Source organism: Calonectris borealis, chromosome 4 (assembly GCF_964195595.1).
Source record: "Calonectris borealis chromosome 4, bCalBor7.hap1.2, whole genome shotgun sequence".
NCBI classification, from domain to species: Eukaryota; Metazoa; Chordata; class Aves; order Procellariiformes; family Procellariidae; genus Calonectris; species Calonectris borealis.
Genome location: NC_134315.1, coordinates 53,807,561 through 54,095,918, shown reverse-complemented (window position 1 = coordinate 54,095,918; position 288,358 = coordinate 53,807,561). Strand labels below are relative to the sequence as shown.

The 288,358-nt window shown below is 41.6% G+C and overlaps 2 protein-coding genes across 2 annotated transcripts; both read right to left on the bottom strand.

Annotated features, from left to right (window-relative positions):
• Positions 1-64,942: 64,942 nt before the first annotated feature.
• PDLIM5 (PDZ and LIM domain 5) lies at positions 64,943-197,583 on the bottom strand. Its single transcript, XM_075149586.1, is given in 20 exon segments — positions 64,943-68,072; positions 68,692-68,807; positions 72,625-72,745; positions 73,749-73,929; positions 79,836-80,010; positions 92,378-92,562; positions 103,817-103,948; positions 104,827-104,982; positions 105,773-105,859; positions 106,576-106,770; positions 110,336-110,452; positions 110,830-110,964; positions 112,614-112,643; positions 114,939-114,975; positions 116,547-116,719; positions 121,688-122,118; positions 123,482-123,524; positions 155,752-155,903; positions 194,410-194,545; positions 197,465-197,583. Coding segments are annotated over 19 exon segments (2,652 nt in total). The 5' UTR covers positions 194,506-194,545; positions 197,465-197,583; the 3' UTR covers positions 64,943-67,982.
• A 32,286-nt stretch (positions 197,584-229,869) lies between these two features.
• LOC142082480 (melanopsin-like) lies at positions 229,870-253,598 on the bottom strand. Its single transcript, XM_075150601.1, has 10 exons — positions 253,465-253,598; positions 250,957-251,090; positions 249,243-249,446; positions 248,687-248,858; positions 246,738-246,893; positions 245,514-245,621; positions 239,474-239,648; positions 236,974-237,060; positions 235,192-235,341; positions 229,870-230,941 (listed from the first exon to the last, which is right to left on the bottom strand). Exons 1-10 carry the CDS (start codon positions 253,596-253,598, stop codon positions 230,552-230,554), a joined length of 1,710 nt encoding a protein of 569 aa, XP_075006702.1. The 3' UTR covers positions 229,870-230,551.
• Positions 253,599-288,358: the final 34,760 nt, after the last annotated feature.

Here is a 288,358-nt window from a genome sequence, read left to right as displayed (position 1 = left end):
TCTCTCCTAAGCACACTGACATAAACATGCACCACATAATACAATTCCCCCAAAATGTCATCAAACATTAAGCAATTCAACAAAACAGAAACTAAAACGTACAAATTAAACATGTTAGAGGCAGATTTCCCCTTCTTTGCCATTGTGAAGTTAAAAGCTCTGACCCTGTAAATCTTTTAGCCCTTGGACTTATGAGCCTGATTAAAAACACAAGACAAATCATAAAAAATGGTAGGCAAAATCTGCTTTTTATTTGCCTAAGAAAATGCTGTCGAAAACACTGCAAAAAATTTACATAGCACTCCCCTGTACTTACTGCCTCTCTAATTCAACTGAAAACAAAAATTATACTCCATACAAGAAAATGCTTATTATGTATTTTAGTCAGCCACATTACTGTGTGGATCTACCACAAATTAAGACCTCAGTGATTTAAGAAGGCTCAAAAGCATTTCTGCTGCTTTCCCTAAGACAGACAAATGACCACAAACTGGTGGCAAAAGTAACAGTTGTGAAATAATGTTCACTTTTTCAAAAACCGTTTCTTCTTCCTCTGAAGTCTGTACCGTTAAAAATCGTTAAAATGCCCTTGAAACATTTGCCGTCTGACCAATTTTGGAGTCATTCACAAACGCTGAGCTAGAAGCAAGTGCTACAGAAAGGTAGCAAGCACCTATGCAGGGTGCAGGGAGTATTTTTAACCTCAACGTTAATTCCCAAAGCAACTGGAAAAAGCTGTAGGACTCCTGGCTAGTACTACAACTCGGAGGAAGAACTGGTACTTAAACTGACAGATACTCACCAGTAAGACTGGATTCAGTTTGTCAGGCACTCCAGTGCTTTGTCAGTCATAACCATTCAATTACTGACTGACTGAATAAGTAGCAGTAGGACCAAGCCACAGGTTGTTCATGGTCAGGAAGAACTAAGAAGTTCATGTTTAGGCTTTATCACTCATACAATTTTGCCTAAAGAATTCCTCTACTGTTTGCACTTTGCCTTTTACGCTCATGTTTAAATAAATTGTGCTACATAAAAAACATTATTTAAAAAATCAAAGGAAGTCAAATGCAAAAACTTTTCCAACAACTAAGTGTTTTACATTCAAGGAATCACCCTACCTATGTAATAACCTGGTCTTCATGTGGATGGATTTCTCAAAGTTGTTATGATGATCCAAAAAGCTTATCATAATTGGGCTTACAGATACAGTTATGCTTCAGGAGGTGATGCTATGCACAAGTGAGGAAAGAGATAAGTGATGCAGTGAACAAACTGTCTGTATACTTGGGGCAAGCCTGAAAGCAAGCTAAGCACCATAGTATGTGGAACTGATGGGGCTTGGCAGAGCTATGAATGAAGCAAGAGAATCAAGAGAACGGCACGGCTTTAGAACACAGTAAAAACCGGATTCTGAAAAATTTAGCTCATTGTTTAGCAAAACAGAGTAACAATTTGCAGCAAGACAGCTGAACGTGACAAGACAACAATCCAGACAGCAAGTCACCTTTTTCAAAATGGGAAGTGTAAACCCAGTACAGAAAAAGTCATAAGCCGACAAAATAATTCTCCCGATAACACAGTGTAATTTATGAACAGGTGTTTTACAGGAATAAGCTAGAAAGTTCTAACAGTTTGGTTTTGTTCTTTTGTTTTGGTTTGGTTTTGTTTTAGTAAGAATTATTATGACATTATTCTTCAGTAAGGCCCATGCCACTTTACCTTCGTTCTTAAGATCCATAAACATTTCTAGTTAGGAACAGATAGAGGGCTAAAAATTATGTTGCTGTCAACCTTGGTAACTTTTTCACTAGCTTTGGCATAATACTAGAATTTGGCTTCATAAAAATTAATACTTGAGTCCTACTTAAAGTGTCTTGTTTAACTTACATACACTCAAATAATGGAGTGCAAGATTTTGTATACTTCAAAGTATATAAAAATGTATGGTTTAGCTGGCAGAAAAATAAACCTTCTTATATTATCTTGAAGAAAAAAGAGTTATCGTAAAGGCTTCTCCGTGAAATTCAAAGGGGCATATTTTCAGCAAAACTGTGAAAATGAATTCTTCTTGAGCAAGAAGATATTAAAATTTATGTACAAAATGGCACAACTGATGATACATAAATTAGCATCTGCTTGATCAGTTACACACTTCCAACATGCATATACCAGTTACATTCAGAAACATTTATTAGTATCTTAGTAAATCTCTTAGTCATCTGCTGATGACTTTTTTCAGGGCTATCTAAAACTTGTCCCTCAGCTAAATTCCACCGGATCAATGCAAAACACATCCAGAATACAATTTAGTTGCTTTACTTTATAACTGCACAGCTAACTTAAGGTTTGCTAGCCCTCAAATTCTCACTTAAAGCAAAACTAATAATTACAACAAATTGTACCTTACATCTAGCTAACTAAAATGTATTATGTCCAATTTTTTTAAGATAATACCATCCTTAACTTCAAAAAATGGAGATTTGAGTTATAACTGCAAGGTTTCATACATGAAGAAATGCATCAAGAATCCAATTCCGTCATAGCTATCAAAATAATTGAAATATGTGCCTGCCCATATGCATTTCACTAAACTTTATATCACAATTAGTATGCTGTATTTGGGGCTCTTTTAGACTTATCTTCAAGGTAGGGGTCATGCTCCCTATGCATGTTGTACAGCATTTGGCTCCTTCTGGGAGCTACTAGAAGCAAATAGGAACATCTTGGTGATGGGTTATTCCCAGGCACCCAGCATTGGTTCAGCTTCCCCCCCCACACACTGATTTTGGAACAAACGCTGTTTGAGACTGAGCACTTTTCAACCCAAAGACGTCTGACCCATCATCATCAGCCCAGGAGGAAGAGTTAACCACCATGGAGTCACTCTCCTTAAGGAAACAGCAAAGGCGCTTGGAGCAGGGTAGGCAGGCTAAGGACGAGACTATGATCCCAGAAGAAGAAATGTTTCTACTACTCACGCATATTCAGACAAGAAGAAAACAATGTAAAAATCAAAACAAGGTTTCTGACTCCTCCCTGGAACTACAAAAGCATCCTTTACGGTGGAAGAAAAAGAGGAGAGCCTGCTTTTTGCTGTTTCTAAGGGCACCTTTGAAAAACTTTGGCTTTGATATCGGGACTGACCGACGGTAAACAAACTCCATAGTGGTCTGAACTGGAAAGGGAGAACAACCTACCGGAGTGCCAGGAGCCCTGCATCCCAGCCAAGCCAATCTGATGCATAGATGACACCTGGTGAAAGCCTCAGGTAGCTGTTGACCCCTCCAGTTTGGAAACCCTTCTGCAGCTGAACATTGCCAAGACATAGCACATACTCCTAACTTTTTGTTCAGTATATCTCCCAAGTTGCATGACCCAGCATTGAGCAACGCCATCACCCCTCGTCAGAGTTTTCCACTGAACTGCTCCTCAGAGAGTCATTTCTACCTCACTCGTGGCTCTTTTATGCCATAACAGCACCAGCAGGCCTGCAGGGTAAGTACAAACTTTGCCCCAGGATGGGACCTGACCTCACTCCGCAACAGCTGTCTGAAGTGTCAAGAGGGTGACAAGGTCTCTCCAGCCAGTGTAAGCACCCGCAGAAGCCCACTGAACACCAAGAAGGGTCAGGCCGAGGAGGACACCAAGGGTGGGATACCATTTCCAGCCGTAGAGGGATGTGGATTTGCAATGCTTGAAGAGTACAGTTAGCCAGCAAAACAAAGGTTCAGTTTAAAAGCATTTGCATGTCTGAAGAAGCTGATGAGTCGTTTTGATGCTCTCAGAGATTTCTGTGGACCAAGACCTGTCGAAACAATTCTGACCTTTGTATAAACTCCCAGGAAAACCAGTAAATTTTTTATGAGATTTAAGTCACATTCATCACTCTTGCTATAGCAAAGCATCAACAGCAACTAACTCTCCATTCCCAGATTTTAGCGTAGAAGTTACATGGGGAGAAAAAACAATCAGTGATACTTGAAAGTATTTTACTTCATCTGATATCAGTGGGCTTAACACACAACCTAAAGCTAAGTTTCTCAAACAATCCTTTATAATGCTAAGTCCCGTAATAAACACTTACTAAACCAAACAAAATAGTTGGCAATCCACAAAATGTTTGGGTTTTTTTTTTAAATTAACAATTTACAGTAGAAAACAAACAGAAAATATAGAAGATTTTCTTAAATGCTATTAAGTATCTTCATGAACATAGCATATATAGCATGTTCATCATACTCTCAAAAAAAATCAGAAAAAGACAAGTGAGAAGCCTTCTTCACCACCAGGAGAGGAGCTATACCACTTGGGGGGGGAACTGTTATTGTACAGTAGCTCGTATGCACGTAATAATTTTGAAACGCGCTGACATGTCGCACGCTACGCCAGACGAGGCTTGGCTATTGCCGCTTGCACTGAATGCTGGATTTGCTGAATGTAAACATAGGTATCAGTGGTTCTATACCTTGAGATCGCAGAAGGTTGATGTTGAGAGTCCCAACTGACTGAATTAATTTTGTCTGCGGCCAAGCATAACACCGCTTTAGAGCCTCACACTCTATCAAGGGAGAAATTCTAATTGGATCTAACAAAGGGCTCACTGCTTAGGCACACGTGTTAGAAAATAGTTTCCACATCACATAAAGTATACTACTAAGGAGAATTATAAAAGGACATTTTCAGAGCTCTGGAATAATGATACATTATATTACATACATTGCTTTCAAGTATACCGCTTTCAGGAAAGTATCATATAAGTTATGAATAATGCATTTACTCGGGTAACAGCAGGTATGGTGAATCAAGGCTGGATTCAGACACCACTACTGGCATTCCTTTGTGCTACACTTCACTACAGGAAGGTGTGGTGGAAGATGCTTCACAATGGAAATATCAGAGCCTTAATATTTAATCTTCAAAATGATGCACTGGAAAGGAAAAAGTGATAAAAGGATGTTGAAAAACAATCTAAGGAGCTGGGGGGGGGGGAGGGGGAGGAGAGAAAACACTTAAATCGTAGGAACAGAAAAAATACATCTCAACCTCCCACTAAAGCCATCTTTTGTGCCCCTCTCCGGCTACCACTTCTCTGTGACAGGCATCTCAGTCTTCCTGACTAAATGTGCACAATACCAGAATTACTAGTTCAGAGTACCATGCTACTACTAAACCTACAATACTAACCCCATTTGCCTTTCCTCACCAATCCATGCCTCTCTCTGCCCATGCAATCTCTCCCATCTGCTCTCCAAGTGGAATAAGCCTACCTGGGCATCCCGTCTGCTTCAGCAACACAGGAGGGAAAGGTTGGCAAAGCAGAGCATAGGAGAATCCCCCACCATCATTACCCAAAATGTTCAATGTTATCACAGTAGTCCATAACATCTTAATACTTTTTTTGGTAGGAGTACCAGGAAGGATTCAGAGTTTATCAAATATGATTTGACAACATGATATCATGTAGTTCCACTGTAATTAGTCTATCTTTTACCTACAGTCACTTAAGTTATGCTCAGAAGTTGGGCACAGCGGAGAACCTGGGCCCATGCACTTTGCAAGCTAGACCCCACGGCTGGGAGTTGCAATGGGAAGCAAATGTATGGTGTGACAAATCAGGTATCTAGAAGTCTGAAACTTCTGAGAAAACAAATGGATTGTCTAACTGCAAGCAACTTATAATAAATTAACAGGAGAAAGCTTTTACATTATTTAGAGTTGCCACCATTGATTTGTTCTCAGTAGCATCTAGCCTAGGAGCTCCCCTTATCTCAGCAAAGGGAAAGGTGTTCCTGACCCCGAGACATGCTCCTGATTATGATGGGAGGAGGGGAATACTGAATCAGACTGACCAGGGGGGGAAAAGCAGGTACTGTAAAACCAGGACATGTTCTGCTGGGAAGCCTCACCACAGCCACCCCCCATAGTCAGGGGTCACTACCACACCACGTAACACTAGTCCCGTGCTGCTACCACTGGAATTTCAATAATGTGGACACACATACAGACAGACCAATTAACCTTGGTGCAGGGGAGGAAAGGCAAAAAAGAAAGCACATCATACTAGAAGTCTTCTGATTCGGCTCTGGACTGAAGACACAGGCCAGTGAAAATAAATCAAATCTTCATTTTGCATTTCCTTGCCCTTGTCCACAATAGCCCACCGGCTGCCCGACTTGCATTCCCTCCCCTGCTGATGAGGAAACACATACTGGTTTTGGCTGGGATGGAGTTAATTTCTTCATAGTAGCTAGTACGATACTGTGTTTTGGATTTGTGCTGGAAACAGTGTTGATAATAGGGGGATGTTTTCGTTACCGCTGGGCAGTGCTTACACAGAGTCGAGGCCTTTTCTGCTTCTCATCCCACCCCACCAGCGAGCAGGCTGGGGGTGCACAAGGAGTTGGGAGGGGACACAGCCGGGACAGCTGACCCCAACTGACCAAAGGGGTATTCCATACCATATGGCGTCATGCTCAGCATATACAGCTGGGGGAAGAAGAAGGAAGGCGGGGGGGATGTTCGCAGTTGCAGTGTTGGTCTTCCCAAGCATTCATTAGGCATGATGGAGCCCTGCTTTCCTGGAGATGGCTGAACACCTGCCTGCCGATGGGAAGTAGTGAGTGAATTCCTTGTTTTGCTTTGCTTGTGTGCACGGCTTTTGCTTTACCTGTTAAACCATCTTTACCTCAACCCATGTTTTCTCACTTCTGCCCTTCCGTTCTCTCTCTTTCCACTCTGCTGGGAGGACAGTGAGCGAGTGGCTGCGTGGGGCTGAGCTGCCCACTGGGGTTTGCCCACAACAAAATGTCACTACACACCTTCCCACTTCATGCCTTGCTGCAGCTACATCTGCCAAGAAGTAAATAATAAGTAAAAATACATGTGAAGAGTGACACTAGCTTTGCCTGCCCTGTCTAACATACCTTAGCAAAACAAAGTCTAAGAGGGCATTTGATTGCTGTCTACCAGCATATCAAGGGAGGGGCAGGAAGGCACAAACAGCAGCGATGAAAAGCAGCGTATATGCTAAGGGCAATGTCAAGCATTATGTATGAACCTGTTGTGATGATGTTCAGGTTGGAGATGAAAACAAAGCTCCTCGGGGCTCCACAGCTCAGCATCAGAAAACACCCTCCATACAGGAGAAACAGAAAGCAGACATTCAGCCTTTAGAAGAAGAAACTTGCTACTTCTACAAAAGGAATTGTATAATAGATGAAAAGGCAGAGAACTGCAAAGTGACCCAGGAAGTCTCGCTGGTCTGCTGCCAGGAAAGACTGAAACAGAAGCTCAAAGCACGGGGAGCTCCTCTAGGTAGCTTCTGGTGGAGCAGTCAGCTTCTAATTAGGATTCCTCAAGAGAGCAAGGAATTAATCTCAAAAGCTTATTTTGATGTTGGGGGTCCTAAACCCTAGTAGAAGGGTTGCATCTCCAACCATTCCTAAATAGTAATAAAAAAAAATTAATAAAAAGGAGTGGCACTCTTACAGAGATCAAGGAAGTATTTCATTAAAAAAGGTGTAATTTATCTCTCACATGTATTCATGTACAAGCCCTAACATTATTTTGATACCTCAAGGAAAAGGACCCTGGATTTACAAATATTCATTGCTCTGTCTTAAAACACCTTAATTTTAGGATAGGACAAACTGAACTGTCTTCAGAAGGGTCCATTTCCCACCACTGAGAAATGCTAGAGAATTAAAGTTAAGTGAGATGAACCCCAGTTACCAATGCAATGACAGAAAGAAGAAAATCAAATGGACAGACCCAGACACAGTTTTCCCTGTCAGAACGGGCCATTAGAAAACCTAGTAAGTAAGAAAGATAATAAACAAGGACTTCACTGGCAGTTAAGGTGTAAGAGTCTAAGCTCCTAGCTTAACTATTGTACTTAGTAACCTGCCTTCAAGTGAATCACAAACTCACTTTATTTCTTTAAACTTCAGAGGAGTACTAATTCCCAAATTCATGGGTGAACCACATGAACTAATAGCTCATAAATCATAATAATGATTTTAAAAGTTTCTTTCTTCTGTAGCCCTTAAACAAGAAGATTTCATTTTGATTTTATCCAAATATTCTTCATCAGTGTTCTCAAGCCACCCCGGAGTGGAGCTGCGACTCACCCGTGCCCCCGAGCTTGTGGCTGCTTTCACCTGGCTGCTGTGGTGTTGGGGGGGGTGCAAGGCTGAGCGAGCCAAGGACTCCCCAGGAACATCACACGCCCAGTGCTAAGCCTTTCCTACCAACCTAGCGCGTGGGAGTTGAATTATTTTGTCTAGGGGTTTCTTGTTTTGCTTTTAAACATAACTTCGAGACAAAGACTTTCTTGGGCTTTGCAAACAGAGACAGAGGCAAAGGGGTGGTAAGACAAGGTTTTGGCTTGCCAAATGAAATTATGGTCCTATTAAAAAACAAGCAAGCAACTAACGAGAGCCCAATGACATAATATAAACATCTTAGTTTCCTTCAGTAGATTAAAGGCAGTTCATAAATGAACTCTGAAAAAGAGCAAAAAAAATCAAGATACACCTCCACCTCATGCACATTTAAAACCTAATTTTAAACTTTTCCACTGCTGATTTTTTTTTTTAAAATAGACAAAAATCCTTTAGAAAGGATCATAGAGAAAGGTAATATAAATATCAGAGCATGTTCTAAAGAAATAAGTGAGCTGTGTTCCGGGCAACGTGGAAGTACTCAAACCAGCACCAACATTTATCATCAAGTACTCTGCTCATTTCTCCCTTTGATACTCAAGCGTTATTTTTCCTGTAAGTGCACATAAACTTTGAAGTTTCGCACAAGATCTTGAAAGAAATATAGAGTCTAACCAGCTGCTAAGTATGATTCTTTAGCTAGTGATTTCCATGTATATTATATAGAAAGCATAAAAGAGAATAGGTTGAACAAGGTAAAATGCCAACAGTGAAACTCTTTGAAAATTTATACTAGATAAAAGCATCCATAGTCTCAACACTTGTACCCTGTAGTCCAGCACAATGATAAAAACCAGCGTCCAGCAGAACAGCTGGTGTCCACTGAAAGAGAGCAAAGCCAGGGTTTGAAATATGATTTGCTCTGGATATGCTCAAGTTGTATGAGACACACTTTCACAATAAACCTCTTGTAACAGCTAGTCCATTAGATGATCCATCATTTTTTTGAAGCTTTAGAAAATCAGAGGCAAGAGAACTGGATAAAAAGGGTATTATCAAGGAGAAGGTAAACCTGCAAGACAACATATCTGAAATTACGCAACGACAAAACTGCTTTGCGTATATGGGATGTGCTTGATACACAGCTATAACTTAAGGCTGTATCTTTTCTCTCTTGTCCGCAGACCCTCCCAGGGAATTCATAAAGGCACGAAGCATACTGCCCATTCGGCCAGTACCCACAGGCAGCCTGTGCACTCGTATACCACCACGCAGGCTGGGCCAGCACCCCTGTCCGCACCCATCCTGAGCCACAGGAGGTTCTTCTGCCAAAATACTGCTTGCTTTCCAGAAACAGTCAGTGACATGGATACAGCACCTGATGCTGAATTAAACGCAACTTCTTCTCTGTGAAATGTGGTAAAATCATGTAATCTGTGTCAAGGTCAAAGTCATGTATTTAGCAGGCGTTAAACTACACATACAGAAAGGGACCACCTGAATCTGCTCCTTGCAAAAACACCTTGCCCGTGGAAAACTTGCAGACAGACACGACACAGCAGATAAGCTCTTGCATGCATGCAGCAGCATTCACTTAAAGTGACCAGTTGCAACACGGAACATGGAAATACAGAGGGGGGGGTATATAAACACATCGCAATAAAAAAGGCCTTGAATAGGTTACTGCGTTCAAGGTAAATGTTTGATGAATGCAGCGGAAATGCAATTTATCAAAATGAAAAAAATTGCTAATGGAATTGCTCTGGTTTACATATCTAACTTATTTCCTTACTTTTCAGACTGTTTTTAAACACTCATCCTGAACCATCTCCTAAGGGAGAAAAGAGAGGAATTCAGTCAATATTGTACTGAAAGTCATGCATGAAAATGAATAGGATTAAGGGCCAAAGTAAATGTTATTTTCACAGCTAACAAACTACAAAACTGCAGTATAACCAGTGAATATTAAAATTATTTTAAAACTGATGAGTGGAAATTGTGCTTTTACTACCTGTAATCCACAAACCGCTAGGGTTTTGCACTAAGAAAAGAAAAGTCAGTAGACTTTAATACAGCCAAACTGAATTCTGCAGAGGGGAGGTAAACGCCCTCCTAGGTGAGCTCTATCTGTACATAGCCTACACCGTTAAATACTGGAACACAGTCAGAAAGTCTGACAACCACTGAGCAGCACCAGCCTAGCACCTGACACTACAGAAGCACAAAACACTCAGAGAATTTGGAGAGTAAGAACAAAAAGCTGCTTAAGGGCTGAAAAAGTGGATTTATAAGGGGAGATTAATAGTTGACTACATACCAGATTGAATAAAAGATGACTTTAAGGTGTTAAAGCAATGTCTTCAAGTAACCAAAAGCACCTCACAAAAATAATTCGAGCGTGCAAAATTAGTAAATGCTATAGGGAACAGACAAAGGGTCTGACGGCGACCAATGTTCTTTAAAAACACAAGCTTGCTCCCCACGATTGCTCCTTATATTCTCCAGTGAAGGCAGACAGACTGAGGAGGGAGAGCTTCCTATAGGTGATGCTTCTTTGGAGTGGGGGAGTTCAGATGTCTCCACCTCCATCTCAGAAGTGGATTTAGGACATAGCAGGAAAAAGCAGAAGAGTGACCTAATTTTCTGAAAACAAAAGTGGGCATCTGTGGAATAATAAAATGAAGGCTCCTTTCCACCTGCAGGAAAGTGTTAGAGGGCAAGAGGATGCACTCCAAGAATTTCTGGGTCATAAACAGGAAGGGTCTCTAGAACTATTCAGACTCTAAATTTTGTTGTGTTTTAAAATGGGAAACTACACAGAGTACTTTACCCATAGCTACAGTAATTTGCACATCCTAACAAAAAAATTTAACTTTTTACATTGCTGCTTCTATTATGATTCATTTCCACAGCTGATGATAGAGGAACTGTAACTGGGAAAAACTGATTAAGGGAAAATAAACAAGGCAAATGACACTGCACCCTCTCAAGGTCTGTAAAAATAGCCAAGTGAGCTTGTGTAATTTCTGTATTTTCAGACTTTTCATCAAGTGGAATAGGACACTGGAAAATACACCATATGCACAAACCTGACAGTAGCAGGTTTGATTTGATTATATCCGTTAAGATGAAGTTAGACCTCCTTCCCATCAGCAGTTTTGAAGATTTCTGAACAGCTAAGGATGCTTGTTTCCCATGAGCTTGAAGTGGTTTATTCATCATCATTTGGGTTTCTCAGTGTATTTTTTGGATAAAAACATATTTTATAAGTCTGTTAAGAAACAATGACCTTCCAGTTTGTGATGTCATTTGCCTCTTTTGGCAGGGTCATTTTGAACTGAACAAAATCATCTGTTGGTTTCATTTCAGACCTCTCATTTCACCTATTCCCATTCTTTCCTTGTAACTCATGAGCATAACGTCTGCAACTCCATCACATCAAGTACCCCTTCCTCCTGCTGCTGAACACAAGGGCAACCTTCTAACTGATTGCTGCAGGGTCAGGGTTAAGGACTAGACCTTTAGCCGAAGATCAACTAAACTGCTAGTTCTGTTAAATTTTCAATGTGGAAAGTCTCAATTTGTCAGTCTTTCCCAGTGCTCATCACTCTCAAGTCCACCTTCTCCGAGTGACAGTAAGATGGCAGCACCCCATAAGCTTAGCTGTAAGAACTCCAAAAGTCAAAATGAAATTCTGATCAGACAAAGAGACATTCCCATGTTTACACAGACACGTCTGATAGGTAAGGTTAAAAGATGTTTGGTAAAGTTCTCTCTAGATATTTTTTAAGCAAACTATGTACACACACTCCATATCATAGCCTGCTTTCCTAAAAATACAAGTCTTACAATCCTCATCTTTGTCATTTACTACCTCTTCTGTTCTGCCCTCTGGTAAGTGTTGAACCATACAGCCCACATAAACTAAATCTAACAGAAGGGAATACCCCAGGACAAAACTACCATGAAATTCAGCGCAGAGGAGAGAAAACCAAAGTTCTTCCATCCTGAATGCAGGATTGCATCATGAGTTCCACAGTCGTGTCTTCTGCTCCGTGTTCATCAGCCTGCTAATGAGGCTTTAGGGAGCAGTCCGTCATAACATGGGAAGAGGCATAATTTCTGCCAGATAAGTTCAACTGAATTACTTGGATAAACCTTTCTCAAGCTGGTCACAGGCATGAAATTGACTGAGAAGTATCAGTTTTGTTTGTTCACTACTATTGCTTTTATGTATACAATTATGGCAATTTTGATTGAAGTTTTTTGTGAAATCTTATGCATGTATACTATTTCAAAGAGACACTTCACATATTAGCAGTCTCCTGATGACATCTACCAAGTACAGTTTAGTGCAGCCCCTTGTTTTATTTCCATGAGCAAAGGACCTACTGGAAATGTACATCAGTTACTTTACGGTGGTTATGGAAATCTGATCCTTTTTTGGATTTCCTACGCCAACTGACACGGTAAGCATTATGTTGGGGTTAGTACAAGTGTGGAAGGACAGAGATGCTACGCTTGAATACCACATGCAGCATGATTCCCTAGACTTACCTGTAAGACCAGCTGAACTGCACGCGATAGTTGCTAGTCTACTACATCCAAACGATGCATTTACTAATGTGCCTCTCGCACCCTGTGACTATGAATTCTCAGTTCAAGACTGGATCCCTCAGCTTCCTGGAGAAGATCATAAATACATCAAGAGAGAGGTCAAACAGATTGTAACAAATTTCAGCTAGTCATTTGAACGGGGATCCCTTTGGGGATCCCCTGAGCACTGATGCCTCTGCCCACAAAAAACAAGTAACCCAAACCAAACCTTTAAGTTAAGCTGACTTATGCAGATCTGCAGTTATCTAGGCTTCAAAAAGACCAAGCAATACCAAGCTTTATTTGAAAAATCTGAGAAAAAAATGGACATATTCAATGATTAATAAACATATTAATCTTGTTAGTCAGTCAGGTGGTCAGCTGGCCCCAGCAGATGTTGATGACCACGTACAGAAAGCATGCAATGGTTTCAAGAAGTACTATTTTGAGAGCAAACCTTCCTCAAAGAAATGTTATGACCAGATGTTTAAAAGTAATTTTAAATCTTTTCAGACATGAAAAAAAAGTAAGGGTTTGAAAAAAATCTCAATACTCAAGGCGGACAGAAATCTATTGAGAAACTCTCAAAGCAAAGAGCTCAACATGATTTGTATTCTCACTAGTGTGAGGCCCTATTTCCTGGAAAATTATAGTATCAGATGGACACCTATGAAAAACTAACACTGCAACTTTAAAGATAAGACAGAGAATAACACCCATGGAAACCATCTCCAGAACGGTTTATATATACTATAGTAACATTACTGATGAAATGCTACGGCTCAAAGAATGAAGAAAGTTTACATAGGCACAGTTCACAGGCTTTGCAAATGCCAGCCCAGCAGCAAAATGTAGTGGTCACAGAATCTGCATTTATTGGAAAAAACTCAGTAAAAACCTCAGAGATGCAACTGAGGATACAGCCCAAGCATTACTTTCAAAAGCAGATCAGAAGAAAGTACGGGTGCCTCAAAATCTTGATTAGAAAAGGAAAATGACTGAGATAAAGCCCACATGACTGTTCTCTGTGCCACAGGGGATTGCCCCCGTATCAAACTACCCGAAGACTGCTACAAATGAACGAGGCTTCTCTACACTTCTCATAAAGAAGCAGAATGTATTATTTTGCATATAATTTTTTCGGCCTCCAACAACGGGCACAAGTGAATGCCATTGTTATTTCTACCATGCCAAAAGAGAGAAAATGGACTGCAGCTAACTCCTACTGTGCAAAGATTGTTTTTGAGCATACACTGCACAAAACTGTCAAGCAGGAATTTGGAGGCATTCCCCACAATGATAACCTATTAAGTCAGGACCAGCAAGGACAACTGATACCAATGGAAGTTTCACCACCGAGGTTACGCATGCAATCTGGTCGCATCCTCACACCATACTGCCAACAAGACCATTGTGGGCACTAGCCTGGGGGAAAGACCCCTTGCGCATGAGTCGCCATGTACTCTGGTCAGCTCCTTGATCTAGATGCTGACACATCCAGGACTCGGGAGAATAAAGCAGAGCGGACCCATCAACCCTGTGAAGATGGACAGATGCAGCACTAATGCCAAAAGGTTTCTTCGAACTTCTGAAATCCGTATCAGTAAGCATAAACGCATGCATAGACTCAAGTGCACAGAACTAAGCAAGCCACGAAACCACAAAAACAAGAGTGTACAAGATCATTTTAACACGAGTGTGTGGAAACAGAGTATTCTGTTGTTTGACATACACTCCTACTTTCTTTTATGCACCTTACAATATACCCATCATTGGTTCACTGATGAACAGGATTGTATTATTTGTATACGGTAGATTTAAGCAAGAATTAAAGTTATATTTATCACTGTGTTAAGAACCTTTCTTGAGTAATGAACATGTAAAACAGCTGCTATAAACAAGCATTTATCTTGTGATTGGAGAGTATTATCATTAAATGCCATGATTCCTGCCACTAAATTAATACTCAACGAAAGTTTTCATACCACACAAAGGAACATCCTCTGAACAATAAAAGCAGCTGAAAACTTTGACACTGGCTTATTTGGCAACCAGCACAGCAGTTGGCTGCTTTTGTTCAGGGAGGAATACTGTGGAAAGAGGGGGAACGGGGCGGGGGAAAGGGGGGACAGAAGAGGTTACTGGTTGGAAGAGAACCGAAATAGTGCAGGAAGAAGGGGAGGTAAAGTCACTTAAATGGAAATAATATTTCCATTTGTTACAGAAATAGCAGCCTCCATCAATCCATTAAATAGACAGCGTATTTATTTTATTTTTCACTAGTGAATTAAAGAGTTATCATTTGCAACACCTTTTATAAGATACTCTAATTATACTTAAATAATTTTAAAAGGTTTTTTGCAAAACTTATGTTTGGGTTTTATTATTTCTTTCAATTTAGATAATATAATTTCACTCTTGGAGTGCCAATGTAACAAACCACAGTAAAATATTTAACCCATATATATAAACATTTAAAAAAACACATCTCGTTTGAAAATACATTTTCCCTTTAAGAGTTTTATGGAAGAAACATCACAAAGAAATGATTGTATTTAAATGTGGACACCTCTATTTTAAAAGTGCATGCAACAGCCGATATTGTAGCAAACAACTGCTCTTAGCAAAACAAAACTATGCTTGCATCCTCCAGATTATACACATTCATAGCAATAAAAACTTTTGACTTTATCCTGTCAGCTGTGGTGTATTTTCCTGACATTACAGAAGTCCGGTAACTAGAGAAGGAACCGTCTTTCAAAGGATGGTAGTTCCAGTTTTAACTGCAAAAATAGCTGTTTATCTCATTACAAATCTAAATCTTGGCCTGCATAGATTAACAAAATGTAAAGAGTTCTCAAGAGCATAAACGGATCCTTGTTTTGCAGTTGAACAAACATTTAGTAGATCTTCTGTTTCTATAGCTAACCTGTTTTCCTGCTTTAAAAAAAAGAAGGGAAGGGGGAAGTGGCAAAGCCTGCACTAATTATCCTCCTTGTCCAGCCATACATTCTGTCAGAGCCCTATCTGAGGACAATAAAGAAAATAAAAGGAGGGGCGAAGGCATCCTAAGTTTACAGTCACGTACTCAGTTCCTTTGAAACTGCCTCACAGAATTTTAGAATATGTGCGAAAGCGTTGACTACATCAGCGCGCTCAGAAAGTCTCCGACATCATCCTCGCCTTCCTGTGCAATAGGCCATCTGCTGGAAAACGCCGTGCCCGTAGCCAAAAGCTCTGTGTGGGCTGAAAGGCTGTAGGAAAAAAAATGCAGCAAATCCCCGAGATTAATGACTTCACACGTGCATCCCTTGAGCTGTTTCCCCACCCCCCCAAAACCACACGGTACTGCCACCGCCATCATACAGCTTCCTTCCTCATTCAGCAAAGATTAGCGTGTAGGTCTGTCCATGCCATACGCTTGGCAGTGCCTCACGGTGGGATAAAAATCACCCCAATCACCCTCTCTCGGATACAGGCCCTTTCAAGAATACAGCCCCTGGTCTGACGCTTCACCTTATATACTTTAGGGAAAACACGGAAGGGACAACAACAGAAAAGGTTGTTCTGTGCAGAAAGTTTCTCACAACTCTTGACATTCATTCGTTATTCATTCCCCACCACCTCTCCTTATTTGATGATAAGGCTTACAGACCGCAAGCAGTTTAAGACTGAGTTTAAAGTTGCTAGCAACTATTCTGTGATCATTTCCAGTCCCCGCAAAAAGAAAAGCCACTGCTTAGTCCATTCTTGCATCTAGAGAGAACAGGTAACTGGATCAACATCTGTTAGAAAGCAAAAAATCACCTGTAATTTAGCGTATGTTTTCTCTGAAGAGACAGATCATCATCTGGGATAGTTCAAAGGCCTTACAAATCTGAATTAAAACTTGCAGTACACAAGCAAAATAAGGAAGATAATTATTTCATTTTTAAAGGTGCTGAATACTCATACTGCTCAAAGAAGTTAACAAGCGCCAGAGATGCACGTGCATGCTTTAAAATCAAGCCAACAAACCACCAAACCAGGGATGATCAGCCAGTGGTCACCTAGAAAGGACTATCCGGGTCTGCAACTGCTCCCTGGAACAGTAATGCCATTTAGAGGACAGATTTCCCCCCATCCCCCTCACTGGACCGATATGCCAATTTAAGCACGATTTTACTACTTCAGCCTATACTGGTTTAAGTGAAATAACCTATGCAGATAAAGAACCATGCTGTTCATTACATGATGTCTACATTATAGGTGTGACATCTACACTTTAAAGTCCAGACCGAATGAAAGGGTCAACGCCAGAGCCTGGAATGAAAACAGGAATTGCTGTGCGCATCCTTCAAGGATTTTATTATAATCCTTTCCAATGTTCACTATGGTCTCTAACCATTAATAGAACATATAGACAGCTGCTGCCTGAAGTAACCTGTCCCTTCTGTCCTCGGCCAATGTGAGAAGCAGAAGCTGACCTTCCTCTGCAAACTTCCCTGTGCTCTCTCTCCCCAGGGTGAGGCTGACAGCACTCTCCTTCGGCCGTACCTTCAGACAACTGGCAGGATTTGTTCCAGGGTACTGAAGCTGCATTCGTGCACTCCAGTCCAGTGGGGATCTGAGCACCTAGCACCAGTGCACCTACTGGTAACTTGTTAAGCTCTGCATGTTACAGCGTTACTATCAAGACCAAAACCAAATGCAGTAACTTTGCAGGACCTCTGTTGTTATCACTGTTTGGATCTTCTCTACCCTACCTCACGGGTACTGCCATCTGCTATCTTCAATTAAAAACCCCATGTATTCTTGAGGATAGTAGTTGCACACCAAAAAAAAAAAAAATATCAAAACCTCTCCATCTCTAGCCTTTGACATCTGTCAAGTACCATTTGAGAGTATTGCTTATTCTGGAGCCACAGGGAAAATAAATTAATTTCTGAGAAAGACAGCATCTTCAACTGTTCATTTCTGCACTAGCCAGCTAAGCCAAGCCACACTTCACAGGAGGAGTGCCTCACTTTTCTCGAGGACAGCAAGTGAGGTTATCTCACATCACAGCTGGGGAAGAGACAAAACAAGGAAGGTCCCTTTGCACTGATGCAGACCAGGCACATTCCCACCACCTGCCGAGAACCCTATTTTCCAGCAAGAAGGATAACAAGAAGAGCTAGGCACAGCAGCTCCTCAAATGCTCCAACAATTCCCAAAGCGACTGCCCATTTAGGTCCTCAAGTTTATGGTAAAGCACTTCTAAAAGCTTATCTCAGCCTTCAAATCATTAATTTATCCTTAACAGCACTGCTTTTGGTCAATTGACTATTTACAGTTCAGTTTTCACCTTGAGCCTAGTCCACTGTTTAAGTATGACTTGCATAAAAAACATTTCAAAAGGTATTTCAATACATGTAAGACAACTCCTGCCTGTATGCAAGGGCCCCACCAACTTCTAAAAAGATTTAGCATCAATGATTAAACCTCTAAGAATATATCAATTTACAAAAGTTTTACTTTTTATTAAATTTGCAGTTTTTATTAAATTTGCAGTAAGAGAAAAGAAATGCCAAGAATGGTTTATAGAAACAGCTGAAATGCTACTAAGGAAAGAAATGACATTGGGATTAATAATTTCAAATATATGTGCAGCATTTGAGAGCAGAAGGGCAGTATAAAAATAGATCAAACCCTTTTGACAGGCTCTCCTTTCTTCACACCATTCCAAGTCACGTTGCCTAAACTGGCAAGGTGAATCAGAAAAAATTTAGTTCTGCACAAAGTATGAAATCTACTCTTTTGCAGAAAGCTAGCAAAACATTTATGCACAAATTAAGCTCCAAGTTAAGTAAAACCGATGGTATTATGCACACACACACACAAAGTCAAACAACTTAAGATTCAAGCCTTAAAAAATAAAAATAAAGTTTACAACCAAGAGGACTAGAAACTATTCTTTGTGTTGTTTTGGTTTTGTGTTTGGTTTTTTTTTTTTTAAATTAAAGCGCTAACTCTCAAATAACCAATAACTTCCATGAAATGTTAAAAACATCAACTCTTAAGAAAATTCCACAAGTTCAAAACACAGCGTGTGCCGTTCAGATCACATATCAGTTCTTGTCAGGAGAGCAAGTTTCACTCAAAATGAAACAGTCCTCAAAAATTCCATAATTCAATTACAGAGAAGCTTGATTACTCCCTGTCAATGGATTTCTGAGTAAAAAAGTTAAAGGTTATCTTTATTTTCTTTCATTTTTAACTGGAGTAAACTGTGTATTTCTGCAGGTCCTCAATCAGCAGCATCCCTATTACACTGAACAGCCCAACGATGCTGCGTAATCCCCATTGTAAACAATTATTTGGGGGGGGGGTGTGGTTCTGACTTGCTTGTGGAAGAAGCACAAGGGAAACAGACAAGCCTAAACTGTTGTGATACGTGGTTATCAGCGAAAAATTAATTAGCTTCAAGTTAAAACTGTACTTATCCTCCTCTTCAAATGCGCAAATATGGATCTGCCTGCTGCTCCAACGGCTGTCAGGAAAAAAAAAATCCCGTTCCTTCCACAAAATACGAATACGCATCTATGTGATGCCATTGCTGCTCACGTACCACTGGCAAGCATAACTTACATGCCCCATGTAAATAGTTAACCCTTAGACAAACCCCCAGAGTTTACCATCCATTTCCAATTAATGCCAAAATTCTAGAGAACGGTTTTGCTCTTCAGCTATAGTAAAGCGATTATATCTGTGCCAAGGCAAACTTGAAAAAGGAGATTAGTATCTGTGAGAAGAATGTTTCCTGCCATAAGAAGCTCACTTCATGTGGCAGTGATGGGTGTCCCGTGAAAACCACCGAGTTAAGCGGACTGTAGTTTGAACACAGAAATCACACCGGCAATCTTCTTAGCATCTCCCGAACAGAAATTATACTGGTATTTTAAACCCTAAACACAACACAGTTCAAAGTTTCACATCCATAATAGCTGCAAGGTGCTGAACGCAGTAGCCCTGAATGCCCACCTAGGAACGCTTGTGAATAAAGGAAAGACATTTTTAAAGATGAAGGCGCAAAGCAGTCTTTGAGTAACTGAAGTCTCATTCTGTCCATCATCGGCAACAGCTTGGACTTGACCTCATTCTTGACCCAGGGTCTCAAAACACTTTCCGAGGGGTACTTGTGTCTGCTCCCCACTGGACAGAAACTGAGATACAGAGACATTAGGGACTGACCCTATGGCATCTCCTTGAAGCAACAGGACCCTGCTCAAGCTTGAAGGGTTTCTCCGCTTCGATTCTCCAGTAGGACAAGACCCTACAAGACTTGTCTATGAATAAAAGAAGTCTATGATGCTTGCACACACTTAATTGTATTTCTGCAGGCTACAAAAGTCTTGCTATATTCATTTTAACAAACTCTACCAGATAGTTATGCCTGAAGAGAAATTCCCTGTTAGGAAAAAAAACTGTTCATCCAACTTCAGTAGCAAATGCAAATAGCTAATTAACCTTATCTCCATTACACTGTCCTGACTTTCTGGCACAGAAGCAAGAATTTGTTTGCCTTGTCCAAATCACGTACGTACAGAGCCTACAATCAACAGGCTCTGAAGAAAACCTCACGAGCAAAGATTTAGCCTGTAAGTATACCTATACCCTCTGCACTATATTCTGTATGCACACTTGTGGATGTCATTTCATCATCACTTCTAACAGGGAAGAGCGAAATTGGCAGACACATGAAGAAAATTGTATTTAACTATCTGGTTACAACTAAAGCTGTATTTGTGTACTTAAGAGAGATAAAAACAAACTAGCCAAACCCTGTTCATACACACATTACCAAACCAAGGTAAATAAATCTGCTATTTCACCCACCATGGGTTCCCTTCCCCCCCCCCCCCAAAAGAAACGTGCGCCCAAAATATGTGCTTCAGCATTTCACCTTTTCATAGTCTGTTTTAAATACAACTATTTTTCCTTGGCCAAAATTGGTAAGGATAAAGGAAAGCAAGTTGGACAAAAGGTCAGACTATACTGAAACATTTATCAGAACAGCTATTTCTGCCAAGGAAGATAATCACAAAGGTAAAGTCTCATTTGATCCTTAATTGACCTGTGTGTTTTTAATTAGGAAGGGGGGAGAATTAACCTAGAGCTAATTACGGTCTACAAACCTGCAAGTGCGTAATTTTATTCACATAAGTATTCCTCAGTGAAGTTATGCATGAGCAAATAGGTTTGTAGCTTCAGGGAATAAGTCTTGAATAACTTAACCTTTTAAAAACTTTTAAGTGGCTGATTTATAAATATTTCTTATATACAACCCATTTTGTATTTTAGGCTTTACATGTGAAATTTTTCTGAACACCAAACAATATTTGCTTTTGTTTCAGAAAAACAGCAACAGTAATGTTTGTGTTAGGAAATAAGTGGTAGTTTTAAAGAATGAATGTTTTAAATACGTGCCTTTATTCATCCTGGTCTGTGAAACTACAGTCTTTGGCTTAATGACGTCAAAGTGTAGAAGTTTGTAGAAATGTATTTTGACTTTAGCACTGAAGTAATTTTCAACATGTAACACAGTCAGTTTCCGGGGAAGAAACTTCCCGAGACCTGTGCACATGGAGGTCCCTGCATACTACACTGCTGCTGGAAAAACTTCCTGGAACACGAAAAGGGGGAACCTGCGCTCACTGATGCTCTCCCCGCACCCGCATCGCTACCCCAGTCTCTTCTTTACAAGCAGTGGTTCGTGCCCATTTCCTCAAACCCTGCAAACTCTGCGGACCTGTATCTGCAGTCCTGCAAGCCACCACAGATGACTCCCAATACCAGTTATATAGGGCCCAAAATTGTAATAGAGACTTCCAAGGAAACGCCCTCCCAGCTGGCCATTGCACCACTAGATGAGGACTTGCTTTACATCCAGACTCAAACAGAAAATAACTCCGTTAGCCTGCTTTCCCAAGGAAATGTTTAGACTTGCTTATCTGCGGATAAACACGTCTGCCAGACCCTCTCTAATAAGTTTTGAGTCTATTGGCCAATTATAACCAAATTTGACATAGGTTTGGAGGCCTAAAAGATATTCACTCTGACAAGTGGCAGAAGAGCAGGCAGCTGGGCTGAGAATACAGCCCCCGTCGGTGACCCTGTGGAGAGAAAGGCTGGAGCAGGGAGTCGCCGCTCGGCTAGCGGGGACTCCAGCCTTGAGATGCAACGCCTAAGAACAGAGGTTTCCTTGGGTTTTGCTTCCTATCAAAATCCTGCAGCATATTCTGTGTACGAGAGCAATTAAAACGTATTGCCCGTATACCAGAGACGCGCAGATACACGCACCTCTGTGCGCGCTGCCTGCGTAAGCACGCACACCTGGGTGTGCGCACACAGCGCGGCATGAACTGATCATAAAGAATAATTGATCGCATAGGAATTTTTTTACAGCTTGATGAGGTGTTGACGTTTTAGGCAGAGAAAAGTAAACTCAGTAATGTAATGCATGAAAAACCTGGTATAATGTAATCAAACACTACTTTATAAAGTATTTTAGTTACCTCAAAATCATTTCCTTATTACAAAAAAGGCCAGCCCTTATTGAAGCTGTGATAGATAAATCTCTCCTCCTTTCACGCACTCAAATGAACAAGGTTGTTGATGTAAAGCATGATCCGATTCATAGATATCATCAGAATGTTACAATTTGTAGACTTTTTAAAACCTTATCATAAAACCCTTGCTACATGTTTGCTACCTCAACCAGATACAAACAGCAAGAGGAAAGTGCTTATCAGAAGCAAGCCCGGTTGAAACATGCGCTACTGCAGAAACCACTTTGGCACACGCAAACTCTAGACCAACCTGCAGTGTTTTCTAATCAGTTTCCTCCAAATTTTGCCTATCAGCGGCAACATTTTCAGTTTGTTGGAGACAATTTAAAAAATAGGAGCTCATATCTTCTGAAAAGGAACAAAAATCTGAATGGTAGTAAGTCTGTAAGATATATTTTATAGTTTGTTTTACAGGGTACCACCAATAAGATCTCATTAATTTGTTTCTGTTCAATATTCGCAATATTTACAGCATAATGATCTAGATCATTTTGGCATGTATGAGTCAAATACTGACACAACTATAAATCTTCACCAACTTCTTACGTAGAATAATGACAACCAAGATAACCATGTTGCTTTATATGCTATTCTATCCTGGCAACTACCCTACAGTCAGTAGAAAATACCTGTCACAGGTTTGAGAGAGACTTTTCTGGTTTATCCCATACTCTTTCTGAAGGCTGTAAACTACTTTGCAATGGCTGTTGCTAGCAGCAGCGTTTAGGCTGGACCCAGAGACACCCCTTCACTCCCCCCAGCACACTGCATCAGGTATCGCGTTCATAAGACAAAGCAAAGCAGTCCCTTCCCCACAGGATTTACAGTCTAGGTAAGTGCTTTGTAGTCAACGGCAAGCAATCAGTGGTTAAGAAACAGAGCAACTCATAAACATTAATGTAAAAAAAAAAAGTTAATCTTATTTCTTGGGAGTAGTAACACATCATTTCCCACCTGAGCACCAGACTTCCTCTCATTGTTTCCTTGCACCTGGCAACAGATATTATGTCTTACATATCGAAACTCTTGTTTTCTAGGAAACAATACACAGAAAGGAATGACAGAAACAGGCAAGAAAGACGAGACTCTGGGAACAGCCTTTGTGATTCTGTCAGTTTACATCATTACCAACCAAAGCTCTTTAAAAGAGAGTTTCAAGACTTCAGGGCTTGATTCTGCAAAGCACTGAGTGCTCTGGCCTCACTGCAGCAGAGATCCCAGCACATGCATCACTTTAATTACACAAGTACACCGACTAAAACAGACCCGCTCGTATCCTTAAAATTAAGCATGTATTTAAGTGCTAACGTGAAGCCAGAGCATTCAGTATACTGACCCCCAGGAAGGACTGCCAGGTCAGGGATGCACACACACACACACGCAAATATAGATAGGTACAGATACAACTACCCCAAAGGCCTGAGGTTTTTTTCCTGATTGCACAAGTGTCAATCAAGAGCAGCTCAGCTGAAGCCAAGCAGGGTAGTAGGTTGTGGGAAGATAGTCAAGGCCCTTAGGTTGTATTTACTGTGACGGATTCCTTATTTTGAAATAACTGCAAAACTGTTTCATAACAATGCAAAATTTCAACACATGAATCAGAGAATCTACTTACAAGTAGATTACGAATTCATCATATTACTCTAAGAGTAAAATGCCTTTTTTTGGTTACTTTTAAAAACCTGTGAAAGAAATTCACTCCCTGGGTATGCAGCCTTTGCCAGGAAAAGAAAGCAGGAGTAAGTGGTGCCATAAGCGTCTCGCTAGTCGTCAGACAGAGGTGATTTTGTCCTCTGTAGGCAATCACAGGCTAGCCACTCTGTCAAATTAATGTACACTGCCGCCATGAGTTATTCCCAGAGACTAGCTTTTAACATCCTAACTTTAACACGTCTGTCATTCAAAATGATCCATTCTCAGAAAATAATGATGGCTGTACTTGTTTCCCTTCTCTTAAGGTAAACTTTAAATGAATCAGAAGAGAACTTTTCAGCTTCTTTCCAGGAAACCCTGGAAGTTTATAAAAGCATGAATGGGTCAGAAAGGAATAGGAACCAATTCTGCACTATCTTCACAAGACATCAAACGAAGGTTCAAAATAAAAGGGTGTGGTGTTTGACATAGTGTAAAGTTAAAGCTATGAAATTCCTTGCCACAGCACGTTGCAGATGCTAAAAGTTTACACAGGGTCAAGGGGCAATCAGACCAGTTCACGGAAAGGAAAAATCAGTGATGGCTATAAAGACACCAGCTCTCCCTCAGGAAGCATCCAAGCTGCAAATGATTGCATGCTGAGAGCGCCTTCTGGGGAATTATCCTTACACGCCTGCCTTATTTTTACCCCCCCCCAGGCACCACTTTTTGCACTGTCAGACCCAGGACGCTAGACATACCTCTGCTTTTATCCACAAGAGCCTCCTAAACAGTGACGTTTTCTGTAATTTATATTCAGCACGTTCTTAAATCAAGTAGCCAAACGCTATGTTTCTGAACAGCGTCACCAAAAAAATCGAGTGCTATGATCTGACTGGTGAACCAGAGTTCACGTCAGTCCATCACAAGCGACAAAGCCCATCAGTTAACAGTACCACACCACCCTGCGAGAGGTTACAGCTTCCCAAAGATTCAGAGAGTCCTCCATCGCCTTCAGTTACAAAACAAGACGTACCTTGACAAATTGGCATTTTGATTTAAAAGCGCATTTCGGGAGCACTGAAGTTTAATTGCCAGCTTCTGGCGTGCAAGTAACGAGATCGTATCAACACGCAGCGTGTGACCGAAGAGAGAAGGTCCAACAGCTTCCTACCAGCTGGGGCAAGTAACACACTCCGCCGCAGCTTCTTGCGCTGCGGTAAGTTAGGAAGAGCCCAAGGCAAACGCCCGATGCCACGCGTGGGACGGGCCGGGCCGGCAGCCCGCTGCGGAGCTCGCCGAGCACCCCAGCCGGGGTAAGCAGAGCCCCGAGTTTGGGCTGGAAGGCGCCGGTGAGCTTTCGGGGCGCTCCCCTCGCTTAGGTGGGCACGAAGCCGGGGCCACCGAGGCTGCCTCGGGGCACGCCCGCGGTGCGGGGCGCTCGCAGGCCGCTGCCGCCGGCGGGGCATGGCAACTCCCCGGGACCCCCCCCGTCCGCCCCGGGGCCGCTCCAGCCGCACAGGTGCCCGGCCACCGGCCGGGCCGCCCCGCCGCAGCATCCCCGCTCCGCAACACCCGCTCCCCGCCCGGCCCCGGCGTCCTTACCGGCTGCGGAGGCTGGCGGGCTCCGCGGGGCTGCCCTCTCCCGCGGCCGCCTCTCCCGCCGCGCTCGCACCCCGCCTGCCGCCCGCACACACCCCCTTCCCGCCCGGCTCGCAGCCTCTGTACTTGGGTCTGGGGTGGTTTGGGGCTTTTTTTCCCCTCCCCTCGCCCTCTCCAGCTCCCACTAGTGATCGCACACCCGGCCAGCCGGTGGAGGATTAGCCGCCGCCGCCTCCGCCTCCGCCCGCCCCCCCGCGGGCGGCCGGCGCGGAGCTGCCGCCCCGCCGCCTCCCCGGCCCCCGCCGCTACCTGAGCGGACCCTCGGTTACCCACCGGGGCCTGCCCAGCCCCAGGGACGGGGCTTAACGGGCTGGTTACCCACATCCATTAATCACCAGCCAAGTAACCGGCCACCGCGTCCTCCCACACACCCGGCCGAGTCCACCTACGCTTGGCTGGGGAGATTTAGGAGAAGCGAGGCAATTTACTGCCGGGATTAAATTAACAACTGAGATAAAATGGACAGCGTGGGAACAGCCAATTGAAAAATGAATCACCGATACATCATATAGCGTTTATAGCGTCAGCAATAATTTATTGCAAAGTGTAGGCTGCACCACGGCCCCAACATCGATACTCCTGCTGTAACTTCTCCTACACCTCACAAGCAGTCAAGCACCATCCCGTGCTAACTTACAGGCACAGTAGGAAATTCAGCCCGGGGTTTTCAATCTCAGTATTATTTTATTACTGCTTCCCTCTTTTCCATGATTGATTAAAGAAAACAACTGATCAGCAGTGCAGGTTGTCATATTATAAGTCTGTGACCACAATCTAGTCCGTTATAACACATATTAAAATTTGTGACTACTAAGAAAAAGGTGAATTTAAAATGGGAATACTTGAGGTATGACTACATTCGCATTTTAGTGTGCATCAGGAGGGCACTCTGAAGCAGTCGTGGAGCAGCCTCAGTGCACAGACCACAAGCAGTAAGCCAGAAAATGCATCCCGGGAGTGCACCTAACACGCTTTGGGGCCAACAGCCTCCCTAAGGCAAGGCTGCAGCCAGTTTGAACACATTGGTCTGAGCACCAGGTCCTCAGAACCAGCTGTTTCAGATGGCAAATCTACTGAGCCACACTCCCTGGAGGTGCAGAAACAAATTACCCTAACTTCATATAATTTCAATTTCTCACACTCAAGAGGAGTCAATACTCTCTCTCACTTTCTGAGGAGGTTGATATATTAATGTTACAATCACATACACAGAAGCTAGTCTATCCCCCTTTGACGCAGAACATTTAATTTGCAGAAGATTGTGTCAATATTTTGGGGCAGATACATGGAGGAGAGCAAATCAGCTCCAAAGGAGAGCTGCTTCTACTGCATCTCTCTCTGTTCTTCGGCCCAAACCTATACTCTCTCTGCCACTGTAGGCATGGGGTTTTTTTACTTTATACATGCACAGAAGTGGAGAAAGACATTACTAGCTGAGGCAAATTTGGAAATACTGAAAAAACTGGGAGAAAGCTTGTTCCAGCAAGATTTCTGGACTGCTGTTCTGTGTAATCTCTGTATGCAAGTTGTCCTTGTGCACTTCATGCTCCGCACTGTTTTTGGCCTGTATCCTAGCCACAGCTCATTATAACACAGTATATTGTCTATTGTGAACCTAAGGTTTCCCTCTCAGCAGAGATATTTCACTTTTTAATTGGTTTCCCTCTTCTGTTGGCCTCCTGCAGACAAACAAGAGAAGACTAAGACAAACAGAAGTACTGGCTCTTCTAGAAAACAGCTGAATAACTACCCCATGCCGTACTGGCAAGAGAAGCCTAGAAAACAGAGAACTCAAAGAGGAAAAAAAAACCACCCTCAGGAAGTAATACAGAGAGGGATGAAAGGGAAGAGAAGACATAAAAATAAATAGAAAGGGAACAAAAGGAAGGTGTAACAGAATTTAAAAGTGCCATAAAGTGAAACAGTTGGCAATGAGAAAAGAGGTGTTATGAACACCTTTGCTTCATGCTGCCACACTGAGAGACTGAAAAGCGTGGTCGCCTTTGAAGCACAAAAATAATTAAATATCTATTGAGTACGTGAGAATCAAGGATTTGTGCTATAGTTCTCCAATGCCAGCGTGCAGCCCAAAAGGGGCAAGTTATTTACCAATTTCCTTGAAAACATACGGCTAATCTTCAAAAATGCATGCGCTTCTGAGCCACGATGAATCAGCAGCCACAGAAACTACGCAGTCCTAGGCTGAGCTCTAATGAAAGCATGACACTGTCCCCCTCTCTCCACAATCTCCAGCTAATCTTTTCTAGATGGATCACTTCAGCCACCATTCTTTAACTCCCAATTATATCAGACCTGATTATAACACTTGAATGAAAAGGCTCAAAATATTGAGCTCCCGGTGATGATACCGAAAAGGAGATGTAGTACTTCCGAACAGGACACTGTTTGAGGTTGTTGGGTAATTGTCTAAATCTTCTATCACCGCTAAGGTAAACAGATGAAACCACAAAAATGTTCAAGCCTCCTGGCAAAGTTTTCAGCGTGCTTTCACCTTCCTGACCTCAAAGTGTTGAGCGCTGCTCTACTCCTCTGCAATTCCTTCAGATACTGTGTGTTGTCAGTGGAGGAGACTCCCCCCCAAACACATGCAAATAAACCATCCGGTGGAAAAACAAATATTGTGTGATCTCTTCACCTTTTGTCTATATTTAGAAAAGACAACATAATCCTTTCTATTCTTGAAGCAAATGCTCTATCTCTTTCCAAAACAGTAGTATTCTCTTTCTGTCTTGTGAAGAGCTCCATGGCTCTGTGCCTTATGCATTGCTTTTCCTCGGTAAACAACTTCACCAAGTCTGTTTGTCATTCGGTGGCCCTATGTATTTCACAAAGGAAAAACAAATACGTGCAACCAATTTATTCCCATTTTCCTAACTGTTGGTCAGACATTATGATTTTCCTACCGTACCAAAGTTGCAGGTATCGGTAAGGCAGTAAGAAATAGCATTATCATGCCAGATTAAATAGCGTTTGTTCTTCACTGTACAGGCAGGTACAATATTTCATGGCTTTCTTACAGTTCTATAAACACAATTACATCTCGTCTTCAAAACTCAATACCAAACTTCATTTGTCTTTGTTTACTCACGGATTATAGCTGATGGTTCTCTGCCATCTGTTTGCTGGAGTATAGTGTCTGTAGTGCAGTGCTGTGATTTTCAAATCGGCCCTTAAACAGTGGTAAACAGAATATCAAAAAGCTCCATCAGCCAGCTAGAAAATGACTTGGGAAAGAGATAATTGCCACATACACTTTGTCAAAAATGCTTTTGTTTATCAGGTATACTGACCACCTACCCAATGTCTCTTGTAGTATGCTTATAAAAAAACCAATGCATTTTAATGGCCTAGAGTTGATCCAAATGTTATCCGCAGACTCAAGTTATGCTTATTTATATGTACAGTCTTATTTTGTATTTGCTATGCAAACTCTAGAAGCTTAGGATCACAAGTATTTCTTGTTACCTCACTCTGCCATGGGATGCATACGTACCTACACGTGTTTGAGTGTGTATTACAATGGGAGTAAAACACTGGCAGCCTATCTCGATAAAAGGAGAGGAACAAGAAGAAAGGGTACATGCTTCCCATGTGAAATGGTAATTGAGAGAGGGACAGAGAATTGGAAAGAACATAAAAGGCACTATATTTGAACAAAATTATTTAAGACAGCCGTTCCCAAACTGAGATCCAGGGACTAACTCCCTCCTGGGGAGAGCAGCTGGCTGCCTGCCTCAGCATCTTTCACCAGCAAGAGGAGCCAGCAGTCAGCCATAACATCCTCTGCAAGTTTCAATGTGCTGGAGTCCTCTCCTTATGAATTTCTGGCATTCACAATCCTTATTGATTTAAATGGGGCTTGAAAGCCATCAGAACTGAATGCTAGACATCATTACTAAATAAGAAAGTTTACAGTGCAGAAGCCTTTAGAGGAAATTTAAAAGAATAAAAACAAATCACTGTCTTGAGGACAATAGCAGCGGGGAAGAATGCCCTCTGACTAAAAATAAATCTGTTGCCTGTAAAGTTTTTAACTTCAGTTAAACTGCTCAATCTTAAACTGCAGACAAAATATCCTGGGTTTAGGGTACATCCCAAAGCACCCACGTACACATACTGCCTTGCTGATAGCAGCGGCGCACCCGAGTCCAGTGAACGGAATCGCACAAACAGCTCTTCACTTGCCAAAGGGCTCCACAGGCTGGGACTTCAGGCTCCACTTTTTTGTGGATTTTGTTATTGTTTCTCCAAATTTCAGCAGTATTTTATAGCTTCTGCCCTCTGAACCACTAACTATTTTTACAATATGGATTAATCCCTTTTCCAGTTTAAAGAAACAGCTGAGATAGCAAACTTTAACAATTTCATATTCTGAACTCTAATTAGTTTAATGTAATGTTATTTGTTCAGGAGTGCTGGTCCTTTAGTCAAGTTTCAGTATAATCCCAACATAATCCCTGATTTTTTTTTTTCTCCCCCCTTTTACATCTCATACTTCTCTGAAACATTTTAAAATGTTTTGATCTACTAAACACTTACTGTGTGCCTTGTTTTGTGCTATAGTATTTTCTTTGATCACTTCTTTGAAACTTAATCCAACAGGTGTTATTTTAATTAAAAGCAAGTCTGTCATCATTCTTTTGTAATATTAATTTCATTTCACTACTATGGAGTATACTTTATGCATTTTCTTCCTCTTGCAACTCCTTAATTTAGGACTCGCATAATAAGTACAACTTATATTTACTGTTTGTTATTTCTATATAGGGTGTATATATAGTAACATTCTTATTCTTCCTATGCTATAATGTTATTTCATATTAGTGGAACTTCCTCTTGGATTTAAACCCTTGAAAAGGGATGGGCTTTCCGGAGAGCATAAACTGACCAGTTTAATGCAATAACAACAGCAGTTCTCCCTGAATGCAGCTGTGTTCTCACAGGGGATGAAATTCAACCTTTTGCAGAATGACAGCGAAAGATCTAGGTATTCCTCAAGACATCAAAACAAGGATAGGATCTTGAAGTTCTTGGAACAAAACTGTTTAAGCTATTTTACTTTTATCCAGGGAGCTATACGACTACCACCTGGAGAGGAGACACTGATAGAAGCACTGACAAAGCCAACGGAGCCCGCATTGGAAAAGGTACATTTCTTTATTAAGATCTTCCTTTGGACATGTTTTGCCTTTTCTAAGTGTGCCAGGCTTGATCTGGAAAATGGGAGTAAGAAAAGGGCTGATTTCTACACCAGTGACCCACCCACCGCAAAGAAGTCCCATGCTGAGAGGCTGTTACATTCTCCCAGGCAAAAGGAACAGGGTTTTACTTTGTTTGAAATTAGGTGTCCTTTTATTTGTGGGTACCCATTTCGCCAACCACTGGCCCAACCATATGGTGCATTTCTTCTATACCCGAAGTGGAATATGTAAAAACACAAAAGACATTCATTATTTCATGAAGGGATCCTTTCATTTGTTCACTGTTGTGTGGTGTGGAAAGCAAAGAGAAACAAGCCATGGAAAACAAAAGAAAGCTGACATGTAGAACATTGCATGTCAGGGATAAAACTCCACTAAGAGCCAGGGAATTGTCATCACACTGGAGTTACATCAGACTATAAGCATCCCGAGCACTATTTCACTAGCTCTCCCCATACACATCACTGTTGCATGGTGATCTGTCAGTCAAACAACCCTAAAAATAACAGCTGAATACCCTTGCATTTATGGCACTCCTTCCTTCCTTGACGTGCTATGCTTTCAAGATCTGCCATGTCACATAATCCATTGGTCTGCTTCTCTCTTTTGCAATGCAGAGATGATTTCCAGCGGTTTAGCATCCTGGCTTTCTCCTGATGAGGCTCCAAGGAGTCAGCCTTTTGATGAGTTAATGACAGAGCACTGCATCAGGTGAAACCCAATGGATACAATGTCCAGAAAATAAGAAAGGTTCTTTATCTTAAGATCATTATTAAAAAAAAAAAAAATTTCTTGGCAAGAAAACATTTAAAACAGCTTATGTATCCAGGAATCACCCACCACATCCACTCCCCCGCCCCAAATTCTGCCATGCCTCCACATACTCAGGTTTAAAATATTCATCATTGTATATTCCCCCCTACAGATGCTGGCTATGGGATTAGCTGCGTATTGAAGCTTTGGAAAGCTAGTCATTTGGGCCAAATCCTGCTATTACAGTTTTTCTTCTAAAATAAAGAGAAATATCACAATAAAAGAACTTAAATCTGCATAATACTATTAGGAAGAGAGAGAGAAAACTTTAAAACCAATTTTCAGTCATAAAAAATGGTAACCAAACAACCCAGAGGTAAATACTATTAAAGAAGCAAACAAAAAAATAATCACCACTTACATGTAGTTTCCAATATCTGATTACAGTGAGAGATACAAGCAACAAAAAAAAAAAAAATTGAGAAAGGACCCTTTGTTTTCCAACTGAAGCCCTCAACCAGAGGTTGGAGAGCCCATCTTTCCTTCCCTGACTCAATCAATCCAGCTACTCCATACACAGCAACAGAACGATTTCAAGAGGAGCCAGGGAAAGTTTCCCTATCCTACCCCAGACTTCTCACGAGAGAGATCCTGAGCGTCCCACTAGTGTCTTTTATCCCCCCCAAGCACTCTCCTGGAACATACTGCAGCTCAGGTGCAGAGATACCCGTGGCATTATGTCCTTTATAAAGGCTACTGGAGATGGAACCACACGTCCCAGCTGTGTCATTAAGACACTGCTTGGGTTTAGGGGGTTTTACTGGCAGACGTGAGTGGGGAAGCTGAAATAGCTTGCATTTACCAAAAACCATACTAAGAAATGTCTTCAAATCCAGGACTAGAAAGCCATTGGATACCACGGGCTACGTTATAGTTGTTGGTGTAGATAAGAATTGGGAGAAGAACCCGTGAAATTATCCAAACTCTGTAAGAAGCAAGACGACACTACACGGAAACTGGATTACAGTTATTTTCCTGCTGTGTTCTGAGACCCAGGCCAAAAAAAAGCAGGGCGTTTGTCTGGTGGAAAATAAAGTGGGATTTTTTAAATTCCCAGTAGAGTGCTTAGCTATAAAGCCACTTATAATAGATGGCTCTTATTTCATAATAAGAATATGATGAAACTGAAAATGGTCTCCTCAGGCTGCCAAGATGTCAAGAGTAAAACTGCCCCAGAGCCCCAGATATGTCTTAGCAGATAAAAGTTGCAGATACACTTGCTGCACATAAATGTTGGCCGCCCCTATTAATAAAAGCTTGCACTAATCTGCCTTTCAGTGGCTCAGCAGGGCACAGGCATCTCTAAAACCGTGCACAGAGGAGACAGCTAATTGTATCGTTGCGTATCATGATGCTGCGCTGGAAGCAGAGGAAAAGGGGAGGAGCTGCCACTCTAGGAATTATTTTTCCAGCAACAAATTGTTTCCTTGCATGCTCTTAGGTCTGGCTGCCTTCATCCTCTGCTCTCCTTCATTCTGACTGACCTATTTCACCTTGAGCAGCTTTCTCCAGGCCCTAACGACCGTATACTCTTGTGCAGTAAGCAGTGGTCTAGTGCCTGCCCCATGGGTTTTAGGTAAAACAAGACATATCAGGGAAACACATTTCTCTCTTCCCCTGCTAACAACATGGTGGCGTTGATGTTTATTCTGTTTTGTTTAAGCAGATTAAAAGTTTGTGAAGGCTTGGTTATCAACACTGGTAAACACACATACACAAGTTACCTGTAAGCTTTTAAGGGGTATCCTGCATTCACAGGAGCATAATACAGAGAAGGAACTGCTGCTACTGAAATACAGCCATTCCTGCATTAGAATTATAGGAATCCCCTTTAAACTTTTTCTTATTACAGTTATTATAATAACAATAAAAAGCAGCAGCAGCACATGAGGCACCATCCCTTTTATCACCATCCATCACAAAGGTAAAATATATGAGATCTCTGTATTTTACTTCCAGTTCCCAAGGTGAAAAAGCAGTTATCCTGTAGAGCATCAGTGCCTGCCAGTTCTGGAAAGTGTTTTACAATGCAGAAGTGCAGCCTACAAATCCCTTCCTGCTCGGCCCTTTTTGGCCCATAAGCTGTCGTGCTGGAGTGGCCCCGGTATGGTTTGGGTAACTGCTGGGAGGCTGAGGACAGCGTCTGAGCCCCACTGAAGCCCTGTTTGGGGGAGTCAGGAGGGAGGGAAGCGGTGCAAAGGGCTGGGGCGAGTATGCCTCAGCGGACACATTTATACTGAGCACAGAAAGCACTGATCGCAAGAGGTAAAGCTCAGCGGATGCAAATATGGTAAACAACAGAGATTGCCCTGTTGACTTGGTCGTGTCCTTCACTGACTTCTACAGACTTTCATTTTACTGCTGAAAATGGATATGCTTGTGGAACAAAAGTAAGATTTCGGAAGGCACATTGGAGAAAAAAATTTTTCTTCTACCCTGCAACCACAGTATGCAGTTTTCTTTTATACAAAAAAGGCACGCCCTTTTTCACAGACCTCTCTATTTGTTCAGTGTTAACCCTTCCAAGTTTTAGAGAAGGCAGATACATGTGATTGTAAATCCAGGAATAGCACACATACAGTATGGATTCATTTTATTATTTAGGACGGGGGGAGAAAACCCAAACCATTATTTGAAAGAAAAAAAAACCCACAACCAAAACAGTCATTTGAATAGAAGTTGAAGAACTCTCCTATGATTAAAGCACCAGCATTCCTCCCATACTCATAACTATCATGACATAGGAACACTACTACTCTTTTGAGATGCCATTTAAAGGTACATTACAGAGAAAGCATTTTAAAATATGGCCTTATTTATCCAGAGCGTATTTGGCATTGGCTTTTTTCTCTCCAGACTGGGGAAAGCTACAAGCATTTTGCAATTTGAAATTATTTTTGTGAACAGTGTTAAAGAAAGAAAAAAACAAATTAATCCATTAATATCTCAGCCATAAAATTTAAAGTGGTTGGTATTGCACCTCAGCACCCCTCTGGATGCAGTCAGCAATGGGTAAATGCTGGACCTTATAACTCTTTGATTACAGCCCCTCACATTCTTTCTGGGTGAGGTGCTACGCCATTGGAGTCGCTGGGTTTTTTCCTCTCTCTTTGCAATTGTTTTTTTCCAAACACAGGTTTTCACTAAGCATTTAACTTTAGACGTATTATTTAACCAAGTGTTTATCAAACACCTGGAAAATCACTCCCCTTTAAAAATTTTATGATGGAAAAGCAATTACCCTTGAAGCCGTGTTTCAAAGTCACTTCGCAAGAATCCTTTGGAAGCAAACCTCAGCTTTCCCTCCTGCTTAACACCCAATGTCACCCAGCAAGCATGTAAACTACCACTGATTCTATTCTTTTAAGATCTAGTAACAAAATACAGATAATGAGATTTTTTTTTCAATCCATGGCTATTAGTAACTGAAACCCTTAAGTACACCAGGATGGGGTTAGTTTCAAATATTTCTATTCCTTACCAGTGTTTAAATTTGTATAACTACGAGAGCCAAGTATGTCTTAAGCTTTTTCCATACACCAAAGGCAAAGAGCAAATACGAATCAAAGGCCTTTAGCTTCCAGGTGAAAGAATACTTAAAGTAAAAAGTCTATGTAAGAAAAAACAACCTTGTGGCAAGGAAATAAAAAAAGCCCACCAAGGAGGAAACAAGCCAACAATACACGTCTAACAGTCTGTACTCATCTGAATACAGAAATGTCACCAGCCATTAAGATTTTAAGGGTGTATTAGGCAGTAAGTAAAGATGCAAGAGCTGCACAGGGGGGATGCTCTGGTGATGTTAACTTCATTTTTACTCGGAGAAGCAGCATGCAAAGGCTCTAGGTCTAGAATGCAAAACACTGTCTTTGGGGTATTTTGAAATGGATCAAAGTTCAGTTTGACCAAAGAGACAGGAGTAGGCAGTCAAATCCCATTCCAGATTCGTATCCCAACTTTCCAATTCACATATTCAGAAATTTTGATGTCTAGCTAGTTTGTGCTAACTCATTATGCCATCATGTTTCTGACAAGAAGCCATGTTAATCGGCATTTACCCACTCAGCTGATCTCACCACAGTCAAAAGCCTATTCATTCTCCCACTCTGTGACCAAGGCTGGAGGTGGTGAGTTTCCCAGCCAGCCCTTCCCTCCCTCCTCTTCCACCCCCAATTAATGAGCACCGAGAACAGCAAACAGAAGCAAAGGGACTACACTTCAGAATTATCTTTTAAAATTTTCACATACCATACACCAACATATGAGAGAAACACAACTTTTATACAAACTCATTAGCGTAAAATTGTCCGTATTACCCACGGAAAGCCCAGATGAAGGGCCAGTAGGCTGGGCCACATCCACACATGTGCTCAGCGGGTGGGCAAACAGCCTCTCTAGAGCACAAATTGTTTTTAGTTACTCTTCAATTATGCTCCATCTCATCCTTGCACCACGATGAAGGATGCTGAGCTGCAAGGCTATAGTGTCAGGGAACAGCAAGAGGGGCTGCTCAATGCAAGGGGGCTGAGGGCAACCCCAGCACCAGTCATGCCCTCACCCAGCAGGACCCTGTCCCCCCCACAGCACCTGAACACAACGGGCAGAGCCAGGTCCTTCGATGGCCCTGGACATGGCAAGGGGTGAGCCAGGTCTGGGGGGGGCCAAGCAGGAGCGGCAGGAGGCAGGACTGGAGACAAGGGTTGAAGAAAGGTGAGCTCAGAAAAAAGGAAGAGTTGTTCAGACCTGACCTTAAATGGAGCCCTGGTCACCTGGGTAGGATGTGTGGGTGGGGGTCCCAGCTGGGACCTCTCTGGGCATAATTAAGGCTTATTAGCATGCTCAGGCCGCGACAGAGAGCAGTCAGATTGGTAATAGGTGGGAAGCTCACAAGATTACTGCAAGACTGGAGCTCATTCCCCAATTTATTATTTTGCACATGAAAACTACATGCCATAAATGCAAACAACAAAAGTTGAGGCTCTCTCAAGGTCCCAGGGACAAGCTATCTCCCTTAATTTGTCCTTCCTGGGGAAAGCTGAGGACACTTAGTCCACAGGCAGCTTCTCCAACTATAACTGGAGTATAAACAAGTTAATATAAGACTTCCTCTCTTTTTTCTTTTCAAAAAAAATATGTATTCTATTAAAGTCACTGAATTTAAAAGCAACAGACACTTTATACTGGAGCAGTGAAGGGAACAGACTGTGCTGGGTAGAGTGGCATAAATACGCTTGGGTGTCTCACAAAAGGCTCAAGACAAATTCCAAATAGTGCCAAATAGCAAGTTATAGCAGGTGCAAATCTCACAGCCAGTTTCTGTGGTTTATCAAATCTCCTTTACAGGGAATGAAAAACAAAATTAAACTAAACGCTGTGATTTGGTCAAGGTCAAATACTTTTGAATGCATTTTACCACTGTTTAGGATTGTAATTCCTTGTTAAATCATGAGAAAACAATGAGATTACTCTCAGGATCAGCTGGCTAAGCAAAGGACTGTCACATATTGCCAGTTAGCACATATATAAAGCCACCTAACCATGAAACATTACTGTTCGTAATAATGGATTCTACTGTCTTCGAATTCCCTAATGAAATTCTCTGTTTGCAGACACGAGCTTCATCAGAGTTGTACCGATCCCTTCAAAGACAAAGCTATTCCATAAATATACACTCCATTTACCAACACCGCAGCATTTACCAGAAAAAAAGTACTGCTGAGGACTATTAAAATGGACTCTCATTTCACAGTTCCCAGTAGTGATAATGTAATGTTTTAGATTTGTTCTTTGGACCAGATGCTTACAATTTATAAGATGTTACTATTGTCTCCTGGATTAAAACAGTCTCTTTTACAAACTGTAATGACGTTTCTTCTGTGCTATCGCAGCGTCCATGTAAGCTATCCTGAAGCATCTCCCACAGCCTCCAAAGTGAGACAACAGCAGCGTGAGATGGGTACATGCAGTGGAGTTCAATGAAGTTTTAAAATCCAGCCAAAACAAGGAACAGATTGTTGTCAGCCATAGCCTAGCTAATAAATGATGTTATTTTAAATAAACGTACTTTCTGAGCTAGGGTCATTCTATATGGAAAGCGTGCATGTCAGAGGAGGACATAAACAAGTCATGTGCTCTTATGAAATGCATCGCTCATCTCCCTGGTGAAAAGTAACGCATGGATGCATCCACAGCTTACTTCCCTCCCTCTTTGTAAGAGATACTTCGGAATATAAAAAGTCCTCATGTTCTTCCAGGTAGCACAGATGAGACAAGCAGCGTGAGCAGACGCTGTGGATGGGGAGACAAGAAATCCTAATAAACAGAATCCCAGATGATTCTGATGGCCACAGGTGGGAAGCAGGACAGGCAGGAAAACAGGTAGCAGCCACTTTGTCAGGTAAATCATCGTCTGCTTCCCGTTTACCTCACTGGGTGAAGCCCACGCGCAGAGCAGGTTTGGAGCAGAACTGCTGTTACAGAAATCCACCTAGAACCAAAATGGTGATGAAACACTCATAAAATAGCTTCTCCAGGTAACTTGGTGGTTATTTAGTAGCAGAAGTTTTCCGGGGGTGCTGCTCAATCATCATAAACATGGGCATTTTGGAAAAGTCTAGATTAGATAGATTTTAAACTCTTAAATGATATGCTGCTTTGGGAGTCAAGAAGAGGGTGTCATCTGTCCTCTGGGCATGTACATTAAGAAGCAAAGTACCAGCCAGAATGTGAACACAAGAATGGCTGTGGGCACAAAGGAAAATGTCAAATTCAAGCAGCTGAAAGAGAAATGGCTGGGCTGTGAAAAGAAAGCAACGTTATACTGTGAAATAATGAGGAGAGCGTACAGCATGTACAGACTAAAATTCCTCCATGCTGGGAAGCCTGTACAAAATCTTCTTGCATAGACTTCTTCATCTGTACGCACAAGGTACTCTTCTCTGTGAGATGTGTGATGTTGGATTTTTTGAGCTTGAGTACCACAAAATCTTGCATGTTTTATCAGGAGTATCATGCAAAAAAAGAGCCCGGGAATACTACAGCTCTTCCAAAATGCTCCCATCTAGGGGAGACTCCCTTGTGCTGGATTAAGTTTTAGGCAATTTTGGAAAGCTCCCACTCTTTTGAGGAGGGATTTGGGTGTGTATTTCAATACAAATTACTTAAAGAAAAGAAAAAAAACCCCACATATGTTTCCCTCAAGAAATCAGGGAGTGCATAAAACTCACACATCCTAGCCTAAGGAAAGGACTTGAGTTTTTTTGATGGAATAAAAAAAGGTCTTCAGCACAAAAGATGGAGACAATCTTTACAGCCATAGTATTAGGACCAGTATCATCTGCTGCCTACCTATCTGATGGGGATTTCCATGCTCATCAATGTAAAGCCTGCACTTTTGTCCAATAGGAAATATGCACACACGTGCACGCGCCTCCGTGTGCTCTCAAACACGCACTGCCTTGTGCTGTGTACTCTGCCCAGCATACCGCCAGCATATTAAGATGCTTCACTTCTGAAGCCTTTCAAGTTGTACTATCTTCATTTGTTAGGATTTGCACATTTCAGCAAAGGACGTGTCACCTCATCAATGGACTCTGCCATGCTAGATTGTGCTTATAGAATTTAGAAAATTTAAATCTTGGAAAATTTTGCTTGTCCCAAAGCATCAGCAACTTTTATTGCATAGGATTATTCCCCCAGCCCTTAAGAACAATTTTTCTGAAGCCTTAAAACAAAAGCACCTGCGTAATCCTGAAAATCATTAAGTACGAATCCATCCAAAATATTTCCCATCATAGTCACTTTTCAGCCAGAGACCACGTATTTGTTCATCCATGCCCGAGGCAGCTGACGGGGTGGCTCGCCCGTTTCCCCCAGCCCAGGAAGCACTTTCCACCACACCCAGGGTTTCTTACAGGTCAAAGCTTTTTCTTTCAATTAGGAACCTTGGGCAAAATATCAAACAAAACAGTTCTTTACTTAGCTTGGGCTACCACCCCGCCTCTGAAGCTGCTTCCTTTCCGTTCCTCTGCTCCGGGGACTACTGCAGGACATTGCCTGAAACTTTGATAGGGAGCACCTGGACACGTTTCAGACAGGTTTTATAGCTGTATGGGGCTGACTGGCCAGACATCTCTCCAGCCTGTACGAAGACCTGCCTTTTGTGGTGAGAAAACTCTCCATTTGGTGCAGAATACTTGTCTTTCTGTAGACTGGATGCTCATGGCTTTCAGACTTCAGAGCCTTGTCTGGCTGTTCGCAAAAGGAAGAGGAAGAAATGTCTTTCCCCACACATGCGTACATGTCCTGATGCCCCTCAAACCTCTCCCAGAGACATCAAACCTGACACTGTACAAGCTAGACTAATAACAGAGCCAAAAGCTGTTCCTACGTGCCCGTCGGAGGAATCTTTTATGGCAGATTTTTTTTACAGATTTGGGAGCAAGTACAGGGTATGGATCATCTGCCCAGCTCAGCTACACATATTTTCCTTTTTTGCCATCTTGTAGGACATCACTGTTTGTGAAACGTTCCCATTTTATTCTCTGCTTGTAGTGAACATCAGTAATTCCAGTGTGCCAAAGTGCTTTGTTTGACTTACGGGGCTCTTCTTAGGGAGAAATGGGTAAGAAAACATTGATGAATAATATATAAAAGGTCAGACCATGCAGTTTGTATTTTGCCATAAAATTTAGTAGGATAAATTAAAAAAAAAAAAATCTAGCACTGACAGCATTTTCTTTTGTCCTTTTCTGGAATAAAAGAACCGTTTTAATGTGTGGTCCCCCAGGCACCCTTTGGCTTTCTCCCTCATCCTAGCTACCAGCACCTGCTACCGGAACTGTCCTCGAAAGCAGGAAACACCAGAAAGGCTTTCTGATCCTCTTCTGCAGCCACATCACTGAACCTCCTGGCTATATAAAATAAAAAACTCCAGGTAAGGAAATCAACCTACATAAATACTTGGCTTGAGTTAAAGGTGACAGCTTCAGGGAAGGCCAGCAGCTTTGTTTTTCCAGTGAGGCAAACTGGATGCTGTGGCCAGCTCTAGCAGTGGCTGCTGCACAGCCTGGCCTAAGCACTTCCATTACGGTGCCTCCATTTCCCCTCCCACCCATTGCTCTTCTCTGTTCAGGGAATAAATCCGTTGAGTAAGGGACTCTCTGCGTGTGTTAGCACAGGACCCGGACAAAAAGAGCTCTGGTCTTTCACATAGAAACATGCTAACAAATAAGAAATACATGGCAGGAATCTTACTTTGAATTCAGAATCATTTGGAAGTTTGTCTTACCATAACCTCAGCATCAGACGCATTGCTCTTATTTTCTATCTGTTAAAAATGAACATGAAACCATCAAGGGACGGATTGCTGTACTAACTCTGTAATATAGCAAGGCATTACAGAGGCCCCCTCCCCCCAAAATATTGCAATATTTTAGGTACATAAAATAATTTTTCATAAGATGAAAGTGGATTTTTCTTGGACTGCGAGACAGGACAATAACAGGATTGTCAGCATCCGGCTCACAAGTGACAAATGCACAGTGTCTGAATGGATTCTTTTTTTTTGGAGTAAATTAACATTCTGAATTAGATTTTTATGAACCATGAATATGAGCATTGACAAAAAGAACCTTCATAACTCTGCATTTTCCCTGACTTTGCTCTTTATTCCCAAAGCTGCTTGTGACAGTTTATTCATTCCCCAGGATTGTTTATTCCTGGTAAAAAGCGCGCACCCAACCCAGTGCAGCGATACATGCAGATAAGTAGTTTTCAATCCAGAGGGTGGAGAATTACTTCTAGAAGACCACAAAGGGACAAAACAAAAAGCAATTTCATATGCACTGATCTGAAATATGCATAATCTCTGAAAAGACCCTCACTGTGATTGGAAAAAACAGTGACTGATTGTGACTGGTTCAACAACGTTAAAAATATTGAAAAATTCTGACATAGACCAAATAGTATTTTTGGTACATACAAAACAGATCTTTGATAAGAACATCAGTTATATCTGGTAAATGGAAAATCTGGGGCTACTAATATGCCTAACAATGTTTCTTGAAGCCAAGGCCATCAAGATAAAGGTACTCTAAGAAAATCTGGCCACATGGCAACTTTTAGCAGCTTCCTTTTGTACTGTTATGGTGTATAGTTTACAAAGTCAGTGGTGTGCTCACAGTTTCACAACTGCTGAGGCAAGGAGTTTAGTCCAGGAAAGTACAGAGCCATTGACCTCAGAAGAAAAACCCTCCTGAATTTCAAATCAGCCAGATGATGACATAAAACCAGAAACACCAAGTGAAGAATGTCAGTCTAGTATGCCTGATTCTCCAAGCTAGTATTCTCACCAGAAAATAAGAAGCGCTATCGCTGAAGCTTGAGTTGCCAACTGTACACCATTCTTCCCCTCCTCCTGTGCCAGAAGGCTGTCCATATTGTGTAAAAGACCTTGTTTCTTGGTTTGCTTATAGCCATATAGGTGAGGAGTCCTGGAAAACCTCCCATCAAGTCAGCAATTTGGCAGGAAGCGAACAGAGTAATTTGCCAGATTTGGAAATTCAGTGGGGATTGTGTCAGGAGACCGCAGTACATGCTGATGAGGTCTTGTTCTGCTATCTAGCCTTTAGTAGTTGAATCCCTTGTTTCATCTTCCACGTGGAAGAAGATAGAGGAAATTCTCTCTCTCTCTCTCTCTCTCTCACGTGTGCGTTCACACAGTCCCTCCTAAATTACTACAATGCAGATTCATTATCTGAATCAAAGGCTATACACAATTATACTTCGGCTAAAACAAAACCCTCTAAGAGTGTTTGAGCAACAGCAACAAAGCGTCGTCACCCTTGAGTGTGCAGATTTACTCTATGCCAAAAATTTTGTCTCAGTGTATGCCGAAATTGGTGCACATTCCACAGGGTGACCTGCTTGCTGTCCTTCACATACGGTAGAGAACACAAGCCGGGCTGTGGAAGTGTTGTGGCATATTGCTTTTTCTGCTCCATTTTATGACTCAACAATCGTTACCTGGAAATGAGATGATTGAAAAAATTCAATTCTTAATGAGTAATCTTAGCATACGGCCCTCAAAACAATTCAAAGCACCCCTTACAACATGCCCTCTGTCTCAAGGCAAGAAGTGACCCACCCCTAGCACAGAATTCAACATCCAAATATCTCCTTCTGCTTTTCCATTTGTGATGAATTAGCTGGCTGAAGTTTATATAATTTATAATATTCATTCCCCAATTTGTCCCTCAAGTCTGCCAACCCAGGTTGATTCAACTTGCTCTTGACACTCTTGATAATTGGACTAATCTGAAAAAAAACTCTGAGCACCCCTAATAACCAGAGTGGGAATCACTAGCTGAGACCTATAAAACCCTCTGCTAGTTGCTACATGCATATCCAACCATCTAACACAATATGTGCCAGTATCACATTTAGATCCCTTAATACTGGTTTTCCATCAGAAGGATTATGGCCAATACATCAGGATCTTTTATACAACAACAACTATTACTAAATTTAATTACTTCATCTAATAGCCAAAGAAGCCTTGTCTTCCAAGTGGTTTCCTTGTGGTCGTCAGTTTATTAACCTCTTTAGCTGTGAAAGAAATTCAAAAGCACTGTTCACTTAGGAAGGATCTCATTTCACATCTGTGGAATGTGGAGAATTTCTGAAAGGAGGAAAAGTATTAAGCACAGATGTTCTTCCATTTATTACCCTCAAGAAAATGCATATAACATATTAGTCAGGTTTGGAAAACTTCTTGCCAACTGTTGATCTACAAGAGAAACCTGCAAATAATTTAGTGAGGTTTGGTTATAAGACTGTCTATAGTCAATCTGTAACACACTAACATTGCTTGAAGAACTGTTGATAAACATTGGTATACAAAGCTAAGGGTTAATTTATGCCTGCCTCTGCAAAATGCGGTGATGGACTAAGAAGAAAGACCCTTTCTTCTCACCATGGTTACACCCATGAGGTGTAAGGATCTCTATCCCAGGATACGATTCAGGGACAGACCTCTACTAGCTGAGCTAGATAACTAGGGACACAGTGAAGGACTTTGGTCTGTAAAGCCCCATGGGACAACGAGCCCTGTATCAAGTACACTAGCACCAGTACCTCACTATGGAGCGAGAGAGTTTGGGGTGTCAGAGCTGGAGTGAAAGCAGCTGAGACCCAACAGAGGGAGGAAGCTCAGAGGATGGAGTGGTCTCATCCCACTCATAATCCTTTACATAAAAGGTAGTCATCTTAAGTAGGACTCCTCTCATTCAACAATTGAAGATGGATTGGAGAGGGAAGGAAGAAGGTCTAGGCCCACCTAAGCATTGAAGGACTTACCCGTGCAACTTGTCCAAGGACGGGTTGCTGGGAAATACACAAATGATCCGGGATAATGAAATGAAAACCCAGGACTCTTCACATGTTGAAGCTCTGCTCTATAGGCTATAAAGTCACACATCTCATCTGGGCCAATGAATGTGCAATTATTATTTTTATTTTTATTTTTCTCAGAGGCAAATTAAACTGAAACAAAACACAAAGACCTATAGCATGGGCTCTAGGATGTTTTTCAGAGACAGGACATTCTGACCTTGGATTCGCTTCAGCATAGGAAGAAACAAAGGCATCCTCTCACTTGGTGAATAATCTGACTAGGATGCTATTACAGAAATGAAGGCTTTTTTCTTTTCCTCAGGTTATGTTTTAAAAGGTAGTGGCAGCTGTGACTTCATTTTGTGAGGAACCTAATCCTTTCCGTATGTACCAGGCCTTTTCTGAGAATGCCTACAACTAGGTAAAACCACTAGTGGGATTTTTTAATGTTTGGGTTTTGGTGTTTCTTTTGAGGGAATCACCATTTATGGGAGTAGGTACCACCACTGATGGTAAAACCTGCCAGCTCCATTCAGACTTGTATACCCCTTTGAACTGGCTTGCACAGACAACTGTTGTGTTCCATTTTGGGGACCCTTATGCTACAAGATCAACTGTTCCTGAGGACATCAGGGGAAGAATGCACTATTTAAAGATCTTGCTGTGTTTCACTTCCATGCTAACAGCTGGGTTGCTCAGTCTTGTGAAAATTAGGGTGAAATGTTCAGAGGTACAACCCTAGGCACTGGGAGAACTTAACACCAAGCAGGAAAGCTCCTAGAGAAGTCAGGCACCACCAGAGTCTAGTAACAGCTTAGCCAGTTTTTTCAGAGCAGTTTTGAATGGAGGTTCCTAAGCTGTTTAATGGCCTTTGCCACTGCACTGCTTGCTGGTAGCAGTAGCAGACAGCTGTCTTTTGTAGATTATGATAAAAAAAAAAAAGAAGATGGAAAATCCATCATGCCAGTTTCCTCAGAAGTTCTTTCCAAGTTTCTGAAGTGCACAGCAGTTGGCACCCCCATGAGCATTAGCACCTGCAACTTCTTTCTCATTATGCCAACAGTGGGAATGAAAACCCAGACTACAGTCTCAAAGCCCCTCAAATGAAAGGACCTCATCCATTAGCTTGGATCAGTGGTCATCCTTGGTAGATTAGCCACAAGAGGAGCTGTGTAACATGCTTTAGTGGTACGTCAGCCAGACAGAGTCTGTTCACAGCAGAGCAGCGTGTAAATGGAGAAGCCAGACTAATACTGACAATAGCTATGACTATCCTCAGGGAGGATAGTCCTGAGTTGTGCTTAGGCAGGAAAGGATTACCATGACAGTGTGGTTGGGCCAGGACAAATGCTTTCCCCATCATTCTTAAGGTGTGGGAGGCCAGTTCTGTATCACACCCCTTCAGAGTCCATTACATCTGGTTTTGGTTTTATCAAATTCATGATGCCTTTGTTGCCACCACTCCAGTCATATAGTGGTGGCTATCAAGTCAGCAATACATGGCTATAACAAGGAATTCTGTATCTCAGGAGATGCATCTGCAACTCATTCCTAGGCAGTCATCTGATGCTGCTAGATTATATAATGAATTTAAATCTGCCAAGAATGAACAAGAATCCTATAACAAAAGTAGAAACCTGTTTCACATAGTAGATCAAAACAGGCACGAATGATGGAAAGAAACTGTTTCTAAACTGAACTTCACACATTCCAGTTGCGAAGCTTGGCAGACTGTCAAGAGACTGAGTGGAGACGCTGGTCTGGGAAAAGGGAGTACCCTGTCACAGCAAACTCCACAGCATCACAGCTGGTAGCCAATGGCACAGACCCCTAATTGAAATAAGGCTTTCAGTCATGCATTAAAAATGACGGTTTCTGAGACAGCAGATTCCAAATGTCAGCAGGAACCTGATGGCTTCTTTCACTTGCTCGGGCTCAGACTGGCTCTTCATCAACAGCACATGACTTTCGGGTCCAGCAGTTAAACAATCAGCAAAAGTTGATATGCTGTGATTTATGAACCATTATATTCCATGCTGCAGATCCCAAGCATGCAAGGACAGGCAAGGATTATAGCTGTTCCTGAGGCAGGGAAACCAGTGACAAACAGGAGGAGCTTCTGACCTGCTTCTTGGCTGTGGACTGCCCCACACCTTTATGGGGAAGCTAATTCTTATGTGGAACAAGGCTCCGTGCCACCCCAGAGAGGATGGTGTTTAACCAAAGATGTGAAGAGTAAATCCTTAGCTGGGAAAAAAGTAGTTGGTGCTGTACTTGCTCATCTCCTATCAGTTTAGGATATCATGTAGTATGAGTAACTGACTGCAATCCACTTATTTTCCATCAGCTTCTCCTAAAACAGATGCACAAGAGATGCTTCATTCTGCAAACTGAGTAAGATGCGCTATATAGTGGCTTCCCACACATTTTACCTCCGCTCCTAACTTCTTGGATATCTATATATGTATGTATTTATCTGTATATCTATACAGATGTTCATAAATTTTATATACGCTGCATGTATGTTAATGACATGCACTGCCAATTCTGGAACGATTTTTTGTGCCATCAGAAGGCATCTACAATGTAATGGATATACCTTGACCATTTTGTTCCAACAGAGAGCAGCCATCTTCAGTATGACCAGAACAGTAGCGAATATATCTTTGATGCCGGTCTCTTTCCAAGCACTGGACCTTTTTAATGAGTTACCCCATATTTGGGAATAGCACTGAACTTGAAATCGCTGGTGGGTCTTGTCTGGAGCAACTGAAAATAAAACTGGCTTTTGACTCTGCCTTGAACTCTTGGGAACCTTTGGACTATTCGGATGCCGGTACCCAGATACTGGCCCTGATTGTTGATAACGCTCTGGGCTCTGTAATACAGTTGCCATATTTACCATTTTGGTATAGCGTTGGACTCGACCGCTGATCTTACTGGCATGTGTTCGAACCTCTGTGTTCTGCATATGATAAAAGAGGGGGTGAAAGAGTCTAGGGTCAAACCGCAGATCTGCTAGTTTTCTCCATCTGCAGAGCTCCAGCTTCTCAGCACCATTTGGGAGGAGGACTTGCAGACTACACGATAGCAGTGCTGCTGGCCTCTTGCTATGTCTTCTTTGCCAAAAAAGAAAAAAAAAAATCCTTGCAAAATACACATAGCGGTGAGAAAGAGATTCCAAATGCTGAGGAGCTTGTTGCTGTAGCTGCCCCCTTGCCTATTGAAATGTAAAGCTCAGCAGAGTCAGAAACGAAATCTGACTCTGAGTTGTTTTAACCATGAACCATTTCTTTCTATGGAGTTGTGCAACAGACTGGAACTCAAGCAGTAAAAAAGTGCCTACATTGCCACCCACCAGATGTCTAGAAGGTGGTCTACTAACGCTCACACTCACTGAATTAATAAGACGCCTATACTTACAAAACTCAGATATTGATGTCTGACTTCTGCACACAAGCAACCAACACTTCAGTGCAGCTCCTTCGTATGGATTTTAGAACCAGGTCCTAATTACTGCTTGATCCTCTTAAAAAATCTATATTGAATCAAGTACAAATCAGAATGTTTAACAGGCAGAATACCCACACGTAAAAATGAAGGAATAATCAGTGGTGCAAACAAAAACACAGACAATGCGTATTATTTTAGTGACTAATATGTGGCTGCTATTTTAAACTCAAAAGACCAAATGTATACTATTTTCCCCATTTGTAGTATATGAGAAAATCCAAATTCTATGCACTTCAACTTTAATCTGTTTCATATGAAAAAACTATTCCTTTATATTTAGTGTCCAGTCCACTTGCATTTCTCACATAACGGTAAAAGTAAGGCTAAGCTTTTCAGTAACTGAATGTCACTTCTGGAGCCTGAACCTTCAGTCTCGTCTCAGACTATGTCCTATTACAACTAAGATAATGAAGTGTCTGAGAAGTGATGGATCAATCCCTTAACTGTTCAAATAAAAACTCTATTTTTTTCTATCGCGCTTGTGAAAAAGAAGTCTCAAAACAGCTTTTGTGCTATTTAAAAGTTGCCAAACCAATTTCTTTTAAACTTAATTAAAGCAAATCATGATTTGTATCTTACTGGGGCGTTTGTATCAGGACACCCACTGGGAATGAAGTTCCATGTCCAGAATATAAGCCCTTAAAAATATGGGTGCATAATGGAAGGATTGATACATCTTTAATGATGACAGTGCCAAGGTAATAAAACCTAACACCACAATATTACCACTTTATACCAAAAATATACAGAAATAAACAAATAGAACATGTTGAGAAATTATACATCAACTCTGTTAAACATTTTAAAGGGTAATAAAAATGCCTTTGGCCCATTAAATGTACTCTACTGACTATATGAACCAGTGCCAAAAAGTATCAAAGCTTTTACAAAGAAAAAGAAATAAAAGAAAAAGGTCCAAGAACTTGGTAGTGTATGTCCTCGCTGGATAATTAAACGAATGTGCTGGGCATAACCCAGGAAAAAGTATACAGGCCATTTCATCTTACAGAAACCCATGCACACACATATATACATGTACATATTATGTATATATATATTTATACCTACAAGCACACTTGATATGGGAGTTAGAACCCATGTGATAATTTGGCAGGAATGTGATACAAGCAATTAGCATTCTGCCCGTATCTATTCAATAACATAATTATTTTGACTTTCTCTAAAATTTAAAACCTCAGAGTACATTCTAATGTTACTTTAAAAAAACCTGAATCACCTATAAAAAAATCTCTTTCCTTTTCTCCATTATTTTCACCTCTAGCACTTGAGCAAGTTTCTGTCCGCAGGCAGATGCCAAGGAGCGTCTCACAGTCCCAAAACCAACTTCTTCTGAGCACTGAAAAGTCCTGGGACATGGATTTCTTTCCAGTTCTGCAAATGACATAGATCAAACTTAAAAACAAGCATTTCTTATTTTATCTCAGAATTAATTTATAGCTAAAAAAAATTGACATGTATTACTCCAGCTGCATTAACATGTATTTCTCCATTTCTTGCACAGTGAACTCTTAAGGTGAAATCCTAATCCCAGAATCAACCATCAAAATTACACCTATTGCAAATTCTTTCTCAAAAGTAAACTTTACACCTAGTGCTACCATTCCAGGTGCTGTTCTGTACCTAAACCTATGTTTACCTCTTTCTAAATCCAACACTTTGGGGTTTAATTCTATAATAAGTCTAGCTGCAGTTGCTTCAAACCTTTTGAATATATTTGCTCTACTATCTCTTTATGTGGCCAGAAGAGACAGGACAGACCCTGAACGTTAAATAATTATAGGAAAACAATAAGGATCCAAGTTATTCTTTCCTTCAAGCTTCCTAGTCCATCTTCTCGGCTTCACATCTTCCTTATGAAGATTGTTAATCTTTTAGCAAAATTTCACATGCTCTACTAAATGCCAACAACAGCCCACAATATGCCAACCTCTCTGCCACATTTGAATTGCAGTCCATCAGATTTAACCTCTCGGTAGATGACAAGGGGCTCTTCTATCATGTTATTCTCAAGTCAGCTGGCTTTTTAAGGACCCAAAAGACATAAAGTATCTCCTAGAGTCACTCTGACTTGACCTTAGTTTGGATCCTTTTAGTATCAGTATCAAAAAATAAATCAGTATCATCACATAAGAGGATTTGGGTAGCTCTGTGCAGGTGAAGGGGAAATTGATCACTTGCTTGGAAAAATCCAAAGGCAAAAGAAATGCAGATGAAGATTTTCACTTTGCTATTTGAAACAACCACAAAAGGTTGGAAAGTCAGTAGACTGGGATTATTCCAGCAACTGTATACACTCCTCTCTTTGTACAAGAACGGTAATTTAATCTATTTACAGTGACTTCTACTGTGACCTCTGGAAGGCGTCACAATAAACTCAGAATGGATCTATGAAAAACATGTTTGAAAAATTCATAGCTTACCAGACGACAAAAAGTTTGGCTTCCTGTTTGAACCAGATGGAAGAGATTTCACATAAAGCCCATGTAGTTTCATTTTCTTGTGTCAAACCCAAAACAGCTGAGGTCTAAGTAGCTTTAAATCACTAAATACTCGGCTGATTTTTCCCTTTACCTAATTTCATTTTTCCCTTGCTGTTGAATTTACTCATCTTTCAGCTGCTAAGCTAATATGTGGCACGTTACCTTTGTGGAGTTTTCTGTGAATATTACTATGTAGGGCTGCAGGCAGGTTAAAACAAGACGTATGCACGCAAGGATATAGCGCCTCTTCCTTATGCTTATTCTAACAGCTTTGGCCAATTGAAATAATATTTTACTGAAGAGTTTGAAATATTATGAATGGCACAAGCATAAGATTTCAGATTCAGTCTCTTATGCATCCGTTTTTCTTCAGATATGTTATCGGAAACATGTAAGTAATAATAAGACAGGGTAACTGACAGAAAAAAAATCCTATAATAAGGATTAGCAGCACAGATACTGTCTTATCAGCCAAACCAAGAATAAGAATAAAGACAGACATGAGTAAGAATTTCATAGAGAACATTTGGCAGCTAGCATAAACCATAGGTGGGATGAATGAGGTGGTCCCAGAATTATTCCAGATCGGCCCTTCTGCTTTAGCAATAACTGCAGAGCCCATAATGTTGATCCTGCATAGAGTATTATCAACAATACACGTAGGTCAAACTACTAAGCTAATATAGTTCACGCTATCCTGTTACTTTATTTGCCAAACTAGCCAGTCATTAACCGCTCTTGTGTTTCGTCATTTATTTAACTTCCACATTTTGTAATATTTTCATTCACACCTAAAATCATAGAAGGCTATTAATGAAATGGAAGGTGGTTTGATATGATATTTTCAGCAACATTTCCTGGAAAGTGTGTAAAATTATATATGAATCCAGTTAAGTCCTTGCTTTCCATCAAGAAAAGCATTTCTTGCACACAAACGCACAAAATTTTGTCTAAAAGCATGAAATAAAAATCATCCTTCTTTGTCTGCTTGATAGGATCACAGGATAATTCAGTTTGGAAGGGACCTGGGGAGGTATCTAGCCTAACCTGCTGCTCCGAGTGGAGTCACACCAAGTTGCTCAGGGCTTTATTCAGTCTCAAAAACCTTCAAGAATGCAGACTACACAACCTCTCTGGGCAACCCAATATCCCAATAAGATAGAAATTCTTTAAATACAATGCAATAAATCTCATGGGCAAACCCACAAAATGCACTCTTTTTACGATGTACATCCTCTTACTACATTTCCTCAAAAGCCAGAGAATGAAAAAAAACTGAAAAACATTCCCATCTCAGGTCTTCTATTTCCATTTTTCACCCATTTAATTTTTCATTAGTTGGACTCTATAAAAATTATCATTGTGAAGCTTTTCTTATCTATGATCCAAAACACGCGTGTTTGAAAATGAGTAGATTTTTTTTCAAATCCAAGATTTTTCTCTCATTGGTTGGATGTGAACTTACCTGAAACCCCTGGGATTGCATACACTGGTTCCAGATGTACCTCTATTTGTCTACAGCGTGTGTCATAGCAATAATAATAGCACCAGCCTGGAGTCTGTGCCGAGATTGCTGACCTTCCTGTGGCCAACTGTAAATGAATACAAATGCTCAGCTGAAGTTTCCAGTATTCTCGCGAGCAAAGCTCAGCTAGACCATTTGGTCAACCACGATTTTTCTGATGTTACCAAAAAGATCACATATTAATTTCAACTCTTTCTGCTATGGCAGACTTAGTCATCTATAGCAGTTTTAAACAGCCTGTGATAGTTTTTTCAGTTTCTCCCCAATGATGGCAGAAAAAGGCCCTGATTAGGGCCATGAAACTTCTGCTGGGTTGCAGGGGAGTTTGTAGGAAAGGTCCTGCTAGTTGGCTATTTTTATTTTCTGGCATCATTAGATGTCTGGAAAAATGCCCTGAAAAATTGAGTCCAGGCACATTGACTTCAGAAATTGTTATATATTAACCAGAAATTTCCTCTTTCCCCACCTACTTTTAAAATTTTTAACAGTGGAATATATTGAAACATGCAGAGAACTGTAAAACAGCCAAGTGGACTTACATAAAACTCACTGAAATGATCCACTTCTGCAGTGGAATAAATCAGAGGAAATATCAGCTAGGAAAGAGGATATCCAAAGAAAGTGACTGCAAACCGCTAGTTAAAGTCTAAGTGTGATATCCCCTTCAATTCCCATTTCTCTATTCTCAAATAGCCAATGACATTTTCTAAATAAAGAACTTTTTCTCTGTTAATTGGTTTGCTTTCAGAAAAACTCCCATCAAATCCATTTTACTTTCCATTCTCTATAGAAGAAAAAAATTATCCTTTCCCTTGGACCAGCACGGGATGTTTGCAGGCTGATCACTTCAAGGGCACGTTTGTCCTTCGATGTTGCATGCAAGTGCAGTCACTTCAAGTTGGCTAACGAGCATCTCCTGGGAGATGTGACACGCATTGAAACGCGTGTGACAAACCTCATTCTTCTGCCAGATCGCTGCCCCCCCGACATCTTTTGTCCGGGGGGAGGAAGGAAGCGGAGTGCTTCAGAGATGAGGGCAAGGCTGGAAACTGCGATCAGAGCCCGAATGCGCTGGCATCTGTTACAAGTACAGGGAGTTGAAATGATATTTCTGAGGTTGAAATGATATTTCTGAGAACTTCCATTACTGTTTATAACTACGTATTCCAAGAAAACTCCCAATATAGTAGCCGTCATGATCAAAGACTGCAGGCTATAAGCAACAGATGAGCTAACCTTTCTGCCTTTTGGGGCATATTTTCTTTGGCCTGGAGCTGCAGGCAGGGACAGCCGCCCCGGCGCAAGGTGCGGGAGGCACCGGCGGGTGCAGGAGGTGGAGGGCTGGCTCCTGCCCTGCCTCGGCAGCCCCGGACGCAGCTGAGAGAACAGGACTGAAACAGGCATCGATGAAACGGCAATTGTAACTGGGCTTCTCCCGTCCGCCCCGCTTTCACGCTTCGTAACGCCCGGCGAGGGTGGGAATGTGCCTGTAATAAAACGGATGAGGTTTTGGCTTCAGCCTCCACTGCCCAGGCAGGCTGTGGTAAGGAGACCCAAAATTCAAAATTTAAGGGAATGGATATGCTCCTTTTTGGCTCCTTTTCTGCCAAGGACAGGTAGACAGGGAGCCCCAGGAGCTGCCGTGCACATCCCAACCGCCTCTCTCATTCCAGCTTCTCGATTTCAGTGTTTCAGGAAAAAAAACCCAAACCAGTCCTAGCCCTGCCGAAAATCCCAGCACCCAGCAAGCCAGCATGCAGCGATCACTTTAACTGCTTCCCATGAAATACCCTCAGAGCTTGAGTTTTGGCCTCACTGGCATTTGACTAATCATATCAAAGTCCTCACCTACACTTTCGTTCCTATTTTTATTTCCCCCCGTAATATTAGCTTCAGATTTCACTGTTTTGTTTATTTTTTAATTAAAGACTTTGACATTTCGAAGCCATTTTATATTTCCTATCCTGGCAATATTCAAAGAAGGACTACACAGATGGGCAAATAATCATATCAAGATCTGAGGTAACGCTTCCCTTCATCTCGGTCCACTTGGGTAAACTCACACCACATGCCAGCGTGAACTATTCTTGTAACAAGGGCTGTAAATCCCTGCTGAAACTTTTTTAGGAAGGGTAATTTTGGCTATGCATAAGTGCCATACATTAAATATATTACAGGTGAAATCTGCTGGGAAGGGTTTGACATTTATAAGTTACACAGACGGTATACATTACAGAGGCTCCAAATTCTGAGAGAATGTAATAGAATATAATGTTATATAGCAATTTTACCTGCAGTCTCTTCAAAAAAAAGAATCACCAAACTCCTTTCAATTCTGCAGCTCTTTTTTTTTTAAAAAACCCCTCTTTTTTAAAAAAAAAGCTCTTTTTAAAAAAGAAACCTTTTTTTAAAAAAAAAGTCTCCAGCCTTTACAATTAAATAATTTCACTTCAGTTCTTCCTAGGTATTCCCTGTGCAAATGCACTGTAACGCTATCTCATTATTGAAGAGGAGTGTGGAAGGCTTGGACAGCATCTGTAACGCGAGCTGTGTAACAATGCAAACATTTACTGTCTCCTCTGCCTTTTACAGAGCGCCGCGTGCGCCTTCCTTCTGCCCTTCCCGGGGGGAGGAAAGCCGGGAGCCCCGCAAAACTGCAAAGGCAGCCTGAACCACCCCGCAAATGCAGGCGTGCAAAAAAATGTGACGGGGCTGATCCTACCTTGGGTGGACATGAATTAGGAGCCACAGCTACAGAACCTAGTTTCTTTGCAGATATCCATGACCTTCTTTGCCTTATTGCAAAGATTTTATTCCAAAGTTATCCCAGCAACCTCTGGGATATCTGTTTTGTTAGAGCTATTTGCCACTGAATTAAATTCCTCTGTAAACCTTTTATTTCTTATTGTGCTCTGGTGTATTGGGAGCACCGGAGACTCACTTGTAAAACTGCAGGCGGTGCGTTTCTTGCACACAGTGTAATTCTCACACGGGGTTTTAAAAGTTAAAACCAACTCTCCCACATGAAGGTGGTCTATCAGCTGTAATTCCCGATAGGTAAATGGCTGCTTGGCGCTATCTGCAGACAACTTGTTTTGACATTTTGTTGGACTGATTTCCATGGCGCTGCTTTTGGCTCCTCCATGGCACTGCGGAAGGGAAACCACTTCTGCCATGGGCGAATCGATGAACAAAGCCAAGGACGCGACACACGGAAACGCTCTCCAGCACGAGCGGGGAAACTCTGACAAAACACAAGGTGCCTTAAAATATCCCCTGCTGCTCTCTCACAAGAAGGTGCAGCGGTTACCAGCTGCAGCCACCTGTTACCTGCCACAATTCAGCCATGCGGAGTAACAATAATGTTGTGAATTATTTTGATAAAACCCACCCTCTACATAAAGTCACAAATGTGAGGAGCTTAGAAAGTGTGCATATTGTCTGGGTCTGCGAGGAAGAGAAGCAGCCTGCTCAATTTCAAAACAATAATAATTAAAAACAATAATAATTAAAATAATTTTAAAAAATTAAACAATAATAATTAAAAAAAAAAATCGATAAACTTGCCTTACGAATATTATTTTAAACATGTCTGTGACAGACTGCTTGAAGTCAAAGCCTAATAAAGCACTTATCTTCAAGAGGACTTCTTACATATTTAAGAGGAAGCACATACTTGCGGGTTCCAGGCACTGAATATTGTGTTCGCAACAAGCGTTGTGCTACCTGCCGTCTCTGCCTTATTCCAATCGGCATTTCCCTGGGTCCAGATCCCAGGTCAAAAGGCTGTACAGATTGCTGTAATGAGCCAATGACCAAGAATGAGAGAAGGACTGCAGGTTGCATTTTATGTTCATTGTCTTCATGATTCAGAGCGTAAGGTTTTCTATTCTTTGCATACATCTGCATAGCATTATCCATATGTCAACCATAACAAAAGAAAGATAATTAAAACCAGACCGATTGGAATTAATACAAAATAAACAGTTTGCTTAATATCTCTGGCTAATTTATCTTATGAGAAAAGTGAAGCTAATGCTTCCATCTAAGCTGTGGGGGGAAAAAATTAGAAAAAAAAAGCAAAATACCTCACCTGAAAACAAACTCCTCTTTGATCCTGTTTTGCTTGAACTGCCAGCACCACTTCTTCTCCAGTACCATCCATTCCTTCTCCGTCTCTATTTGCTCTCTTCCATGCATCTCTTCTGGCCAACTGTTAAGAGTCTAGTAACATACCAGGATGATTTTTATCAAATTAACCAGAAAAGTATTTAAGTCCTTACTTAGAATTTCCATTTGCAAAAAAAAGCTGTGCAATTACTCTCTGCTTCAGCTGTACAAGTTTTGCTCTAGCGTTTTGTGTCCACGTCTAGTGTATCAAGTCTTTAACTGAAAGATGAATATTTGAATTGAGCTTGCCCAAAATCTCTGGCAGAATTTAAAGCAACTTCATTTTAGTTCATTAGAGGAGCTTGACATGCCCTTTTATTAATCTCTTCCTATCTAGAGCAAACTGACACTCGAAGCCCTTTTCTTCATATGCCGTTCACTGCATAGTATGATCTATTCCTAGGGGGGAAAATTAAGAGCATGCTCAGTGTACCTTTCACTATAGAGGCCTTCATTTCTGTAACTGCACGCACACACACACACAAGCCATATAGACATTGCACTAGTCAGGTCATGTATTGACTGCGGTGCCTGGCCTTTGTCTATTAATAAATATTCCCTTGGGTTTATTTTTACACTCCAAATGTCTGAAGAGTTTAAGCTTTGAACCAGACCAGAGCATTGATATAAACACCACACCAGCATGTGCCTTTGCTGTACAGATTATATTCCATTAAAAGAACATCAATAAGGTTGAAAAGCCAAGGACTGCGAAGTTAGAAGCAAATAGTGCCGATTCAGTCCTCTTCAGATACAACCTTTGATTACCTGACTGTATGCTCCGGTTTCCGTAGGAATCCACTCTCGTTTCGGTACAGCTCAAGGCAATGAAATGAGAGCATCTCCTAAAGGTAGCGTCCCCACTCCCCTCATGGCATGTTTTGGCTGAGATGCAGATCCTAATTTTCAATGATACTGGGACTCAGGTGAACAACCCCTCAGAAAGCTGATGAATCAGAAGAAAAATTTATTTCCATTATTTTTTTTTAAGTTATTATTTGTAAACATCAAACTACGTATAATAAGTAAAAGAAAACAGCCTTTACCATGGGGCGTGTTGGGCTCATCTAACACAATCACGTTACCAAGTTCATTTGTGAATAACAGCGAACACACTGATGGCTAAACACGTGGGTGGTTTTTTTCTCCATTTCCTCTATGATTAAATACACTTCTCTGGGCTAAGCTACGTCTTTCACCCCCGAACACTGAAAATGCTTTGCGCACTAAAATGTGCTGCAGGTTCATCCCATGTGCTCTTCGGGGCACCATCCCTACCTGCCTCATGAGAGCCAGCTGGGGCTGGACAGGCCCCAAGAGAAAGAAACCTGGACAAGGAGGGAAAAGCAGAAGCTCCTGAAGGCTTCCTCCATCTCTGGTCCAGGGCACCAGCCTGGCCAAGGCAGGGGACGCCCAAGACGGCGAGAGGAGAGGCGTTTCACTCCTCCAGCATCCTCACCGACCGGCCACCGCTCGGTCGAATTGTAGCTGGTACCTGGCGACCCGCAGCCATTTCAAACAGCAGCTGGGGCAGGCAGGCAGCAGCACCGCCGCCGGCCGCAGCACAAGCCGCCTCCTGGCAGAGGGAGGGCAGTTGTTCTGACCCCCCACCTCTGCCCACCCAGCTGCAAATACTGCTGGAGCTGGTAGCAGGCGGGAGGGGAAGGGCCGGGGAGCTCTTCCAGATGGACAGGAACTCCAAACAAGGCAGCACTGACAAAAATGACAAAGCGAGGTATCAGACTGCGGATTAGCTCTGCAGATCCTCACGCAGTTATTCATCTCTGGCTGACCTGGGGGAGGATATGAAATCTATGCACTGGGGTAGTGCTGGACAAGGTACATAATCCACGGACCAGAAGGAGCGATGGATTTGTTTAACCGTGAGCTGCAGCAAAGAGCTTCCAGAAATTTGTCAGCTCCCAGAGCAGCTGGATGCCCTCGCACTGGGGCACGGCTTAGCTCGGACGCCCAGTGCTCCTTCATGCAGCATTTTAAACAGCATGTGGAGAACAGCAGCTCCAACTTTGCACACAGCAATACGTAAAAAGCTTAATTTTAACAATTAGATGAGATTTTCCAGTCCATTTCATCCCCTGCGAGCTATGGTACTGCACAAGGGCTGCAGCAGCTCAAGGTGCGTTTCCCACTCACAGACCCACGGAGCTGCTCTGCAAATCTCCGCATGGACTTTAGCAGAGGTGGCCATGCCAGGAGCTGGAAGAAGTTCAGAGAAGCAAAGCCCTGGGGGAATTTGAGGTAGGGCTGCTGCCTACAGACAGCACAGGATGGGATGGTGTAATTTGAAGTAGCAGCCGGCACTGCTAATGTTAAACAACACTCGCTTCAGCCTTTGGGTAGCCCAGGATCAGCCGATGACAAAAAAAGATTTGTTTGCGCTCCCAAGTACATCATGAAGATGAAAAAGCTATTTGACCTCAAACAAAAAAGCTGGCAGAAGAAAAATGCGCACAATTTGGTGATGAATATAAATGCAGAATAGGGAAGGGAGAAAAGTCCCCTCCCACGAGGCTGCGAGGTCTCCGTCCCCCTTAGGAGCATCCTCAGCTCCTGCCTGCTGTTTTACCTTGCCCTCCCCAAATCATCCCCTTTTTTCAGACCATGGTCTCATGAATCTCTGACAAGAAACAACTGGCAAAACGGCATGATTCGCACAAGCTCTTACCCTTTTTCTAAACACCAAACTGTTTCTGATGTCACCTCCCCTTTCCTCCTGTCACCGTGCCCCATCTCCTGGCCTCTGCTGCAGCTCACTTTTCCCTTCTGTCTCTATGGTGACTGAAAGCACAACTAAAAATTGCTGCCCAGCAATTGCTGCCTTTTCTCCCTTCCAGGAGTAAGACAGGAGCTTACCATATACCATGGGAAGACATGAAGGACAGAATAGCAAACACCCTTACTGGTCAAAGAAACTAATTTGGAGTGCCAATTTCCACCCTGGTTGATTTTGCAAACCCCTGCCAGGAAGAAGTTAGAGTCTTCTCTCAACATGCTCCCTGAAAAACAAATAATTTATTACGTTAACTCCTACACATATTGATAGAGTAGGCTCACACTTGCACTGAACAGCGATTAGCCCTGAACTGAAATTAATTTAAAAATCTAACCTATACATCAGCCTCCAAAGATGTATTTTTGGCTCTCTGGATGTGGGAGAGCAAAGGCTCAGTGTCACCAGGGTGCTGCTGGGCGGAGGGATGGGAGATGAACAGCAGAGAGGCAGCGAGCAGGGGCATTTGTTGGGATGAACTGGCCTGGCTGGCTGCTTCTGCCAAGATCTCCGCAGCGGCAGGACCTATCCAAAGAAAGGAGCTGGAGCCTGGATGCAGTTGGCAATCCACAGCTCCCATATATTGATTTTCATTTTACTGTTTGCACCCTTTGTGTAGTGGAGCTACGATTACCACATCTATCCCATCACGTTCCAAATTACGACTCTGTTTCACGGTAGTACCTCAACATCGTCTAACTAGCGATCCAACACTTCCACAATACACCACTTGAATGCTAACTGCCATTGAACACAAAAATACAAGATTCTCCTACTACAATCATGTAACTGCCTAGAAGATGAATACGGTATTCGGAAACCTATTGCAAAGCTCTTGAGACCTTGTATAAAACAAACTTTAAGCAAGAAAATACGCTATTGCTGGTTTTTTGGGGAAGTATCATAGACTTCATCAGAGCATCCTCGGAAACTGATCTCCACCAAGACCCCACAGACATCCACAGACATCCACTTAGAATAAATGAAAAAGGAAAGAATCAAAAAATAACATCTCTCCAAATTTTGCAGAGGGAGCTTCTAGCCAACTATGAGATGCATTTTATTAAAAGTGGGGGAAAAGCCCTTGATTTGCCACATACTTGGGAAAATATATAAATAGATAAGGAAGAATATGTAAGGTTTAAAGACAAATTTGCAGCCTTATTGTAGTATCATTTTACTTCCATCGATATACACTGAATTATTTCAGAGAAAGCCCAACCAATTTGCTTCTCCAGATACCACTGGTCAGATTTCTGAGTAATCCTCTACTGATTGTTGGTGCGTACCACATGGGGAAAAAAGTCACCCAGCAGATTCACTTCACTGGGGTTGTTTAAAGCAAGTGTAACTCCAAGATTGGACCCTAGGTGCCGTAAATATTAAATTGCTCTATTTTATACCCTACCTGCCTCCAACAGACACAGGCGGAGAACGTACAAAGAAAAGCAGGCCCTATATTAAAAAAAAAAAAAAATCCTGCCCTATAAAATGTAATTTATTTTTTCCACATAGCAGGAGAGGGTAAGTGATTGCTTCATGTGTCATGATCAACATTTCCAATAACGGGACTCCAGAATACTCCAGTAATTTTTGAGAGATTTGAATAATTCTCAATCCACCCTTAAAGGACACTTTGAAGGGTTTACATAATTTGGAGAAATGCTGCTAGGACAACATAAATGGCATGAAAAGCTGAAGAACTCCGATGTGGGTAAAACCTGCAGAGAGTACCTCAACTTAGTGCAAGTATCAATAGTTCATCTTTCATGCAGAGCCAAATTATTAATGAATTTACCATCCTTTTTATTCTCAGAGAATATTGATCCAAGCAGAGGATGAGTACAAAAATTTTATGTTCTATTGGAGTGGAAGTGTATAACAATTCAATTAAATTACATTGAATCAGCAAGGCGCTAGAGTAGGCAGATTAGTATCAGGGAAAGACTTTCACTTTCTTACCTGACCTGTCATGGTTCGTCCAGAGGCACCGAGCATCTGAGATTTGAGAAATGAAATACACTGTTAGGAAGCAGTGTTACTTCTTGTAGTGGTGTTCCCGTCATGGGTAGCGTGGTTCAACTGTTTTGTCATCTACCAAACGAGAGCTTTCCTTCAAGTAGATTTGTGACACTTAATGGAAATCCTGCTAAAACCAAGGGCCCAGATCCGTAGCTTAAGTCTGATCTCACTCGTTGGGCAAATGTAAACATAAAATTAATGTAGTTTTGATACCAGTCATTTTTAATTTGGAGGGGAATAAGTTGAAATCAGTGAGGCTGTATCTGCTTAGGTTATCAATGATTTTGGCCCTACGCTTATTTTCATGTGTTCCCCTTTTACTTGATGGATTTCAAGGGAAAGAAAGGAGTTTATGTGGGATATAATTACCGCTTTGGTCTAGTATCTTGAGTTATTTTTCCAGCGGAAACTTCTGGGTGGGAAAACTTGACACTTTGGAAAGTGTGCCAAAATTTAGTGCAAGTTTATATTTACCAAAGGAACATTTGACATTTCAGTGATGCATCACAAAGAGAAATAAGGGACACACCTGACAGGATTATCTTGTACTGAAATACTTTAAAACAAACAATAGCACTGCCCAGCAGTAAGAAAAAGAGAAGCAAAGGCGTGAGTACTGAAAATAAGTGTGATCCTATGGAAAGTGTGAACGTTACTCAGAGCACAATGACACAAACCTTAGTTTCACAGTATAGGAGAAACCTTTTAAAACATACCCAAAATGTTAGATATTTTTAAAGAGTTTAAAGTATTTCCCATGCAAATACAAAAGCGCTTTATTACAACTTGCATACCTTACCATCTTAAATATTTTTGAAAAAAATCGTATGGAAAATGTTTTTCCAAATCAGCCACGTGTAGATTTTAGCATGGTGATTTTAAATTTCTTTAGAGACATTTTTGCTTGCACTCCATCTTATTATAACATGCCATTCTGACACAAGTAAAACTTTCATGAGACCCCTAACAACAGACAGTGGTTTTCTATCCAGCCATACACGTGCTAGATTTGGGCTTATCAGAGATGTGAATACTTTGCCCTATTTTTCACTCATCAACACAAGTTTCCCATCTATGCCAACCTCAACTTTCATGGCAAATGATAATGAAAAAGACCCTTAGGCAAAGCAATAAAGAGCAATATAAAAGCTCATTATAAGCCCAATTCATAAAATTACAAGCTGTAGCGTGCAGTATGCACAAGTAAAACTGAAAACCAAGTTCAAGCATACCAAACGAGATTATAAACTAGCTGTTGTTTTTCTGTCTGGGAAAAGCAATTCTTTAACGAGCTTGGAAACACAGCTAAATATTTTCTTTCATAAATTCGAGAAAAAGGCATACCACTTTTGAGACTTCTGCTGGGCAGCTTTTTCTCCTCTCTCTTTTCCTCTTTTAAATTTTAAATACTGCATAGGAACCATTTGCTCTGTGAGGTTCCCATAGTTAGGACCAAACCCTTCTCAGAGGAATTTTGGCACCTTATTAATTAGTTGGTTATGAGAAGGAGCTGCACTCTTTCAGTGACTCCTATTTTGCCATCAGTAAAGTGTGATCCCATAATAAATTTCCATCAAGCAAACTATTTCTGGTAATTCCCCCTAATTAACACCAGACTGCTAATAATAAATTAGGCCCTATGTGTTTCTGATATAACCAAGATCTTGTCTGAGCACAAGATATTAACCAATGTCCCGAGAAAGTAAAACTCGAACCTAAATTAAGCCTTTGCTGGTAAAAGGATTTATATGCAATTTTGTGAGAAACCCTTTGAAGATCTCATACAGGGCATTTTGACCAGCAAACATTTTGAGTGACAGAGAGATTTGTTCTGTGCTGAGCAGTGAAAGTGGATTTATTGTGAAAACACACCGTTGAGTTTTAAACCTATAAATCTTACACTGGATTACAGTGTCTTAATGAATGAATGACAGATCTCTTTTTTTTGTCGGTGCATTTTAATGTTACATGACGTTGTGATTGATAGAAACCAAACCTTTGCCATTAAAACGTCAAATGCAGACTTGATGCCTTTAAAAGTTTGGCTTCTGGAGTTTAATATACTGTTTGCAAATAGACTTGCATTTGTCTCATTCATAGCCTAAACACTGAAGGGGAGGCAAGTTTTCGGTAAAGTTGCCTCTAAATTTTATAGAGCTGTGTGCAGTGTTTTCCTTTGCTTGTGTAAATAAAGGTAGAAAACAACAGTGCATTTGCCTAGTTAAGAGATACTCAGCTAAGGAGAGTCTTACCAGGCTGGTATTATCATGAAGTAATTAGCCCTGTTATAGTAGACGGTTAAGTATCCCGCGGTGAAAGCGGAGACTGCTGCGTGCCAAGGCTAAGTACAGTATCAGATAATGCTTGCCAGAGCAGGCAGTATTTCCTTGAATAGTCTCAACCTAGGAATAATATTAAACACTTCTTAACAAGCATTGCAAAGTATTCTAGATGGGCAGTAGAATCAAGTAAAGATAGCAAATAAATAGTAATTGGCTAATACTGAGTTTTACATCGTTGCATATTCTACAGTGTTCAATACCGTATTTCCATCTTTCATTCCATCTTGAGAAAAGATGGAGAATCAGAGACTCACTGAGATTGGAAAGGACCTTTGGAGATGAAGGGACCTTGTCTAGTCCAAGGGCCATGTCCAGTCAGGTTTTGAGTATCTCCAAGGACAGAGAGTCCGCAATCTCTCTGGGCAACCTGCATCAGTGTTGCCCATCCTCACAGTTGTCCCGTCACTATGTACCACGGAGCCGAGTCTGGCTCCCCCCCTCCAGGTATTTGTACACATGGATGAGATCCCTTCTGAGCCCTCTCTTCTCCAGGCTGAACAATACCAGCTCTCTCAGCCTCTCCTCGTGTGACAAATGCTCCAAGACCTTAATCATCTTCCTAGCTCTTCACTCCAGTACATCCATGTCTCTCTTGTACTGGCGAGACCAGCACTGGACCCAGCACTCCAGATGTGTTTCACCAAGGCTGAGCAGAGAAGAAGGATCACCTCCCTGATCTGCTGGCAATGCTCCACCTAATGGACCCCAGGAGGCTGGTGGTCTTCCTTGTCACAAAGGGGACATCACTGGCTCATGGTTAACTTGGTGTCCACCAGGACCCCCAGGTCCTTTTCTGTAAAGCAAACTTCCATTCTACCCCCAAAAAACTGAAGAACAAGCAACTCAAATGATACAGAATCACAGAATCATTTAGGTTGAAAAAGACCTTTAAGATCATCAAGTCCAACCATTAACCTAGCAGTGCCAAGTCCACCACTAAACCATGTCCCTTAGCACTACTTCTACACGTCTTTTAAATACCTCCAGGGATGGTGACTCAACCGCTTCCCTGGGCAGCCTGTTCCAAGGCTTGACCACTCTTTCAGTAAAAAGACATTTACCATGGTGCAACTTTAGGACGTTTCCTCTTGTCCTGTCAGTTGTTACTTGGGAGAAGAGACCAACACCCACCTCCCTACAACCTCCTTTCAGGTAGTTGTAGAGCATGATAAGGTCTCCCCTCAGCCTCCTCTTCTCCAGACTAAACAGTCCCAGTTCCCTCAGCCGCTCCTCATAAGACTTGTGCTCCAGATCTTCACCAGCTTCGTTGCCCTTCTCTGGACACACTCCAGCACCTCCATGTCCTTCTTGTAGTGAGGGGCCCAAAACTGGACACAGTATTCGAGGTGCGGCCTCACCAGTGCCGAGTACAGGGGCACGATCACCTCCCTGCTCCTGCTGGCCACACTATTTCTGATACAGGCCAGGATGCCGTTGGCCTTCTTGGCCACCTGGGCACACTGCCAGCTCATGTTCAGCCGTCTGTTGACCAACACCCCCAGGTCCTTTTCCACCAGGGAGCTTTCCAGCCGCTCTTCCCCAAGCCTGTAGCGTTGCATGGGGTTGTTGTGACCCAAGTGCAGGACCCGGCACTTGGCCTTGTTGAATCTATTCATGTGTACAATCACGACTTTCTTTTACTGACTATGATTCAGAAAAAGAAAACAACCAACAACCCCAAAACAACTGAGGACAGATAGAGAGGGGTTTTGTGTTGGGTTTGTTTGTTTTGTTTTTTAATTGTAATTAAATTTGCAAATGCAAACAGCCAAAATTTGATGCCAAAGACTATTAAAGACAAGCAAGGAAATCACCAGGACTTAGCAGTTGGTGGTTTAGTGTAAAACAATGGAAAAAAAGGAAATTCAAACAAGTAATCTGTGAATTGATGTAGTTCCCCTTCTTACTAGTTTGCAAAGCCACTCATATGGCTAGATGATGCGAGTAGCTCCATGAGGAAACAGGTACACAACTGAACAGACCAACACACACTGAACCACAACTCAACTTTTGCTTTTAAGTTTATTGCGTTGTTATATTAAGCATTTATATTTACACATAATTCTGAATTATTTAGTTACAATATACTGAAACTGTCATCATGATTCAATTATGCACTTATAAAGACCTTCTACCTTCAGAGTTAAACCCGATTCTCTTACAGGCAGTTTTGAAAGAAAAATACTTACTGACTGAAAATGCATGCAAAAAACTACAGTAGTTACGTTACTAACATGTTTCTCCTGACTTTCTAACATTCCCTCAAAACATGAATGCTATACATGTGTTGTATGAAAAATAGTTGGGAATCTCACGAAATCCCCAAATGATGATGGAACGGTGCTGATTTTTGCTATGTCAAGTCTGCAGTCAAATATACATATGTATATGTGCATATATACGTATGTCTCTCAATGTACATGCATACGTGTGCATGTATAGAGTAGTATATATAAACACATACACACACTCATACCCCGAAAGATTCTAGAGGTAAATATGCAGGCTTACAAATAAAACAAAATACAAAGATACCAGTATGAAATAGTCCTAAACAAAAAAAGGTAATAAATATTCAGTGAGATATATGGCATTATTATAAAGTGCTCTACTAAAATCTCACTTATTAAAATAACAATAAAAATTATGTTCCTTTTAGTGGATTTATATAATTTGATAGAGCCATTAAATATTCATTATGTATCAGTGACTCTCTGCTTCCTTTTAAATTTTAAACAAATAGATAAAAGCAGAAATTAAAAGGCAAAGCAGATAAATGAAGCAGTACTATCGGAGCCTTTCAGGCTTTTGTCCTCAAATTCATTAACGCCTGCAAAATTTCAAACCCTAGAGCATATGGATTAAGAAATATAATTCCAATTAAAACTATGCAACTAAACAAAATTCAATTTGATTTTAAGGACAATGACAAACTGAAAAGTTTCTATCCTACTTTAAAATAGCGAGGTTTGAATTGCAGAAATTACTGAACGCCTTATCCTGTGCATTCCCAGCCTCTTTCCTCACCCATGTGCAATATAGCTCCACTGAAACCTAGTCCCTAGGTCTCATTTCTCCACATTCCACCTAATTTCAAAAGCAACCTGGCTCACATATTACTGTATCGTGTCCAGTCTGCTTCTACCCTTCTGATTTTCAGCCAAACTCACAAAAGGGTACATCTACAAGAGTGTAAACATTTTAAACAGCTTTATGCCATTTCTTCCGTACCACCAGAAGTTAGAAAAAGGAACATGGTAGTATTGAAGAAAAAAGACTTCAGGAAATAAAGTGAAACAGCCCCACAACGTGAACCTGTCTCACTGAATTAATAAGAAAGCCAAATATCTTTTCATATACCTTGTTACAATTGCTTTACTCAACCACAGCAATTTTTTTGTGATTTTCCCCATGGTTTTATGTATAAACCTGTCCTTTGTATCAGTAAAAAAAAAAAAACAAACCACAACAGCAAAACCAGTAAATGGTTACTTTTAATGTCTACTGGAAAGAGCACTAAAAACTAACAATTCGGCTCTGACATCCCAGTTGAATTAAATAGCATGTAAATTCAGTTTCCCTCAGGAATCTGATCTGGCCCTGAGAGGGCCCCCTTCTCTGTTGTGCAACTCTGCTGGAGCGAAATTCACCCGTGCAGAGGGTCACCACCTCTTCCCCATCTGCCTACAACTGCTCCATACCACTTCAGCCCTAATTTGAAGTTAAGTGGGACTTGGCTGCTGCACAGGTCTTGCACTGACTCTCAGTATGGAGGCAAAATTCATATCAAGCCACAGAATTGGCTACGTCTCCTGGCTCGCAGTAAATGCATAATGACAGCATTGTCTCTCTGCTCCCTTGCAAGAAGATACTGAGAGATACTGAACTGCCTAACTCGATATTGTATTATTCAACAATATATTCCCTACATCTGGAGGAAAAGAGAGAAATAAAACCTAAACTAATAAAAATCTTAACAGCTGAGCAAGAAAGTAAGTTTTCGGTACACTACCTGGCACACCACCAATATACATATTCATGAGCTACATGGTAAAGAATGTACTGAGAGAAAAACAATGTCCTCAGTTGCACTTCAGCAGTTTCCCTCATTCAACATCAGAGTCTCACATTCTCGATATAAAACACTGTTACCTGCAGATTCAGTGCAATTTCCCCTTCCCAAGGCACTTTAAACCATCTAAAATCTGAACTGAGAACATAAGAGTGTAACTCCTCGCTCCCTTATTTTTAAGATCTGATCTGACATTTCCATCCTGTCAAATACACCTTCACTAGCAGGTTTTTTGGCCAGTGTTCTGGTAGTACATGAGTTAAGGAAGAGTATCCCATTTATGTTTTCTTCTAAGTGGCATCTTCTAAACTATTCTTGTTCACCAGCATAGCCATTGCCCCATTTAACTGCTTTGTAAAAATCTCTGTCCTTTGCAGACCCATCAGAGATTTAACTGCAAAGGCACAGGTACATGTAATTGTGCAGGAGGCTTCACGTATACGAGTATCAGATAAAAATATCAGTTGTTGAACTATATATTCCATGTAATCTTATCTTTGCTTCGAGTTCCTTTTAATGGAGTTTAGCCGCAATACTTCTAGACATACTTTAAAAAACATCAGCACAATAAAGTGCTCTGGATCACTGAAGCCAATCTCCTTTTATTTGTTGAATAGCAGCAAAACCAAGACTTGTAATACCAGGTATTTATTTTTATAGATGTTTCACTTCTCATGCTGAAGCAGATATAAATGTGGTCATAAAATCATGAAACCAATACAGTAATGTGCCAAGTAAAGGCACTCTAATCGTTTGGCTTGGGTGCAATTCCCGATTCCTATCTTCTTATGAAGCAAAACCCTAACTGATAAACGCTCTACAAATTAGTGTACAACCCCCTCTGCAAGTGTCCACATTTCTCTACCATTCTAGAAAATCACACATATATATAATTTTAACCAATTATTGAACACAGACATTTTAACCTTTCTTTCTGCTCAGTACATTTGTTACACAAGATGAGCTCCAAGCATCAGATGTTGATAGAGTGAGCGTGTTTCTTGCACAGTGGCTTGTCCTTCTTGGAGAAGAAAGTCTGACCCTCCAAACTGTCACTACATACCTGAAATGGGATAAAAAAGAAAAGATCACCCAATTCAGATGGATGAATTACACCATACATTATTCAGAATGCCAAATCATGGCATTGTTCTATGCACAAATAAGTTCAAAGAATAAGAATTACTACCTTTTTCTTAGTATTTGATGTAATACTAATGGTTGATGTAAGCATAACCTTCTTTTCTTTAAGTCTACAGGTTCTTAACTGGGATCAGAGTTAGGTTCAGCATTTTAAAAAAAAAATCCAATCATTAGGATTGGGGCTTTTTTTTCTGGTCATACAATATTAGCAGGTGATACTTTGGCTACAGTGTCTTTATGTCAAAAGCACTCTTGCTACTTTAGAAACGCAGCCCATTCCTGCACGGCCTTCAATGCTTGTTCCGAGGAAGCAAACATCAAGGGTTAAACGCTAGTACACATGGCTGCAATCTGGGCCAGCTCGTCTGGACCGGTGCCAAAGGCTCACAATAGCAACACCCCTTCCAAGTAACTGGGAAAGTGCTTTTTGTTTGGGCTCAGAGGATTGAAAGAGGTTATAGCTTAACTCCCGTATCGGTCAGGTTAGCACAAGCACTGCTGCCATGGGTTTGTTTAAAATGTAGGCTAGCTTTACTCACTGAGCATACAAAGCAAGTGTCATGCCAAGTGTGGCCCAGAGCTTCAAGAAACCTGTCTCCAGCTTCAATGGGGAATTCACAGCCACGGCACATAGTACCGAAGAGGGCATAGTAATCTGCAAACAAATACAAACAGATGGTTAAAGATGAAGCATATCAGAAAAGCAAGACTGACCCTTTGAAACCTTTGTGCTTTTCTTTCAATGGCAGTGGGTTTGCACTTGTCAAGTTTTATAATACTGGGTACACTGAATAAAGAGGGCCTAGATCGAAAGACTGGGATGCCCTCCTTTCCTCGCTAATTCAGTTCTCATCCCCTTCCTTATCCTTTCAAGTGAGCAATGCTTCCATCTTCCTGGTGTTTCATTTCCTTGAGATCAATAGTGCGCTCAGGGGGGGAAATGCACTTCTCACAGAGCACCCGTGTGGACTCTACGTGCTCCTTACCTCCTCTCCGGCTCTGCCTTGAAAGCATACCCTGGCTGTTCACCTCCTCAGCGAGTAATGAACTCCTGCCTCCGTTCTGGCACAGTATTTGCCCCAGACTGCACTACACAAAATCATGCAATCATTAGGCTTCTGTCCTAAACAGAGTCTAGCAATTTGGATCAAGTCAGAATTGTTTTCTAGTCACTGGAGTTTATTACATGGTTTTAAAAAAGAAAAAAAACCAAAACCAAACCAAAAACAAACCAGAGGCTTTAGGCAATATATTTATTGCATTTAACAAAAAGTATCAGTAGGGTATCAGGATGGTTATTAGTGACTGGAATCACTGAAGGGTATTCATTTTTAGGCTCCGGATTGACTTGGCGCCTCTGGAGGCTCCCCTGGAGCCAGCAGAGAAAAGCTCCTCCAGCAGTCTCAGAGAGCAGGGATCAAAGCCAAGGGCACCGAACCGTTCATACTCCCCACCGACTGCAGAGCTTGAAAAAGACAGAGCAGGGCAGACTAGCAGGGTAAAATACATGTATAAAGTTGGGTGGGAGGCACTGACACCCACGCCCATGGTCTCCATGTGTGAAACTCGCCTCTTTGTGTCAGGAGCTACAAGTCACCACAGCCCTCTGCTGCCCACCTGTGCAGACCTAAATTTCACCCCAAGCTGTCTGGTCTTTTCCACTTATTTCAACTCTCAAACACCCCATTCTAAGAAGAAAATGGTTTTTTTTCCTGCACAGAAGACAACAGCATTAGTGCTATAACATGACAGAATTTGGGATCAGCATGCTGCCGTGCCAAACACATCATGTCATGCAACGTTACATTTTCATAAGATGAACTATAGAGTGACAACCATAAGGAAGCTTTGAACTCCATCTTTAATAGTTACACTGGCTCTGACATGGAAATTAGATGTCAGGGGTTGTTTTCAAGGAGCCTTATAAGGAGTGGCAAGTGGGGTACAAGGAGATTTTGTTTCTCAACTAGATTATACAGATCTGCTGAAGCTCTAGTGCTTACTGCAAGAGAGCCAACGGCGGCTTATCACATGTGTCAAGCCCAAGGGAAGAGTCCTGTTTTGGTTTAGTAAGAGAGTGTTTTGTATGATGACCTGAAAAAGCACCATCATAGGAGGCATCTCAGCAGGACAGGGAACACAAGTGCTCTGTAAAAGCAAAGCCCTTGATGGCTGCCAGTGGCAAGAAACAGCTTCACCGATCGCTTTCATTAATCCATGCTACTGGCATGAATTTGCAAGTGTTTAAGCAGAAGACAGACAATAGAAATGTCAAATGGTAGAACACCTGTGTCCAAAACCCCTGAAGGACATGGTCTCATGACCATACTGTTTCAGCTCTTTGCATTCCTGTTCATACAGAATCTTTTACTGATATTTTCCTGGTGCCAGTAGTTAAAGCCTTTTGTAAGTTGGCCTGTGGTTTGTGTTGATAAGTTTATTGGCTTTTCTTCTGAAGAAAGGGCAATAGATAAGGCAGAATGAAGGGCATCAGCTTTCTTTTGCTTTTACATGCTTGAATTGTGATACCACAGAAGCCTTCCAAGGCAGACTTCTCATACAGTCACATATCAATGCTTCTTGCACACAGCATTTTCAAAACTAGGTTACTAACTCTGCACTTAAAAAAAAAAGTTCAAACTTGCAGATATCTGCACTTCTAATTTAATTTTAGCATCGACGCCCAAACCCAGAACATTTTGCAGATTAAACCCCCTTAATACTAATAGCTGATGCTGGTATAATTTCAAATACAGATTTAAAATTAGAACCCTTCTTTGCACTAGGAAGAAGGAAAGTTGGCAATGACATTTGCTCTTTATTTCTTTAAAATTAGTTATAGACTCTTAACTGCAGCTGGACTGGAAGTCTTTGAAGAATGAATATATCGCAAATTAACATCTAGTTAGAGAGCCAGAGTCATTACAACATATCACTGCCAATAACACCTCACAGAATGTGTCTACATTAACTTGCGCTGGCAACTTTCTATCTCAGAAATAAACTTTGGGAGAAGTATAATATTCTTGACATTTTACCCCAGTGTTTCCTGCTCACAGTATAGAAAAGTGCGCGTTTGTGCGCGGAAGCCGTAACAGTAGCACAAATCAATGCACCGCACAACATACGTGTCATTTGGTGGCAGGAACAAGAATTCAATATTAGCAGAACAAACCTGGTCACGAGCTTTCCACCCAAAGGGGAGTTATCGATTCCTCCAGTACTATTTTTGAATCATCAAATGGTTCCAAGATTAGGGGCTTCAGATTGTTTCAGGATGAAATTTCACCGTGCTGTCACACTGGAGGATGCTGCTCATATATCCATTTCCTCTGCTGCTCCACAAATTAATAGGAGCAACACGTTACCCTGCTTGTGTCACTGAGTTAGCAATAACCTACCGCGTCCTTTTGTATCTGCCAACACCTCATTAAAGCCGCTCTGACAGAAATTTTGGACAAATTCTGCTTGCTTTCCTCATCCTTTCAGTACCTAGTACTCTCCATGGCACCTGCTGCGAACAACTGCGGGATCAACCCAGAAGCAAATCTTAGCTCCAAACAGGTCACTAGGATTTCATGCTAAATCTCTTCCCATCAATCTACTTCCACCTCTAGTTAAACTATAATGCTCCTTACAGTAGAAGGAAAAACACAGAAAAGGACCAACTGATGGTTCTAACATGGATGTAAACGGCATGCAGTGTGAAAATAGACAATTTTGATACGATTGACTATCTATATCTTTCCTAGCCCAGAAGGGTACATGGGAAGTTTTAAGCAAATTAGGAAACCAACATAAATAAAAATTGTTCATATTAATCAAAAAGATACGATTAGCTGGAAGTGCTAAAAACCAAACCAGAATCCCTCTGAACTTCTAAGCCGCATTTTTCACATAATATTACTCATCAGGCTTTCAAGTGCTATAATCATATCACTGTATTTTTCCCCGACAGCCTGTTTTTTTATCCCAACCTTATGCTCAACAGATGTTATCCCTGATCCTGCAAAAAACTTCCTGGGCAGACTGAGTCCCTCCCGGCTGTGAATAAGGTTATTCAGAGTAAAACACATTACTCCACTGGCATTTGCTTGTTTAGTAAATAAGCAGATTTACATAAACTCCAGATTATTTTAAAGCCAACCAGAAAGTCACCCTAAAATTAACACTTCGCTGTATCACTGATACCTACAGCTGAGGGCTTACCAGGAACAGCAAGCAAAACCAGTGACAAGAAGCCTGCTCCTGCCAAAGCCCATCAAGAAATTCTCACCAACTTCTCCTGCTGCAAACTCAAAGTGTCTACAGCATTTGTTGCTGCTTTGAATTGACATATCAAAGTTACATGAATTTGCTGGGACACTTCTTCTGAAGTGAAGCTTGAGAAAAAGGAATTATTATTTCTTCCAACCTTATCAAGCTCTGCTTCCCCGCACAGCCGCAGTAAACTTTGGTGTGTTGCTTCTTACCCGTCTCACAGTAGGGATCGCCGTCTTCTAAGTGGAAGACATTATTGCGGATGGGGTTATGACAGGCCACACACACGAAGCAGGAAACGTGCCAAGTTTGTTTCAAAGCATTTATTACTTCCTGTGGGGATTAAAAAAAGTGTTATTAACACATTATTTTGACATGATGACTAGATTGTGGTGACCATGCCTCCACACTTGATTCGTTTCGAGAATACTTGTTTCCTACTGCTACTTTGAAAATGGGTTGTGCACGCAATCTCTGCTGATGTTAACGAGGTACTTTATTTACGGTACATCTCCTTATTTGTCATAAGCAACCTTTCATATTTTGGAAGGTTCAACGTAGAGTTAGACAGATTTAACAACTCATTTGTTCACCTTTTCCATTTTAATTAGTATCTCACCCGTAACGGTCCCCTGAAATAAGAAAAACAGCATTTCCGATGTCTCCTCAAGTCCGTGAATAGTTAATAAGAAGACATCACATTGAAAATTATGACTGCTTTGTGTTGTTTTGGAAGATGCTATAGTGCCAAATATGACTTGAGAATCGTGCTGCCAGAGCCCTGTGTGACCCCAGTTACACAAGAGTCCAGACACATTGCTGTCTGCAGTAAAGCGGCGGATGATCAGCTGGCGGGCTCAAATTAGCAATACTAGTGCCGAGTAGGATAATGCGTCTTTCTATCTACCATTGGGAATATTTCAGTACTTCACATCTAGCCAACCAGCGTGTTCCCCAGCACTCAGCTTAGTTAAGGAGGATTATTTATTTTTCTTTCCCGCCCCCTGCCTCGATTTTGTAAAAAGCTGCCAATTAAAAGCATTTTGCTTGAGAAAATTTAGTACTCGCAACAGCTACAGAACAGCTTCATGAAAACAGAAGCTGAACTTGGAAGAGCCAAGGAGACTACAGCACCTTTTCTCAAAGAGACTGAAAAGGCTCAACATTAGAAAAGCCAAAACTATGTTCTGTATGTGATGGGACCTGAAAAGGTATGTCAGAGTACGTTTGGAGGCATGCAGACTGGGCCAGATAAAAGGGAATTTCACTACAGAGAAGCACTGAACACTGTGGTTACTGTTCCCACTGAAAAACAGGCCACTTGCTGGTCACTTACCCCAAGTATCTTCCTTTGGCACTTTGAACACTCAGGAGCAAAGAACTTCTCATAGCAGACCTCACAATACAGGGCCCCTTTCTCTTCCACAAATCCAATGTAAGCCATGGACGTTTTGCAATGAGCACAATTAAATTCCTCTGGATGCCACGACTTCCCCAAAGCCACCAAGAAGGGTCCTCTGGTTAGAAAGAAGAGATTTGGTCAGCAAATGCCCCTGGGTTGGCTCCCGCAAAAGCTGTTAATAGGCTTAATCTGCGATACCTCTGTGCCATTATTACACTGTTCACAAACTTATTCTGCTCCATCCCTCTTCCCTCCTACGGGCTCTAAGAAAGCGTCAAGTGTTGACTAGATCTATTCCCATCAAACTATCTCCCAGAAACGCCTGACCACAATAAATACTAATTCTCTTTGCTTCACTGCATTTCAGAAATCTTGTTTTAGAACTACATTAAATACAGTGCTGAAGTGGCTGCTAGGGAAAAGAAGAAGGATGTTCCCTATGTTCCCAACTGTTTCCATCTATTGTAAAGAGATATTTGACTCAGTGATATGATCAGCTCTCTTTCAGCATGCATTTGTATCGAGGCCACAAATGTTGAAGTAGACTTGACTCCATTAAAAGCTGATAACACCAGTTTCTTGTGAGACAAAAATTCAATTGCTGTCCTTATCCAACAAGTTTGTTACAGGATAACCCATCCCAGTTGTTGATTTTTTTTTTTTGTTGGTTTGTTTGGTTTCCCCCCCCTCCCCCCCAGAAGTTAGTTAAAATACGACCATTTTCTCCAAATACAGAGCCTCCTATACTATTTGCAAACACAAAATAATGATGCTTTTATAGCATTTGTCTGGCTAATACAACAAGGTTAATAGACAAGATGAAATTGTCCATTTCTCAGTCAACAAAAACTTCTCAGTTTGTAACTCATAAATCCCAGGCATATGCCATTGTATCTGTATTTATTTGAAAACATATTCAGCATGCTAATTTCTTTAATGAACTTATTTACTTTAATAAGGTGCATCCTAGGTCCCACCAACACTCAACCTTCCAGAATTTAGGTTTCAGGTGAACTTTGTGGTTCAAGTTCATCTCCCTCGCCAGATTTCCCATTTTTGCAATACCAACAGAGATGCCATTCTTTCAGTAATGAATCACTTTTATCTGATCTAATACTTCACTGCAAAAAAAGTGTAAGGCACTAATATCACCACCCTGTTACTAAACATTTGTTTTGAAATCGAGTAAGCTACAAGAACATTTTTGTGCAAGATAAGATTCTCATATGAACAAAGCAACAGCAATAGGGAAGAAAAAAAAACTTAAAATTTGTTTCCAGGGTTACACTGACTGTAAGATGGAAATATAAGCGGGCAGAGGACAGAGGGCAACTTCACTGAGAGTAGGGGGTAATTAATTTAATTTCTCTTCTACATTTTCTCTGGAGCTGCTATTTTCAACAGGAGGAGAAGTCAAAAATAAGGGACTCAAACCGATTTAGGACAAGTTGCACACCTCCTGAGATGATGAACATATTTAATCTGCAACAGTTTCTTCTGTTTACCTCTGATGATCGGAAAGCAAGCAGTGAAAAAGGGCTCCTGGAGAGCAGCTTGTAGCCCTTTAAGGAGGGAGCCGGGTCGAGCGCAGCCTCTGGACCCCACTCCCAGCGGATGCCTGAGCAGTGCAAACACTGACCTAACCCGATACCCTCCCGCCGCCCTACAAGCACCTTTTTACATCAATGCCCTTTCAGTTATGTACTGATCAAACAATACAAGCCCTTATGTACAACAAAGTGCTCTCAGTGCGCCGTGTCAGCACAGGCTAATTTAACAGATTCATTAACACGGGGCTGACACCGAGGAGGCTCTCCCGGCTCCAGGTAGGATTGAGTTTCTGGCCATCTGCACCGAAACGATAGGCTCGGTTAGCTCTGCAATGGAAAGAAAATGCGCTAGCGACAGGAGGGGAAGGAATTTTTACATCTGCTGCATTTAGCTCTCCAGAGTTTTCAGCTCTGACATGTTGAGGTTAGCCATTCAGGACAGCACACAGGAACCCAGACGGATGGGGAACAGCCCGAGAGTACATCTACGGAGTTTCTTTCCCAAAGTCCCCAGACAGCTGTGGCCGTGCCCTGCACAATGTCTCCGAGGTGTTCCATTAGCGGGCTGGCTCCCTGCGCACACGTGTCCAGAAGAACACTTTCTAAACACAATTTTACTTTTAATCAGGCCCTAGTTTAAACATGTCAAGCTGACGCTGCAGCTTAATGATACCAGTGACTTAAAAGCTGCCCCAAAGCATGTGGAAGAAAGGGGGGAAAAAAACCAAACACCTGCCACGTAAAAAACACTAAACCATGACATTCAGAACTTGGAGGTGTTCCTGGTCTCTGCATATTTTTGCAATTGAAATGATAGCTTCCAGTAATGAAAGGTATTTATTTGCTGTATTCATTTGAAAAGGAGTTTAAAGCCTTGATTTGAGTAACGGGGCCACATGCCCACACTCACGCAACCTGATGGGAAGTAGCTAGGGCATGAAATGCTAGGAAGATGGCTGCAGGTGGCTTCATCCTTCCTTCCCCATTTAAAAACAAACAAAAAAATCCCACATGCCTCTGTCAACTAGAAAATGCTTTTAAAGATGGTGCTAAAAAAACATGTTCCTTCCATCTAAAGATATGGGATGATCCAACTGGCAACAGTTGGCTACGAATGCCCCTCTATCCCAGGCTACTTTGACATGCTAACATTTCTAAACAAATTTCTGGCATCACCAACTAGATCACGTGAACCAAACTCACAGATGAAGGCAAATACTCATAATTTTTTTTTTTTTTAGAAGAGATTCTTATGTATTTACAACAGTATTTACAGAATCTTATGCCCCAAAGGATGACCAGGTACATAAATTTGGTAGCCACCTAAAACACCTGGGTCCTATATGTAGCAATGATATAGGGGCAAACTGGAAGGAGAAGTAAATAACAAACAGGAAATATAAGCGTAATTTCTATCTTTACACTTGTAACTAAATATAACTTCATCAGTATGGTCATGATGTATTAGTATGCCGATAATCTAGCTTCTCATGTGACTTTTATTATGATAGCGAGCCAGAACTGGAATTTGGTGGTAGAGAGATCAAAAGGACTCCCACATCTGCTAAGTAGGCTAATCACTCTACAGTTAACCATACAGCAGTCTACACCCTGGGAAGTTTCTTTTTCTCCTTACTTGAAAATGCCATGATATATAATTTCTGTATAGGAGATGCTGAAGGGAAGCACCGTTTGTACTTTCTCCTTTGTGCCTTTAAAATAATTAAGCTGTATGAAAAGGTGACAAAACCAAATCATCATTCACAGGTGGACACGCCAAAGAGTATGTTCTGAATGGACATCCAGGGAAAACACATGTGGACTGCAAAGGGAGTGCCAAGTCTGCTGCGGCACCCACTGAGACTCTCCAGGAACCAGAAGTCTTCATCAGAAAATGTCAGAAGTTTGTCAGACCGTCACAGCAAGTAGATCACAGGAAATCTAATTTGCCTCCAACTTTGATTCTTTCAGACATGGAAAGAAAAGCTTACTTAATGAAGCTTTGGAAAAAACTGGAATCTTCAGACAATCATAGTATGAATACTTAAAGATATATTAAAAAGTTATAAGACATCTCTAAGAACGGTTTTGGCTCAACCAGCCCGAGTGTAAAGCAACCAACTCCACAACGCATTTTGGCATCAAAACAGATGTACAATGCAATGTCACTTGATCCTCCTCCTACCTTTTCACAGGTAACGCTACCGCTAAGGGCATGATCTGTAATTATGCTAAAACATGAATTCAAAATGCCATTGCAATCTTTCAAATCCACTGTATGCTGTGAACACGAGACATACTTAGCATTGATTAACACACATCAACTCATCCTCAAAGGAAACAATGCTTCCTTTTAATAACTGAGGTGGCATTTAACATATGAAGAAATATAAGGATTTAAATACCACCAGCAAATTACAAAGAAGTTAGAGGTGGGTATCAGTTACTATTCATGAAGAGGTGTCACTTTCAATAGGTGATAATGGCCCAAGTACTGTCAAGTAGGGCTCCACAGTTTCTCCTCATGCAGCCTCTAAGGAGCAAAGGTTGCTCCATGGACCAGAACACTCCTCTACTTACCGGGGTGGCAACTCATCTCCTTTTTAATGGTGATCAAAGCAGGGAGAAGCAGCAAGTGATTTAAGGGCTGACAGGAGAGGTTGGCTGCTCAGGAGTGATCTACAGACTGTGCTATGAGACCCCACGGCACAGAGCGTCAGTGAACCCTGCTGAACCCCAGGTGCCTTAAAAGGCACTGAAGTTTCTTGCATGAAAGGTGCAGTGTATAGTGGATTTGCTATGTTCGTATTCATTTTCAAACTGAAACAATGGTAACAAAAAGGAAGGTTCATGGTTGCTTGCTTATTATTTACTAGACACAAATCCAAAGCCCTCCACTGCCCAGGGAACAAAAAAGTCAGAATACTAAAGACAGACATGGTGATTCTATGGGCCAAACTGTTCAACAAATCAGATGAATCTCATCCAAAAAGTGTATAGACCTTTTTGATATCAATCTTCCAGTTTGCCGTGGAGCAAAAAATCTGGATTAGAAAAGATGTACACCTATGTTGGGAATTTGTATAAGTTTCTTCTATTGCTTCAAGAGGATTCAGAGCATATATTTTTATTTCCTTGACATATACAATGGAAGTAGGAAAAACTTCTCCAGAACATCACAGAGCAGTTAGGAAAAAGTCCTCTAAAATTAACCTGATGTTAACTGAACCGGTAGGGAACTATGAGAATGGAAATCTAATGGAAGTAAGCAACCTAGACTCAATTAATCCCTAGAGTTCAAGTGACTTGAGTTAGCTGCATCTTCTGATGCACAATCCAAGCCGGGCTCAAGAGGCTGTAAAATGCCAAAGTAGAAAGGCTGATTTTCCATTATTCTGAATTAAACTTACACAGCTCGCAGAGCTCCTCATTTTTCAGAACTCACTTTTCTAATCAAACAAGTCTCTTTCTTTAACCACGGTGAAACACAGTGCAGGCTCTCCTATTTTGTTCACTGAAAACATGGGACATAGATGAATAAAAAAGAAATATTACAATGCACTACTTTGCCCTTGCAATTCAACAACGCAGACAACTGAACAAGCAAGAAAACATTTTAAAAGAATACATTTCTTCTGATAACCCCAGGAAATCTCTATTTTAGGGAAGAAATAAAATGCAAGGTAGATGAAAATCAGGATGATTTGCACATTGACAGGAAAAGTGATTACAGTTCCCTGGATGACACAATCATGACTAACTGTCAGAAATCACTGACTGAACAATGCAACTGAGATTCAATTCTTCCTCCATATGAAATTCTGGCTAACGATAGGATCTCTTAGGGGCTCAGCAGAATTTATTTAATTTAATCTCATTTGGCAAACTCGTTTTTGTATTGCTTAATCTTTTATACCCATGTCATACAAGTCAAGGACACTAGCTATCGTAATACCCAAAGGCCAGAGAGCCCACCAACGAGCTTGGCATCTAACAGTGCAGGAAATTATTACTAATCCAGTCCTAGCAATTGTTAAGCCTCTATTCCTTGCTTTCCTTACATGGATGGAGCCTGCTATCTTTCTTCTTCTCAGTTAGAAATTCTGGTTTTTAAATCAACATTTGTGACAAGTTAGTCTTTATAAGACTATACTCTCTCATTGGTTTCAATATGGGTGTATAAGTGAAAACTAACTTGCTTACTTTTCTTTGGCTTTACTTTTGCTCTACTCCACCCAGCTTTCTGGTTCTCTGTAAAAAACAGGTTGTAAGGCTGTGACTATTAGCAGTTCACAATGTCTTCCTCCATCATTACTCTTATTCTCAGTTTTGTTAGATAAACCACACATGAAAACAGTGTTCCGCATTATTGAAATGGAGCCTTAAAACACTTGTGACGAAGGAATCAAAAACCACAAAAGCATAATAAAGCCCTGCTGTCAGAGAGCCCGCAGGATGGATAGATACAAACCTAATGACTTGATTACAGTGAGCGCACATGGGAGTACGCTTTCCCGCAGGAATATGCTCTGCCCTCTGAACCAACGTGTCTTGCTCATTTAGCTGAGGTGCTGTCGCAAATTTTTCACTCGGGTCAGTTGTTCCTGGCAGTTTAATACTGTTTGATGTCCATCCACTGGCAGGAGCTGGAGAAAGAGTGCCAAAAGCATTTAGAAGACCATCCTTTCAGTACCAAGTAAATTATTTTGAAATACAAGCAACCGGCAACATTTGCCTAACATCTTTGTCCAGTGTATACCTGCCTACTTAAAGGAACAAATTAAAAAGCACTTATTTTCCCCTCCTCCCCCACCAAGTAAGTCCTACCTTCTTTATGAAATGTCTGTGAAATAACACAGAATGGTTTTGGCTAACTTGTAGAAGCAGTGGACAAATTTCAACATACTAAAGAAGTTAGGTGAAAGAATATACAACCTGTGAAGACATTATTTTGCTTTAGATACAAAAGCTGAAGCCAAGAATATCAGTGTATGAACAGAGACAGGAGAATATGACATACCTACTCAAAACATTTTACAGTGAGTGCAATAGATCATACGTCATTACTAACAGATTAAACAAGAGTACGCATTCAATACAACACGTGCAGGGGCTTAAAATACAGTACTGTATAAAGAAAACACATTTCTAAATCAAATTTAAACGCTAGTCTAGATCACTAGATACTGCCAATCTGAAGCTCTCCAAAGGCCACGTTCACATCCTCTTTATAAAAGTTATGACACTGAAATAAAAAGCTGACGCTTTCAGAAATGTATACATCCACACACTCCCATTTGTGCTCAGGTTTTTAGAGTCGTAGAGTAGACATAAGCTTTTACAGAGTACGAAAAATGCATTTACAAAAATGAAAGGCACAGATGATACTGTTACTAAGGGTAATGAAGAAACAAACAGTCCTCTGCTTTTCTTTCTCCTCTATTGATATATGTACCTTGGTAACGTACAAGCTACAGCAACATGAGTTTATGGGAGCAGTTATTCCTGTCAAGTGGAGAATTCTTTTTCTTTTTCAAGTATGCTAAAACCCCCCACATTTCCATAGCCTTTTGTCTGTAACCACAGGCAAGAGAAACCGTGAGTGTTTACTCGGTGTCCTGGCTTTAGTGCAGCTGTACTAAACCTTGTAAATCAAAAAGTGAAATTGAGAGCCGAGGGGAAGCTCAGAGAGAAATAACCAAGCCATGACAGAGATGTCGGACAGTGCAGGATGATGCTTCTGTTGCAATGATGCAGCTCTCCAACACAAGGTCAGGGCATCGGTATGTAGCTTTGCAAAAAAACTAGTTTATGGAGCTGTTAATCTTTGTGCTAGTCTTCCTCTCCCATCTTTCATATTATCTTCTAGGGAAAAGATGAAAAACTGTTTATCATTATCTCCCTTAATGTAATGCTGATCAGCCTCCGCCCTACAGAAAAGTTGTAAATACTTTTCAGTAAAACATTGCATTCCCTGCTCAAATGGAAGTGGCATACTAACTCACAGAGAGGATACATTTAAGCGACAGGGAATACACAGAAAATTCAACAGAAATGCCAATCCCTTGCTATTTACAGAAGTAAGATAGCCACTACACAATTTCATCAAAACAATACAGTGAACTTTAGTTAACAACACCCCCTCATGCGTATTTGTAGGCTAAGGCAACACAAGCTGGAAGAGAAATCCTTTTTAAACACCAATACTTGTGTACTATAATTATGCTTGCTATTCATCCACTGATATGGGCTCAAATACCTACTTTTGCTTACTCTTTCTCTGTATGAAGAAGCAATATAGTCATACATCTTTTTTTGTCTAACTGGCTGGTTCATCAAATTTTCTTGAATCAAGTAATTTCAAGATCCACATATTTTTGGATCCTTTTCAGTATCTGAAGTAGCAAAAGATATACCAGTTCATCAGGGTTTTTTTTTTTAAATACAAGAATATCGATTGTATTTATTGGATAATTAATTAATTTGCAATGTCTTGAAAACATAACATCCTGATTCTAGAAACATTCAGCATTCCTGAGTAGAAAGTATTTAGGAATAAAAGCACTTTATCTTGAACAAGTCACTCTGCTACTGTAGTTCATTTTAGATTACAAATACCTGCTAAACTGAAAACATAGGAACAGATAAAAATGGAAAACGTGCCAGAAAGGCTTTGAAGACATGAACAAAAGTGGGTTTGATTAATAGCACATTCCTCCTCTGTCATCACACGTGGCCTTCTAATTTTCAGGTCCCATTTAATGAGAAGACAAAAATACACACTAAAACCAAATCTATTTGAAGACTGCTTTTGCCATAAATCAAATTGCAGTGCAGCTTCTAGTATACTGCTAATTTCTGTTTGAGTTATCTGCCCATTCAGACACATCAGCTAGCCCTTGTTTGCACTGTGTAGTTAAAAAAAGTCCTTCTGCTTGCTTAAAGGGAAAAAAAAAAAGTACAAACACCACAATTGTTCCCTTTTCTTTGGTCTCATTACAGCTTTCATTAACACTGTTTTTATGAATGATGATTTTCTGAACACTACCCAACTTTAAAGTTACTACTGGCCGGGAGCAGGATTTGTCTACATAAACTTTCTCTCAGAGTTGTTAGACAAATCAGTCATTTCTGAGTTATTCAAAGCACTAAAAAAGGAGAGAAGGAGATAGTCCTTCAGTTTGGGAAATAACTTTGGTCTATTAATGACCCTATGTTTCAACAAAAATTCTCTTTTAGGCGAGCCATATATAAACCACACAAATTAGTACTGTGTTAAGCCAGAGGTGTGGCCTAAGCAAAAACAAGCTGGGCATTTAGTGTTGAGGACCAACGAAGGCAAATGGACCCACTCCACTTCCACTGAAACCAGTGAACTCAAGTTCAACGCCCAGACCTCCAGCAGATGCAGGACTCCCATGGGATGTGGGAGTCACAGCCACAATGCAAACAGAATAAGGGGAATAACAAATAAGCCCTAAGCCTCCAGATATTCCTGTATTTGCCAAAATGTTTTTGGATACTGGATAAAAACTACGTTCTAAAAGGCTTTTCACCTGTCATTTGTAAATTTACTATTTGGTCTACTATGATGGGAACAATATCTAATTGATGAACCGCAGATGCCATCAGCAGCTGAGAACTAAGACAGAAAAGGTTGCCCTCTGCTCAAAAATCCTTGAAAAGCAAGACCTTAAAGCATTTTATTAAACGGTCACTTCTTCCATCTCTTGAGGCCAGTGTGAAGCCAGGAAGCTCTCTGCCCATGCTCAGAATTTGCCCCCACAACATTCTCTCAAGGGCTATTTTTCTCTTTGCTGGTATTCTTCCCCTCTACTCCTGTTCTAAAGTGGACTCAAGTTTCTTTCAGTTTAGATTTTTCATCCTAAAGAAGAGGAGTCAGTCTGCTTCCATTGCCTTTAGATCCACACTCTTACTAAAGAAAATACACCAGTAAAGTATAGTAATAGCTATTTCACCACACTTATTATACTGGTTTCTTTGTAAACCTTCTACAGTTTTCTACTAGATTTTTTTTCACCATAGATCATTCTCTGTTTCTCACCGCTTGATTTGCCTCAGTCTTTTTATCTTCCTCATTCCCATCTGAACGCCAGCCTGCGAACAGCTTTTATTGCCCATTTGTATCTTTCCATAGGCCAGAAACATGCTTTTAACACTCCAGTAATTTTAGCAAAGGTTCATTACTTCCACTGCAATCAGCAGAGCATTTTTTTGTTGGTGGTGGTATTTTTGTGGTTTTGTTTGTTTCTGGTTTTTCTGTTTGTTTGTTTTGGGTTTGTTTGTTTGTTTGTTTGTTTTTAAAAACCACCATTAGTGCCCCACTTAAAATCTATATGAATTCTCAGTATTTTTTTCCAACAAAATACCATCTCTTGTAGCTACAGAATTTCAAATATCAGGCCTGTTTTCTTGTTTAGAATGAACATCGATGTTTCCTAACTATCCCTTCTACTTAACCAGCAAGTTAACTCCTGTGCTGGACAAGATGTTTTTTTCTGCAAGCAGAGAGGAAGGGGACACTCTCAGAGTTCCCACATTCTCCTCCTCTCCTTTCTCTTCCCTATTCCCTTGGAAACCTTTCAGACTGAAACACAACCACATGATTTAAAGAGAAACATCAGGCCCTGAAAACTTATGCAGGTGTTTTTCCTTGCCACGAGAAGCTTTTACCAGGGCACACCAGTAATAACAAGGTAGGTACAAATTATTACACTCAATCTAAGCAAAGACCTCTCCACTCCTGGCAATCAATTTGAGCTCTCCCGTGGTTTGTGCTTTATACTTCGTTTTTTGCATTTTACATATATCAGCAGTTCTGTCCTCAAAGAGTGCTGGGGAGGTGCCCGAGATCTGGCAAGGTGTACGCACATTTTTAATTGTGAACGATGGCTGAGGGAAAAGGAAACAACTCCAGCTGCCTCACGACACAATCTTACCACGCATTTTCTGGGCGCCACCTTTGTTGCATGAAATGGGACAGGGTGCAGCAACTTTCATGGGTGCTCTGAAGAATTATAAATTATAATGAGTAAATACAATAAATAAATAAGAGAAATTCTAATTTATAAGAATTATACACCTCATCAGGAGCTATTCTACCCTGAGTGCTGGAGATGTGCAGGTGCTCCACGAGTCATGAAAAGATCTCTGTGGCCAAATTTCGGAGTTTTGCAGGCTTCACTTCACCTTCGCTCTCTTTAATTAAACCTTCTAAAGCACCATTGATTTGCACTGGTGTATCGTCATAGCTGGCTCTTCTAAAACCGAAAACACTCTGTACCCGACTATAACTTTCTACTTTATTAGGTTTAAGTTTAGCAAACCCTCAGTGTTTGCTTTCACTAAACTCCTTGGTACGGCTAGTTTAATATTTAACAAAGTTTTAGGCAAGGTAAAGAACTGGCTTTTTTTCTTTTTCAAAAATCCCAGTGTGACTTTGCCCTCGTTAGACTAACAATAGGCTGTTCCATCGCTGAGCACATGGATAACTGCAAACACTGGCGAAAGGTTTGGAAGACAAAGGGAGAAAGGCGGATACGTGGTGGTGCCAAAGTCACTTTGACAGAGGTTCTCCGGTACGTAGCAACAATACAACAGCCTGAACTGTTTAACGCTCACTTAAACATAACATCAGACTTCATGTAATATCTATAAATAACAATGCTACTTTAAGCAGTGGGAGTGCCAGAACTTTGTTTTAAAGTGTTCTAACTCAGTGATTTATATGCTGCTATCAAACTACTGTATTATAAATGGAAAATATAAAGCTTCATATGTCCAATTTTCTGACTTCTCTTAATCTATCTGTTCAGTAAGAAATCTTCCTGTTCCTTCCCTCCAAACCAAACAGATGGCCGGATGAAGCAACGTGTCTGAAAAGCTCGGCTGTCAGCTCGTTACATTAGCCGTATACAACCCCCGTCCACTCCCAGGCCCGCGTGAAATCGCACAAGTTCAACGGAGGAAGCTACAGGACAAGCAAGAGGGGAGGAAAAAAACCCCAAAAGCCACAACCCCCCCCCAACCCCTGTGTTCAGCAGTTCTCCTTTTGTTTCCTACAGAGTCATGGAAGCGCAGTCAGAGCTAAACCCCTGCCGCTGATTAAAGGCAGAACAGGAAGGATTAAACCATTATCATGTCTTTAAATGCCGGCAAAGGCTGGTATGCGCCCCGTGGAAAATCACAACAGGTGCCACCCCGGCCCAATTTCAACAACCCCTGCAACTCGAGGGGCTAGTTCCTGCGCTAGCAACCAGCCTTTCAACTGGAAAGGCTCCGGGTAAATTAGCTGTAAAGCATCTTAATTAAAATGAGTATGGTGGTTTTGGCTCGCTCAGCCTGTCTCGTTGTGATTTGTTACATCACATACCGTCACAAATTTGGCACAACTGGCGTCGCTTTTACCGAAAACGTGCCTCGAGGAGAAAGCGAAAATGAAGACCTGCACAGTAGTGTTTCATTTCTCTGGAGTGACAGTTCAGAAACCCATTTGGTAGCTTTCTGCCAATAACATTACGCCTCCCTTGCTTTTAGCTCCCGTTTGACCTCGACAGCTTCACTCTGCCTGCGGAGAGCATGAGTGTCCAGTCTCGCTCACATGCAGATTATCTGCCAGTTTCATGGAGCTGATGTTTAACATTGAATAGTGCTAACAATTGACTTTTCATTTGTTGAACAAATATCAGGCATAATTGTTGGATGTCCTACACCTGTACATCTGAACAGGACACATCGCTGCTCTGAGCTGGCGCGAATGAAGGGGAACTGATCTGGCGAGCCAGTCCGTCACAACAGGCTAGCTGCTTTTTAAGAAATCAAAGATGACGAGCATCTAAGTTTGCAAGTCGGTGTACTCGATGGGTGTGAAATAATCACAGAGACAAATAATCTCTTCACCTCCGTTTAAACGACTAGAGAAAGGAACATGCATCTCTCTGATTTATGTATGCGATTAATTTAAGTGCACAGCTTGGTGCAATAGCACATGAATTTAGCAACATCAAATCACAGGAAAATTGTCAAAGGTCACATTTGTAACAAAAAGCTGAGTTTCTGTTCAGCAGATCCTGTAGTGAGGTACACCACGTCATTCTGCCTCCAACAAGTAGATGGTACATTTCTGCATCATTACTATGATCTGCCCCTTCTTAAATATAAGCATTCAAGTTTTAGAAACATACTCATTTTTTCACCATGTCTGCAGGAGTTACAATTTCATAGTACCATCAAATTAAGGTTGACATTTATAAATTACTCTGGTTTCACAATGGGTTTTGCTTGGCTAACTGACTTCACATTACTTAAGAATAAATTCTTGTGGTTTGCTGTCACATGATGATATAATCATTTAGATTAGATGAAAAATTAATAAGAATAACAGTCCATACACCAGGATCAGGAAGCTTTTGTGTTTTGACCTGTCAGTCATACCACTTTTATGGACAAGACTTTCTGGTTTTATGAATGGTGACTGCATCGTGGAGGAGCAATCTTTAACAATCATCTTCAGTGAAAAATACTGGAACTGTTTATATTTTGGGACTGTTTCTAGCAGAGGCCTTACAATACAAGGATTTGCCTTAACTTGTAGTGTTACTCCAGTTTGCTTCCCCACATTCAAACCATGGTCCTCAATGAGCACATAGCCCCTTGAACCCCTATAATAATTAGTCCTGCCTTTAGTTTCCTGTTCTACAAAGGAAACAAATTGGGATGAGATGGCCCTAAAAATAAAATTGCAGACGTTTATGAACAAGGTGATGCTGACACAATAGTTTTGTTGCCTTTTCCATGCAAAAGTATTCCCAAAGCCGATGGGCCATCAATTTAACTTACCCAGTAAGCGTGGCCTGTAAGGTCAACAGAACTGAGATACGGGCTGGGGTAATTACAAATGAAACACAGAAAAACAAAGGTGACAAGGACAGAAAGTGCCGCAGTCCATCCCTTTATGGATCTTGAGCAAGGCCTTACTGGCAGGACAAGCATTTTGCCATAGCACAATAAATCTCGTGCCTCCCTCCTCTCTCCCAGGCTTCATACTATTTGACCTTATGGCCGAACTCCCTAGTCTGATAAGGTCTGGATTTTTATCCCGTTTTCCTTAGTAAACCTCTACAGAATAAGTCACAAGGAAGGAGACAAACACCCAAACTGTCAGTATATGTAGGACAGGATGTCACATCACACCTAGAAGCAGGCTTGTATTTTCTTCTGCTTTTAAAGTTATCGAGGGAATGGGAAGTAAAAAAAAAAATGCAGCAAGACAGCATGCTAAGGATAACTCCAGAGATGGTAAATGCAAGTCTACCAAACACATGGAAACAACTGCAAGGAAAAAGCAGAATTTTTCAAACAAAGTTGCCTGGGGAGCAATTTTTCTATGCTTACAGTTAGCTTCCAAGTGTGTTCCCTCTGCTGAAGGGAGCATGTGCTTAACACATGTGCTGGCTCGGGATTAGGCAACTGACAGTTGTGGGTATTGCAGAATATGCCGACATTCCCGAGCAGTTCTACTGGAAAGGGATTATATATCCCAGTGGTATCAGGCTGAGAGAGACCCTGGGAATAAGGTAATTGGCACACGCGGGTAACTGGTCACTTAAAACTGCAAGCTTTGGACACTTCTGTCGCAAACCCTCATACTCAGCTGCCAAGCCCAGGAAGGAGGAGGTCATCAGTTGCAATGAAACCCTCCTCTCTCCAAGCAGCAAACCAGCTTTTCTGGCCACCAGCTGTACCAGCTCACCACGGGACCCCGCCATCCTGCCGGACCCCCGCGAGCGAAGCAGGATGCTGCCTGCCCAGCTCTGCATGGGAAGGCAGGATGCTGTGCTGGCAGCACTGTGCCTGGTGCCCGACCTCTCTGGTCCCCACTGCGCCAGCAGCTTGCCCTCTGACAACAGTGTTTTGAAGACGCCAGGGAAGAGGAGGCGATTTTGCATGAGAAACGTAACGTTGGAAGTCCCGACCGCTTCTGACCATCGCAGATCCTGCTGCGCTTTCCACGAGAACAGTTCGTCTCCTGGCCAAACTCCAGTTTGTGTAACTGCATTTATTGGGTAATTATACTTTCTCAAATTGTCCCAGCAGTTTCAATTTGCCACGGTGCTATTCACTTCCTTTCAAGATGCCGTGGAGTGTTACAGCGTGCTGACAAGCAGCTGTTACGTTTCACCCAAGAAGTGACTGCATGGCAGTGGTGGGTGAAAGCCACTCCTGCGCGTGCATCGTGTGCTTGCACATAGTACCGGGACTGTAAAATGTCTTGGGGTTCCTTGGGGGTGAGCAATGCTACATAAGTGCAGGGTAATACTTAGCTACCAAATAGTAACATAACTCACTGCGATGTAGCTAGGATGTTGCGGGCAATTTTTTTTGAAATTGAATATAATCTTGTAAAAAGCGTCTCCCTCTGGTGGGTGAACAGAACATCATAGCTCAACAAAAATGAAGTGAGAACAAATTCTAGACTGTACACTTAACACACAGTAACAGCCACAATTTGACTTATTTCAAGAATTGAAAAAATCAACAATACAGACAGAAGAGGCTGATAGCAAATGCGTTATTTGGAAACCTCTGCCCAGGCAGATGCCACCACTGCACTGTATACACACCCCACCTGCCCCGCATCTTCAACTCCTTGTGCACCCAATGCGCCAAAGATCAGACTTTTTTTGTTCATTTGTTTGACAAGCCAGGCTTTTATCCCGCTTATCCAACTTCTCACCCATGCCTTAAAAGTAAGCGTGAGGCAGCCACCCCTCATTTCCTCTACCAAACCACTGAGGAAACCTGTAATATCAGGATTTTATTCCGGAGAGGGATAAAACCCGTTACCTTCACAGTGGGTGACTAGCATAGTAGTGTTCATGGGTACCCCCTGAGTGCCCTCCAACAGCAGATGAGGATAGTTCAGCTCCAAGGGCGCTATCCCTGCGAGATCACTTGGATCACACTGACTTCCGTACAGAGAAACCCAGGGCCTGAAGCATCTCCAGGTTCACTATCTCAGCCATTCATTTTAGACCATCTTTTTCCTTCACACCTTTTTCTTGCCACGTTGTGAAATAGAGATCAATGGAGATCATACCTCAGTTCCAACAAAAATCCTCTGACACCTTTAGGCACCTCTGCACAATCTCAAAAGAAAAAAAAAAAAAAACAACCACCAACCAGAAAAATCCAAAACCCTAAACCAAAACCCAAAGAAGAAATCATGCTACTTTTAATAAAAAAATATGAGGGTATTCTCTGGTGGTCTATCCAAGGAAGGGAGATTCCAGTTAATAAAATAAAAGATGCTGTCTGACCAAATGACTTATCTGTGTAGTCAGACATCTTAATAAATAAAGTCACTGGTAATATTCATGCCATGCCATCAAACAGCAGAGTACAGCTTCCCCAGACACAAACAAAATCCTGCAACATATCTGCTTTGCTATGGAAACAACTTGGTGTTATATACAGCATTCATTAGAAGCGTGAGTGCTATTAGAGCTACAAAACTGTACTCCAAATAAGTTTCTGCTATTAATAGCATACTGATATACACATTTACATAAGATTATGTCTTCCTTCTAATTATTTCCTAAGCTAGACTTCAACTATGAAATCAATCAGGCTGAAAGGGAGAGTTTTTTTTCTGTGTTTAAAATTTTGTCAGGCCTACGATCTACGAAGCCAAATTTTGTTTGGCCTGTGAAGCACTGGCAATTTTACCTTAAAGAACACTTTATGCTCACAGACTGCAAATAAACAGCAGAATTAATGACTAAAGTCCAAACATGCCCTGAAACGGTTACAGTCTTTTTCTTCAACATCTGATTAATTTTATCAAAACACTCAACTACTGAAACAGTTTTACCTGTCAGACTGCTGGTTTCAGCCTTATTGAGTAAGCTCAGGTACAGCAAAACTTTGGATATTTTTATTTTTGTGCTTCCCTGTTTTAGGAATCTTTTGAGTTTTCAGTGCCTCTTTCTCCTACAGTTTTTATTTCTGGCTCCCCCAGTACTTTTGGGGAGGTGATGACTTTGCTTCTTTGGAAGTTAAGCACTACATCCCAGGCCACTACAGCAAGGCAGCACAGAGCTGACATCCTCACGACCATTGCCTTTCACCAGCTTCTCTATCAGTAAGAATTTCATAAGTTTCTTGTAAGCCATTCTGGAACATAACAACCAAAAATTCCCTGTCTGGCTTTACCCCCCATCTACCTATTTGGTACTTCTAATGTGAAAAAAGAGAATTTCATATTATCCAGAGCATGGGCATAGATTTTCAGAGAAGTATGGAATCAAGTGTAATTTAATTTATCCTTATAAATCTTTCTCCTTCAGTGTCCATCAAAAAAAAAAAAAAAAAAAAAAAAAATCTATTTTGAACATTAGACTTATATTAATACTAAAGCATGCGAGTGGGATTTAGCAATGAAACACCTACCAACATACTGAAAATGGGTGTGGTACTACTAAAACCCCAAGCTGACAGGTGGTTTCTGTGCAAGTGAAATAAATTTATGACTGGGCAAGACAGAAAAAGAGTTACGCCAAACATGTAGCACAATCAGTCACTTATAAAAATACAGGATTATCATAATCCCACAAATGCTTGCCTTAAGTACACATGCTACCAAAAATGTAACTTTAAAAAGAGTTGGTTTTTTTTCCCTCTAATGATAGCTAACTCAAAGTAGTAAAACAATGCTGGAATTAAACTGATCTAAATTTAAATAAGTCTTTACCTTGTCCTTAAGAATACACTCGGTATTTGACAGGTAAGTATAGAAATGACAGTATATTGCCATCTTGAGGCTTGCTAGCAGAACTGCACGTCCAAAACAAAATACATATATTTGTTACCAGGCTCAACAATAATTTAGGCAGATGTGCCAAAGCCATTATAAAACATACAGCATTAACACCATATTTTTAAACTTTATTTTTATGCCAGGGCCTCTGTAGTTCCTTTTCTGGACTGGATATACTTTTAAAGAGGGAAAACCCTTACCAGTAGAACTAAAAAAAAAAAAATTTGCTATTTAGCACCTTAGATCCTGTCAGAAGGAGAACCAAAAATATTCACCTCATTCTTACAAGAAAAATCTGCAGTTAAAGCTTAATTAGTAATACAGATTTCCCAGATCCTTTGAAATTACTACTCAAGTTTAGTACAGCGCTAAAGACTGATTCAATTTAAGAAACAAGTTACATTAAAAGATTACCCCAAATTACTGCATGTAATATTATGAAAATATAGGTACACAATTATACATATAGCATTTAATACAGACATGGTTATAACATAAGAGCGTCCATAAAAAAAATGTCATGCTTTCTAAACGTAAGACATTTTGGTGCTGGTTTAAAGGGGTAAGAATCACCAAACTACATTCAAAGGTAATAGCTATTTAAATTGTCCTTGCAAGAACCCACCTTTAAACAAATCTCCCTATCACAAACCTATGCAATACTCTGGCATCCTGCTCAAATAAAACCTACAAATGCCAAATACATAACTACCCTAATGTTTTACTCTTTTTTTCTTTTTTTTTTTTTTTTTAATTAACATCTACTTTAGAAAAGATCACTTGGAAAACATGTCTGTTGATACTCCCACCCCTAAAATAGCATGGAATATGCTCTGTTGAATTTACAGTCACCTGGGAAGCACCAAGATGAAACTGTGAGAGAGAGAGAGAGAGATATTCGATTGGTGTATATGCTTTTAATAGAGCTCAGAGACATCTGATTTTGCTTGTTCGTGAAACCAATTACATCTGTGAGGCTACTTACAAAGGGCTACTGGTTTACTAAAACTGCTAAAGCTGTTTTTCTTCTCCTCTTTTCTAAACAAACTGGCCTGTACTCAAAACACACAAATAGCCATTTGAAGGCTGTTGTTTTTACACCCGTGGTGAAGTATATTTTCCTGAGCTATCCGAAGGTCTTCAAGCGAACAAGAAAAAGCCTCACTGAAAGTTACCTGCTTGGTTTGCAGGCTGCCAGCCCGAGAACTTGGCAGCACCCGGGGGTCCCGTTGGCTTGAGGGCTGCAGCAGATGTGGTGCTGGCGGGAGCAGGTCTCACGTCGGCGTTTTCTTGGCGGGCGGGCATGCTCCTCGCCGAGGCGGCCGTAAAAGCAGCGGGCTGGGTAGCCTCCAGGGAATCACTGTTCAGAAACGGGGGAGGAAAAAATAAAATGCATTTCTTGCTAGAACAAGAGCATTTGTGAAACGGAGATGTGGAGCGACATCCCTGCACCCTGTTGCAACACAGCAGCACCCGCTACACTGTCATCACCGATGCCGGGGTGATTACCCTCGGACAATACTGTGGAAGTTGTATTTTCAAGCTGTTTTTTAAGAACTGGACGCTTGAGTAATTTCTGCCAAAAGTCAATACAGACAACTAAATCCCTTCACAATTTCCATTTAAAATAATTAAGTGTTGGCATGATACTGGTTAAAGCAGAACCTTACTGTAAATTTGGTTCACTCCCAGACTTTTTCAATACTTTTTTTTTCCTTGGAGAGTAGGCAAATACTCATATAGTCAGATTATACTTGTAAATCTGAATAAAAATCATCAATCTAAAAGTGACTTAATTATATGCAATTTTCTTCTATGGGCCACTGCTCCCCCAAATGATTAAGTACTTTAAAAGAGCTATAAGTTGCTTTATTCATTAAACATGGATAATATTTTACATGGCCTCTTTAGAGCAGTTTACGGCTGCTTTTATATTTCAAGGATTAGCAGAACTTTTAGCTATTTAAAAACACGCATGATGAAAACTGCACTTAATCACAATTCACGTAGAGTGTAAGTAGCCACTAATTACATTGCCAGCAAGAAAATTTTTCATTTCGCATTTCCAGAGGCTGTTCAAGAATGTGAGTTATCATAACAAAATTTTTATGCAGTGTAACAGTATTTGTATAATGGGTATTTGCCTCTGGGAAGCTGAGAACAAGTATTTTCATTAAAAATCTTGAAAGAAGAGGCATAATTGCTAATGAAGGTCATTTGCAAACTAAGAGGATCACAAAAACAGGAAATGAACTCAACAACGTTGCGAAATACAGCCCAAACAATTCCAAATACATATTTCGTGCAATCTGGAAGCCCATCAGTTAACACATTAGAAGCCTTGTGTTCTTTCCTCTGTTGAAGAAAAACAAATTTACAGCACAAGTGCATCGTGCATATTTCACTAGGGTCATTCACAGAATTATAGATTGTACCAAGTTCGTAAAGCAAAAATCCTTGAGCTATTTTTACTTTACAAATATTGCACATGCACAACATTGCCTTGCCCATACAACACGCAAGAACTTGAACACATCACGAGGCCAAAACCTAAGTTCATAACCTTGATTCTTTTGTCTCTAGATTTAGAGGGTTAATAATTGATGTATTTAGCATCTTTTTCTGGGTAAGGGATAAAAAAAGATTCCTAGTTCAGAGAATATATCTGAATGCTCAGTTTAATGAGTAACAGCTATTGCATTTGTAGGCTTTTGATAACAGCAGTAGCTGTGCCGAACTGACACTCTGATGGATTTGCTATATGCAGCGTGCACAAGCCCAGTGAAGCACAAAGCGAGGCCTTGCATTCTCTTATGTCCAAATGTTAAAAGATACTTTAAAACATTTGTATAGCGCAAATGGAGGCATTTAAGGTACACGTTAGACTCCTTAAAGGCTTAGTATACAAGTCTTTTTAACAACAGATTTTGAGGCAGTGCAGATATACTGCATAAAAGTGCTGTTGCAGACTGAAAGAGGAAGGATAGGAAGACATCCTCTGACCTTACGTAGCAGGCTCAGTAGTTGAAGACAAGGTAGTTTAGGACCGGCTTCCACTATGAAAAAAATGTGTGTCTGCAACTTCAGTGTCACAGAAATCTCCTTCTATACCATTGAGTACATTTGATGGGTTTGACCCATCAAACCCGCTCCAGACCACAGCCCCATTACAACTTTAAGAATTCCTCAAAACACTGTTGGTCCTAAAAAAAGCAAGTTTCCTCCTTCTCCACCCAAAAGACTCATCACCACTTGTCAAATCACTTTTCAAGTCTAGGACCTCTTTACTGCCTTTGTCTGGAACACATAAATCATATAAATCATCTGTCATAAATAAGAAAATGCTGCTGAGCCAGCCAGCAGCTGTCCTTACACAGACGAGGCTACTTAACAAGCAAAAATGGAAGCAAGACAAGCAAAAAGGGTATCCTTCAGGTAGAAGAAGGATAGAAAAATGTAGAAATGGCTGAGGTGTGCTGCTGGTAAACTGCAGCCTTATAGTAGGTATAGGCGAGGGAGCACACTGACACTAGCCATAAGGCTAGTTGTAACGCCAATTTGTACTTCCACCATTGCCATTTTTGTGGTTTAATGCTGAGGCTTGTGCATGACATGCTGTGCTGGTTTTGGTTGGGATAGAGTTAATTTTCTTCACAGTAGCTAGTATGGGGCCATGTTTTGGATTTGTGCTGGAAACAGCTTTGATAACACAGGGATGTTTTCATTACTGCTGGGCAGTGCTTACACAGAGTCGAGGCCTTTTCTGCTTCTCACCCCACCCCACCAACGAGCAGGCTGGGGGTGCACAAGGAGTTGGGAGGGGACACAGCCGGGACAGCTGACCCCAACTGACCAAAGGGGTATTCCATACCACATGACGTCATGCTCAGCATATACAGCTGGGGGAAGAAGAAGGAAGGCAGGGGGGATGTTCGCAGTTGCAGTGTTTGTCTTCCCAAGCATTCATTAGGCATGATGGAGCCCTGCTTTCCTGGAGATGGCTGAACACCTGTCTGCCGATGGGAAGTAGTGAATGAATTCCTTGTTTTGCTTTGCTGTGCGCACGGCTTTTGCTTTACCTATTAAACTGTCTTTATCTCAACCCATTTTACCCTTCTGATTCTCTCCCCCATCCCACTGCGGGGGAGTGAGCGAGCGGCTGTGTGGTGCTTAGTTGCCACTGGGGTTAAACCATGACACATGGCATGCTAGTTCCTGAAACAACAGATTACTGGAGACACTTAAGCTTTCGTTTAGAAAACGGTAAGACTGGAAAGGTGAATCCTAACGACCCTAAACTAAAAGACAATGATAAACCCAGCCATAAAACCACCTGTGATTTTTGACCACCTCTGGTGGTTTATGTGCCAGGAGCCTGTCCTAGAGAGAAGCTTCCCAAGGAAAAAGCTTGAAGCCATCACTCTGACAAAGGGGATCATTTTGGCCTCAGGGCAAAACTTCTGACAGGTCTTGGACACCCTTTGTACTTCGTGCCTGGTTCTTTCAACAAAGAGTTGAATAAACTCAAGCCGGCACTATAGCTTGTTAATTTAACAGGCAGGCTGCTACTGCAGTTTGGCAAGTCTCTCCACCTACAGTTGGCTGCAGGAAATAGTGCACGCACCAGTTTTCCTGAATTACAGCCTCTAATCACACAGTCGCCCGAGAGCGCACGTGCAGCATCCTCTGTAGAGAGAAAGATAGATCCATCTTTGTTTCACTTTCAAAGAAGTGCTGCACCCTGGAGATGTTAAGTGCTAAACTTCTTCAAATTCATGCTTTAAAATTAATTCCTCAACATTTTACTTTATGTTCTTCTACACTGAGAAACACTCAAACTCCAATTATTTTTATCCATCTTTATAAATATAGCTATGTATCTTTTCAGAAGCGCACTTACCTTCTACAATGTGGCTGTACAATACCCACAATTAGCCCTACTAGTATTTTGTAACTCACTAGGATATCATACAATGATGACCCAAGATTCATTACCTAGAAAATACATTTTTGAAGAGACAAAAATATATACAGAAATTCAAGAAAATGAATATGTTATGGAAGAGAGCTCCCAGCTGCTTTTCAGTGTTGTCACTAGAAAACTGAAGGAGGAACGATAAACCGTACGTATTTACCAAGTTCTGCATGAGTAGCTTTCTCAGACTTCCCAGATGACGCTCACAGGTCAGGTTCAGGTCAAGCACATTTCGATGTCAAAACACTTGTACTGTTATTAATGACAAGCCTACCTTCTAACTCTGGCTTTAACCTTTTAACTCTGTTTTCATAACTCTTAAATGATTCCTCCTCCACCTGATGAATACTTAGAGCAAAAATGAAAGGTTTCCATGATGAAAACTAATGCAACCAAGAGTCACATACATTTTGAGAAAGACGATGTTGCTTACAAGACATGAATGCTCTGCTGTCAAGCTTTGGGCAAAGGTTTGTGTGTAAACCCACACAGAAGAATGAAGGAAGGGTGGAACATGAGCCTAACTGACTCAGAGTCTCGTGTCCTGAAAACCCATAGAATCATACAGGTTGGAAAAGACCTCTAAGATCATCGTGTCCAACCGTCAACCCAACACACCATATCCACTAAACCATGTCCCTAAGGGCCTCATCTACACGTCTTTTAAATACCTCCAGGGATGGTGACTCCACCACTTCCCTGGGCAGCCTGGTCCAAGGCCTGACCACTCTTTCAGTAAAGAAATTTCTCCTAATGTCCAATCTAAACCTCCTTTGGCGCAACTTGAGGCCATTTCCTCTTGTCCTATCGCTAGTTACTTGGCAGAAGAGACCAACACCCACCTCACTACAACCTCCTGTCAGGTAGTTGTAGAGCGCGATGAGGTCTCCCCTCAGCCTCCTCTTCTCCAGGCTAAACAACCCCAGTTTCCTCAGCCGCTCCTCATAAGACTTGTGCTCCAGGCCCTTCACCAGCTTCGTTGCCCTTCTCTGGACACGCTCCAGCACCTCCACGTCCTTCTTGTAGCGAGGGGCCCAAAACTGAACACAGTATTCGAGGTGCGGCCTCACCAGTGCCGAGTCCAGGGGCACGATCACCTCCCTGCTCCTGCTGGCCACACTATTTCTGATACAGGCCAGGATGCTGTTGGCCTTCTTGGCCACCTGGGCACACTGCCGGCTCATGTTCAGCTGGCTGTCAACCAGCACCCCCAGGTCCTTTTCCTCTGGGCAGCTTTCCAGCCACTCTTCCCCAAGCCTGTAGCGTTGCCTGGGGTTGTTGTGGCCGAAGTGCAGGACCCGGCACTTGGCCTTGTTGAACCTCATACAGTTGGCCTCGGCCCATCGATCCAGCCTGTCCAGGTCCCTCTGCAGAACCTTCCTACCCTCCAGCAGATCAACACTCCCACCCAACTTGGTGTCGTCTGCAAACTTACTGAGGGAGCACTCGATCCCCTCGTCCAGATCGTTGATAAAGATATTGAACAAGACCGGCCCCAGTACTGAGCCCTGGGGAACACCACTCGTGACCGGCCGCCAACTGGATTTAACTCCGTTCACCACAACTCTCTGGGGTCGGCCGTCCAGCCAGTTTTTTACCCAGCGAAGAGCGCACCTGTCTAGGCTGTGAGCCGCCAGCTTCTCTAGGAGAATGCTGTGGGAGACAGTGTCAAAGGCTTTACTGAAGTCCAGGTAGACCACATCCACTGCCTTTCCCTCATCCACTAGGCAGGTCACCTGGTCACAGAAGGAGATCAGGTTGGTCAAGCAGGACCTGCCTTCCATGAACCTGTGCTGGCTGGGCCTGATCCCCTGGTTGTCCCGGACATGGCTCGTGAGCACCCTCAAAACCAACCGCTCCATGATCTTCCCCGGCACCGAGGTCAGGCTGACCGGCCTGTAGTTCCCCGGATCCTCCTTCCGGCCCTTCTTATAGATCAGCGTCACATTGGCAGCCTCCAGTCGTCCGGGACTTCCCCAGTTAACCAGGACTGCTGGTAAATGATGGAGAGTGGCTCGGCAAGCTCCCTCAGTACCCTCGGGTGGATCCCATCTGGCCCCATAGACTTGTGAGCTATGTGTTAAATTAATGATGTGTTAAATTAATAAGTTATGGGAAGATCTATCAAAATAATCCTGGAAGTGGGTTGCAAGGGAAACAGATTGCAAAAACAGCCCAAGAAAAAAGTCCAGCAAAGAAGCAAGCTGAAGACACCTCTCTATCTTTAACATATGCTAGCTCGTACATGACACACTCTCCTGAATTTCCATGGAGAACAACTCCGATCGCACAGTGCAGCCCTACTCTATCAGAGTAAGAGCATGTATGAAAAAGAAAGAACTTTCTGGAGGGCCAGTCTGAGACCTGGGGACATGCACAGGGCTCCAGTGCCCATGCAAACTTTATCCAGAGCTCACAACAGGCTCCTCAGACTTACCCCCTCCTGATCCTGATCAACAAAAGTACTGTGGAAACAGGCAAAATAGACTAAAAAGCAAGTAATAATTCTTCTGCTATTCCTCCTCATCTTCCTCCCCAAATACCAAACACTGTATTACACCCTGTTTTTTGGTGGGAGGACAGGGAGAAAAAGACATTTGCCAGATGAGTGTCCCATGGCTGAATGTGGTACTGAGAGCTTCTTGGATGCTACAGAGGGGCGATGGGAAAGGAACCTGTGGGGGAGGAAGCGGGTCCAGGCCACACATGAAATGTTTTTCAGAAACCACTCTGGGATATTTGCATCCATACCACACCCCCTTCCTTCCCAAAATTAGGTGCATCAAGACAAGGCTGAACACATTTCAGAGGCATTTTAAGAAATTTGCACTGGAAAATCCTTCTGAACGTATTTAGAGGTTTTGATGTGCCCCCTCCCAAATCCAAGAGAAGAAAAACACATGGTCTGGTTCCATCCTTCCATGGAAATGCCTATATAATGCTGCCTAGAATTTCTTCACACACACTTTAAAGAAGATAACTATGTGTCATGTTGTTATTAGCCAAAGGAGAAGCTATGGTCCTAACTGAAAATGAAATACAGCTTGTCGTTGTGTAAACTTCTAACACCACTAAAATGGTAACAAGGGCCAAGTCTCTCAGACTTTCCCGAGCAGGTTCAAGAGGTCTGGGTGGACTTTTTCCTCATGCAAGCCCAAGATACCAGGTTATCCATCTGTAAACACCATCACTTGAGCCCCGAGCTCAGTCTGGTACATCAGTATTTTCCTAATAGTTCTCGGGATTATAAATGATATTTTAACTCCCACTTGTTGTCCAGAATGACTGCGTGAGTCAGGAACAAGTCCCCTGTGGTCTGAGGAAGCTTGCTGACAGGAGAGGTCACATAGTATCTAAGAGACAGTGTGTAAATGCTTTCTTTAGATGGCCAGGAATTCTGTGAGGTTATTTTCCCTTAAGAATACTAAATCTTTAAAGACAAAAAACAAGACAAAAAAAAGAAAAGATGTGAGCAAATCACTCTTGGTTTCTGGCACAGCCAAGTGGAATATGAGAGCCTTGATTCTGCTTTATGGCTTCTAAAACCAAAATAGTTTAACCAAAAGGTAAGACTTCCCTTGCATTACACATTGCTGCCTATGTTAACCCCAAGAAGGCATCAAGCACACTGCAGCAACCTGAATAAATGGCTTCTAAAATATACACACAGTGCTTGATATAGCGCTGAGGGGGGGGGGGGGGGGGGGAAGAAATTTTTAATACAATCTTTCTGAAACATTTATATTGAAGAAACTTTGCAACTTCAAAGTAAGGAAAGAACAGTTTGTCTGCCCTAAGACCAAGTAAACTGTTACACAGATGCTTCTCCAAAGCTTTACAGCAAGGTATTAGAACAGCTGAGATAAAACTTGAATCTCAGATCTCGATTTCTTGTTTTAAGCTATGTTGTTTAAGTCGTACACATCACATGATGTATCAAAATACGTGTTAGCTGAAGACATATATAGGAGACCAGAAAAAGCCAAATATAAGAATGATGACAAAACCCCATGAACGGGGGAAATACATATGCCTTTTTGCAAGGGCTTTCTGGTTTAACAACAGAGAAACAGAAGACAAGAAATACTGAATGCTGACCTTGTTCTCAACCCTACTGCAAACCCATGGTCTCAGTCAGCTTTTTAAAACTGTGTTTACGTTTCTTGTTAACCTAGCAGTGTTCCAGTAACTTGCAAGAAAGAGGAAAATGCAAAATAAAATAATAAAAAGAAAGAGCAGAGGAAGTCGTGTGGGTGGAGGTATTTCCATATCAAGTTACAGTGAAGGCGTATGTAACCCTTCTGTAAGCAGTGCTCTATGCAGAAACAATTCAAAGCATCTTTCAGAATAAATATTCACTCAGAGTCAACACCGGTGTTTATCTCACAAGGCCAGACTACCCTCTTTTCAAGTAATTGTACGTGGCATAGTGTTAGGTAGATAAAGCAAAAGTCACGTCAACGCCCATTCTTGCTAGCGTCTCCCAAAATTTCACCGTGTTTTTGCCAAGCAATTTAATTTTAGGGCAGAGCTGCAATTCTTGGAAATGCAAGATATTAAATACATCATTTCCTTTGCTGCATATACGTAGTTTGTTAAAAAACACAAACCCCCATAAACTTAAAGCTATCTCCGTTGCCATCAGGATGAACACTTAGCTTAGTGGAAGATTGCATGGCTGTTATACCTAAAAAAAAGTCCACTTCTGAGGAATCTGGTAGGGGATGAAAATGTGTGGATGTTCAGCACCACTTCAGGCCAGTTAATAACAGATATTAAGTCAGAAAAAGGTCAAGTTCTCTGGCAGCTACCCAGTACAGAGCAGCCAGCTTTTGGAACAGAGACGGTGACGTGAGAGGGATAAAAGGGAAATATTTCTGGAGCAACCCTACTGCAGAACAAAATTGAAACCCTGCTTTTGTTACACCTACAACTTTCTTGAGTTTTTCCCCAGAGATAATGGCAAACAAGCCTATGCTACCTCAGTAAAATAGATTCATTACTTTTTCATGAAAGCTATACAAGACAGCCAGAAAACACAAACCCCAAAGTTGTTTAAGCTTATTTACTTGGCTTTCTTGGTTAAGCCAGTTGTTTTCTGAACAAGCTATTATACTATACAATGTTGTATACTCTTCTTTTCAGTTATGGGACATAAGATTTCAGCTCTCCTTCCTTATCAACTATTGTCTTGTGGGATGAAGTGATAAGATTTCAGCTCTCCTTCCTTATCAACTATTGTCTTGTGGGATGAAGTGAGCTGCCACTTAAAATAATTTTTCAGCATTACATTTGTGCACATATTACAATATGTCATTAGATGGACAGTAGTAATGCAAAGACATTTTAATACCTAGTTTCTCACACTCATTGGGTACATGTCTCTCCGATCTATTATATTTTTCTTTTTTTCTGACATAATTGATTGGTTTTGCTTGATCTTTATTGAACTTAAGTGAGAATATGTACTTACTGACAGCAAATGGTAAGCACAATTTCTCGTCTTCTATCTCTTTTTCCTACATGTTTCTCAATCCATACAATAGGGCTGTGCTCCTTTTTTCACCAGGATGAAGCAGCCCAAAGCCAGAGGGCCACCCCTTCCTCCTTACTGGTGCTGGGAGCTTAGGATGATACTAAGGAAAACAGAAATCATTACCCTGGTATGTTGTATGATAACTTCATATCAACACTAGTTATTTTGGGAAAAATCCTTTAAAAATGCAATATATGCATAACTTTCTCAGACTAACAGTACTGCTACATCACATTTCCCAAATTTTAGGTCATATCCTATTTGGGATGTCCCTAACAGCCTGAAAATCATATGCTTCCTGTATGGCCTTATGCCACTGCCTGTACGCAGCAACCTGACTATTGCTATAGTTTAAGAGAAAATTCATTTTTTACAAGTTTAGAAATAACATTTTAAAAATCTCTGGATGTTTATTCCAAGCCATTCAACCTGCATCTTGACATATCTAATACCAATAAAGTCTTCTGGGCAGGCTTATATGGTCTCTGTATTCCCAGTATACCTGCTGGCTCCCTGGCACATCTCTTCCATCTCTGCCAGTTGGAAGAGCAAAACAGAGAAAAATCTCCAAAACTGCACTTTAACTATGGTGGGATGAAAGAAGTTCTCCATTGCTTGCTGCCTTCCCCAAAGGGCAGTCCCATGTACTCATAAGGGACAGTAACTGGACAGAGCCAGTTAGGGAATCTCAACTTTCTAGCAGAAATAAGTGTTTGCATCTCCAAAAATAAACCTTCAAAACGAGGAGAGTTTCCCCCCGCACGGTGAGCAAAATATGGATAAACATAGAGCCAGTTTCAGAGTCAGGAAGGGAATTGTTTCCATTCTTGTAACAATCTACGTTCATTTGCAGCTTACGCCATAAACAATGCACATTAGTGAATGAAGGAAAAAAGAAAAGGGAAGTCAGGGAATTCATTTTCACCGCCATCCTTGGCTCTACTAAAGTATCAGCAAACACCAGAGCTAAAGGATAAAGTCTTGCCAGCAGCACGTCCTGGACTTCACCCATGGTGCGCAGATGTCAGAACTCCTGAAGAGGTTTTCCCTTTGGATGCGCACATAAAAAGATTTCCTAATAAGCATAATTCAGTGGCAAAAAGAAAATTAGTATGCCACAACGTCGGAAAATTTGATACAACTTAAGATTGTCTGTTGGTGTCTAATAACTACCATTTCCGCCCCCCCAAAGTTAGGGCTATTTTAGCTTCTGTACTGACTGAGGTCACCTTGGAAGTCATGAAACAGGAGGGAAAGATCTAATACTTCTCACTCAACAGAAATTTCTTACATCAAGTGGATCTCAGCTCTACTTATAATTGGGCCTTATCTCTAGACGGGCTTCACTCTTGTGCCAATGCAAATAAGTACACGAAAACCCACAAATTATTTCTTCCTTAGCACAAATCAATACATACTGTCCTGTAAAATAACCAAATAGATTTCTGCCTTTGAGGCTGAAGTCCATTACATAAAAGCAGCTTTCCACAGTGTTAACATAGCTGCCGTCAGGAAACGAGAACAGAAAGTCCCGTGCACTGAACAGAATCAGCGCTGGAACAAAGGGCCTAGACAGCAAGTAAGTTTTAAAATAGTTATTTGCTGCACTGCAGCCAGTAATTTGATTTTACACATTAGAAGTGAGCTTTGAAAAATAGCTCTTTGTTCCTGGAGCACCCTTGCAGCCTAACATGCCGCTTAATTGCTCAAGGAACTGTTGCAAATAATTCACCTGGATAAAGGTTTCAAGCCAGAATATCTTGTTTCTTCTCCAGCTGGCTATTTGGAGTGACGGTGCCTCCCTCGGAGGTTCGTGACACAACCCAAACAGCTCCGTGCGCCTCAGAAGGGCGCCTGATGCAAGTGAGGAAACCTTTGCTTAGTACAGTGAACTTGCACAAACACCATCGGCAGGACCAGGGTGCAGATTAGTTCTGCAAAGAGGTGAAAACCAGTAGGATTTGGGGTTGGTGACTTCGTGCCAAAGACCACAACAGGCAGACTGCTTCAAGCGTGCAGAACACGGAAACAGGCTTTGAAGGAGAAGCCAGTTTCTTGCGAGTCCTCCACACGTGCCAACCACACGCCGCCCTCGGACAATACCTCTCACTCTTTTGCAACTCCAGAGCACTTGTGGACTTCCTGGAGGGCCCGATGGCTTGCAGAGGCGGCTTAGTGACAGGCGTGATGAACAGGGCATCCAAAAGCGAGCGGTAGACACTAGGTTCGGAGAGTCTAGCGAGCATTTAAAAAGATCACGTAAACAAAATAGTTGACCAAACAAAGTTCAAGTTGGCTGGGACCACTGAAAACCCAAAAACCCTTAAGAAAAGCCTGTAAGTTCTGTAGCAGTATGGAGAAACTGAACCTAGAATAACTGATTTAGAAATTATGTCTAAATAAGCGGTCCCCAAAGTGGAGGTCACACACTGCAGGGGGTACGCAAGACAACCCATTGGGGTGTGAGAAGAATTTTTTTTTAATTTTATTTTTACCATTAATAAAGTAAAATAGAGAGTATTTTTAAAATAGTGTTTATTTCATCTTTTTCTCATCCTTTTTCAATTTCTGTTTTTGTGTATGCTTTATAATGTACATAATATATTAGTACATTAGGACATTTATATCATTGAGAAATAAATAAACATACACATATTGGAGCTGCATGCTCAAAAATTTTTTACTGATATGGGTGCATGATCGAAAAACTTGAAACCACTGGTTTAAGTAAGCCTTTATAAAAAGCAATGCAATAAAGATTTAGATGCAACTCAGAGAGTTATTGTCTTCAAGCATCCAAAAGTTACTCAAAGATGCAGATTATTCTTTGTCCCCCCAAAAAAATTATTTTTTACGGTTAGTTTACTGACTGAGCCGTAAAATGGATATCATGAGGATCAGAAAGGTAGAACTACTCACCAAGGTTCGGAGCAGCATTCTGGAGCTAAGCTAAAAATAGGGCATGGGAGCCTCAGACATATTCTAACGACTTGCCCATCACAGTATTGTGAAAGAGCTGGTTTTGCAACCCTGCCAGGAACCGATTATTCTTGTGTGAGCTTGAACTTTCTTAAACCAAGCTATAAAATGTTTCTTTTAAAGCTGATGTCTACCTGGCTCGGACAGCAATGGCAGCAGACACGGCAGCAGCAGCCATGCTCTTAATTTTTGATCTCTGCTTGAAAGGAGAAAGAACTGGAAGAGGAGCAGGTCCAAACTTGGGCAGACTTCCCAAAGGATTTTCCAGCAGTACTTTTCTAGCACAGAAGCTTTGAGCCAACAGAGGAGAAAACAGAGAAAACAGGAAAGATTGACAGAGACACAGTACAATACCAGGCTGCATTAACCACTGGAAAGTTATGTGATTGTAGGTTCCCAGTTCACAAAGATGTCAGGCAATGTATTAGCCACTTGAACACTAACGTAGAAAACAGCAATTTTGATTTCACCCACAAATAAAACTTTCCTCTCATCAAGTCAGGATTCAGCATCTATCAGCCTTCGAATTCCCCATTCCAGACTCTGCCTCACACCCCTGGGTCATTCCCACTGAACTCCAGGACACTCCACCTGGATCCATCTAAGTCTCCATGGTGCTGACAGAAAGAGACCTGAAGATCATTTAGCTTCTCCTCTTTTTCATAATAAATAATAAACATGGAAAGCTTTGCAATATTTGGTGATAAAACTTCAGTAGGTCTATTTTTAGCCACCTTTACCAAATTTGGTGTGCTCCTCACCCCCTTTTCGTTTTCCCTACTTACTAACTGGGTTGGGAGGAATGCAAACAGGCAGAAAAAAAAAAAAGTGGAAAACACATACTAGCTCCAACATTGTTTCTACAATGGTGAATCCATAATCCAGGCTCTATTTTAAAATGTCAAGATTATCCACAGAATCGTTGTGCATGTTTTCAAATCATTTCAGAAGTGAACAAAACACTCCAAACACTTACACAACTGTACTTTACACCACTTCTTCGATTTAAATGCAAAAATGCTGCCCGAAAACCTTGCTTACACCTAGCAGTCTGCTGTAGATATACCTTAAAAGATTTACCTTGTATGACTTACAGATGATTTAGACTGACAGCTTGAGATTTTACTGAAAGAATTTGTTTCCCAAGTAGGCAGAGATGCATCATGCCTGCCCAAAAGCAGCAAGAGAAGAAAAGCCATTAATCAAACACTTATTACACTTCTGGCAATGCTAACTAAAGCTCAGGAAGAGTTCATTTAAGGATTTTTAAAAGCCCTCCTTACTCATAAAAAAAAAGAACAGGTATGGTTTAATATCCCTGATTGTTAATTACTGAGGGAAGCACTTACTTTCCCCATTGGTAAACACTATACTCTGGATGTCCCGTCACTACAAAAGTTAATGCTTGTATTCTCCTCCAAAAACTTCAGGTTACCGGACAATTCAAAAATACACATTTTATAGCAAGGGTGACTAACCTTTGAAAGCCAGGTGAATAAAATGTGTAATATCAAAGAATCATACATTATGCACACTGTGCTGTGCCTTCCCCCAAAAACCTTCTTCCACACTTTGACGCTATATATTCACCCCATGTCACCAACTTATGACAACAAAGTCACTTCCCAACTGAATCTCCCACCCATGACTCCACCTCCATCTAAGGGCCACTTTAATTTTTGAATTATTTTTCTAACTTTTGTCTAAAAGCTACTCGAATTTCTAACTGCTATGCAAATTTCCAGAGCAGCATGAGGGTCAGGAGACACTGTAAGCTGCTCCATCTTGATAGCATCACCATCAAAAAAAAACATCAGGTGAAACCATATGTAAAATTATAGTTTCTGATGGTGTCATTTTTAACGCAGCTGGCTCGGATGTACCTGGCAGGAGCGGGCGGCAGCATGAGGGCCATTTCCACAGGCGGGGCTGCAGACGGCGGCCACACGGCCGCGGCGGTGGGCAGGGGGAGCTCAGAGGTCTGCGTGGCCACAGCGTGCTTCGGGGGGGGAGGAGGCACTTTATCAGCTGTCAAAAAGCTTGCTGCATCGGGAGCAGGCGACTCCGCCGTTATTTTCCTGGTTGGTGTTAATTTTACAAGTAATTATAACGAGACAACACGTGGAGAAGAAACCTCTCATTTGATTAAAAATACCAACCAGTAATGGACAACTCTTTCTAGCTGGTGTTCTTGCATCTTTCGTAAGAAGAACAAGCGAGTAGCACGTGAGGGCTTTTTTTTCTTCCCTAGGAGACGAATACTCATCCCCTAGGAATCAGACCATGCTGAAAGTGGTTCTTTGGGGTGGTTTTACAGCTGAAGCTTGAGAGCTTAGAACCGGGCTTGTTTAACCACAAAACCAAACTCTTTGGGTAAAGTAGTTACTCAAAAAATAGACAACAAACTTGAATGAGAGCACAACCAGTATATTAATTAGAAACTCTACCTAGTGTCAGTAGATGACACTTTAGACACTGTGGCTACTTGGCTGCTGGTATTTAAAACCTGAACAATTGCAGGGGGATGAGGTGTGCACTTGGGAAGGGATTCCAAAGGGTTCTCAAACAAAAGTTCTCTGAAGTAAAGCAGAAGGACAAGTAGCATTCACCACAGGAAAGCAGTATTTCCCCCCCATATTTTACTTCCTCTTGCTTGTCACCAAACCGAGACAACCATAAAAGATCTGACAGTTTTAGTTCGGTCAGTCCAAGACCTCCTCTTCTCCACAACCTGACGCTCATTTGCCAATTAAATGAGCAACTCCTGTCTTTGCAAATTCCCTTTTGCATGACGACTAACTGAGGGAAGTTGTTTAGGGAAGCTGATGTAGAAATGCCAAACCTGCCAAAAAGGAGATCTGGCTGAGTTCAGGAGAGCACAGCAACGGTTACAACAATCCACGACAAAACAGGGGTATGCAGGTATACCCTTTCCTGGAGTTGCCCTCAAGTTTTTCAAAACTTCATACAGCATCTTTGTGAAGCTTTGAAGTCATAAAAAGGGCCTTGAAGAAGGCGAGGAGAAGGGGAGTAAATCACCCTATTTAATACTAAGTCTTTGTATTTATGACTATCAGGAATAATTCCATTAAAAGAAAAGATAAAAGTAGGTCTGTATGACTGTAAAAAGCATGTATATAAAAGAGGAATCTAAAAGACTTGCTGGCACTGGATCTGCTTTATATTAGTTATATATTTCTCAGGAAGTGCCAGATTCTGCGGTTTACATGGTCTAAAGTTGCCAGGATGACTTTTTAGGATGACTTTTTGCAACTTTCTGAAAGGCTGTAATTGCTCTTAAATATTTTACTGTTAAACTTATAGGAGGATATTGCATATATGAAATTGAGTAATAATACACTATAAATTACAGTAGTTGGTTATGTTGCCATATGACTAGTTTAGGCTTTCAATAAAGAGCTAGAACTACAATAAAAAACCATTATGCTTTATATTATGAAGTCTGCCTTATAAGCAGTGAACCTAACTTTAATCCAGTAATCAAATCCAGATCCTTCATACACTTCACAGCAAGCTCTTTCTCCTTCTTGGTGGTTCAGTAGTGGGTGGTACCAATCAGAGAGCTTCAGCCAAGAAAAGACGGAGCCCATTAGGAAAATAAAGACCTATGCCAGTCATCGAGAACAAATGCAGGGCTTTAGTGGCAAAAGCAAGTCTACTGGCCTTTGGATGGCCCAATTCTGCTTTACTAAAAGTCTGACATGGCACACACCATGCTCCATACGGATTTCTGATAGCTGCCATTTTATAAAGAAGGGGTTTTGGAGATCACCCGAAAGAGAGTTATAAAAGCAGCGACATTGGCTCAGTAACAAAACATAAACACCAAATATAGTTGCTACACTGGTGACCTCTCGTTTCAGGAGAGAATCAAGACTACATAGCTTTGTCAAATAATTTATGTTCCCCTTCCCACACTCGATGCTAATCCTTCCTTCTACAGCTCTGCAGAAGCTGCTCAGATTTCTGCCCTTCTTGAGTAGAAAATACTGATCATCTACTTTTTTGACTATTTGTATAAATACTTTGGCACTCATCCTGAACCACCACGAACATAGCTGTCCTTTCCAATTTCCTGTGGCTCATTTTAAAGCTGCTCTCTTGCTAGGTTAATTTTGCCAAATAATAAACTTAGAGCCATAGGTCTTGAGTGAGAGTAGATTTAAATTTCCTTTCCCTAGATACAGATCCAGAGCTGGGATTTAGAAAGAACTCCTTGGTACTCAGAACACAGTAGTTGTAGCAGTATCTGCAAGGCATCTGCAGCTCAGTAGGCGTAATCATACTAGGGTTTCATTGGTAGACATGAAAATCAACTACTGAAGTAATACTTTTCCCCCTGCCGTTTTCATCCCAGGTTTTCTGCTTTAAAAAACCCCACAAAACACCATGAGTATTGCCATACACCTTTTGTGTATATTGTTCATCTTCGGTGATTTATAACTACTCACCCCATCTGCTTCCTAGGATTTAAGAGAACGTGCTGCTGAAACCATCACAACCAAATCTTCTTTTCCGTGTTGGCTCAAACCATAGGTTACTATGAAGGTACTGGCCAGCTGTCCAAGCAAACCTCTGTCATCATCCACCATCCCTGCCTGACTAATCTCATGTTAGCTCATGAAGGTACTCTTCAAAAAAGCCTTCAAAAGACATTGCAAGAAAACAGACTTGACATATTTTGGTGTGAGGTTTCGCCTCACCTCTCTCAGCTGGTTGAGACTATTGCTTTAAAGATGAAACTGTCAATCCCAAATCTTAGTATTAGATTTCTAGTTGCAGAAAGCCGACACAGGTATGGGCAACTCTATATTCCTATACGCTTTTCACAAGGACAAGTCTCTGTCTAGAGGCCTGGCAGGACCAGGCACTGTTCATTCAATTCTCATTTTTAAAGAAGCAGCTTTGTTTCGTGTTACAACTTCATGCTTCTGCATGTGTAATGAACACTAGCTACCTGGAATTAAAAAGCACTCCTGCACTATGAAACACAAACCATCACAAAATGTTATTGACTTTCAATAATAGCATCATGACCCTCCAAATTACTGTCACTGGCTTACATCCAAAATTACTATCGCTGTCTAGTACCCACAGATGACCTCCAAAACATCACCAATCTGCCAAGGTAAGTGCCGGTGAAGCCATCCAAGGCCAATGACAAGAAATTTGCCAGATAATCATCCAGTCTTCCTCGTTTGCATTGTAACACAGCACAGTGTTATGAATTAAACAATCCACTTCTTAAATTTTTTAAAAATATTTTTAAAGGCATCTTTCTGTGTGTTGAAGAAATCTGAATTCACTTTTGAGTTGTTGAGACCACTGAAAAGTTACTCCATCCAGGTGACACCCACTGACAACGTATCGACACACACTAAATATCGTGTCTTATTTTAACTGGTATCCATGAGGCTGTCCATGAATCTGCCCAGCTTTATTTAATTTCTCTTCTCCTTCCCCCTCCTACCATTTCCAGGAAAATCCCTAGTCACGGCAGATTAACAAAGTTTATTTTAAGCGAATGACAGACAACCCTTTCTCCCAATACAGACAAATCTAGGCTAGAACAACATATAGACAGATCGTTAACTGAATCAAACCCCCCTCTGAATGATTTACCTCCCAGGAGCTGCTGCGGCAATGTGTTCAGAATGTCTGGGAGAGGGGACACTGCCAGGGGAGGACTCTGCTAACGGCAAAAGAGCGGCTGCAGGTTCTGGTCTAGGACCGTTTTCACTCCATTCACAGTAATAAAACCAAATGGAGACACCCAGAGAAAGAGATTTTTAATCCACATTGAAATAGTATGCTGAACAGGAGACACTGTGCATTAAAATGTTAGTAAATTGAAAAAACAAAAAACCCATGGAGTTTACAGCAAAATACAAATAGGGGGATAAAATAAGGCACAATACCCTTAGGCAGTGTCACGCTTTTAGTGAAGGTTGAGAAGTGTCCTGCTGCTCATAAAATCAGAAAGCCAAGTAGTATTTTACATTTACAAAGATGGAACACATATATTCGCATGCAGAATTAAGTATCTTAATAATTAAGTAGGGAGCCTTAAGTGCTGAAAATTATTGAACAGACTTAGGAATGACCAGGGAGCAGACCTCATAGGTGGTAAAGGTGTGGATGGGAATTCTGGTACAGATGGCATCTCCAAAGTCTAGGTAGCTACGGAGTTTTTATTCAGATTAATACAGGTATCCTGGGCTCTGGCTCCATTAGGTAGATCTGCAGGTATGCTTTATAGATATTTATGACATGGGGGGGGGGAGGAATAAATACATGACCAAGAGTGGGACAAATATTTTCCCGTGGCTAGGGATTAGCTAAACTACAAATCTGGAAAATCCAGACACATCTTCACTCAGGACAATGAACTGACTCCTCAATTTAAGGCCAAAACCAAATGTGTACCTGGTTGCTCAAAAGGAGATGGTTAAAAGTGAACATCTAAAACATACTTAGAAATAGGGTGCTGCAGAATTAGAACTATTCAGTTACTAAAAACACATAAATAAACTTTACATAAAGGCTAGACTTTGCCTTTCTAAGCTTTAAGTAACTGGTTTACTTAACTGTTTTACACATTTCAGTGAGGGCTTTCTACTTCTATTTCCTGTCCTTCCAGCTGCTGAAAAGAAAAATCTATTTTACCCACACAAAAATCCCTAGTGGGTTACAGTTTAGGGATAAACAATAATAAAAAATCCACAGGGCATTTGTCTTGGACAATGCCTGCCTGAAAAGTTGAACATTATTAAATTGGGATATTTATCTGTAGATTACTGATGGAAGAGAAGTGTCTATTTCATTGTTTGTCATATTCATCCCTCTAGGTGCTCTCTTAAATGTGAGCTTATTCATTTATATCAAAAACCACTCAGAATATTTTTTCAAAGATCAGATGTATACTGGGAATCAGACATGAGCTAGGGCATGTTATCCACATGCAAATGGAAAAGCAGTCCATTGTTTTGGAAACAGTAACAAAGTCCAAAATTTAACCTCAACAAGTGTTGTGCAACGGGGATATTAGAGAAGAGATGACATCTTTAAAGCAGTAAATGAAATTAATTTCACACATTCATAAAACATTTTTGGAACTAGTGATTTGTTACTATGAATTTATAGGAAACTAATAATTTTGGTAGCCTTTCTCAAATTATTCTCATCTCCTCAGTAGACAGACTCCATGACTATCTTACGTTTAATTTTAATCAAAATAGAGGCTTCTATACTTTGAATTATTTAGAGAGGCTTTTTTCTTCCATTTCTTGCTAAAGCAACTCAACTTCAAACGGACAAGAGCTGGTAAGATAGATAAACGTAATGGTAAGTTAAATACCAATGTGAAGATATTCTCATTACCTAGGGACATCTCTAAAACATAAAAATACTTGAAGGTCAAACCATTCTGCCCTTATGAAAAAAACTTTACAGAGTCTAAGTGACAATTTTTCATAGTTTTCTTTGCATTGATGTCCTCTGAAACTCCTGCCTTCCTTTCCATTCATAGAAAATTCTTTAAACCCAGCAAAACACTACTTCACATTCCTACTTTAATACGCAGTATTCTATCAAATAATTATATGGTGGTGTATGTGCACTCAGTAACACACTTGGGTTTAGTAACAGTACTCACTACCAAGTTACACGATTGGGGGGGGTGGAAATCAAACTGATTGGCACTTCTCATCAAAACAGTCTTTAGTGAAATTATTAAAGTGAATATTTTCCTCTACTGTCCTTAAGGAGTTAACCCAAAAGGTGTGTAAGATGTGATATGCCTTGGTCCATCGTTACCAATGCAAATCTAATTGTACTTTATGTTGTGCATTGTTAGGCATCCACATCGGTGACTGTTAGTGTTAGATAACTTGGCTATTACCTGAAGTCTCCATTTTCTGTTTGGCTTTTCCTAAAGATAAAATGACAAATACCATAAGCTACTGCTGTACTGTATAGTAGTATAAACCATCTGAAAAGGAAACACAAGCTTAAAATGCTTCCAAAGGTCTCTATTCATTTCAGTTTTCCAAGTTGTGCAATAAAAAAACCAACCCCGCCAAGTCTGCAGAAGCATTTGCAGTGGACATCGATCTGTTCACAGGACCAATTCCGTCAGAAAAGCGTGTAGGTCAGCTGCACAAACTAGAAGCCAATTGCAATGGTTCTCATTAAGCAATTATGAAAGATTGGGCTTTTATATGTGCTTTACAATTCACCTTTGAGGTTTGAAACTCCTCTAATTCAATAAGCATTGCAAAAGCCGTGAGCGAGTTTTACTTAGTAGAATTCTTACTCCTGCAGCCCCCCAAAAGGTCAGTCATTTTATTGGTTTCTGCAAATCTTGTGTCAATTATGACAACACAAACACATACCCCATTTTTAACGTGATCAGGAACTCTACTACTGTGATAGTTTTGTACAATTCAGATTGTTTCTACTATGCAGCAGGGATTTAACTGTTTCTCTTACTATAATCTGTGAAGGTGCAATGAAATTACAGCTCCATGCTTCAGAAGACTATTCAAGGAGTCGGAGAGACTCAAAAGAAAAACAGACAGAGCTAAGATAAAAGCAACTTTTATTAAAATACTCTTCAAGCTTCAGAAAGCATAAATTAATGAATGTGTAGCTACTATAATACATTATTTTACAGGAGAACCATAGGGCCATGAAGCTTTTATAAACACAAGAAAGCCTATGAGCTTCACTCTGTAATAAATAAATACTACCATCTTATCTTGTTCTTGTTAGAGGATGTGTTGAAGTTCTTACAGGTACACAGCAATATTCTGCTCATTTTTTTCTAAGTTTTCCACAATATGAACATATTACTAGTTTAAGAAGCAGAATCTTTTGAGCTTGCACTTTGATTCACAACATCGGATTTTTTTTTTATTTATTTTTTTATTTGCTTAAAAGCAGTCTGTCTTCTTGCTCTACTTTGTAAAACATTTACAACCACTCTGAAATTGACCTGCTGAAAATCTAGTGAAATCCAAGATAATTATCCTGTTAGATACAATAGTTTGAAATAAGTGCATACAGTCCCTTCTTCCCCCAGCCCCAAAATCAAAGTAATAAAATTTCTTATTCTTTTCTTCATAATTTTCTGCTTTCTAACAACCTACAGTAACTCAAACTCAGCAATGCAAATGACTCCTTTAAGGCAAAAAAAGAACTGCAACAGCCATCTCCTCTCCCACGTTGGGAGATTCAGTCATCCAAGTTGTTCTGTTTTAAATACGTATCTTTTGTCAACTAGTGATTAGCACAAAAACATTTTCATCTCATTTTTTACACATCAGTAGGAAAGTGTTAGAAAAGTATAGAAAAGGCTAGAATTTCTCTCGCAGTAAGGCTAGTGAAATACGTTTTCTTATTTCTTTTTTTTTTTTTTTTTTTTTTTTTTGCAAAGCAGATGGAAAAGAAGAAAGGAAGAAAATGTTTCTATTTTGCTTTTGCAACTTGGGAAAATCACTGGACATTAAGAACACGTGCTGAGACTTCATGGTGCCAGTCACGTAATTTTGTATATTTGGGGCTAAAGACGTGGATGGGAACCTTTTCCCTGTGGAAAGAAGTGATAGAAGAAAAATAAGAAAGAAAGAAAGAAAGAAAGTTTGTCTTAAGCAGTTTCACAAGCGAGCATGCAATCTCCATGCACTACTCCTATCCGCACATTGCCTTCCTCTCCAAGTCAAAAACTTGGATCCAGTGTTAGGCAAAGTCAGTAGAAGCACTCCCACTGACTGCAAGAACCATTAGATTTAGGCACTGGTTGGTCCTCATTTTGAACAATCTTATCCCAAAGTAAGGAGACAGCTGACCCTCGTTCGCAGTCCAGAATGGTAATACTTTCCAGCTATGCCTTGCAATCTGATCCACACTCGCAAATCAAAAATGCCTGGTTAGATTTAGGAAAACATGTCGACAAGCTGACCTCGTACAGAAAACCAAATCCAGTCCAAGATTACAGAAAATCTCAAACTCCTGCGCAAACACTAATACTGGACTGCACCAACAGATTTAAAAAGGTCGGTCTACGCAGAAAAAGATTTTGATTTTTACATGCTGAAATAGAAGGCAAAAAAAGAAGCAGCATTTTAAAAACACCCAGATGTCACACAAATGCACCAAACACTATCAGTTAAGAATTAAGACATGCAAAGTATTAAAGTAATAAAAATGTAAAACATCAACTCACTTAGTCTTCTTTGCAGCTTCATGTTCTGGTTCTTTCACTGCAAGAAAACAGAAAATTTTTATTTTCTAAGGCACTAAAGGCACTGTACCACCGCACACTGAGATTCTCCCCTGTGCCAATGCATTCACCACAGCAGGGATTACAACAAGGCTCGTTAGGACTCCTCAATTCTAAATATGCCCCAATGGAAATGAGGTATGTCTATAGACTTCAAGAGCTCCTTTGCCAGCAGGACTGCTGAAAAGTGGCTCTGCTGGTCTCTGCCCTTTCCCTTGGCCCACTCTCCACGTTGGCATTGAGAAAGGTGAGTTGAGAAGGGGAAGATGGATGGAAGTTGGGAGGCATTTCTTTTGGACAAACGTCCAGTGGGTTTATACCAGGTGATAACCCACGTGTCTGTTTGCAGCCAGGCTGTGACCATCAAGGTGCTAGAGGACTGCACATGGGATAATGTAAATTCCCAGCCCTGATTTTAAGTTTGGCAAATGTAATTGCAGTCACCTTCTGACAGTATTTGTCAATATGATTAATTCATCAGTACTGGACGACATATTATTTGATGTTCACGTCTCATATTCTGCCCTTACAAGGATTAATGAAAAGAATCCAAAGACAGACAATGATCTATTAATAGACTAGCACAACTACCACAAAACAATCAGGTAATTGTCCAAGTTCAGAATATTTATCACACATGGACTTATTTGGGGAGCTGTTATTATTGGCTTCTAGAGTAATTGTGCCAGAGAATCGATAGTTGATTTAATCAAATCTGTCCCTGGGGAGGGGGTCTGATTTCCTCTCTGCCTTCTTTATTGTGAAAGGCAGAAGAATGAAATAATCACCTCTACATTAGCCGCCTCAGTCTGAACGTGACTGAGCTCAAATCTCCTGATGGCACTTCTGATGGCTTTTACACAACATTACAGATCTCAGCCAATGAATTATAACTGACAGTATAATACGAAATTGAAGTTTTATCATAAAATTATATGACTAGGAATGACCTTCTCTGCATCATCTCTTCCAGTCCACAGTACATGTGATCACACCATAACATAAGCAGAAGATGGAAACATGACCAGGAAATAAACTGAGGAACTTTGGATTTATGCTTCTGATTGGTTAAATCATTGCAGATCACACACCTTTGTATGACTGTCAAAGATTTTCTACATGCCTGAAAACACCTTAATTTTTCTGGGGCATTAAATTTGAACAGGAACGTCGCCATTTTGGTGATACAGGAGGGGAAAGAAACAACAAATACATACCTGCCAACATCTTTGGAAGTAGAAATGGAAATTTTAAGATTTATCTAGAATGTATTAATATTCAACTCAATCAGGAATAATGTCCAGTAATGTCTATGTCCTGAGCTATTTAGCAATAGTAGGAGTTTTACAAAAATATTTTCCTACTATAGACTTCTAAGACTTTTTTCTTTTAAAGAGCTCACCAAAATTCTGCCTACTGGATTTATTATCCAAGAGGGAAAATGCAAGAGATGTGACTGAATCCTTTCACTCTTCCCCCCGCCCCCAGCTTTTAAAAACACCTATCTGTCCAAGGCCATCACTTTTATTTTGCTTACACCAAACTACTCACTACGATCAGTGCCGGTGATTTGGGCAAGGATGCGGAAAGAGCGGGACTGGGTGGTGCCTGTCCGGGGATGCCAGTCTTCGGTGTCTTCGATCAGTCGCTTCTTGCTGGCATCGCTGTGGGTGGGTGTGTGGTAAAACTCTGTATAGGTATCCACAATGTGCTTCCGCGGCGGGCTGCGCCAAGGAGAGGAGAGAGCAGTGAGTGAAAAGCTTCAGAGACCACCTGAGTTGGAGTAGCTACAAAGACAGGAACTTTTCACAGTGTTTAAAGGCAGCTTCTGCATTTGGATGTGGATGCGCAGCGGTGAGCTCTACAGGCACACCTGAACACAGATTCAGTTCTCTGAACCAAACACAGCTTTAAAATCAGTCTAACCTGACTGAAATATTTTTCCTTGTTTCACAGCTGGAACATTTGAAACAGTAAAAGACAGTATTACCAAAACATTTACATGTTTAAATCTTTACCGTTTGGGTGGGTTTTTCCTTGGAGATGACAGAGTAAGACAGCAAAAGAAAGGTTTCCCAGCATAAAAAGGAAAAGGAGAAAAAGAAAACAAGAAATAAAGTCAGAAAGTTGAAACAGAAGTGCAGCTAATTATTCTATTGAATTAATTTTGTGGGAAAGGGCACTGAAATCCAATTAATAGTGATATTCTCACTCTACTACCAAAACTGCAGCACAGAACCCCCATACTTAAACTTAAATTAAACTCACAGCAATTTCCTTACAGGAATAAGAGGGGGATTTGTTTGTTTTGGTAAAGCAAAGTAGTCTACTTAGTTCAGATCAGGTGCCCCAGGCAAATTTTCCCCTTCGTTCACAAGAGGCAAAGCACTAGCTGTGGGGCCACCCAGTACACACCAAGTCTTTTTCGGTTGGCAAAGCCTGGATCAGAACCAGGCCATCTGAAAGCGTAGGTAGCGATGTTCTGGAGCAGAACGTGAAGATATTGATGCTTGATACCCTCTCTGAAAGTCAAAGTAGTGGGGAAATTTTCCTGACAGTAGCCTACATGCTGTTATCAATCCCCATGCTAGCAGCCTTGTAAGAATACAGGGGTTTAAAATTTTGCTTTCAGTAACTGCTATAAAGAATATGTAACGGCACTAATCAGTTTAGGAAAAGATAATCGAAGATTCATACTATGTATATTAGTCCTAAAGTCTATATTCATTATCCCAAAGCACTAATCTTTAAATCCCTCTAAACATACATTTATTTTTACATAATTTACAGGAGATAACTGTACAAAACTAGCTCCTAAGACATAACAATTCTACAAAAAAAATCCCTTTAAAAGTAATTTCTGTTTTTGCCACTACATCCCCACTGTATTTTTAATGGCCAAAGTGTTTCTGGTAAGGAAAGGTGGAAAATATGAATGAGAATGATATAAATTATTAATTGTCAACAAGTAAGAATTAGGCCGATTCAGTGGAATGCATTAGTAAATACTTAAGCTTAAAAGGATACTTAATACTTAAAAGAATTATGTGAAAGGTATCATACAAAATTATAGTAAAAGACTGAATTTACTGACACGCAGTATTAGTGAAGTACACGTACCTATCAAGGTTACTTAGAGATGGAAGGGTATAGAAACAAAAACAGTGGTATTTCCAGGATGGAGTACAAGAAGTACAGAGAAAAATGAAGTAAAGCATCAAAATGGTTAATAGCAAAAATAAAATCTGAAAATTAAAACAGTATTAAAGGTGTAGAACTACATGGAAATGTAATTATTTACATGCAGTTGACTGCATTCTAGCAACTACTACAGTGAAATAAGTAGTCTTTCACATTTGTTGGAAGTGGTATATGCTGCTGACTTCTCTTGTTTCGGATCCTACTGGTCCCTTTTTTAGGGCTTAAGAGTCTACTGGTAATGACTCACTGAGGCAACAAGGTGGTGCCAGAGACAAAGGAAAATCCAATGAGACAGGCTCTCCCTTAATTCAGCCTTGAGGCAAAGGGAGAAAAGAGAAGCCAATAAAACCTCAATCATATTTATTATCCCTAACATAAAAAAATCACAGTATATGGATGTCACTCTTATTTTTGTTGTATGAATTCAATATCTGGCCCTTCATTCCATAGTCGTCAAACCATTTTTTGCGTTTATACTGTATTTCACCATTCACTAGTTGTATTACTAACACCAATTAGCCACCAATTCTTGGTGCACCAAGAATTTATCACACACAAACACCACACAAATGTTTTGTGGGGGAAAAAAAAAAAAAAAGCTGCAAAATTTAACACATGAAAAGCAAGATCACATCATGTCCAATGCAGACAAAACCATTTACTACACTAAGAAGTTACTAAGAAAAGCTGAAGCTGTTTTGCAAAATTTAAATATAAAACTCTAAGAGCTATAATTTTGCAAAACAAGAATACATGCTGGTTATTCCCACAGGAAAAACGACCATAATTCAACTCCAGTGCTGTTGATACTAACTTTGTCACTGTTGTTATCTGCAAGGGAAAAAAAGTATTTGATGTGTTAATACATTCTTTGCTTTTTGAAATATTACAGGAGTTTCCAAACCCAAGCTCTGGTAAAGCCTTATATCATGTAAGTCAAACTTAATATCATCAAGAGAACCTACAAGGGAAAAATTTAGCCCAGCTGAGCTTAAACTGAGTGAAGTCTGTGGACATCTTACCTGTTTTAAGCAGCAGGCACGTTTTCATGCATGAGTTGGCAAGAAGGCCTTGATAAAAGCATAACTGCCCGCAGCCTAGTGAAGGCAAATTGCTTTCTTTCTAAGCCAGCACTAAACATGGGAAACAAAACATCCTTCCCAATCCTGAAGTGAAGGCAAATAGTTTATACCCTGAATGTGGTTTGAGGGGTGCCAGGAGGAAGAGAGGAAATTCCGAGTACGACAAAGTGCATATCTTAAGAACTGCATTTGCTCAGCAGTGCTGTCTATGAACACGATACAAGTTGCCTTTTTTATTTCTTGAGAAAAATGAATAATACAAAACACAGAAGCAAAATGGAGTTTATTTCAGACTGATCAATTATTCCAAACTTCAATGTTTCTGCTATTTCATAAATGTCATTGATTCAATTTTAAATGGGGAGATAGTTAAAGCATCATTGTAGAAATGTAATTTTTATAAGTAAAACTAAATAAGTAGTGTAGCAGCAGACTGATATAATCACTTTAGGGGTTTTTGTTTGCTTGTTTTTGTTTTCCACCTTAGGACTGCAAGACAGTTAGACAGCCCAAACACACTATTGTAAGAAAGATGTCAAAATAAAGTAGGTTTTTACAGCTCTAAATGTTTTCAAGCTTTCCCAAACTAGATCTGCAAGGTTGGCAGTGAGACAGGGATTTCTTCACCTGTCAGCTGTGATACCCTTCAGTCAGTATTATTCATCCTGTAACCGTAAGGCAGGGCACGTAACAGCGCTCGCCCCGTCATCCTATCTTGATTGTCAAGTGCTTACTCTACGCCTGCAGCGCTTCCTTCCAGGAGACTTAATTTTGTTGCTATGGTTCATCTTTTTCAGTACTAATTGCTGCGTTTGAGTACTCCTTACACAGTATTTGCTAAAACAGCATTCATGGAAAGATAGAGACAGCTTGCCAAAGTGTATTCGACAAGTCTACCATCATCGAGCAAGTCCCTGGGATCTCCCAATTTCATCCCACTTCTATGTAGTGTGGACTCCTGCCATCAGCTACGGCTGGAAGTCACCATGACAACGGTGTGATATAAAATGCATACGGACTGCATTATATGAATCCACATATGGAAAATATTTGCGCTGCAATATAAAGGGAATAGGTACCTAAAGAAGTTTTTTTCCCCCATGAGAAACTCAACTGAAACTGCAATTTATTCTGTATTTTAGTTGACGTGGATGTTTACCTTTCTGTAGGGTTCTTCATATACTTTATATACTGAGAGGCTATAAGAGGTGAGAGGCACTAGGCCTATTCCTCCAGCTCCTTTCCTTTGAGGGATGGGAAATAGTAACCACAGCTTTTAGGTTTTAAGCACAGGTTTTACCTTCTTAAGATTGAAGAGAAACCTACAGTTCCCCTCCTGCCCTTTTTATTACTTAATTCAATCTGCCAGACACTGCTACTGGGCACAGAGGCCAACTGGCATGGGACCACTTGTGTCCAGCCTCCTCCTCTCCCCATGGTACAGCAGCCGCTGGGAATGGGTCCCTGGGGCGCTTCAGCTCCCGAGCCCCGCACAGGAATTTCTGGGAGAGCCCGAGGTGGCCCCGGCCAAAAACCTGCCACTGAAAGAGGGCAGCGATGCAGGTCCGAGCGCCCAGTATTGCTGCCGGGCTCAGTTTAATTTACTAATCTAGTGTTTACCAGACTAGATGCTACACCAGATACAGTATAAGCCTTTTATGCAGCCATACAGACCCTTAAATGTTAGGTCTCCGATATCCACTTTAACATAAATAATTATTTGAATACGAAAATGACTCAAATTTTAAATCTGTGTTGCTTTTTTAGGGTAAAGGTAACATTTAAAGTTGAGGTATTTACATTATAACGCTGCAAAAAATCTGCTCAACCCTGCCAGCTTCCTTGAATGCATCTTAAAGTTTCTCATGTGCTGTGCAGAGAAGTAATGCGACATCTGTCCCTTTGCCTCCCTTCTGGGACCTTTCTCCACCGGTCCTGCTGGGGCCATGGTTGGTCTTTCAGAGCATCTCATTCCCAGCCATTGCAGCACCCACCGACCCTTCTTGACAGACCGCTCTGCATTTTTGAGTGCCTGCTGCTTTCAGTCACACATATCAGGAGTCAAAATACACAGTGAGACACGGACATCGAAATTAATACCAGGCTTGTTGTAAGGTCCAGAACACATCGTGATACAAGCCATCGTGTAAAGCATTTTGTGGTCTGATTTAATTTAATTTACCTTTGACACTCTATAAACCGATATAATGTCAATCCTGAGAAAAATCATCACCGAAAGTCTGGCTTGGCCCTTCAAAGCATCCCTTTTAAGATGCGAGTCCTTCCTCAGAGATTCGCTTCTGAGGATTAAACGACTCCTCCAAGATGTGTTTTACTTAGCCCTTACACAAGCCCAGCTTTTTTCCTGCGAGGAAAGGCCCTCACAGCAAAAAAAAAAATCCCACCTACCCATTTTGCTGTTTACTCTCCCCCTGGTTTTCTCTGAATCCTCGTCGCGGCCCCTCGGCTACATCCTGGGCGCCGTCGCCGGCAGAGGCGCTCGGGGCGGCATTGTGCGCGGCGGGCTGCCGTGGGACATTAACTGCAGGTTTAGCAGCGCTCGGCGCGGGCGACCGCTGCTCAGCATTAGGCTTGGCGTTAACATGCAGTCCGGGCGCAGCAAACGGGGCCGGGGCGGCAGCCGCAGGGGCCGGGGCCGGGGCCGCCGCCTGGGCCGGGGTGAAGGCGGAGGACGGTGATGGGATGGAGGTGACTTTGGAGGTGGTTACAGCTCCAAACGGCCTTGGTGTCTTATTGTAAGCCACGCTCGCCGTGGCAGTGACTTTGGGTGCAACAGCAGAGGCAATGGGCACAGGCTTAACTACTTCTGTAGGTTCTCCCTATGCGAGATGAAAAACAAAAAAGAAACACACAAAACCACGCCAAACACATGCACATTCCTCAGCAGATATTTTCGCTGCTCTCAGGGGAGATAATCCACCTAGCGTGAAACCAAGAAGCACAGAAGCAAGCTTTACCGAGACTGCAGCCACGAAATGTATGGAAAAAAAGCAGCCATGTGTTTTAGGAAAGGGAACGATCCAAGCATGCACAATCAATATGAAATCCTGTGATGCTAACTCCTCTCATCATATCCAAAACAGACACCCCACAAATCAAATCCGAGACAAACTGAAGAACCACTCTACTGCAAAACCTACCAGGTAACTCATGTGGAAAAAATTAGTGTTTTTTAATAAAAATTCCACCTCTCAAACCCAATTCCAGATATGCATGTTCCCCATACACAAACGGCATGTGTGTGTGTACACACACACTGTACATATTGATCTGTTGATACGGCCCTTACAAGCAGAACCAGAGCCCTGGAGCTCATTTATTAGAGGCCAGTGCTTCAGGACTCGGTGACCTTTTCCAGTTGCACTCCATCGATGTGCCCCAACGTCTTCATATATCTTTGTTAGATCAAAACACTAAAAAAAATGTTGGGGTTTTTTTTGTGTGGTTTTTTTTTTTTTTCCCCCCCCGGGAGCTATATTTTAACATGGTGTTCCCAAACTGTGGCCTTTCAAATCACGGTCAGCAGAACAGTAATATACTATACATTATTTATGTCCACTGGAAAGGATTTTCAAGTACAGGCCATTTGTAAGCATTTTCAGGTTTGCATACAGCCTTCTTATCAAAAAGGGGGCTTTGAAACTACTGCTTGAGAACATAACTTTAGAAGAATTCGAGAACAAAAAATTCCCCAGGGCTCTAAGGAAAGTGAGGGGAATTGTCCTCTGAAACTCAATATTTAGATAAGCTTCTTCCAAATACAAAGGAAGATTTCAGTGCCCATTAAAAAAACAAACAAACCAATCAACCCCGACCACCAAAACCCTATTACTGTTTCTCTCTTATGGATAGAGGGAAAACTTCAGCAGTATCTTTCTAAAAAAGTGTTCTGAGACTTGGAAGATAACATTTATTCACATTGTTTTTCTGGATAATGATTTGCCAGGTCTGTCAATTCTCTCTTTTTTTTTTTTTTGGGGGGGGGGGGGGGGGGGGGGCGGGGGGCGCGCAGGGGGGGAATCACTCAAAGATCCTGCAATACTCTTAATGTAACACATGGAAATCAAGCATATTATATTGAAAGGAAAGTTTGAATGACAGTGCTTATCAATAACAGGGTTTGACAGATGGGTAACAGTTAGTGCTACATGCTACATTTCTTGGTTGTGATGATGAACATACCTTTGGTACATGAACAAGATCGGGTTTTGGTACAGAAGCCACTCTGGAAGAGCAAAAACATACACATCATCATAAAAACAAGTTCTTTAATATTTAAGCATTTCCCTCTTCCAACTCACCACGTCCACCCACAGATAGATAAAATATTTCATTTTGTTTCCTCTAAAGGAAATAAGAAGCATTCAAGTTAAACCTACAACATCGTTGTCAATACAAGGAAAAGGCAAAAACAAACTGAATGAATTTATCCAGATACAACATTAGGAATTCTAGCACCTATCATCAAGTACTATTTTATTTATAAATTCATAATACCATATCACCAGTTAGGATACTTCAGCTCCAATTTACTTACTGTTTTCCATCTTTTCATAAGAAACTATGTCAAGTAACTCAAAACCTCTGGTCAGATAAACTGCATTTTAAACAGCTCATAATCTTTATTCAGGCTTAAAACAGAAAGCTTCCCTTTAGAACAGCAGGAACAACAAAAATCCTTCTGAAGGACTCAGCAAGTTAAATAATACAGAAACTTTTTGCACAGTCTTTGGTCTTCGAAGGTAAGATTAATGTCACTTGAACTCCACAGATGGCAAAAAAATTTCTTCCAGACGGGTGCATTGAAACTACTCTGGGATGGTGGGAAGAAAAGGAAGTATTGCAATGGAAAGGATGAAGATGAAGAATTGACAGATTTTGTTATATCTAAAGAGAACTGGCAACATGTTACAGGCAAAGGCATCTCACTTGGTTGTGGGGTTTTTTTTTCAGATTTGCGTATACTTATACACACACACAAAAAATTTTGGAAAAAAAAAAAAACCCACCAAAAAATCTGGCACACTAACATTTTGTCTGCAAATGTTGCTGCTAATACACTTGAGTCTTTTCATGCTGTTTCGGTAGAAAAGCGGCTTCCTGCCACATTTCAAAATATTTCTGGCCATATTTGGTAGTTGCTCAGAAAAGCTGGCACCCTTAATGATCCAAGAACCAGCAATCATACCCTGCCTGAAATCACACAATCCCGATTTCCGACGAATCTTCTAAATAGGGTTTTGAAGAACTGAACGTGGATTCTCATTCCCAAAAGATAATTTGCTGGGGAGGCAAAAAGGTTCGTGTAATTGGAGATCAGCTAATAGAGGCTACAATTTAAAACACCTCTATTGTATAAGCCAGCTTTTCTATTTCTACCAGGACAACACGGAGAGCTAGATTTGAATCAGGCACACTTGGTCCATTTAACAACTCCTTTCTTTTTTATTTTTCCTTTTCCCCCTCTTTTTTTCTTTTCCTTTTCTTTTTTTTTTCTTTTTTTTCTTTTTACCAATTACGTTCAAAATGTTTAGCCCTTCCCTCAATGCTATTTGGCCCTCAGGGCTCATCAGATTCCAGCAATAGCAATCCTGCTGCAGGTTCGGTAACTAACTTACGAAAAGAGAGATGCATATAATCCACACCCTATGTTGGCAGAAGAAAAAAAGAAAAGAATGAAACGATCATCTTCTGCACTTCACCATTTGTGCATCGCTGCTGACTCACATTACGTCCTCAGCAGCAGAGAGAGGGTTTTGTCTGCTCTGAGGAACAGGTCCGTTCTCCACTTTCTCACAGAGTGTGCAGCCTATGAGAAGACTGACCTCCAGCCCTCCAAAGCACTGGGGTGCATCATTAATCACTCCTAGTTGCAGAGTTGTCAATTTGCAGCAACAAAGGCAACAAGAAGGAAAAAAAATGCCAACACATATGGAAACTTTTCTTTCTTTTTTTAAGACCAGGGTTAGAAGGAAATATGCATCTCGCTCCGTATCTTAAGCATACGTTTTTTAGTAAAGTAACTTGGAATGTTTTGTGTATTTATTAAGCTGATCTAACAATAACAAATAGGAAGACATTCATTATTCAAGTCAACTACCATATTTCACGCTTGAGAAAAAAACTTCTCTTTGCTAATGCTGGACCTTGAAGTTTCAGTCTCATAAAAGGAACATGCTTAATTTTTTTGTTTGTTTTTACAAAATAATCAAATAATCAAATCTCATCAATGGATGAGATTGCTCTGCATTCATCAACACAGCATTGAGCAAAAACTATTTCAAACCACTATTTCCAGATGATCTGAAGACACACTCTTCAAAACTCATCTTCAAAAATATCACACAAAAAGAAGAAAAAGAAAAAAAGGGTGAAAAAAAGGCTTGATAACTGAAACGTTCCAAATGTTCTTTTAACATTGGAGTCAGACAGCACAACATTACTTTATTTCCCCCAAACATACTTGAAACAAGGACATAAATTTGTGTGTCCCAGACATACTTCAAACAGTTTAACTTGGCCTTGTTGACTTCAGACCATAATCAGCCTAAAATCTGTGATTTATCCCGTATCATGTAAAGAAAACGCTCACTCAGCAAACTTAGCCATCAAGATATGAATGTGAAAAATTCATGGTGGTTAGACAAGACAGTACAAAAGGAAATGCACACTTCAAGCTGAAAAGCAAAACATGTCCAACACACCACATTTAAGAAAATACTTCCTTCAGGGCTATTTCCCTTAGGATTTTGATAGATACCACCAAATTGCATAGCAAAAAAAAAATTAAACTGCAGAATCTCGTACATTTTCTCAGCTGTTAGCACTTCAGTTGCCACCTAGCAATTAAACACATTAGGATTTCATGCTGGTTTGGTCACATTGAATGTATGAATAACTGATGATAAAGGCTTTCAAAATGAGGTGACACACTTGCCCTATTACTACTTACTAGAAAAGCAGGATGGCTTGAAGCAGGGTATTTTCTGAATGATTTAAAACTAGCAGCTCAGTATAATAGTTTATGCAATATTTTCAGTAACATACAAACAAAGCAAAGACATAAAAGCTCAGTATAAATGCGTATTATAAACAACTCACAAGGAAGACCTTGGCAAAGAGTTACAGTTTCAAGCTTCATACGAATTATTATAGACAACAAAAATAGAAGCAGCAGCCATCACTTACTGACAGCCTAATACTGAAAATGAAAGTGCACAAAGTTTTTGCACAGGCTTCCACATCAAAGTCATTTATTCTTTCAGGAAAAAAAGTTATATTTAGCCTGTGTAAACAATTCATTTCGACCAAACATGATCAAATTTGCTCTCTAAACATACCACAAGCCGTTCCTCTCCGATGAATACTTTTGTGACATTTAATGCAATTCAAAACATTCCAACTTCCAGTGCAGCCTTATTAGGAAAATGAATTAGTCTGCTCTTCGCTGTGAGCAACGTGCCCAGCAAAAACTATTCATTCTTTAAATTCTCCTTTTATTCATTCACTTTCCAAGTATCTCACCCATAAAAAAACCCACAAGCAATATAACGGAATCTTTCCATAATTACTAATAACTGGAAAAAAAAATTATTAAAGCTAAAGCTACAGTATTTCACGCTTCTGCAATGAGTACAATTTGATACATCATCTCTAAAGACCGACCATTAACGAAAACACCATAATCTCAATAATTAGTGTTACGGAACTAAATTCAATGCAAAGCAGGATTTTTTGGCCAAGTCTCAGCTGTCCTGTGTGTACAACCACACAATGGAGGCCCAAATCCTCAGCCATTAAATCCCTAAAGCTTCACTGAACCTAAAATCCAAAACACATTTCAGATTTGTCTCTCCTCTGAGCTCCATTTCAAGTCCCACCATCCCCAGTCCTTCTGCCCCTTAGTGAAGGGACTGTATTATATTCATAACTTAAAAAGCAGATGCTGAACTCAATGGAAAAATCACAAGAAGGTAACTGTGCTTATGAGCCCCTCTATAAACAGGGGGAGCACGCAATACCAGTATGAATATAGGTACTGCGTTCGGGGTTTTTGTATCTCTATAACTTAAAGGATCGCTCATAAACTCTGGTGTGAGATACAACAAGAAGCTGCAAAACCTTCATTCCTGAAACTAAGTCAAGCCTGGAAGATTTTCCGCAAAATTGTATTTGTTGTTCTGAACTGAACCTTTCTAAGAGAAGGAATAAAGGAAGGAAGGAAGGAAGGAGGAAGGAATGAATGAAGGAAGGAATTTTTCACACTCATTTTCAAAACGAACTCCTTTCTCCTAGCTGATTAAACAGGACACAGGTTTTAGCAGCAGACACTACATCCCTGAAAAGCCACTGATCCTGCCAAAAACCTGATCTCTTAGCGGTTTTGCCACTGAAGTCTGCAGTTCTGTTCATTTGCTTCATTTTATTTCTAGAGAGCAGTCAGTTGACAGGGGAGAAAGCTAAATGCATTTGCTTTTCATAAATTAGCCAACTCATGCAAAAAGATGACAAGCACAAAACGTTTAACGTATATAACAAGCCATGACTTTCACTAGGGGTTATCCGAACAAAAACAAATGCAGATGTAATTTAAAGCACCGAAAAAAGAAAAATCCAAATATATTTCTTTTTTCCTTAGACCCAAGCCCTTTCTCTATCACAGACATAATTCATTTCTTACCAACCCTACTCTGGCTCACAACAACAGAAAAGCAAAAACATTCTAAAGCTTGTTTCTTGTTGCAACTTATACACCATCAGAAATGACTGCCTTACATGCACTAAAATAACATACAATTACATTTTCCACAGTTTTGTGGAAACATAGACACTGCCCTGGGCAACACCAGTCGGCAAATCAGCGCTTCAGCACTCTTGCCAGGACAAGCACCTGTGGCCTAGAGACTGCAAACCTCTGCACATCCCAATCCATGGCAAAGCAGAGCTAGCAAAATTACCACTAAGTACTACTCAGTGAGAACTGGAATCTGTTGCAGTCATTGCAACTAGAAGATGACTTTTTTTTCTCCTTAAGAAACACGGCAATGTTTTCAAATCTATACTCTGGTCATTGTGCTTGCTAACATACCAACAGATGGCTGTCAACAACATTTTATTTCTTAAGTCATTCTCTTTGTGCTAGTTTATTATGCTAGTTTTCATTTAGTTGAACATACCAAATTATGACAAATTTGGGAAAGTTAATTACAATCAAACAATGCAGACTTCAGTGCCAACCACCTGCTTAAGACAGCAAATGGTAACTTCAAACCAGAGAGAAGATGGGATGCGTAATAGCATTTCAGATACCATACATCTCCAGGAGTCTTAGTATGAACACCTCATTCTGCAAACTAATTCTTACATTAAAAATGCATTATTTCTCCTCTTGTCCTAAAAATACAGGCTGTAAACTCGTGATAATTCAGACATTAAAATGCAAAGAGCATGAGACACAGTTGTCTCAGCATTAACAAAATATTGAAAAGAGTTTCTGTGGATGCTCCATTTGTATCTGAAATGACAGAAAAGGATCTCTTCAGTCAAATGGGCTATTTTTAAACAGCTTGTATTTTTTGGGCTTCATGCCCTTTGATGAGGTATATTTAATGGAGTTTGCTGAGAATATCAGTATTTATTTCTTGCCAGAATAGTACCTGGAGATAATACTTCACACCTTACTTCATTATATTTAGCCTGGGAATATTAGCTCGTGACTCACTCTCAACAGATTCTACATTTTCAGTAAGTTTAAAGGGGGAGAATTAATATAATGTGCATGTCAGCATTTTACATTTGGTATACGCTGCACAATACCTTTACATCCTGACATTGTGCACTCTCCCAGCACACTAGATTACGATGAAGCACTAGGTCAGGTAAAAGCAAGAAAAACTATGTTCTGCCTATTTGACAGTTGGCTAAATCAAACGCAGGTCCCCCCTCTTAAATTTAAATAAGGTTTGGGATTTCATCATTATGTGTTAAAATAAACAGTGCTGACATTTTAGGAGAGAAACAAGCTGCCCTCTGCTTTGGTATTCCTACCCACAAAGGATTAGTTGTTTTCAAGACCTCCCAAAGGCAACCACTGCTTATAGTCTCATTCCTGTGGTCTGTGGCAGCCCTACCGAATGCATTTGTAAAGAGAGTTTAAGTGCAGGCAGATAATATTTTATTCTATTAAAGCAAAACCAAAAACCAAACAAAAAGCTAAGGAAAAAAATACTGTGGAATTTCTCTCACTTACCTTCTGACTGCCAGAGACTTTTATAAACATGCTTCTCGCTCCCGTGAAGGCAGAAGTTTTAGGAACCTGAGGAGCCCATGCATACGGCCATCAGTGGACTAGGGGGCACGTCTGTCCGTACCTGCCCGTGACTCCCCTGGTCAGAGCCCAAACAGGTAAAGCACCCCAGTACCAAGTATGGCCGGTGCCTTACAATCCTGTATGGCAGATCACTGCCAGTTGTCCTAGAAAAGTTATAGAGCAGCCTATATAAAAGTGGCAGCTCAGCATGTCTAAATGATCGAGTTCAGCCGGCAGGAATCCTATCTTGCCACTGCTTGGCTACTCACAAGTGATAGGAAAACTAGTGTCTTGTATATAAGACCTACCTTCAGTGATGGTGGTCATTTCTGTCAGTTATGCCTTGTTATAAACTGTATTTTTTCTTTCCTTTAAGCTTTCCTAAAGCTGTCTTGCCAAGTAACACTATCTACATAACAGTTAAGTGTAAATAACAAAACAAAACAACTATACCCGGGCTTTTAATAAAGTGGAATTTATATATTTGGTTTTCTTTAGAAGTGCTTATTAGATACTAATTCTACCACAGCAAGCTACCTTTTAAAAATAGCCAGCTTAATGAAAAGCACAGGTCTAAATGACTCGCAGACCTAGTCAGACCTCCAAAGCCCTCAAAAAAAATGCTCAGCTTCATGCTGACTTCAGTCTATCATCAAATCCAGGTTATAATTTAGGAGATTCAACACTAAACACTAAATTATTTTTTCCAGTGCTTTCCGCAATATGGTGACTAATGTTTAAATTACCTCCTTTGTCCAAAACACAGCCCAAATAAGCTTAAAAGTGCAGTCATATCTATTTTAACTGGAAATTAATGACAAAGCTCCCCAATCCCCAACATATCCTTATTTGGGACTTTCCCTCCCCCCCCCTTAAGTACATGCTTGGGAATGAGCATTTATATAATTTTTTTTTCCTCTCAAATGAAGAATCTGGCAATTTAGAGAGCCATTAGATTATTATATTTTACTTCTTATGGGAGCTAAGCACATCTCTCCTCTACAGAGCAGCTCACCCATCCATGGCTTCAAGAAAAACTGAGAGAAATGTAGTAGAAGCACAGTTAACCAAATGGGATGGAAACTCTGTTTCCAAGGTGTTGGGCAGCTGTAAGAAAGAAGAGCCATGTCTTTCACTAGGTCACCAGCATGAGAAGCAGTGTCACCCACCCAGACCCCAGAAGCCCTGCCCAAAGATTTTGGCATCTTTGGCCAAATCCCAGTGGCTCCCTCACTACTCCCGCTTCTTATCGACTTACGATGATACAGGAACAATATGAGCAACTTAAAACTACAACTTCTGAATTTCCATCTGCCCTGTTTGGAGCTGTACATCATCTCAACCGCACGGACATGCGGAGAGCCTGCCGCAACTGTGCGGCTGTCAGGAAAATCGCTGAGCCTGGGGCTGGTCCAGAAAAGCTAGGGACATGGCAGAAACAATAAAGATACACGAGGCTAAATATATTAACAAGGATGAACTCTGTTGCTTTTAATAGGATACGCTATGGTTTTAATTCTTTCCAATTAAGGTCAGGAATACCATTAAGCATTTGTCTGACTCCTGAGCACGACCCACCACCAAACCAGCAAATTTTCTTTCCCATCCAGCCCCTCAAACATCTCTTTCCTCCCTCCTACGCCACCCCAGCAGTGAGAGATAAGCATCGACCCTCGAGGTGCACAAGCCCAGGGCCTGGCTGGCAAGCTGCCGCAAGGACTACCTTGCGCCTTTGCACCACAGGGACATTGCAGCCAGCCCGTATCTGCACCAGTCTTCATTGCAGCAAGTGCGTTTAGAGGGGCTCCCCCAGCCCGTCCCCAAGGGGGACATCACCACAGGTAGTAGTGGCTGTGGACAGCAGAGCTGAAGCACTATAAACCACATTACAGAATTATTACAGGATCAATTTAATGAACATGCACTTCCCTGAAGAAGTTAACTTCTCCACTACAGGTCCTCGCCTTTGTTGCCTTTTATCATTTCCGTGTATTGTTTATATGTTTATATATTCAAGGTCACTGGCTTAGCACCACGTATTGCAGGTCTAACGTGTTGAGAAAAGCTATTTATGTCTCGACACGCCTGTCTAACATAGCTTTAGATATCTAAAAACTTTTATTTGAAATAAGTATTGTATCCAGAAGACCTCAAGCTAGCCTGGCCAACAGGTTTCACCACACCTTTAAGGGAAAGGGAAGTCAAAGAGCAACTGCCAGAGTACGAGCTGTAGCTGGAAATTATTTTGTTTACTTCAAGAGCTAGGCAAGAAAGATCGAAAAGCAGCAGTGATCTCAAATAGTTAATTCCTGTAGTCAATAAAGTGGACAAGGAACCAATTATACTGGAAACTCTAACACTGATTAAGTAAAGGTGCATAAAACAGAGTGCTGTAATTCTTCTGTTGCTCGCAACAACTGTGAAAGAAGAGGAAAAATTAGTAATCCCATCTGACTCCGACTGATCCAGCTAACTAAAGACTTCTCTCTTCCCACAGTCTAGCTTTAGAAAAGATAGCTTTTACCCTTCTCGGCTCAAAATACTTAGGGGATAACATTCACAGCACGCTCACAGCATAGAAAGCAATTAACTGATTTTGTGGGCAACTAATCACTGATGCAAAACAGATGCAAAACATCTGATGGTCACAAAACCTGTTGAGATTTTTCACAATGCTACAAACATTACTTCTGCTATGAGGCAAGACGAAAGAAAGTGAGCAACATTTGACAGGCACAATATGTGTTTTTATTACCTCACGGGGTTTTGTGGTTCTGTGCCACAGACATGACTTTCTACTGACAATACCCTGGAATTTTTCAAAGGCAGTAATTTTTCAAACACTGGGCAGAAAAAAGCCCCCAAAACAGTGCAGCTGTGGAATTCAGCTATTAATAGACACTTGACTGCAGCTACCACTTACCTTTCTATTAGGTGGTGTAACAGATATATATCTAGTTAAACTTGCAGCAGTGGCTCTCAACTTGTATTTATCTTTGTTCCAGACCTCTAGAAAATCCTGTCTACCCGAAAACCTGCATGCTTTTCCCAGCATTACCAAAAATCCTATCTTTCTTATGCTGTTACACTTTCATGATACTACCGCTATCTTTCAGGAAGACATTTATTTTCCAAACAGCTAATCATTAATTTATTCTCATTCCACTCTTTACTAGAGGAAGGTAGGAAGAGCCCCATTGATGAGTCAGGACACTGCAATTTTGATTCTCAACAGCTGAGAGATGATCTTGCATGGCAGAGGACAGGTTTTATTTAAACAGTGTCTCATTTTTTCCTGTGGGCTGATGCTTAGGAACAGTTTATCTAACAACACTGTTCACATATTTACCTTGGTTTTTTTTTCTATTCTTTACATCCCACATTCACAGAGGTGCAGAAGTTACTATCTGAAACAGAGAAACTAAACATTTACCTGCATAAGTACTTAACACACACTATTTAGCCAGTTCAAGCTAATTTGAACTATTTTCAGCATATGAAGGGCACAGCCCATTTTTAAACCGTGTAAGCTTCTTTTAATCCATTCAGAGACAACCATCCCTTGACAGACCATCACATACCCTTTTATAATTAAAGAATGCCTGCAAGTTAGCATCATGAACTGTGCATGTCGGAGAGATGTGTTTTTCAAAGGAAAGCAACAGGTGTGGGGCATATTCTGTATTTGAAAAACAAAAGTGTAAATGGAGACAAGTAACATCACTTGTGGCACCCAGACAATGAGATAATGAGTGTTTATGAAGGAAAAAATGACACAGATTACACAGATGACACAGATTACCGTGGACTGAGGTAGGATGGACTTGGGAGTCATTGGGTCAAGTAAGCTGCCTGTACAGTATCAGATTTGGAGCCATAGGGAACCCATAGTAGAGAAAACACAGTGAAAATTATTCTTTTCCCAGTTTAACATTGGGATAACAGGAACAAGATTAAGTCAATTTTCAAAAAAAGATTTGAAATAAATGCCATCAAGCATGTCATACAATCCAGATAATACATCAAATACAAACCCCCACATTTTCTGAAAAAGGAGACAAAATTTTCACTCCCAAATATATTCACATACTATTCAAATTCACAGGTAAGAAAAGTCATATTCTAAGAAATGTTTCAACTTTCCAAAATGCAAGCTTTTCCATTTATCTAGTCTTGGCCAGGAGCGCAGGAAGCACCACTGCTCACGCATGACTGCCGAGCGACTGCCAAATCCCAAGGCTACTTCAGGTTCTGGGAAGTAAACCAACAGTGCTTTAGAAACTTTTTGATCCGAAAACTTTTGGACCTGGGTCAAATGGCTATTATTCAAGCTCGCCGTCTTTCTGGCAGTCTCATTAAACTATTGAATTCAATGGACATTTGACTTAACACTAGCATTGGAGACTCAAAAGCAGCAGCAAGAAAGTTTTGCCTAATGTTTGCAAAGAGTCATCATTTTCTTGACTTTCTGATATCTTCCTACTAACTCTTTTCTTTATGTAACTAATATAGGGAAGAAAAAAAAATATTGATCAGTGTCCCAAAGCACTACAAACAGTACAGTCATGTCAGCCGCCAGAAGTTTTAATCAGGCTGTTTGTAAATTGGTAACACAGTCAGGATCAGATCTGTGCTGCTGTATTGCTTAGGAAATTACAGTGCACACGAAGCACATCAGACTTCCAAAGTGAAGCTCCTCACACAGAAGCGCAGGCTTCCGCTATATTTCATCTTTGAGACCACCTCGACAGCTTTGCTCTTGGTCTCCTTTGTATGACATAGCTTTCTGCAGTTGAATCAGAGGCTGCTGAAGGCTTCCTCTAATAAAAACCCCAAGGGAAAAACAAGAGATAGACAGCATGACGACAACGACGATGACAAGACTGGTTTCCATCATGGTGAAAGAATTTCTTCAACTTTATGTTACAGTCCTCAAACACTCACTGGCGCAAAACATGCCTCAGCAACAGGCACAGAATAACATTAGCTGTTACTACCAATAATTTTTATAGCTACGCACTGGCATGCTAGAAGAGGCTAGAGCACCCCCAGGATTCTTGTCTCCATTTTGCTACTGGTTTGATGGGGCATAATGATTAAGCCACCTTCAATTTTCTCATCTTTATCTTTAATTAATCATCCTATATTTAATGCTTTTAAATTAAGGTAAAAAGTACAAACCAAATAGCTCTGGCTATATAAATAAATGTAAAATGAAGCAATTTGTAGGAAACAAAATTTTTGTAGGAAACAAAAACACAAAGAAAGTGACCAGTTAAACTACCTCTATTGTCTCAGTCATATGACAAATTTGGTGTGCTTTATGCAGGGAGTTACACTATGTATTTCTTAACAAAAATATGCTACCCAAGAAACTAAAAAGATTTTGGCAATAAAGAGCTGACGCCTCTCAACCTCAGGTTCAATGGCTTGGGAAGGCGATCTTCGAGTGGTTCATACCCCATAAAATCCTGTCCAGTTGCTGGATTAAGTTGCTGGTACATACAACTTGAAGGGTCTCTTTTTGAAGTGAATCAAACGTCGTGACTTTTTCAGACTGCCCATACAGGCCAGGCTTGCTCTAACTCAATGACTATAGCTGGCATAAAAACAGCAGGCAAAATTTTAGAAGTAATTTATTACCCGCTAAGAGAGGAGTAACTCTTCTGAGAAAAGAAAAAAATAATAGTTCTTCCATATCTAAACTTATCATTACCTCTTTTAACAAATGCCTCGCAGAGCCTAGATTACTGGCTCCATGGAAAAGGGCCAGAGAGCCATCCAAACACATGGAGACAGACAGCTTATGTTGACACATCCGACTGCCCTGCCCTTCAATATTCTCGCCTCCTCCCTTGTAAACTGGCTCAAGATTTGGCCAGGCATTTTTTCCCCTTCAGAGTAATGAGCAGCCAAACGCAATATACAAAGAACAGCAATCAAGCTGAAATAGAGGATTATGTATATGTCTGTAGCAGCATTGTGTATTTTGCAAATACAGCTAAAGCCTGCGAGGAGGTAGCACTGCAACGTATTAAACACCGTACACACAAGCAGTATATATCTTTGTTACAGCGATACTTGTTTTCAGACACCAAAGCAAAGATCCTCAGGGCAGGATACTGTTTGTTTGCTGTGCGAGAATGGGGTTGGATTATTTTTTTAAATGTCTGTGAGTCTGCTTATACCTTTCACTCCCTTGATACAATATAATCAACAACTGATTTCCTCAAATGAATGTATCCCAAATTATTCTCTGTATCCTCAAAAAAAGCATACAGATATACCCATGAGTAATATTTGGACCAGGCAAATACATGTATTGTGGGGCATGGAGGAGTTTTAACAGCTGCATTGTTCTAATGCAGCTGTTCACAATTACTGGCATGCGTTGTGAGGCACTTCTGATTACTGCGTGTTTAATCTATATATAAATGCATTATTTTGCTACTCAAAAATTTGGCGTTTAGATGGTGTCTGCAAGGCTTCAAAACTGTAGTCTATCTGTGATGCCCCAGCTGGCTATTTCAAAGTGTGCCAACAGAATTAAAATGTCACTAAAGATCATACCATTCTCTGAGGTATCTGTGTTATTTTAAGAAGTGAAGATAAACTGTGGCCAACTTCACATTGTTTCCTTAAATCTTTCTCTCAATAACTATGGACACTGCTTAAAATAAATGTGCAAGGTCAATGGCACCACAATTTACATGCTAGCTAACGAGCCCTTGAAATTTCAAAAAGATATTGGTTGGGTTGCACAGGTCAAACTAGAAATGAGTAGAAAAGTTTCACCAGAGGTTGTGCATGGCAAATCACCACCAGTCATACAGGAGAACCTACAAATTCTTTCAAAGGCATTAGCAAGAAAATCTGCTATTTGAGAGTGGAGTTGGGGGAATATTTAAATTATTTACGTGAAATACAAGAACTCTGAAAGCATTGGCTCACTGACTGCAGAAAATATTCATTACAAACAGTTGCACGCTAATTCGATCCTGCAAATTATTGTTACATGGAAGTTGTTTTAGTAAAAGATACTGTCTTGGTAAGCCATGGTGAGGAGTGCAACTCCATAGTCTACTATGGCATAGTAGACTAGAAGGCATTTTTTCAGGGGAGAAAAGTCATGGGCCTCAGCTGCTTCCTACAACAGCTTTTAGGCATGCATTTAACTTGGAGCTGGGAAATACATGATGTCTCCGCACTGTAAATTGCTCTTCTTGGGCGATCTCTTTGGACAAAGATGAAAAGCTCAAGTGTCCAGACATCTTTTCTCAAAAACGCATTTATGTTAACCAGACGAGGGACCAATATTATTTTTCTTGGGCCAACTGCTATCTCCAAGAGGAAACATCCACAAACAAGGAGAAAAATACTTCACTGACCTGTGGAAGGCTTAAGATTTCTGCAGTCTCATGTGAAAATGAGAAATCATTTCTTCACAGTCCTGAAAAATATTCCGTGTAGTTAAACAAAGCTTGGGTCAGGTACCATGGTTTGGAAACCAACAAAGTAGTGCTGGCCACCTTCTAGTCTCCATACACGACATCCCATGATCATTTTCACTCCAGCAGTGTCCAGTTGCAGTAGCCACATGCACAAAGCCTGATTTTTGGAGAGTTCTCACCAGGGGTGATCCTTGCCTGCCCAGGCCTCTCCTGCAGGCTTGACCAGCCCCAGAGGTGCAAAGAGTTTGAAATGATTGCGACCACAAGAGCTCCCTACTCCTGCACTGAAACAGTTCCACATCTACCATCACAGAAATCCAATCATCTTTTGGGTCCTGCCCATTTCTACCAGTTTTTCTTTTTGCCTCCCTGCCCGATCATTAGCAATCTACAGTGACCTAAAGCAGGGAATAGTATTAGACTATTAATAGCATATACTGTACCTTCTTTTCCACGTTTCTACCTAAAATGTCTGACAGATCCTCTTTAGGAAGAGCAATTTAAAAACCAACCAAACAAAAAACCACACAAAAAAAACCAAACCACCAAAAAACCCCACTCAGATTGATGACAGACAAAAAAGGAAAAATGCTGAAAATGTCACGAGGTAACATAACGATTTGGTGACTCATCATGAGAGGAGTCTTCCATGGTGTTTAAAAAAAACACAAAACCAAACAGCAGGAGCATGGTGCATCATGAGAAGGATCAGATGAATTCTTAGCATTTTTTAAGAATAAAATCATTTGGGTGAATTATACAATGAAAAGGGTAATGAAGAGTAAATATCTGATGTTTGCAATTACTCCAGCTCACCCCCATACTTCCTTTTGGCCTCACCCACAGCATGCAGCTATTCGTGATATCTCATCTTAACAAGGAGACATTCTCTAGCGCTAATGTATTGGGGAAAAAAGGGAAAAAAACCAAAGTCAGCCAAGAGAAATATCCATGATCAAAATTAAAGGTGTAGCTTTAAAATAAAAATTTGCCATAAAATTATATCCTCAGACAAAGCCACATAGCAAGCTACAACCTTCTCCATTTCTCTTTTGCAAAGAAAGAAAAGGAAAACAAAAGGAATAGTTTCACAGTGTCCTTTAGTCAGATCTTGATCAAAGATGTGCTGTGTCTGCTAATTACTGGCTTATGGCAGAAACAGTTCAGGTCCAGCCTTGCAAGGTATTATGTTTCTCCAGGAAGGCTGCTAAATGCCATAGGCTCCACTACCTTTAACAGCAGATGAAGTCCTTCTCATTAAACAAAGAACCCTTTTTTCTCCACATCAAGAGAAATTAAAAACTTTATAACTGTATTTTATTCCAAAATGCATTTGTTATTTCTAGTGTAAAAATAAACACACACATATAATTTAGGAATCCATCCTCCCTACCAAGATAAGTCTACCAGATTACACCACCTTATGATTACATGAAACGTAGTTCTGATTTCTCCAACCTTCCTCCCCTCCCCCCTTTGAAATGATCAACAATAACATTGAATTGATATATTATTAATTCTAGCACTGGCATGCTACCCCCGCTCACCTCTATGCATTCTGCATAACAGAATCTGTAAGCGGTATTTGTTCTTTATTTGCAACAACTACACTGAGTGTCACTAAAATAATTAACAGCTAATGTAAGTAAGGATTATTTGTTTTTGTTAAAAAAAAAAAAAGGGGACCCATAGATTTTATTCATTAGTTTAAAATGTTAGTTCTGAAATTTACCTGGATCCTAAAAATAACCCAACCCTAACAGCTTTTCACAGAGGTGGCTAGGAAGTGCAGGAAGCAATTTTCACTTACATGAGACATCTAATTCTCTTCTCCCCAGTCCCATTTCCTGTCAAAATATCTTCTATATGATAACTGAGATTTAATATTGATTTTTGTCTGATTTTTTTTTTAAATGACAGTATTGTTTACCTGAGTTGTGCTGAAACTTGATTTTGTGCCAACTTCCATGTAGGCCCAAGACATCTGGTTCACAGCACTGTGCCACCTTAGTCTAGCAGCCCTGCCACAAGAACTTCAGTCTGCCCTTGCTCCAACTCGCTCAAATTGCACCAGGAGCTTTCTGCTTCAGGAAAGCTCCCTTCAGCCAAGTGGAATAGATAAAAAAATCCCACAACCATACTCTCTTTATAACTTAGTTATTCAGCGTTGCTCCTTTGTAGGCAGCTCCAAGAGATGCAACACAAAAACATTAGTCCCAGCATTCACTTAACTATCACATTAATGGGGTGGTCTCTTACGGGTTAACAAGACTTTGTGGAAAATGACTGACTTGTCGAGCCATCACCTTCCTTCCAAAACTTGGAAAGGAGATAACTGGCAACTCTTTTGGCCAAGGGACTCCAAGATCGCTATCGACAGCAGGCACACTTATAAATTTCACTACTTGAGAGGCCTTGAATGGAAAATATTACACATTTTTGTACTTGCAAAAACTGTTATACATTATACTTAGCACAGTACGTGTATTTTAGTGACTCCATGTGTCACTGAAACTTATAGTCTGCTCATGTGGAGTGGCTTTGTATGTAAAGGAAAAATAATCTGTTAGTAATCGAGAAGTATTAGTTATCTCTGAAGTCACTGTGCTCATTAAAACTTTGGCTTCCTAAACTCTGTAATATATTTTAAGAATGTATTCTACATTCCATTTTTCGCATAGAAGCTTAGTAGTTAGAAAGGATACTATATGGTCAATAGACTAACTACCCTGGGTTTGGTCATTTTCCCTCCAAAAAACATGAAGTGAGCATTAAAAGTCCCCTCTGCCGAAGCTCACGTTATTTCCATAATTCATTCCCTTCTGCCAAGATGTTCTCACTTGTACAGCAGCCATCAGTCATAACTTAAATGCGAACAACAGACTAGGCAAAAAAGCAAGCCCCCCAAAACAACTGCCAGTCAGAAAACCCATTTAATTGCCTGGTGAAGACTTTATTCCAAACAGAAAGCAACATCAAACACCAGCTTTGAAACAGTCTCACCTGCTGACATAAATTCTCTATGAAGTTTGTACGTCTCTCAGACAATGGCTTATAGCCTCTCAAATTTCACCATTTTTATTTTGGAAGATTTCATGCTCAGCCACACCCACATAAAACTAACGTCGAAAACCTTCAGGGTTTTTTTGTTTGTTTTTTTTTTTAGTAATGTTTTAATTGTAAGAATTAGAAATGTTAGGAAATTAAAGCTTGCCAAAACTGTGGAGAAAAATACTCAGCAGACACTATAAACTTAAGAGCTGTAAGGCGTTAAAAGGAATATTGAAAATCCCCCAAAATGAAAGCATATAAATCTGTTGTGAATTTAAGCATAACAGAGATTGAAATAATTTGCAAATTTCCTTTTAACAGACAGACTCCCTCCGGTCAGCTTACACAGTCCACAAGAATGCTAGGAAAAAGCTAAAGCTTAAACTTGCGCCAATGTTTTACAAAGTATGCACCAAACACTATGTTAGCATCATGTTCAATTAAACCTAAACTGAGAAAATAAACAAGAATAAGAATCATTTACTCAGTTCATAAGTGTAGTAGATGTCATTAATTTAAAAAAAAAAAAAAAAAATCCAAGTTCAGTTCTGGTTCAAGCAGGCACAACTCCTCCACTGTAGCTACGTGAGTCCTGTTTCGAGCATCTAAGGCAAGTGAGCAAACCTGTCCAAATTTTTCAGTGGGCAAATTACTACCCAAAGCATTCTTGAAATATCTGCAATAACTTTTTTTTTCCTTTCATCCCTATACAATTATTGCTAGTATTTTTGGTTTTCAACTTTCGTGGATCAGAAGCAAAGGCAACTTTTTGTCATCTTGTATTTTGGCAGAAGACAAGACAGTCATTCAATGATATGAACCAACTCCAACATCTCTGTGCTGAGGATGTGCCAGACCATTTTCACTGTTTTTCCCCCATGTTTGCTATTTCTCTTTTCATTCTTCCTCTAAGAGTTACACTATCTTTCCTTAAAAGCCTCCTCATTCTTTGAAACGTAATACTCTCCCTGACAATTGTTTTCATCCTGCTCTGCCCTTTTTGCTCTCATCTTTATATCCAGGTGCCCGCATTCCCACTTCTCAGAGCTCCCTGAAATTGGCAGCATCAAACACTTCCCTTGTATTGATTATTTGCTTCGGGGTTGAGGAGAGCAAGGATCTGACATCTCCAGCAGCAGCCGGTGGTGTCAGGTCATGCGCAAGACAGAGGAGGATTGTGGAGCAAACACAAAACAAAAGCAGCAGGTTAAAAGGGCAGTTCAAAACCTTTATAAAGTTGAGGTAGGGTCTCTCAAACCTCCTTACTCATCACAGGAAGGAAGGGAAATTTTTCCTTCCAAGCACTTTTTGGGCAGAGGTTCAAACACAGAAGGGCTCCACCAGAAGTGCCACAAGGTCAGGAGGAAAGCATGTCCTCTGGGGCTCTGCCCAGCTGGGAACCAAAGTCTTTTCAAGACCAGAAATTGCTGCAGCTCCATGAGTGAAAGAATGTGCATACGAGCAACAGCAAAGACAAAGTGCATTTTTTTTTCCTGGTGGGAATAAGGATTCAGCTGTGACTAATCTGCGTCAAGTGAATCCTTGATACTTCCTAGCTCAGGTCTCGAACCACAAAGTTGACAAAGGCTCAGATCTTGTGCAGACCCTGCCAAAAGTGGAAAAGGTGCACAGAAGTGGGTAAAGAAAATTGACAGTTTTTTCCTGCTTAACTCACCATGCATTAGGTGAAAGTGGGGATACGCTGCGTACAAAGCTGAAGGAAAGTGCAATTAAAAAAAAAAAAAATCAGTGAGAAAATACCTTCCATCTGCACAAAGCACAAACACCTTGATGTTGTCAGCCTGTCTGGGACAAGAGTCATGTTGATAGATGAAACAACGCCCATAAGACCCCAATTTAATTATTAGTTACAAGTGTTTATGATAATCAAACCTACATCTCTTGTGTAAGCATCCAGGTTTTCACCACACAGGGGTTACAAAGGCATGGTTTACTTCTCACCCTCCCTGCCCCCGGCTGAATCATTAGATACCAGCCACAACGGGTGTGGATACCAGACTAACAGGTTCACCGATCCAATACACTCCTCCAAGAGAAAGCCATCCCTACAGTTTTTCAATTCTCTTATTATCTTTCAGGCTTAGTGTTCAGACCAGAACACGTCCACTGAAATAGATCCTATTCAGTGTCAGGCCAAAACACGTCCCATTGGAAAATGTGAGGCGGTGGTGGGGATGTAAAAATCAATGTATACACAGCTCTTTGTTATTCAACCACCAGGCAAGGATGGATTTTACTTCTAATATTGAACTAACAGCAGCATTAAAAGATGAAACTCTCAGCTCTATTTTACAGGGCAATGAAACTCTACAGCGTTTTGCACCAGAGCATCCGAGAGTGCACCTTTCTTCTCATTTTATTTTGTTGTAGGAGAGGTCTCTTCGGGAAGTGAAACCTGTGTGCACTCCAAAACCTAAATATTATTTAACAGTTCAAAGCAGATTTACGTCATCACCAAAATGTAGAAATAAGTACAACAATCAATATTTGCCTACGGGATCTTAACAACAAGAAAATATTTGGAGGGAGAACACAGACACTTTTGTTCACAAGGAACTAAACACAAATGACCGGTAATAGTAATCTCTGATTCAATGGTCATCATGATATTTTATTTTTCTTAGTATCTTCTATTGAAGTCCTCAGAGCCTCAGCAGCTATCAAGATCAGATTTGACTGTGTGGATGGTAAATAAATGTTATCTACATAAGAAAATGAGGAAACTTCTAGTTTTAGGAAATAAAACATGAAAGCCAAACCAAGTCTGCTGCAAATCCAGAAATGGAACTAGAAATCATGAATCTAAAACCTATGCTTAACCACTGAATCAGTTCTGACAAATAAAATAACACATGAAATATCAAGATCACTAATGGAAAACACTTTGCAAGTAATATAGCATCTTAAAAAAAGCTGTAATTAGCTACCGCACACAGTAGGTATTATTATTAGAGAAACAAAAAACCATTTTGCTACATTATGCTGCAGTGCTTATGGAGTATCGGTGACTGTCACCGTGAATACCGTGGAAGTCCATTAGAAAACAAGGAAATGAAAGCCGGAATTGCATCAAAGGCCTCCTGGAGAATACTACTCCATGAAGATCACTATGAAACAAAATATAACACAATTCCAAGAATATCACCTTTCTGATGGCTTGCAGTAACTCATTAAAGAAAAAAAAAAAACCCTCTGAGGATTATTTATAAATGGGAGGAAAACAGTTACCAAAAGAGCTTCCTGAAACACAGCTATGAACCTTTTCCTCAGAATAACTAAAAAGCAGGACTTAACCAGGAAATCACACTATGAGCAAACAACATTGCTTGCCTATCAGCCATCAAAATCTGAAGTATTCAATGGCTCGATTTCTGCCTTTTTCTGAAAACAAAACAAAACCAAACCCAAAAACCAAGTCCCCTCCCTTCCCGCCCCCCCTCAAAAAAAAAATACCACCCCTACATGCCTTCTCCTCATCTGTGTGAGGAGAAGAGGTAAGGAAAAATAAAAATCGCACAGAGCGAACCTCTGTGGCCACTACAGGTCTTGAAAACGGTGGTGTAGCCCAAAGCACCTGGGATATAATGACTACAGAAAGGCTGATCTGGTACTGCACTGTCAGCTGAGAGTAAACACTTTCCCCTCATGTAGGAAGTTGGCACTTATACCTGTTAAATAGAAGCTTTATTGCACATCATGTAGATATCAATAGTGAGCAAAATTAACTCCTGTGGTTTTCAAGAGATTTTTTAGACTTCCATAATGAAGATTAGCTTAGTTTTTTGTTCCTGCATTCCTAAAATACATATATTTAATGTTTTGGAAATAAATTCAATCTACAACTTAGAAGCATCTATGCTATTAAAGATCGCTTAGGAAGAGTTGCACCACTTCAAAGCGGGGATGTTTGAACATGTATTGCATGTTCTGCTTCTACCCTTCACTAGCAATAAAAAGGCTTTTTCAACACTAGGAATGTAAATCAACTTAAAAGACATGCAAAACTACTTAAGGAGTTTGCAACCTGCAGATTACTGTTAGGCAGTGGTCAGACTCCTAGTAACACTAGTTACCACCGCAATCAACCTAGACATATTTTCTGTATTAAATTTCAGCTTGCAAATGTTAGTTCTTGCTTACAGTAAAAACATACAAATTGAACCACGTGGAGTGCATAGGTGATTCCCTGCTGCCCACAAAGATACTCCCTCAACTCAGCTTTTTCGAATTCTGAAAGACAGGAGAAAGCTACTGGTGTTGCAGAAAGTTATTTTAAATCACAAGCAGTAGTTCGTCAACTTGACTTTTATCTGCTAAGCAGAGCACAGCAACCTGGTCCTCACCTTGCCTACTGAGGGATACTGGCCATCCAGCACATGCCGAGATCAAGAAAGATGCTCTAATTTCCGCATATTTCCTACTGAAGTACACCATTTCAAGTAAAATATATTTGAATAAAATAATCACTGTTTGTTTCTGTCTTCACAGACAGAAATCAATCATGTCAGATCTCAGCTAGAATACAGATCAGTTTAGTTTAGTTTTAAAATAGAGTGAAAACAGGCTTCTAAACTACTGTACATCTAAACATCAAGCCCAAACTACTATCTTTCTAATGATCTGCTTGTGTAAAATCGCTTTTAAAACTTGTATAATCTTTTTCACTGTATATTTTTTGGTTTAGCAATTGGATCTTTGTTTTAACAAAGTCTCATATCAGAGTATGTCAGAGTAGTTTAATCCCTATAGTGGAACTATAACAGAAGGCAATTATTATTGTATCTATCTTAAATGTAGGAATTTAAGAATATAGTCCATATAATAACAACAGGTGATAAACATTTATTCTTTGGCTAGTCCCAACACATCTGAAAGATATGTGTGGTTTCAAACCTTACTGCAAACTTCTATAGCATCAGCAAAATCACTTGCATCACTTTCAAAAAAAAAAAAATCTTTACTTCCCTGTCTGAAAACAAGCAATTTAAAACAAAACCAAAAACAACAACAATAAATTAAATAAGAGACAAAGCAGCATTAGATTTTGCCATATTTGTCAGATGTCTGTGCTATGCAACAACTCATACAAAGCAAAGGCACAGACGTTTCTCACTGGTTAAGGAAAAAAAGCAAGACGACCGGTTAAGGCCCTTTAGTTACCACTTGATCCACTGCAAACAGGTGGGAACTTCTGGGATCCAACACTTTTCCCCTCCATTTTCAGTGAGGGACTCTCAGATTACATAAAACTTGCAAACCTTCTCCTCCCTCAAGCACTCCCTACCCTTCAAACAGTGATGCCCCACTCATTTCCCACGCAGCTGCTTATAAGGCTCTGCTGATTATAACGTCTGAGCTATCCTCCCAAGCAGCCTCTCAACTGACCAACCCTTATTCCGTCGAGGACTTGGACTATGAGGGCAGAAATCCTGAAAATTTATCCCAAATGGAACTTATAGACTCCCAGCTTGTAAGAGGCAATTACTTCATAATGACCTCCTTATTTTCATACAAATGAAGGTGGTTTCGAAACACCCTCCTAATCTGACGGCCCTCTGGTTCAGTCCACCAAGATACAGTAATAGACAAAACCCCAAAAGCATAATGGTAAATTTGCTTCAATTGCTGCAACTCAAAGGTGGTATTTTGCATTTCTCTGGAGGCAAACACACACAAAAAAAACCCAGATACGTTGTGTGTTTCCTCTTCAATCCTCACTGAAATAAATGTTTAATTCCAGGGCTGCTCCTTTGCTTCACTTTCTTTGCCTTTTTTTTTTCCTGTGTTGGTATCAATGATATGGTAGGGGAAAGAAAAAAAATGTAACCAAAATTAAAGTAAAAAAAAGTCTTTAAACTTACAGTTGAAGTAAACATTTTGATACTCAATAAATAATAATCTACCCATGATACCTGGCATCGTCCACTATCTATATTTACTGTTTAAGTTCCTATACTATGTATCAACCTCAAGAAACTGAACGACCTTTACAAGTCCTGATCTTTGCAGTTGTAATGCTCCCGGCAAAGGCTCTAAGGTACACAACATGGGGAAGGCTGCTATTGCTCAACTAGCCCTCACTCCCACCCATTTTCCTGGCAGATGGGTAGGTATGATCCTGCAAAAGTCACTAAACTCCATTTTTACCCCACAACCTTCCATTTTCATCCCAGCAACTCTCCTTTGAACTTCCAGGCAAGTCTTTAGTTTGTCAGGTTCACTTAGCTGCAGCATGTTTTGTGGTTCATCTAATTGCTAGCTGACGTGCAGCAAAGTGCTGTGCACAACAAAAGATTGTGAATTCCAGCTGGAAGCAAAAGCTGTACCCTTCCATTTATTTAGTTTGTGGGCAGGCTTTCCGAAGGCATGGCTTAGCTAGCAAAACCTGTTCGCCTGCTAAATTAGGAGCAAAGGCTTTCTACCTTACCTCCTATAAAAAAAAGAAGTGCATATACTTATGCACCCAGATGCCTTTGTACACAAAGAAGAAACCAGCACCGTCATTAGGTTTGAATTCTTTGGCCAACTTTTTACCCAACTCCGCTTAATTTCAAAACCAGTGCAGTGGGTTGACCCTGGCTGAAGCAAAGCCGCTCTATCACTCCCCTCCTCAGCTGGACAGGAAGAGAAAATATAACTAAAGGCTCGTGGGTCGAGATAAGGGCAGGGAGAGATCATTCACCAATTATTGTCACGGGCAAAACAGACTCGACTTGGGGAAATTAGTTTAATTCATTACCAACCAAATCAGAGTAGGGCAATGAGAAAATAAAAAACTAATTCTTAAGACACCTTCCCCCCACCCCTCCCTTCTTCCCGGGCTCCACTTTACTCCCGAATTCTCTACCTCCTCCTCCCAAGTGGCACAGGGGGACGGGAAATGGGGGTTGCGGTCAGTTTATCACAGGTTGTCTCTGCTGCTCCTTCCTCCTCAGGGGGAGGACTCCTCACACTCTTCCCCTGCTCCAGCGAGGGGTCCTTCCCACGGGAGACAGTCCTCCATGAACTTCTCCAACGTGGGTCCTTCCCACGGGCTGCAGTTCTTCACGAACTGCTCCAGAAGTTTGGAGGGTCCCTTCCGTGGGGAGCAGTCCTTCAAGAACTGCTCCAGCGTGGGTCCCCCATGGGGTCACAGGTCCTACCAGCAAACCTGCTCCAGCATGGGCTCCTCTCTCCACAGGGTCACAGGTCCTGCCAGGAGCCTGCTCCAGCGCAGGCTCTCCACAGGGTCACAGCTTCTTTCGGGCGCATCCACCTGTGCCCTGTGTGGGGTCCTCCATGGGCTGCAGGTGGGTATCTGCTCCAGCGTTAACCTCCATGGGCTGCAGGGGGACAGCCTGCCTCACCATGGCCTTCACCACGGGCTGCAGGGGAATCTGCTCCAGCGCCTGGGAGGAGCACCTCCTCCCCCTCCTTCTTCACTGTCCTTGGTGTCTGCAAAGTTGTTCCTCTCACGTATTCTCGCTCCTCTGTCTCGCTACAACTGCTGTTGTGCAGTTTATTTTTTTTTCCCCTTCTTAAAGATGTTATCCCAGAGGCGCTACCACCGTCATTGATGGGCTCGGCCTTGGCCAGCGGCGGGTCTGTCTTCCAGCCGGCTGGCGTTGCCTCTATCAGACATGGGGGAAGCTTCTAGCAGCTTCTCACAGAAGCCACCCCTGTAGCCCCCCCGCTACCAAATCCTGGCCATGCAAACCCAGTACAACCAGATAAAACAGGAGGACCGAAGGCGACTCAGTTGCTTGTACTGCAATGTACAGCATAACAAGCCACACACAAAACCATTAGAAAAGCTCCTGTTAAGATGTAAGGGTATGAGCCTGGAAGGCTTCAGGCCAGCTGTCACCCTGCACCTCAGGCACACACCAGCAGCCACAGTCTCAGATGCGGTCTGGGAAGGCACCATGCTCTGAGGAGAGAAGGAAGTTGTCAATAAAACACGAAGAGCAGAGCTGAGAGAGGTGAAAACCGCCAGGCTCTAGATCAGCAACGCCTCACCTCCAAGTCCCGAAGCTGGCGTTTACAAAGATCACAAGAATTTGAAGAGCTTGCACAGAGTTCACAGGATTTACTTCAAAGAAATGCCAGTTCGGAAAGGGATTCTGCAAATTTGCAGATTAAAAGCGGCTTTCTCAGCAGCTCCCGGTTACTGTACAGGGCACAGCAGCGTTGGTCCTGCAGGTCAGGCTACTTCCAGGCCCATAGGTCAGGCTGACAAAAGCACTTGGCGATTTTCATGCCGTGAGGCACGCAACCTTGGATCACCTCCTCCTCAACAAGCCACGTATTGAACATCTCTGTCGGCTGCCGCCGGGCCAGCAGGCCGGGCAAGCCCCAGCTCTGCACAGCATTTCTCCTCAGCCCTGTTCAGCAGCCTGGAGCCACGGAGCAAACCCCAAAACGGGCAGGATGAGGGCCTGGCAGGCCAGGCAGCCCCACACCAGATGCACACGCGGTCCTTTGTGCTTCCATAATGAAAACAGCTCCCAAGACCAGCGCCAGCAGCCTATACAAATGTTCACGTCCACCTGCCTTCCAGGTTGACCCCCCATTACAGCCCCGCTTGCACGGCCCTCCTCCCCTTCCACCCCCTCAACCAACGTGTTCACATTTCTGAAAACACGCAAGTTGAGCGCTGCCGAAATAGAAAATTTGGAGATCGAGAGAGGGACTACAGAACAAATCACCAGATACTTTTAACCAATAAACTCTGAGGGCCGTATTACTTTGCTTTGCCTTACTGCTTTTCTTGCCTGGTCATGCAGGCTTTCTTCTGGAGCCGTAAGTAATATATTTCTGTTTTTAATGGAGACTTTTCTATTACCACATTTTCCTATTTCTGCATACCTGGCTTTGTTACCTGAATGCTTCTTTGGAAACACTTTTCCACGCAATTCCATAAAAATAATACGATAAAACAAAACAAAAGAGACTCAGGAATTTTAATACGTGGAGCAAGGCAGATCCGTACCTGCATCATTAAGCCGGTTAGATTCATTCCCCAAAACTCTGCTTTGAGCTTACAAACTACTGAAAACTTTGACAGCCGATTCTTTGTTTCTAAAAAAAGTTCACCAGAGAGCTTTAAGGCTTCAAGTTGCCGAAACACTGGCATTTGGAGGAGAGGAGGCCATGACCATTTAAGATCAGCAACAGATCAGAAACAGGTTAAACGTTTTCTACTGAAACTTTCAGAAAAGTTCAACAGAAACGTTTCAAGTCTTGAATATGGGGCTCCACTGAGTGAGCTATCTGGAATAACCACCACCGCAAAGCTTAGTGACATGGATAAACATGAGAAGTGAACCTCTATTTGGGAGGCACTATTTTTCAGCCAGTTTATTTTCAGGCATAATTACTGAAAACTAATATTAATGATTGAGGGTGACAATCCAGGCTTGAGGAATAAGTTGCCTAAGGTTTTGACTAGCAGCTAAACTATAAATATACAGTTTGCTCATATATTCCTAGCCATATGACCTCTACTAAGTTTTGTAGTTTTTCTGTGTCTCAACTCTCTCAATTAAAAAGGGAGAATGGTGCTTATTTCCTTAATCAACAAACACTCAGTTTTGACATCCTTGAAAGAAGAGTTATGCAAGAATTAATATTACAGAAAAAAGAATTCCAGCAAAAAATTGCTTTCAGGTTTAGAAAAAAATACTCAGAAGTTGTGATGCTTTCAACCAATTTATTGCCTATGTTCAACTGGCACAGGACAACCTTCTATATGCTAAAAAAGCAAATCACTGAAGAACAAAACTAAAGTCCTTGTGTAAGGGAAATGATGATGACTAGTAAAGTTGGAGAAAAATAAGACTTCCGAATGCATTCTTACCATAGCTTTCTTAAAGCTCATCCTTATATGGTTTATGGAAACAAAATATCCACCCCAAGGAACCCATGACTCAAACCTGAAAGCATGAGTTTTAACCATCATGTAAAGTGAAGCCTGTACTGTTAATAGTTTGAAATCCTTTCTATACTTGTATTCTTCTCCTTGCTCCTCCTCTTTTATTTTTCTTATAATAGCCTCTCCTGCCATTTTATTTAGCGGTATACTATTTTCTCACCTTTCTATTGAGACAATTTAAACTTTTAAACTTTAGGACTTCGATCCCCCGTAACAGTGACTAAGGCTGGCTCTTGGGATCCATGGTGCCATTCCTCACACTGATGGTTTTTATTTTTGTGAAATTAAATAGTTTACAGCTAACCTACACTAAGTGAATGTTTCAACACCTGAGGAGCAAAGGACTCCACCTTCTTAAAAATTGGTCTACATCAAGGCACCTCACTTCCCCATCTTCAAAATAGGAACAAGATAATCCATTTTGTCCATATAGATTGTCAGAACACACATTCCTTACACAGCAAAACGCTCTTCCTCCTGTGCATTTCCAGAGCAGAGCAGGGCTCTCAACGCAAAAAATGGTAATATCATTATATTGTTTTCTAATAAAAGCAAGACTGGGAACAATAAAAATAGTAAGTAAAAAGCATACTGAGCTAGTCTTACCGCAGACAACCCTTTCTGAAACGGGTAACTTGAAAAATAACCTTAGAAAATAAAAATCAAATGATCCATAACATTTTTTCCCTATTACCCCAGCTCAAATCATGAGAATTTCAGCTGTTCTTAAGCTAGAAGTCTAGACTTCATGTTTCCTGAATGAAAACCTGAAAAGATGAGGGAGAATGGTATGATAAAGATTCATACTCAGGCAGGCAGATAAAATAAGTGTCACGGTTTTTAACACTTGAGTTTACTAATTGCAGAACCCAGCCTTAAGACTCATCTGAATTTTGGCTCTGAGTCCTGTCACCATGGACATCAAAAATACCCAGCAGGCCCTAGCCTAGGTGAGGCAACCCTATGGTTTTAAAAGGTTTAGTAAAAAAAAAAAAAAAAAAAAAACCAAAACATAGCCATCATTCATGAAATTCATCTATTGCCTTGTAACACCCATGTTCATTTGCAAAAGTCCATAAAGACATCCATTGAAGAGCTGGAAGCAGAACTGTAGTAACTGCTCATTGCTGACCTACAGCACCCAAAAACATTTCTGAAGCACCACACTATAGCGAAAGAGAGGTAAACAACCTTGAGAATCCTCCTTTCACTTCCCAAGCCCAGCGATCCCAATGCCTTTTGTCGTAAATGACTGAATTCATAGGGAGAGGTGAGAGAAATTCCTTGAAAAAGCACACTATAGCTGTGCAGATCTGTTTTACAAAATAGAGAGGTAAATAAGTTCTATATTATAAAAGTAAAAAAAACCACTTTCCAGGCTTTTCTGTATTTTTTTTATCCCTGTATTGCTCACGGACACTTTTTCCAGGAGTTTCATGGGTATCATGATCTCATGTAAGAATACACAATTCTTTATCCTTCTCACTTCCAAAGAATCATTAAGGCAGGAGTCTGGAGAAACAGTCCCCAAAACCAATATTTAAAATAGGTGGTGGCTCTTAGCTCTTCAGCAACTTACAGATTTATTTATGGAAGTCCATGCTAAGTTACTGAACTTGAAAATACATCCGAAAAGCAAGCATCTGGTTTCCATCTGCCCTCATGGGAACCAGGAAAGGGCTTGAACTGAAAATAAAATATTGGGGTGCAAAAGAGCAAGATTTCAGGGAGGGAGCATACAAAGAAAAATTCCCTATGAAATGCATTTAATGTTTAAAAAAACAACTATCAGGAAACTAAAATTGGATGTTACAAAAAGAAAAAACTAAAAAATCCCCCTAGAATTTTAAGCCATATCTAATATTAAAAATAAGCAAATAACACACCAAAAAATATTTTTTATTTCACAATTTAAAAATTATAACCTTCATAATAAACAGCGAGAGTTGTTCAGAGAACCAATTAATTTTAAAGACATATACCTGAAATACTTGACAACACATGCAAATGTTAGGCACCTACTACCCTACATGGCTGGCAAGCACAATTTTATCTATTCCTATTTAAGCAGAGTGGACTTGCAATTGTGACAGCTGTAATTCCAGTTCCTTCAAGGGACAGAGTACAATTTCATATTTAAAAACCCAACATGTGATATTGCCTTACACAGGGAAAAAAGGGACCTTTTATTCTCCCTGCAAATATTTACAAGTTACAAAACATCTAAATTCGTTTTCCACAAGAGGTACGTGCACATCTGCCTCCATAAATATAGTGCTTTAAACCTGTAAGTAAAGCTTTTGAAGCCATTGCTTTAAATATCCCTTCCAACCTCACAGACAAGCTACTTCTTGCCCTTTATTTTATTTCTCTTCATTTTATTTTTTCCACTTTGCACATAAAAAATAGGAGAAGTCAAGTGAAAACCTGACCAGCAGTATTAAGCATATCAAGTTAAAATATTTTATTTATAATAAGGAAACTAATCATAAAGAATTTCCTCTCTCACTTTGCCACATAGACTCTCAAAGTTTCCTTCGTAGCTTTTAAAACGCAGGCTACCTCCGTGCCTTGGCCACTATGCAAACTGGGATGCTGGAGCCCCCCAACTTCAGATGGGACCCACTTGGGTTCACCGGCCTACTAATCCCTAGGGTGTACCACTGCTTTTCTATCAACTATCATTTTGATCCTCACAAAAAAAAAACCCCAAAACTAAAAAGCCAGAGCAAGACCCTGCTTCTTTGTCAAATAACTACTGATTATCTTGGTTAGTCCCTCCCTAGCAAACAGCACAGCCAGCCCCATCTCTGACATGCCATGAGGCTAGTGGCATACCCCGCCATTTTTCCCCATATTGCCATTATTTTCACATTACACTTAAGTTTGCACCACTATATTAATTTTCACATATTCCACATGAATCTGTGTCAAATTATAACTGATCAAGAGTAAAGCAGGCATCCATAGATGAGTGCACAGTACTTCTTACAATTTATCATGAATAAATGTCACTCGGTGCTACCACCACAAATGTACCAAATTGAACTTACAAAACACATTCTGGTTCCTAAGACTAATTTCATCAAACTGAGTTCTTTCACATCTTTCATAAAACAGCACATGAACATGGTCACAGTGCAAAAGCCATTAGCTCAAGCCATAATGCTCTTCCAATTTTTTTGGACCTCAGAGTAACACCACTAACCAACCAATCATTGTGTTCCTTTAAAGCAGCAGGAAACGAGGGCAGTATCGAAGAATTTATATATGCTTTCAAGACTAACCTCAAAATTCTTGCATTGTAGTTCAAACTATTAGTAGTCTGTGTGGAAGTAGATAAAAGCTCAGGGAAGTGTAAAAAACCCTAAAGATAATTAAAAGCAGTAAAAAAAAAAATTAGATCTGTCTTAAATTTTCCTATCTATGGCAACAACTTCTATTTTGAAAGCCAACATAGTTTCACATTGACAGCATCTCTTTAACCTTGCACGCACATGGACAACAACGGCTCAAAATATTTAATTTACTTTGGTTTTGTTTTGGGAGAAAAGACAAGATCCGAAGAATACAATTATGGAGATCCCTCAATATTTAAATGGCTTATCTTGCCACCCTGCTTATAGTCTCAAGCTGTCCTTCCCATGGGCAGCCAGCATCTGCAATTAGCGTGAGCCAGTCTGACTCCAAGAAGCACTTTCTTCCAGGCTAAAAAGAACAAATAAACAACTGAAGCCAATCTCCTGCTAAAAGCAATCAGAGCAAGGAAGTTTTCACAGGCAGAGGAGCCGGGAGAGCACTGTCTATGGCTTTGGTTTCATGGGATCCAGGCAGAATTAGAAACAGCTGAGACCATGGGACTGCAGACCAGCAGAGCCGCACGACAGGACATCTGTCCCACCCCCAGATGCTGGGACCGAGGCTATTCCTTTGATCTCTGCTAGTCTGATCTTGACTTAGCCTTCAGCTGTCAGGTAGCCGACGCTGATGAGTCAGATGCTATGCTGGGTAGGAAGGGTGAGAACAGGAGGGGACCAGGCTAACTCATGATTAATTCGATTTTCAAACCACTCATCCCTGCACCAGAAGCAGACTCAGACAAGTTATTGCCTGACCGAGACACACCTGCTATTCCTTTCCTCTATCTGATATTAACCCTGCCCATCAACTTATGGTGACGGGAGAAAGTGGGCCAAACCCCCACACTCCCAGCTGCCTGCTGCAATGACTCAGTGGGCTCATGGAAAGTGCATTTCTAAACGACCTGCATGCCTCGTTGGGAGACAGAAAAGTAAGTGACACACTAGATACAATGCGTGATTCTTCTGATGAGCTGGTATAACACCTCTGTTTCATCAAGAAACTTTTAATGCCAACTTTTCAAGTTTCACTCGAGAAGATGCCCTAGGCGTGAACCACGCCACAAGATGCTCCTTTCCTCAGAGGCTGAGCAAAGGGAATCCCTTATTAAGGATAGCTAATGACCAAAGTACAGAAAGACAACAGGAAAAACAAGAAACAAGGGCTGAACTGTAGCCTCTTAGAAAAGAAAGCACTCACACAGCCATTCAACTACACATCACTTAGGGCTGGGAACAAGCACCACCACCCTGGAAAGCTGGACGTTTGTCAGACCTACAACCACGTAATCTCTTTTATTCTTATACCGATGAACTCTCAGAGAGAGGTGGTCCTTTCATCAAGGGCAGGATAATTTGCCAGAAAAGGCAGTAACTGGTGAAGAGATACTGTTATGGGCCTCAACCAACACTCATCGAGGAACTTTGCACTGCTGAAGGTGGGCACGAACAGCAATCACAGGGTGCAACTGCTGTTGTTTTCTTTAATAACAAGAAAAGATGGTTCTCGTTGTGTGATGGCTTCAGAGGCCAATCCTCCTCCAAGACGCTCACTCACATCACTAAATAAAAATAGCTATCTTCTAATAAAGGCCAATATTTAGCCCTGGGAGACTTTTGAGAGCTTGAAGGAATTTCTTGCTTGTGCTGCTGTTCTTCCTTCTTCAGTTCCAATAACCTGCACATGAGCATCCTGCTCCTTTCTTCCAACCCTCGCAAAACATATCCCAGGCTAACAGCGGTATGCTGAGATTCAATAAACTGTGTGTTTCAGAAATGGGGAGACTGGACCAAGCTGTAACTTTTATAGTAGATGCTGCAATTAGCAAAGGGAGGCTTCTACTTTCTGAAACGGTACTGCCACTTCGGGAAACATCTCGCCATGACTCTGACATGCAGTATTTTCATACACGTAACTCAGAGGTTAACTGTTTAAATGCATCATTCTGTTTGCTAATAAAAATTACAATGTAGGACTTGACCCAAAAAGGAAGTGCCTCTAGTCAGTCAGGGGAGAGGGAGGGAAAAAGCCTGGATAAGACCCGTTTTTAATTAAACAAGTGTTAACAAAACTGACGCTCAAAAGGAAGAAGACTTCATTCAATGTAGAGCAGGTGACAGAAGGTTGGAAAAGGTCTTTGTGAACTCACATAATTAACATCTAGTAAGTTTTCTAAAATGCTATTACTCAAGACACATTTCAGGCTACAGTAGCATATCTTTCAGTCGTGGCCACTTAACTCCATGCACTTTGCCAAACCACTTACATGTTTTTATCCTCCAAACAACTGTTACGATGACGATTAATTCTCTTTTTTTTTTTTTTTAAAAAAAAAAAGGTATCTTACCTTTGCAGAGTCATGTTCAAATTGCCTGTACACGCCTTGATCTTGTTTTGCGCTTCTAGATGAGTCATCCCGTCCGTGCTTATCCCATCAATGGTGAGAACCACATCACCTATCCCCACGTGTGCTCGCGCTGCCTTGCCACCGTCATTAAGCTGAAATACCCCAAGAATGGTAAATTAGAAACTTGGATGGTTTATGTTTATATTCTCTGAATACAAGACCACAGTATCTTATTCACAGTGCTGCTATACAGAAAGAAAAAAAAAAAAAAAAAAAAAAGGGTATTTTCTCCTTTGTATGTCCCTGTGAAAGTTGCTGCACTATCTTTCTTTCTGGTGAAGCAATATTTATAGGTTCTTGTTCTTATTTCCCTTGAATGACAGGAAAAGTATTGCACAGTATTGCCTATTTTCCAAAAATCAAACTCCACTTCTACTTTACTGGCTAGAAGCTGTGCACATTCACCAAGAGACACAAGCAGGGATAGGCACACACAGTTTCCTAGATGACAAGTTCCAACCTCTTCTCTCTTCATACATTAATTTTTTCTCGCAAGAGGAGAGAGGAAGGCTGTAAACCAGCTTCTTCCATTCTAGATTTTCCATCTAAACAATCTCTTCAAAGTTTATGTATTTGTCAACGACCGGTCACGTGCGTGGAAGACTTCATTAATAGTGAAGCTGACTCTCCCTCAGCTGCAACTATTAGGAAATCAAAAGTTCAACATCACAGACAGACCAGTTACAGGACTTTGTTTTGCCTTTCTCTCAGCAGGTTTATAGCCCCCAGTGACCTGCAGTATATTCAGACCAGAATAAGAAAGGCCTCTTGACCAGCCTACCTCTTTGATCAATGCCACTGACGAAGTTCAGCTCAACTGCCTTTGGTCCACTTGAATGAAATAGTCTTGCAATAGAAACCTTTGTAAAGTTCACATTATTGACCCCGATTGAACAATAAATTTATCTTTTCATCTGATGCCACCGAATTTCAACTAGCTTCATTCCCAAGAACAGAAATAGAAATAAAGCAACACGTGGTAAGATCTACGCACTGATTTATATCCCTGGTCCTCAATCTGCTAATCATTTTATAGCTGGCTGCAAAGAGCCAGCCGGATGGTGCAAATTCCCTCTTTGTTTCCAGATGTATTTCCTATCTTACAGCAGAGAAGTTGTAGCTGCTTGTGCTGTGCAGACAAAACCTCAGAACTCTTTCCTTTGCCTGCAACCATGAGTCTGTTCCTTGAAGAAAGTGCTACGTTTTAGGGAGGTGCTGCAAACAGCAGAATTACTTCAGCTTTATTTCCAGAAGTGGAGTTCACCTTGGGCCACAGTCATGCCCTAGTAAGTGACTTCTCAACGGGAGGCAGAAGGAAGGCTTTCATCTCTGTTGTTTTTTAATTGCCTCTGGTTTAGTTCATTCAGTAGGGACCAAGAAGTTTTGGTTCCTTGTGGTTCCTTTTGACAATGACCAACCACAAAGTACAGTCACCAGTGTCCACACCATTTACTTCTCCAACAGGAGAAGTGAGGCTAGTTCTTGAAAACTGTCTATGGCAAAGAGGTAGAAATACGTGAAATACTAGGAACTCAGTCTTTGCATTTGTGTATGAACAGTCACTTGTTGGTAAACCTGTGGAAAGTGTCCCATCAGCCTACCTGATATGGTTAAGGCTTTCCTAAAATCTCAGAGACTATAATACAGGACAGCTGGGACATGCATATTGGACAGCATCTGAAAACAAATACTTTAACAGAGGAAAAAGTATTGCCTAATGCTGCAAGACAAATGCAAATGCAATACTCCAAAAATGTATAATTTAACAACATATAGACTGAAAGCAGGAAATTTCACATTCAGTGGATCATGGCTGGCATTTTTCAACATCAATCTATGCCCCACAAACATCTGCAGTAGCAATCTTTAGCAACTAAAAACAATAGCCAAAAATTGAAACAAAACCAGAAAAATCCTTCACTTGGTGTTAACCCTATGCTATCAAATACATTATTCTGGCGAAAGGGGAGGCCTGAGATGTAGGAAAACTTGTCATTTCTCAGATTCAAAATAGCGGCCAATGCCTCAGAATTATAGGTCAACAGAGCAATTTTACCCAGAGTTGAAACCGAAGGATGCTAACAAGGGAAAGTTAGCAGAGCAAGTCCCATGCAAGGAAGAAAAGTAGAAGACAAAGGAAAAAGGAGATCCACTAATTTCAGAAAAACTTGACTTGCTAAATTCATCAGAATTACAACTTGAATGGTGCATCCTTTTACAAAAAGCTTCAACAACAAAGCCAAAATTCCTCCAAAATCTGATATTCATACCCAAATTCTGAGCTAAGAGACCCTGTTACTACAAAACATAGATCAGGGAACCCTACAAGCATATAGAAAGCTATGACCAACGTAGCTATTTATAGGGAAGCTCCTCAAACCTTTGGAGGGGTGGAACCTGCCATAAACAGATCCCTAAACTGATACGTTATGGCATGCTGACATTTGTCAGCAAGGTCTGGAAAAGGGAAAGGAACGTAAGGGCGCTAAAAGCTAAAGGTCAAATGGATCACTGTGCTTTGTGATTGGACTGCTGAAGTGAATAAAATCTAGCTTTTTCCGAACGTACGCAAATGCGCATGATGTTCAAGTATCGTAATTCATGACGAAAAAAAGCAACCGGCACACATTCACCAGTGAGACTTCAAAAGCAGGCTTCAGGATGAATATTTTCATGGGAGGTGGGGGTGGGGCCCTTACCATCCAAAGAAGTGTAAAATAAATTAACTAAAAAAAAAAAAAAAAGTCACTTTTTGGTTTGATTCCGGAAGCCAACACACAACAACCCACAATTAATCACCTGACTTTCAAGAGGTCACTCTTAAACTGTTGCCTACTGGGGATGAAACTCTTTGCAAGCACAGTTGTAAAGCGCAGGGAGACAGTTGTAAAATCATTTCAGCAAAACCCCAGGCTGAAAATGCCTGAAAAATATGGCTGGAAAGTGCACCCTGGAGATGGGAAAAAAGCAGACAGGTCCTGAGAAGTGTGATGAGCCCCTGGCTGTGTCCACCAGACCTGCCATGCAGGCAGGGGACTGAATCTGCCTTATAGGTGAGACTGTCACAGGCACACCTGAACGAACAAATTACTGGACAAGAGCCTGAAGAGCTGCACACACAGAGCGATGCCAGAGCAGTAATCTCCTTATCTAGATACGGTGGATAAGATTTCGAAGTAACACCTACTGATTTCAGTTAAGAGACCTGACTAACAAAGAGAGGCAAGGCTGGTACTTCTAGGAAATCTCAGCCGGAGCACAAATCTTTCCTGAGAGTACTCGCCAGCATCCTTGGTTTGTGAAGTGCCTATAATGAAGTGGTACTGAAACTACAGGACAGAGTTTTACCACAGATGCAAGAATCAAAACTAAAAGAAGCATTCCCCATATTCCTTAGCTCAATGGAAGCTAACTCAATTTATTTCATTTTTTTCACCCAGATTCTGAAAAATCCAACAGATGTGGAAGATATAAAAAGATTTAGGTGCGAAGATATAGGAAATTTTGAAGTGTTATTTCTGCATCATTACTACTTTTGTGCAGCTTATGTCCTGCATGAGTGATTTTGTTCTTAAACTGCACGTTTAGTCTTAGCTTAGTAAAATTATCTGGCATCAGTCATAGAACTACCGCATTACCCATGCTTAAATACTAAAAGACTAGTAAACTGATGGGCAAAAGCAAGAAACACATAATGCTGAAATCCTAGTAGGAAAAATGCATATCCTTAAAACACACCTTTATTAAACGTGCACATGCAAACAAATGGAATTGATGCAACAAGACATATGTGTGGAAGAGTATGGCATTAAAATTATAAAACAGGCTACTTATGAATCAAACTAACTTCTAAGCACCAAAAGTATTCTTGAAATCTGTGATGGATCTGTTTTAATTCTCTATTTACAATATGAGGCAAGTTTTTTAAAATCAAATATGAGTCACAGCTACAACAAAATAGGGAGTTTTTTGATGTTACAAAACAGATTTAAAACTATGAAACTGCCAAACCAGAAATGTTTCCTCCTACGTAGGTCCACGTCTCTATACTCTGGGAAGCTCATTTGGAGACAGGGGGGAGGCAAGAGGAGAGACATTTCATGATCAGGCACCTGCTGAGGCCAATCACTCCCGCAGCCCCCAGCAGCAAACCTCTTTTCGGCCCCTCAGCAGCAATCAGCTTCATGGCCAAAAGCCAAAAGCCAGTCTATGCCATCCAGAGATGTTCAGGACACTTTCTAATAAACATCAGTAAAATCACCCATCTAATATTAGATTTCAGTTTTGTTTGACCAAAACAAAAGAAAAAAGTTTTTGTTGTTCTTGTTGTTTTAAGCATCTGAATTCCAAAACTGCAAATATTGTTCTAAAATACATTCCAAATGGAGATAAAACAGAAGGAAACCAGTTCTTGATCCACAATCAACTTCAAAAGCGACAGTACAAAAAGTAATCTTAACATAGTTCTACGCCTCAGGTTTTTAAAAGCAAACAGCCCAAAACACACTGGAATACAAGTGTTTTCTTAAGCTAAATATTAGCCAGGCTATTATTTTGTTTTGCAGTAACCAACATTAAAAAAAAAAAAGCAAGAAAAATAGCTTTTTAACTCTGAAGCTTTAATGAGATATTTTAAAGAAAAGATTTCCTGGAATCTTTCCTTTCCAGGAGAATTGCATGTGTGCACATACATGTGCATCTATCTCTGAATCAATGTAATTTGTAGCTTAATTCATTTCTAATTAACATATAACCATCTATTTTTCCTCACATGACTAAGAAAACTTGACAAGCATCTCTTCTTTGAACCATCACTATTTAGTTTTTATGCAGTAATAAATGAAATACTTAAATTGCAGTTACTCATAAGACAAAGAGATGACTAGAGATGGAAGCTGCCTTTTATCTTTTCCACGCCGCCTGCCTTGAATCAATCCTAGCTGCAACCGGCTCATGTGATAGTGCATCACAACCACTCTCCCAAAAAACCTATTTCATAGTCTGACAGTAAATAATGGTCCCCGCATCACACAAACATCCTTCAATGTCATCTGCAACTTTCTCTCAGAATGTAATTCATTGCTCCCAATTTACACCTCCCTGGGCTATCTGAAATCCCTCCAGCTTGATTTTTACCCCTCGAGCATTTCTGATATGCGGTTGGCTACAGCAATTCAGTTTAAAGACATGCATAATCAAAGCAATAGTCAACCAGACAGACAATAACTTTTGTACCATCACCTCTCTTGCTTCTCTTTCAGTCTACATCCTCCCCTGTATTAAGGTATTTTAAATAATTAAAAAACCAAAATACAACACACCCACATACAGAAAGAACATTACAGGAGAACTCTGCAGAATCACAAAATAAGCAATCAGGCAACCTCTCTTTTATCAAATAATGCTCTGCCTTTTCACACAGACATTCAAACCACAGGGACTTTATCTCCCTGCTATAATACACTTTCTGCTAATATTTACAGTCATTACCTGTTAGTACCTTGTTTATCCCTACCCTCATTTCACCTGACCAAAGTACCACCTTGCACCGATAGCCAGTATTCTAACAGCATGCTCTCAAATGTATGCAGACCTCAAAGTACGCTAGAAAGCACCCCTTTGGTGAATCGCTACAAGCTTGGAGAAGCAGCCCTTACTGTATTTTTGGAGAACACAACCTCGCCACAAAACAGGAGGGGGGGCCACACTTATGCTCTGTAGCTGCACCGGCTCCCTCACACGAATTGTGCGCGTCCGACCTGACGCCTGATGGCACAACGCAACCTGCAGGGGCGGCAGCACAGCGTACTCGGGTCCGACACCTGGACATCATGAGTGCAAATAGGGTATCACCGTGCTCCAGCATGACCCACCTAATGAGGCGGCTCACCAAAGCCCTTCCTCACCTCATCCCCTGCCAGGAAGGAAGCAAAAACCCAACTTACACTCTGGACTCCTGACAGGTTTGGGACACTTTGGTTATAGCTTACCACTTCTGCAAGAAAAAAAGAGCCATTGGAGCACCTGCTCTTTGTGGCAAATAAGCTTCCTCTGCACTCAATGGAATCTGAGCGCTGTATCATATTCCTCACAGCCTTTATTACAGCAGTATTATTCACATAGCCAACAGATTAGCCAGCCAGCCTCGATACTTGCTTCCAAATCAAGAACATACATGCCAATTTTAAAGTCCAGATCAAATTTATACAGCTGAGTTATAAGAACCATAATGCAGGGTTTGCAATGGAAACCGCTGACACAACCAGCTATAAAAGGGGTTATGAGGCAGTCCTGCAAAGAAGCTGAAGGTTTTACCCAAACCAAGCAGGGATCAAAATTAGCTTAGGTCAAAAAAACCTTTTGATTAACAGAGTATTTTGCTATGTATCACCGCCAGGAAAGCCTGCCCTCACCTCGCTCCACGAGGCTATACTCCCGCATGCTCCTGTAAGTTTTCATTTCCCTCCTTTTTCTCCCCATAACTTTAAAGGTGCTTCCAGACTGATCTATAAAGCTGTAATCTAAGGCGTGCACAGCACACCAATAATCATTCAAGATAACATTTAACGAAAAAAAAAAGTATAAGGCAAAGTACCAACCCACCATACTTCTCGGTCTGGCTGTGGACCTCAACGGCAGATACCACCCCAGCCCTGGCCAGAGGGCTACCTACGCCTCCCGGCCTGTCCTCCCACATCCTCCAGCTTTGCTTCATCCTCCACGTGCAGCAGTGGCTTGGCTACAGCAGACCCAAACCACCTCTTTGACTCATCACAGCCCATGGGAAAAGGATGGGGAGAGCCCACAGGCATCCAGCCGTTTTGCCAGTGAAGAACCCACAAAACCATCTCTTGCATTTCATTCTCAGTTCTGCTACTTATCCTCAGCAGTAACCCTGACAACAACATACATTTTAATGCAGTTGTGCCGTGTATCCCTGTAGTCCCACATTCAGAAATTATGTCAAACAAAACCAAACACAAAGTTTGAGTCTTCCCTCTACACAAAAATGGCTGAGCATGCCTGTGGGTTCACAGGTTTTAGGGAAAATACACGTGGTTTCAACCCTCTCTCCTCTTAACATTTTTCTCTTACTGTATTTCAGCCCTTAATATTTATCCAATGCCCTCCACAAAGAAAACATTTTAACTTGCTTTTGCACTTTAAATAAATTGTTACATCCATCACTCTATTCATCCCTGCATGCACCAAACACGGAGTTATGCACCTACAGAGGAGCACGAGAGGACGTTAGCTGCTAAAACCAGAAGAGGTACCACATAGTGTTAATTACTCTTACACACAATTGGGTTGATGCAGAAAAGGATCCAAAAATAAATTAAGTTTACAAAATAGGATAACTGCGCAATGCATAGGCCTTTTGGATACTTGCTCTTTTATTTTTCAACCAACTACCGCTAAACAGATCAACTTCAATGCCAGGGATTGGCATGAAGCAGAAGCAGCAGCCCTCAGCTTCCCTTGCTTGCCCCAGAACAGGTTGTTAGTAAGCAGGAACAGTTCCCACGTGCCAATGCCAGAAGGGTTATTAGCTGGTGCCATCTCTCACTTGTCACAGCTTGACTGACCATGGTTTCCTTGCAGCTCCACTCTTCCATGAGCAGGTTTCATCTCTGCTACCTCTCCCCCTTCCCTTACGACAGCCCAACCGCTACAGGATGGAAGGGAGCAGAGGCAAACAACTTCACAAAAGGGGCCTTCAGTTTTAATTTTTGACAGAACACCAATACAGCACCATCACTGCAAATTCAGTAATAGTTATTAGAAAGGATGATCCCTGCTTTTGAACTTGCCCGTCTGAAATGGAAGCAGTTTACCACACACACAGCAATAAACTCTGATACATTTCACGTATTTTACATGTAGCTTAAACTTTTTTCATGTACTGACATACAAGTTAAAATTGGAACTCAAGGGATTATTAAAATGAGTCAAAACTCACACTCACCTTGCACGAGTTAAAAAAGAAACTACTCTGTACAAGTGTACCTCTGTTGGCATCTAACAAGACTAAACATCTGGTCTTTTCCAAGCCACTTGAAGCATTGAAGAGAACAAAGAGATAAAAGGACTGTCACCAAGATGGGATGGGCAATATTTGTGAGTCCCCTGAATAACAAGAGACAACTAATGTTCTGATTTGGAGAAGAAATAATGTCACAATGTCAAAAAACAAGATGTCAAAAGGACTAAGGCAAAATAATTCATGGCTAAAATCGTATTTGCAAGAAGAACGTGGGCAATTCAAAAAAATATATGCTTTACAAATACTTAAGTGATAGAAAATGATTTACAGTCAAATGCCAGAATGTCTGCAGATATTTAAGACCCTAAATTAGTAGCTTTCACTAAGCCTTCTCTCAAGGAGCTCAGTCATGTTCTCATGCTGCCGGAGTGCCTTAGAGCCCTATTTATTTTAACTGGCTGTCTTCTCTCTGAAGATTAGTCTTCTGTTCGGAGAGTTTACAGAACTAATCTAGATTTCTCCCTGGGAGACTATATGCCAGTGGGTAAAAATTACTGCCTACTTAATTTCTCGGAGAGACAGAAAGAGGAAATGGAATGAAAACAGAGAGCTAGAAACGCAACGTAAACTTTGTACGGCTGCTTTAGCTTTTGGGAGCTGCAAGTCTGTAGAGTCTCTCTTCCAGTTACAGGGTTGGGTTTTTTTGGATGGCCAACGCAAATTAACTCCACAACCAAAGCACGCAAATACTTGGGACTGCTGAGGAGGCATCACCTTAGGGGCCATGTGATTTGCATCAGAACAGAAGTTTAAGTGCCTGTCTCTTTTGGAATAAACAGTTTGGAAAGTTACGAAGTAAGTTTTATTGCTGGGGCCTCCTGAACTAAACCAAAACAAAGAGTTAGTTTTCTCTAATGGAGCTTAAGTGTGAAGTGGCAAAAGGGACAGAGCTCAGCTTCTTCCAAAGGAGAAATTCATTTCCATACTGCAAAGGCCATACATATGAAGATGTCTGCAGTGCATATAATGGTGTACTTCCTCCTTCCCAAACAGGACTATTTTTATCCATTTACAAATGATAAAATTAATTCCACTAACTGAACATCCATCTCCTTAATAACCTTAGTAGCCCAATATGTATCATCTTGTTTTCATAAGGTTTTCATGGTCTACAATTTAGTTCCTCTTAATGGGATATGCCTTTCCTGCATCAAATGTGATGCAACCACCCCATTCTTTCCAAAACATCCAATTTAGGAATACAAATAGAATAATATGTTATATTGCGTAATTCAAAGGTATTGATTTTTTTGCCTTGGAGTCCCTTTCCCAGGAAAGAGAGCCTCGTACATGGCAGCAGTGAGAAGGAAATGCAACTAATGAAGCAGTCCCACATGTGAAAGCAAAGCAGAGAGACAGTTAAGTGAGGAAGCGTGAACCAAAAACTCAACTGACAAAAACCTAACAGTCAGTGGCAAGAAAACGCTACTACAGATTGAATCTCCCGTGATACACCAGCCATTGTTTCACTTTCTCCTATCCAGAAACAAACCAGGCATGCATAAACACGTAGGAAACAACCCGCTTGCTTCAAAGAATTGAGATAATGATAAGCTGCATCACATAAGTAAAGAGGAAAATGGAGGTAAGTTCAGGCACTGCGAATATTGCTTATTGGCACAAATCATCTGTCCAGGGAGCACAGCTCACCTGAAAGCCACCCTAAAACGGCACTCTGCAGAAGCTGTAGCAGAAGTCCACTTTCAAGGTGAAACCCAAGTGCAGTAATGACAGCCCACCACATCCACTCCCACAGAAAGTTTTGCCACATTTAGGAGTCACACATTAAAAAAAAAAAATGAACAAATTCTGTGAGGATTATAACTGGCAGCTGTAAAGGCTAAGGACTCAGAGCTACACTTCTGGCAGCTCTCCTTTGAGCATGCAGCTCAGCACCCAAGGAGAGAGTGCAGAAGAAACGCATCAAGGTGCAGAAGCTTCTCCAAGTCAACCATGCTTCATCAATAGAGGGTTCACATTTTAAGTATAAAGGCACTAATGCTTATGGCATGTTCCTTTGGTAATGTGGGAGAAAAAGGCAACCTTAAACATGTGAAAGAAGAGAACTCAGCTCAGACAAATAAGCGTGCTCTGAAGTGCATGGAAAGTAACAATTAAACCAATTATGGCTAATACATTGATGTGCTGAGACCTACTCCAGATCAATGAAAACACAGTCCTGTATGTACGTGTCTTCATTTAATGCAATGGAGAGAGAACTCCTCAGGATTAGTCCAACGCAAACTTCTAGCACAAAGAAATAAAACAGAAATAGGAGACATTAGTAAATCCTAGTGGATATCTTGCCTTTTATACGTCAAGGGAATATTACAGCAGAAATTTATTTTAAGCCAGACGCTTATTGGCTAAAACCCCCGAAGTATAAAATACTGCAGAGAAAAGTCCAATAAAAAAACCCTCAGAAAACAAGAAACACATTTTAAAGGAGTTGCACATTGTTTAATAAATTCATACCAGCTGTTTATAGCTAAGACCCAAAAATCTTTATCACAAGCTAATAAAGCTCATGAGAATATATAACAATTTCAAATTTAATTTTCCATTTCTAAATTACATACATAGAGATATATATATACACACAACACTGTTTTAGTTTACTTGACTTTAAACATCACTTTTACATGATTTGTTTATACACTTCCAGGTGTGGGGTTTTTACATATACATTTATTTATGTATGTATTTAATACACTGGATATATTACTATAGATGGTGTTATACACATATATTCTTTAAGTAAATATTTATGTATAAATATTTATTTTATGCACACACATCTCTATATAAATAAAAAGGCATTTGTCCTCTCTGCTGGGGACCTGTATGAGAAGACCACGTGAAGATTATCAGCATTTTTTTTAGGCAGCACATGACAAAAAGCACTTGTCCAGAGAAAATAGGAAGCTATTCAGGACAAATACTCTGACTGCAAAATGAAGACCCTCATTTTAAGTAAATTCTCCTTACCATTCAATTACCAAATGCATTGTAGACTTTTGAGCCTGAATATAAGCCCATGCAAAACTTCCTTACTAAAGCTCCAGAGAGGAAAACCCTAGTGTACTTTGTTGCCAAGATGAACTTCGTCTAAATTGCTTACTGCTCTATTTGAACAGTCTTCTGAGTTTCGCTGCTGAGAGTTGCACTGCAACTGCTAGTCATAATAACATAAAGTCTGAGTTATGCTGCAACATGTTTTGTCTGACTCGGACATCTAGAGATCCAAAAGCTACACACACAACTAAACAATGAATAAGGCTGGTTGTCAAATAGCTCTGAAAAACCAATGAAGAAAACTCAACCCTTCAAATTTATTCCCTGCAACAGTCTATCACTTGCTTTCAGTGTATCGCTGTGCAGTGGAAAGTGTCCGGCCATTCAAAGCCTGGACTTGCAGAGGAATCCTGTAAAATCGAGCCTGGTAGTCAGGTTAGCTCTCTGGTGACTTTTTCTCTTTTTATTTTCTCTTTTTTTCTGCCCCCCTCTTCTTCACCCCCCATTTATGTGTCATGATCTCTGAGCTCTATACTACCAAAACTAAAATCAGGACATTTCAAAATTAAGATGGAGAAAAAGAAATCCACCCCAAAAATTCATTGTAAACTCTACTTCATTATCACATCTAAAGAAATAAAAATTTAAATCATGTACAGTCTTAAATTTTAGGACTAAAAACAAGACTGCTCTAGCATTCCATGAAAAAATTCAATATGTACTGCTGGCTACAGACAAGGCTAGGAAACAATTCCAGGTTAAACAATGCAATACCAAAACCCAATATCCATTCATTTCTCCAACTTGATCCAAGACAGATGGCATGGAAAGCCTTCAGCTTGGGTTTTTTTGTTTGTTTGTTTTTATTATTGCTGATAATGGTACAAAATATTGATCACTCGCATAGGAGTCACTGGCCTCCATGTAATTTACACTCTTCTCATAACATCTAAGATCTACATACTGCCTCTTGAATGCCTCCAAAGCTATTTAGGAATAAAAGCCTGACCATCACAACAAGTAGAAGGCTTTTGATAAACATGACGATAGAGCCTACCTCCATGCCTTTAAGCATGTCACTTCAGATTTTTTCACTGAGTACCCAACAACAACAAAAAAACTTTACTTTAAGACGACTCATGCTAGATTTCAAATAATTTCTAGAAGTAAAGGTATTACTTCTGGACCTGCTGGAAATAACACGTTGGAAGAGTTTTATAAATAACTAAGTAATAAAAATCAGTACTTAAATTGTTTTTTTCAGCTTGCTTTTGCTTGAATGCTGCATCAACTATACCAAATGAAGAGCAAAGTTTCTGGCCATTATAATAATGTCCTTTTTGACCACTATTTTGGCGACAGCCGTGATGACTTGTTCTTTCTGTCTCGCCATACTACTCTGAACGTTACTGAATTTTGTATACCTCAAATTTCTGTAGGCCACTCACGAGCAAGGCTCTGGTGAAAGCTGGGAGTGTGAGTGATTATGTACCTTTTGGCAGAAGAAAGATGGGAAAGATATTTTCAAATTGAAAAGGTATTCAGAATAAATTGTCAGGGATGTTCACTGCTGAAAGCTTATCCTCAAAATAGATTCTCCACATCAGTCCGAATCAAAAAAAAAATTACGCAGCTAACACAGCCTCTCGAAAGTAATGAAAATGTCTTCATCCACCTAGAAAAAAAAGGAAGTAAGACTATCCAAGAAACATCTTGGAAAGCGGGGTAGAAGAACTGTGCTGGCAGGGTTACTCTGCCTTCATGCTTCTTCCCGCTTGGAGGCTTACCACAGCTGGGACTGCTGGCAAGGTCCGTACTGCCACGCAGGAGATGTCAGTGCCTGTTGCCCAAGGTGGGGAGGATGGCAGAGCAAGCCTTCACTGCAAGCCTCCGCAGCATCCGCTCCTTCCCCACAGCTAACAGCAAGATGCATCCATCAGCTGTGACTAACGTTCAAACCCATGATTTAACAAGACACATAAGCATATAACTCACTTCAGTGGGACGTAAGACTTCATTGGGCAGTGGTGCATTGAATGTTTGCAAAACAGCTCTTCAAGACAAAAGAAACCAACTTTTGGCTGCAAAACTTGGGATGGTGGGGAGCAACCCAACCAAGCAAAACCACCCCCATATACTGAGGTGGGACAGGGAATGCAAACAGTTTCCAAAATTGCTGAGTCTCCACCTTTAGTTTATGGGAACACACAAAAAACAGATAGAAATATTTCAGTCCTGTCTGTTCTCCCCCTCCCCAAGCATCACCAGGCAGGATTAGATGCGTTGTTCAAAGGCATCACAGAATCAGGCTGGCCACCAGAACCAGAAGGGTCCGATGGTGTCCCACCCAAGACCTCCATTCAAGGCGCACTTCATCAATCACCAAACAGCAATAGCATCCCCACTCCTGCTTCTGCAGGTGGGAGGCAGGAATAACCACACGCATGGAAGTGGAAAGTGAGACTTAAGTGCAGCCAGTGACCTTTGGCAAGCAACATCCTCACATCATATGAGCTGGTGACATCAAGGGTCACATCGCTCCAAGTCTAAAATGTACCATTTGCATATTTACTGCCTGTTTAACAAACCAATTTTAGGGGAAAGCTTTTTCCTCATAAATACATCATTTTTATTCAACCAGTTTCTAAAAGCCAAATGGGTTCAGTGGGCGAATGAAAAAGCTACAGGTGGACCTGAGCTCTTCACACAGCCATCCATCATGCCTTTCTTGAAATTAACAGCTTCATACATTCCTCTCCGGCCACCTATTAGAAGGCATCAGATATCTTAAAATCATGCAACCTACCAAAGGGAGGCCCTAGATTTATAGCACATGTCCCTGAGCGGCTCTTCCAGAGACTGAATGGTCTGGAAGTATTTCATACCTCTCGCTCGTGTTCAGTTACAGCCGGTACCTATAATCCACTAAAAGGTTTGCTTTTCCAGGGAGCAGAGGGATGTTTTCTCTATCTTCTGAGCTCCTAGATTTAAATGGCAACATAGCACAATTATAGCGTACCTAAACATACTTCTGATGCTAAGAATATAGCATTTTCATACATTAATAAGAACAAGAGCACATTGCGATAAGATTTTTGAAGAAAGGCATAAGCACTGACATGGCTACAAAAAATATTAATATCTATCCTTACTGGATTTTGATACCGAAATTATTTTAATATGCATAAATTCTCACTTTGAAGTTTTATTTCACTCACATAAAGTAATTCAAGCTAACTTGGAATGATCACATGCAAGCTAAACTATTAATATCAGTAGGAGTCTTGCAATTGGTTATTAAGAGCAATGAATCTTAAACAAGAGATGCCTGCAATACTGTTGGAGATGTTTTTTCTTTGTTTTCCAGCTTTCCAGTAAGATTGTCCTTAAACCTCTTCAGGCAGTAACTGGAGAAGGATGTAATACCTTTTTATACACCATAGTATTCTGATCTCTGCACTATGCTACAAGTCACCAATGCAAACAAGAATCACCTAGGCATGAGAACTGAAGGAGACATCTTCTGCAATCTCTTCTTTACCAAAACCAAAGAATGCACTAACAAAATTGCTATTTAGTAGCAGGGCCAGTTTCTCTCAGAAGAGAGACTTGTTATTCAAGTCTTCTTGCAGGCTATAAAACTACCTTTTGCATGCAGAGATGAAGAACAGAAGCAAACTGTACAAGTGAGAGGAGACAATAAGCATGACCAAAGCAGGGAAATTAATAAAGCTGGAAACCCTGGAACTAAAACATCTTCTCAGAAACATACCTTTATTCCCACTGACAAATGAGGTGAGGGGATACTAGGTTAGCATGGCTTTACAGGTTTTTCTCTCTTTCCCATTCATATAAAGACACCTTGTGACCTGGAGGAGCAATTAGGTCAAACAAAGACACTGAAGTTACTTCTTACAGCACGTAGATTACTTGGAGCATGAACTGACATGGTATCCGTGGTTTTAACCTAGAGTTCAGTTCCTTACCACAAGAAAACTCGTGCAACTGGCAGTCTTTGATGCAAGGGAAGGATTTGAGAGAGTAAATCATTACAGAAATACAGACTACACAGGTCTGAAGCACCCTCCATGAGACCGTGACACCAAACTGCAGATTTCTGCAGAGAACTCTACTTGACGTTACTCAAAGTTTGAGCCAGATATTAGCAAGACATTTGGGTGACAACACACCCTTAAAGATCTGATATCAATCAATTAATTTTGTACTTAACCCTCTCCCCCCAACCCAAGACGCCCCCAAAACCCTTCTACTTCACACCATAGTCTAGAGACAGTGACTGCATTAACGACAGCACTTCTAAAGAGTTCTATACAAAAGACTCAGTATTCACACCAGTAAAGCAGAAGGCAACACAAGCTCCAGGGCCACAACTGAGCCAAGCATGTTGCTGCATATATTCCTAAAGACTGGGAAATAGCAGCATCCATACCAGGACTCGTGGGGAAGGGAAGGAAGGAAATTAGAGTCTTGCAAATGTTTTCAAATCAATGCATGAACACGGTAAGCAGATGTGGAGGATGATGGATATGGGTACTTCAGCACTCTCACAGGATGCTCATTGACAGGAACAGCAGTAACAGGGTCAATCCTCTCCTCCCTTGTCTGTGCATGCGATTGAGCTCTGAAGTGCTTCTCTCATTAACTAAACAAACTAAACATGCCAAGGGAAAGACCAGCACTGGCAGCGCTATATTTTGTGGCAACGACTCATATTGAAGAGCACGATGCCACTAAGTTAACTGCTGAAGAAGCTGCATTTCGAGCCCTTCAGATGCATAAGCAAACGGAGTTCACTCCTTCAACCTGCAATGCTTAACTGGAATGAGGCAGCTCAAGCCTTTGAGAATTGAAAGCATATAAAATTCAAATAAAAATGACAGCAGCACAAGATGTGTACCAGGGCAGGAAGAGTTTTTTCCACATTCCTATTAAATTGAGGGGAAAAAAATGTCTTTTCTGACTAAACAAAGCTTAAAGCAAAACATGATCCTTCTTTTTTCTTCCAGACTAGACCAAGAGACTAATGCAAACAGAAAATAAAAGAAATACCAAGCAGACGTATGAAAATCCCGGTGCAGCTGAAAGTTGGCGTTCAAATGTCAACATGTATAGTGATTAACCTGCCTGAGCTTACATCAGACCTCCCTGCTTCTCCGTTACTGTCACATGTGCTTTCTAAACACTAACCACAGCGCCCACTGAACATAAAATAGCTGTCATTCCTCCCCCTGTTGCAGAGAAGACACAGGCAGGCTGGTTTTCATCATCCTGAGGAGTACAAGACTAATGTAGCAACTCAACAGCAGAAGGGGCAGGTTGGAACAATAGCCATCAAGTACAATCTGCTGGAAAACAAAATAACTTGTCACATTCATCAGAGTCTGCTAATCACAGCTCAGAGATGAGAGGGCGACCCAGACCACTGCATATAAAAGGGTGCACAAGAAGATGAAGAAAAGGAAGGTATCAGAGGAAGTTATATACTCGTTAAGTGAAGTGTCACTAGTCAGATATGCTGCATGGCATCTCCCCTTATATCACCGAATCTAACACAGGTCAGTAACAAGTGAAAGTTAATTACCCAGCACAGGTGGGGAAACTCTTACGTCTCTGGGGTGGGATTAGGCAAACCTCACCAAAACAAAACAAGAATGTGCTCTACCCTCCAGTTTATACAATTAAACTTGACACTTTAATAACACAATGCCCTGCGGTTACAGGTAGTTCTCCTGGAAACTGAATTTTTAGGATACACATATCCCTAACACTAATTGAAAAGTTGATGGTGTTACCCAGCAAAAATGAAAACAAAGTATATTTTTCTGCTCTTTTAGCACAGCATGCGAATAGATGAGCAGAGGCAGTAGCACAGGGCCTGGGGGTGGTCCATGGGGTCAGGGGAATGGCAGGGTTGAGGCAATACTGACTTCAGTCGGTGCTTAAGACTGTGCCTTCCTACTCACGGTTACTGGAGATGGGGCTGAGGAGCTCTCTGAACCATAAAGACAAAACTTCCAATGCTGGAGGAAACACCCCAAGATTGGAAAAGAATTTTGAGTAACATGAACCAAATAAATACACATCATTACAAAGGCAATCCCAGGCAAGCTCCTCTTAGTTTCTGGGACACATGGCATGAAGAAATTAGTACTAGTCATGCAGCTCACGAACAGTCACTGTCCCCCGATGAAAAACATTTTTATTTATTTTTCCAACTAATCTGATCTTTTTTGGTTGATGGAACGATAACTTTACTGGCCTAAAAGTCTCCTGGCTTAGTTTTGCATAATTAAACACTTTCAAATACTGTTTTCAAATTTTAAATATCATCCAGTTAAGACATTTTAGTATGGTTGCCCAAAAATCTAATCTTGGTCAAACACTGTTTCCCCTATACGAAACATCTGGAAGTAAAAATAAAATTACTGTAGCCTAATTTAGCGCTACCAAAGACAGCAGGGTGGTAAGGAACAGGAATGAAAAGGCTCACAGTCATTTATCTACAGACAGATACAGCACAGGAAGTGAGCGCTTTGTCTCTTTGTCTGTTAAAAAACAAAACACAAGCCTGATTAAAAAATAAATGGAAAAGCAAGTGATAGGGGAAAGCCTCCAAAATGGACACACACATCCCAGAGCCTACGTGTTGAACGGCGAGCTCCAACTGTGGTGTGGACTGCTCAGTGAGGGTCTAAACTTTCATCTAGTACTTGGGAGAGATGAATGCAAGTTATTTAAAACCACGGCACATCGAGCTGGCACGTCGCTTTAATACGCTGCCTATAGATTATGTTACAGCTCTGCTTTATAATGAACCTTTAGCTTCATCCCCAGCTCCCCGGTGAAACGGAGCAGACAGAGGGCCACAGCTTTAGGGTTTTAAGAATTACGGGATTTAGTTAATGCTTCTGCCAAATCCAGATGTGCAGTGAAAAATGCCACAGGTGCTTGGCGAAGGGTCTCAGATTGGACAGAGATAAAATTTACAGTGAATAAGTGAAACAAACTGAGCTTGCAATTGAATTTAAGTATGATTTACAGACTCCCCGTCTGATTTACAGCCTTCACTGCTTTCTAACTGTGAACAGAAGCCCCATTTTAATGCAGAAATAAGAAAAGCATCCAGGTATCCACCTGAACTATACTTGGCACAGAACAAAGGGCTCGTGTGCTTTCCCAGGGCCAGCCTCAGCCAGCGATACAAGAAAATGCAGGATGGCAGAAGAGGTAGGGCAGGGAGAGCGCCAGCGCTGTGCTGGGAGGGCTGGGGACACCCATACCAGCAGCGGGCACATAAACCAGGTCAGGCGGGACAGCAGGACGAGGGAGAGGCCATCCCATAGCAACGGCATTACCAGTACACAAACTTCATGTTAAAGGGCAACATGAAAACAGAACAAAATGCCAAAACATTGCAGACCGCTGCTGTTTCACGTGTGCTTCCATCAGGTATGTACCATATAACAACCAAAAGTAGAAAAGAAAAAGGGGACCTTTGCCACTCATTTGTAAGTGGCATTTAATTTGACAATGAAACTCATCAGTCCTTGTTTGAGACCCCAGTGAGGGAAGGGGCTTGAAAACACACAAACTAGGTTGGTTTTCACAGTAAATTCAAGCACAGTTTAGCAATCGCCATTTTTTGCAATGCTGCCAGGTAGGAGAAGGGTCAGGCCATAGTAAACAGCTCTGTGAATGAAGCTGCCCCACAGGACGTGGCCTGAGTCACACCTTCCCCCCTCCCCGGGAAGATGCCAGCACAGATACTGCTCTTCTTGGGAGCAAGGGTTACAGTGGGTGCTTGCAGAGACCAAATTTGCCGCAAACTGAGCAGCTCTGCCTTAATTAAAAAAAAAAAAAAAAGATACACACACACACACACTCTCTCTCTCTCTCTCTCCCCCCCCCCCCCCCCAAAAAAAAATCTTCAGGAACAACATAAATATATACTGCTCCTGAAGATTTTGGTAACAGTGCTGTGCTTAAAACTGTTTAAAGGCATTACCCCTGCAGATATTTGTTTCAGGGCTGGTATGCATCAATAAAAAGCTGTACTAAGAAAACCACCGCTGATTTCCCTTTCAGCCTTGCATGACAGCTTTCCGGTGCCTGCTGGCAGCAGGTCAGCTTGTACTTTGAACAAAAAACTCAGTGCTGCAACATCTCTCTCCTTATTCTGCAGCGCTAATATAAAACATGCAGAGATACATGCACATACGCATTTTTGATGTCTACATTGAAACATAATAAACATAAAAGCCTACTTATGTCAACGTGAGTCTGTTTAATCCTTGCAATAACTTACAAATTAGCTTTTGAAGAACTTCAAGACATACTCGACAAAAGAAAATAGTGTTCTAAATAAAGTTTCAAAATCCATTAGTAACTCAAAACATTTTCTAAGGCGAACCATAGTAAATTTTTCATTGAACTGCTGATGAGGAAGAGCTCGTTGAAATACAACACCTCATCCTCCCCTCAAGACTGTGGCCATTTGTATTTTGGTCCTTGCATATTTTTATTATTTTTTTGTAGCCTGGCTCAAATAATCAAAGATTTTCTTTTTTTCCCAATGTGAAAATATTTGAGGTCTGAAGAGAGCTCCAAGTCTTAGAAGAACTGGAGGAGAGGAGACAAGAACAGGAACAAATTACAGTTTCGGCAGCATTCAAAGCCAGCAGTGAAATGGACGGGCAAGGCATGTTTGCAAGGATAAAACCACTTTCTTATTTCAGCTTTGCCATAAAGGGAAAAAAAAGAAAAAAAGTAGCTTTTCAAGCAAGAAGAGAGAAGGAAGAGCAAAGAAAAATGTGGCTTTAGTAGAGAAACTCTTACTCAGTAAAAAACAGCAAAACTTGAAGTTCTGGGCTCAACACTGCATGTTTTTAATAAATAAACTGTTAAAACTAGCAAAACTTTTAGACAAGACTCTCCATCTGCTGTCAGAAAAGAAGGTTTGCATACTTTTCCTCCAGGCACTGTCATCACTACAGTGGCCATCCATGCGCCGAAGGTGGGACCTCCAAGCAGCATTTCCGCGCTTCTTGCTGCTCCGTCTCCAAAAAGCCTTTTGTATTGCAGCAAGTGTGCATATTGGCGCGCTGAGAAAGCTGTAACTGTAATCTGTCGAGCTGAACTATTTATGCTTGCAGAGTTAGTATTAAGTGCCCAAGTGGAGAAGAAAAGGAGTAGAAGGTAAAATCATTATGGTGATTGCTTACAGTAGGCTACCGCTCCAGACCATGCATATGGATCCCAGTATCTGGGTGTCCAAGAGCTCAAAATTCAGCACCTGCTTAGGTACTAAAGCACGATGGGCAGAGTTGACTTGAATCAGGTATTTGCCCACAAACAACACGAAATTCCTCATGCAGCCTGAAGAAACACAAAATATTCACTCAACAGCCAAATCAGCTCTATGCCATAATTCTCCATTTGTCCGTATGTTTCGGAAGCCAAAACACATTAATAAAAGTGAGGAAAATTCTCTTGAAAACAAAGGTTCTATTCATCACTTACGAAAATATTCATTTACTAGCATCAAAATACAATTTAACACGTGGAAAAAACAGGATTGTTTAAGCTTTTCTTTTCTAAGCAGTAACTCTTTGTAGGCAGACTTCTGTTTGACCAGGAAATCTATGAAACTCTGCTAGATACAGAGGAAACATCAACAGCATTGCAGCAAATACACGAAGTGAAGCATTCTTCCAAGTTTCGCTTCAGATTTTGTTTTGGATTGGGGATAAATTCCCTTCCACAAGTTTGCACTGTCCCAATTAGCTGCAGCATCTAAGTCTGGAGTGTCCTAGGAAACACCCCAAGAAGCTTGGGGACGAGGCAGCACGCCGGTGGAGCTCTGCAGCGCCGCAGAGATGGAAAGCACAAGCTCCGTACCCAGAGACAACGTACAGGAAACGCTTGAGTAAATTACTGTCCAGGTGAGCCAAAGGAGGAAAGTTCAGGGGGTATTAACATTTTTCTACCTGATGAAAAACAGACTACAAAAGGTATGAGAAACAGATTTGTCACTACACAGCTTTCCACATGTATCCAGCTGCCAGAAATGCTAAACAGCACAATTCAAAAAGAGGCGTCATGCCAGCTGTCATATTCCTGTATATAGAGAGTGAACCAAATGAAGAAAGGAAAAGATATTAAGGTTAGAGTTTCACTTAAGGGGAATGCATTAATTCCATTTTTTTCCACAATGTCTTAGTTAAAAACCCAAAAGCTAGTTTAACTTATGATATAAAGCCCATTCTTACACTGAAATTCAGTTTTCAAAGTAAATGCATTAGACATGCAGATGGCCAATTGAAATTATCTCCTAGTGATAACTGTGGAGTACTGTGCTTGCACATTTATTAAGTTCTGCTCTCAGTTACCTCATTTTAAACAATTGCATACGGAGATATAAGGTACATATCGTAAACATCATTCTTTCTCCTCTGCAGAAAGAGAAATCACGAGTTTACCTATATTACAATCCCGTACAGTTTACAATGACTGGGCCCAGCCCAGATGTTTATGCAACATGACATAGAACCTTTCCATACCTTCTTCCAGCATCTTTTAGTGCCTTTTACAAGTATCACAAATTTATAAATCAAGCAGTGTGTTTCCTACACATCTTCAAGAGAGGTTCAGGTTACTATTATCCACATATCTACTCATTCCGACATTTCCTCGGGATCTTGCCTGCCATACTCCATCCCTTACTTCCAAGATTTTCCCACACATGACACATACTTGTTAAAACAGCAGCAAACACAACAAGCAAAGAAGCTTTCCAGAGTAATACACATTTTTCACTGGCTAAAGACTTGTCTCCCCCAGATCAGAAGAAACCAGTGTCGCAGGTCCAGGAATTCTTGAAGGACAAAGGAAGCCCAAAGCTTTATTCATTAAAGGGCTTATTCCACATAGCACAGCAGTTTGGCTTCAGCACACTCACGACAGACAAATTACAGAAATAAGTGTACGTATTCATCCTCCATCTTTTTCACCTGGATATAGTGCAGGGAGAAGAGACCTTCCACCCACCACTTTCCATCCACAGCGCTCAGCCTCATTATTTCACCACTGCACAGAACAGGGCACTGGGCAGCTTGTTCACACCCGCACGTTCAGCCATCAGAGAAAGCAAGTTAGCAGTTCTGTTCTCATTTCAAAGCACGGAGGGACCTCATTCACCATTTCTGGCAAGTCTCGTCCGAGAAATTCATGAGGCCAACGCTCCCAGCCGCCTGCTCCTCCCCACACCACCAGCGGTGACCCCACGGCATGGCGGGTGACATGCTAGCTCCTCGCCCGCAGCACCCCGCATCCGATGAAGTCCCGAGCAAGACATTCCCGCACACCTCCACTGAAAGCTCCCTCCGCCCTTTAATGCTCTGGGCTCGCGGCAACTTGCAATGCCTCGAGAAAACTAACAGAAAAATACTTCCCCCCAGAGCGCAATCTGTCAGAGGAGAATTCATTTACGACTTGGCTGAACAAGTTTCAGGGCACCGAGGGCTTCCTGGCAGGCAGGAAGAATTATTCAAATCCCACTTGATCCTCCCCCACCACCTTTTCTTTTGCTTTGCCTATGCTGCCACCAGAAGCTGGAGCCACCGTTAATAACCAGACACTTTGCCCTACTTATTTTCCTAACAGGGTCAAATTTTACTACACATGCCACGTACTGTTTATTTCTGAAGGTCTCTAGCAAGCCAGCTGCTCTGCAATTCACTTTCCTCTACCGCATATACAAAAAACTGCATACACTATGTCCCAATAAAACAGCTTTTAGACAGTCAGCAACACTTTGGTCACTATGTAATCAATTTAAATACTTGGATATGATGCACCGTTTTCAGAAACTTGGAGATTTAACATGTTGTCTGCTTAATTACACACGCAACCCAAGTTATAAGAGATCTGCAAAAATTTGTTTCGGGAATTAGGAAAAAAAACCCAAACACGAGAAAAATATTTGGCACAGTTCAGTGCCCTAAAGTCCTGAAATATTTATAATGCTACTTGACCATAGGAGCTAGCGCTGCCACCCTCACGCATTCAAAAACCATGAGTCAGGCCCTAGAAATAAGGAGTGTTTTTTAATCTCACGATTTTAATGCCAAGATACACTCTGAGGTTTCGTTGGGTTTTTCAACTTACTTTTCTTGAATCTTCAATGCAACATTGAGGGACTATTTTGATGATTTAAATTGAATTCAGATTTTGATAGAAGCACATGAGTGCAAAGGACTGGGGGCTTAACAGCACGCCCCCCAGCATGCCCCACTGCTCCCCTCCCAAAAGTTCACAGTTACTGTCACACTCAAGAATGGCACCTGCAAGAGTAACCCTGGGTTCCTCTATAATCTTGATCTGAGCAATCTTCCCACGGAACCCCCCTTGGAAGGGCTGCTTTAGGAATATCACTCCAGCATGCAGGAAGACAGCAAAAGAGGTCAAAGACAGCTACGGGTGGTCCTGAGAAACGTCCAGCTGGGGTTACTGGTGAGGATCTCAAAGCACTTCCTCCTCCGTATAGGACAATTGGCAAAACAAACTCGGCTCTGTTGTACTGCAGTGTGGCCCCTCTGATGACTTAGGTTTTGGCTCCATTTTAATTCAAGCCTTTCAACAGCTCCTCAACCTCTACTCTTCCTCCCAGTGTGAAGAAAAGGGACAGGGATGGCCAAAGTGGTATCTTTTGGGTGATTTTTAACCCACACTTCGCTTTTAGACTGCATTTATTGCTGAATAGAGATCAGCCTGAGGAAGTTGCTTCTTTCTTTACAAAGCAGTTTAGCCCTACCGCATTGTAACAGCCTCATGGGCAAGTGAAACCTAAACCCTCCGTGCTCTCCCGAATCAGAACGGCCTGAAGTGGCTGAGGGAGGAGAGCTGCTACCGTTGCCACAAAGCTGGAAGAGCAGCAGGGATCTCGTGGCAGGCTCCGAAAGACAGCCCCACGCACGGGGCGGCAAGAAACTGAAATAAATACGTAGTCGAGTCTACGCGCCCAGGGTGGTCACGTGTCTGTCAGGAGATCGAAAGCCAGAAGCCACCTCTAGACCCATCGCACCACCTCCCACATAACACCAGCTACAGAATTTTACCTGAAGAAGCCAGCAGTGCTTTTTGGGCTGGCAACCCAAAGCGCACACGTGCTGCTGACGGCGTCTGCGCTCATTCAGGAATCCAGTGGTACTCAAGTGCTCTCTGCTGCATAAAAGAGCAGCTTGTTACTTGATGTTGAAGCATTTCCTGCAACTGGACCAATAAAGCAAAAGCTGCCATACCACCTTGCTTTTCTGATTAAACAGAAACCCAGTGCTGGGCACAATAAAGCCAGGACACATTACAGCCTGGCAAGCACTGGGCACGGTAAGGGAAAACTGGAAGGAAAAGGATGGTTACAGACTTACAGTACTTATGCAATTCGAAACAGAGGCAATATATCCCTATAGATAATTATACCATCTGATATACAGAATCCAAACCTTTCATCATTTGTCATTTGGAGCTTTCTGACAAATATCCTATATATTTGATTTTAATAGTTTTGTGGGGTATCGTAGTTTGGGGTTGGGTTTTTTTTTTGATACCTAGCTCTTTTTATTCCCTTCATTCCTATCCCATCATACACTTTTCTGAACTCTAAAACCTGTTAATGCCACAAATAATAATGGCTTCTAAACAGCATTTCTCTTAAATGATAACTAACAGCAAAAACACCTGGCAGACTTATTTCAGCAGTAAGACATGTCCTCAGGCTAAGGAAAGCAAGGGGAAAAAAATTGAAGGCAGTACAAACTATGTTCTTGCAAAACTACCTTCCTCTTTACGCTAAAAGAAAAACAGGTGACAAATTGAAAGACTCGAGCCTATTTGGCAGAAACTCAAAAAACGGTACTAGAAAAGCAACTCTAATTCAATTTGAGTGGTTAGCAATCATAAATGCTGAAGTGAGGTATTTCCTAACTCATAATGCCCATTGTTATGCATTATGTTTCCCAGAATTGATACTAATATTACATGAATGTCAGTGCATCTAAGTCTAAAGTATTTGCATGCCACCCCTCTCAAGTGTACACTTCCCCTGAAGCACAGCAGTTACGCATTCCACAAAGCTCATCTTTATCCCCTTATTCTGGATAATATTTTTCCTCATGAGGGATCCCCTCTTATGAGGTCTCACCTCTCTCCCATATTCAGCCCCTCCAAGTCATACAGGGGTTTCTTTCAAGGGAATGAGTCCGTGCTGTAGGATATACTAGGTAATCATCATCAGGGCAAAGCACGACAGGAGAATAAAACCTCGTTTGATACCCTGGGCATACGTTCTTTGCTAAAGAGAGCAACAGAAGTCAGAGAGCAGGAATGGGATAATTACTGAGCTAACTGAACAGGCGTAGATTAGGATATGCAATAAAAACAAGTACAGAGTTGCACACATGACGAGAGAGTGACAGAGGAGGCATTCAGAGTTACCAGAAGCACTCAAGGCACTCCATCCTGTTGATGAGGTCAGGAACCAGTTGACGTCAAGGGCTACAGCGTACAAAATTCTGTACTTACACCCGTCTGTCTCCATCACCATGCCACAAGCGTACCTTACATTTGCAAGGAGGAAGCAGGGAGAAAAAACCCCAGCAGTTTAGCCTTCTCCAACAGCAGGAGGTTGCAAAGTAAAGCGTCAACACCGACTGGTTTGCCCTAAATCCTTACTTTGACTGCTGTAATCAGCTTCCTGTGAGCAATTTCCAGTTATTTAATTCCACCCCATCCAGGACAGAGTTATAAACTGATCTGGCCTGTCAAGTGCAACAGCAGCAGTTTTCATCAAGTCAGGTATCAAAACAAATTAATGTCATTTGAAGTTTTAATAATCAGCAGTTTCTACGTTTTAAAGTTCAAGTGTAGATGTGTCAATGGAAGAAAATACTCTCACAGAGGAGCTACTCAACTGGCCAGAGAGTATCACGTTCCCTCTGACGTAAGAGGGATGGTGATACTTTTATCCAGAGAGATATTGCAAGAATTCAAGTCTCCAAGACTTAAGTGCACACCTCAAGGAAACCATCTTTAGGTTTTCACATTGAAAGTGAATTGCATTTCTAGACATACAGACAAAATTAATTCTTTCAGTCAAAAAAACTACTCGTCTGTATTTTGTTCGTAAGCTCAATTATCTTAGTCAATAGTTCAGAAGAGACAATTTTACAAAACTACCCAAAAAAGGACCTGCTCTGAGGTACTAATCTCTAAGATAGTGCAATAATTGCACACTGCAAAGAGAGATAAGGGGATAGAGCATCTCTACAGCATTTCCAGAGAAAGGGGTAGACACCACCACATACCTAATACGCAAAGACTCCTCATCCCCAAATGCTACTAAACCTCTTGATTTAGTCCTATGGTTTTAGTGACGGAGACTGACTGGCTGGTCAAAGGCCTGTTTCTAATGTAGCTCTCAGAATGTCATACAAACATCTCTGCTAGCCAGTTCTCTTATGGCTAATGCATCTTTGAGAGAAAGTAGGAAGTTGGCTGGAAAGATCAATTGTCTTCTCCAACCAAGTCAATGTTTCTTTCCTTTTGGTAACAAGTCTGAAGACCCAACACTGCAGGGTGCTGAGCAGCAATGTACATGAACATAGGCTGAGCCTTAAGCAAAAGTCATCTTATGGAGACACTTATATGCCTAAAATTACACTTTTGCTGAAGCTTTTTTGCAGTGCCAAGGCTTGGGTTCTTAGCATTTACAGGATTACGCTCAATCTGCACAATAGCAAAATAACTTAATTTACGAATTTAATATGCTCTCAAAGGAGATTCATGTAAGCCCCTGCTACAATGACTTTCGCTTATAGCCAGTTCCAACATACAACAGCTGGAAAGTGGAGAAAATAGACTGTACCCATAGCTGACAAAAGCTGTAATTTAATAAGCATTCAGTGGCAGTTTTCACAGCTTAGTACACTGACAGACATGTCCTAGCAAGTCTGGCTTCAGCACTTCTAGACTGTACTGTCCCCGGGTATCTGCCCCCACCATTGTGCCAGCAGCCCCAGCTCCCACGGCCAAGCCTGCTGGGCTTGAGTGAGCCTCTGCTGCACCAGTCCCCACCTACTATCCCTGCTTAGGGCACTGATGGAGGAAGAGTTTCACCCATGGGGTTGGCTTTGAGCTCCCACATGGAGATGCAAGCACAGCTTTTCTTCTGTTAACCTTCTTTGCCCAGTGATTACCACTGACGGAGGGGTGGGGGCCAGTTCACGTACAAGAAAAGTGTTATTACCTGAGCTTATTCCCATTTTAGTGAACTGCCAAAGTTTTGGGTTTTTTCCCCCCACACCTCTGTGCATTAAGAAAAGATGTAAAGAGGACAGGAACTCAGGCTGCCAGATAGGATGCAATGCTGCCTGCTCTCCAACCACCACTGCTTCCTTTGGGAGGTTGATTGTGTCCCATGATCGCTATCTACATTACATTTGATCAAGCCATGAATCCAGACAATCAGTCCCTCACAAAGAACTAGTACGCTGTCCCCTGAGGGTTGAATATACTCTGCTTGTCAGAATACATATTTTGGGGGATGACTTTTCATTCCTGAATAATTGCTAACAAGCCACCTGAGGCACTAGGCAGAGAACGCTCTTATTTGGTCTGGACTCAAAACACTGTGATTTGATGAGGAGCTGCCGAAAGCCAACAGGAAACAAGAGAATTTACTCTACCAGGATATCTTTGATGTTTAAAGCTTTACAAGCCTTCCATTTCTCTATCCGTCTAATACAAGCAAGCCCTACCCAACTTCCACAAGCTTTCTGGCTTGTAGATCTCCACTGTTTTTTGTTTGCTTTTTTTTTTCCCCCTCCTTCTGAAGGCATTAGGTAAAGAAAAATAGAACAGCACAGAAGGAATTGCTTAGATACATGAGCAAGTTTGAGACAAGCAATCCCATTAGTCTACCTCTCCATGTCTTTCACAACGCCAAGCTAAGTCTAGAACTGCAAAGAGAAGAGGTAGAAATCCCTGGCAAGGGAGCCTCACCCACCCCCACATACACCCAACAATTTTGGCCTCTTTCTCCACAGGAAAGAAAGAAAAGTTTCACTTACTAGTTGCATTGGACTCGGAACTACGCCTGGCTTATCATGTGTAAGATGTACATTAGAAAGAAAAAGCTTTAATAGCAGATGTACTACAAACTTTGAGATTAAGCTGCTCTGTCTGGCAGAAGAAGTGTTTGCACCGCAAAGCTGCTTTTTTTTTAAGGATTCTGACAAAAATGTTCAGAGTTTCCACCAAGGTGATATAATCTTTTTTAATGACAAAAAATATATCTTTATTTATGTCTGCATTTTTCACATTTACAGCATTTTGCCTTTGCTCTATAGAATTCCTTTTTAAAAAATCGCAAATGCTATTACTACCAATACAACATCACACTTAACGGAGACACTTTGATCATTTTCTGCCCAGGTTTAATAAGTTTTGGGTGTAAGAATATCTAAAGATGATCTGATTATGTTCATAAACACAAAAGCTTAACAGGGAGTTTTACTCTCCTGAAATTGATACACTCTACATTAATCCAGGCTTAGCATCTAAATCACTATTCGAGCCTTCAAAAGAACTATGAAATAATTAACACAAAGTAAATGTTTCTGTTGCCTTCCCATGGTAAGTACTTCATATTGTTTGATCACTTGTTAGGGAAAGAACTAGACACCGCATTAGGTCATCCCTTAATATAGACCAGGGTAAGTCAAACTTCTTTCATATCCAGTTAACAGGCAAACCATTTGACCTTTCCAACAGGACTACTAAAGACCTGGCAAGATTCACTTTTTAGCCTATGGGATTTCACACATTACATTTTACGTCAGGGCTTTGTTACACACACAGCTGACAGCAATCGCTAGAGTTCATACTTTCTAATACTTTCAACTATGAGACACCATTTTCTCTTGCTTTTACTTTTACGAAGCTTAACTGTTTAAGCTGAAGTTTCTAATGCAAGACTTAAGTCAGGAGGACTTAAGGACAGAAAAATATTACAGATTATTCCACTGGAAATTTTCTGGCCTACATTAAAAGAAAAACCACCAATCTCTTAAGGAATGCATAGCATCTTCCCATTTTGAGTGGGGACTCAACACTTGATACATCTTGAAGCGTGATAGGGAATATCGGCAGAACAGTCACCCAGGTGTCACAGTATTATTAATTTCACTCCAAGTTTTCCGGATTGTAAAACACTGAAAACTATTGTTTTCCCTGTTAAGTAAAAATAAGGGATTGACAGCAGAAGTCTCTTTGTGCTCTGTGTCTCCTGACTATACACGGGAATTACTAAGTATATTCCACTGGTACAGCACTTATTCATCTGCTTTCAGGGGATGCACCACAATATGGTCTTCAATTTATAACATGCTATTTTGTTATAGCATGTTATACTACCTCTCTACTTGGGTCAGCATACACAAGAGACTATGTGGCGGAAACTGCACTGGTGTCTCGAAGTGACAAAAGATGAAAAGCTACTGTGTGTGGGACACCGTCCCATTAACTGACAGTGTTGAAAGGGGAGTGATGAATGAAGCAGAGAAATGGAAAAGGAGGGTGGGAATACCCCTATGCAGTGTTATACAAGTCATTTAAATCAGACTTTTTACAGCCTGTCCAGTAAGGGTGGCCTTCATTCCCCAACTTGAAACCTCAAGTCTGTTCTGCAGAAGTGTTTAGTGACCTCAGGCGTATGCAGCTGGCTGGCGCTTGAGTGGCAGTCGGTCAGAGTGGCATCTGCCCCTCCTCACAGCTGCACCAAACCTAACAGCACCCATGTTTTGTTTCTCTCTTCCTCTGTTGCCTCTTCCTACTTGTCCCTGAACTTCATTTCCCTATGTATCTAGTTTTAAGCAAGTCATTAGAGAGGCTGCTCTTACAGCACAAATATAGCACAAGTTCCTAATGTCTTTTTTTTTTCTCCTGTTAAGAAGATGAGACTGACTTGCCACAGCACAGCATTACCAGTATGACCATGCTCCTGAAGAAAACTCTTTCAAGAACAGTTCCTGGAAGCGAACATAATGACAAACCAAATGTACCAGCAAACTTGTCTGAGAAGACCATCATAGCCCTAACCTAGACCGGTATAGCCCTCAGTCACCTACCGACATGCTTAGAGCAGTAGCTTGCCTGCATTTAAACCAGGCTAGCGGAGTTAGTGACACTCAACCTCTTACCCATCAGCTCTGTCTTCAGCATCGCACATCAGAGCAGCAGGACAATATAAACTCCTTTACACAAGCAAGGCTTTAAGTCAACATGGTAACTGAAGCTACTTTCACCTCAAAGGACTCCGTGCCCAAAGTTCATAGCCTTATTCTTACGTCAACTCGTCTAAGAAAAGATAGTACCTCTCTCTGCAAATTCAGCCTGAGGACCTCTTGCAGTAAGGGAACCTGAACAGATACTTTTGCCATTTTTTCCCTACTTTTACTGCTCTGAAGACTTGAGTCATTCAAAGACTCATGCAACACTGGCCTTAGCAGTGGCCTCCTTTCCTTCTGTCTCTATTCTTGTAATAGCCACCTATGGAAGCAAGCATACTTCTATTTCTCATATTTGTTCAGACAAACCTCAGCCTCAATTTTTTTTTCCTTTTTGACCACTGGCAGGAGGAATATCGCCTTTCCCATATTTCCACTGCTTTAGGCACACAAGACACAGTTTTCTCTCACACTTTCCATTATATTGATAACACACGAAATCTATTCTTAAAAAGTCAAAACAAATGAAAAAAATGAAAAGCCAACAATGTTATCTCCTGGCTCCATACCAAAGCCAAACAAACAAACCTTTCAACACCATGTCTCTTCTCACAATAGCTTCTGATAGCCATCGGCCAATGAATAATGAGAAAAACAGTTAGACTAAAAATAGCATCTCCAAACAGTGTGGAAGTCGACAGAAGTTGTCAGGCCTCCAGGGCCAGATACTCGCAAAGAAAACATCCCCAATTTTTTTGCAGTTACTATTCAATAAATGGTCCTGCTTTTTGGCCTCTGGAAGGACTGCCAATTTTGCATCTGCTCTGAACATCTAATCAGAGTTTATTTTTTCACTTCATCTGTCTTTGAGAAGTGGACACTGCAAACAAATACTTTAGTTTTTCCATCATGAAATATTTAGCTTGTACTCCTCATACTGTAACTAAACTGTCACTTATAAGGGGAAAAAGAGTTACCGGCATTTTTTAATGTAAAAAGAGTATGTTCACATGTCACATTAGATATCCCTCAGCTACAACCTCTTCGTTCCTTTTTCCCCCGGTACAGCCAGCTTCACTTTTGGGGGAATGACATCAGTAGAGGAACTATTTTAACATAAGTTAGCTTCCTACTTGGTCTGAGGAGGTTGTCTGACAAATAAGGTCATGAACAGATGAGATGCAGACACTTTTCTTCCGCCTCTTCTCCCCCACGCCCTCCCTTCTTCCCAACCCCGCTCCAGTGATGGTCTGTCTTGCTTTAAACTGCATAGCAGAACAGACAAGGGAAGTCAGGAGAAACATAGCCCTTTTCCCAATTTTCAGCACAAAGAGCGGTGGGAAAAGATGCAATCGGGAAATTACGTCTGTACCAACTGATTTCTCCTTCCATCTTCAGGTTAAACCGAGGAGCTCTCTAAAGGAAGACGTTGCTTGCAGGCAACTACGCAAACTCTGAAGCACTAATCAGTGCTCTCAGGACTTTCAGAAAGCTCACTCATATTAAACCACTTGTGCAGCTGGGAGCTTTGTAACTGTCCATATTCCACTCGGTTCCCAAAGGAAAACCTCTGCTCCTTCAGGACTTGGTGCGCAGAGGATACAGACTTTGGCACTGGTAGCTCATTTGTCATTCTCAGTATTTTTTACAGTAAACCACATCTTGTAAACAGAATTAAACAGAACAGAATAACACTTCTTGCTTTACGTCTTGGCTAATCCCATCCATTTCATAAGCACCGATAGCTCCTGTAAAATGCAGCATTTACTGCCCTAGGAGCAGGATCAGCAGGTCAGTGCTGTGACCTCCACCGGCACCTCTGACCCTGTGCCAGGAAGCTGCAGTAGTGGAACACGTCTTCAGTTGTGTTACGTGCAAACAATCACAACTCGGTAGCAAATCAAACCAGCACAGCAATGCCAGCAGCTGCCAGTTAGGGCTTAGTTGGTCGCTCTCAGTAGCTTCCAGGATGAAGCATAAGGTTACCGACACAATTATCACTGGCCCGGCCAGCAGTTGTTCTAGTGTTTCTCTCCTATTTCACGTGCCTGCTTGAAAGACCGTTTCCCCAGTCCCCCACTGCAATAACTTATTTTATACATACACAAAACTTGATTTTACTGGGAATGATACATACGGCTTAATAAAATAATTCACACAAACACAAGGGGAAGACGCTCAGCCAGACTCCAATCAATCAAAGCTGACATGCTCTAGGTCCATTCAAAGCATCATTTCCCTTTATTCTCTTCCCATTAATATTACTTTCACAGATGTTAATGACTTCAAAATAACTTGCTTCCAAATAGTAAGAAGGCCAAACCTCTGCATAACCAAACACTATGCAAAACCAATCATACATGCTCCATCCACGTGGGCAACTTGCTGGGTAACCAGTATGTACTTGGGCAGGAAGGAAGGAAAGTGGGGGAGCAGAGGAGGCAACTGCTCTGACAGTGACCTCCCGATACTAGCATGAAGAACGTCAGTATGCTCATGAGGGATGAATATTGAGCAGCTGATGTGCTGCACGTGCATTCCCTACTTCATCCCAAGGTGGGCTGCTCTTCCACCTCCTCCCTGGGTGTACTGCTTGCTGACAGATTCAGTATTGTGAGTCTTCCATCAACTATAAGCTTGCAATAACAAAACAGAAAAACATACTTGAAACAGATGAAATAATGAAAAATGAAAAACTGCAAAAAGAAGGGGCTGGTGGTGAGTTTGTTTGGTTTGAGTTTTTTTGAGGTGACCAGTGAAGCAGGAAGAAGCTGGGGGGAGGGGTGGGGAGGGGGGGGAACACACTGAAAGAAGTTGCAGTAGAAAAACAGAGCTGTGAGTGAGGTCAAACATTTGAAGACAACCGTATTCCACTTAATTCTTACAGGAGGAGAAAGACAAATAGCGAAACATCTGCTGAAGAAAGATGGCTAGAGATGCCACCAGGATTGAACATAAAAGTAACTTTTAAAGACAAGAAAATCCTACATATTTGCATTAGGTGGGAGGGTATATATTGCACATAGGCCACATTACTGTTCAAACTATAGTTTCACTTCAGTAATTTCTTGTTTCTAGTGGCAAATACTGCCATAAACCAGAGACATGCACTGTTTAGAGACTGCACCACAAAAATTTTGATAGGCTACAAACATTTCAAGCATACATTTAGAACAAATATCTAAACCTCTCACAGGTCATCACAACATAATGAATAAATCGTCTGTACCAAACACTATTTATTTCCATCTGCAGAGGACAACAGTTTTGACAATTCTAATGCTGCAGTCATGCTTATTGAGTTTATTCTGGTTATGTTAATTAAGCATTGGGAACGAACCAACTCCCAAAAAAGTAAAGCAAATACAACATTAATTCAAACTCTAAAGAAGTATTTATTGTTTTAAAAGCTACTGTGTTGCACATAAACAACATAGACCATGTTGTAGATATCATTAACCCCAAATTCTGTAATATAGTACGTAGCATGCCCAAGAGCCACTCCAGGAATCCCACCTAGCAGTGTGTTTGGATTACTTTATCTCCAAAGCTGCATTTCTTTATTCTAATTCAGAAGAAGAAACAAAAGCTTACGCAAACAAATCTAGAAGGCAAAGATCTATTGAGGTTAGACCAATGTTATTCCCAAACCGGACATATCCCTAGCGTCAGTAGGATTTATCCAAGACCACAGATCTACATGCTGTGCTGGTTTTGGCTGGGATAGAGTTAATTTTCTTCACAATAGCTAGTATGGGGCTATGTTTCGGATTTGTGCTGGAAACAGTGTTGATAACACAGGGATGTTTTAGTTACTGCTGAGCAGTGCTTACACAGAGTCAAGGCCTTTTCTGCTTCTCACCCCACCCCACCAGCGAGCAGGCTGGGGGTGCACAAGGAGTTGGGAGGGGACACAGCCAGGACAGCTGACCCCAACTGACCAAAGGGGTATTCCATACCATATGGCATCATGCTCAGCATATACAGCTGGGGGAAGAAGAAGGAAGGGGGGACGTTCGGAATGATAGCGTTTGTCTTCCCAAGTCACCGTTACGTGTGATGGAGCCCTGCTTTCCTGGAGATGGCTGAACACCTGCCTGCCGATGGGAAGTAGTGAATGAATTCCTTGTTTGGCTTTGCTTGCGTGCGCGGCTTTTGCTTTACCTATTAAACTGTCTTTATCTCAACCCACAAGTTTTCTCACTTTTACCCTTCTGATTCTCTCTCCCACCCCACTGGGGGGGAGTGAGCGAGCGGCTGTGTGGTGCTCAGTTGCTGGCTGGGGTTAAACCATGATACATGGATATCAGCAACAGCAGATCCCTTATTACTGGCAATCACGATTAAAAACAAAATAATTCAGCTGCAATTATTTTGGACCAATAGTCTATTTTGACCCAGCTGGTGTTTAGCAGAACATCCTGCAACTTGGAAATAAATTTTGTTTGGAAATAATTGAGAAAAAAGGAGGACGCATGATACAATTCTTGCGGTGTAGCCAACACTCAAAGTGTTGGGACAATGCCTCCCAAATCTACCAGGTGGAGGTGGAGATGCCTATTAAGTAGCTGCCTTTTCGGTAGTCTGTGTTGATTCAGAAGCAATCAATTCATTCATATGAAGACAACTGCATTATGGTAAACATCATTTCACATGACTACATATATTACAGATAGATGGATAGACATTAAGCTTTTTCTTCCATAGGGAAAGAGTCTGAATCTTTGTCATTTCCTACAATAGCCACTTTACAGCTCACCAGAACACAATTAATCTCGCATCTCAGTAATTTGTTCTTACCTGCTCTAGCTTTCCATTTTTTCAGTTTTGCATCACAACATAGGTCTTGAAGGAATAAGGAGAACAGTTGCTTCTTTAATTAATGTAAAATGCCATCAGGAAAAAGTAAGAACAGCAACTCAGAATAATCTAAGTTTGCATACCTCGGCTCCAGTAATTTCTACCTTCTTCACTGCAGGCTAACTGGTCACAGTTTGCAATCTCTCGTTATAGAAGTACCACTACAGAATAAACGACCTGGAAGCCCTACAGTACAGTTACATGTGCTGGCCGGAGCCACTTTAACACTTGGCTGTTAAGAAAAGACGTAGATCTACCACCTCAGCCCTTTACTCCTGATTGAAGGGTAAAGATGAAATTGTTTTACTTTCAGAGCACCTTCCTTCCCACTGACTCCTCTTTCGTGAGAGCCATACCCCCCCCCCACGCTCCCATCACCGCTCCCACCCCGCATCAGCTTGCCGGTGTTGAATTCCTGCCCTGTGCAATGGCACTCCGCAGGGCTCAGACAGGTGCCTTTGCAAGGGGCGGAGGAGGACTGTGAAAAGCCACCCCGCTGAAGTCCAGCCAGATACAAGTATACATTACAAGAACTGCACGCATTTTTGTTGTACTGATTTATACCACTAACTATAAGGCTATATCCCCAACATCACATATATTACTGACCATGAAATGTGTCCAGCTGTATAAGTATACAGCTGTATAAGTATACAGCTGTATAAGTATACAGCTGTATAAAGCTCTAAGAGAGCTATATTAAGTGACTGACATAACCCTGCCATAAATGTTGCTATTGGTTATGATGTTGCAACTAGTCCACAATATACCACCTTATGAAAAATCAAATGTTACTCCTACCTCTACATTAATGTTAACCTGTTACACCTTAGCTGACATTAAGAATTTCAACTGAAGAACACAAAACAGGCTCGTTTTGCCTTAGGGAGGCAAAAAGGAATATGCCCATTTAAACTGCATTCTGTACAAAGCTGAATGACTTACTAAAAATTTTCTCAAAGGAACCATATGAGATCTTAATTTGTTCAAATCATTAGTAAAAAGAGATTAGCTTTTCAGATAAACAGCTTTAGAAACCAGTCTATTTTCTGTGCTTCGTAAACTGTACTTTATTTGAACTTAATTTCAAGGAGTTTAAACTAAAGCCGGAAATTAGCCCTCAGCAGCGCAGCCAGATTCATCCTCAGCATCTAGAGGACAAATTAAAAACAAAACAAAACCAAGAGAGTCCTCCTTGCCAATGAACATAATTCTGCTGTCTCATTACTGTTTTGCTAAAATAATTTAATTAGCAGTCACCAGATACAGGAAGGCATTTATGCTTCATCAGGAAAAGAAGGGCTGTTGGGGGTGAATGGTACGCGCTGTTCTAGCATACCAGGAACACAGCGTTGAATTCTTCCAGCTATCGGGCCAAAGCTGGATTGGCATACCAGAACTAAGCACTTCTTTGATCCAAAGTAAAAAAAAAAGCACCAGGCAGTCTAAAATTTGCATGCTCTTAACTGCAAATAAGAAGAAAAGTTCAGCCGAGGAGCAATGCTGAGGTATAATAGGTGAACTGGATATTTTGCTTTCCCCTCCCATGCATAAATGAAAGTCCTAAAACCACCCTGCACCCCCTCTTTCATTACGTCCTGCTCTCATGGGCGCTGACATCTGTCTTTAGGGAATCCCATAACTGAGGCTTTTATACGTAGCTATTTAGGCCAATTCCCCTAGGCTACTCCGTGCGACAGCATATTTGATTCCTGCAATAAAGTAGTAGTCTAGGCTAATTTCAACATATGTTTCCGCTTTAGAAACTTTTAGATGGGAAGCCTGCTTACAGCGGGACTGCACTCTAGTTCTCCAGGACAGCAGAGGCCCCTACAAAAAAGTACTACCCTTTCCTAAAACTAGTTGTTTACCACGGCTTACTGCCTACAGCGCTTAATGCTCATCAGTACCATGCACAAGTGCCCTACACAGGCAAGAGTCTATGCTTTTGCAAATCCTCGTCATGAGAGCACTTCTACTGTCAAATCAGAAGAGCGCTATCCGCATCCCTAGTTCAAATTTCTCATTAGTGTAGGAGTAACCAGCTACTGAACAAGAAACTGAACCACAGTTTAGCTTGAAAATCCCCGGAATTTGGGAATAAACTGCTTCTCAACCCCTTTTTGGCTCAGATATCAGCTGTATTCATCTGTACACAGGCATTCTACAGCGCTCCAGTCCATTTTAGCCATATAAAAATAATTTTGCAGAGCCAAACTGTATGTTAACTTCACCAGCATATTCCGCAGGTGAATAGGATAAGCCAAGTCTAAATGAACTGGCAGAGTTTGAATCGCTAGTGGAGGCTGGCTAAAAATATTGCCGTGATGCATAAACCCAAATAGAAACCTGCTCCGTCTCCCAGGGCAGTATCAATTCTGCAGTCCCAACAGGTGTAAAAAATAATTCATCTTTGTCATTAAACTATACAAATATGCAGGAGGGGGAGGAGAGCTGCAAACAGAGAAGGGGGCATTTGTACATAAATGCTTCCATGCTGCAGATCAAGTTTAAAGGTGCCAGGGTACAGAGCCATCAGAAGCCAGTTTCTTCACCCAGAGATTTCCAATGATCCTATAAATTCAATACTGCAAAGTTTGTCTCTATATTTCATATGTGAAGTGCTTCAGCCATCTGAGGAAGGCTTTGAAACTTGGCCTACATTAAAAGACAAGCCTTCCCTGAAAACATGGTTTTAAAGTAGGAAACTAGTTAGTTAGTGCCTGGGTACAAAGATCACATTTGTTTTGACTTAGTTCCTCAAATCCTTTGAATACCAGTTCAGAGCATATACTCTATAAAATACTCGTGGGAAACTGGCACATTCACTTAGGCACATATTGATGAACCACTATTTACAACTACTGTCATTTAAGTGCCTTTTTATTGTAAATAGTAGGATGTGCAAGAACAGACACCAGAAGATCCTCAAGCTGCTAAGAGGTGCTGAATAAACAAGGGTAACAGGAGTGATTTTTCCCCGCTGCCTCCCATTTGAGCTGCACAGGCTGAGCCCTGCACAGAAAATTGCTTGTTTCCTGCCAGCCTCCAACCTCTGCAACTCTCTTTTCTGGGTGGGAGCAGGGAGGGGAATTCAAGGGTGGTTTCTTTTGTTTGTTGCATAAACAAATGCAGATAAAACAACCATTTCAAATGAACACGTCCTTCCTAAGACAATTCTGTTGGAGCCTTCAGACAATAATGAAGATTTATTTTCCCAGCTTTGCCTCCCCCCCCCAACAGCCCTCCATGCCACAGAGCAAGTTGAGCCCCAGCATCTGTAATTAATGGCTTTGCATACTCATGTCTGAAGGTTGCAGGTCGGCCACAGCATAACAGATACACACATGCAGGCAAAGAGGCAAATGCACTTACCCGAGAGATAGACAGAGGCATGTTGAAATCTTTGCCCCCTTGAAGTCTGAAACCCCAAGGAGCCGGGCCGACCAAAGACACGCTGTAGTTGCTCATGGTGTTTAGTATGCAAGGATCAAATCCAAAGAACTGATGCCTGCAGAAGAGGATTAGAGTTTTAATTTAAAGACGATAAAAAAAAAAAAGCACTGTCTACCATTTTGAAAACCTTCTTTCTTTGTCTGTGTTCCCCTCCATAGTATAAAAACAGCCAAAAAACCCACACCAGGTCTGTCGTTATTTGTGTTTTTATTCCTCATGTGTTGTTTTCCTCCATAGCTTAGGAAGAAACGAAACTAGGGAACCGATAACACAGACTTGGGACTTTGAGAATTTCTGGTGCTGAGATGTTTGACAACTACTTACTAACAAAATACTGTGGTGGGGGGGAAACCACCCAACGTTAAAGCTCATCTTAAAAAAAGTCAATGTTGAGACAAGCATGAATTGATAGTATCCCTTAAATCCAAGTATGGAAGAAATTAGCACTACTGGCACATTCATTTCTAACAAAATTAGTATCATATGCTGCCATGTCATCAGCTCAGAGCTTGTTTCTAAACACATTATGTCTTGACAGTTTCAAAACAATGTCAAAACATTACAACTTTGAAGTTAATCAGAAAAAAATAAAATCCCTGTGACTTTTTAATTTTTATAGCATAGCTGCATATTGGTAGAACAATGCTACAGACAAAACACATACTAAAACTAACCCTCAAATGAAAGCTGTGAACTAAAGCGAAATACCCACGGCCACAACTTAACGCTGAGGCAGCAAAATCCAAGCATCTCCCTCCCCTCCCCGCAAACACGGGCAACGAATTACCTTTAAAAGGCAACCGAGGCACTTAATTGCCGTTCGGCGTCAAAGATAAGGGCTTCAGTTTCACCTCAGATAAGTAACGTTACAATGACATCTTAGGTAGTGGATCCCGTCTATTTTTGTATGGTTGAAGCCAGGCAGGAGCACACCAGGGCGGGCTGGTGTAAGACTACACCGGGGCACAGCCAGATGCCACACTCGTATGGGGACATTTAAGGTGGACCTTCAGTCAAGCAGAAGCAAGCCGGCTGCCAACCCCACCGAGCTCTGCAAAGCCCGGTTTCACCTCTTCATACTTTGCAGCAGGGTGTGTTATTTTTTTGGAGGAGGTGGATTTTTTGCAAACACAGCCCAGCCTTGTGGACCTTCAGAGCAGGGCTGTCGCACGGCCCCCGCGGGTGCAGGGAAGGACCTGCCTGAGAATGTCACCGCCTGAGAAAGCCATCAATAACGTTTCTGGGTTCACCCCCCAGAGCTACAGAGATCCGCTGCTCAGACCGTTTCTAAATCAAACGGCAAACTTTATTCACACCGACGGCCGCTCAGGTAACCAGAACGGGGCTGCTAGCATCGGGCAGAAAAAGGTACATATTAGGAAGCAGAATTTGGAGCTGGTAACAGAGGTGCCTGGGTACCTGGGCAGTTCCTGACGTGCCCCTGCCTGTTGGCATCCAGCAAAGGGGCAGCTCTGACCCCAGGCGCTGACTCAACCCACCCTTAAAAGTCTACACGAGCACCAATGTACAGAGGGAGAAACGCACACCGCTGAGCTTTCATGTGGCTGAAGAGAAAAAAAAGAAACAAAAAGCCTCCACCAAGTTTGAGCTAGGACTCTTGGGGGACTCGCTCACCACTAAAGCGAGAACTACAACTTGTTTAATTGCTCTGTGGACTGAACTCCTTATAAAATGAGGATTTTAATTAGTCACAGATTTCTTTCTATATAAAAATACAAATTCTTGTCATTCCCTCTAAATGAAATCCACCGCAGTGACAGGTCACTATAAATTAGAGACTGCAGAAAAGCAAACCACATTTAGCGACCAGCACACATGCAGTTCACCAGCACAGGCAGAAGGCTTTACCTATCAGTTAAAACTGAAGCACTTGTGTAGAGATTTTTTTTTTTTTTAAACTGAGTAACAGCTAGTTACAGTAACAGATCTAGGAAAAGATTAAGTTATATTAGAAAAGAATACTGTTGTTCTTCATTTGTAGCAACTACAAATAGAAGGGAAGAGACTGCATGCTGAAATGCCATGCATCACTCATCTTTCCTTTCTCACCCGCTGGATTCTCTGTGTCTGCATCTCTAGGCTTACAGATACACCAGGAAGGAATAGCAGACAAAGGAGATCTCTTCAAAGTTTAATTTAACGAATTTCTTAAAATATGCTAGAGCAACATCTAAGAGAAAGTATTGCAACCCACCAACCCCGCTTCATGTGGGGAATATTGTGCAAACAAACCAGCTAAGGGTGAAATTGTGCAACTTTCATTTAGAAGATCAAACGCTTGGTGGATCTACTTCTGGAAGGGGGAATTTCAAAACCCAGGCAGAAGCACTCGCCTTCACCACTGCCACCGGGGCACAGAGCCCCAGGGGCCCGGGGATGGCTAGCGGGGCCCTCCTGCCCCCCGGGAGCGGTGGTTGTGCCTGGGGGCCAGTGCCAGCACAGGCCCCCGTACCCCCCCAGCACCCCCTTTGCCCAGCTCGCCCATCGAAACCCTCTAAGCGCGCCGGGACGTGGAGTCCCACGGCTACCGCAGGCTGGGGGCCAGACAGCCCCTCAGAGCGCTGAGACTCGGTCCAAAGTGCCCCCACAGCCCAGACCCAGGCCGAAGGAGCTCCATAGGCACCCCAGCACGCTCGGCTCAGGAGCCCCACAGCCGCGGGACAAGGCACTCCACAGGCGCTCCGAGGCGCTGCCCCCGGCGCCGGGCACTGCCCGCCGCGCTCCCCGCGGCGGGGCACCGCCGACAGCCCCGGCCCGGCGCTCCCCAGCCCACGACAAACCGCACGCCCCGCTTAAAAAAAAAAAAAAAAAACCTAAATTAAAAAGAAAATAAATTAAAACAAGCACCGTGAAGCTTTAAAAACCCCGTCCAACCTGCTGACTTTTTGCTTCCCCCCCATCTTCTTCCCTTTCCTGCCCCTGCCCCCCCCCCCGCGGCCGGGCCACCACTCACCCCGGCGGCGCGGCGCGGTGCAGGCGCGGAGAGGCGAGGACACCCGCGGCGCGACTGGGAGGCGGCGGCCGCGTCCCCCCGGTCTTGTTTTCACTTCCGTCTCCCGCCGCTCCTCCCCCGGCCCTGCCCGGCCCGGCCCGGCCCGGCCCAGCCCGGCAGCGGCGGGACGGCGGAGCGCGGAGCAGGGGCTGGAAAGACTTAAAAGCACCGTTCCCGGGCGGACCCGATTTATTATTTTTTTAATACAGAAATGCACGGTTTTTTCTCTCTTTACCACAGATAATCAAGGCGCACCTGTGAAACGCAAGGGCAAGCGGGGCGGGGGGTCCCCGTGTGTCGCTGCCCCTCCAGTCCCCGGCCCGGGGGAAGGGACTGCTGTGCTGGGCGGGGGCCAAGCAAAGGGGGCCGTCCCCCAAGTGCCCCCCCGGCAGCCCCCACTGTATCAAATGTACAATCTCTTCAACACAGCCCCACATACGCTGCTGCGGCTGCAGGGGCAAAAGAAAGTTCGATTTGATTTATTTAACGTGGAGTAACATGGGGACTGACAGGGATATACTCGCCTCCTGAAGCACATCAAAGTGGGGAACAGCAGTGAGGCAGAAGAGCTGTTCAAGCTAAAAGACAATGCTGGCGCAAGAGCAAATGGCTGTAAAGTGGCCCTGAATAAATTCAGCTCAGAAATTAGTAGGGGTCTGCCAGTAAGGAGGAAAGGGAGGATTCTGGCACAGCCTCTCCATAGGAGTGGGTGCAAGAAATCAAACTGGTTCTAAGGTTGATCAGATTATGTTATACGATATGCTTGCCTGCAAGTAGAGTAATTATTTAACACGGAGACTATCAGTTTGACAATCCACAAGCTTGCCGAGTATGAAGCAGGACAGACTCGCTGGGAGAGCGTGCTGCTCTGCTTGACAGAGCCGGGCACTGCCGCTGCCTCGCGGGAGGGAGGAACGGGGCGAAGAGGGAGCGATAGCACTTCAGTTTTGTGTTCAGCTGCACCACACAGCTAGGTGAGGCTTGAGGTTCTTGTCATAATTCACGTGCATTAAAAGTCATTACAAATAAAAGTGGCTGTGAAAGAAATGTGCATCTAATTAACAGGACCATTAGCAATACAATTCAAAGGATTTCAATCCCCTCTTCAAGCATGGGTTTACTGTGGAGAAAGAGTGCAGAAGAAAGCTTTAAATTCTTATCACCAGCCGACACAACACGCAATCCTTACCATGGATGGCCCTGCCTAGCCTCTCTGTCCCCATTTAGGAGGAGGGCAGCACTGTCCCTCACTTCAGTTGTCCTGCACCTGCACAGGCCCGGAGGCCGCGTCTGGCCCAGCTGTGCCCGTGCCCACCCAGGCTACCCCGAGTGGGAGCCCCCAGGCTGGAGGTGATGCTGGGGAAGGGGACCCAAGCCCCAGGTGCCTGGGTGTGCATGAAACTGGGGCCAGCCCAGTCCTGCGAGTGCTAGTTATGTGAACTTTAATAGGGGTATTTTAGCATTGTCCCACTGAGCTGTGTGTCTTGTCAGCTGCCTTGACTAGGTCAAATGTATCTCAAACTGCATCTCAAAAATAAAAGCATCTAAGCCTCACACTAATGTAGCCAAACTACTCTTTCAGAAATCTTTCTTCTTTACTCTGCTCTTTTCCTATTAAGTATCTCTAATCAGGCAAAACTGAAAATCCCCATTACACACACAGACTCTCTCACATGATTTTAATTCACAGAGGTAAAAATTCCCCAACACAGGGATTTTTCATTGTGTCACAAGGGCCTTAGGTCACTCCCATGCTGTTTTATTTATTAGAGCAGAAAAAGCTCCAGGACCCCACTCCCCAACATGACTCACGTGACATCTCCAAGGTCAGCGTGTCCCTGCTCTGACTGCTTGGGTAGCAATCTGCTCTCAGCTCACCAGAGCGCACAGCCTGCGGTCTCAGCCTAAAATACCGGCTAGCCACATTAGTGAAAAACATCCTTTTCCACTTCAGTTCTTCAAAAGCCTTCAGCCTTCCTTGATGGAGGAGTAGCTTGCCCAAGCTATCTGCACATGTAGCATCTCAAGAACATGTCACATGCATTCATCAGTACTAAAGGAGAACTTGCAGAGAGACTTTTGCTGGTAGAGGTTGCAGTAAATTTCACCCGTGGTGAGACTGCGTGCACTCTGCACCATACCCACCCACTGCACCCAGGCCAGTGCCACTCCCAGCTCAAAGCTGGCAGTCTCGTCTTTGCTTTTCTGCAGCGTGATCAGTTTGTGACAAATGAATCTGTTTTCCTTTGTCTCCAGAGACAGGGCACAGAAATTGGAGGCAACTCATTAGTTCGCGATCTCTCCATTCTTGGTCACTTTTCAAATATTCTTCTCTTGGAGAAAAAGCTTTTCATTAGAGCTGAATAGTGAAATAAGAGATAGCAAGTTGAGCAAGAAACCTCAGCAGCAGCCAGAACTGTGGCCTGCCTGTTCTTCCTACCACCACCGTATTTTAGACAGAGCTTGCATTTTTCCCTCTGAACAAGGAAGGAAGAAGTCTGGAAATTAATTAAATGCAGTAGTCTGCGAGCCATGCAGATACAGCCTATCTCAAAATTACTCAGGCACTTAAGTCTTGTTTAAATGCTAATGAAATGCCGTAGGTGCCAGATAATGGGCACTGCAAAACTCTGACAGAGAATATCACCTGCGGTGGTGAAGTACAAAAAGGCACTCGTAAATGGAAAAAGCAGCCCATAAATTATGAACAGATTAACAATGCACAGTAAAATGATTCTCAATTAAGCAGCAGTTAATATAACATTAGCCTTCTATGTGCTAAGGCACTGAACTACCAGCTGTGCTTTTGCTGCACTGCTACTTTCACTTTTGCTTTTCTTCCAGAGGTAAAGCTAATGCAAATATTTACAGTCAGCGTATAGCTGGGAGTTCAGCATAAAGTAACCCTCTCTTACAAGAGGTTCATGTGAATATCGTCTATAGCCTCACAGCTTATTTCCAGTTCCAAGATAGCTCTCTGGCCAAACAATGAAATAAATTAGATATGTTCCGAGTGTTTCTGAGAAGCAGGGGCTGCAGTCAGCTTTTGACAGCTACAGAGGGCAAGCTGTTACACTCTGGTCATGGTGAAGTCCAAACGACCTCAAACTGGTATCACAGAAGCGCTTTTATTTTTCTGTTTGTTTGGTGTTTTGTGGGTGGGTGTTTTTTGTTTTGTTTTGTTTTTTTTTTTTTCCCCTGTCCCTGGTTTGGAAAGATACCCAGTGCTGAATTACATCCTCTCTCGTACATCCTGTCCACCACAATAACTCCAGTTAGCCTAAGGACTTCCTCACGCCGAGCTGCCAGCAGAGTGGTGGGGCACAGAGTGGCTGGCCAGGGCATCAGGATCTGGCCAGCTGGGCAGCTATGCCCACCCAATTCACTTTGGGTCAGCTTTGTCAGCCAAAAAAACCCCATGGTCAAGTTTACTCGTACTTGTCACCTCTTTTTTTCCTCCTCTTAGAGCCCTGGTTCTTCCTCCAGCTGTGCCAACCGACCGTCTTCACTTTTCATCAGCCCGTTTTTCCACCAGGCATTTTCTGGCATTACTGCTCCTGTAGCTGCCGTCCCCTCTGCCGGCAGTTCACTCACCATGCCGGCGGTCAGGCCGCTTTTTAAGCCCGGGGCTTTTGTCAGATTGAAACGTTAACAGCGTTGGTCTTCCTACTTTAGATAGTTAGCCATTAAAGCTCTTAATGTTATAAATGGATTCATGGTCTTTTTTGTATCCTAACTTCTTCTTTCTTTTAGCTTATCAAGCCTTCTTTAATTTTTCTTTATTGGTGCTTTTCTTTTTAAAGAAAAAGTAATATTTACTAATAAATACTCCTTACTTATAATGTCCCCCAGAATCTTGGTAAATTGCGTAAACAAAGGAAATAAGTGTGTGTTGTTACTGGACTCCTTTGTAGTGACTGAGCGGACGCATCCGGAGCCCGGTCATCCATCGAGAAGCTGTAAGCTAGGCAAATCTGGTTTATTCCCTCTGGTAAAAGGACCACCTATGTGGAGGCCACAGCCCGTGCTACAGGTTAAACATTTCCTCCCTGCAAGTCCAAATCAATGAAACAGCAACTAAATCTTTTAATTGCAAGGAACAGGAGAAGCCTTTTGAGGAACTCCAGGATACATACTTACCACGTCAAACATGGCTCGTTTTAGGGACTGAAACCAATCTGAAGCTTCTCAGTACATCACAGCCTGGACAACTTCATCCTCAGCCCCGCTGTGAAGCATTAGCCTCATTTTACAGATGGTGACCAGAAGCAATAAACATTTATACATGCGAGGAATCAGCTGTCAGATAAAGAATTGAAACCAGTTCTTCCAAATTCCTGCGCAGCTCCTAACTACTGGATTACCCTACCCTGGGCTGACATAGCCCTTTCTGCTTCTTCAACCACAGTGATGCATGGGAAGAAAAAATAAAAAAAATTCAGACTTCATATTTACCATTCTTGACAGAGCCAAGCACGTTACAGGAGTAACACCTTCAATCATCCACGCTCTTACCTCTTGAAGCAAACCGCCAGCTTAAATTTCCTTTTCCTTAACGGCAGGGAACGGTTAATGCAAAAATCTGTGGCTTGGTGTGGTTTAATTACAGTCCATCAGCTGCGCAGGGAGGGCTTGCGGAGCGAGGCCTTTGAGCTACGTTTGACATACACCGCGAACACCCATTAAGTAGGGTTTGGCAGGTAAACAGCCAAACTTTCAGAGTGATCCTTGCAGTTATTTATATTAATTAATGTCATGGGAGACGAGGTGCAGCTTCGCCTCTAATCTTTTATGTAATATATTGCCTTAGCGAGGGAGGGAGGGAGCGGGTGCAAGCTGTGGCATGAAGAGCGCTTTGCCTGGCAGGTCGGGAGCAGCCCGGCACACAGGTCTGGACAGACGTCGCAGGAGGGGAGCGGGCAGCTCCCCTGCGTTATTCCTACCACTAATTCACACAAGCACAGCTAACGCAGCCTTTTCCCAAGACAGCTCTGTTCTGCAGCTCAGGCAGAAGCACTCGGTGGATGTGTTTGGGGCTCGGCCACCACGACCCCGTGTCACCTTCACCAAGTCAAATCACGTCAGCCAGGTCACGTAACTGAACCGATACAAAAATCGGTGTAGTCCAAACTAGTGAAATTCCAGTGCATCTAACAATTCATCTGCAAACATAAAAGAAAAAAAAAAAACAAACAACATAGCTTTCCTGTTGAGTTGACTTAACTGACCTGGATCTTGTAACTATTTAGGTAAATCCATACAAAAACCTCTGCATGCACAGAAACCACTGTAGGCCTTTGTAACCACCTCTAAAGTTATATTTCTCTGGGGGGAAAAAAAAAAAAGAAAAAAGAAACCAACCATGAGAGCAGTAAGACCTGAGACCACGTCAAGGAGATCTTATTTTAGCTGCTGCCCACAAAAAATATTAAAGCAGCTAATAGGTATTCCCACAGTAAATAAAATACATCTAATCTTTACTGACGGAGGAGAAGGGAGAGAAAAAAAAACCCACCAGAAAAGCTCATACATTTTAAGAATTTGGACTAAATTTACAGACACTAGCAGTATATTTATATGTGAATTATGTTACAATGATTTATATCCCTCTTGCTGTTTGTGAAAACACCGGTTCCTTGTTGGCTTTGCAAGGTTGGCTGCCACATAGCTCTGGGTGTCACCGGCAGAAGAATGAAACCCACGCTATGCCAATATTTTTGGCCGAAACACTGTACATAAATCAAGAAGAGCAGGAGGGACAGAAGGGTCCACAGGCACCTAAGAGCATCCTGCATCTCTAGCTGGCAGTCAGGAACTGTCACCTCTCTATGCACTCCCTGGGTGGATCCAGGAGTCACACAAACACGAGCCGAAGCCTTTCCCTCCCGAGGTGCTATAGCGTTTCTTCCCAAACAAATTTACATCGTAAAAGCGCTTGTGCTTTTCTGGTCCCAGCTGTTCCCATCGGAAGGCTGTCCTTGCCTCTGTTTGTTTTAATGGCCAGCAACCTGCATCTTATTTCCAGACTAAGTTTAGTCACAGACAAGTTTAAATAGTTCTTCTCCCTCCCTGCTGTTTCACTCCCGGGTATTTTTAGATGGAAACCATATCCCCTGTCAACCTTCATTTTCCTGGGCTGAACAAGTCGAGCTTGCCTTGCCTCCATTTGTAAGGAAAGACTGTGGCACTCCTGGTGATCTCAGTAGCCTTTCTTTACACCTGTTCAGATTTGTATTTTCCTCGGACATGAGACATCAAAATCATATATAGCGTCCTGAGGACACCTTACTGATGTCATCTTCTGTAATGGATTTAGTGTTTCCATTGGAAACATCTCATTTGACGTGTCCCAGAATGACACTTGCTTCTTCTCCAAAGCAAATCGTATCGGTGCTCCAGAGGTACCAGAGAATTGCCCAGTTGATTCATTTTTTTCTGCTTTTCTTCCATTTTCAGCTTACTGATAAGTAATCTCTATATGGCTGCTTTTGTCATATATGCTTCTGAATTTAACTTCATTGCATTTTTGTTCTTCCCATAACATTTTTCAGATCTTTCTCCCTTCCTGATTGTGCCTTCCAACTTTTTGTCATCCACAAGCATCACTAGCAAACTTGTAGTCTTTGTGCCTAGTTTACGGATGAAAACATTAGGCAGGAATGATTCCAAGACCTTTTAATTTTATAACCATATGTTTATATAATTATATATATGTACGTATATAAACTCCATTAATTACCTTTCTGCCTGGTACTTTTTGTTGCGGTATTACCTGCTGCAGTCTTCCTGCCCACCTTGCATAAAAACGATGGCCCTCAGCAGCATAAGGATTGGAGCAGGACATCAGATGCTGTCCTAAAGCCCAGACGAATGGGAACTGACACATTCCTTTTGTTTATAGTCGCAGTGATGAAGAAAGCTGTGAGGTTAGTCCGACATGAGCTGCCCTTGGCGAGCCCAGGAAGGCGTGCTGGGAGGAAAGCAGAGAAGTGCTGCAAGCGCTGTCTATAGCGATGTTCAGACCGGAGCCAGCAGGAGTCAAAGGCCACTCAGAGGTCTGAGTGAAGAAGGAAACAGAGCGCACCAGTATTAAAATATAGAGAAGTTTCACGATGTCTTAGATACAAAACATTATCATGCCAATGTGGGCAAGGCAGCAGAAGCAGAGAACTTAGCAGTGTCAACAGCAGTTTGTTTCAGAACAGGACAGGGAACAAAAAAAAGATGGGGAAACCAGTATTTTAGGCTTGGTTTAGGTTTGTTAACGCAAGGTTAAAAAATTCTCTTACACAGCTTAAGGAAAGAGGAAAAGAAAGAAAAAACTGTTATTGAGAGGCAAATATCTCTCTTCCGTGCTGCCTATCAGCAAGGTGGTGGCCTAACACGGATAAATAAAAACTCTAGAAATCTGGGTTATTCTCCAAGAGCTTATTGACTATACCCACCTATGGAAAAACATATAAGCCAGTTCCTGTCCAGCGGATGGACAATATATAAACAACCACAAGTGAAGCAGGACCTAATGCAATTGGCTTTGCGTTCCGTCTTGCGCTGTCCGCAGCATCTGTGCAGCTCCAGGTGGGACACGTAGTCAGATTAATCAATCCAGGGATAAACAGGAGCTGACAGTACTTTGGAGGAGTGTGAAGTGCCTGCAATGTGTTAGCCGGGCACAGGCCTGCGCCTCCCTTCTCTTCGTATGAGGACAACCCTCCAAAGCAGAGCGATACAATCCCCTCATTCTCTAAGCTTTCATTTTAAAGAAAATACGACAGTGACAGGAGGGTGGCATCAATCATCTTTGGCACAGTGTACATGTCGAATGCGTGACCCGGGTTGTACAGCAGTAGCTGCAGTGTCTGTGCTACATTATAGAAACATATATTAGAGACTAATTAAAGCAACAGCTAGAAAGCTGGTGGAAGGAAAAAAAAGTGAAAATGGGAGGGGGAAGAGTGAAAAGTTTTAGCCACCGCCCATTGCCTCTAAACTCATATTATTTCTAAAAATACAAAAGCAGAAAGCCAGTAGGAGATTTTGATGCTGATGGAAAAATTTCAGCAAATAAAGGGCCATGCCAGTGCCCAGTGTAAAACTGAACCTCCTGAGCCCCAGGATTGAATCAGACAGCCTTGTCCTCACGCTATCGCTCCACCATCAGCTTGACTGAGACTTCAAAGCCTGTTAAAATCAAGTAGAAACTTTCTGCAGCTCCAGCTCCCAAGTTTAAAATTGGCACTGGGCTTTGTCTCGCATTTCGGCTCTTCCCCAGCGCTGTAGCTCGATACCCCTCGTTAGCCCTCCTGGGATGGTTTCTGTGCGTCTCTCTGGAGAACATTTGTCACCCGGGACCGCTCCAGCCCCTGCTCATTTCATGGAGAAGGAATTTTGGCAGCAGTTAGCTGAAGTGAGTTTCTGGACCTTCAGCCTGTTTGTTTGACCTCTGGAAGTAGGTGGCTAATTCAAGGACAATGGAAGCTGTCGTGTTACCTGTTTCCAACATGAAATCAATCAGCAGAGAGTGGGAGTGAAGTCAGCCTTTCTGTTTTGATAAGAGGGTGGCCGAAGATCTCTGGAATGAGAGGCACTCCAGCAGCCACCCAGGCGCAGGGACGGCTGCTATTTATACACCCGGGGGCAGGGCTGGGGAACAAAGTTGTTCTTCTGCTCCCATTTTATTTTTATTTGCCTGAAACTGAAGGGGAACAGGACAGCTTTTATCATCCAGAAGCATGCATGGGCAATGTTCTTTTTTTTTTTTTCCTTTTTGGTTAAAAAAAAAAAAAGTTACCAGTATAGCGTAATGTTATATACATATTGTTATTATATATACATCTAAATATTGTTTCATCTTTCAGAACCAGAATAACTCTAAAGGCAACCTTTTTTAAAAAAAAAAAAAAAAAGGAAATTAACCCTGTATCTCATGTGTAATGGAGATACACCTGGTCTGTGCTCTGCACATCAGCAAACAGAAGACTGCTCCACTCTGGAACCAGTTGCCTGAATGACACGGACGGACGGGGATAGCAAAGCAGAACAGCTGAGGGAGACATGAGGCATGTACCGGTTCAGATTTTATGTGACAAAAGTCAAATTAACAGTGTTTCGTAGAGTTTAATTCGGGTGCAGAGCTATGTCTGAAACTCAGTTATACACATAATTATGCTAAGTCTCATTGGAACCAGATCCAAGTCATCCCAAAGGTTGGGATTTGTCAAATCAACCCGAGACATAACTTACACTCATTGCAGTGTTTTTTGCCTTTGAGGAAGGGAGCGGTAGCGCTTAATTTCATTCAGAAGTGCCCTTTTCCTGTTGACAGAGATAAGCCCCAAGAGAGTCACATCCAATTCTCCTGTGCTAAATATGACAGAAAAGAGTCTTTGGGAAAAGAAGCCCAGCACAAAACCCTGGGGAACACTAATTGTAAGCTTATTTTAAGCATCTTGCATGGTCTGAATAGTTTACAAGGCTGCTCCAGTTGCTGAGAAGTCAGAAGTCTTGGTAATAAAGACCCTTGGGAAACTGATCCATCAGTTTTACAAGTTTACAGCGCTGCTGGAAAAGGGCCAGTGAGCTGGTCCCTGGAAATGAATGAAATATTTCTGTATTACCTCATATAGCTTGCAACACCGTAGCAGCCGAGTAACTTGCAAGCGTTACCGCATTCATCGTTGCAGTATCTGAATAATCCAGGGAAGTGCAAGCACAAGCGGATATAAAAATAGTTTCACCTCTCTTTTGTGGACAGGGTTTCCACCGCTCCTAGTCTAGCAGGGAAAACCTCCTCAAAAAGCTTCCGTCCGAGGGACACGACCCAGACCCTCAGCATGGAGCCTGGCCCTCCCCAAGGCCGGTTGCTCTCCCGTTCCCACCCCAGCCTGCTCCCAGGCTTGGCTCTAGCAGGGCAGTGGTGCTCACCTAACCTCAATTCCTGTTTCTCAGGGGACTAGCCAGTGGATTAATGACAATTTTCTGGGGAGACAGAGGCACATACAAGAATTACCAGATGAGCCTCTACGGACTGGTTTCCCTCATCCCACAAACTGTGTGGACTGGGACAACATGAACCAAACATGTTGCAAAGGGCACTTAGGAGCCACAGGAGCTTTTCATTAATAGTTACATGATCTATAACTTAGGCCTTCTCATAGATTATTACCATTATGTTATTTTTAACACTAGCAGTCACTGGGTATATATCTGTGTTTTCAAACAAAAGCATGGCTCCAGCCCAGAGGCTTTTTGCAAAACAATTTGCTGCTCCTTCCCCTTCCACCTCCTCTTTTCCTTCCCTCTCCACCCATAACATTTACATCCAGATTCAGTTATCTCTGTTTAGCTGACGGCACGGGCAGAAGAAAAAAAAATAATTGATGATAGATTTAAGAAAATAACACATCGTGTATGCAGTACATACATACCATAAAACACTTTAAAATGCCATAAGCCAAAATAGGTGCTAAGAGCAGGCTAATCAGACTTATTTCAAAATAGCTGCTGTTAGAATGAAAAAAAGATGAGAGGAGACGATTGCAAGCAGAGAGAACAGAGCACATTTTCCATGTCTCACCAAACTTTTGCAAAAAAAGTTCTTCTAACCAGCTCTATTTACGAGAGGGAAAACAGCATGAGAAATGACATTTTTCCTTCGTGCACAAATCGGAACTTGACTGCCGAGAACAATACGCCCCGTCCCGCAGCATTAACCTTACAGCCTCGGGCACTCTGCTTGAAATGCCTCATAAAGCAAACAAACCCTTCTGGAGTGAACCACCTCCTTATCTATTCAGCGAGAGAGGAAGAGGTAAAGGATGAGCGATGGCAGGAAACTCGCGTTTCATTCCAGTGACGAATTTCGACCAGCCTTTCATGCCTGCTGCTGGAGATGCAAGTGCTTAGGAGGACCACAAAGACAGGGATGAATGTACACAGCTCCTTGTAAGGAGTGAAGCTCTCTTTTTGGCAACTACACGTGTTTCCACTGTTGTTCAGTTGTCAGGATCGCCAGACGGAGGGTGTGGGCTTATGTTTTTTCTTTTTTTGGGTCTGTCTAGCCAGACTTTTGCATAACTTCCCCCACCCTGCCTCGCTGATCTCTCTTCAATGATTTGGGCAGTCCGTCTGTACAACTTGCATGTTCTGGCTAACCTAGTGATGAGTGATTTCCTAGGAAATCAGCTGTGTCAGGAATGCCTTAATCCCTGCGTAGGTGCTGATCCAGGGGCTGGGGCAGGTCCCTGCATCGCCAGGGACAGCTCTCATCACCAGAGCTGCCTACTGGGACCTGAAGCAGCCTTGGGCAAGGTGGGCATGCCAAACCGTGACTACCAAAACTCTGGGCATCTCTAGCAGGTGGGGGTTTAATCAGTCACTTGAGATGGTCTGACTTAAGAGCAAATGCGTGGGGAAAAAGGCAAGTTTAACAGCCATATATAGTTATCGCAAGCCCAGAAACATGCAGGACTAAAGAAGCTTTTCATACGATGGAGGTAAATACAGATGCGAATGAAAAGTAGGACAAAACAAAGCATGTTGGCTAAAAACAGGTGCTGTAGGACGCACTCCATAGCTCTCCTGGATAGGAGAGTCCCTTTGCTGGACTACGGAAATGAGGTAGATTTTATCTCCCCGCACTTCAGGAAAGCATCAGATCTAGGACGGCTTGGGAAGCTGTTAAACAAACTGCAGGAAATGGGGATGTCTATAAAAAAAAAGGAAAGTTGTAAGAAACTCCCAAACGGGACATTTCAAAGAAATGCACGAGTCTTTGTAACAACGTTGAGAAGGGACGTATGGGGCTGCAGGAGGGCTTTGTGCAGAGTTACTCAGGATAAGTTCTAAAATGGAAAGTATTACATATCCCATTGGCTGTGCTAATGTAAAAAATCAATTTTCTTCTTTTTGATGATAAATAACTACGGGGGGCTATTCTTAACCTGGAGAGAGGGTGGAATAAATTAAGGCTGGGCGTTGGAAGCCTTGCAGCCACCAGAGGATGAAATCCTGGAGCAAACTTCAGAGCAGCTAGGACAAGGCAACCTCACTGATTTTTTTGGATGGCGTTTGGTCTGTTTACAAAAGACTGCGTGGTACGAGCAGAACAGCAAAGCAGTGAACAAGGCTGCGTAACAAGGCTGCTGTAGGAGAAATCAAGTTTAAAGAAAATGCATTGCGAGTTCTCCCCCTGCTTGAATACAGGTAGATCCTCTTCTCACCCGCAGACAAAATCCTCCACTTAAGTGTAGTTTCTGAAACATCTTCAGTTTTCTCCAAATAAGAGCAGCCTGGCCCATCAAACTTCCTGCTACCTCCTCATGCTTAATCAGAAAGAAAAACTACTGAACCTGGAAAACAGTTTTGGCTGTTCGTTTCAGCCTGCGCCCTTTGGTGATTGCTGGCCAACCTCTTCATGGCTGGATGTGGCTTGTGAACCGTGACTTGGTCCCTTCAGCCTTAGGGATCGTTTCGCTCTCTTAAACATCTCCCTTCAGGTGTTGAGACTGACAAAGGGTTGGTGTCTACTGCCAGTTGTGATGCGGGTTTGCTCTTTAGGAGGGAAACCAGGAGCGCCTCTTTTCACGTAGCCTTGCAACTTCCCAGAGGAAAGCTGCAATTAATCATCAGTGAATTGGGATTGTTAAGGCCAAGACAAAAAGTCTGACAAATACCTTGTGAGGTGCTTTGGTACCATTCAGACTGCAGGCCTCAATAGAACTAGAACCTGTTGTACCTGTTATCAGGAATAATAATACACACTTGCCCTTTATATGCATTAATCGGTTTTGGAGGACAGCTATTTTCAGAGGGGAATGGCCTTGAATAAGTTTACATTTTCACTTTGTCGTAAAAATTTGTGATATTGAACATAATCTTTAATCCTTGAAACATTTAAAATGACAGGGAAAAATTATCAGTTTATGGCTTTTCCCTCTTTCCCATATCTTTGGGAAGTATCAATTTCTCTAGCTAAGGACAAGGTACAGGATGTATCATTCCAGCAGTGATCGGTCCTCACACTCAACTTTATTCCAATGGCTAGAAACCTGGCTTGACCCTAGCTAAATTAAAAGGAGGAACTAAAACAAACAGGAGTTTTAATAAAAGTAACATTGCATCAGGTGCACAAACTTTCTGGAACAGCTAAAGTTTGCAAACGGAGTCATGGATTTTGGCAAAGCACTGGCATGCTTCGATGGGGTCACCGAAGGTGTAAAGTGACCGCGAGACATTGTATTTGATTATCTCTTAGATTTATGGAGGATTTGCTTGCTTGGAAAGAATTTTTAGAATGATTGGCATACACAATTTGTGTAAGCTAACGGTGTTGGGATTTTATATACAATTCTATTTATATACCAACTGGGGGTAGTTTTGCTGCTTGATCTAAGCTCGTGCGTAGGCAGGGGGTGTGAGTCTCCATTTGCTGCTTGCACGTTCATTTGGACACATCCCCACAGCGAATGCAAGATGATCCCACTGCAGAAGGGCAGCATTTTACTCCCACTGCCGGAGACACAGTCAACAACCACCAGGGCAATAATGAAATTGCTCTACAGAGAAATGGCCTTGGCCAGCAAGGAACCAAACAAGATATATTAGTGGCCTTTATGTAATGGACGCAGAAGACTTTGTGTACCTTTCTTCCAATAATATTCTATCCAAGTGATGAAAGGGATTTAATGGAAAGATAGTTGTAGGTCTTTGGTGCTTTAAAAACCATCTCCTAGGCTCTCAGTGTTTCTCTCTTTGCTCACCCTCATCTTTCAGTTCCACTCAAAGGCATGTTTAGGCCGTGTACATAAATGTCCATAAATTCCCTGCGACTTACAGTAAAAGCAAGGAAAAAAGTATTAATTTTAAGATTTGAAGGGGACTGGGTGGAGTTAATCTGCTGATATTTGGTTACGAGCCCTTCTTCCAAGGAATAACGGTCTCTTCCCAAGGTCTCACCACCAGCCCCAGGGCCTCCTGGGGTGGATAAGGTGAAAAAGGGATTGAACAAAATCCTCCCTTTTCCCATAGGTGTTCTTCAAAAATGGATCTTGAGCACCTTTAAAGGTAGCTAACTGCTTTCTTCTCACTGCAGATGAGTAAAGCTACACCTAAAGGACCAACCCCAGCATATCTCAGCAGGAACAGAGGAACAACAAGGGCTGAACACAAACACTTCCTACTCTAAAAGTAGGGATTGCTTACTAGAAAAATGGTGAGAAAGGAGGAGGATCATACCATAGGGTTTTAGCTTTTTTCTTTTTTAAGTGCTAAAGGAAGCAGTTTCACAAAGATGGAAACAACATAGGGGGAAAAGGGAAATAGGCTGAAGATGGGGAAGCAGATGAGAATCAGAGAAACAAAGCCTCTTACCTGTGAGCTGAACGTGGTGGTGGAGGAGAAGACATCATGGGCTTTGTAGGTGAATTTGTTGGAATCACTCCACTGTCTGTTGCTCTCCAGCTGGGACACCTAAGTGAGGGGCAACTCTGTCATCTCTGTAGATAGAAAGTTCAGAGCAATAGAAATAAAAATTTATTCCAGCTAAATTTAAAGGAGAAAAAAGCAGCTGAGCTAACACATACCATAGGTATCCAACAGATTTTGTACATCTTTTGTTTTTAGAGTGATTTGTAAGGCACATTGTTAGTTAAGGACTATCTTGAGAGCTGAATCAGAGACAAAAATATGGGCAAAGAACTGAAAAAATGGCCATCTCTACAACAGAGGATAAAATGTAAGCAGTGAAGCACGATTTTTTTCCAACCCCTGCTTCTCCTGAAGCACTGACCTTCTCCCGAAATTAACTGGGTGTTCAGTTGCAGCCATCTTGAGAACCACATTGCCCACCTTCCCTCTGGCTTTGTGAAGCACAGCCAGCGCTCAGCAGCACGCGTGGCTGAGAATTACCACTTAGCATCATTCAGGCTGGGGAAGTGAAGCAGACTGTGGAGAAAAATCTGATTCTTCATCAGATGGGGAGGAAAAACTGCTGTTTAGAAAGCTTTTTAGTTAGGAAGTAGCTACAGATACTGGATGCTAACTGCAGAGCGTGACACAGGATCACGTCAGCTAGCGCTGTTCTGTGTGGCGGTCTTTTTCCTACCAGGGTCAACTCAAAACCTGCCTCTCCGCTTAAGCATAATAAAAAGCTATTTTGTCATCTGCAACTCTCTAAGCTTTATTTTGCCAATTTCTATTTATGTCAGCATTCTCTCCCACAGATGCTGCCATCTCCTCTGCTTACAGCTAATTCCTCATGCGCTGCAATTTCCTGAATGGCTTCTTGCTTTTTTTATGGGTTAAGTGTATTCTTACTGTCTAATCCAGGATTTGCGCCAGGCAGCTAAAGGGGACTGGACTAGACCGTACATTTACTTTTCAGACTCTGTGAAGAGAGTCTGCTGTGGTTTCATAGATGCTAAATTAGATTTTAGCTTAAATACAGATCTTAGTTTTATAGATGTTACCACTTGAGGCATGCTCCATGGGGGGGGTCTGAGATATTGCCGAAGCTGGTAGGGGAGGCAAAAGGGTTTTCTTCTAGTCCAGAGCACACACTTTCTTGTAAAATGTGATGTTATAGGTTTTTTAACCTAAATTATGGCTAGACTGCATGGGTGCCAGGATTTGGAAGTCTCTAGTGCCACTACAGCTGACACCTGCAAGAACTTAATTGAGGATTTGGAGCATCTGTGGTGAGTTTAGTCCTTAAACACAAACAGATGAACCTCCCTCATTCCGAGCAACTCAGAGAGTGGTTCTCCAAAAAAGAAAATAAAAGTCCTACCTACCTCGAGTGTACTGAAAAAAGTCTTCTATTTAGTATTAATACACATACATATCTAGGAAAAGAACTGGAATATAGATAAAATGACTTTTCTCATTTTGGAGTTTGTCTCTTTCTGGCTGCCACCTCCATCCTGGTAATCTTAGCACCAGAGATGACCAAGAGGGAGAGAAAAAGAGAAAGGATCGTTACCTAGAATGAAAAACGTGACCTCCTCCTTGTGGTGAAAAAAAGCCCCTTTTCTTCTCTGGGATTTGGAGGACTCATCAGGGGAAGTGAAGTCAGAGCAGAGGCAAAAAGGAGATTTTTTTCCTTCCTGAGGAGTTTTAACCTCTTTGAAAGTTGTTGGGACAGCTTCAGCTCCTTGCATTTGTCTCTGTTCTCCTTGTAATTTTTTTTTTTTTAAAAAATCAGTTTTTTAGTGAGTTCCCTGCCCTCTTTGGGGACGGAAAGTTCCTCTCGGACCAGGAGGCTGAGCTGTGCAGGTGCACTGCTGTTCACGTCTCAACGATAGAAAACAGCCTCTCTGAACAACAAGGTAATTGCCATTTTATTTTAGGGACACAGTACTGCAACAGGGAGAGATTTGTGCAGAGAGGAAAAAGAGCGTAGGAGAGAAAAGAAAAAAAATCCTCAATAAGATCTAACTGATAACTAAGAAACAAATAAAGGAAAAATTCTATTTCACTTGGTATTTTAATAATGTTTTCATTCTTCCTAAAAGTAGGCTTTAAAAAATAGCCTTCTATGTGCTTAGAAATCAAACCTAATCCTGACATGGTTTTTACTGGACAACCTGAACTCTTGGCTAGACTCGTCTGGGACAGGGATTTCAGAGACTCTTCCTGGCTTTCCTATAAAAACGCGTCACGATCCTGGGCAAACACTCTATCAACAGCATCGCTGTGGGTTCTCAAATGCAGATGTTGCTGCTGGAAGAAGAAACCTCACTGACGACACCTAGTGTTTTCCCAAATCACAGCTGAGGAGACTTCTTTAAAGGGTACCCAAGAGGCCTCTCCTCCCACGGGTGGCCCTGGGAGGAGAGCACCGGTGGGCAGAGCTGCAGTTTATGCCCAAGGGCTCACTTTTCCACAACTACGTCCATAAAGAATAGCTACCGAAACCACTTCACTGCCATCATGTCAGCGGGGAAAGAGAGCAAACCTCAAGGAATTAACATCTGCGGACAAAGCATAAAAACCCCACTGATTACAGGCTTTGCCACTTTCCCAGCAACCTGGAAATCAATTCTCCTAGAGGATGTTTGTGCAAGGAGGTTTACTTCCATAAAAAGCAAATCACAGCCTTAGATATAGTATTTCATGCAACTTTCAACTTGTCTACCTTTGCTGTAAACCCATAACAGCATCTGATAATAAAAACCACTGGAGGTGCAAGAAGTCATTTCTACTGATCTTCAGTAGAAGAAATGGACTTCTGACTGCGGATGTGTAATGAGCCAAAGAATAGAAACTTCTCTCTTTACTAGTTTGAAGAAGCAGCTGTAATGAATTTAACAGCAACCACTTCTAGCAGCAGGTGTACAACTGTGTTTCCTGACAGGGCCTATTTAGCAGCTGTACAATAACAAAAAAAATTTGGAGTCAGACTTTTCAGCTGATGTGAAGCACTCAACATCAATATTACCATACGAAGTCCAAAAGCACAGCTAGGAAAAAGCCAGATCGGGTGCAAGCCCCTTGTACAGGAGTCCTGCTGGTTCCTGCCAAGGGACAAGTGGAAGGTTTTTCTGGTTGGGAGGAGCACGGTGTAAGAGTCACACATCTTTGTTTCCATCTCCCCGCTTCAGGCAGGCAGAAAACCAGCCAAAGCAACTGAGAGGATCACGAAAGAATGAAAGAGCGAATAAGTTTTCCCAAATCTCTTAATCCTCAGACACCAGCCTAAACAAACAGGGCCAGTCACATGCATTGCAAAAGGCTGGTACCCAGACTAATTCTTGCAGAGTTACAGACAGTGGATAAAGCTTTACTAACATTTGAAAAAAAACAAAACAAAACCCAACTTGTTTTTTAAAGCACAAGAGAAGAGCACTGAGACTAGCTGAAAAGGAGAGAGAGGAAACATGTCTTTGCCTTGCAGCGAAGACACAGCACACAGCATCCTGTAAAATTCAGCCTAGGTCTATAGATCTTGAAGGCAAATGAAGAAAGATACAGAATTCACATGCGGGAACACAGACGCTGAGAATAAATCAGTGGAAACATTTCAATAGAAGTGTAAGGCTGGCAGAGCAACATATTGGCACAACCTCTATTTAACAAATGAATCCTCAGGGCAGTGTATTTCTGGGAAAGCTTTTGGTCATTCCTCTCTCACCACTCCCCTGCACCCCGAGAGAAGCGATGACTGAGTATTTACAGCCTGGCTGTGTCAGGGGGTTGACAGTCCTGCTGATTTGAAGCATGGTTCTACTAGGAAAAGCCACTCTGTGAATGATAACCTCATGGCTTTCTATTTATTGCACCTCACTGATTTCCAGGTCAAGTGAACTGGAAACAAAAAATTACAAATAACTCAGCCAGATTGGGTTCTTTCTTGCTTACCCATCAATGGCAATTAACAACCCATGAGTCAAGCTCTGTCTTTTTTCATAGCTGAGCAAACCAAAACTGAAAGATTCAGTGTAGCTTTTCTATTTTTACTGTTTAAATGAAAGAAATGCCTCCCTCCAGAGCTCCCTTCCCTGCAATGTACAGCTCCTCCTCAGCAGCCAGGTGCCCTGGAGACCTTCTCCAAGGAGGGGAGGCTCCAGGTCTCCCCTCCCAGATATCAGAGGCGGGAGGAGGGGATGCTATACCTGCTCATTTCTTTCTTATTGTAGAGAAAAGCGAACTTTAGGCACAATTTTAGTGAATGTGTTCCCCTCTGCTATTTTTTTAAGCTCTCCTCCCCCCAAAACTGTCCTATACACTCGAAATGCCTGTTCTTTTACCTTAGTCCTACTCTGCTAGCTATATATGTTGCATGGCAACATAAATCATTAATAACTCCGTCAAAGTAGGTGGAACCAAGCCAGTAGAAGAAACAGAAAAAATAGTCCAATTTTTTCCCTATTAATCTGGCCCATGTGTTCTCCATTTTCTTTTCCATTAGGCAAATAACCATTGAGTATTCAATGCTGTATATAATATATTGCAAAAATGTAACCAGGCAGCTTAGTTCAGCTGCTCAAATCATGCGAGACCATCAGCATTTTAAGACTGCTTCTCAATTTGCTCTTGATCAAACTCTAAGTGGGCTGAGATTTCATAGACCAGGACCAGAGCTGGCCACAGAATTTTTTTTTTTTGTTTTTTCTTTTATTCCATTTTTGCACTAAAAAAACCTGAATGCAGAAAACTCTATTCTGAAGAGATTTTTCAGCTTTGTTTGTTTTCCATCAAAGCAGAAAAGGCTGGATTTTCTGTTGCGTTCTTTCCTCCTGGTCTCCCCCTTCGCTCTGCTACGTGGCCCAGGGATGCTTTTCCATCAGTTTGCTTTGTTATGCTGCAGCTTTTCAAAATTTGGCTGTGTTTTGGAAAGTGTTGGAAAACAGCAAAAGGAAAAATAAAAAAAACGGAGAACTGCCAAGCCATAGATGCAATTTACTCTGTTACCTTCAGTGAGGAAGCATGGAAACCGAGGAAGAATGCTTTTAAGATGTAAATACTTCTTTTAGAAGTATTTCATGAGAACCAAGAAACAAACAATCCATATAAAGCAAAGCTGTAACATGTTTAAGGAATCTTGGCTCTGCTTTCTCACAGGAAGCTGAACTCAAACTTTGACCTCCAGTTCCTCCATCTCTCAGCTCTAGGTAACAGATGGGATCCTGAGACACTCTTAGAGCAATGTTTCCATTTTTACCAGTTAAAAATGGAAAAGAAGGGGGCTCTGGTAATCCCCAAGGAGACATTGCGTCTCTTTGGGCAATATGCTTGAATAATAGCTTATATTTAAAAAAAAAAAAAAAAAAGATTCATCTTGAAAGAGCACAGTGCAGAACCAGAAATTTGATTTCAACTTTTTCTTGCTTGTGCTCACTTTGCATTTAGGGTGCACGGCTACTATAGGTTCTCCTGCAGGTCAGAGCACATGGAACTAGGAATAGAGTGACAAGCACCACTTCAAAAGTGTCTGGTTTTAGAAGACTGATTGCTCTTTAATTAGCACATAGCTCTTCTCTTGATAAACTCCCTTGTATCTCTGAACACAACTAATGGTGAGCTGCAGTCTCTCCCAGAAAAGACCCTGAAAGCAATTAGTGGAAAAATGAGTAACTATTTTTAATAGTTACATTTTCTATACCTACTGCTTTAACAGCAACTCCTGCTGCTATCTCATCCATTATCTTCTAGCAGCCTGATGGGTGGCCACGAATACTGATCAGACTGGGATTTTTTTACTGCACTGAAGAATCTGCTCTGGATAGCAGACAAATAGAGTGGCAGAGTATCCCTTCTGTCTTTTTATAAATTTGTCTATCTAACTCCTCCATCTGCCCTTTGTCTCCTCCTCATCAGCCAGCATGCTTCCCATTGGTACAATTGCAACCACGTATTAACGCCAGCAATAATATGGTAACAGCATCGTAAGTGGCAAGACAGCCTTGGCAAAGCACATCAGTTACCAGGGTGCAGAGCATGACAACCAAGGAGCATCTTGATTAAAAGCTTAATTTGCCTGTACATCACACAGTTACTGACCTGTAAGTGGCTTCCTATATTACTATTAGTATTTCAAAGGCAAGCTTTCAAAGCCACAGCAGAAAAAAGGTATTTTTCCTTGTTTATAGGGTTTAATAATTTTCACAATAATTTTCTCCCAAGCTGCTTTGTAGCAACAAGGTTGTTAAAAGCCAGTTCTGTACTTCTTGCTGGCTGCAGCAAAAGTTATCAGCAGCAGTGATTTTGCAGAAGAAATTCAACTCACCTATCACCTGCAGCTCCAGTAATGGAAGGTATCTTATTTTCACCTGGTAGCAAACACCAAGCATTTTTGAATCCAGCTGTAAATAAATAATGTCCAGGTGTAACAAAATACCAAGGGCTGCAGGACAGACTGGAAAACAGTGCGAGAGATTTTTTCCAGGCCTCGTAGTGGCTTGAGAGTATCTGAGATTGAAAAAAGCACTACACCTCTTCAGCATCTCCTATACAAATAAAAGCAGCTGAGAAACCCCATAGTTGCCTCTTGTACAACAGAAAAGGGGCTCAACTACAGATGTGGACTGAAGATTTTCTCCTGGGAAAATAGCCCTGTAACCTCTTAGCACCATTTTTGCTGGGCCTCAGGGAGATAAATCTATGCTGGGAGGAGGAAGGCGTGAGGCACAGCACGAACCAGAGCCTGCGTAAGCAGGGGAACAGCAGAGGCTCCCGCACCCCCAGCTCCCCTTACTGCCTGCACCAGGCCATCGCGGAGGGGATGCCAGGGGCAGCGGGGCTGTGACAACCACCAGTCCACAGTAAAATGACCTTCAGCATGCTGCTCAGCCAGACAGAACACCAAGGAGAAATCAGTCCCTCCAACAATTTCTCTCTCATTGCATCAATTGAGCATATATATATATATACATGCAGCATTTAAAGGCTGCACTAGCAGGCACGTCCTTAGACTGCTGCCTGCTGAAGGAACGCTGTCTGCAATCATATTATCTGCCCCCCCCATATTTGCCTGTTCTTTTGAATCTTTCTTTGCAGTGTATTGGAAGGATTTCTCACTTGTCACATCTTATTTTGCTCAACTGAAATATTCCATTATTTATTTCTTGCAGGAACTCCGAGAAACAAAACCAAGCATTACCTGATTCAGAGCTGTTTCTTCAAACCCTTCCTTTGCAGGAGTGCCCCTCCAGCCCCAATTTGTCAGGGGGAGCAAAATGACTCTAGTGTTGCCTGACGTTAACTTGAGACACCTGCCAAGGTGGCAGACCTGTAGCAGAAGAGTGCCTGAAAGAAAAGCTCAAGAGCTGAAACCAGCTGTGAACTATTTTCCAAGTTACCCTGCTGTGCCAGTTTTAGGCAGTTTTCATCCTGCCTCCCCTTATTCTGCACTTGGTTCTTCCCCGCTATATTCCTGCTCGCTGCTCTCTTCTGTGCAACTCTTCCAAGTTTCAGCTGACACTAGTAAAATTTTCTCTCTCACTTCATGGTCCATACATTTCATGCTTTAAAATGCCAACACCTCTGTCTCTCTCCGCAAAACAGTGTGCCTCCACTACACGATAGCTTTTAGCTATACCATAACTTTCAGTTCCATTGCATATCCATCTTAAAAATTAAATTTTAGAAGGCAATGATCCCCACTGCTTTTCCTTTGGACCGGGCTTTGCCAGACACTTTCTCATTATGTCACTCAGATTCAATTTCACTTTCCTTCGGACTAAATATTGCCACAGATACCTAACACTTTCACTCTGCTATATAAAAATAGAGAGACCTTTCGTCCATTTTTTTCCAAATCTATTGTGGTTCATGTGCAATACAACAGAAACCGTTGCAGCGGTTTCTCCCCAAACTACCAACCAATTGCTTGCGTTTAGACGGCTGGAGTCTAGCCCTTCGTTATTAATGCGGTGAGAAGTGTTTCCATTCACCCCGGTGCCCGGGAGCTGGATATAGCCTCTGCGTCACCTGAAATCCAAGAGCACCCCTGTGGCATGTGGCACAGGACATTCCCGGGAGCTGCAGGCCGCTGCCTCCTTTTTAATGTGCTTGTTTCCTCTGAGTGCTTTAGAGCAGCATGAGGTTATAAAAGGTTGTATTTTTAAAAGATATCACTGCTTCAGATTGCAGTAACATACGTGGCTTTTCCCTGAATAATGCCAGCAAAGGGCCTTACAGCTTCCCTTGTCCTTTATCTATAAAACAGCCTCCTTGCTTTCACTGCTCCCCTTTTTTGCTGCTAATGGAACAGAGAAAAGGTGTTTTTACTGGCAAAAAAGTAGGTGTGGAGACACCCATGACGAACTTTGTGTAGAGAGGGGCTCAGTGGGACAGAGCCAGAAGTTCAGGCATGATACAAAATCCTAAATCAATCATAAAGAATTTTAAAAATACCTGAAATATCCTTGTTGTGGAAAGGAAGAGAATAAGCCCAAGGTCCTGCTTTTGCAGACAGCCAGGTGATGCGTAGGTGGGTGCATTTTGGGTCATAACAGCATGAAAGCACCCAGGACGTGTCGGCTACAGAAGCTGACATTATTGACAGAAAGGTTTTTTTAGGTGCATTTTCTGTGTAAAACACTTTCCCTCAATAGGGGTGGCAGCAGTGGGGTGGAGGCAATAACAGCGATATTTGACAGACTGCTCAAAAGCAAGCCCCCCTCCCTGGCAGTTAATGACCCTCCTTTGCTCACCCCATGGTTTTGCTTGTGGGGCTACAACAGATCTGGCGATACCAGTGTAGCCACCGCAGCAGCACCTAGCTGTAAGCGTTAGCCAGGAAGGACGGCGTATGGAGAAGAGCCGCTCATTAAATAGGCTATTACTTCATATAGTGAGTTCCAGGAAAACACATTATATTTTGATTACGGGCATTCAGAGCGGGAACTGCTAGTACAGCACTTGTGATAAGGAAGAGGCCAGATAGACTTAAATAGCAAATCTTAGTATGACTTATTATGTAATTATCTGCCCCCCATCACCATGAGGTCTGCATGTCTCAGGCAGCTAAAAATAGAGCAGCCTCTCCAAACCTTTCTCTCCTTCCAGCCTGTGGGAGGAAAGACTTGACTCACTTGCTTATGTTTGGGTGAACCCTGCGAGCCGCATCGGCAAAGGGAAGCAAGGGTCACGCATGTTGAAGCAATACTGGTCTCTCCCTAAGCTGCGGCAGACAGACAGACAGAGAAAATACATTCACAAATTATTAGTTGACCTGAACGGACCAGAGGCTGCCCCTGGAAAGTGTCGCTTCTCTGTGCCCCTGCTTTGGGGAGACCAATACCTCCTGCTGAGGCACCCCATGCTCCCAGCCACTCTGGGCTGCAGAAAACCAGGGCTTATAGCCACCTACCTTTTGGTTTTTTGGCATTTGCTGCACCAAAAATAGCCCAAGGCTTTTCCTCACCCACCTGTCTGTGAGCTTAAAGCAGGCGATGCCTGCCTGCAGCGGTGGCTCTGGCAGGGCACGCCACGCCGGCGGAGGCAGGACAGACGCTCGGGATGACAGGTTTCCTCGTGCTTCACCGGGGCAGGACAAGGACATTTGGGCAGATGTGCTGCACGTCCCTACGCCACCCTTGGCTGTTTCCTTTCTAAGACAATATAAGCATAATACTGATTTTCTAACAGGACATCCCATGCAGCACACTCACAAGATGCTGGGACTTTCACTGTCATTGCCAACATTGAGACTAGAAAGCTCAGTTGCTATGCAAAAAAGAGAGCGCCCTGTAGGCTGGAAGAGAAGTGTGGGTAACACTTTTTCCAAATTGATTGTTAAAAAAAGTTATATTTTTTGGGAGAGAAGGCTTGGAAACCCTGCCCTTAGAAATACCATTTTTATATTAATTTCTGGTTACTGCCGTGAGGCATGCCAGATTAAGGAGTAAGGATAATATTAGTCCAGTGCCTGCTATTTAGTCATGTGTCCTAGAGTGGGTCCCAGGCATACGTTCTGGTGACAATTCCATCTGTGCATTTGAATCCATCATTGAAATTCACCATATTGTACAGGTAGAAATATTAAGTGGCAAAATTTGGATCCCAGTTGAGATCCAACATCACAGTTGTTGCATTGTTTGGATCTAGGGGTTTGGTTTGTATTTTTGATGTTATAAGCTGAAACCCAAGTATTTTAGTGATTTTGACCATGTGCTGCAGTCAGGGAGGGTGAAGGGTCTGGTGTCTGGGCTTGGGCTGGGGAGAGGAGGAGACTGCCACAACGCTGCTACCATCTGGGCACACGCTCACACTACGTCCCAGCCTCTGCTGATGTTAAATGAGGATAATTACATTTTACTGCCTCCCAGAAGAGCTGGGAGCTGCCAACTGCTTAAATAGTCTGTAAATATTTTGCAGATACTCTTTAACTGCAAGCACATCACATTTCCGCTCCAAGTTTTTCAGGCTTTTTCCCAACTTCCCAGAGATGCTGTTGGAAGAGCAGGTGGAGGGCAGGGGCACACCAGGGTGGGAGAGGAGGGGGAAGGGTCCAGGCCAGGGTATGCAGGGGCAAGGACAAGGACAAATGACCCAGGACCTCCTCCTGAGGTGAGCAACCAAAGCAGCTTTACCGTTCGCCCGTGGTATCCGGTGGCTTCACTGCGCTGCTGTGCCAATGGGGTGGAGCCCTTGGGTTCAGGTGGACAGAGCGGGACCCCTCAGCTGGGAGAGGAGGCCATCAGTGGAGATGATGCAGCCTCAGTGGGGCTCCAGGGAAGGTGCCCACCAGGCAGTGATCATCCGCTCTCTCACACCCTATGAGAACTGGAGGGCACCAAAAGCAATTACCAGGCATTGCCTCAAAACAAGCAAAGGGAGACTCTGTTTTGTGTAAATTGCAATGAAACCACAGAGCCCGCGGAATATTTTGGTAGGTAGGCTTTCACATGAGTCCCAGAAGCGATTCCATAAATCTGTGGAAGAAGAGGTCTGTGAAGGCTTATTAAATACAATTTCTGGCATAGAACTGCTGAAGGCTGGGAGAACATAGCAGGAAAGTATTAGTACCTGTTTTGCTTCTCTTCCTAGACACATGTTGCTGGTCACTGTTGGAGACAGGCTATTAAGTCAAGTGGACCCTTGGTCTGAGTCTGTATGGTTTTTTTTTTTTTTCATTTTTCTGTGCAAAAAATCGTGTTTCTGTCTATTCAGGCTGGAGAACAAAGCTTGAAAAGAAGATCAAGACTCATGAAAAGCAGTGGTAGTCCTCTGCTTTTTAACCAGTTTCATGATTATTTTAGAGTCTGGCTTGTTTGCATATTTGCAGTCACCCGTCCTGAGCCTCACTGTGTCCACCAGAGTCCAGGCCTGGACTTTAGGAGCACAATGGAGGAGACTTCTTTACTACCTGCCCTTTACCTTGACACGTCCATTGATTCCCACCTGCAGACTGATTTTCTCCCTTTTTTCCCTTGGGTTATTGAAACCGCTGATTTCTCTGTAGTCTGTGTATCGGAGTTTTCAGTATTTTAACACCAATGACATTCCAGCAGTGCACAACAGCCTTTTCTGAAACAGAGGCATGTGAAGAAGAGAAACTCAAACCAGCAGACTTTGTGGGGTGGTTAAAACTGCCCTCCAAATTTTCCATTTTCAGCCCTTCTCTTACACAAGTTTGGAAACAGCACCTCAGTTGGAACGGAAACATGCTGTGGGAGTTTCTTCTCTGGAAATCTTAGTTGCTAATTCTTGCTGGATAGGAAGAGCTTCACCCAAAAGCAAATGTCTCAGTGCATCAACAGCACCAGAGTGTGGCAGGACAACCCAACCGTGAAGGACCGTCTGCCAGGCACCTTCAGCAGTGCTTAGAAGCTGTTCCAGGAAAAATCATCACGTGGGGAAAATAAATCCAGACCAGCACAAAAACAAAGGCTTTCTGAGGAAGCATCCTATGCCAGCAGGGATGCATGCCAAGGCATCCACGAGTAAAAAAAGAAGAAAGAAAAAAAGAAAGAAAGAAAAAACCAACCAGTCACTCCCAAAATAGTGGATACCAAGATAGTGGAACCACAGAAAACCACAGAAGACTTTTTTTCACTTGCCCATTTCCCTTGGCCTCACAAACCGGTAGACTAAAGGCTGGGAGAATAAGGCATGTAGCAGAGAGCCCCCGGGGCCTGTCTGGGGGTTCAGCACTTGCTGCTGGACTCTCCGATGCTACAAAATAAGGTCTTAAGCTACACTGCGATTGTAAACACAATTTGGGGCCAGGAGGAAAAGGCCAAACCAGCTCAACTCCCAGCCCCAGAAAAGCCTGTGGCTTTTAGGCAGCGTGACGGCAAGGAGGGAAATATAACAAAACACAGGCTCGTCCTTTCCAGGCAGCTGAAGCTCAAGTTATTTCCACATTGCAAAATACCTTAGGGGACAGGCAATTTTTCCACTAAAGTTTGCAAAAAGGATGACAGAGATTCTACTGGTCGCTCGGCAATTTTTCCCCTAAGCAAATCGGAAGCAATTACTTGCTTGATGCCTGTACATCATCAGGAAATTTGCTGCATTTCTCCAGCAGGACTCCTGCCTTGTGCGCTCTCCTGACAGTCACCTGTGCACTGACACTCAAAGCAACCCCAGCCTATTTAAAACAGCCAGCAAATTAGTCACCTCAAGACATTTTTAATACCAGCATTGTTTCTGTGGTTATTTGCACTTTTAGAAAATTCATTATTATTCTACTGACGCAATCGGTGTCTGAGACTGGCCGCTGATGGCTGTCACTGGGGCTACAGCTGGCCGGCCAGCACGGCTTGTACGAGGCTCGAACTCAGTATAAAACACAGTTTCGTTTGTCTCCCCACAACGCACATGCCTCAGGCTCAAAAATAAAACCCAACATATATTTCAGAATACATTAATTCACAGACAGTTTATGCTAACTTATTCCTGTGCCAAAATTGACACTTTGCTTGAACAGCCTGTTTTCCTCCCCAGACACATGTAAAGATAGCAATCATATCCCCCTCAGTCTTTTTCTGCTGGGTTTAACGAGGCGAATTAAGTTTGCTCTCATAACAGAATCTTTTCTTCCCCCTTTCCTCCACATGCTGGTGCCCAGACGGTCAAGTCTGGTGACAGTGACCCAAGTGTGACAAAGCTGCCAGTGGCTTCAAGTTCCTTTCTGTTGGGTTATCCGTAGATGGGGACAGACAAAAAGACCTGGGTATATTAGTTGGTTGGATACAGCTTTTACATCTTTTACAAAGATGGAGTTGACCATTTTGCTGCACTCCTGGTGGCTCAACAATTTCCACTATAAGCTGCTATTTTCATTTGTTTTACGTTTACCGAACTCAAATGTGTTCAGTCTCACATTTTCCACACTTGTAGTCTGCTCTGGGCTGGATTTTTTTTTCCTCCATCTCAGGAAATAGGGATCATTTGTTTCCAAGAGCATGCCCGTGGAAAATTAGTTGTTAACATTAAATACATCCATCTGTTTCTTTGAAGAGCTTTACCACCTGCTTACAGTGGAAAGGAACCTGAAATTTGGCAAAGAGAAACTCTAGGGAGGCATCTTCTGCTGTCCCCATGAAAATCTACCCACACTTATTTCCCTATAAATTTCTGGAAAATACCATTTTCACATGCACTCACTAGCACACGTGTCTGACTGTTCCATGGGGATCAGAGCTGCTCCTTGGCACAGAGGGAAGGGGCTGGGGCGCATCACCCTAAGCACCATGCACCGCTGGTAACAGCAGTAGCCCTTCTCCTCACGTGTTATTGTCTATGTCTTTGGTTCATTCAGTCCAGCACAAGGTCCTGAAGATGACAAGGGTCTTCTGAAGCTTTGCTTTAAAGTGAAGAACACATCTGACTTTTTAAATAAAAAATTATACATAACCATAAATGAAGACTGAAAATGTTTCAGAATAAAAATTTCAATGTATTGCATAAGACTCTACCAGAAATTTTCTCTCAGGAAATTTTACCATGACATATTGGCACCAGGATTGCTGACAAGCAAATATATCCCCACACTGGCATAGGGGAGAATTAGTAACGGTGGATTTACACCCGACTTCGACATTTTGCAGTTAGCTTTTCATGTCCTGCTACCAACTGTAGCACTAACAAGTGCAACCAGAGTGCAGACATGAGTGCAACCCAGACACATGATAAAGCAAGTAAAATATATGGACAGACATCCGAAATCTTAGCAAGCCATAGTGTATGTTACTACACAGGTAAATGTGCCGGGCACAATAAAAGCATCCCAACACCAAACTTTCCACTTAAATACTTGTCCATTCAAGGTGTGCAGCCAGAACATTGATGTATAGACTGAGGCTATGGATGAGTTGAAAAACAAGAAATAATCGCCATCTTGTGTTGAGATGACCCAGGAGGGACAGCTACATCTCAGCTGCTTCCACCCTGTCCAACCTCATCCTGCAGTAACCTAGTACATGCACTTGCTGAACTGAAGCACCACGGTCCATTTTGATCTACTCCTATGTGAGAACGGTGTCCACACAATACACAGTTCCCCACTAGCTTGCGTGGCTTTCATGTATTTGTGAAAGAACCAGGCAAAAACCAGCAAGGATAACCTACACAGGGAATCAGTAAAGAGCAGCTGTAAAAAAGAGGGAGGGGGGGAAGAGTAAGGAAATTTAAAAAGAGGATGTTTGTCTCCCAATATTTTCCAGTTTTGCGCATCATGTCTCCTTGGAACATAAACATTTTTCAGACAGCAGAGTGGAAGGGTTTTCTTGTTCAGGGGTGTCTCCCTGAGGGAGGGAGGGAAATGGATGGATGTCTGGGAACTGAACGAGCTTTCTGGAAGAAAGTGGTATAGGTCCTGCTTTGTATCGACCCAAGGCAGCAAGATTCATTAAGACTCAAGTAAGCAATTTTTTCCTTCTTATTTGAAACCTTTATCTAACCATTGATTTAACTATAAAAAATAAATTCATTGTCCATGGTAAAAGAAAATGTTTACACTTGCGGTCTCAACTTTGTTACTCATGAAAACTGGAACATATCCTATAACTATGCTATACAAAGATTTAGCAGAAACAAACAATTGCTGGTTAACTGTCGTTCAGATTTAGGACAAAGATCAAAGTCTGCTGTCACAGTTCTAATGTATTGACTTTGGTTATTTTTTTTCGATTTCGTTTGCCTGATTCCTGACATCAGTTGAAGTCATCGTATTTCAAAAGCTGCTGAGCAACTTCAGATTTTACCAAGTCAGTGAACTCTAATTTCAGATGCTCTGCACTCAAGTAGGCAAGTGCTTGGTTGCACGTGAGCAGTCTAAATGACTTGAAAGGAGCTGCTCATGTAAATAAATTTATATGTGTACCTTACTATTCACTGGATCGGAGCACAGGTTTCAAAAGCTTTAACTCAACTTTTTTGTTCCTCCTCCTGAAATTAATGATTAAATAAGAAAAACAAACAATGGATAGTTTATTTTAACTCCTGAGAATTTTTTATTCCATTTGAGTGAACCAATGCATTCCTTTGTGAAGTGGATAATATTGTTATTATTGTTAATATTACAGTTAATATTGTACATTTTTACGTGCCATCTATTCTACTGTGGCAACAGAGAAGTTTGCAAAATTTTTCTGCATTGTGGTAGTCAATTTAAGATTCATTTACTCTGTGACTGTAATCTCACAGTGAATGTAATAAATCTATCTGATATTTCATACAACTTTATGTTTTATCTCTCTACTGCTATCTCATTTGGCATTCTAGCCTACATCAGTTGAAGTAAACAATAATCTTGACATTAGCTTCAGAAGCAATGGTACTAATAGTATATTACATTAACAGTATGAAAATGAAACACTTTTTTGCACATACCTCAAGCCCACTAGTTTTCTGAGACACTTTATTAGTACCAGCATATATGCAAGAGATCACTGGAAAGTTGTCTTGTAGGCTAACAAGTAGAATGCAAAACTTTATCTGGATATAGAGGAGTTTGTTGACTGTCACTTCAGGTCTTACTTTCTTCATCCCATCGGAAACTACAGCAATATCCTGCCTACACTCTTACCAGTACAAGTCTGTCAACATCTGAGTGTAAAACCTGCTCCAGGGCAAGTTTTTATATCTTGGAATACCAAATGCATTTTCTTATTGTTATTTAGAGTAATTACAACAGTAAAAGTCAGGTATAAGACTTGGAAGGCTTATAAGAACACTTCCTTCCCAACATCTGGCTCAAGAAGAAAGGAGGTACAGCAGCTGAGGATATTAAATGCAAGAAGAAGTAAGGTCACTGCACAGTTGACGTAAGAAAAAAAAAACAAATCAGAGAGGACAGGTTCAGAAAAAAATGAAAAGAATCAGAGATGGCAGGACAGTATGTTTAGCCTAGGATTAAGCCTCCCCCGTTTTCCATGAATGTTGTATTTAATTAACATTTGATTCCTCACTGTGGCCAAAACCACACACTGGATGAAAGCCTGGCACCCAGGAGCTGCAGGCGAGCACGTCCCCGTCCCCGGCAGCTGCCCCATGCTGCCTGCTCACTGCACCAGTCCTCGGATGGAGGAATTACCTTTGGAAATGCCGAGCTCATTGCAGACAACCTTGGCATGATGCCTGGCCCCGGTAGAAAACCCGGCACCCGGTGGGCAGAGCCCTCAGCAGCCTGCCTGAGGGTACCGCAGCATAGTGCTGCCCGGCTCAGCCCTGGCCCCCAGAACCACGCACCGGGGCTGCACGCAGACAACCACAGGCATGACGTGGCTCCACCACCCTTTTCTCCCCTTCTCCACAAGGTAAGGAGGTATGTTGGCCTCGTTTCTGATGAAGATCTATAGATAGCAGAGTACCTCAAATAACAGCAGCAGTAAGAGTGTTAGCATTGCAAAGAGACAGCCTGTCTCAGCAATCACCTCTGCAACTCACCAGAGATCTTTTTTTCCTAAAAGAAGCAGAGCCTATACCAAAAGCAAGCAGTCCTCTGAAAGGTACCTTGCAAAGCCTTGGGTCTGAGAATTTGGAGGCATTCCTCTCTCTCCTGGGCTGGTTTGGATTTCAGTTTGTTCTTCAGTAGTGTTCCTGTCTAGCTAGTTGCAAACAAGATTTGTGTTATCTTCTTTTGTAATAAAAAAAAAAAAAATACTTCTACGCTTTCCATCTTTCCATCTGTTTTTTGCATCAGGAGAACAGGAAAAGAGAAATTACTCCTCAAGAGCAGCCAGTGCATACACAAAACTTGGAAATGCTCTCAGTGGTCTCTGCACAATCTAGAATACAGTCAAGGGAATAAACCGAGACTATGAACATAAACTCTCACTCTCTTGTTGGATGTCTGAATGCTACTAGACTCACTGGACCAAATATTTGCACTATTATATCCAGCGAAATGCCTGCTTTCTACTAAGATACACTGATATTATGTGGAGAACAATACAGTTAGTTAAACTTATTGTCTATGTTTGAAAGTGAGAGACTGAAAGGGAGGATGTGCGGAACGTGTTATAAAAAGGGAAAATGAGTAACGAAAGGAAGAATGCTTTTAGGAATAAAATTCTAGGAGGATCTTGTGACCATGAGCCATAATGTGAAGCACAGACAAAATAAGCACTATCAGTAACCACAGATAACGATGTGACTGCAGATCCTGTAGCAAACACCACAGTACTGTGGAGTTTTCTCCCCGAGATGATGTTTTACCTGCTCTGAAGGCCTCTGGTAAGTGACCTGTAGGAGAAGACATCTGCTGGGTCATTTTAGAGGAGGAGAGGAGAAGAATCTCCTCTGAAGAGACAAGTGACACATAGCAGCCAAGGCTTTATTTTTATCAGTGACTTGTCAAGCCAGCTGTGACCATTCGCCCTTTTAATCACAGACTCATTAGGATCCATACATATTTAATCACGATTGTAACTCTGAAGGTGCTCTAAATGCTTCTACAGGTAGTAGTGTATGTTTTAGCATATAGCACCTTGCATTTCGACATTCAGGTGATCATGCTAATGCTGAGGTAAAATCCAGACTTCTAGCACTAAACGTTAAAAGCAAGCAGTCACTTTGCAGTTACACCATCAGTTTGTTTATTTATGTTTAGCAAGTTGCCTGTTTAAAAAAAAAAAAACCAAACAAAAAACAACGCTGGAAATAATTTGATTAAAAGATAGTTCAGATCATCTAGCCGTCTGCGTTACCGCTGGGGCTGCTGGAAGTTGTGCTCTTGTGGCGCTTCCCATCACCGTCCAGAAGAGAGATGCCAAAACAGGAACGTTGTTTCATGTGCAGGTAGCAGAAATATTCAACAGCTGCCCCTGCTCTCACTCAGTCATTTTTCCTTCTGCTGGCACCTCCATCTGTGGTGACAAATCAGGGCCCCACGATGCAGACGGCCGACTCGACCGATGCCACTCGATTGTGCTGCCAGATCTGCCACTGCTCATTTCCTGCAGCACAATCTGAAAGAAAGCCTGTTTCCATGCCTGAGCTGGTCTGGACAAAGATAAATCTGAAGGCTGCCTAGTGACTACCATATAAACATACAAAAAGTCTGATGATCTAACCTACAAGGCTTCGGTTATTTGGTATAATTAAGTGGAGAAGATGCCAAGAAAATAATTACCGGAAAGTTTTCTTTTGACAAACTTACGATAGAAATTTCTCAACAGCTTCAAGGAACTCTGTGGATGAGCTAAGCCCTTCCAAGTCCAGCAGATTGCCCTTTTTGTCATGAAAGTGGAATAATTCAGTCTCTTCCTCTTCCAGCTCCTCTCGAAATAGGTTGGTCTCTGAGGTAGGAATGATGATGATGCGAGGGACTGTATTGCTAATGATAGAGCCCAGGACTCCGTTAACTTGACTTTCTTGAGTTGCCATCTGTGAAGTGTCTGGGTCTTCTCCTCTGCTGACACCGCTGCTATTCAAACCAACAGGCAGAGAAGCTGCTCTTAGGGAGCTGGTCACAAGTGTTGCCGGGGGACTGCGTAGGACTGACCGCCCAAGCCCCTTCTCCAAACAGCTGGAGGAGAGTGAAACCTAGAGCGGCGACATAAGCTTTAGTGTTGTCATACAGCATATGGCTATGGAAACCAGTATTTGAAATTCATTACCACTAGTTGATATTTGAGACACCCGTCATATTTTCTAAACACTTGAATCATTGACTAGAAGGAGGGAAAATCTCCATGTCCTAACATCTACAGCTTGGAAAGCAGGATGTTAAATGAAGCAAAAGATGACATGCTCAAATATCAGCAGAGACCAAAAAGAAAAAAAGAAGAAAAGAAAAGCCCATTCCTATATCTGACTTATTATATGTTTAAAAAAATGTTTCTTTTCTGACACATCGCAAGGTACTGGATAATTGTACTTCTCTCTCTCTCTCTCTCTCTCATGGAAGAGATATCAGATAAGACTCAAGTGCACTGTATTCTTTATTTGCCTAAATTTTCACCATCCTTGTGACAATCTCTATCACGGTGTCCCCAAATGGCTCCCGGTACTGCCTCGGGGCAGTCGGTGGCTTTGCATTCATACGTTGGACATTATTTCCACTAACAAGGAAGGGAAAACAGTGACTGTGATTTTGCTTCGCTATTTCCCATCTGCCTATTTTGAGAGAACTCTAATTTCTAATTTGGCCCTGATGGCAACTTCCCTGTGACCTTTCCATAACTCTTCGTGCACAGTATGCAAAACCAGAGTAAACTAAGCAAGGTTTGAAAGTGTTAGTTAATGTTTAAATACGCTGGCAACAGAAGGCATGAGTGATTAGTTTTGGCTTCCTTTAGAAAATAACAGTTAAGGTTACAAAATCACTGTGCCAGATATAGAGAGAAGTTAGAAGTCCCTCCTTCCTGGGGAAAATCAACATTTAAAGTAACATGCCGTTTTTACTTCATTATTATGTGTATTCCCATGAAGCCTAATGGAATTCAGAGTACAACGAAGCTTTACTCAAATTGTTATAAAGCATCTTTCAGAGTTATAGTTCTATTTCTCTTAATATGATTGTAAAGTGTATTAATTAGCTACACTGAGTCTCTCCGTAGCTTGAGCTTCCCATAATAGTTTTGTAAAATTTTCCTCTATTGCAGATATTCCTGTTCAGTCATAAACCCTATTAATTCAACTTTAGTCTTCTTAAAGCATTCAGGCATGTAATTCCCATGGATTTATAGGGGTTTGATGCTGAAACATCTTTTAAAAATGTAAGATCAGCTTCTAGCATGATGACAGCCCAGCAAAGGCTGTAGTCTTGACTCCCTGTGTCTCCACCTAGTCCATGGCCTGGGATACTGCCTTTATACTGACAAACCAAACGGTTCCTTAAATCAAAAAGGGAAGGGTTTTTGGGTATTTTTTTATTGTTTTGGGTTTGTTTTTTAAGATTTAGGGGTCATCTCCTCAGTCTTAGCAAGTAGTTTGGCAGAATATGTTATTGCATAGCATAGGCCTAGTCTGCTTTTACAGACAGAAGACCAAACACATTTGTTTTTCACACAAACCTTGTTTTGTTTTTTTTTTTTAAAAGAACAACCCCACAATTTTTGGTCTCTCTCTCCCCTCTCCCTGTCTCTCTGTCAGTCTGGGTTTAAAATTAGGTACTGGTATATACTGCAGCACAATGTAATGCGGCTCCGCAAGCAGGAATAATTTACCAATCCCTACTGGTAATGATTTCTCCGGCCGCTGTACCTACCCAAGTGGAGGGAAGCACAATGGGCTAAAAAAAAGTGGTTTAAATCAACCTGACAGAGAAGAAAAGTCTGTTCTTCCAAACCAAGGATAACAATAGAATGAAAAAAACCCTCAAGCCACTCCTCCCTGCTTCAAGTGCTGTTTTCACCGCAGCCGAAGGACGGGTTTCTTTTGGATACGGCTTAGTGGGCAGGACACCACTTCCAAGTTTTTTTAATAGTTTTCACGCCGGGTAATTCCCTTGACACAAAACCTGGATGCACAGAGCACACTTGGCAACTCTCCTTTGAAATCAAGTATCCAAACCTATCTTATCCTCATAACACATGCCTGCATTTTAATGCTTCCAAAAAGGCCTCTTCACTGCCACGCCAGGTTTCCAGGTGTCAGTCTACATCAAGTCTGTTACCACCTAACTAACTGCAAAAAGTCATGGGGCTGGATCGTATCTCTGTGGCAGCACAGAAAACGGTCCCATCTGTTTTTATGCTCTGGAAAGCACCAAGCCCAGGACACCGATGGGCTTTTTTACTTTCACTTGAGGGATGACTTTTCGTTTTTGACAGCCCATCTGCAACTGTGCATTAAGGAGACCTGATCTCAGTCAGTGAAAAGAATCTAGAGGTACATAAATTTTTTAGATGTTGTTGAGGTGGACTTCTTAAAGAAAGAGAAGGAAGTGTAAGATTCTTTTCCTAAAAATTTTGTTAAATCAAAAAGTTAGGTGACCCTTCACTAAATTCACACTTGTATTTCCATAAGTGAGCATTTTTGGAAGTGCCATAACTGGAATTCAGTTATAGACAATCCAGTAATGCTATTAAAACCTTAAAATAAACATCTAAAAATGCAGTGGGGTTTCTTTAGGGTTGGTTGGGGTTTTTTTAAGGATAAATGGCTGGCCTTATAGTGAAACACTCTAACTGAGCTCGACAAATAAATATGTATTCTGATACATTTAGCTAACACGCAAAGGAGCTTCACACCACACAGGAATCTTTGCTGAAAATACTGAGAAAAGCAAATGAGGCTTTGGATATTCAATGTAAATAATCTCCACACATCTCAGTGAACACCACTGAAAGCCTCAGCATGAAGGTACTCTGTTTAAAGGTTATTTATCAAAATAATCCGACAGATGTCTTTCAAAGACAAAGTATAGTGTCTGAGCCTTTTTGTGGGCTACACACTTACTAAATTGCAGAATACAGAAATATTTATTGTATTACTGAACACTTTTATGCAACCACCTCAGATTTATTTTCCTTCTACTTCCTTGTGAGACCAAAAGCTGGTGGTTCTCCAGCACCTGGAGACAATCTCTTGTCTTTGCCACTGGCCTACACCCTTGGACACGCTGGGCTACTGATGGAGGGCAGCGGAGGTGGGTAGTAGATTTGAGCCCATGTTGCCTGCCCCCACATTTGAAGCCATTGTTTTTCCATCAATATTATTTACAACAGTTACAGGAAAAGACCAACGTTTTTCAGGACGTCATCTTAAGGAGACACATGAAAGAAGACAGGGCAGACGCATGCAGGAACTGGGTCATCGGATGGCTGGAAATTTCCGGAACAGCTTCTGCTTTAAACTATGCTGTGTCTAGACAATTAGCCTCAGAGCTATAAGGGAGCACAGGGGACAGAAGCAGATGCTGTAGCTGCCTGAGGTGCGGGTGTTTGGTTACACACACTAGAGTAACCCCATGAAAGGGTGCCTCCATCAAGAAGTGGGTGCTACTCAGTCCAGCAACAGGCAGGGGATTGTAAGTCCTTTCTTTTCTTGAAAATGCAGCACTGATATATGCTTGACATTGTGCCACCCATACAAATACTTGTTTTGAAACCAGTGATACAGTTCTGGCAGAAGCTGACTCACGGGTGACCTACTGCTTCCATCCTCAGCAGTTCCTCAGGGAAAGGGGTGCTCCTCAACCGCATGACACCAAACCTCAGTGGTTTGGGCAATGAGTGTGATGCATCCAGAGAAGATGCTCTGAGTACTCACCGTCTCCTCTTTCACAGAGGGAAGGGTGGCAGCTGCCAGACTCTCCCACCCTTAGGGAGAAATGGGAGTTTCTTTCTTGTCTTCCCCCTCAACAAAAATAAAACATTTTAACATACACTGAAAAGAGGGAAAAAGGTGGCTTCTGTCATGTCAAACTCTGTTTTGCAGCCCTGACTTTGTAATAAAAGGAGGCTGCCACTATGTAGACATGAGAGTCAGGATGGGAGGAACCAGAGCTGGGATAGATAAACATGCAAAGAGGCAAAGAAGTCAACTTCTTACATTTGATGCTACTGACTGTGCTTTAATGTAGCTTTAGAGCTATGAGCTGATGCTGGCTTTCCAAAAACAGGCAACATATCAGTGAAAAAAGTTAATAAGGCATTATTGACATTCTTATTAGTCACTGAAACAGAAATAACAGCAAGGCTGAAGAGGACATCTGAATCAGTACAAATAAAGCCTACAGATGAAAGAGATCGGTATAAAGGCTGAATTATTATTCCAGAGATGACATACTGTAGCAACTGTATGTAACAGTAAAATGGAGAGTGCCCAGCAGAGACTTTTTTCCTTACCTTTTCTGCAGTTGCTGCATCGCAGCTGCAGGTCTTTGGGAGCAGGTCTCTCTTCTCCTGTCTCACACTTGTTGAGAAAGAATGACTTCGGCGAGGCTGCAGTTTCTTATGAGCTGGCTCTACAGGGTCAAGCTCTACATCGCTCCAGGTCTAATCACAAATAATGAAGGATTTCACACAGTTACATCCTTTCTCAAATTCTAAAAGTTCTCAAACTCTAGCAGAAACCATGCACACTTACAGAAAACTAAAGCTGTTCTAACACAGGTCTCGCACTCAAAACTTCCCTGGGGAGAAGCTTGATTTTTCATCTTGTCACTTACCCTGGACTATTTTTCTGAAGCAAAAACATCTTTGAAATAATGAAAAATTATTTAATCTCTTCTCACTGGGATGTTTTTCACCCTTTTTTATCTCATTGTTTATAGCTGCATAACACCTGAAGTCTAAAGATGGGAGCAAGTACAACCAATTTGCTTAATATGACTTATGGCATTCTGTGTGGCCATCAGCTGGTACAAAACCGTGGACGTGCACAGGTCCAAAACCACATTTGTATACATCCCAGCTGGATCCCCAGAACACCCAGGGCTTCTCAAGCCCCATGAGCTAGCTTCTTCTCCAAACAGTCATCAGTGGATGGGAGGCAACGGGTGGGCTCTGCACTAATTTTCCAAGAGCATGCCAGTAATGGAGCACAATCATGACATTGCAACCATGCCGTTCCATTTACAGGCTTGGGCAGAGGCCATCCATCATCCCTAACTTTGTGGTGACTTTTTGATTGAGTAACAATGATGAGATCATCAGCTTTCAGGTATGGATAGATAGATAGATAGGGCTCCACACAAGTGGGAAGCTAGTGCATAATTCCACTGCATCACCTTGCTCATACATCTATGTTTATTTGTCCTCCCTTGTAGAATCAAACTGTAAATACAGCTTTATGTGACTCACGAATATGAGTTGGCTCTCTACACTGACACAGAGGAAAGTGTTAGTGGCAACAGCTGCGACTTTTACAGTGTGGCTGGTGTCATTCCTGCCCATCAATACTTTATTGGAGCATTCCAAAATTTCACTTGGTGCTGCTGTCATGTGAGAGTCGTTGAGCTTAGCTTTTATTTCAGCAGCTGCTGTTTCAGCTAAAATCTGTGCAGCTGCACTGAGCTGTCAGTTGCCCCCAGAACAATTACCTTTGGCTGTGTCAACTCGGCACAACACGGTGCTGCGCATAGCTAACAGCAGTTGGTTTATTTGAGACTCCTAAGCCAAAGTTGTGCCAAAGGCTGAAGCCTCTTATCCACATTATCCTGTCTCTTTAAACAGCAACCCCAACCAAACACACGCAATAATCTGCTAACCCCAGTGAACCAAAACCAAGTAGTGACCAACAGTGAAGAACAGAATGCTTCTTGGATCAGGATGGGTGATCCAGCAGAAATTACCCAATTTGACATCAAACAAAGGATTAATGGGAAGAGAATTTAGGAATAAACTTTACGTCAAGGAAAATTGAGAGGTAAAAGGGGCAAAAAAGGTTGGCAATAAGTAAATGAGGAGCCTCCCTCTTTTAAACTATGTCAACACATTTCCATGTTGCTACATGTGCTATCTACAACCAGTGAATGAAGCACAAGTTTAAGCAGAGAAGTAGTCCCCATGATTTCAAGGGGGATACAGATATGTGTAGGTGCTCTGTTTGTTCAAGCTGTTAAGCAATCCCAAACAAAATATACTCTTTTTCTTATGATAGGATATTGGCATGTTGCATATACTAACCTCATATTGCAAGGATAACCTGGGTATTTTACAGTTTATGAAATCATCACAGTTGATACTCTCATGCATCATTGTGTAATCAGTGGTCTGTGAATGGAATTAAATCAGCAGGATAGATTATTTCATTTTCATTTACATTGCAACAGAAATATTTATGCATTTATTTATATCTTCAAGAGCAAAGACAAACGCTAAATTTCGTAGCCCACACAAAGTGAGTCACTTTATTTTCTTCCATCTCATTAAGGTCTTTTGCCCTAATATAGCACAAACGAGATAAACATGAAAGTGCTCCCCATGCCCTGAAGACTGTGAGAGCCTAAGCAAGCAAATTTGGGGATCCCTCGTGCTGTGCTGTGTGGTGTGGTACAGTAGTGTCACACTCCACAAGAGTCCCATCACACAATTCAAACACACTTGGGCTCAAATCTGAAAAACAGTACGCTAAAAGAAGGCTTTGCCCAGGCTAAGAGAGGCCTTTCACCCTTCTATTTATTATTTTAATTTAAAAGAAATTTTATGGAAGACATATTTTATGAAACACTATAGAAAAAGCTTGTCAATTCTAGACCAGGTCTCTCCTGAGAAGTAACTTGTCCATTGCAATAGGATTTAAACACCTGCTAATTCTGAATGACAAAACGCACCCCATTTAAGTGATTTCATGATCTTTAATTATCTTCATTATTACTTCTCTGTAATACAGTAACCTGTAGGCTGTTTGCTGATAGCCGGGAATGCTGCTGGGGTACGTGATATACAGTCACAAAGTGGAAGAGGAACCTTGTCCCCAAAGAGTTCACAAGTTCACAAGCTGTACAGCTGAGGCTGCCCAGTAATGCGCAGTTAGTCATTTTAACTGGAAGTCTACCTGATGCAGCTGGATGGTTAATGGGCAAGAGAGGCAGCAGCATGGACTGCAAAGTAATGGGATAGATTTTGTTTCATTAGGGCTCAGGCAGTGAGCCTTCCCCTCAGGCACTAAAAGTGTTTTTTTCGTTCTGTTTGTTGATTTCACAGCCAGAAGGCCTGAATTTCTTGTCAGCACCCTGGGCACATTGCTAGCATTGGCTGGGACTTCTTGGTTTCCCAGTGAACAGTGCATTTTTTGCTCAGGTGTGTTTGCTTTACTGTCTGTCTGCCATGAATGACTTCAGAAACCTCCCTGGTGCCGTTACCTGAAAGGAACAACTTTCATTCTCAGGCAGAAAACTCAATACAAAATTATCTTGTTCGAGAATGGTGCACTGTTCATGCTGGTTTTCCTGATGGTCCTAGGTTCATTTCCAAATCAAGGACCCCAGCCTTCTCAAAAATACTCGACATAGTTAGGATTTCACTGAAAAGTAGCTCTACGGCTGACTCTCAGCGACAGCACCCTGAAAGCAGCAGCCTGCGGGTTATGGCACGCAAATAACCGACCCCATCCTTGCTCAGACCGGGGAGGGGAGAGCCAAGAGTTTGTCACTCAGCCCGTCACAGTGATTTATACCTTCGTGAAAGGTTACTGACTGCAGCCCTCGCTCTGGGAGGTGCCTTGTGCCCGAGCTGGGCGCAGAGCAGCGCAGGTCCCCGGGAGGGGCAGCCCCAGCCCAGCCCCTGCTGCGGCTGCCATCCCTCCTGGGAGCTGCCTTCCCAGCACCTCTGCGGGCAAGGCCAGCTTCTTGTGACTTACAGAGGCAGGCGAGGTCATGCCGAGAGGGGCTGTGAAGAACCCCAAGGGATCTTTTTATTTCTAACTCCCTCAATCCTACTGCTGTGAGACCTGGTTTCTCTTTAATTCTGCTTGGTTGGGAAGGAGAGAAAGGGTTCACTCCACCTTTTTCCCCCCCTAACGTAACCCAGACTGACAGGTTACACACTCTGAGTTTCTAACCTGTGACTCTTCCCTAGGAAAAGCCTCCATGCTATAGGCAACTGCTTCTTCATGCTACACTTCAGCCAGACCACCAGCCTTACTGACACTTGGGGTATACTGCTCCAAAACACCCCACCTAGCTCCAGGTGCAGGAATCTTCCACTCCTCACAGTTAAAATCCAGGGAAACAAATAAAAAAGCTTCCTGTCTACAGAAGATGGGCTTCCTTTAAAACAATAAAACAGCTATTGGATAGATTAGAAAACTTTGGATGGAGATGATTTTCCTGTCCTACAGCTCACTAGATACTGAATTATGTAGCAAAGGGTTGGTGACGTGAGGAGTGCCTGACAATGGCTCTTTTTCATTCACATTAAAGACTTAACCCAAACATCCATGGTCCCAGTAAGCATCTGAGTCATGCAGATATGCTGGCCTGGATACTTCTTCTGATCAGAAATCATCATACATGAAACTCCCAAAAAGGCTTTGCAGAAATAATCTCATATGACCCAAAAGATTTAGCTATCCCCCTCTCTTTTCCATTCTCTAATTTTGAATACATATTTATAGAGTCACTAATTTCGGGAGTCAAAGAAACATTATACTCACTTTCCTTCACGGAAACAATAAAAGACTTACAGCTTCTCCGGTGGAAACTGATGAAACACAAGTGCTCTTGGTCCTGCCAGCAAGAGACTGATGGCTGGAGAGGGAGGTCCTGAATGATGATTCATTTATGGAGCCTCTCAGGAGGTCGTTCTTTGATATTCGTATAAGGAACCTCAAGCAGGGAACAGCACTGTGGATTGTTTTTCTGAAGGAAAACGAGAGAAGAAAAAACCCACAAATGTCACATTGACGATGCAGCTTTGAAAATCATGTGGTGAAGGTACCGTCTCTTTCCATAACCTCAGCACGACTTCTGTTTTGATTGAGGAGGTCTTAAAGACTACATGGAAACAGCGTAGTGTATCTAGTGGAAACTACCCAACAGACTGAGAGGAAAATAGCAGGTGGCTTCTGGGCCTCGAATCAAAGGACACATGGAAGAGCTGCATGGATAAGTAGTAAGAATTGAAAATATCTTGAAGAGCATGATTGCTTCTGTTTTAATTAAAAGGTTAACCCAGAAAACTTTCAGGTTAGCTAGTGTGAAGGTCTTCTCTGTGCTAAGGCACAGGACGAGTGGAAAAAAGGAAGAGGGAGAGGGCCAGAAGAATCAGATACTGTTTATTTGTATCGCGGCAGCTCCTGTAAACTCTTATCAGGAATTAACACTCCATACAAGCACAGAGAAGGATGATCTAGACTCCAAAGAACTTAAAACTTATATAATTCATTAAATAATAATCTCAGTAATGGTTGTATGAATCTATTCCTCCCACCCCACATGGTGCAGAAGAGCCCAAGAGCTTCCCCTGCACGATGCCAGCTGGCCTTGCTCCTCGCTGCCGCCGAGGACTGGCAGAGCGATGCATTTGGTATAACACCTCCCCAGTGCCACCCCATCCATTATTTCAGCCCAACAGATAAAGCTAATACTGGCACAAAACTAAATGAATAAGTCAAGAAGCGAGGCAGCAACAAGGCATATGGAAAAGAACAGTTCAATGGAGGATGTTAGTATATTGACTTTACACTGAGATGCAAGTCAAGTGGATGTATCTTGTAAAATCTTTGCTTCTGTAGTTACCAGGTTTTGGATAATAACCAGTACATTTTAAATCATCATTTCTATTCTCAGAAAAGATCACACTTGTTAAAGTCTCAGAGATCTGATTCTGGGATCACAAGATAAGATGACTAGTTTGTCAATCAAAAAAAAAAAAAAAAAAGACACCTACCACCACCAAACCCCAATATTTGGCATCATCACCACTCTCACTATGCCAGACTTCTGCATGTCTTTCCTCTCTAACTTCAAAGGCAACTGAACAAGCAGCTCTCTGCCTACAGTGGAGATGAGGACTGAAGAACTCTTTCTGCCTGCACCATCAGTCCTGATTCTGCTGAGACGCCTGCCAGTGAGCTGGCAGAGCCCCACGGAGCTGCAGGAGGCTGCCCACATGGTGCTGGATAAGAAAAAAGAGCTAATGTTGTGCAGAAAATAAAAAGTTTTGAGAATCAGCAAGGGTTTACAGGACACGAGAAAATGCCAAGCCCCCAATGCCAAGTTAATTTTCATGTTGAAGACCTCAGGCTGGTGCTGAAAAAGCAGCTGCCAGCTTTTTTCCCCAGCTGAGAAGCTGAACCGCTTCCCTCAGACATAGACATAGCTTTTGATGTCTGTCACAGCCTACCTGGGGCTGTAAACTATTCAATAACTTCAAGTTAGTGTAAAACATACCAATCTGTTTATTAAGTGGGATTTCACGCAGAGACCTCCTCACGCTGGAGGTTCAGGAAATGTATGTCTGATGGTGAAATTTCAAGAACATAAGAACATTTTTGATGTCTTGAGGGACCAGAGTTTCAATTTTACTAATATTTGGGAGGACTGTTGAGGGACATTACGTGGGCTGAGATGAAAGTATGGATTTTGAAGGGAGTTTTAATACTGTACATGTGAAATACAAAATAGGTATAAACCTGAGGTGCTTATTTGATGATATTTTTATAATCCTCTAAAATAAGAGAGTCTCCCAAAGTCAAATATGTAGTAATTGCAAACAGCAAATCAAAATAATTTGCAATTATTCAGTTATTTATGATGGAGCAGTTTTGAACAAACCATTTTTGTAAAATTGTGCTTCACTTGGGAGCAAGTTGGAAACATGGAGATGCAGAATTTCCCCATTTGTTATGAATGAATGATTATAAAACCTAAAACTTCCAAAATCTAAGGAAGTTTCTGCAATAACTCTAACAACAGCCAAGCAATGCTCTCTACAGGATGCTCATGTACAGGTTGTTAAAGGAGTGAAAACTTTCTTCCCCCACAAAACAGCATTTAATGAATGAAAACTTTGCATATATTTCCTTATTTACATTTGTTACTTCCAGTGATACCTATCAGGGAGAGAAGTGTTTTTCTCCTTCATACTGGTGGGGAGTCATGGACAGGGAGATATATAACAATTAACTTCTCAGACCAGTTCTTAAAAGCCAAATGCTAGCACAAAGGTCACTATTACATTTTCAGTTACATTCATTGTAATGTACTTTTTTTCATTGCTTAAGGTAAGGAAACCCCACAAAAAGACTCGTTTGATTTGTTGGGGCGTTAAGATGCGGGAACAGCAATTCTCTGTGCAAAAAACCAACTTGTTTTGATAGCATTACATCATTGGTTTGAGCCGCATCTGAACTCTTTAGATCCTGATTTCTAGGTGCTTCTTTCTAGAAAGGTTTGGAAAAGAACTTAGATTTAACCCAGTTCAGTAGTTCCAATATAAAATGGCAATTCTTCCCCCCCCAAATCCTTAAGGCTTGGGCCTCAACGGATTGGCCCATCTATCCATCATTGGATAAATTACTTTCAAGGCATAATGTAAATTATTAGAAGATACGGAAATTATCCAGGAACACTGATCTTTAATAAATAATATTCATTATTCACTCTTCAAGCAAAAATGGTCCTGCCAACATATTTTCACCAGCTGACTTGCTGGCGTACTGTAGCTGCTTTTTCAGTTTTAAAACTGCATGCTTGATTCATCACAAGGCACCCAACATTACTTCTTTTCCTGACTGGATGAGTACCAAGTCTATAAAATGTCTTCAAAACAACTGCATAAACACTTCTCTTGTTGATATCTCTAGAAATACAAATTAAGAAGCAGGAACCCCACACACAAATTTTAAGAGAGTCTCTGAATTCCTGTTGTGGACTCGAGCCTTTTTCTTAATACAATCTTACTTGGAAGAACACTAATTGAAGCAGTTCACTATATAGTATCTACTTTGAAAACACTCTCTTGACCTTGCAAAAATAGTATAAGGAATCACTGGACATAATAGCTTTGGGTCAGAAAAAAATACTAGGTTCATAATGTGTCAGCCAGCCATGCAAATCTTCTCATTGCACTTCTGCAAGCCATCGGAGAGTAGTCATTCTCTTGTTATAAACTAAAATCGTCTACAACCTTCAAAAACTAAGATGGACTCAGTTTTTTTGAGGATGCAAAACGGTGTTAGTTACAATCGCAGACATTTTCAAACAAAATATATCTTTTCACCATTGCTGGGTATATTTCCATCAGCCTTCTGAGAAGCTTTAACTGTTCTTACAACCAGACCTTCACTGATCAGACATTCAAAAGAATGAACTCTCTTTCCAGCTCCCAAATCCTAGTTTTCAGGCAACATAACCTAGCAGCTTTTCCTCTTCATGGGTGAGACAAACCTCATGCCAGCAACTAATCCTGCCATCTAGTGGCTTTTATACATTTATCACATTTATCACCACGGCATCCCCGTGTTTCGGCTGAACTTTTGACACAGCATCCCTTTGTGGTAGATACGCTGTGAAAGACTTGCAGAAAAATCTAGAGATATGCTGAACAACAGTTCTGTTACAAGAATTTCTCCTTTTATATAATAAAGTATTTTTCCTGCTGATGTTTCAAACCCACAGTATGTACAGCTATGGGAGGAAATTGCAAGCTCTGAGCTATATCTTCTATGTGAGGTACAGCTGCTTCTGTGTACACTGCTGTGAGTCATAAAGGTGAAAAAAAAAATTTAGGAGTTCATCTGATCCTGGAGATAAGGCTGAGAACACAATGGAGTTGTATTTCTTTCCTTACATTAAACAAACAAACAAACAAATCCCCAAAACAAACCCCCCAAAACCTACTTTTGCTGGACTTTTGGAAACCAAGTATTTTAGAAATTTTAACAGCAGTGACTGACTTTGCCAGTACCTGAACACATTTCTCAGCTGAAGCTGGGAGGACATTTCTAAATAAAATGATGACTTCAAAAAAGAAGTTTTAGCTTGAATCGTGTCTGGGAAGTGGAGGGTAAGTTTGTTCTTGTTTGAAACCATTCAGCAGAACACCATGCCAGTTTATTCTCTTGCTAAAGTACTTTGTATCTCCTTTTAGGACCACGCGACTGAAGATACAATCATTTTTGATGTGTCCATACTATGTATGCCTCCAGGTCCTAGCTAGCTCAAAGTGCAGGTGACCTTTCTGAAATGCAAGGTAGTTCCTTCTCCTGCTTTCCCTAAATGTTGGGGAAGGCTGCGCTGGTCTCTGGAGACCAATTGGGATGCTCTAAAGAAGTTATTAAAGGAGATTATAATGGAACTTCTTCTGTGAAGGGAAAGGTTTCCGATTCTTTGGAGAAGTGTCTTTTATGGTATATTAAATTATCATTCTATTCACCTAATCTTGTAGGTTTCCCATCAGAGTGACAGTATAGAAATCTTTTTTTACAACGCATTGTTACCTTTTTAATCATCTATTCTGTGGGAACAAGTTATCTTTATACTCTCTGTCCCTTACCTTACTGCAGTCAGAGGGCCCAGATAAAAAGCAGAATTCATACCTTTCAGCTCAGAAACTCATTCACTGGCTGTGAGGGAATTGAGAAGGAAATAAAAAGGCAAGAAAAGTTGGCTAACCATGCAGCTTATCGAGACTGGATAATGTGTGAGTATCTGTTAGTGAAATTGTGCTGGTTGGCACAGTTTTCTGTTTCAAAGTATACAGTAATTGATACCTATAATAATAATTAGAATGAAAATGTAGAATAATTTGCTTATGAAGGCATAGGTTCAGAAATATTTCACATCTGCAAAAAAAAACATTGAAGTGTTTCAGAGAAGTGATCAACATCACATTTTGCCCAGCGAACCACATTAGTGTAGTGTAAAACTTTTTTTTTTAAGTCAAAGCTAATGTTTTTGAAAAAGGTAAAGAATGGAAAAGTTTTTACCTGAGACAACTAAATGAAACAAATATGAAAACTGAGCCTTCAGAAGAGAAGTAGAGTATTTCAGAAACGTCTGCTTTATTTTTTGAAGGCAAATACTTGTTGACCAAAGTTAGCAAGCCTGCTAATAAAAAAGCAGTATTTTCAGTATATTTGGAAATATTCCTCATTTGCAGGGAGCTCTGTCTGGATTACTGGCTTCCTACAGCTCCCACTTTGCACAGAACTTCTATAAAAATGCTGTTTGCTTCTCACAGAGCTTCTCCCAAAGACCAGCAACTTGTTTACATTAGTACTGATGTTGGTGTAAAGACAATGACCTAAGTGCTTCAGAAAACCAAACCTCAAACATATGTATATATAGCTTCTTAAATTGGTGATGATGTGATTTTTGAGCCTCACTGGTTGAGACCTATTACCCAGAGAGTGCTCTTTAGCGGCTGTCCCTGATATGGCAAAAGATGACCCTGAGCATCACCTCCTCCTCCCGTCAGCCGCGGTGTTGTGCAGCTCCACAGGACAGAGCAGGGTTGTGAGGGGGAAGTAAAGTGCAGGGAGGGACTGTTCCCCTCTGTTGGCCACCCCTGAGGCCACGTCTGGAGCTCCACATGCAGTTTGGGCTGCCTTGTACCAGATGGACGCGGTGCAGGGTCTGACCACGTGGATCCCATCATGGGGTGGTCAGGGCGGGAGTGCGCACCGCGTGGGGCGAGGCTGAGGGAATGGGGGTAGTTCGTTCATTGTAAAAAATGCATTTGCATGTACGGTTATACACATACCTATATGTTTACTGTACCTGTATCTCGGGTGAATTATTGCATATATGATGGGGTTGTAGACTGCAGAAGCTTTGGCAATAATTGCTGGCACAGATTTGGAATATGGTGTTAGGGTGTTGCCTCGACTATAACAAAGCAAAAACATTACACACAGAGTGATGCCATGGATTAATACTAAATTACTAAAACATATTACTCTCTTTAACTGTTTTTGTGCTGTCATCTCTTGATAAGAAATACCCCTGAAACATTAATTCATTCAAATGCATTCTTTGCTCAGATGAAAGGCTTGCATTTGACAGTGTGTACTTGGTTTCATTCATTTGGAGAAGATGAAAGACATGCAAGTAACTAGTTATCTATTTGAGGATGACCAGGAACACAAAGAATCACCTCCCTTGTTTCTGCACTAAGCAAAAAACCCCCAAAAAACCAAACAACCCCCATTGTGACCATCTGGGAAAAGGAATGGTGATAAAAAAGAAACCAGAATCAAACCTAAAAATCTTTCAGCAGCAACATCCATGCTGCACAGTAATGGGTGTCAATGACTCAGACACTGCAGAAGGAAGAGAGGACTAGAAGTGGTTTGAAACCAATATTTTCCTCTTGACTTTAAGCTCCCACAGTCAGTCACATGTGATCAGTGTCGGAGCAGGATAATCACAATCAATATCATAGAATCACAGAATAATTTGGGTGAGAAGGGACCTTTAAAGATCACCTAGTCCAACTCCCCTGCCATGGGCAGGGACATCTTTCTCTAGATGAGGTTCCTCAAAGCCCTGTCCAGCCTGACCTTGAAATTAAGAACATGCACTGACAAGAGAACAGGTCCCTTTGGAGCAGAGAGCGGTTGGAGGAAGATGGGAGCTCAGGGGTGAAGATCTGGGAATTTAACCTCTTTTCTGCCCTCTGTCAGAGGCAGCAGTGTATGGTGGAAACCTCTTGAGAGAACAAGTATTAGGAGAGAAAAGAGGTAACTCCTCCAATTCATTCAAAGAAAGTATCATGGAGGAGAGGAAACAATGTGTACCAAAAATGTAGATAAAAAGTCATAATAGTTTTAAAATACATAGACAACCCCTTTCCTGGCTTTATCCACAAGGATATAGTGAAGAAAGCAATATCACCTCTAACGTAATAACTATTTAAAACCCGTTCCAAACGGAGATTTGTTTCTCGTGGGTAACAGTACTAATCAGACTAATCCATGCTCTTTGGATTACATTTCCACTTACCCTGCCCAGGCAATCAAGGTGACACAAGCATATGGAGACCAGGACAAGACAAACACAATGATGACCACAAAAGCAATTTTTGCCAGTTTCCATTCATTCTTCATGGACTGAGAGAGGTAGGATTTCCGGCTGCAGGACCCTAGCTTTTGAACATCTCTGTGAGGGGGTGGAAAAAATATGGATATGTCAGCAGGAAGGTGAAAAAACGAGGTGCAACATCTCTAATGCATTCTCAGCAATATGCAAAATGAAGCAGATTTCATCTTTCCCTGCTCTAACTATTCTTTTGTCCTCTGATATTTAAAAATCTAGGAAGTAATTAATGTAGTAAAATAGTCCCAGGTGTTTTGTCTGAGCTTCGACCGCCTGTGGGACTGAGCCAGAAGAACCCCTGGGACTACAGGATGGGATTGCCATCTCTGTATCCTGACACAAGGAAGGTTTCAGGTTGGGCGGGTGAAGTAATTGGTATTCCTTGCCCTTCATTGCTCTCAGAGGTGGAGCAAGCAAAGGCACAGCTGGATGCAAAATCAAATCTGATGGCTTTTCCTTTTCAAGAGAGAACAGCTTGCAGAAATTCCAGCTCATAAGGTAACATGTGCTGGAATACCCTGACTACTCTGAGGAATCTGGCCCCAAATGCTTACAGGGACATTTTTACTTCCCTGCAGATTTATTCACTGGAGAAGTATTTCAGGGGGAGTACGACAGGCAGTCCTAATAGTTTTGCCAAAAAATGTCCCATGAATTTATCTTCTCACATCAGACAAACACCTCACACTTTATTAAAAAAATGATTTTATATGGCTTAGCATTTTATATAGTTTAGCATAGAAATGATAATTTTTACATATCAGTGTTGTTAAATGAAGATATATTTCAGGCTGAAGACAATAATTACCAGCCAGCAGGGTAACAAACTATTTTCTGGTGCACTACGAACATACCCATAACGTGAGTTTACTGTATTAGTGAGCAAAAGGCATAGAAAAATCTTGGGGCCACTGTGCTTCATGGGTGTACAGGACACCATTGTTTTAAGGATGCGTTCTTTGCTTCTTTGCTTGGTATCAAATATGCATACACAAAGCGTAGGAAAAATCAAGACCAAGGCCAAAAATAGAGCTCAGTAAGAACTTCAATTTAGGCATACAGCTAAACATGCTTGTAAAAACAGAATTTAGCCTTGTGAAGCCAAATGACTTCAACAAGTGCCAGCAGATAGGCACAGAGAAAAGCTGTTGGAGCTGATGACACTGCGAGCAGCGGGAAGGACTCACAGCTTCAGCTGGTGTTGGATCAGACCAAAGATAAGTCATGTGCTCATTAGGAGAAAAATAACTGACAGAATTAAATTACTTTACAGATTTAACACCCTGCTGATTTTTTATTTCAAATATAGACCAAGAATTTGGAAAAAAAAAAGTGTCTTAACAAGCATAGCCAGATTTTGTGCGTGCAGTTGTGATGCTTGAGTGAACCACAAGGTTTTCTGGGATGCCTGCTTTAAATAAAACTGTCAAAGAATATGAGGACCGTTATGTTTACAGAGCAGCTCAAAGGCAGATCATGCCCCATTGCTACATGCTATTTATCATCCCTTGGGGCTGAAAACTGTGCTGGAATGCACGGGGACTGTGTTCCTTGTATTGCAAATCTGAAATACAAATAATCCAAACTATCAAATTATCTGATATACTATTAATTACCACACTCTGGGCTAAGATTAGAACCACCAGAGACTTCTTTCCCCACTCCAAAATACATACGTCCATTCCAGTTTTTACTGGAAAATATTTCTCCAGTTACAGCTGTTAATGATCTGCCACTTTATTTCCAATTTCAATTCAGATTAATTTTTGATTCAGATTTTTTTGCAGCTAAAGAAATTGAGAAAATCTTCTAATAAAAGAAAAGGGACATTTACTTATTTCAGCTACATTGCTTACCTGCCAGTACGTCTTATGGCCAGGAACATAAATAAATAGCAATGGAATATTATTATCAGGGGAATAAAAAACACGCAGCAACATAAAATCATGGTATAACTTCTGTTTGCAGGGGAGTAGGTTACATAGTCCCATGTACAGGATATCATCAAGCCCTCAGGCACGTAGGAACCTATGAAATACATGGAATATGTTATTTACACATACACCCAAAGCTCGTGCAGTTGCTGATCCAAGAACTGAGCAATTAAAATAAACCCCGTACTGTATACACAGTCTTCAAGAGCTATGCGTGCCGTGTTATATATGGAGAGGAGGTCCTGACTGCCAGACTCCAAGATACACCTAATACTCTGTCTGCAATTTGTTCTGCTTGAATCTGTTCAGCCTGGGGGTGGGGGGGAGGAGGCAGATACACGGTACGACAGCAAACCATCAGGTGGTGGCTAGGCATCCACCAGAGAACCTACCAAAAATCTCATTTTTTCATACCCCGAGCAAGGCTAAAACAGACCACGTAGGGAACGCTAGAAGAGATAGAGAGCAGACAACATACTCCACCCGATGAGCGGAGCCACGCTCCATCCCAGCGAGTACAGCCACACGACAGCGATGATCTGCATGGTGCGTTTCTTTGAAGTCCACTGTATGGATCGCAGGGGCTTAGTGATCACAAGGTAGCGGTCAAGAGAAATAGCTAATAAAGTCATCATTGAGGTTATTCCGAAGAGTGCCCCACAGAAAGCGTACAAGTCACAGCCTGAAGCAGAAAATGGCAATGATGTCAGGGATTTTCTTAAAACAGATGCATGTTTTCTCTCAGAGCCTGACATGATAAACCTCCCATTTTTTCCTGGCTCAGGACTTCTCTCCCATTAGAAGAATTTTCTTAGCCTCACAATTTCATAATTCATAATTTTATTAGAAAAACCACAAATATTAATAAAATACAAATGTATGTATTTAACAAGTTCTACTCTCCACTGTGGGCTGCAACTGGGAACCTTTTGTCAATGGAAAACTGCCTCAAAGAAAATCCAATCTAATTAAATTTACATTTTCCTGGACTGTTGCCCAATATATTGATCTTAACAGGCTGCAGCAGACATCTGTCTGCTAATGACAGATGGATGTTTCAAAAAATGACTTTGGTTTATGTGGCTTAAAAACGTAGAAGTGGTTTAAATTTGATGGCTAGAAGACCAGCTGTAAAACATAGCTCCAACTCCTATATTTAATAGCAGCACTTTTAAATAAACTGACAGTTTTTACATGAAATGGGTTTTTTCCCCTTTTTGCATTCAGGCATTGCGCTAGCAGATGAAAACTTGTAGAGTTACACTGTCCCTAATTTGATTCAGAAACCTGTGTCAAATGATCACTCATTTTTTGAGATCTTGCATCACCCCATGTGGTTATAGACAACAGCCCACCGGGAGTGGGAGGCAATCAAAATACCAGATTCAACCTTAAAGCAGACTTCTTCCAAAATAACCTGCAATTAAGGACCAAATCCCACTCAACCCAAATCAATTGCTTCATTTGTGGCAGCATGATAATCTACACTGATGTTATCTAAGGGGGTGAGCAAGACTAAAAACATCCTCAAACTAAAGAGCCCTTTCTGTGCTGCTAAATAATATGTGGTCTCTGGGCTTGCTCCACCAATACCTGACCACCACTTGGTGCAAATTTTCACCCAATGACGTGATAAGCAGTACCGAGCAGAGCATCAAGCCTTCTGAGGAACTTGCTATACTCACATTTCAGCTATAATTTGAGCATGCATCACCTTTTCTTTCTTGCAATTGGAAAGAAAGGAGCTTAAATTTGCAGAGTCCTCAACTGACTATTATTATGTAAATCTCTTAAATAAATGTGAGATTCCTAGAAGTATGCTAATGGATATCAACATACATTTCTAAATAAAAATATTAACTCCCTCTTAAACTAATACAGAAAAAAATATTTACATCTTCATAAAACTTTTATACCCATCTTCAGCCATAGCATCTGCCCATCTACAAGCTAGAGGGTAACATGATTACATGTTGATGTTGACTCCTTTCTTTCCAAAATAAGTAAGATGAAAGAATCAAACCTATAACACAAAACACGTGCCATCATGCTGACTGACGATGTCAAGAACCTGTGTTGCCACTCCAGAGTCTTATGCTGCTGTCGCCACAGCACAAGCTAGGATTGTTATGGCTAAAATAGGCTGCAGACAGTGTAGAGCTGGTGAGGTATGAATTAGTGTTGAAAAGTACCTATATCTCCAAGTATCCACTCTCTGTGCAAGCTGTTGACAAAGCACATGGGTGCCTGAGAAGCCGACATCAGGAAGTCGCTTATGGCCAAATTCATTATAAAGTAGTTTTGGGGTGTCCTCAGCTTCTTGTTGCTTAAAAACATGAGAAATACGCGATTTTAAATAGACAAAGTGAACAGTTAAATTTATAACTTTGCTTACTAACATAAACAAATACTATCCAGATTGGAGTTAGTGGTTACTTACAGTCAATCAATTACTAATCATCAGTCAATTACTGCAACTACAGCTATAGTCATTTCAAAATGATGACTGAAAATAGCAAGGGGAGTAAAATGGAATGTTTCCTCTTCAAACTGAGGAGAATTCCAGCTGTCTTGAAAAATATGGATTTGTTCAGGAGAAGAGCACTTCCCTATAAGAGCAGTAACACTGAGCGTGTCCTACACTGCACAAGACCAGGATCTGAAGCAGGTTACAGAGCCAAAGGACCTGCTTGTGGTGAATTTTTAAAAGCTGCTGACCTGAAAAGTCGCCACATTACCACTAACTCAATGACCCTTTGCAAAGTGCTATGGCACAAGCAGAGCATGCACAGAGATTTGAAAAAAATACTTTTGTTAATACACATCTCATAAGAGATAACAAAAACACTCAGCTGCAGATGAACAGGCAACATTAAACACTGCAACGAGGAGCTTGAAAGCAGCCAGTCTGCAAGCAAAGTTTATCCAAAGAAAACAAACATCACTTCCAGGTTTTTTCCCCACATCTCACCACCTCGCGTATCATAGAATCATTATTCATAGAATCATTAAGGTTGGAAAAGACCTCTAAGATCATCGAGTCCAACCGTAGTCTCACTTCTTAGGGATATCTGGAGTTACAACCTCCTAGGAAAGTTTCAGCTGGTATTCACGATTACCCTTGGCTCTGGCTAAGAGGAATAAAGATACTGGTAACGTGATAAAGAACCTCTCACTTTTACTTGGGGTTATTTGGTTGAATATGCCCTTGTTGCTCTGATCAAATATTATGCCCCCCTACAAAAGTTAAATTAATTTGTGAGTTCAGCTCACCCAAATCTACCTTAAAAGTGTTACTTTTGAGGGATATACTGAGAAGGTGTAACTCTGAACTAGTAGTCCCTCAACGTGAACCACTGTATTGGTTGCATGGCAAAGTAAAGAACTTTGATACCTAGAGTTTGAATTCAGGACTTTTCACAGTGTCAGGTACACACAAAAAGAAGTGACTTGGCACACTCTGAGAGACATAGGGAGGAAGCAGGATTTTATAAATAGCTTTGTTCTTGGAACCTGCATGCAGTAATTCTTAATCGTTCGAAATAATCGTTTCTTCTCCCCCAAATGCCTCCTTCAGTGTAGAAAGTTGAACAACTGAGACCTCTCTGATGTGCTTTAAAATATCAGTATTTGCAGCTAACACGAATTGCTTTCCTCATGCTGATAAAAAAATACTGAAAAAGAAATTGAGAAAGCCATCTCAAGGCTTCTGCAATTCTAACACAATTTTGGGTCTCATAACTGCCTGCAACAACTGAGTGAGAGGGGATGCAGAGTTCACACCTTCACAGGTGCTTGTCTGCCTATGGAGATTTTCCTACTTTGACAATGTAATGCTTTTATTATACCAGCTAAAACAAACAAATTTCAAGAAGAATGGAGAGCTTGTGCTGCATTTCAAAAATCATGAAGGTATCTACAGTTGCAGGGAATTCAATTTCTCCTCTACCTCGTATTAAAAGCCAATTATTCAAAATAACTAAATTTATTTGTCTTAAACATTTAAGAATAGGTAACTAACGCTTGGTTCATAACCCCACCAGTGTTTCTAGCATTGTAAGTGCCCTCTGCATCAACATGCTTGATGACAGCAAGCAGTGAGCAAGGAGGGTTTTGAAATCCAGCATCACAGTGTGGAACAGAAGGCGGCTATTTATCTTTTCCGTGAGATTTTTGCACACTCTGGCTGCAGTAGCTTTGGCTGTCTATTACACTGCCAGAAGCCAAGAGAGCACACAAACTGACAGAAATCCTATGAGCTGCCTGAAGCAGGGAATACACCAATGGCAGGAGCTCATCTCATGTAGCGCGTGGCTTTCTTGGTCCTTCCAGGACATCTGGGCTGCTGGGAAGAGTGTCAGTTTTTGTCAAGTATTTCTGCAAATTCTACAGGGTGAACGAAGAAGCCTGCTCTTTTCTATCATTAAAAGCATTAAACTCTTCTTTAAACTTTTCAGTAGAATTGTTAATAGAACACGGTATTTGTTTTCTAATTTTCTTTGGTTCCTTAAAACATGAGGATTTACACTGAGGTTATCAGTGATGTGGAGGGTGGCGGGGGGGTGTTGCCTCCCCCCATTTGATGCCATCAGCCTTTGCTTGGAGATTTAATCCAAGAGGAAACCAATGCAGAACATCTGCACACAGGCACATGTGAACCTCAAGGCCAGTCAGATTAACTGTAAAAGGAATTTTTGTACCTGTAAAATGCGTAGAGCACTAGGAGGTTTCCGATGATGCCAATGGAGCCAATAATCAGCACACACGTTCCTACAGTGTAAAGAACATGGTCGGGGATCTCTGTCTTGGTCACACCGTGTGGCTGGGTGCCCATGTTCAAACCCTGAATGGGAAACAGAGGAAAAGGAGAGCTTAGCACATTCAGGATGCTTATCACAGGGGACACGCGCTCAACCTGTTGAAGGAAGGCAGAGCACTCGCTTCCATAGTTCGTGCAAATCAAATACACACCTCTGCACTCTTTTCACATCCCCTGTAATCAAGTTTCCCCCAAGTAGCCTTCATTACTTTAACAGTATATATTTATATTAAAAAAACAACAACAGGGAAAAAAGACTGGAAAAAATATTAAGGAAGTTGCCATGATGATATGGAAAAGGCAAAGACATGCTAGCATAAAACTTGCTCTGGGTAATTGCCGCACTCTGGTGTGTAGAGCTAGCTGACAGCACAACCTTCAGTTCAACAAGGAATAGCTTGTCATACTTTGGTTTTATTAAGAGCACTGATACCAAATCCCACACTTGCAAACATTGAATCCCCCAGGTCTCCCCAAGCTCCCTATACACTAACTTAGTGCTGCAAAACCTGGGAATTCCCTATGGAAAAGGTAGGAAATCAGAGGTAAACCAGCAGCAGTAGCATCGCCTGGGTAAGCACAAATACATTAAATATTCTTGACACCTTTTTCACTGCCCTTTATCTCCAGCACAGGAATAAAATCCCACCAACTCTCTACGTATTTTTTTTTAAACAAATTCAGATTTATCACTGGCTAAATTCAGCAGCAGGGCAGTCTACAGCTAATCCACTCAGCTCTCATTAGCATTATCGATGAGAAGAAAATCCGAATTGCCTGATGGAGATTCTTATTTACCAAATCAAAAGCAGCTAAGATACGCAGAGTGCTCACACATGCAGTTGGACCTGGACGGCTTAGTCAAAGGTATGGCACCTTGTCACAGCTGAGGACCTGCTCCACATAGCCACGCTTCGCTGCTGTGCAGCTCAGCGACGTGCGGGGTGTGGGACAAGGCTGATTTTAGCCTGCGGGAAAGGAGCTGAGTGACAGAACAGGTTCAAGATGATAACTATCGCCCCACTGGTAGTATTTAAGCAGCCATTTGAAAATGGTGAGAACAGTCTTTTTTTTCCCTGTTGCTAGCTCCTAATCTCCAATTCTGCTGCTCCTCCTTTCTGCCTTCTATTATTCCTCGCTCATCTGTAAGTGCATGCACTACAGCTCCTTCCTTGTACCACAGTTCTAGCTGTGGGCATTATCCCCTGAACTGTGTGATCCCACTGGGGTACTCCCCGGGCAGGTTGCATTCCACGATAGGGAGCACCCAGTGAGGTGCGAGCATCCGCAAAACAGCGGGTCTGGAGCAGAACGGTGACAGCAAAGCTCCTGGGGCTGAAGTGATGTTGTAAATGGTACAAAAGCTATTGCTTCAAAGCAGAAAGCTGCTTTCAAGCTTTCTCAGTGGTCTGATAGACTCTACCCATAATAGGATGGCTACCGCCAATGTGACACTTCACCAAAGATAACATCACTGTAAAAGTAGAAAGAAATGAAAGGGAGCGTCTGTTGGTGCTGGCTGCACCAGGGGGCTGTCACTGCCATTCCCAGCAATTAAGCGGCAAGAAAAAATGTCACCCTGTGAAGCGTTTACGTTGAGGAACGTATGAGAGGTAGTGTAAGAGCGGGCAGCGCATGGGGAGGTGGCCCAGAGAAGAAACGCAGTCATGGCCGTTCAGTGGCACCAGGCACAGACAGTGCCGTGCTTTCAGAGCGGGGCTGCTGGGGCACACAAATTAACCACGATAAACTCCTTTCCTCTTCCCTCAAACCTAATCTTCTTAGCAGAGTGCATGCGCTAAATCGGAACCCTGCCTCATTTCTGGCAATGCATACCAAAGAGGCTAAACTGGGGAGAAAGGAAAAGGATCCTTTTTTTTTCTTTCTTTCCAGCTTATCTGTTAGGCATGCTCAGGATTTACCCCTACAGAGAGGGTTATTATGTAGAGGAATATTATATAGATGATGTAATTCAGGGCAAGTAGTATTTGCCTGTCATATGCATTATGCTTTACTTCATCATATGGGAACTCACTGTCACAGAAACTCATTTGAGAAATGGACTATGAATTTCACACCCAACGGTGTCTCGCCGTATCTCTGCTGAAAAGAAGCCGACTTGGACGTTTTGGCCTCGTTTATTCACTTACGGGTGGTGAGCTGTGTCAAAAGCTGAAAAATGTCTCTTGTGACACATTTGTAAACTCAGATTACAGTTTGCTGGCAATACTGGATGAAATATAAACTATTGATGCTTACAGAGTGGAGTTTGGAAGGCCATAAATACCGGGGATTACACAGAGGCTGCAATCTCATCGAGAAGCTAAAGTGAGGGATGTTTAGATTACACAGGCTTTGGAGAAGGGATCTTGCCTTCAGAGGAGTCCATAAAATACCACAGCCACTTTTGCTGTGATGTTAATAGCAGTAAGAACAACTTTAAGATCTGAATGAAAAGACGGCTACTTATTCACTCTGTCGGTGTTACCCTGAGACGGCAGGATGTGGCAGGCATCCAGCTGTATGAAATGTGGCAAGCTGATAAAGACAGAAAACCATTTATAACACTGTAATTTGGATCTAAGAAGATAAATGTGCATATCTACGTGTGTGTGTATATATTTTTCAACAGAAAACCTCAATTATTTCATTAAACTAGTAGGAATTTTCTAAATAAACCAGACTAAACCAGTACAAACGGCTGCAAGCTAATCAAAGAGAATTTATACCCCATTTTAGTCACATAATTAATTTCACTAATTTGGCATAATTTCACAATAGAAAACTTAAAGAAGAAAGATTTAAATACTCTTAAGATTGAGAATTTAAGATCTACTCTGTTGAACAAATGCTGCTTTTCTAATACAGACTCTTTCTCAGAACCGAGTAACACTCAGCTGGAGACAATCAATTAATATCATCACAGCTTTAAGATATTCACAGAATTTAAGCTTTTTCTCTTTTCTTACAAACCACCTCTGAGAAGCTGGCCTTTTTAGTAATTTTGATTAACAAACTAAGTACTTGATAATGTAAATATTTTACTGTATGAAGATGAGGACTAGGAATATGAAAAAAAATTCTAAGTTTGGTGAGGAGCTCTAATGAGAAGCTGGTTTTTGCCGATATTCTCAAAAGCTGTTACCACTCTATGCTTTTGTTGGTACTTTTAGTTTCTCCTGAGTAATAAGAATAAAATTAAACTATAGGAGAATATTCCGAGTGCTGTGACTCTTTCCGACCCAAGAAAACCCATAGAACTATTACAAATCTCTACCGATGACTTGGTAACCAGAACAGCAGCTAAGTACAGCAAGTTTCATTAGGTATAGTCACTATTGGGTCCTACCGGATTACATCTATATTATCTTCTTTTAGCACCAAAATGATGTATGGTCAATGACAGCTGGTATGAATCAGCAAAATCAGTTTATACTAGAGAAGGATCCTGCCTTTTAGGCTTAGCAAAGCATGGATTTTGTATCCATCTCATGCCACTGTGCTCTAACTGCTAGAATACATTGTGCAGTTATACTTCAGGCTATTCATTTTCATTTAATTAACAGTGAACTTAGACTCCCTGAAAATGCAATCGGAAGACTTATAAAGTTAAAAGCCGTGCTGTGAGATGCTCCCCCAGCGCCAGCTGTTTCACACTGCCCTGGTGATGCACAGCTGCTCTGGATTCAGCACACCCATCTCGATAAATTGTGTTTATGGGCGCTCAATATTATTGCAGCCACATAATGTTGAATGAAAAGCCTGTTCTGTATAAGTCACAGTCTGGCTCCTTCTTTTTAATGATGTGATTTAAGATAGAGATAATAAAGGAAGGCATTACATTTTATTCAACCGATATATTGCATCTATAATGGGTGAAGCGAGTTCTCAAGGGCTCACGTGAGATGTGTTCACCTGCCCATTTTTCCCCCAGGCTGGCTCTGCCTCCCTCCGTTTGTGGTCCTGGGACAGAATCCCAAGCACTCTGCTGCGGACACGTCCATTTCCTAAGCAAAGATTTTAAAGACACCGTCCAGAATGACCTGATTTTTTCACTCAAAAATACAAGTGTAAACAAGCAGCCCATGAAGATGCCAGTAACTGCAGTGGGGCCAGCTTCTGGCATACTTGCCTATCCTGTACTCGCTTGGTTTGGCTCCTTCTAAATTAATGCTACAATCATCACTTGCGTTTTGACTCTGTGAGATGTCGGACCTGACAACTCACATAAATCATGATGTGGCCTTACCCTTATATGCGATGTGACTACCACATCAAAATGCTGTCACCTACGTGGCTGCTTGGAGGGCTTTCCTTGCAGGGTAACTAACAGATCTGCAGGCAAATGGAGGATAAACAATTAACAGCTGTCCCTCAACTAGCTGGCAAAGGAAGCAGGCACCAGATATAAAAATAAACTTCGTCTATTTCTCCCAAAATAAAGACGGAAAACTTAACAGAGGAGGAAAGTTATTCTATGAAAGCTTTTGTAATTTGATTTTGAGTGATAAAACGATGTCCAAATAATTAGGGCCATCTGTTTCTGCTTTCCAGCTGGTGAGATTAGTAAAGATTGCAATGCAGAAGACAAAAAATTGTGATTAAAAAACAGGAGGGCAAGGGCAGGTCTTGTTCAATGGGTAGGAGTAAAAAATAAGGGATTGAACTCAGAAATGGTGGTATGATTGGCATTAGGTGGATATAAGAGTATCCAAAGCCTTATTTCTCTTCTGATTTTGGTCATGGATGGAAGCTCATCTTGTGGAAATGATTTACATTGAAATGAGCTTAAGTAAGGGCTTGCTTACATGGGGGATTAATGTGTTCTAACAAGAGAGTGAATTAACAGCCTAACAGCCTCCCCATGCTGACCCGCTACATGGATTCACAAAGTAGAAGTTTGATTTTTACTGTACAGAAAACTTAAGTCTATACAGTCACGCTTGGAAATTTTAAAGAAAAATAATAAACAATATTTAGGTATGGTGAGATAGGAGCAGTCCACGTGTGCCAGTCTGCAGATGTTTTTGAAGCAGTTCATTGAACTGAAACAGTTACCAGGTAGTACTTGCCAAGTTCCTTGTAATTTCCCTGACGGTCCATCTAAGAGATAGTTTCAGTGTGAAGCACCATCTGGTTGAAATGACGACAAAATTGGGGGCTTAATGAATATCTTGTACACTCTTGAATAAGCAAACGGAAGACCATTGCTATGTGGCAACTATGGTAAAGCTAGTGATGGACAGATATTTTTTAAAATATGATGTATTGAAAATGAATACTTACAGAAAATATTGTTAGTACCTTCGGGTATTAAAAAAACAAACGTGCCCCACTCCCCCCCCCCCCCCGCCCTCCGAAAAACAACTTTGCTTGCTCTGGTTAACTGTACTGCATTACAACACCACACAGTAAGTACAGATTAATTTGGTCCTCAGAAAGTCTGCAGTCATCCACATGTGGAAAAGTTACTTTTCTTATCAGTCTTGGGGCGACACTCTTCTTCCACAGCTCGTTCCAATCAGTTCACATGCCAAAGCCAGGAGCACTCAAACACATATTTATAGCACGCATTTAATCAAGACGACAATTGGTTTAGCAAACTGAACTGTGAATTTGATGCAGTTCATCCAAAAGTGACAAACAAGAACAGGAACTGGCAGCGCTGCGTACAACAAATAGCAAAGGCAGTCGTGTACCAAAGTCAGGCATCTGCTCCAGACCTAGGCAGGTATTTATCCAGACTAAGGTCGTAAGTTTGCAGAAAAACCCTGAGAAATTTTTCTATAATAAAATATATACCTAATTAATTCCATTCCAGCAAGTGCTTCTGGGCTGTTACTGAACTGGACAGCCAGTTAAAAACAAAACAAAACAAAACAAAACACATTTGATATTCGACTTCAAGACTCATTTGGGGCATATATCCTTAAGATCTCACATTTAGCATAGCCCCGGCTTTGACAAGATGCTTTCTTTCAGGTCCTCGGTGTCTGAGCTTAAACAACTTGTAGTTGCAAGCAATCTAATGGCACGCAGTTGGGGGGCTAGAAAAATCTCAAAAAACCCCAGAGAGAAAACCATCAAAACGTGATCAAGTTCTCAATACCATGAGAATAAACCAGTTAGATACTCAACAAGGTAGGCAAACTCAGATGTCTACATATCCAGCCTTATAAGTCAATGTAAGCAAGGGGTATTAATAATTAATCTGTTTTATAATTAATAAGACATGATATAAAAATGATTCACATGAAAATAATACAGCAATCAGAAGTAAACAATAAAAGTGAAAATAAGTAAAGTTTTAGTATCTGTCTGCTTGTTAGAAAGCTATCTAAGGGCATATTTTCATCTCTCTGGAGACTGACTAAAAGAACCTTAAAACGTAAAGTCTGTTCTGGAAAGCACATGGCATTGCTTTCTATATACATCCCCAGCCACACCACTGAAATCAGTGATAAAAGACACATTTGCTTCCCTGAGCACAAAAAAAAAAAGAAAGGAAACAACAACAAAAAATCAGCCCAGCTGAAAAACAAGAAGCTGGCTTGTGTTCCAGCTCGAGCACTATCCGCACCGCTTGGGCAGGAGTTAGCAAACGTGACGGCTTACTCAAAAGTTTTACAAGTTATTTTACTGAGCGCGCCTGCACAACCCAGCTTTGGGAGGAACGCTGTGTTATTCGCTCCCTTGTTTTTGTGGGGAAGCACTGGCAAGCAAGTAGCACATTTTTTTCCCTGCCTTAATCCAAGTTACTATAATCAAACCTTGAGGCAATGGGTTTTTATTCCAAGACCTGAAAGTTTTAAAGCAAGATACCAAAGGCATGTTTTCTGAGGGCGTTTCTGTTCCAGTATTGGTGTACTTTTATAATTGAGACAGGTAGCATTAACCAGGACTTCACAACATTTTCCTCTACAGAAATTTTATGTTCTGTTTAAACATATCCAAGTCTAACCTGAGAGCACAAAACCTAAAAGAACCAAGTTCAACCATGACTTAAGTATTTTTGAAAAACAAGCAAATAGAAGCCCACTACCAGAGGCTGTTAATACTCAATTGAGTTGAGGGCTCCGTCCATCTTCCCCTTTTCATCTCTCACAGGCTTGCACGCCAGCACAGCCAGTTCCTTAACGTGATCCCCGAGACAGTCACCATATTGTCCCCTTGGCCACAAATACCTTCGAAATTATCTGATGCTATGTCCAAATGCACCTCAAATTACAACACAAGCTATGCATGCCTAGGCAGGCAGCACGCTGAACAAATCTAATCAATGCTAACACTGCATCAAAATTAGCTGGACTATTAGAGTTCAGTGCATATTTGTTTGTCCATGAGGGAATGGATAACTTAGCATGGTGAAACAACAAAGCAGTAGGCAGAAATCTCAGGATATATTTTTTAGAGCATTGGAGCATGTTAAAGAAAAGCATGTGTAGTCAAAACATGATATTGGAGTTATTTCCTCCAATATAAGAAATTTTGCAGTCTTCAGGGAGAAATCATTTATATGCTACAATAAATATTTGTTTTTATCTTCTCATGCATTCTGCATCATACTTTCATAGACTATTTTTCTCAGCCTGAACATCTTACTGCTACCTGCAGCTCTTTAATAATCACTCAAAGTTCACCTAAAAAAAAAAAAAATCCCTTTATTCTACCTTTGCCACTCGGTGGTGAGAGTGCTCTGAACTCGCTGGCACTGTAACACTTTGGCCTAACACGTGCTCTTCACCTGAGCTGCTCCCCCCTCTCTGCCTCCTAGGAGCTCCTGTAGCTCATCCTGGTCCGTTTTACTCATCCCAAGCTTCCAGACTGCTGCTCCCACTTCACCAGCCATGAATGCCTCCGACCGGGATGCTCCCCCTCCATCCTGGCCACCATGCATCAAAAGCGATTTCACGGGGTGCCACTGTTTGCTGATGGCAAGGCGGTGCTGCAGCACCCATCGCCTGCCCGCCCTGAGCCCATTCCTGCACCCGCAGCCCCAAGTTTCAGGCCGAGCAGCAGCGAGCGTGACTGCCAGGTGATGCTCACATGTTTCTGTGAGCATCTGTAACTGTTACTCCTTACTTAAGAGGAGCAGATGAAGAAATGTCTTTGCCTTTCCACAAACGTTGGCAGCACATTTTGAAATTCTGATCTCTGCCAGTGGATATAACATCCTGCCCTCAGGTTTCAAAGAGCTTGAGCATATACTCTGGCTTCTGGACAGCTAGACTTTTATTAAAAAATATATATTTTCTTCCTTGTTGTTGATAACTGAGAGTGAATCTTTCACCAGTCACCTCTGGCTTTATGCATCTCGTCTAGACGTGAGCAGTCTTTTCATTGCACTGTTCTGCTTCTCGGGGAGACCCACTCAGCTGCTGCCAGAAGATCCGTGTGAAAAAACTGCTCTGAGAAGTGGGCCCTGCATTTAAAATAGATCCCATGAAAACATGTGCTTATTTTTAAGGATTCTGAAAAAAATCAAGAACGGACATCAGCTTTTCAAAGGGTGATTACAAAATGAAAAACACATCTTAATAAAATAGTTAAGACAAGATGTTAATAACTTATACTAATCCTATATAGCCTTTCTAATTCTACTTTTAAAAATACATATAGCTAACATTTTTTGTGAATGTGGTCATTTGGTTCCTGCTGGTTTCTCTGCTCTGTATTTTTTCTATTCTGTAACTTCTGAGGAACTGTGGTGAATGATGAAGGAAGTGCAATGATAATAGTAGAAATATACTTCCGCTATTAACTACATTTCAGTTAAGTTCTATTTACTGTTTTTATTAGCTGAGTGTAAAGAACTGCAGTTCTACCAGAGAATCCTCCTCGCTCTCTACATTTCCCTATTTATAAAAAACCTGATTTTTCTTCTGCAGGAAATATTCTTAATTGAAAGCCTGAAACCACAGACATTCTTCACCAACTAGGGTAATTTCCATGTTTCAACAAGAAATTTTGTTTGTGGGTATTAGGGGGGAGGGCAATTTAAAGCAACCTCCAGCCTCCTGATGTCATTTGCATCATTCCATCATGTACATTTAGGTACATGAAAACTGCTAAAATGAGTCAGGCCAGAAGTCCACCAACTCCCATATCTTACACCTGACAGTGTCTGGCAAGTGATGCTTTTCAGGGAAGAACATGGAGTATACAGCAAGTGCACATTCTCAATCTGTTAACTTCAAGCACATTTGCGATATTAGTATGAACATTGTATTCGATTTCTGTTTAGATCAAAGAAATCTCTCATCACTCTAAGCTGAGGATTATTCCCATGTAATATCTGCTTGCTTCTGTTTCATATTGCTCTACGCAAGGAAGAGGGGTGTGCAGAAGGCAGAGCCAGACTCTGCCCGGAGGTGCACAGCGAATGGACAAAAGGCAACAGGCACAAGTTGCAGCAGGCAAAATTTTCAATGAGGTTGATGAAGCACTGTAACAGGGGCACAGAGAGACTTCACAATCTTCATCCATAGAGAATTTCAAAATGTTGAAGTTAGCCCTGCTTGGACCAGGAGGTGGGACTTGACTTCCAGCCTAAAATAGTCCATGATGCCAGGAATAAAACCCTCCAAAACATACAGTTAAAAAATATGGTTTTAAGCCATAAGTAAAATGAAATATTATTCCGGTTATGTGAGGACAGGTATGCTGCCTCAGTAAATTGAAAATCTTCGTACCCTACTTTTTTTTACTTTCTCAAGGAACTGGGGACAGACAACAAAAGCCAAATGAACCTACACGCACGTTTTGCACCTAGCTTTAATATATATGTAATCTGTACTGGGACTGTATTTCTTGGATAGGAAGGCTGCAGTCAGTGCTCCACTTCATTTGTAACAGTTTCTCCTACCATGGCTTTAAGTTCCACATGAAAAGACAGATTTCCAGAGGTTTTTAGGCACTTCACACCTATTGATTGCGCTGGTGGCAATACGCCTACTGTTCTCCTGTGTCATTGAAAATACTCCTTGGTGTTTATCTGCGCTGTTAGACGCCTAAGTATCATGAAAATCTGGCTTTGGAGTATTTTATGATTAATTTTAGAGAATTTTACTGGATCACTGATACATTGTTTAGTCCAATAGCTTATGCATTTTAGTCTGACGAATTCCCAGTAGATACTCTAAATACTCAGTTTAGAATAAAGCACCTAGCCACCACAGGTAATGGAGATAATGGAGATGACTGGGAAGAGAAGGAAATTATCAGGTCAGATATATTCAAGATGACCCATTTCTGCAGTGAAAGGCAAATCTTCATTGCCAAATGAAAGCATTTGGCAGTAGCACAACCTTCCTTTATTCTCCAAAACAAGACTTAAACAAACCCTCGTACAGGAAGGAGATCATTGCTTTTCTAGTTGCCTGGAGGGTGAAGCACTTATGAATTCCTTGTGGATTTAGCATTGCTAAAGTAACAAACAGACTAACGTCCAATGAACAAGTGAAACTGGCAGCTCTATTCACGATTAGCAAACTACGGCAGTACTGAAGACTTATTTCAGAGGAAGATTGAAGCAGCCCTGGCAAACTGATAAGGAACTGCAATATGGGCATAATTAGAGAGCAATTACAGCAATCAAAAGACTCCCAGATTTATAAAATACTAAAATAATGGAGCATGCTTTGACACATTTGGTGGGAATAGGTGTGCATATTCTGTACGTCTCAGAAAACTTAATTATCTCATGGCGGTGCTCATCTTGGAGGAAGAAACAATATCTTACACAAAAGCAGGTGCCTTTACTTTGATCTGGAGAAGCACCAAGATAACTTTGATACAGCAGTGAAGGAGTTTCATCCTTTCCCTCTCCACTGCCGTGTGTAGCACACTGAAAATAGGGATGATGTAGTTGTTTTAATGTGGTCTCTTGTTTTGATTATATACAGAATTTTCTTTAACTCTGAATAACTTCCACAGACCACTTTTCAAGATTCAACAAAAGGTAACAAAAGTTTTAGCACATCTATATTAGGAAACATCACCTTCCTCTCACCCTCACAATAATCTCCAGATACAGGGTACATTTGAAGCAACTCCTACATTGCCTTTGCAACATCAGCTTGGAACCATGATGAACTACCAGAAAAGAAAATTTCAGCACAACCAGCTTCCTTTCCTGACTTAAGAAGAAAGTGCCATTTTACAAAAAGAGAAGCCCAGAAGCCAGTTAGGTTCAAACCTGGTTTTACTGTGCCAAGTCAGAAAGCCTCAGGGAGTCCCCACAAGTTTTTTCTGTGGAGCCCTACCTCTCATCTCAGACAAAAACTAGCTCCTTCTGAACCGTTATTTTTAAAAAGCATACAAGCAAGCCAGCAAAGTAATATGCACTGGAGAATGTCACAAAACAAACAACAGTAAGTCTAGCAAAGCATTGTGTGTGTCTCAAGTCGTGTTCATACTAGATTTAAGCCCACACTGGGTCTTTCTCAGTCCACGCGACTCCAGAAACGCATCGCAGTAAAGAGCATCTCTCCACGGAAAAATGGGTGAAAGGATAATCTGCTCACAACAGCTGTAGGGATAAGAGAGATACTCATTTAAGATGTCTCCACAAGTAAAAAGCCCATTGAAAACAAATAGTTACTGTTAATTGCAAACTTGTATTGAACTTTAACAGTGGTTTATTGTTGTTAGTTTTGTTGTGATCAGACGGTAAACACTGAGCTAATAACAGAGTTGAAAAGCAATTTCACAGCACTTGTACAGTCATTATGGCCGAATACAAAATAAGTCTATTGCAAATGGATTACCTAAGGGTCCTGAAGCATTACCAGGACACCATCAGACTGCTACCTCATGCACTGTTGAGGAGGGACTGCAAATACTGCAGATCTTGCAGCCCTCTAGCATTTGGGACAACCTGCCTTCCCTCATCAGCTGCTTTAGGGGTAACTGACTGGCGCTTCCCTGCAGCAGTGCCACTAGAGTTTTCCAAAGCACCAGCATTAATCCAGGGGCTCCCTGGTGCTCTTGCTGTCACCGCTAACCTTCGTTTGCTAACGCTCCCCTTCCGTGCAATGTCGTGGAGGGAGGGGCCTTTTATGTCAGTGAGGGCATGGCGAGGCCAACACTGCATGTTTCTAAGCCATGTTCGCTCTTTCTCTGCCATTGTGAAGGTGTAGTCAGCTACGTTATTTGAATATTAACACAAGTTCCAGTATAGAAATCGTAGCAAAAGGTACCAGGTATAAGAAGGTATGTATGTTTTTCTTTCTAAAAAAAGGCAAGTAATTTGCTGATCACTAGGGTTATTGTTTGCAGAAAGTTCAATGGAAGTACTTTGTCCTTTTTATAACTAAAAAACCAAATAAATTTCCTTCTTACCTGAGATCAAGTCCTTTTTCAGGCGTTGCTAACTTAACAGGGCACAAAGAAAGCGTACTCTTTCCCGTTGCTCTGTTAGCTCTAGAGTAGCGGTAGATGTTTAAATTAAGTTGTTCATATCATCATCCAATCAGTGTGGACTTGGTTTCCTCTAGCCAGTCATAGCGCTGGCAGCACAGCTGTGCTGATGGCAGTCAGTAAATTGCCGTGGGCATCAGGCACATATCCCCACCTAGCATTCAAGTCTTCTGGTCTGCATCCTCCATTAAACTCAGCAGCCTCTCGCAGTGCTCTGTCCGTTTGCACGGCAAACATCAGAAAAGTCCATCTGCCTATTTATGGGGCTTTCTACTGGGGTATGTTCCAACTTTACAAATACTGTCAAACAAAGCAGCTGATACCATTCTCTGGGTTTGCTCTTAGCAGGAGAGCCGGTGACTCCAGGCTTGGACCTCACTGCAACGGGCTGCCTCAGAGACATACATAGTGATCCATCTGCACAGCAGCCCAAGTCTCCATACTTGACCCATGTCATACATTCCGCGTGCATCTTATTGTGTCTTGAACTGCTGACTACCATCCAGTATCAGGCATTTCTGACCGGTTAGTTATCTACTTACTAAGCATGCTCTCAAGACCCAGAATCTACCAAAGCTACATGTTAAATTTGAACAACATCTTTTTATTTTGATGTTTCCCGGGGTGACTGTCCTCATCAAAGAATTTATAGAAGGTGTCTTGTGGCCATATTTTTGAGTGCTTTGGTAGAGTACAATCATTCTGTGCAAGTCAGCCTGACCGTTTCCTCTCAGCTGCATTACGAGTAACTTTCAATTCACTTGTACCAGTATACTAAGATTTCCTACTTTTCAGGGCTCAGAGCGCTTGACTTGTATTGCAGCTGCAATGTCTTGCAACTCCATATTTTCTTGTTAAATTTGCATAACTTTGAGAAACTCTTGGGTACATTGATACCAAAGGCTGAATCATCTCATCTAGTAACATTGCTTTGTCATGCTCTAGTGCTTCAAGAATGTCATCGTCAGCCTCATTTAAACACCTGCAACAGTATGCAGACACACATTTCTATTCTGGGCCCAATCTGGCATGTGCAATGAATTCTGCTTGAAACTCTGCTTGGCCAAGGATTAAGCAGACCATGTTCAGGAGCCACACCCTCTCTGCAGGCTGGCACCCCAGCACATTGGAAGTACGGGACATCCTAGGGGGGATGATATACAACCTCGAAAAGCAGTCAAACAAAGTAAAAAAATTTCAACTTTAAATCCCTTGATCAACTTACTGAGGTATATTTGCACAAATGCATGTTTTTGTACAGCTAAGTTTATGGCAAGAGAAAGCAATGCAGAATGTGAACTAATTCAAAATTTGGTGAATACATAATGACAGGGAACAAAACTTGGACTCCCTAGGAAACTTGAGAGAAAGTTTAACAGCAAAAATAACCCACACAGCCACCATGATAAAGATGTGATTAAAAAGAAGTTAAGACCTTCAGCAGTGCCAGAACTCACTCAGTGCATTTAAGTGATTTGGAGTTACGAGTTACATGCCCAAATTCCTGTTCACTTGCCAATTATTTATTACTTAACTTAAGAGAACTCTACGAAAAGCTTGTCCAGCTGTTTTTTTTCTGATTTATTCCAGGACGATGACCTGTTGTGATGAGATGACATCCACAGCTTCCCTTCCAAGCTGGAGTTTCTCCTAGTACCACTCCCACAACCCTTTCTCTTCCACTCTTAAAACTAGAAAAAGCAGCAAATATTCTTGGTAGACTTCTTTGAATGCCAGGGCTGGGCTGGCTAATGAAATTAAGTACAGGCAAATTATCAAAGGTTTAGTAGGAAATCTTCTATCCTAAAATCTATACAAAGTATTATAATAAAATAAGGTCAGGGGTATACAGGGACCGGGGGTTATAAGGACAGGGGTACACAAATTCTTCATATTTAGTTTGCTGACCTATCTCAGTTTTCTGCCCCAAATCATCATAACTAATTTGCAATGCACAAGAAAATCCTCTTTTCTTTATGAATGTTTTCGAATAATCCTAGCCAAACATGCAAACAATTGACAAACCTTCTTACAGCACTTCATTTAGGTCACTTTACATTACATTAATCGGCTCCACAAAAGGATAAAAACTCTGAAATCTGCTTTAGGACTTCATTTATATTTCCTTTTTCATTGAAATTTTCCTGCTATTAGTGACCAGATCACAATAAGGTTTAATCACCTAGATCTTCATGACGCAACAAGTACCATCATAAGCAATCATCTGCTGCATCCTCCCCTGCATAGCCAGGGTTTTCCCATCAGCCAAAACTCCAAATCCATCCTAAAAATCTAAACAAAACAGCACAAAGAAAATACATTTCCCTTTGGGGAGAGCTGGGTCAGCTGCACAAAAAAATAAATCAAAATTCATTACATCAACAACTTCAATGAGATTTTTTTTCCCTTTTAAAGGAGAAGTAATTCATTTAAACCACTCCTTACAAAACAAAGCAGAAGAGAAACGCTCCCTTCCCTTCTCCCTGCCCAGCTCCCACTTTCCAAAGCCTTTCTCCAGGCACGTACTTTTTGGGTTCAGCCGAAAGCATGTCCCTTCCCTCCGCCCACCTGCTCAGTGCAGGACTGCCGAGCTGCGACTCATCCCGAGGAGCATTTGAAATCCCAGGGTTTAAAAAGCCACTCGCAAGCAAGCCCTCCTCCGCTCCCAGCTGGCAGCCCGGGAGCGTATCGAACCGCAGCGCTAGCCCCCAGCAAACCACCGATCCCGTTATTCAGCCAGACTGGCCCCACCATGACTGTTTCAAGTGCAAAAAGATGACTGAAAAAAAACCAAACCCAAAACACCCCACAATTTTAAAATTTTTTTTTCTTTTTTTTTTTCCTGTAAAGGACGGATACCGGGAGGAGCTCGTTTCCAGGGCATCCCAGCCGCCTACCTCTGCCCAGCCCAGCCCGGGAGCATCCCGAGCCCCCGCGGGTACCACCCCCGAGGCTGCACGTCCTCGGGCGGTGGGTGACCGGGGTCCTGCCTGCCCCGTACCTGCTCCCCGCGGTCCCGGGCGGGCAGCGTGGGCAGCCAGGGACGGAGGGCGGCGTCTGGGATTTCCCTCGCAGCGACTCGCGTCCGTGGCCTCTTATGCTTTCGCTGCGAGGAGCCTGGCTCTGCCTTCCCTGTAACCCCCCTTAGGTGGCTGAAAACAGCAGCCGCCCCCCCCTCCCCCCGCCACCCCCGCGCCTCCCCAGGCCGGTCAAACCCGGCTCTGGCTTTCTCCTTGCGTGCCCTGTGCTCCATCCCCACTGCCCACGAACCCCCACGGCTCGGTTAGGGTGGCTCTGCCCTGCTGCACATATGAGCAGCCACACGCCTAAACCCACAGCTGGGTTTCTTGCAGGGCTGTCAAGGAACAGGGATTGGGTATAAAACCTAGCTGCTTCCCAGCAACTCACCCTGGAGTTACCGAAATTTCATCTGCAGCATATGCCTCGACATTCAAGCATCGTCTGTCCTGGAAATGCTTGAATAACCCCAGAAAATAAAGTGAACGGCACCGAATGGGCACAGGAATTTCTCACCACACGGCGTCTTGCTGGTGTCACGTTTGTAAAGCTGAGCTCTTCAGAGATGCTGAAACGTGATGAAAAGAGCAGGGATCTGATGGCAGGCATGCTCTTCGAGAGCCTCTTTCTCTTGCACTCTGGCCAGAAAGACATCACAAAAATAGCTACGTTTCTATCCCTATATTTTTTTCTTCAATGCATTGACAATATTTTCAACATGTTTGGTTTCAGCGTTCCCCTTTTAAAAGATGGAGATGATTTATAAGACTGAGCTTTGTCTAGAGAAAAAAAGGCTCGAAGTAGTAGAGAGAGGAGCAGAAATAGCAATTTAAACATGTTATTCAAGGGACTCCATCTGGGGCACAATAATGGTCACAGCTTTGCAGGAGAACCTTAAAACTATTTCTGCCCACAGATTAGCTCTTTTAACTGCTGACTTTAAAGTGGGTAGAAATTCAACTACAGACATAAAACTTACAAGTATGGTGAACATATACCATATAGATAATCTGTAAATGCTGGAGAATATAGCAGAACTTCCTAAATTGGACGCCTAGATTTCAAAACAAAGTTTGCTTTGGCATTTAATATCACAAAGACATGATGAATATGTTACAATAAAATGAGTAATGTACCAGAACAGAAAAAAAAAAAAGATGTGCTTCAGTGAAAACACAATATGCTGTTATGCATTGTATTATAAAAGCCAAAATTATGGTATCATTGCCATACATAAATGTTTAGACATTGGTATTGTATGTTGATCATCCTTGGATTTCATTCCTTATTGAACCACCTTATTTCCATTCAATTGTTTGACTTGACAGGTTCTACTTCCCTTCTCTGAAGATGCCCAGTAAAACAAAAGATCAGTATTAGCTGCTGTCTCTTACAGTCAGCTGTACCTTGGAATCTTGATGCTTTATTTTTCAGGTCCACCTGTTGACTTGATCTCTGTGATCTGCCAGTTGCAGGTAGGTTTGGAAGAAATCTACAGTTCTTTCCATTGCTTTATATGCTCCAACCTCAAATCCACCAAATGACACATACTTTAGACATCGTAACAGTTACATAGTTATTTTTTTCTTTATTCACTGCATCTCTCTACTACCTAAATGATGTGACCCATTAGATCACCTTTGTTGCCCTTAAAAATATTATGTTGATGTTCTAGATGTATCATGAGGCATAAAGTTTTTGCTTACCTTACAACTTTTTCCATAAACATTGGCTTTCAGAGGAAAATTTATACACAATTTCAGCAGTTTCAGAACCTGTAGATTCATAATTTGTTGGCTGATAGCATATTTTACCACTAATGTGTTTTAAATATTTTTTAAAGCAACAGAGGCTGCGTGAGAAATGATCAGTCCTCTAATATCCACAGGTGGGTTCCCTCTTTTCCCTTTCTTACAGAAATGTGGAAATGCTGCTCTGCGAAACAATGAGAGACCCTACACACTGTTCAGATGTCCTTTCTGAGGAACGGCTCGCTTTGCTTATGTTATTTTTCATTCCTACATCTGCAAGTTGGAGCTGAAACTTCTCTGAGGTCAGGCCACTACACACAATACCTCACGGAGCTGGACTCAAAATGAACCTTATTTTGTGTGAGATAATCTAATTAAAGCTAAGAATTGGATGCCAAGGGAAAATTAAATGCCAACTAAAGCAAACTTCTTCAAGCTTCAGACTTGTTTAGACTGACAGGGCTTTGATTGATGGTTTGAGTTGGCTCCATGAATGACAGCGTTTAGGTGCAACTAAGCCTCCAGCTAGACGTTTACTGGACTGCTGTCTCACACATCTCTCTTCCCTGCATTCACACCGGGATTAGTTCTTCGTCAAGCCTTTCTATTTCAGCTGTTTGTAATTAATCCTGGGACATGGGAAAATACGGTAAATCAATCAAGTGAGTACAACCAGACAAAGTATTTGGACTCACTGAGCATTGTGAACTGCATTTGCATGCTTAAACTCACGATGTGTTTCAGTAAAAAGCACTGAAAAATCAGTGCCTTAAAATTAGTCACAGAAAACAGATTACTCAAGGAACTAAAAAAGTAGGTAAGGTAAATAACTGCCTAACAAAAGTCAGAAAAACGTCCTTTCTGAGGGTAGTTGAGATCCTAGGCTAAGGGACTAATGATCGTAATTCCATGCGAGGATTTAAAGAAACCAACCAAACATTGTACAAAATGCAGGAAGTATTTTTGTTTTTTTTTTTTTTAGAAAATGGAACAGAGTCGTTTAGGATGAATAATAGCACTTTACATTTCTGTGACACCTTTCATCCCACAGGCTCCCAAAGCAGTTGGCAAATTTAACAAACTGAAGGACATTATCTACCGTACACCAAAATCATTTTATCTGTCACTAAAGGCATCCCTGCTGGAGCAAAAAGCAGTATCTGTTTAACAGGTTAGATCTGTTGTGACAAACACAGCATCTAAGCAAAGCTACGGGGAGAGTATAATTGTCAACAGCTGGAACTGGTGCTGAATCCTGGACTGAGCAGTTGTTGGGAAAAGTGTGCTAGTGTTTCTCCAGTTACCGCTGGTGACTTTATCACAGATCTTGCAGACCTGTCATGCCCAGGGCAGGCATTCTCACGAGCCAGCTCCTCGGGGAACCCACCTCAGCGCGAGATGCCTTCACAACCCATAGCCCTCCTCCTTGCAATGCTTGAGTGTTATATTGACCGGACAGGGAGAGAGCAGAGATTGACTGTAAAGATCCGGGCATAAAGCCAGACCCAGTGGTCAATGAAGAGGCGCTGGCACACTCCAACAGTCAGCTTTGGTCTGAGCCTTCACCAACATCACCTTTCTTTCATTGCAGCCTGAACATAGGCACTCCAGAAAAAACGTTACTGCTGGCAACACAGTGAGGTGGTTCAAAGGTGTTTCACATCCAACAGACGATTCACAAGTGCTGCTTCCTAGGGCATATGGGTCTGACAACAGCCTGCCTGACCAGCTCCTTGGAAATCTGTGAGCACTAGCAATACAGGGTAGCAAAGCAGGTTTACATTCAGTGTACATTAAGAACTATTATCTAGAATGGCAAAGGAAACAGAGTAGCACCGAAAAGCTCCTCCAGGCTACAGATTGTGTGGGATGGGAGCAAGTTTCACAGTCCCCCTCTCCCACAGTCATGTCAGGGATCTCAGTCCTTTTAAGGAAACATGGCCATAATTGTGGCCACTGATGCTATGATCACTGAGGAGTGCAAAACAAGGTGAGCAGAGCATGATTATTAAAAAAAAAAAAAACCAAAAAAAACCAACAAAAAGCTGGCAGAAAGGAGAGAGTGTAATGAAAGAGAAATACATGGCCACTGAACTGGTATCTTCTAGCTTTAAAAGGAAAAGAAATAGCATCCAAAGCCCTTTCCAGATTTGCTGTCGGACCAAAAGAAAGCTAGGCTGTCAAAGATTGATAGATAATCTACAGTCACATATTCCTTTTGGGATGGCACAGAGGCATGTTTGGAAATGTGTTTTGAGCTGAAGAATAAGGAAGAGTGAAAAAAACAAGTAAGAACAGAATCATATGCCAGTGAGCAAAACGGATTAATTCAGCAGTCCACATCTTCCACTGGTTTAAAATATCTAGAAGGTTGATCTGGGAATTAAACTCAGGATTACTCAGTTACAAACTGCAGTGCAAACACTCAGTGTCATCCTACTGACCTTCTGACAACTCCGAAAAGTCTCACATATTTCACATGGCAGCTGAAACATTTTAATTGCAAAGGAAAACAAAGAGTTACCATGGGCCAGGCCAGCTTGTCTTGTGAATGAAAGAACTGTAAAAACTTGGGCTTGGAAAAGCTCTCAAGAAATTGCCTAGTCAAGTGCTTCTCAGGTAGGGTTAGTCATCATGGAAAAACAACCGTTTTTCAATGGCTGAACATCTAAAGTATAATCTAAGCTTCAGGATATGAATGAAGCCAGTTAACATCAAGGTATGGGTTAGACTCAATCACAGGGTTAGAATGTGTGTCTCATTGTTACAGTTTGCTCACAAGGGACAAAGACGACGGCATGGCACTGCTTATCTAGGATACATCTTAAGTGCAGGTCACCTCGCTAGCAAAAGTGTAAAGATGTACAAGCTTGACTCTTTTCTTCTCCCCCACTAACAGAGGGCATATGTTAATGCCAACAGTGGAATTCAATTATGCATTTGTCTTTTCTTTCTACTTTGCCTGTGCCAAGCCTACAGAAACCCTTGCTTGCTGCCAGTCTGAGAGGGAGAAGCTGGAAGTACCTGAGGTGGTGGCCTCTGCTGCAACAGAGCATAATTCCTATCTGCTTCTCCCAACCTCCTTCCCCTTGCACCGTAGGGGCTGATATCCCTCCTATCCCCTTATTCCACCAGCAGGAATGGGTTACCAGGACTCAGCCATGACTTTTCATCTGAGCTTCATCCTTTCTTAGAGTCCCTTCCATGGAAAGAACAACCTGGCCAAGATCCACTCTCATTCTCTCTTTCCTCAGGTGAGGACATTCATTTTTGTAGGTACAGCAGAGAAACCTCAGCCCCATCTTATGGTCTTCGTGGCTTTTGAAACGCCTGCCTCCCAGGAAAGGGGCTTCAGCACTAAGCCACAGCCAAGGGGTGTCACCTCTGTTGGAGACAGACAACGGCAGAGGAAGAAATGCAGGTGTCAAAGGGCCAGAGGGTGAGGAAGAGGAATTAAACTTCGTAGTCCCCTGGGGAGACACTCACCTGGGGGTCAGGAATCCTAACTTCTAGTAGCTGCTTCTGGCTCTGTTACGTACATTCTAGAGAGGCTGTTTGAACTGGTATAGAAATACATTACCTGTCCTGGAACAAGGTCCTCAGATCAACATCTTCACTCTGCCACCAGTTCTGTAAACCAAACCTGAATTCTGGTTGTTTGACAAAATTTCAGTAAACAATATACAATATTTTTACTTTTAATCCCTGTTTTGGTTGAAAAAACACTTTTTATGATACCAGAATTTTCCACAGAAAAGACATTCTGATTTTTTACTAACTCACAAGTTTTCCTCTGGCCCCATTCAATCACAAAGTTTTCTCCAACAACTTATGGAAAAACCTGAAAAGTCACAACTTTTGCAAGTCAAAGTCATGGCAGTGACAGCCACACAGACATTTTTTTGTTGTACTGAAATTTTCCATTTCTGGTCAAAGGTGACTTATTTCTATAAACAGAAACATTTTCACACTTTAAATGCTTAAAATAAAATCCTTTTGCGTAAAAAGCCAGCCTGGAGAATTTCATCCTGAAAGTTGAATGCATCTGAGTCCTATCAACACTTACAAGGGCTCTTGATAATGAGGTTAAAAAAAAGAAACCCAAACTTGGTATTGACTCCCTAATTCAAATACTGTTTTAAAAGAGACATGCAGAAACAAAGAAGCCCTTATAGGTCTTCAGTTGCTATATGGTAAAAGAGGGAAGATATGCTTGGCTGTAAAGTAACTACGACCAGAGCGTCCTTGAAAAGCCAGGGGACAACTGTTAAAATCCAGAAGGAATACATATTAGGCAACAGCCATGCTACTGCCCCAACATCCCAGCCCCGAACACTTAGCAGAAAATGCTTTATCCTGTTAAGTGTCAGCTCCAGGGGATCCAACACGGCACCTAACACAGCTCCGACAGTCCCTGGTGGTACGGCGACATGGGCTCTGCGTGCGCTAGGCAGTATGCGCGCAGGCAACGGTCTGCCGTGTTCTAACTAAGGCACTTTGCAGAGTTCGGCGATGGAAGCACATTGGATGTGACCTTCTTGAGCTTTGTCCTGACAGGTAGCACCTCAGTCATCAGACACCAGCTCCAGCTCTGCAGGTCCCTTCACCATGATCTCTTCCCACCAGCCAACTCTCAAACTACGGGAACTAAAATCCAGTTCCCATTAAAATTAAGGGTATGATATAGTAATAAATTTCAGAAGCTCTCAAGATGTACTGTGATGGAAAGACCAATACATAACAATTTCTTCAGCCATTTTAGGCCCAATAGTCCTGTGTTTTGAATTGCTCTTCACTTAAAATTGTCCTAAAACAAAGGCTGACCCAGAATAAAATGGCATTTAAACTACAAATTCCTTTAAAATGTTGTTTAGAGTCTTGTCTTAAATATCTTCAAGACCAAATGGCAAATACAAAACCCACTGTTGATTCTTACCTCAGAAAATAGAAGCAATAGTTACAGTAACTGAATTAGATGCATAATAATACATTTATCCTGAAGTGAGAAGAAACTTGGATTTTATCTCTTCTCTGAAAATAAGCCATCAGTAATACCTTCTGGATGACAATTTGACATGTTTTCACGAGAATCTGGTTTTCAAATACAGGTACTAAAATCAAAGAAAAACAAACTCAAATTATCTAATCTTTCTTTCAGGCAGGATCTTCTGTGATCTTTATCTTCAGAAAATTCAATTCTGCTCCAGAAAAAAAGAAACACAACTTGGAAGAAACACCTTAGGAAGACAGTTAATACTTAAATTCACTTTTTCTTTTTTTTTTTTTGTTGGGTTTTTTTTTCAGAAGAAACAAAAGAAAGGTCTACTCAAAACCCTGTTCTTCCCACCAGCATGCAATCTCTGGTCTATAATCTCTCCTCTGTCATGGACTGAGCCCATTTCTGGACCTTTCTTGGTCTAATGCCACATGGATTTCTGTAATCCCTATCCCATCTGGTACAGAAGTCATCAGGGTGCACTTACCTTCTTCAGCAAAATAGGTATTACTGAAAATCCAGCAAAATAGTTATTACTGAAAATCCAGCACTTCACTAAAATAAAATATTTAAGATAAAGCCCCTTTCCTAAGAGCAGGGCATACAAATGAAGAGACCTGATGAATACCACAAGGTTGGTATGGGACTCAGCTGCCTGGGCTTCTGCGACCAGCTGGTGTCCTCCTTCCCTTTGCAACAAGCACAAGCAAGAACAGCTACTTCCAGAGCTTCTTTCCTGCATTTCTCCCTGAAACCAAACCACAAAGGTGCCCCAAGGAGACAAAGCTTTGCTTCTCTAGAAATCATTTATCAAGAAAGCTTTGAAATGAGTTAAACTTTTCACCCAAACACACAGTGAATGAGGGATAGCCAGAATGTAAAAACAGTTATCAGCTCTAGGTGGTTGCAGGGATAGGTACTTCTCCCCAGAGATCAAAATTGCAGGGCAGAGAGAGAAGCAGATAGAATAAGATATTAAAACAACAGGCTAAAAGGAGATTTTTGTCAGGAGGTGTGGTGAATTACATAGAGCTACTTTGGGGACCATTTCAGGTATATCTGAAACAGAGTTCATATTTCTTTTAAACATTTCAAATAGAGTCTGTTTTTTAAAACCAAAATTTTATGCATAAATGTTACAGAAAATTTTAGATTAGAGCTATAAATAGGTCAGATTATACACCCTAAACTGCTGGGAGTGCCTGCATGTGTGTGCATCCATACACACACTTCTATAAAAATTCATTTAATTAAGAAAACATTTCCTAATATAGTGAATAATACTCATTGCTGAAGTTAAGTGTGCCTTTACTGATCTTTTCTTCTGAGAACTGCAATTTTGAACTCTTCATCCAACCGTTCAGTTCCGGAGAAGGCTGATCTAGAGAAGAAAACATTTTTTGCTCTTTTGGAAACATAATGGGATGTTAGACTGTAAAGTAAGCTTTGCCACAGTTAAATTCTAGAAATATAGCTGCATAGGATAACAGGGAAACAGTATTAAATAAATTTTTCAGTTCTCTTATTCTTTTTAAGCTTTTCCCAATGCTCCCAAGTATTATCCCTGTCCTTTTCCCAAATGGTACAAAGAAAAGGAACTAAAGGTTTCTTCAGCAGAGGTACACTCTGGCAATAAGGCACGTGTCTTTGAGATTCATACAGTTTAGCAACAGCACTTCTTCTATACAAACTAATTTCCAGATGAAAAGAAAGGAGTAGGACAGTGAGAAACCTAAAATTCAGAGATGGAGAAGATCCAGCTGGATCATCCAATTCTTGCCTGCTCCATCAGTCAAAATGGTATATTGCCATCATTTGAGGACGAACTGGAACCATTCATTTTTATAACTGGAATACAAGAAGATTTTACCAAATTTGCTTCAGAGGAACCAAAGCAGCTATTGCCTAATGCAGATTCTCTCAGACAGACAACATATGTTTGTGAGCTCTCAGGTATGTTTAAAGTTGTAGTGTTTGTCCAACTACACCACTAAGTTCAACATTGCATCTCTGTCAGAAACCAACAGCTAACGAGATGAAGAAGCCTCATGCAGGATCACAGGAATGGTGTAGCTTCATAAGCCAAGGAGGGAAAAAATCCTGCTCTCAACTGGAAAGATTTGCCACGGCTTTTTTGTTATTAATAAAATAAAAATTACATTAAAATGTCACTCCATCCATCTCAATCTAGTAAAGCCAAATGATGGCAAATTTGGATTCGGTATGAGATACAGGAGAAATTTTAAGATGCTTTTCAGTGAAACCTGTTCATACAAATTCAGTTTTGTTATTCCTCCTGTCAGAGCCCAGCACAGAGCTGTTCTCATCAAGCCCCTGCTGGGATTTTTGAGTGTTGCAGCAGCTAATAGTCCAGACAGAAAATGAGAATCTACCACCAGTTTTGGAGGAAACAAATTTTCCAGGAAGCAACAGACCCTGAGCTGATATTGAGATGCTTGCAAAAGTGGCGATGTAGGCTAATACACTTAACTGCCAAAAGGAATTAAAAGTTATTGCTGAGTAATGTGCTGTGCTAGGAACCAAAAATGTGATTACTCGCTCAGGGCTTCTGAATTTCAACACAAAGCTTATATAAAACTAAGTGCTGCCTGCCAACAGAGCCCAGGGTCCCTCGGGATATCTGGTATGCTGCCCTAAATCCATATTCAGTGACTGGCAAACAGTACTTTGTTCCATCACCAGCGAGATCTGCTCAGGTCAGGTGTCGTACAGCGAGCGCACAGTAAGAACCAACGTCCTGAGAGAGAAGGGTTTTGGCGACTTGGCAGTGCAGAAGAAAAGTAATACATTAGGCTACAAAAAACTGGCTGTAGAACAACAAATAAAACTTGCTACAGTTCATGTTTCCTGGCACTGCAGATTTTAAAAGTCAGACAAAAACCTGCACGTGTTGAGTAGCCGTCCCTCTCCGGGCAACTTTTACAAAGAACTCAGCGAGCAGCCCGTACGCAGATAATACGTTCAGTAGCTAGCAAGGGCTAGCTGGAGCTACTAGTGTAAGGATTAGTACACTTTCCCCTCTCGGTAAGATGCCTGCTGGGCCTTTGCTGCCAGATCTGCCGGGCAGGTGGGAAGGGCCAGCCTCCATCACACCTTGGGCAGGCTGGTCCTTGATATCGCTGACCTACCAACTTCCAGCTCCCTGTCTTCTCCTTCGCTTTTATACCTCTTCATATCACTGTGGGGTTTTTTTTGAACCCCTGAGCTGCTAATCTTGCCTTTGCCTGCGGTTTTACCTTTCTTATCTTGCATGGCTCTTGTCTCTGTGCTTTCTCACAATTAAGCAATTTTCTCAGAAGTCCGAGCCAAGGTTTTGCAGCTGTGCTCTATCACAGCAAGGTCTTGGACCACAGACAACTGAATCCTTCAGAAGAGGGTCATGGCTCTAGGATCAGGGCTACAAAAGGTAACAGGAAGGAACTGAAGTACCAGATGAAATGGCCAGCAGGTTAAGCCTTTGAAAAGCTAGCCAGAAAAAGGCTACCAGGTAGGTAAAGGGGGAGGAAGAAGTGAAAAGAGGAGATAAATTACCACTTGGCTGGGCTGGTAGGCTGGAGACAGAAGTGAAAGTCATTACACAAGGAATCATAAGGAGAAAAAGCAGAGCACAAGGCAACCTCTGTCTGACAATGACAAAGAAACAGAGATGAACAGCAGATTGGAGAAGAAACTAAGGGGTAGGAGAGAATATGGTGAAACACAGAAATAGGTGAAGACTATTCAAATATGGCATGTGACATCTTTGTATATCTTTTATTGCTGCTCTTCAGAAAGCAGCCATCTCAGACATGAATCTGCCAAAAGGGTCTTATTTATATAGGGCTTATAATGGAATGACTGAAAAACCTCTGCTTTCTGTCTCCTTTGTAGCTGTGGATAACTACATAGAGATTTTAAATACTCCCATATATGTTTGTAAGAAAGATCCATTTTTACCCTTGGCCAAGTACCACATAATGATCACAGAGACAATAGCTGAGGATGTAGTTTGGTGTGACCAAACTGTTTGCATCCAAAATTATTTGAGAGCTTTAATAGCAACAACATGAGTTGATAAATGGAGATTTGACCAGAATATTCCAGGCTCTCTAGATCCCAGCAACATCAGATGGTGAAGAAATGTATTCTTGCGCAGGCAGCTGGATGTCTATGACCTACTGATCCTGAAGAGCCATCTAGCCATGGGAATGCCTCTCAGGATACAGGGAAGCAATAGCACCTGACGGCGTTACCACAACCTTGTGAGTTCCTGACTTGGCTGAGCAACACGAGCTGCTCACGCCTTTGCTCCTGGTCCATTGCATATCCAGATCTCCTTTTTAATGCATAGTCACACACGGTAATTTGCAGCTGAAATAAATAGGCTACAAGCATAGATGCAGCTGGTCAGTTAACTATAACATAGTAGACTGCGATAACCAGGTCAGCTGCAGTAGTCCCTGTTTGGGCAGGGACATGATACAGGCCCTTGAGAATCTGTTTCCACCGTCTGCTGTTGGGTGCAGCTTGTGGTTCCTCCCCTCTGCCTGGGGAGGCTCTTTGTACCAGCTAAGTGCGGCCAGAAAGGGCTGCTCAAGTGGTTGACGTAGGAGCTCCCAATGGTCCTTGCCCAGGCGGGCTTCAGCCTCCCAACAACTGGAAAACGTCTTCCAGCGGCTGACTGCCTGCTCTCCTGTTGGGAATTGTTTCACACTGTGTGTAAATAATACTGGTGAGCCCCAAAGCAGCTTTCCTACCGGTAAATGGTATGGGAAACACATGCCCTGGAGCTTGGGAAAGCCTACCCCATGAGTCACCTGACTTGACTTTAAATGCTGGAGAAAAAAAATAAAAGGAAAAGCACCAAGTTTATTCAACAGAGTCAAGGTTTAAGTTTTGGATTACGAGCATGAAACAAAGCTAAAAAAGAAAAACACAGACATGACAACACTTAGAACAAACCTAACCTCGGTCTGTCCTTCTAGCTTGACCAGGGACTTCTCCGAGGTGTATCTTGGCCCGGGAAACCAGGCTGGTGACTCAGCATGCCATCTCCACTGTCTTGTCTTGCCTGCCACAGCTGACCTGTGGCCTTGTTCACCCAGAGAGCCGAGACAGCAGCCCCCAGACCCATCTCCCCCATCTCCCTCCTGGGCACTGTCTTTCAGAGCCGACTTTTCAGTGTAGCAGACACCTCCGCCCCAGCTGCCTCCGGGCAGCATTGCCTGAGATGCAGCTGAGGCTGTATCTTCTCCCTGCCTCTAGTTTCTTTCAGCGCCTCTCACTTCACACCTCCCTGATCCTGTTTTGGTCTAACAGGAACATAGCACGGTGCATAGTGCAGCACCATGCAAAATTGTACAACCTCAATTTTACGCATGCACCAACTTGTTTTTATTTCATTTGCCTCATTGAAGGCATGACATTTTCATTACCATTGTAGCACTTTATAAACCATACATCAACCGAAGGATTAACTACACAAACATCTTGTTAAATTTGCTGTCACTATTTCACTGATCTGATGATAACCACATAACTTATTGCTAATACTAATTATTAGTCCTGACAGATTTGGCATGTATAACGATTTCTACAGTCCCTTCCCAGCATAAGCATTTCCCCGCCTCCTGATCGCCACTGCCTTTGTGTCACCTGGAGAGCCTCCTGCTTTCTCCACAGGATTTCTTAACTCTTTCATCCGATCCCACAGCTGCTCTACATCCACCTAATTGAAGCGGTCACATCTGGAAAGGAAATGTAAGCATGAGTTGATACCCTATGATTGCTTCTGGACATGGTATTTCCTAGTGATGTCATATATCTCATGAAAAGACCACAGGCAAAATGCATCTCAGGCAGAATTGAAAAGAAGAATTAAAGTCAAAGAAGAAGAGTTGATGAAGGCATCTTTTTTGTTCCTTTGTGGCAGAAAAATTACAGCCACTGACCTGGTTTAATAGCTGGCTCATTAAAAGATATACTACAGTCAAAATTCTGAAAACGTAGAACCATTTTTTGGTTTATAAAATTTACTTTAATGATTATGAAGTATTGTTGTTTAAAAGTGGTAACTCAGCACACTTAACAACAGGGTGCTAGCAAACTGATAATTTTAGCCTTACAAATGCTGCTACAAAAATGTCTTCCAAAAACTTTTGGCTTCAAGGTATGACAAGTAGGTACCTAGCAAACTTAGCCTGGGGTTTAGATTTAGTTTCCAAAACTATGTTTTTTCCAGGTGTTTATACTGACAAATAAATTTTGTGGGTAACAGAGGTTAAAAAAGTCACTGCTAAACCTTCACTGGTTTGGAGAGAAGGGTATTTGGTAGGTTTTGAAGAGAAGTATAAACGCAGAATTTCTGAATGCGAACATGCTAATTAGTGCATGTCCTTCACATTTTATAGAAAGCAAAGGATTCCCCAAAGGAGACCAATAGTTTCCAGCTATGAATTTACTGCATAGATTTATCTTGTACCTTTTTAAGAATGAAATTAATTTTGCTTCAGAGCAAAAAAGTATCCATATATACTTTTAATGTTAACTATACAGAAAATTGGTTAGACGTTTAGAGTATTACTACTGTAGTAAAAGCCACATTTCTTAAAACATGCTAGCATATATTAACTAACAGATTTGCACTACCCTCAGGATTTTTGCTTAGTGTAAAGAATCAGAAAACTCTGTTAACAAAGCTAGTGCTGTTCTGTTTGTAAGGTCTAGCATAATATGGTATTACATTCATAAAATGGTATTACATTCACCTACTGCTTTGCACTCACCCATAGCTCAAAATGTGAATACAGAACAGTACGACTTTGCTAAATATAATGGATCTGTGGTGATTTCACCCAGCTATAAAGAACTGTTGAAATTTGATTAACCTGTGAAAAGTGAAGAGACAATGAGTTATGGAGGTAGCACTTGCTTCTCCCATAGTAAAGCATCTGCCACATTACGTTGTTAAAATAGTGCTACTATTCAGGAGGGACTTTTCACAAAAGAATTGACACCTTACACACCACACGGTTTGCCCTTCAAAAACCAGATGACAGATATCCTACCTTAGCAAATGGACTGCTGCAACAGTTCACATCCCAGCGTTAATGTCACGTTCTTGTCCATCAGGGGCAAAATCCCGTCCAGCCTCGCTTTAAAAGCCTGTGGGTAAATGAATGATAGAATCACTGTAAGTTCATCACATCTAAAAATGTATTAACATGCTAGAAATTATTTAAATGGATTAATTTTTGCAGCCATATTTGATTGTATAAGTACTTTTTCCCTTTGACTTGCCTGCTTAAGAACTCTCTTAAGCTGTCTTCCAAAATGTATTCACAGACATTTTCTATACTTAATCTGTTGCTATTTTTTGCATTTCCTACCCTGACTAAAAATTTAAAACATTTAATACTGTTTCTTAGTTATAACTTAGAAAGCCAGTAATGCAATGAAAAAAAAAGTCAGTGTGATATTGCAGAGATGTATTAATATTACTTAACATTCAAAGTTTTGCTAAAAACAAGAACTCAGCAAAGGACTAAATATATCTTCAATGTATTACATAGAACTAACCAAGAGCTCTTTATTGGGGTTATTTCAAACAGAAATGCATTTTCTGTTAACTTTTTCCAGGGAAGCACAGATTTTACGGGAAATTTTCTGTATTAATCTAGAATATTAAAAAAACCCAGGAGTATTTCGTTTCAGGTTGGCTCATACAGAAGTTAGTGTATTTCATTTTGCTGAGCCGACTTTTCTGGCAGTTAACAAAACAGGAAAGTACCTCTCTCTTTGCCCCAGAGGAAATATATTGACTCCCATTCTCATCCAGGGATGACACTACAAGTTTCTCTCTGGCTGAACTGCTTGATGTGTGGGAGTCACACAAAAGTAGGTGATTCACAGGAAAATTTTGGTAAGGGAAGCATATCTATACAGTTTTTTTTTTAAAAGGACACTTTTCCCCTTGCCCACCCCTCCACTCAAAATGGGAAAATCGGGATAAGTACTGAAGGTCAAAGTGCCTTGGGAGATTTCAGTAATTCAAGTCATGCGTAATTTACAAACTTTGAAGTATTAAAATATCTTGTTGAGATTGAAAATGTTTCTACATTTGTAAATTCTTTATTTTTAAGGACTTCGATTCCCAGGAAAAACCTTGAAAAATGAGCATTTCATATCATCAAAGCTCTGCATGCAAATACCGAACTTTCTTGTGCAGGGCAATTCCAAATCCTGCCTAGCTCTCATAATAGTCCCCTTCAGTCTGAGAGGTTTCTGTAGCATGCATCAGGTGAGTGTAATTATTACTCTCCTAGAAATTCTTCTACTAACACTTTCTGCTTATACTTCAAGGTAAAGAACATTTCCTCACCCAGGCTACTACTCAGTGATAAAACTGCAACTTCCTGCAGCTGAGATTTCTGTGTATCACTCTATAAATCCAAGAAATCTTTTAAAGACATTTCTCAACTACATCCTGATTGTGCAAACACAAGTCCATGGGGCACCAGGTGGATGCCAAACATCTCCCAGGTAGAGAAGCCTTGCCCTCTCAAACTCACCTCTGCCAGGTCGCCGTTCGCATGGAAAGTGCCATGAAGAAAACAAAACAAAACCACACCCCAGAGCAAAACCAGTTGGGCGTCTCGAATTTCTTTGGACCTGCTGTGCATCAAAATGATTTAAAACCAAAGAAATTCGGGAGTCTACTGATGTCTAACATTTCTACAAAGCACTCTCATGTGCTTACCCATAAGGACATGAGGGATTCACCATTCCAGCTCAGCAAAGAATTTATTTGGTGATCAAAAGGTAAAGCACCCATTAAAGGTTTTGCAGTCCCCTTTTTCTCCCCATGACATAAATCTGGCCACATCAAAACAACCGCGTCACTATTGCACTGATGACCCCTAAGACTGAGCTGTCGCTCACGTATCACTAAGTAAAACCTGTCGAACTGTTCTATGACCGCTAAACTAAGACTAATGACTTCTTCGTCAGCAGCCTCTGGGCTCTAATGAGCAGAAAATGACATTGATCTTAATCAGATCAGACACCAGCTTCTCTCAACTCGATCTCAAAGTCTATTTGATTTCATGCTTCATTATAAAATCAATTAATTGTTTCATTGCCTAGTCATTTTATATGTTATTTATAAAACATATTGTGTTGATATTCAAAAGATAGCAGTCAGTCAGGATATTATGTACTAACCCCGAACAGTATGCATGGAAAACAGCATTATTTTTAGAAGATGCAGCACATATAAACCAATGCCATGAACAAGTTCACCTGATCATCCAAAGTGGTGTGATCAATTGTACCAGCCAGGGGGCATTTCCTGCATGCCTAAAAGCTCTGCTTTCGCAGGGGCTTCACAGCCTTTGACAAGGAGAGAAGTGCCATTCACAAATCCATCCTCAGCGTCACCTTTTGTCAGCGCACTCGCACTTCCCCGCAGAAGAGCTCAACCTCCTTAGAGCTGAGAGCCGAAACAGCTTCAGTGCAGTGAGGTATTTTAGAAGCTGAAACTAAGCATGGAACACCAAGTTAATTAGTACAGACATTACAACATGCTGGACATGTGGAAAATTTAAGCCACAATGAGGCTCTTTTGTTGTTTTGCAATAATTATTTCATTTTCCAAGCAACTTGGACATATGAGTGGATGTTTATGGAAAACAGGATCATTCACTCAAGCATGAGTTTCGAAATGAAGTTTATTTTTAAGGAAGTTATTTATTGTTTACTCTATCAAGTTTTTTTACTTACATCTAGATTCAGTAAAGCACTTAGCCATGACGCATTTGAGTTCAAAGGTGCACTTTCATGAATATATAACTAGAAATATTCATTTCAGACAAAGAGGATTCTAACATTAGCAAGAAGATAAAGAATATGCTAAGCTTCAACCCTGCAAAAAATATGCATATATCTTTTCTACTGCAGATAATCATTGCAATGGGTGTGCGCTGGAAAACTCCATTTCTGTTTTTATCTTAATTTTTGTCCCAGTTGTCATGCACATATTCCAAAGAGCACTTTGCCTTAGCTTTCCTGAATAAGTGCTCCTATAACAAATATTTGATTTTTTACCTTGGATTTAAATTATACAGTGTAGTTTTATCCACTATTCCTTAAGCTTATTTGATAATCTGTCATGTTCTCTTCCGTGATTTACAAATATTCTTTGGAAGTGGCACACTGACATTACTTTAACGCTGCCCTACTTTTGAGGTATCAATAATTTATATAACCGTGTCTTGCAGCTCTTCTGAAACTATTCCTTACTCATATTGGAGCTGTACAAGTCACAGTCAGAGCTGAGTTTCACCCAGCACAGTATCCCGCTTTTGACACTGACCACCACTAATTCTTTCAAAGTATGTTCAAAGGACTTACAAAAAGCAGATACGGAATCGCTTGCTGCCTATAGAACAATTTTTTGCCCTATTAATTAGAAGTTGATTTAGGTCTCCTCCCACATTTTTATTTCATTTAATCAATACCATGGCAGCTTTTGATGGTTGAATTATCTGTAAAAGCATATACCCTTTTCTGGAGTCTTTAGCCTGGGTGTGTAACAGAGCACGCCTGACCACCCTGGGACACCTGCAAAGGCAGTCCACTGCCTTTCTCAGGCAGGACATCTCCTGCCAGTCAATATGATCAACCCCACAGACCTGTTTGGCAATGCAGGGAAATGACTGGAATTACAAGTGACTGGATGGCTTTCAATAAGCTAAATAATATTTACCCAGAACAAAAGTATTAAATGGGGAAATATTAATCTCAAACCAGCTTAAAGTATCTTATGTTTTAGGTGTTCCTCTGTCTTTTACACACAGGCAGCTGCAGTCCACAGTGTTTCACATCCTCCCCGCTAGGTCCATGTCTGCTGGTCAGGGTCTCATTTCTACCCGTTCCTGGAAAGCGATCCTTACACAAATGTTACATTTCTTGAAGCTTTTTCGCTACTGCTCTGTCTTCCTTTCCCAGTACAAAGCCCTAACAGCTGCATTTACCTGCATTGCTTAACTGCTGAGAAATTGCCTTTATCAAATTTGTCCAAGTAATGAAAACCCCAAGCACATAAGTTGAGGTCACATGAGGAGGACCATGTCTTGTGGCAGATATGCCCCTGTGAATGGGATGAGCACACTGCAACGCTTGATTGCTGCTAGGGAACCTGCCTTCAAAGGACATGTTCCACCAGCTCACATATAGCCTCTGCTCTGACTCTCCAAGGGGCCTGACATATTTGGCATGTTGAGTAGAGCCCTACCTACCCCATCACCTCCCGGAGCGGAAGGGCAACAAGGCTTCCATGCTGCAAGTGTAGTAAATGCCAGCTGGAAAGCATTGGAAAATAGGGTCTGAAGGAACAAGTCTCACTCTGAACACCCGAGACTAGATAAGCCAATTCAACAAGTCCTCAGCTTCTGGAAGATGAAAACTATTACTCTTCTGAGGTGAGGATGTGCATATTACAAGTAAACACTTGACCTCACCAAATTACTGATAGTTTCCATTGACTTGGTGAGGGATTTAATAATTTTTTTATTTAAACTATGTGCTACAAGGAGACATTTTTATTTAAATACCAATTTCCAATATTTCTCTGAGGCATAGAGGTCTAATACAGCTGGATTATTTATTCAACAGTCTTTGTTCTCTTTGCTTGAAAGATACCTATCTCTAAGAATTAGGTAAAATATTTCTTCTGGCAAATCTACTTAGGTTGATTGTCTACAGTACTCATAAACTGAGAATTACATTTCCTCATGTATGTCATCCATAAGAACATGAAACTTTGCTTCCAGGCTTCTGCCTTCACTATTTCAGAATCAAAGAGTGATTCAGGACTTGCTAAATAACCCTCCCATCCTATGACTAGGAAGATAGTCACTGATTTCAAATTCAGAGAAGAGACCATTTTCAGGATTCTGCCCCAATAGGGAAGAGGAGAGAAATAGCTATAGATCATAACGTCAGTGGTTTTGGCATCCATGATCTGTCTTCTCTACTCAGTTTATTAAAAACTAACATCACCATTTGGCCACTGCAAGGATGCCACTTAGGAGTAAGTGGTTTTACATTTAACTTAATCATGAGCAGGCCAGGTTGTTTTCACGTTTCTGTTGTGTAGGATTCAAAAGTATTTTCCTTAGTGCTAAGAGCTCACATCAAGTGCTACAGAAATTGAGATTGTGCAACACCTTCCTGGAATAAGTCCTAAATTTGCATAATTTACTTAGGTAGCAAAACTTTTCCCAGAGGATAGCACAAGTCCACAAACAGTTTTAGGTTCTCGCTTCTGGTGAGTGTACCTTCACCAGCTCCAGTCACAGTTCTGGGCACCCCAGTAGAAGAAAGATATGGACTTACTGGAGTGAGTCCAGCCCAGGGCCACAAAGATGGCTAAGGGACTGGAGCATCTTCCATACATGGAGAGGCTGAGAGAGCTGGGGTTGTTCAGCCCGTAGAAGAGAAGGCTCAAGGGATCTTATCAATGTATATAAATACCTGAGAGGAGGGGGGTGAAGATAAGGGAGCCAGACTCTGCTCAGTAGTGCCCATGA

Coding starts and splice junctions, on each gene's coding strand:
- LOC142082480 (XM_075150601.1), bottom strand. CDS start 253,598: ATGGGCACCCAGCCACACGGTGTGACCAAGACAGAGATCCCCGACCAT. Junction 248,859..249,242: donor GGCTCCGCTCATCGGGTGGA/GTATGTTGTCTG, acceptor TGTATTTCATAG/GTTCCTACGTGCCTGAGGGC. Junction 245,622..246,737: donor ACCTTGATTGCCTGGGCAGG/GTAAGTGGAAAT, acceptor GCTTTGTTATAG/TCGAGGCAACACCCTAACAC.